At 38.2% G+C, this 287435-nt stretch overlaps 1 protein-coding gene and 1 pseudogene across 4 annotated transcripts; one reads left to right on the forward strand and one right to left on the reverse strand.

Moving 5' to 3' along the window:
* Nucleotides 1–40453: 40453 nt before the first annotated feature.
* LOC308654700 (large ribosomal subunit protein eL31-like) lies at nucleotides 40454–40824 on the reverse strand (annotated as a pseudogene). The gene has a single exon. The product of its transcript is annotated as a large ribosomal subunit protein eL31-like (transcript).
* Nucleotides 40825–110758: 69934 nt separating this feature from the next.
* ELOVL6 (ELOVL fatty acid elongase 6) lies at nucleotides 110759–236553 on the forward strand. Of its 3 annotated transcripts, none has more exons than XM_081302980.1 (5): nucleotides 110759–110953; nucleotides 111112–111232; nucleotides 191261–191392; nucleotides 224384–224535; nucleotides 231143–236553. In XM_081302980.1, the coding sequence occupies exons 2-5, from the start codon at nucleotides 111144–111146 to the stop codon at nucleotides 231565–231567; spliced, it is 798 nt and encodes a 265-aa protein (XP_081159106.1). In that variant the 5' UTR covers nucleotides 110759–110953; nucleotides 111112–111143; the 3' UTR covers nucleotides 231568–236553. The 3 variants fall into 3 exon arrangements, with proteins under 3 accessions (XP_081159106.1, XP_081159108.1, XP_081159107.1); XM_081302982.1 differs by having other exon boundaries at nucleotides 191265–191392; XM_081302981.1 differs by lacking the exon at nucleotides 110759–110953 and having other exon boundaries at nucleotides 110967–111232.
* Nucleotides 236554–287435: the final 50882 nt, after the last annotated feature.

Below are 287435 nucleotides of genomic sequence, written 5' to 3' on the forward strand. Positions count from 1 at the left end.
AACAATTAAGTATTTGAGGTTCAGCAAAAATATGCAAATTATAATTGTGCCTGGTTACATCCTGATCTAGTGCCTGTCACAGAATTGGTGCAAATATGTGCTGAATAACAACTAATATGATAACCTTCGGTTATAATTTAAATTTTAAAATACCTCATAAATTGGAAATGCGTCTAAAAAACAAGAGCTCCTTTCCATTGGTAATGCCTATAAATGTCAGTAGAATGTTACCCTCATTCTGTCTCCTATTCAGACATTGGCATCACCAATTACTGCAGGAAAGTTGCACATTAGAAAGGCAGATGGTATTTTGCAAATATATGCATTGAAGGGACAAAAGCGTAAGTGCCAATGGGGCCTGGGGCCTGGGGCCTGTCACCATCCCTTTTCTACACAATTGATCTGAAACTGCTTCCTGTTTTGTTTTGTTTTGTTTTGTTTTAATTGAAAAATGCCTTCCCTGTGTTATTCACTTCCAAAACCACATGCTACTTCATTTTTTAAAGTAATATGAATTTCTTGGTTACAATTATAAAGTAAACATGATTCAAGTGATTTTTCAAAGATTCACAATGTTGTACAGCCATTATGGAAAACATTATGGAGGATGATCAGAAAATTAAATGGAAGTATCATATGACCCAGCAATCCCACTACTGGGTTTATATCCAAAGAAAATGAAATCAATATGCCAAAGACCTATCTACAGTCTCAAGTTTATTGCAGCATTCTTCACAATGAACAAGATATGATAACCCTCATGTCCATTAGAGGATAAGTAGATAAAGAAAGTGGGACACACACACACAAAAAAAATAGAACATAATTCAGCCTTTAAAAGGAAAGAAATGCTGTCATTTGCAAAAACATTGATGAATCTGGAGGACATTATATTAAGTGAAATGAGCCAGGCTCAGAAAGGTAAGTACCACATGGTATCACTTACATGCAAAAACTAAAAATGTCAAACTCATAGAAGCAGATCATAGAAAATGATCACCAGGGGATGGGACAGTGGTTGGGGAGCTGTTGATTAAAGGATGCAAAATTTAAATTGGATAAGAGCAAGTAAGTTCAAGAGATCTGTTGTATAGCATGATGACTATACTAAAAATGAGAATGTATTATGTTCCTGAAAATGGCTGAATAGATTTGATTAAGTAGGTGAGAATGCATATGCTCAATTTAGCCATTCCACAATGTACACATATTTCAAAACGTTAATTCTACATAATTTTTATTTGTCAACCAAAAATTAATTATTTTTTTTAAAGAATCACCATAGAATGGAGAAAGAGAGTATCAGAGGTCTTCTCTTAAACCTGATAAGTTGTATTTTCCAGTTTTCTCCCTTGATCTTGAAACTTTATAGAAATACTATAAAGAGAATTTTGTTTCATTTTCCAGAATGAAAGAGTTGAGGAACAAATATACCAATGTATACAAAGATGTGGAAAAAACTCTTCCTCTGCAATTCATCTCTTCCCTTTTACCACTGTCCCTAACCACACTCCCATGACTCAGACATTTTTATCTCTTTCTCATCCTACAAATCTAACCAGTCACTAAGCCCTAGACAATCTGCCTCTAAGATAGCACTGTCCTATCCCCATTTCCATATCGACTGTCAATTCAAGTTCAGGCTCTTTTTATGTGGTCCAGACTATGCTAATTTTCTAGATCACTTCCTTAATCCCAGTCTTTCCTGTCCTGAGAATATTTCACACTGGTGCAAATGGATTATCAATTTTGTATTCAACTATCAGAAGCTCCTTCTTGCCACCTTAGTGGCTAAAAGACACCCCACATCCAGTAGGTCCAAAACTGTGGCCCTGCTCTTCCTTTCAAGCCCTCATTTCTCAAAACCTTTTCATCTCAATAAATGTTGGACATCTCAAAATGAGCATGTTCAATTTACAACTCCCAATTTATGCTTTAAAACTCACTCTTCTGGTAGTCTTTTCCCATCATTCCAGATAACTAGGACAAAAAGCTTAAGTCTTTTTTGATGCCTCTCTTATCCCCACATCTAACATTAACTGCATCAGAAAAAAAAAAAAAAAACTACTGGCTCTAATATCAAGATAAACATTCCCAACCCAGCTACTTCTCAACACCTCCTTTGTGACTTCCATTGCTAGCTGGACTAAGCCATGGTCACCTTTTGTCTGGATTGCTGTCACAGCCCCCTCATGGGTCTCCCACATTATATCTTTGGCACTTTAAATTTACCATTCTCATTATGTATCTATATGACCTTTTAAAAACATAAATAAGATTTACACCACTGTTTGAAACACGACAAGGCATTCAATTTCCTATAATGCTGATTCCCTTCCATCCTTTACATTTTTGTTGAAATGTCAACTTCACAATTAATAAAATGGCTTAATAAAATCAAACCTGCTCCACCACCCAGCATTCCTGAGCCCCCTTACCATGTTCTATCTTAATTCTTCATAATATTTCTTATCATCTCCTTATACACTGAACGACTTTCTAATTTATTAGTTTTCTTTTTTTTTATTTATTTTTTTAGTTCTCGGCGGACACAACATCTTTGTTGGTATGTGGTGCTGAGGATCGAACCCGGGCCGCACGCATGCCAGGCGAGGGCGCTACCGCTTGAGCCACATCCCCAGCCCTAGTTTTATTTTCTTTCTCCCCCTCCTACAATAGAAGTTTCACAAGTACAGAAGTCTTTGTCTATTTTATTCATAGATATCCAATAATACCTATAAATGTGCTGGGCACACTATAAACACTAAATATTCTTTAGTGACCTGAATTAATTAAATGCCAACCAATTTGACATGGACTTTTTTAGGCATGAGAGAAAAACACCCTAACAAGCTTTAACCTCCTTTCCCATCCTCATCACTGACTTCAGTCATGAGTAGAATGCTCGTATTTAGTTTTTGTGCAAATAAAGTACTAGGAAAAAGGAATGCTTCCATAAAAAGAATCTTTAACTCTAGGTCACTTTTCCAAATTATGGTGCTGAAAAGGAGACTGTCATTTGCAGTCATTTCCAAGGTGCCTGCTTCACAGTTTCTAAGTCAAGATGGAATAGCACCATCTGCTGCCTGCTGATATCCGTGAAAGGCCTTACATGGGACTTCTGTAAGCAGTTTGTTCTCTAATGCATTTTAATAGTTAGCTTTTTGAACTTTGCTGTGTCTCTCATGTTATCATACAAAACCTTCATCTGTTTAATGTTAGTCTTTGAAAAGACTAACATTAAACAGAGACGAGTGGTGGGAGGGAAAGGGAGAGAGAAGGGAAACTGTATGGAAATGGAAGGAGACCCTCATTGTTACACAAAATTACATATAAGAGATGGTGAGGGGAAAGGGGGGAAAAAAAACAAGGGAGAGAATTGAACAACAGCTGATGGGGTAGAGAGGGAAGATGGGAGGGAAGGGGAGGGGGATAGTAGGGGATAGGAAAGGTAGCAGAATACAACAGTCACTAATATGGCAGTATGGAAAAATGTGGATGTGTAACCGATGTGATTCTGCAACTTGTATTTGGGGTAAAAATGGGAGTTCATAACCCACTTGAATCAAATGTATGAAAGATGATATGTCATGAGATATGTAATGTTTTGAACAACCAATAAAAAAAAACCTTCATCTGACAGTATGAATTTTCTCCTCCCCTTCTCCCTAAAGAGGCCAAGCACAAATGGCTTCTTCTTCTTCTTCTTTTTTTTCCTGGAAATGTCCTTTTGAATACAGAAAATACCTTGTCTGTAGAGTATATTATCCTTCAAATGAACTAAGATACTTTACCTGCATTTATTCTAGTTTTTTAAAGTTTATTTTGCAATTAGCATCAAAAAGAGTCTGTTTACCTGTTATTCTATAACTTACATAAATATAGTATAAGCACGGAAATGATTCATCCATGGAAATGTAGAAAATTTTATTTAATTTTTTGGGGGGGCAGGCAGGTACTGGGGATTGAACTCAGGGGTTCTCGACAACCAAGGCACATCCCCAGCCCTATTTTTTGTATTTTATTTAGAGACAGAGTCTCACTGAGTTGTTCAGCACCTTGCTTTTTATTGAGGCTGGCTCTGAACTCATGATCCTCCTGTCTCAGCCTCTGAAGCTGATGGCATTAAAGGTATAGGGTCTTGATTTAACATTTGAGCAGTCATCTTAAATGTTAACAGCCATCTTATGAGATAAGTTTTGCTTTCCAGCACTTCCTCTTACTGGAACTCTCCCCACCCTCATTAGTGACCTACCCCATGGTACCATAACCCTAAACTAATCCCAGAAGGACACCACCCCTTTGCTCTGGAAAGCCCCATGGTACCATCAACCTAAGCCAATCCCGTGCTATTCCCACGCGCCTAGCTCTGACACAAGCACCCAAGCCTATCCCACAGCACCACAGCTACAACTCCAAACCCCTACCCCACAAAAGCCCAACACCCGAACATCTCGGGGCCTCTCTCCTCTCTATAGAGAGGTGGGCTTTATTTGTCAGCTTAGAAAAATAAATTTTCGTGTGAATCTCTGCCTGGTCTCTTGTCTTTCATTTCTCGCTTGCCTGTCTCTTGCTTTCTCACTTTCCTTTCAAAAAGAGTCCTTTCAACAGGAATGTGCCATTTCTAGTTTTCTGGCATATTAGCCATTGAACATTATAATTAACAGTCATAAGTAAAGACAGTAAGATATTTCCTTCCAGTAAAAATACACTTCTTAGGACCTGATTTTTAGAAATGCTAATGTCCCCCTTTTTCTCCATAAAGGATTACTGCATTCATTGTTTATCATAGGGTCTATTAAACAGAACCAAGTTTGTTCCATCTTAGAGCCACTGGTGTTGTAGGGACAGATGAGACAAAGCATCAAAGATAGCAGGAAACAGATTTATTTGGCTGTAGCCAGTTTTAGAGGGCAAAGCTTTTGCTGTGATCAATCAATCCCCTGAATCCCACCCGAGTTCAGGGAGTTTCAGAACTTTATACCCAGCATGTAAGGGGAGGGGCTCAGAAGTTCACAGTCTGCAGAAGTTCACATAAAAGCAGCTTTTTCTTTCACTGTTTTGGGCAAGTTAACTCTTCAAGGACAACACCTGAGAAGGGGAGAGCTTCTTCTCCCCTTTCTTTCCTCCCCCTTCCAGCTGTTAACCATGGAGCCCAAATGTTAACTTCTCTTATCTTAGAAATGTAGACATTTCTGTAAAGCCCCAGCTCAAGGCCAGAGGCCTTGTTTACACATTTCTATAAAATACTATACTGGTTACGTTTGTGAAAAACAAGTAAGGGGGTGTCCAGCACCTAGAGTGCTGGTACCTTCCTGGCCAGTGGCCATATAAAACAGGGCAACACAAGAACAGGAAGTTTCTCTACATTGAATTATTTTGCAGAGACTCCTTTGCTCACAGTCCTAAAATCAGCCATGATGAAGATTTCTGGAGAAGCCTAGTTAAGACGTTTCTGTGGAAAAAGGGGGTGCCACTACATTGGTTCATCCTACAAATATTTATTGAATGCCTACTGTGTGCACTATTATAGGTGATAGTGATTCAATAGAATCCCAAACTGACAGCTTCCCTGTCTTCAAGGTTTTATTCCAGGTGTTGGATATCGTTTATCTAGTGTTAGAAGATAGACAATCTCTGTCCTCCTGGCAACTGGTATAGGGAGAAACAATCAATAAGCAATATGAATAAAATATGTAATGTATTGAATGGTGTCAGATTGGATTGTTCGCCCGCCCCCAATTCATTTGTTGAAGTCCTAGCCCCCAGTACCTAAGAAAGTGACCAATTAGGGTCATTATAAATACAATTAATTAGGGCAAAGAAAGGTCATAGTGGGGTACAGCAGGCTTCTAACCCAATATGTTTGGTGTCCTTATTGAAAAGGAGACACACTCATACACGCACATCATCTAAACACGAAGACAGAGTTCTGTGTGTTGGACGTACAAGCCAAGGGATTCCAAAAATTACCAACCAACTGCCAGAACTGGGAGAGAGGTATGGAAGAGATCATCTCTTAACAAACCTCAGACCAACCTGCTGCCACCTTGATGTCAGACTTCCTGCATCTGCAACTGAGATACTATGTTTCTGTTGTTCTAATTCACCTACTTTGAGGTACTTAGATGTGGCACATGTAGGAAATTAATAAAATGGTGGCAAATTCTACAGGAAAATAAATTAAAGCAGGGAAAGAGAAGAAGGTACACAGATGCTGCCATTTAAAGTCAGAGTTACTATCTGAGTGTCTGCCTAATGGGGATGGTGGGTTTCCTTTTGGGGTGATAAAAAATGTTTTAGAATCAGCTAAAGGTCATAGTTGCATAATGCTGCAAGTACCCTACATGAACACTGAAAGAGAGATAATGTATGTTACATAAATTTCATTTCAATTTTAGAAAACAGAGTGGCCAAAGAAGTCCTCTCTGGCAAGGTGAAATTTTAGTGAAGACTTGAAGATATAAACTCCATAAAGACAAGGAATAAGGATTTGTTCATTTTCTCCCTACAGTAGGTATTCAGTATATATGTATCATACTGTTAAATCAGCAAAGATGGAGAAGGGACTGCACCTTTTAGTCTGAAGAGTATGAGCTGGAGAGTGACTTACATTTGAAAAAGAAAAACAAACAAGCAAACTTTTCATTGTGTACATGTTTTGTGCCAAATAAATAAAAATGAACCAATAAGCTTCAATCCATATATCACCTGGCTTCAACAATCATCAATATTTTGCCGATCTTATTTCATCTCCCTTTACCCCATTATTGGCTCCAGTGTTTAGATTTCAAATATCACATCATTTTACTTGTAAATACTTCATTATGTTTCTTAAAAGTAAGCCCTTCGATTCACATATTTGTAGCATCACTCTAGCAATGTGCTGGGAATTGACAGAGAAGTGGAAAAGTTAAAGACAGGACCTAGGTAAATTTTGCAATTATCCAGGTTAGAGTAGATGAGAGAAGAGAATGAGTAATTTGCCAATGGCTTGGATGTGACATGAAAATAAAGATGGTCACAAAGATGATGCCAAGGTTTGGGGGCTGAGCAACTGGAAGAATGGAATTGCCCTTAAGTGAAATGAGACCAATAGGTTGAGGTGGTGAGAAGGTGTGGACAGGAGTCAATTTGGAGCAAGTTAATGTTGAAAAAAACACTACATGGAAGGAACTGAGTGATTTAACTCCGAAGCATCAAACCAATACAACTTTTAGTAAGTACATGATGGTGTCTTGAGAATAGAAGCAAAAACTGGTCCTATATCTTATGTGACAGAGAGTATTGCCCCCAATAACTCTTCTCCACTTCCGCCATGGTTATGTTATTTTTTGCTGCTACATGACTCCCCAGGATAAGGGTTACATTCTCTGGCTGCCCACAGAGCCAAGCGTGGCTATTTGAGTAACTCTGGCCAGTGGGATATAAATAGAAATGAAGATGAGGGACCTTTTTATGAGATAACTGGTGTGCCCTGTGTCCATTACTCTTTGCCACTTTGTCCCTAATACTCAATGTGTAGATATCACATCTGACTGTACCTCTGTTGTTCCAGCTGCCATCTTGAATGAAGAGGATGGGGACTATTTCCTCAGGAATTCCCCAAAAAGTGTTTAGGCCTTTCAGGCTTCGGTAGAACAGATTCACCATATCATCCTCAATGTCAATGCCCTGGACATTTTTTGTGAGACAGTAATAAATTTGTGTCTCATTTACAATTTTTCTATTTCAGTTATAGCCACAACTGACTCTAACTAATACAATTGGGAATTATAGTTGGAAATTATTTATTCCAATTCTTTATAGATAAGGAAACTGAGAATCCAAGACAGCCAATTTATATGAAATATCTAGTGTGCATAGCTGAACTCTCTACATATTTGTTGTTCTCCTAAGTTTTAGCTTTCTATGCTAGCTTACACATAAAATTTCTCCTCAATATAGATTTTACAGGAAAAAAAGCATTAGTAAGAGGTGGTTGCTTCTAATAGGTCAGAAACCAGCTCTTCCCAAATCCTCCCCTTCGTTTATCACCTTCTAGCCTAGGAAGGAAGAAGATCCCACATATATAGTGCCAGAAGATAATAACCAATGTAAAGACTAATACAACTAGGGAGAAGACTAATAATAATTTGACAGAGCAAATTAATAATAATAATAGCTACCAGTTACTAAACATATCCTAGGTCCCAAATTCTAAGACTTTTACTGGGATAATCTCATTTAATCCTTACGATAATTGTATAATGCATTATTAACACCTTCATTTTTCATATGAGGAAACTCGAGTTTCAAGAAATTGGCTGACTTTCCCAAATGTGCACAATTGGTGAATTGCCGATTGACAAAAGTATTTCCACTCCATGGACCCACAGTGTTTTAGTCAGCTTTTTCGCTGCTGTGACCAGAACAACTGTAAGGAGTAAAAGTTTATTTGGGGGCTCACGGTTTCAGAGATCTTAATCCATAGAAGGCCAGTTCCATTCCTTGGGGATCAAAGATCAAGGTAAGGCTGAACATCATGGCAGGAGAGTATGGCAAAGGAAAGCAGCTCACATCAGGAAACAGAGAGAGAGACTGCACTGGCCAGATACAAATATATTCCCATAGCCACGCCTCCAATTAGTCACTTCCTCCAGCCACACCTCACCTGCCTCTAGCTACCACTCAGCTAATCCCATCAGGGAATAATTAACTGATTGGGTTAAGGCTCTCACAATCCAATAATTTCTCCTCTGAACCTTCTTGCATTGTCTCACAGGTGAGTTTTGGGGGGACACCACTTCTAAACCATAACACACAGTGAGGACATAAGCTAACTTACCATGCTCCGGATGCCCTCTACCCATTGCCAAAGGCATTCCATGTGCAAGCCTTGACCATGTGCAAGCATCTCACAAACACTCAACCCAAGACAGCACACATTACTGTTCTCCTGCCAAAGTTCTAATTGGACTAATTTCAATGTAAATGTTGGGCCCATCTTATCCCTTCATTTTGGCTAACTGCACAAAGAAAGTTACAAAGAGGGAAAAGAAACTATTGAAATAATTCAGTTCAGTGTTGACAGCCTATTTCAAACTGTCAATTGTTCAAATGTTCACCCACATAAACCAGTTTAATAATGTTCACCCACATAAAGCCTGTTAATACTGACCAAAATCGTGCCTCCATTGCCAGAAATTTGAATAGAAATACATGCATAAAAGAGGGCTTTTTCCCCTTTCTCTTTTAAAAGCTATACCTTCAGTGGAAGAAAATAATACCACTCCCTACTGTGTAAGATAGACTCACACTAAATATAGTTTTAAATTTTAAATAATTTTCATTTCACTGCATGTTTTTATTTTCTTTTTTTTCTGTTTTCCTTGTGTTTTTTGTTGTTTTAATTTTGTTTTGTTTTAAAACAAGCTCTTTATTAGAAAGAAGAGATAAATAATTACACAGATTTCATCACAAGTAAACCTTCACATACTTAATTTAGAAAATGATTCAAAAAAAAGAAAAGAATGTAAATTTATTATCCAGTAATTAGGTTAAACATGAAAATATAGTTAAAACTAATTGACAAAGGAAATACCCAAATGCTCAACATGTGCCCCTCATTATGGCACACATTAAGCCTCTCGTTAATTAATCTCAGACCCTTTATAGCATATTACAGATAAATGTTTGGAATGCAGCTCCAACCAATCTTTTAATTCCTCAAGACAGTAAGGAAGAGGATTGTCTGATTGGACCAATGAATTGTATTTGGCTATTTCTATGGTTGGTTGCTTTAGATGTACTCATCAATAGTCATAAGAATCTATACATATCCCTTATTTACAAATACCAAATCACTTGAATCATAGACTTTCCGCCTTTCAAACATCATCATCTATCTCAAAATAATATACAAAGTTGACAAATGAAGAAATAGCAATATAAACATACTTAAGGGCATGGAAATTAACTCTCTAGGACCCCGCTGGAGCTAAAAGACGTTGCCTCCGGGGAGCAGAATTGGGTGTGAAGAGTGGAGCCCGTATTGAGTGATTTCATAAAAACTGCTCAGAAAGCACTCAGTAAAAAGTTGGACACTGTTCCAGTCACTATTGTTAGTATTACTATCATTATAGGCTTGTCTATATCATTTGATATTTTACTTCCTATAGAGTTAATTTGGCTTAATTTCCTTTATTTTAAATGAAATGACACAGAAACAAAGACGCTGACTTACTGAGGGATAGTAGGACTTAGAAGTTTATTAAACTATTCAGATTGTTTTTCCAGTGGTCCCACTTCATAAATGAGAAAATTAAGGTGTGGACCACCTCAAGCTCTTGTTCCCCACTTCAAACCCTCCGCCAACAGCTCCATCTCATCTGTAGAGGACAGGCAAATGTGCCTGTTGGTACCCTGACTACAGAGAGCTAACAGATGGATGACTCCAAAAATGCTGTGCTCCAGACCCACCGTGGAGTTGGAGCTGTGGCCATGATTCCCGCATAGCACTGCCGCTGGAGTCCCTTCTTTCCTTCACAGAGGTCATACTCCAAAGTTCTCACAGCCTCTTCTAGTTTCCTCCCCATTTTTTGAAAATTTTTCCCCAATAAGAAACACTGACCTCAAAAAAATTACTCTTTTAAAAGAACCCAAGTTGATAGGATCTATATATAGAATAATTCTTTCTAGATGTTCACCTGTGAGTGGCATCATGCAGGATTTGCCTTTCTAGGCCTGGATTATTTCAACTTCCCTTAATGTTCTCCAGCTCCCTGCATGTTGAACAGGATTGCATCCTTTTTATGGTGGATTCCATGGTGTATAGAGACCTCACTTTATCCATTCATCAGTAGATGGCCACATAGATTGTTTCGCTTTCTTGGTTCCAGTAAGTAGTGCTGCAATAACCACAGGAGAGAAGATATCTCTTCAACATACTGGTTTCATTTTTTTTGAATATATACCACATTCAGCAGTGGAACTGCCGGATCGTAGCTCTGTTTTCTATTTTTCTAAGCACTTCCAAACTATTTTCCATAAAGTCTACTCATTTACATTTCCACTAACAGTGTACAAGTGTTCCCTTTCCTCCACATCCTCACCAGTGCTAGTAATTTTAGTCTTCTTGGAAATAACTATTCCAGGAGGAGTGAAGTGATATCTCATTGTGATTTTGATTTTTATTTCCCTGATGATTAGTGATGTCAAGCATTTTTTTTTCACATACCCATTTTCCATTTGTATATCTTCTTTTGAAAATGTCTTTCAGGTCTTTTGTTTTTTTATTGGATTAGTTGTTTCTTTGCTATGGAGTTGTTTGAGTTCCTTTGCTATGGAGTTGTTTGAGTTCCTTTGTACTCCGGATATCAACCCCTTGTCACATGTATGATTTGCAAATATTTTCTCTCTTGATGTAACTTACTTCCTCACTCTGTTGATTGTTTCCTTTGCTATTTCAAAGCTTATGAGTTGATGTAATCCCATTTGTCTACTTTTGCTTTTTCTTCCTATGAATTTGGGGTCTTATTAAAAATATTTTTATATTCCAATATCCTGAAGTGTTTCCCATATATATTACCCTAGTAGTTTCATAAATATGTCTTTAATCTTCTTTGATTTAGTTTTGTAACTAGAAATAGAAGTCTAGTTTCAGTCTTTTGAAAGTAGATATCCAATTTTCCCAGCACTGTTTGTTGAATAGACTGTCCTTTCACCAATGTGTGTTCTTAGCAACTAACTTTATTGAAGAGCCATTAGCTCTAGGTGCATGTATTTATTTCTGGACTTTCTATTATGTTCCATTCATCTTTATGCCTATTTTTATGCCAACACCATACTGTTTTGATTACTATAGCCTTGGTGTACATTTTGAAGTCAGGCATTATACTGCCTCTATTCTTTTTGCTCAAGAATATTTAGGCTATTGGGAGCTTTTTGAGGTTTCATAAAAATTTCAGGATTTTTTTTTATTTTTATGAAGAATGTCAATGTTATTTTGATAAAGATTTCACTGAATCTGTAGATGATTTGGGGTAGTATGGACATTTTACCAGTACTGATTCTTCCAATCCATGAACACCAGATGTCTTTACATGTTTTTTGTGTGTGACTCTTTATTTGACCAGTGTTTTACATTTTGTATTGTAGAGATTTGAACCTTTTTGGTTAGATTTATAGTTTTGTAGCTACTAAATGAGATTGCTTTCTTGATTTCTTTTTCAGACAACTGGCTCTTGGCATATAAAAATGTTATTGATTTGTACAGGTTAGTTTTGTATCTTGCAAATTTGATGAATTGATTTAGTAGTTCTAATAGTTGGGGAGGGTTGATGGAGTCTTTAGGGTTTTCTACATATAAGATCATATCTTCTGCAAAAAGTGACAGTTTGACACCCTCCTTTTCAATCCAGAAGCCCTTTAGTTCTGTCTCTTATCTGATGGTTCTAGCTCAGACTTCCAATACCATGTTGATTGAAAGTAGTAGAAATGAGAATCTCTATCTTGTCCAGATTCTAGACAGAGCTAGCTTTTCCAAATTTACTATGATATTAGTTGTGGGCTTATTACATATTATCTTTTTTTACATTTTTAATTTTATTTAATGTAGCTTTCAACCTCAGTATTTGGTTTGGTTTTGTTGTTTGTTTTTCAATCTATTACATTTCTCTGCAAAGTATTCAATTGTTTCTCTGTGTTTTCTTAAAACAGCTATTTAAAATTACCTGTTGAAGAACATGTACTTATTGATTGCTTTTTGGTCATGTTGTGATTTTTGTCTGTTAGGTAAGATCACAGTTCCCTAAAATTCTTGGCCCCTAGGTTTACAATGAGTGATATATCTGTGATGAAAGATTATGTATTTATTTTAGTCTTCATAATCTGCCTTTGTGACTCCAGAAATTCTGAGGCTGATTATTTTCTCAGTCTAGGGTCACTGTCACTATTTCAACACTAGATGGAGCACTAAACTCACATTTGCTGCAAGTCCACTGTTGGTGTGTTGTCACTGTCTCAGCACCAAGAGACACCCCAAGTAAAGTTTGTCACAAATTCATACCTGGTGATTTGTTCAGGATGGACCAGAGGAGTACCTAAATAGGATAGTCCACTTCTACCAGCCTCCATTTGGGGTTGGAGTGAACCCAGACGCCTCATCTTCTGTTGTGGAACCGCAGTCAAGTGCCTGGAGATTCTGCCCAACACTGGACATTACCATGGAGGGTCCTGCCCCAGTGTGCTAACCAATGACTTGTGCTTATCTCGTTCTTTCTCAAGAAGACGGTGACTCCATGTTATGCTGTTTGAGCTTGGAGGAGGGATGTGACCCATATCTTAATTCTGGGTTACACCTGGAGCCCAAAGTGCTCTGAGACCAGAACAATACAAGGGCAAGACCATGGTCCAAACTGATTGTGGCCTCCCTGCTGCTATGATGTATTCATGGCCTGAGACTGCTGCAACCAGCCAGAGGTAATATTGGCCAGAGCACAAGTTCATCCCACCTGAGGCCATGGGTTTCCACCTAGCATCAGAAGAGGCCCAAAGGCTCCATCCACTGGCACAGGCTGGGGGGCAGGGATCACTGGGATTTGCCTGGGGTTGTGTTTTACTTGCTATGCACCAAGTTCCAAGGTAAAGTTCTGTGTTTGCTTCTCTATTCTATTTCTTAGCAGATGGAGTCTGTCTCCACACTGTGATGAGGTTGGAGATGGAGTCTAGAGGCAGTTCCAGTATCTCAGTCCTTGGATACTGGCCTGGGGGAAGGGAACACTGGGCTCTTCCTTGTACCAGGTTTTACCATTGAAGACCAGGAACCAAGTTCCAAGCCTAGTGCTTGCACTTAACTCCGCCTTCTCTCCAAAAAGATCTACACTGTGCTGCTTGGAGTTAAGGGGAAGATGACATAGTGACATAGGCAGCTCTTTCCTCCCTGCCTTCTTCAATGCAACTTTTTATATTATTAGACTAATGCCTGGTACTTTGTTAAATATTTCTACTGAACTATGGAATATGTGAAAGTCAACAAACTCCAAACTGAATTTATCATCTCTACCCATTCCTGTCACTGCCGTCCCATCTCTTCATCCTGGAGACAATAAGCTCTTATCCTTGTCTTATCTGGGAAAAATGGTAACTCCTTCTACCCCCAAAGATGGGATCATTTTAAACAAGTCTCCATTCTTTATTAATTGGTATTATAACTATCTTATGATCAATTCCCTATGGGAAAAAAAATAAGCATAGTAGTGTAACAGTCTATACATTTACATCCTGATTTTTTCTACTGTTCTCTCCTTTTGTAGACCTACTACTGTGTCTTATCTCAGGGGTGATTCTCATCTGGATTACCCACCAAACCCACCAGTGGAAGTTAATCCCCACCCCACCCCCATTAGTTCTGTATTATATTGTGAGAATACATCTATTACATCAGAATATTTTGAAAGAGAGAAATGGTAAAAATCCATTAGGAACAACCTATTCTTTATTCATAACCTTGAGTTTAAATCATATTCTTCACCCACAAATAATTCCATGGAGGAGACTGGTGGCTCCATGATGTCTACTCTGTTATCCACTTGGTGGCCTAAAACAACAGGAACTTATTCTCACAAAGATCTGAGGGACAGGAATCTCAGGTGAAGGTGTGGACAGGGGCATGCTCCCCACACAGGTTCTAAGGGGAGAATCCTTCCTGATCTTCCTCCGGTCCTGGTGGCTCTTGACTGACACTTCTGGGTTTGTGGCAGCACAACTGCACCTTCTGCCTCTATCTTTACACGGCCTTCTTTCCATTAGTCTCCGTGTCCTCTCCTCTTTATTAGGAATACCAGTTGCTGAACATACAGCCTGCCCAAAATCTGGGATGATTTCATCTTGAGATAGTCTCTCATATCAAGACATGTGTGCAAATCTATGTAGAATGTAGTTAGAAATTGACAAAGAGAAGACGACATGTCATGGGGGTTCAAAGAAAGGAGGAGTAATTTTCATCAGCACTTACGAAGGCCCTGTTTCCAAATAAGATTGTATCCTGAGGTGGATATAAACCTGGGGGTACACTACTCAACCCATTATAGATGGAAAGAAGTTGAAAGAAGTTCAGAGGATGAAGTTTAGAATATCACTGAGGAGCCTACAAGGAGGGAGAATGAACACAGGGGGTAGAATGGTAGGGCAGGTTTCAGACAATGTGTGTTTAGGGAGCATGAGGGAGGAAGAGGTAAGAAGAAGGATGAGGCATTGTGAAGATAAAACCTTAACTTTATGAAACTTCATTTTGCATAGCTAGGAGTTTTCTATCATTTTACATTCAAGTTCAAATGCTACCCTCTCTCCTATAATAGCTAACAAAGTTGTTGCTTAGATTATCCTAATATTTTGTTTAATTATAAAAATATTTTTCCTTTTTGAAATTTATTTTGTTTTTAATTGACACAATAACTGTACATATTTATGGGGGACAATGTGATATTTTGATACATTATGTAATAATAAAATCAAGGTGTTTAGCGTATAGATCACTTCTTGTATTTACCATTGCTTTGTGGTGAGAATATTCAAAATCCTCTCTTCTATTTTGAAATATTCAATTCTTTTTTTTTTTTTTATAAACTCTAGCCACCCTAATGTGCAATAGAACACCAGAATTATTTTTGTTAACTATAACTTTATATTCACGGAATAACACCTCCCCCTCCCCTTCCCCATCCATTCCAGCCTCTGGTAACCATTCCTGTATTCTCTACTTCTGTAAGATCAGCTTCTTTACATTGTACATACGAGTGAGGTCAAGTAGTATTTGTTTTTCTGTGGCTGGCTTAATTCATTTAACATACTGTTCTCAAGGTTCCTCCCCACTGTTGCAAATGACAGGATTTCATTCTTTTAGATGGTTCAATACTCTTCCATTGTGTGTATAGACCACCTTTTCCTTATCCACTAATCTGTCATTCTTCAGAGACAGACACTATTGTGACTGTACATGAGCATATACCCTATTTTAAAATGCAATAGCTGAGGCTTAGCCAGGTATGTGACTAACTAGTAAATAAATGTTGGAGCCAGGATTTGAGCCAGACACCCATTCTAAAGTCAGCTTTGCTAAACACTGCCACATCACACGCTCCATCCTACCCCCACCAGAAAAAGTCCTCCTCCTTTCTTTGAACCCCCATAGCATATAGTCCTTTCTTTGTTAATTTCTAGCTATTTTAATAGATATATTTGCATACATGTCTTTTTTTCATATCACAGTATATTTTCTTTTTTTATTTGTTCTTTTTAGTTATACATGACAGTACTTTGACATATCCATAACTTCCCATTCTTCTGGTTGTACAAGATATGGAGTTACACTGGTTGCCTATTCATATATGAACTTAACAAAGTTGCATACAGTTCATTCTATTACCTTTCCCATTCCTATTACCCCTCCCTTCCCCCCATTCCCTCCTGTCCTTTCTGCTGAACCGCCCCTCCTCTCTCCCCCTTACCTATTGTGAGTCAGCATCCGAAAATCAGAGAGAATGTTTGGCCTTTAGTGTCACCCAAGTCCCACATGGGCGATGGAATCAGGGTCACTCTGCGTGAATTGGGCTGTCAACCAAAAGACCATACAAACACAAGATACCTTTTTCCGGAGTCAGGGACAGCTCTGCAACCTCAGGGGTCAGCTCCGGTGTGGAGGGCTAGAAGAGCAAGGGAGGCAAGAGGTAGGGTTTTGAAGGGTGGAGTCTTGCTTGGTGATGTCTTGTGGTCAGCAGACTGATTAACATCTTGGCAAGTCACACCCATCTCGGGTGTTGTGTGGGATCACAGGCAGAGCGAGAGGAAAGGCACTTTTGCATGGAACAGCCCAATCAGGGCACAGCACAACGCCAGACCAGTCCCCTCATATGCTCAAATGTGCATAGCTCACACACAGCCCATGGATGGCTCACAACATTTTAGCTTTTTGGGGATTGGCTTATTTCATTTAGTGTGATAGCCTCCAGTTCCACCCATTTACCAGCAAATGCCATCATTTCATTCTTCTTTATGGCTGAGTAATATTCCATTGTATATGTGTACCACATTTTCTTTATCCATTCATCTATTGAAGGGCACCTAAGTTGGTTCCATAGCTTAGCTATTGTGAATTGAGCTGCTATGAACACTGATGTGGACACAGCATTATAGTATGCCGATTTTAAGTCCTCTGGATATATGCCTAGGAGTGGGATAGCTGGGTCAAATGGTTCCACATTTTCTGAGGCATCTCCATACTGCTTTCCAGTGTGGCTGTACCAATTTGTAGTCCCACCAACAATGTATGAGTGTACCTTTTTCCCTACATCCTCACCAACATTTATTATTCCTTGTATTCTTGATAATTGCCATTCTGACTAGAGTGAAATGAAATCTCAGTATAGTTTTAATTTGCATTTCTCTAATTTCTAATGATGTAGAACATTAGCAATTCATATATTTGTTGACTGTTCATAGTTCCTCTTCTCTGAAGTGTCTGTTCAGTTTCTTTGCCCATTGATCGATTGGGTTATTTGTTTTTATGGTATTAAGGTGTTTGGTTTTTTTTTAAGTTCTTTCTATATCCTGAGGATTAAAGCCCTATCTGAGGTGCAGGTGACAAAGATTTCTACCATTCTGTAGGCTCTGTGTTCACATTCTTAATTATTTCCTTTGCTGTGAAGAAGCTTTTTAGTTTGGTATCAACCCATTTGTTGGTTCTTGATTTTACTTCTAGTGCTTTAGGAATCTTGCTAAGGAATTTGGTTCCTAAGCTGACATGATGGAGACTTGGGCCTACTTTTTCTTGTATTAAGTGCAGAGTCTCTAGTCTAATACCTAGGCTCTTGATTCACTTTCAGTTTTGTGCAAGAGAATGAGAGAAAGGGGTGTGATTTCATTTTGCTACATATGGATTTCAAGTTTTCCCAGCACCATTTGTTGAAGAGACTGTCTTTTCTCCATTGCATGTTTATGGCTTCTTTGTCTAGTATGATATAACTGTATTTATGTGGGTTTGCCTGTGTCTTTTATTCTGTACCTCTGGTCTTCGTGTCTGTTTTGGTGCCAGTTCCATGCTGTTTTTGCTACTATAGTTCTGTAGTATAATTTAAGGTCTAGTATTGTGGTGCCTCCCACTTCACTTTTCTCACTAAAGATTGCTTGCATCATTCTGGGTCTCTTATTTTTCCAAATGAATTTCATGACTGCCTTTTCTATTTCTATGAAGAATTTCATTGGAATTGTAATAGGAATTACACTGAATCTGTATAGTATTTATAGTAGTATGGCCATTTTGACAATATTAATTCTGCCTATCCAAAAACATGGGAGGTCTTTCCATCTTCTAAGGTCTTCTTCAATTTCTTTCTTTAGTGTTCTCTAGTTTTCATTATACAGGTCTTTTACCTCTTTTGTTAGATTAATTCCCAAGGGTAGAGTTTTCTTTCTTTTTTTTTTTTTTTTTTTTTTTGAGGCTATTTTGAACAGGGTATTTTTCCTAATTTCTTTTTCAGTGAATTCATCACTGATGTCTAGGAATGCCTTTGATTTATGGGTATGGATTTTATATCCTGTTACTTTGCTGAATTTATTTATTAGTTCTAGAAGTTTTATGGTGGAATTTTTTGGATCCTCTAAATATAGAATCATGTCAATGGCAAATAGTGATAGTTTGAGTTCTGCTTTTTCTACTTGTATTCCTTTAATTTCTTTCATCTGTCTAATTGCTGTGGCTAGAGTTTCAAGGACTATGCTGAATAGAAGTGGTAAAAGAGGGCATCCCTGTCTTATTCCAGTTGTTAGAGGGAATGCTTTCAATTTTTCTCCATTGAGAATGATGATGGCCTTGGGTTTAGCATAGATAGTTTTTACAATGTTGAGGTATGTTCCTACTATCCCTAGTTTTTCCAGTGTTTTGAAAATGAGTGGCTGCTATATTTTGTCAAATGCTTTTTCTTCATCTATTGAGATGATCATGTGATTCTTGCCTTTAAGTCTATTGATGTGATGAACTACGTTTATTGATTTCCACATGTTGAACCAACCTTGCATCCCTGAGATGAACCCCACTTGATCATGGTGCACTATCTTTTTGATGTGTTTTTATTTGCCAGAATTTTATTGAGAATTTTTGCATCTATGTTCATTAGAGATATTGGTCTGAAGTTTTCTTTCCTTGATGTGCTTTGTCAGCTCATTGAATCTTAATATCCAAGGATTGGGAATGATAGAGAATTCTTCTATTGCTCAGGTCCACATATTGTTACTATATTTCTCAGAGTGTTGATAAAGATCTCTTGAAAAATGATCAAATCAAAACTAGACGAGAATCTCCACTTCGATGCATTTGAATTAAAGATACCTAAGTTAAAAGCTCTTTGAGGAGGGAGGTAGCAATTTAATAAACATAAATATTTAAAAGCTAAAAGGGAGGCTATAACTCATTTAGCTCAACTTTATATTACAAAAGGAAAAAAGTCAAAGAGATTATTTGTCTGGGCTCATACATTAAGATAGTTATTATTAAATCATTTAGTTCAATACAAAAAAAAATGTTTCTCATGAATATTTTCTAGCATGAGTGGATTAGCTCACTTTTATCTTACCTTAGACTTAGAGCTACATACACTCTAAGTAAGCACTCTACCACTGAGCTACAACTTCAGCTATTGCTTCTGTTTTGCTGTGGGGAGGGATACTCAGGGGCACTCCACCCCCAAACCACATCCCCAGCCCTACTTTGCATTTTATTTAGAGACAGGGTCTCACTGAGTTGCTTAGCACCTCCCTTTTGCTGAGGCTGGCTTTGAACTTATGATCCTCCTGCTTCAGCCTCCGGAGCCACTGGGATTATAGGTGTGCACCACCATGACCAGCTATTGCTTCTTTTTTGTTACTCTTCATTTAGAAAAAAAAAAGAGAGAGGAGTACCTGATTCTTTGAGAATCTATTAAATTTAGTTTCTGTGTGTTTCATTGATTGCTTCCTTTTAGCTAAGCTTTATCTTACTTAGTTTTATCCAGAAGAAAGCCAACTGTGACTGGCCTTGTTACAACTGTGACTGTGCACTTTCACATTGAGATAAACTCAGAGCACTTTGTCACAACCAAAAAGAACACAAACCTACTCCAAAAAACATTGCCAATTAATAGAGTTTTCCTAAACATTTCTTTAACTTTGTCTGCTCTCTGGCTTCCAGCTTTCCCCACAACTTTTTTGTTCTCCTTTTTTAATCCTTATACAGCATCTCTGTGCCAATAATCAAGCTATTAACTGAGCTTCGACCCTCGCTCTGTAGTTCTGTGATACTGGAACTGGGGATTCTGCACTTTTCTCCTTTTGTATTTGGTTTCCTGTTAGATTCTGCTGGTAGGAAGAACTAGAGGGAAACTAGAAGGAAAGGGGCGGAATTAGAATTACAGGAAAAGAGACAGAATTCACTATCTCCTGTTTGCCTTTTAGTAGTTTCTGGGTCACTCTGGTAACACATATTTACCCCAGTAGTACAACAGCCTCATAATAATGTTCCCCACCCTGAGAGACACCAGCACCAGCAGGGACCCTCACCCAGAAAAACACCAGCACTAGCAGGTACCCTCAAAAGCTCCTAGGCTTTTGAGAACCATAGTCTTTTCTCTTGGTTCTACAATACAAGGGATAGAAACTACTTCCTGTAGTTACCATCTCAGTGCTACCTGAATTCCCTCTAGTGCTATTTAACCAATTCCCCTTATCAAATTTTCTTAGTTAAAATAATTTGTTTTCTTTACCTGACTTACACATGCTCCATATCCATTCTATTGATTCAGGTCTTCCCTTAACCTCTTGTGGCTTCCAAATCCCAATTAACAAGATGTTAAAGGAAGCACACCCACCCAAAATTCTTCAAGCCTGTCCCTGTGAGCTGTCGTTCACTGTGTACCATCCCTTTTGTCTTTCGACGTTCACTGGGAAATAGAAAAATCTTGCTCAAAGAGAATGAGTACATGATGGTCTTGATTCCATGGGAGAAGCTGAAAACCTGCTATCTTTTGACTGACTATCAGAAACTCTTCATCAAAGCAGATGTCCTAGAACAGTTTTCAATGAGTCTTCATCTTAAACGGAAGACCTTAAAAGACTGACAGACTTGTAAGAAAGACTTTCATCTGGAAAACTCAGAGGATCACAGACTGAACTTCCACAACGGGGAAGAATGAGATATAAGCCCCAAATGCAGCCCAGAATGTAACATAATTTGAGGTCAATTCTGTATGATTTAAAAGCTGTGGCCTGAAAATTATATGACCATCTTGTATAGGCCAGATCCTTAGTGCTGAGTGGCCTGAGAAATGATTTGAAAAGAAGCAGGTGACCTACACACTTTAGGTCTAGGAAATCACCTAACAATTCCAAACTCTCCTCTCCCACCTCCTGCTCCCCCCCCCCAAAAAAAAAAGAGGTTTGGAGCAGAGATAAAACAAAGAATTTTGAAATAATTAGAAGTCATTTATTATCAATGTAAAAAATAATTATGATTGGTTTAAGTGTCTAACTTATCACTTACTATATTGGCAGTTTTTCAATTATTTTTCTAAGATTCATCATTTTCACTTTACTTATTTTATATTTGATGACTGAAAACAAATCCTCTACATGGTTTAAATTTTGAATATCCCCAGAGACCATGTGCTAAAAGGTTTAGTTAGTAACCTGAGGCACTAACCAAATGATTCTGGGAGTTGGCAGAATCATAGGAGGTGGAGCCTAATGGGAGGAAGTTAGGTCATTGGGGGCATGCCCTTAAATAGGATATTGGAACTTTCTCTCTCTCTTTGCTTCCTGGCCACTATAAGGAGAAAAGACCTTCTTTGCCACTTACTTCCCACCATGATATAATGCCTTGCCACAGGCTCAAAGGCAACAGGATCAAGTGACCATGGACTAAAACTGATGAAACCATGAGCCAAAATAAATTCTTTTTCCTTTTAAGTTATCTTAGGGGTTTGTCACAATGACCGAAAGCTGATGAACACAGCCTCTCAGGTGAAACTCAATGCTTTGTAAATCTTGATAACCTGAACTCCTGAATATTTTATCAACACCAGCTTCATTTAGTAAAATTAATAATAGAAAAGAATCAATTAGTTAACTGCAGTGGATGCATTTCGTTTATATAAATCAAGTAAAGTATTCTGTATGGTTTTTTAAAAGACACCAATCATCTTGTGCACTTTTACATTTCATAACTGGCAACTGAGGTGATTCTTTTGGTTTGTAGAAGAAAAGGGTAGAGCGAGTAGAAAAGATATAATCAAAATGTCGTCTTGAACAGCTCTTATGTTAAATCTGTATTTATTAAGTTATACCTACACTTACACACACACACACACACAAAAATGAGGCCACTGAGAAGAGTACATGCAACTCTGTAGCATAAAGTAAACAAAAGGGTCAATGTGAAAAAAATTGGGGGAGAAGAGAAAAATAAAGCCATGATGAAGTTAGTGCACAAAAATGTTTACAAGAAGGTCCTTTATGCTTGCCAAAGGGAAGCAGCAAATTGGGCTCCAAATTTCCTAACAATCAGGGCATAGAAGGGAGCTAACAAAATTGATGAATAGAATATATACAGGAGAATTTTTTCGTGGTATTTTGGCAATTTTTCCCATAGTTCCTTATGAAGAGCTGCTACTGGAATATTTGGTAGAGGTTATCCCTACAATAAATACAACAGAGAATTCTTCGTGGCTGTTATCAGGTATTATTGAATAAAACTGCAAGCCTTCCATCAAAGATGCTTTTCAATAAAATAAGAGAATATTCAAAGCATAAAACTTCTGATAATCTGACTTTATCCAAAAGTAAAATTAAGAATATATAGAAGGATAACAAAATAGCATACCTTTTTGACACGGATGTTGCTTCTCATAAGAGATTTTGCTGGCAATCAGCAACTTCTTAGAGTCAAAAGAACATCAGGCATGTGAACAATCACCTGATCAGAGAGTTTAATTATAATTCTCTAATTGAAAGCAATTAGACTAACAAAAGGCTAACCTGGAAGGATGTGGAGATGAACTGAGGGAGTATTTGCATATGTATTGCAGAAAATGGTTATAAGATTTTACAACCCCTTGGTTGACAGGTGGACTGATGAGGAATCCAAGTTCTTTGTGATTATATGAGCCTACAGCATGATTTTTCAGTAGTCCACAAAGTTGTAAAAATAAGACCAAAATCCTCCATAAAAGAACCACATAATGGTTTCCACACAGACTCCTTGACCTTCGTCAGTGGGAGGAAAGTTTGGTGGGACTTAAGTCAAAAAAGTGTTTGATGATATCTGCCCAAAATGCTACCTGTGAAATTAAGTTAGTCATGTTCACAGTAATTAGATAATATTCAGTTTATTCAACAATTATTATTACTCATCTACTGGATGCCAACAACTGTTCTAGGCTTTGAGACAGAATGCCTCTGCCTCTGTGGGACTTAAATTGTTACGATGGAATACCACAATAAGCACATAAATAAAGGAAATGTTAAGTGCTATAAAAAATATTTAAAAGCCCAGCACAGTAGCATGTGCCTATAATCCCAGTTACTCAGGAGTCTGAGGCAAGGGGATCACAAGTTTGAGGCCAGCCTGAGAAACATAATAGCAAAGGGGAGTGGGGGAAGGGAGAGGGCACGGGGGTAAGAAAGATGGTGGAATGAGATGGACATCATTACCCTAAGTACATGTATGAAGAACAAATGGTGTGACTCTACTCTGTGTACAACCAGAGATATGAAAAATTGTGCTGTATATGTATAATATGAATTGCAATGCATTCTGCTGTCATATGTAACAAATGAGAATTTTTAAAAATGGGAAAAAAGTATCTTTATGAATGTAATTACTTAAAACTATATTAATATTTTCTTCTTGTGACCTTAAAAAAATTTTTAAATATTGAAGCAGCAAAGGGGGATAGGAAATACCAGGACTGAAGGTGAAGTTGCAGTATTAAAAAAGAATGTTCCAAGAACATTCCTGACGCTAAATGCTAGCTCCCTAAAATATTACTAAGAAAACCCATTGGTAAGACAAAACTGAGCTTATACTGATCTTGGTAAAAGAGAGCTCCATCTCATTCCAGCCAGAATGGCAATTATCAAGAATATAAGTAACAATAAATGTTGGTAAGGATATCAGGAAAGGGTACACTCATACATTGTTGGTAGGACTGCAAATTAGTACAACCACTTTGAAAAGCAGTGTAGAGATTCCTCAAAAACCTAGAAATGGAACCACCATTTGACCCAGCTATGCCACTCCTCGATATATATATACAAAAGATTTAAAATCAGCATATTACAGTGATGCAGCCATATCAATGTTTATAGCAGCAAAATTCACAAGAGCTAAACTATGAAACCAACCTAGGTGCCCTTCAACAGACGAATGAATAAAGAAATTGTGGCATACATACACTACTCAGAAGAATGACTTTTTGATGTTTGCCAGTAAACCAATGGAGACTATCATGCTAAGTGAAAGAAGCCAATCCCAACCAAAGCAAAGGCGTTTTTTTCTTTGATATGTGGAAGCTTATCCACAATAAGGGGTGGGGAGATAAAAGTTCAGTGGATTAGACAAAGTGGAATGAAGGAAAGGGAGAGGGATAGGAAAAAGAAAGACAGTGAAATGGATCTGATATAACTTACCTATATACATATGTGAACACACCATAGTGAATCTGGGGTCTTAATTAGGATAAGATATATTCCATGCTTGTATAATTTTATCAAAATGGACTCTACTGTCATGAATAACTAAAAAGAACCAATTTTTTAAAAAGAGAGAGAAAGATAGCTCCATCTACACAGAGCCCTAGTTGCACCTCAAGTAAAGGAGGGCAAAAATCAGGACATTTATTGGACTCTGGGTTTATTTCAGGCAGGTCTTCACCAATGCTAGTGCTTGGTTAAGATTATGTAAGAATCATGATTTAGTTTTGCTTTTGTGGTCACAGCGAATTGAAGTTGTGAATGCAAGGTCTTCAAAGTGACTGGGTTCAAGGAGTCTTGGAACTTCAAGTGTAGTTTCATGTTTTCCAGAAAAAGTTGATGGCTTTTTGAGAAATTCATGGAATGAACAATAATATTATTTACAACTTTTATGTTCCTCGGCAAGACTTTCCTAGAACAGTGGAGCTATATTGATAAAAATATAGAAATAATAAATACCTGTTAATATATACAGTTACTATGTGGATGTATATAGTTTCAGTTCTCTGAGAAAGGAAATTTGAGCCCATACCCACAGGAGTGAAGCCAACATTTGACAGTGGACAATTCAAAGCCAGGCTCAAGATCAACATACTCAGGGCCTGAGGGATGAATGTAAGTGGAAGCCCACATACCATAGTCTAAATATTTATGAAATACAAATCAAGTTAATAAAAGGATTTAGTTTCCTACCTTGATAAATATAACTTCATAATGACAAAATTTAAAAATGTGTAAAGCTATGGTATGTATGTGTCTGAAAAACATCTAGGACAACCAACATATTCATAGTTGGGTATATCCAGGTATTCTGTTGATGTTTGGAAAAAATAATTAAATGAGTATATGTGTGTGTGTGTGTGTGTGTGTGTGCGTGTTTTGAATGCATCTTCCAAATTTCATATATATATCCTTAGCTCATAAAGTTTTATCTCCTTCCATTCATAAAAATTTTTATGTATTTTATTTTTCTATTGCCCACAATGATCTAAAGATGTGCTGTCCTATACAGTAGCCAGTAATGGTTGTGGTCACTAAATACTTAAATGGGACCTGTCCCAATTGAGATGTGGCTTCTGAGGACATAGGCTAGTGCTCCTGAGGACACAGGCTGTAGGGAGCCTTCATGGTGTCCTTGGGGTAGTAATTCTATAGGCCTGTCAACTGCAAGAGTCACATGTGCTCAATTCCATGCCATAAGAACATCTACATGGGTTGCAATCAGCAAAACTGTGAGTACAGGGCTTCCAGAGACCTGGGCCTCAACCAGTGTAACTCCAGCAGGACATGTAGTCAAGGAATGGCATCCTGAAGCTTTGAGATTTAACATTCTCTTGATGGGTTTTGGATTTACTTAGAGCCTGTTACTCCTTTCATTTTGCTTGGGTCTCCCTTCTGGAATGGGAATGTCTATTCCAAGTATTTTGGAAATAGATCATTTGTTTGATTCCACAGGCTCAAAGCTGGGGTTAATTTGCCTCAGGTGTGCTTTCAGTCTCGTCCATATCTGATTCAGATGTGACTCTGGACTTGGAAATTTTGATGTGGTGCTGGAATTAAGACTTTGGTGCTATTGGGATGGATTGAATGTATTTTCTGTATGAGAAGGACATGAATTTAGGAGGACAGAAACGAATAGTATGTTTTGAATGCATCTTCCAAATTTCGTGCATTAAAAACTGAATCCTCAAATTCATATGTTAATGGCATGTGGAGGTAGGACCTCTGGGACATAACTGGGTCATGAGCTCTAGTCATGAATGGGTTAGCCCATCCATAAATTAATGGATTTATTGGTCATTGAGAGAGTTTTCTCTGGCATGCTTTCTCTCCCACCACGTGGTGCTATCTGCCATGTTGTAATGCATCAAGACAGGCCCTCACCAGATGCTGTGCCATTACTGATGCCAGGCTGTTAGACCTCTCAACCACCAGAACTATGAGCCAAGTAAATTTTTACTTATAGTCACCATGATATGCATCTAATTTCCTGAACTTATGAATATTATAAACTGAAAGTTTGTAACCTTTTATGAGCTTCTCCCCATTACCATCCCTCTGCCTAACTGCTGGCAATTGCAGTCTTACTCTCTGTTTCCATGAGATCAACTTTTGTAGATTCCGTCTATAAGTGATGTCATATAGTATTTGTCTGCATGTGACTTATTTCATTTAGTATAATTTCTTCCAGGTTCATCCATGTTTTTGAAAATGCCAGAATTTCCTTTTTATTTTAGGCCTGATTAACATACCATTGTTTGTATATATGTATATTTGTGTGTGTGTGTGTGTGTGTGTGTACACTTTCTTTATCCGTTTGTCTGTCAATAGATGCTTAGGCTATTTCATATCTTAGCTCTCATGAATTATGTTGAAATAAAACAGGGGTGCAATCTGAGGGCGGTGGCATACACCTGTAATCCCAGCAGCTGGGGAGGCTGAGGCAGGTAGATCATGCATTCAAAGCCAGCCTCAGCAAAAGCAAGGTATTAAGCAACCCAGTGAGACCCTGTCTCTAAATAAAAAACAAAATGGGGCTGGGGATGTGGCTTAGTGGTCGAGTACCCTTGAGTTCAATCCCCGGTACACCCCCAAAATGGAGTGCAGATATAGCTATGTCTGTCCTATCAATCGTCTATCTATATCCAGGAGCTTTGAAGTCCATAAGTCAGGAATTTAGGAATGGAAGATGAAAGTAGGTTGGGAAGATTAAGGAAAAGGACAAGGTACAACCAATAAGCATGGGCTGGAGCCCATGAGAGCAGAACAAAACCATGTTGACTCTGAGCAGAAACTAGGGCCCCTTGACCTGGAACAAAATATACACACACAGACCCCAAAGTCGCGGTAGCTTAAGAGAATCCCAAGAAGGGAAGCATTATTACATTTTTTCATCCTTTTTTTTCATATTATCTTTGAAATCTGATACTTATTTTATATTTGTAGCATAGTCAATTTGGTCTATTCATATTTCAATTAATTGCTCAATGGCCACATCTGTCAAGTTGCTACTATTTTAAACAACATAGGTGAAAAGTTACCTCAAAATTGTTAGCTTTAGGGAAGGTTAAATAAACACTTATCCACTTACTCCTGTGTCCACTTGTTAAAGGTTTCCCTACAGGGATTAACTCCCTGCATTGCAGTTTGCAAATGTGTGGTGGTCCCCAGATTCCTAAGGTATTTCTCATTACAACACTAGAGAAGCTCCAGAGCAGGTGAGGCAAGCTGTTCCCTCAAGGATGGGGTGTAGCAAAAGCAGTTCTAAAAGGGAAGTTTATAGCAAACTAAAAAAAAAAAAAGTCTACATTAAAAAAATCTCAAAAAAAAAAGTCATCCAGTTTAAAAAAAAAAAATCTCAAACAACCTAACATAATCTCAAGGAATTTTTAAAAGGTCCAAAATCAACATAGGAAATAATAAGAGAGTATTAGTTTATGTTGGGATTGAACTGTGCCCCTCAAAACTTCCACAAGTGGAAGCTTTAACTCCCAGTTTCTTAAGATGTGACCTTATTTGGAATTTGTGTCATTACAGATACAATTAGTTAACGTAAAATGAGATCATATTGGACTAGGGTGAGTTCCTAATCTGAATTGTCTTCATAAAAAGAGAGAATTTGGACACGAATTGCACACAGTAAAAATGCCATGTGAAGGTGAAAGCTAAACTCAGGGTAATGAAACTGAGGGGATTACCAAGATAAACCTTCTAGCATCATTTACTTTTAGCTGACTTTAAAAATTACTCATTTTGGAGGTTACATAGCTGAGCAATCTGTTATTAGCCTCCCTCCCACTAGCCTTGCTGTAAGTAATACCTCTGACCTGTGAATTTTTATAACAGTTGCCTAGATTACATTTCAAGGTCTTGAAGACTGCTTTTGTCAAAACCTCTTGGGTCCACACAAGTCTCTGAGGGTGATCTCTTGAGTTACGAAACCAAAAACTCCATCCAGAGAGCATGCTTATGCCACCACCTTCTGAACACGAGCCCCATGCAGAGTCATGAAGTTTGATTATGCTTCTCAAACCACTGATTACTTCACCATTACTCATTGCTAAAGTCATCTTTCCTCTTCATCCCACAAATAAATAGCACCAAAATATATCTTTGGGGAGGTGAATTTGAAACTTGAGTCTCCCCCCTATGCTTGGTTGCTTTATTATTAAACTCTGTCTTTTGCAAAACTCAGTGTCTCTATGATTGGCATGCTATGGAGCAGGTAAAATGGGCCTGGTTAGGTGACAGTGGTGAAGCAACAAATAACATCAAAACCCAGACAACACCAAACCAACAAACAACACCAAAACCCAGACAACACCAAAGATTGACAGTAAATGACAAAAGCTGGAAAAGAGACATGGAACACATTCTCTCTCACCACTCTCAGAAAAAAAGCAACTCTACCAACACCTTGATCTCAGAGTTCCAGCTTCCAGACTGCAAGACAATAATTTTCACTGTGTGAACCACCCAACTTGTGTTTTGTTTTGGAAGCACCAGCAAATTCACACAATTTCCATCTGGGAAGAAAAATCCAAAATTTTTACATTGTTGTGAAATAAGCAGAAATATAATTTATGTTTTTCAATTGCATATTTTGTATAATGTTGAGTCAGGAGACAAGGGTCTGATGCTCCACCACAAAGTAAATTTTAATTTTTCTTTCTTCCATCTTTGACAGCCTAGCTGCCCCACATGCATTGTTTGGCTGGCCACAGCTACACCAGATGCCCCACGGCAGCTCAGAGATTTTTGCTTTTGCTTTTGCTGCAGCAAGCTCAGGTTACAGGTCCATCCTAGAAGGCTCCACCTTGCAGCCTCTCTGGATGACTCCATCCCTCTATAGCCAGATATCCCCAGTCTGGTCCACAAAGAGCCCCTCCCCTAACCATGACTAAGCAGAAAGTCTGGTTAGCCATTAGGACATTGCAGTGTATGAGGGAGCCCACCATTTTTTCTATGTAAGCAGTGTACTGCTTCCCCTTAGGAGACAACATAAGTCTTCATAAAACCTCCTTCAGTTATATCTTGGCTATTCTTGATTTCTATCTTGAGTGGAGTAAGCTGAGGTGGTTGCACTAAGAGTTGGTAACATTAAAGGCTCCTGCCACTGAAAATGGCCATGGGCCAGAGCTAAGGATAGCTAGCAGCCAAAGAACAGCAGGGAGAAATGGAGAGCTTCCAGGAGTCATTAGCTCTGGCTGCTGGAAGAGTGAGTTCCAGAGAGCTCTCAGGAGCTGTTAGCTCCACCAGGAGAGAAGTGAGGAGTGTCCCTAACACTAAGAGCTGAGAGTTGCTGACAATCAAAGTTCAGAGATGTTAATAGTAAGGAAGCTGCACTTTGCCCATCCATGATTTCTGTCCAAATTGAGCAAAAGAACCCTCAGTCAATTAGTAACACTGTCAAGTTTTGTTTTCATAGTCTACTTGCTTGGTACAGTTACAAAACTGCCTTCCAGGACAGAAGATATTCACATGGAATTTTGTAAGACTTGTGACCTCTAGTTCCCCCTTCTCCCCAGAGCTCTGCTTTTGCCCTTTTCCTGAACCTAAGCACCTCTTGTGACACAAGTATTCCTCAGATACAAACACAGATGCAAGCCAACAGATCTGGTGAGACTGACGCCACTGCTACTCTACCCCAATGGTGCAACCTCATGTAGCACTCCTCTCTCCGCAAGCCCCATGTTGTACTGCAAAGTACACCCCTCAAGACAGCCCATCCTGAAAAACTCACCAACGTGGCATTCAAAATGTTACATTCTGACTGCATTTATAGCCAGTTGTATCATTTAGAATTTGTTCTCCTGGATGGTATGGCAACTGTCTCTCCGTGGAAGTTTTAAGGGCTTTTATGAGCTGTGTATTATGGTCACTTGTATATGTCAACTTATCTGGGCCACGGGGTGCCCAGACATTTGGTCAAACATTATTCTCATTGTGTCTGTGATGATGTTTCTGAATGAGATTGATATTTGAGCCAGGAAGTTGAAAAAAGGAGACTGCCTTATCTAATGTGAGTGGGCCTCATCCAATCAGCTGAAGACCTGAATACAACAAAAAGACTAAGAGGGAACCCCTCTGCTTGATTCTCTTTACCTGTCATGTTGATCCTTTCCTGCCTCCACGTTGTCAGAGAGATAAGCCATTAACACAGACCAAACATGTTTGTGTCTTTCCACAATGTCAGAATTTATTGAATAACAATAAATTCGTAAGCTGCAGCACTGTCAACAATTGCAATTTACTGAATACTTACAGGCCACCTATTGTCATAAGGCAGGCAATCGCAAGTTCTTTTAGTCCCATTTTAATTATTAATTACTAATACTTATAACACTCAAGGCACACATTATAATTCACACCATGATAACTATAATATATAATGATATACATGATCACATATCATATATATATTTACTGAATATCATAGAAAGACTAAGAAGGGATTAAGGTGGACACAGGGTTATAGTATACTGTGCCAAGAGTACAGGCAGAACGCTCTATGAAGCCTATATAAATGTAAGGAGTCATTGTAGGAGGTCAGATCCAGGTTTTGAGAATTAATGTCACAGAGTTGTTAGAGTAGAGGGTCAAGATAGAAAGAGGACAGTTTCAGAGTGTTAGTTTGATGTGTCAGCTTGAGATGTTAGCTTGAAATATCAGCTTGGCAAGCAACAAATATATGAAAAAAAATGTTCAACATATCCAGTAATTAGAGAAATGTAAATCAAAACTAAGACTTCATCTCACTCCAGTCAGAATGGCAGTTATTAAGAATACAAGCAATAATAAGTGTTGGCAGGGATGTAGGAGAAAAGTGACACTCATATGTCTTGGGTAGGACTGCTAATTGGGGCAACCACTATGGAAAGCAGTATGGAGATTCCTCAGAAAACTTAAACTGGAACCACAATTTGACCCAGCTATCCCACTCCTTGATTTATACCCAAAGGACTTAAAATCAGCATACTATAGTGATGCAGCCATATCAATGTTTATAGCAGCTCAATTCACAATAGCTAAACTGTGGAAACAACCTAGATGCCCTTCAATAGATGATGGATAAAGAAACTGTGATATATATATATATATATATATATATATATATATATACAAAAAAAAATGAAATATTACTCAGCATTAAAAGAGAACAAAATATGGCATTAGCAGGTAAATGGATCCAAATGTTTTCTCTGATTTGTAGATGCTGATCCGTAATGGGGGAGTACATGGGAAGAAAGGAGGAATTTGGGTTGGGCAAAGGTGAGGTGGGAGCAGGAAAGATGGTGAAATGAGATGGATATCATTATCCTAGGTACATAGATGATTTCACAAACGGTGCAACTCTACATTGTGTACAACCAAGGTATTGAAATGTTGTGCTCTATTTGTGTACAATGAATTGAAATACATTCTGCTATCATGCATAACTAAGTAGAACAGATTAAAAAAAAAAGAACTATCAGCTTGGAATAGGTCATGCATTGTCGTCACATATTGAGCTGAAGCCCACAGTCATAATCAGAGGTGGCAATTTTCGTGGGCAAAGTTCATGATGAGTAGCCAGGTGATGGGGTCAGGGTGCAGCCATGTCCAATCTTGTGGGGCTCTTCCTTTTATCAGTTTTAGATGAGGTGATTATATCTGGTGAGGTTGGAAAACTCCTGTGTCTCATGTTTCTGATGTGATTTGGGATGCCTACTTATCCAAGTGCCTCTGATTTATTTTGGTAAGTTTGTGCAATAGGTTATTTATTAATTTTTGCCTTATAGTTGTGCTGGGCAGATGTCTGGGGAATTTGTGCAAACAAGGTGTAGAGCCATTCTACAGTTGGGCTTAAAATGAAAACTCACAGAAAAATACTGCTTTCCAAAATAAAGTAATTGAGGGTTAGGTACAGTCTGAAAACTACTGTTATACACATCATGAAATAATTCAGAGCAGGGCACAGCTGCTGTCCACACTCCATCATCAAACTAAAACACTGTCTCTTCCTCAGGGTTCAAGGCTGCAGTCTTTGAACAAGAATCACACCATTGGCTCTCCTGGGTCTCAAGCTTGCTTACTGCGATTCTGGAACTTGCTTCCATAATCATGTAAACAATTTGCATATAATAAATCTGTGTGTGTGTGTGTGTGTGTGTGTGTGTGTGTGTAATTCCGTATATATCTCCTACTGGTAGATTTCTTGAGGGAATACTGACTAATACACCATCTAACTAGTTAGATGGGCTAAAAATACAGTATGATCAGTAATAGCATGGACATTTGGGATTGAGGAAGCCAGGGGTTGAACTGGGAAGATTTGAAGTGTACAAAGAAAACATAAAACAATACATATTACATGATCATTATAAAATTTGTTGTGTAAAATAAATTAAATTAAAATTTTGAGTTAAAATTAAATAAGTTAAATGAGTAAGAGCTCAAAATTGTTAGCATAATAATCATAATAATGAAGGTAGAATATTCCAGAGAGTTATATACCCACTTCTGTAGTGACCACATAAGCATTAAAGCCTTCCCTTAGTGAACTTGCTACCTCAACAGGTATGTGCATTTTTAATGACTTAAAAGTCCTTAGTTCATGTTAGAGTTCACTGTTGGTGTTCTGGATTCTATGGATTTTAAGAAATGTATACAGTGACTTTTATGACCCTTATGATATTATATAGAATAGTTTCATTTCCCTGAAAATACTTCGATCTCCATCTGTTCAACTCTCCTTTACCCCTTGCCCCTGATAACCATTGATCTTTCTATCTCCATAGTTATAACATTTCCAGAGTGTCACATAGTTGGAATCACACAATATGTAGCCTTTTCAGATTGGCTTCTTTTACTTAGTAATATGAGTAATATATTTTTGCTCCCTGTATTTTCAGGGCTTTGTAGCTCATTTCTGCTTAGTGTTGAATAAGAGTTCATTATCTGGACATACCACAGTATGTTCATCCATTCACCATCTGAAGAATATTTTGATTGCTACCAAGGTTTGCTAATTATAAATAAAACTACTATAAATATCTATGTGCTGGTGTTTGTGAAGACATAGATTTTCAACTAAATTATTTGGATAAATATGTTAGGACTATGTTCACTGTTGTAAGAAGCTAGCAAAATGTTTTCCAGAGTGACCATATTACTTTGCATTCCCTCTGGCACTGAATGAGAGATCCTGTTGTTAGCTGTTTTGCCATTCTGGTAGATGTAATGGTGATCCAGCATGTATTTTAAATAACATGTCTTATTTCCTACCTCTTAAAGAAGGTTTTAAATATGGATCAGCCAAAAATAACAACAAAAAGACAAAAACCCAAATGAGCAATTATGCTCTATCATCTAATTACTCTTAATAATTGGGTAGGGCTGGGGTTGTGGCTCAGCTGTAGAGTGCTCACCTAGCATGTGTGAGGCCCTGGGTTCGATCCTCAGCACCATATAAAAATAAAATAAAGATATTGAGTCCAACTATAACTAAAAAATAAAAGAATAATTTGGTATATATCCATCTAATCATTTTTATGTGCATGTATACGTGTATTTTTCCTTTTCTAAAGATCTATCTGGGAGCAAATTCAATGTGTCCATTTTAAACATGAGTATGTACTCTATAATTGATAGGCAGGCCTGTGACCATAGTTGATGTAATAATCATGCCAAATGTCACCTGATCTTTTTCAGAGAATAAATGTGCTGATGGAAATATCTCAGGAGTTATTAATTCTGATATTTGATGTGTCCTGGGGTTATCTTAACTAATTTTTTCAATTAATTTTCATTAATGGCATCTCACTCTTTGATCTAAGATGTCATTTATCATATTATGTTCAATTTCAGCCCTATCTATGAACTCCCAAAGACTGGTAAACTTGTTGACCTCAAGATTGGCCTTTGATCTGCAACTTGGAATTTGCCACACCTGTCCCCTGTGCTAAGAACAACTTCCCATATTAAGGTTGCTGAAAGTTAACTAAATCTTATCCTTCTTCAGTAGGTCACAATGAAAGGTTCACTTATATAAGTAAAGAGGTGAATATAAGTGTGAATGCAGAAAGTGAGTCTGGCCCAGGTCAGTGAAACCATACGTTCCTAGTATATAAGTCTCAAAAACAGCACAATTCACAATAGCTAAACTGTGGAACCAACCTAGATGCCCTTCAATAGATGAATGGATAAAAAAAATGTGATATATATATATATATGTGTGTGTGTGTGTGTGTGTGTGTGTGTGTGTGTGTGTATATATATATATATATATATATATATATATGCACACACATACATACAATGGAATATTACTCAGCAATAAAAGAGAATAAAATCATGGTATTTGCAGGTAAATGGATGTAGTTAGAGGAGATAATGCTAAGTAAAGTTAGCCAGTCCCCAAAAACCAAATGCTGAATGTTTTCTCTGATACAAGGAGGCTGATTCATAGTGGGATAGGGAGAGGGAGCATGGGATGAATAGATGAACTGTAGATAGGGCAGAGGGGTTGGATGGGAAGGGAGGGAGCAGGGAGTTAGCAAGGATGGTGGAATGTGGTGGTCATTATTATCCAAAGTACATGTATGAAGACATGAATATACTTTGTATACAACCAGAGATATGAAAAATTATGCTGTATACGTGTAATAAAGTTGTAATGCATTCTATTGTCATACATAAATTTAAAAAATAATAATTTTTTAAAAAAATCTCAACCTGATAATTCTTCCATGTATCCTAGGAAGCTCTCACCCCACATTTCTTTATGACTATTTCAAATCTATTCTATAGTTTCTTCTCCTCCATTCTCATTCCCAGCCAATAATCTCACTTCCTATTTTAACAGAAAATATAACCTCAACTTTCTGCTACTAATCTGCATTCTGCTTGGATCCACCCATCCTCTTTGGCTCATCTTTCTATTGGAGTCTAAGAGGTGACATTTCTCATTTCAAAGTCTAACACTTCCACTTGCACTTGGCATCTTGCCTCCCCAACCCCTGTCTCCTTAGAGTATAATTTCTATGAGAAATTATACTATTCTTGCTCATCTCAACTACTCTTTCTTTCCTGACTTCATTTGAACATGATTTCCACTTCTGGTAAGATTCACCCACTCTCTAACCTATTAAATTTATAGGTGTATATTTCCCTTCAGACACAAACTTCAGTTATCCATTTATTCAGAAAATATTCTCTAAGTGTCAACTACATATCATGCATTACTTTAGATAGTAGAGGTCCAAAAAAGAACATAGTAAGTCATTTTGTGGATATGGAAAATGCCAGGCATCTGTGGGGACTGGGCTAGAGGAGAACAGAAAGACCTATCAGAGCATTTGGACTTAAGCCCCAACATTTATAAACAAAGATCTCAATAACACATTGTGGTTCCTATCCATTGCACAATAGGTTTTATGTAGGTGATGTAGGAAACAATTCAACAAGAATGAACTGCAAAGGACTTTTGTCTATTGCGAACCACTCCTACGAGTGTGGATTACTAGGAGAACTTCCAGCTTTGCTTTCATTGAATTTGAAGATTCCCAAGCTGCAGTTGATACTGTCCAAGAGCTAGACGGAATGATAATAAGTGGCTGTAATGTAAGAGTAGAATAGTCAAATGGTGAAAAACAAAGTCCCAATTGTGACCAATCTCCTCTTGGGAATCATTGCCCTTAAGATGACTATACAGAAAGAGTCCTCCACTTGATGCAGCTCTGCAAAGAGTAGCAACTTTCTTTCACAACTGGAGCAGTACCTTTCCTGAAGATGGAAGAAGAAAGAGATCACTTCCTGTAGAGAGGAATCACTAGCCCTCGTGATCCTTCCTGAGGTTGAATGAAAGGAAAGAGATGACCAGAGACAAAGATGGCGGACTAGAGGAAGTCTGAACTTTTCAGTTGTTTCACAGCTCAGAATTGAAGCAGTAGGAATACTGTTTCTCAGCAAGGTGGGTGACTGAGAGAATTCACTAAAATTTAATATTGAGCAGTTATGAGACTCAGAAAGACCCAGAAATTCAGGTATTTCAAACAGAGGGCAAGAAAGAGTACATTGGAGCCAACTTGATGGCAGCAATGGTGCCAGGTCACAACAGAAAGAGAGGGGGAGTGCAAACAGAAAACAAGAGAACATATCAGATTCTACATGAGAACACCTATAGAACTAACAAGCAGTCTGAACTTAGGTGAAGCAGAGGCTGCACAGCAAACTGGTGTTTGGAAGTATTCCATGTTTCTCAACTCATAAGTGGAGAGCCAAAGCAGGGATCCAACCTGAGCAGGTCACACCACAGCTTTCTGCTGCAATAACCTGGAACATCATAGAAGTTATTGCCATACCATCCTGACCAGGACTCACCTTGTGGCCTAATCTGTTCTTGGCAAATGCAATTAGAACAGATGCAGAGAAGAATGCATCCAGGAGGATTCAAGACAGAGATGTGGAAGGGAGTACAACTCACTCTCCCATTGCATCACATTGGCTCCCATGAACAACTAAAGAGAGTGGGGTAACTGAACAGGTAGGCAAGTTTGCATTCAGAAAATTAGGTTTAGAAGAACATATTCATGGGCTGAAGAGTATGTGAGACCCGTCATGCCTCCTTCACCCAGGCTTATTAGTTACTCTACCCTATGAGTAGAATTTTCAAGAAACACCAAAGGCCCAAGCAAGATTAATATCTCCCAGCCCTAGACGTTGTATTGATTTAATCTCTCCAGAATAGATACACCTGACAAAGTACCAGAATTCTATGAGAGCTACACCCCAGCCACTGGAACATCTTATTTAAAACTCAGCATGAGTCCTGCTCTGGGAATGCATTTATCTTGTCTGTCCCATAAAACTCCAGTGAATGGTATTTCCCATTATCTACTCTACCTTGTATGGTTGAGTAGGGACACGAAGAGCCATTTCAACCAGATTCATTTCCAGTCCACTCCAGCTGGTAGCTTGATACACAGTACAAAAGGAGGAAAGACACTTGCTCTGTCTAGGGATGCATAACTCAAAAAGAAACAGAAAGAAGGCCAGTCTGGCCATAAAGTTACATCCTTGTCCACAGTTTCAAACATCTCAGCAGAGACAAATATATATATTATACATATGTGTGTACATATATAAATAAATGTATATGCCTTGTACTGTGAGAACACAGAAAAATAACTAAGTGAACAAAAAAAGTCAGTAAAGGAGATCATTTAAAGTCAGTATTATTATGAGATAGTTATTAATTCCTGCATTTTGGATAAATTCTAATGTTTAATTCAATCCAATTTTTAAGTTGAGTAGTGTTTTAAATAATTATGTGCAATGATGTTTGAGGCATAAAGGCTTACCATTATTTTACCTTGTTGGATTTTTCCCTACATGAAGTGAACTTCTTTGCCTCTTCTGATTAATTTTGGCTTTACAAATCAAATTGCCTGACAGACACCTATTGAATATTTCATCCAAAATGAGAAAATCAATAAGGAGATAAAGATACTAAAAAAATTAAACACATATCTTGGAAATGAAAAGCATAATAAATAAAATTAAAAATTTCACTTAAAGTCTCTTCAATAGAGTAGATCATGTAGAAAATAAAATCTCAGAACTGAAAGACCAAGTGGCTGGCCTTGAATATTCAGACAGCATTAAAGTACACAAAACAAGCAATTATGATCAGATTATACAAATATTCTAGGACAATATTAATAGGCCAAATTTAAGAATCAATGGAATCAAAGAGAGATTTGAGATACTGGCCAATGGTATGGATAAACTTTTTCAGGAAAATAATAACAAAAATGTTCCAAAACTGGGAACAAGATGGGCAGATAGATATGGGAAGCACTGAAAAGATTAAAAAAAAACAGAAAAGAGAAGAAAAGAAACTTTCCAAGATATATTATAATTAATATGCCTAACATAAGCAGGAATCAAATTTTAAAAACTTAAGAATTAAGCCAATCAGAATTACTTTAGACTTCTCAGCACAAACTTTAAAATACAAACTCTAAAAGGAAATAACACATGGTCAATATAGCAATACTCAGCAAATATATCCTTCAAAATTAAAGAAGAAATAAAAACCTTCCACGATAAGCAGAAACTCAAATATTTCAAGACTATTAAGGTCACACTGCAGAAAATACTTAATGAAATATTACCCATGGAAGAAACTAAAAATAAACTTCAAAGCTTGCAAATGAGTGAAATCTCATTGAAAGTGTAGTTAAGTGAATGAAAAATTGGATTGAATTAAACATTAGAAATTATCCAAAATGCATGAATTAATAACTATCTCATAAATAATGCTGACTTTAAATGATCTCAATTCTCCAATTAAGAGATGTAGACTGGCAGAATGGACTTTTTTTAAAAAAAATCAACTATATATTGTTCACAAGAGACTCATCTTACATGCAAAGACAGCCACAATCTGAGATTGAAAAGATGGGAAATAATATTTCAAGCAAATGGAGCCAGAAAACAAGCAGGAACAAAGTGTATTTCAAATTAATCAGAAGAGGCAATGAAGTTCACTTCACATAGGGAAAAATCCAACAAGATAAAAATAATGGTAAGCATTTATGCCCCAAACATCATTGCACATAATTATTTAAAATACTACTCAACTTAAAAGCCCATATAGACCCCAATACAATATTACTGGGTTATATCAGCACACCTCTCTCACTAAACTATACAATATTCAGACATAAACTCAGTAAAGATTCTTCAGACCTAAAACATGACAAATCAAATGTGCCCAACAGATATCTATTGAATATTTCATCCAAAACCAGTCAAATTCACTTTCTTCACAGCTTCTCATGGAAACTTCCCCTCAAGATAAATCATATTTTAGGCCATAAAGCAAGTCTTAGAAAATACCAAAACAAATGTTTATGTAATTACTTGCATCTTATCAGATCATAATGGAATAAAATTAGAAACCAACAGCAAGAAAAACTACAGGAACTACATAACTATAACTATATAATCGAATGGACTTTGGACAATAAAGGAGTGACAGAAAAAATAGGGGAGAGATTTAAAAATTATTAGAATCAAATGAGAATAGAGATACAATATATCAGAGTCTTTGGGACACTATGAAGGCAAATCTATGAGAAAAGTTTATAGCTATTATTGCTTTCCAAAAAATCCCAAGTAAATAATCTAATGATGCATCTTCATATAAACAAGACCAAATAAATCCCAAACTACTAGAAGAAAGAAAATAATTAAGAGCTAAAATTAATGAAATAGAAAATTTTAAAATGCAAAGAATCAATGGAATGAAAATTGATTCTTTGACAAGATAAACAAGATCAATAAACCTTTGGCCAAATTAACCATAATAAAGAGGAAGAAGACCTAATTAAGAAAATTAGAGATGGAAAAGGAGATATCACTACAGACATCACAGAAATCTAGAGGATCCCTTAGAGACTGTTTTAAAGACTTGTACTGAAATAAATTAGAAAATCTAGAATAAATCAATTTCCAGACACATATGACCAATCAAAATTGAGCCAAGAGGAAATAAAAACCCTAAGGAGACCAATAACAAGCAATGAGACTGAAGCAGGGGGGAAAAAAAGAAAAAAAAAAACCAGCTTTCCAACAAAGAAATGGATCAGCTGAATTCTACCAGAACTTTATTTTATTTTTTTTACACTTTTATGACTTTATTTAACTATCAGCAGTTAGTTCTCATCCACATTGACTGTAGATTTTTTAATGTAGTAACGGGGACATAAGTTACCAAAGTATAGAGCTTGTTTGGTGAATCTTCATCCTCCTTACGTTTTCTGGATAATCGCACACAAAAACGATATGGGACATTCCTTAGTCCTTTGTTGAGCCTGGTGTCAATGCGCACATCTGGAGTTCCATCTCCTTCATGGCAAATTTCTAGATCTCTCTGAGTGCCAGAGGAGCATGCTTCTTGAAGCCCACTCTATGGATGCACTAGTGAATGTTGATGGTCTATTCCCAGGTCACGACCTGGTTGATGGCAGAATGGCCCTTCTTCTTCTCGCCACCCTTCTTTGCAGGAGCCATTCTGCCAGGCCCAAGTTGAAAATCTCTACCAGAACTTTAAACAGAAACTAATACCAATGCTCCTCAAATTATCCCATGAAATAGAAAGGGATGGAACACTTTCAAATTCATTCTATGAAGGTAGTATAACACTGATACCAAAGTCAGAAAAGGACACATTAAGGAATTAAATTACAGACCAATATCCTTGATAAACATAGATACAAACATGTTTCACAAAATATTAGCAAACTGTACCCAACAACAGTTAAGAAAATTGTAACACAACATGATCAAGTTGACTTCATTCTAGGGATGCAATGGTGGTTCAACATATGCAAATCAATAAATGTAACACCACTCATAATCTTCTCAATAGATGCAGAGAAAGCCTTTGGCAAAATTTAGCACCTATTTATAGTTAAAAAAAAAGGAAGAAAAGGAACTCACTTCAATATAACAAAGGCCATGTCTAAGAAGCCCAAAACTAACATTATAGTGAGTGAAGAAAAAAATGAAAGCATTTCCTCTAAAATTAGGAACAAGACAAGGATATTCACTCTCAAAATTCCTGCTCATTATCATACTTGGAACTTTTGTCAGAGAAATTAGGCAAGAGAAATAAAAGGGATACAATGAAGGAAATGAAGAAGCCAAATTGGCTCTGTTCATAGATGATATGATCCTATACAAAGAAGATCCACAAAGCTCTACAAGAAAACTTCTAGAGCTAATTTTTAAAATCAGCAAAGAAGCAAAGTACAAAGTCAAACAAAGACAACCCTGCACAGTCATCTGATCCTTGACAGAGTTGCCAAAACTATGTTGGAGAAGACAGCCTTTTAAACAAATGGTGCCAGGAAAACTATGTATCTATATGTAGATGAATGAAGCTTGGATCCCTATTTCTCATCCTGAACAAAAGCCAACTCAAAGTGGATCAAAGACCTAGGAATTATACCAGAAACTTTGCAAGGGCTAGAAGAAAACATAGGGTCAGCAATCCAACATATAGTGCTCTCAACAACTTCCTTGACAGGGTTCCTCAAGCTCAGGAATTAATATCAGGAATTAATGAATGGGATGTCATCAAATTAAAAACCTTTTCCATAGAAAAGAATGCATAGAAAAGAATGGGAGAATATCTTTGCCAGCTACTCTTCTGACAGAGGATTAGTATACAGAATATATAAAGAACTAAAAGAATTTAACTTCTAAAACACAAATAACCCAGTCAATAAATGGACAAATGAAATAAACAGGTACTTCTCAAAAAAATGGCCAACAAATATATGGGAAAATGCTCAGCATCTTTAGTAATCAAGGAAATGCAAATCAAACTACACTGAGATTTTTTTCTCACTCCAGTTAGAATGGCAGTTAATAATAATAATAATAATTATTATTATTATTATTATTAATGTTGGTAAAGATGTAGCAGAAAGGAAAACCTACACTACTTGTGGGACTGTAAATCAGTACATCCACTATGCAACTCAGTATGGAGGTTCCTCAAAAGACTAGTCATATAACCAACATATGATCCAACTATTCCACTCCTTGGTATTTGTCCAAAAGAATTGAAGTCATCGTACTATAGTGACACATGCATGCCCATGTTTATAGAAGGACAATTGACAATAGCCAAATTGTGAAACAGTCTAAGTGCCCATGTACAAATGAATAAATAAGAAAATGTGACAAAATTGTCATTTACCAGAAAATAATGGAACTTGAGAACAATATGTCAAGAAAAGTAATCCCAACTTGGAAAATCAAGGGTCCTATTTTTCTCTCATATGTGGAAGTCAGAGAGGGAAAAAAGGTTTTAAAAAAAAAAGGCAGGGGGAGAATCTCATGAAAGTAGAAGGGAACCAGTGGAGTACAGGAAGGGAAATGGGTAAGGGAAGAGGGGAGAGATAGAGAAGGGATTGGGGAATGAAATTGACCAAATTACATTATGTGCATGTATGAGTATGTTACAAGGAATCACACTAATATGTATAATTATAATGTACCAAAAATATATTTTTTATTGTTGGTTGTTCAAAACATTACATAGTTCTTGATATATGATATTTCACACTTTGATTCAAGTGGGTTATGAACTCCCATTTTTACCCCGTATACAGATTGCAGAATCACATCAGTTACACTTCCATTGATTTACATATTGACATACTCATGTCTGTTGTATTCTGCTGCCTTTCCTGTCCTCTACTATCCCCCCTCCCCTCCCCTCCCCTCCCCTCTTCTCTCTCTACCCCCTCTACTGTAATTCATTCCTCCCCCTTGTATTATTTTTCCCTTTCCCCTCACTTCCTCTTGTATGTAATTTTGTATAACCCTGAGGGTTTCCTTCCATTTCCATGCAATTTCCCTTCTCTCTCCCTTTCCCTCCCACCTCTCATCCTTGTTTAATGTTGGTCTTCTTCTCGTGCTCTTCTTCCCTAGGCTGTTCTTAGTTACTCTCCTTATATCAAAGAAGACATTTGGCATTTGTTTTTTAGGGCTTGGCTAGCTTCACTTAGCATAATCTGCTCTAATGCCATCCATTTCCCTCCAAATTCTATGATTTTGTCATTTTTTAGTGCAGAGTAATACTCCATTGTGTATAAATGCCACATTTTTTTTATCCATTCGTCTATTGAAGGGCATCTAGGTTGGTTCCACAGTCTTGCTATTGTGAATTGTGCTGCTATGAACATCGATGTAGCAGTGTCCCTGTAGCATGCTCTTTTTAGGTCTTTAGGGAATAGACCGAGAAGGGGAATAGCTGGGTCAAATGGTGGTTCCATTCCCAGCTTTCAAAGAAATCTCCATACTGCTTTCCAAATTGGCTGCACCAATTTGCAGTCCCACCAACAATGTACAAGTGTACCCTTTTCCCCACATCCTCGCCAGCACTTGTTGTTGTTTGACTTCATAATGGCTGCCAATCTTACTGGAGTGAGATGGTATCTTAGGGTAGTTTTGATTTGCATTTCTCTGACTGCTAGAGATGGTGAGCATTTTTCCATGTACTTGTTGATTGATTGTATATCCTCCTCTGAGAAGTGTCTGTTCAGGTCCTTGGCCCATTTGTTGATTGGGTTATTTGTTATCTTATTGTCTAATTTTTTGAGTTCTTTATATACTCTGGAAATTAGGGCTCTATCTGAAGTGTGAGGAGTAAAGATTTGTTCCTATGATGTAGGCTCCCTATTTACCTCTCTTATTGTTTCTTTTGCTGAGAAAAAACTTTTTAGTTTGGGTAAGTCCCATTTGTTGATTCTAGATGTTAACTCTTGTGCTATGGGTGTCCTATTGAGGAATTTGGAGCCCGACCCCACAGTATGTAGGTCGTAGCCAACTTTTTCTTCTATCAGATGCCTTGTCTCTGATTTGATATCAAGCTCCTTGATCCATTTTGAGTTAACTTTTGTGCATGGCGAGAGAAAGGGATTCAGTTTCATTTTGTTGCATATGGATTTCCAGTTTTCCCAGCACCATTTGTTGAAGATGCTATATCCTTCCTCCATTGCATGCTTTTAGCCCCTTTATCAAATATAAGAAAGTTGTAGTTTTGTGGGTTGGTTACTGTGTCCTCTATTCTGTACCATTGGTCCACCCGCCTGTTTTGGTACCAGTACCATGCTGTTTTTGTTACTATTGCTCTGTAGTATAGTTTGAAGTCTGGTATCGCTGTACCACCTGATTCACACTTCCTGCTTAGCATTGTTTTTGCTATTCTGGGTCTTTTATTCTTCCATATGAATTTCATGATTGCTTTCTCTATTTCTACAAGAAATGCCGTTGGGATTTTGATTGGCATTGCATTAAACCTATAGAGAACTTTTGGTAATATCGCCATTTTGATGATGTTAGTTCTGCCTATCCATGAACAGGGTATATTTTTCCATCTTCTAAGATCTTCTTCAATTTCTCTCTTTAGGGTTCTGTAGTTTTCATTGTATAAGTCTTTCACCTCTTTTGTTAGGTTGATTCCCAAGTATTTTATTATTTTTGAGGATATTGTGAATGGAGTGGTTGTCCTCATTTCCATTTCAGAGGATTTGTCACTGATATACAGGAATGCCTTTGATTTATGCATGTTGATTTTATATCCTGCCACTTTGCTGCATTCATTTATTAGCTCTAATAGTTTCTTTGTAGACCCTTTCGGGTCTGCTAGGTATAGAATCATGTCATCTGCAAATAGTGATAATTTAAGTTCTTCTTTTCCTATTTTTATGCCTTTAATTTCTTTCGTCTGTCTAATTGCTCTGGCCAGTGTTTCGAGGACTATGTTGAACAGAAGTGGTGAGAGAGGGCATCCCTGTCTTGTTCCAGATTTTAGAGGGAATGCCTTCAATTTTTCTCCATTCAGAATGATGCTAGCCTGAGGCTTAGCATAGATTGCTTTTACAATGTTGAGGTATGTTCCTGTTATCCCTAGTTTTTCGAGACTTTTGAACATAAAGGGATGCTGTACTTTGTCGAATGCTTTTTCCGCATCTATCGAGATAATCATATGGTTCTTATTTTTAAGTCTATTGATGTGGTGAATAACATTTATTGATTTCCGTATATTGAACCAGCCTTGCATACCAGGGATGAATCCTACTTGATCATAGTGCACAATTTTTTTGATATGTTTTTGTATCCGATTCGCCAGAATTTTATTGAGGATTTTTGCATCTAGGTTCATTAGAGATATTGGTCTGTAGTTTTCTTTCTTTGAAGTGTCTTTGTCTGTTTTCGGAATCAGGGTGATGTTGGCCTCGTAGAATGAATTTGGAAGTTTTCCCTTTTTTTCTATTTCCTGAAATAGCTTGAAAAGTATTGGTATTAGTTCCTCTTTAAACGTTTTGTAAAACTCTGCTGTATACCCATCCGGTCCTGGGCTTTTCTTAGATGGTAATCTTTTGATGGTTTCTTCTATTTCCTCAATTGATATTGGTCTGTTTAGGTTGTCTATATCCTCCTGACTCAATCTGGGCAGATCATATGACTTAAGAAATTTATCAATGCCTTCACTATCTTCTATTTTATTGGAGTATAAGGATTCAAAATAATTTCTGATTATCTTCTGTATTTCTGAAGTGTCTGTTGTGATATTGCCTTTTTCATCCCGTATGCTAGTAATTTGATTTCTCTCTCTTCTTCTCTTCGTTAGCATGGCTAAGGGTCTGTCGATTTTATTTATTTTTTCAAAGAATCAACTTTTAGTTTTGTCAATTTTTTCAATTGTTTCTTTTGTTTCGATTTCATTAATTTCAGCTCTGATTTTAATTATTTCTTGCCTTCTACTTCTTTTGCCTTCTACTTCTTCTATTTCTAGGATTTTGAGATGAAGTATGAGATCATTTATTTGTTGGTTTTTTCTTTTTTTAAGGAATGAACTCCAAGCAATGAATTTTCCTCTTAGAACTGCTTTCAATGTGTCCCATAGATTCCGATATGTTGTGTCTGTGTTTTCATTTAACTCTAAGAATTTTTTTAATTTCCTCCTTGATGTCTTCTAAAACCCATTGATCATTCAGTAACCTATTGTTCATTCTCCAAGTGATGCATGATTTTTCCTTCCTTCTTTTATCGTTGATTTTCAGTTTCATTCCATTATGATCAGATAAGATGCATGGTATTATCTCTACTCCTTTATATTGTCTAAGAGTTGCCCTGTGACATAATATATGATCTATTTTTGAGAAGGATCCATGTCCTGCTGAGAAAAAAGTGTAACTGCTTGATGTTGGGTGGTATATTCTATATATGTCAATTAAGTCTAGGTTGTTAATTGTGTTATTGAGTTCTATAGTTTCCTTATTCAACTTTTGTTTGGAAGATCTGTCCAGTGGTGAGAGAGGTGTGTTGAAGTCTCCCATGATTATTGTATGGTGGTCTATTAGACTCTTGAACTTGAGAAGAGTTTGCTTGATGAACATAGCAGCACCGTTGTTTGGGGCATATATATTTATGATTGTTATGTCTTGTTGGTGAATGGTTCCCTTGAGCAGTATGTAGTGTCCCTCTTTATCCCTTTTGATTAACTTTGGCTTGAAATCTATTTTATTTGATATGAGTATGGACACTCCTGCTTGTTTCCGCAGTCCATATGAGTGATATGATTTTTCCCAACCTTTCACCTTCAGTCTATGTATATCTTTTCCTATCAAATGTGTCTCCTGTAGGCAGCATATTGTTGGGTCTTGTTTTGTGATCCATTCAACTAGCCTGTGTCTCTTAATTGGTGAGTTTAAGCCATTAACATTTAGGGTTATTATTGAGATATGGTTTGTTCTTCCAGCCATATTTGTTTATTAATATTACTAAACCTGATTTGTTTTCCTCTTTGATTACTTTCCCCCCTTTACTGTCCTACCTCCCACTGTTGGTTTTCATTGTTATTTTCCATTTCCTCTTCCTGTAATGTTTTGCCAAGGATTTTTTGAAGAGATGGTTTTCTAGCTGCAAATTCTTTTAACTTTTGTTTATCGTGGAAGGTTTTAATTTCATCTTCTATCCTGAAGCTTAATTTTGCCGGATACACGATTCTTGGTTGGAACCCATTTTCTTTCAGTGTTTGAAATATGTTATTCCAGGATCTTCTAGCTTTCAGAGTCTGTGTTGAAAGATCAGCTGTTATCCTGATTGGTTTACCCCTAAATGTAATCTGCTTCCTTTCTCTTGTAGCTTTTAAAATTCTCTCCTTATTCTGTATGTTGGGCATCTTCATTATAATGTGTCTAGGTGTGGATCTCTTATGGTTTTGCACATTCGGCATCCTGTAGGCTTCTAGGATTTGGGATTCTGTCTCATTCTTCAAGTCTGGGAAGTTTTCTCGTATTATTTCATTGAATAGATTGTTTATTCTTTGGTTTGGACCTCTATGCCTTCCTGTATCCCAATGACTCTTAAGTTTGGTCTCTTTATGTTATCCCATATTTCTTGGATGTTCTGCTCATGGTTTCTTAACAGTCTTGCTGAGCTGTCTATGTTCTTTTCAAGTTGAAATACTTTGTCTTCATTGTCCGATGTTCTATCTTCTAAGTGTTCTACTCTGTTGGTAGTATTCTCAATTGAGTTTTTAAGTTGGTTTATTCCTTCCTGCATTTCTAGGATTTCTATTTGTTTGTTTTTTATTACCTCTATCTCCCTGTGTAATTGATCTTTTGCTTCTTGGATTTGTTTATGTAATTCATTGTCAAAGTGATCTTTCATTATCTGATTTTGCTGTCTCATGTCTTCCTTGAGACTCCAGATCATCTGAAGCATGTATATCCTGAATTCTTTATCTGACATTCCATCTGTTGCAGCTATTACCTCTTCTAGAGTTGAGTTGACCTGCATTGCTTGTGGTCCTTTCTTTCCTTGTCTTTTCATACTGCTCACGTTTCTTTCTGCTTGGTGAAACTGTTGTGTTTTTGAAATTTTCCCTCTATTTATTTATATTGCCCTTGTATAGTTGAAAAATCTCCCTTGCAGGGCAGGTTGTGGCTGTGATCCTCCTCCAATTGGGGTGATCTGTCTACCACGCTGGCGGGCCGCTAGGTCTGCTCTGCCAGTCGGTCGCAGGTCCACCTACCCTGCAGGCGCGTGGGGCAGCTCTGTCACTCCGCAGGTTGCTGGGCCTGACCTGCTGGTGGGTCACAGGTCCGTCTACCTTGCAGGTGCGGGGGCAGGGGGCGGCTCCACCCCTCAGCAGGCTGCTGGGCCTGATCTGCTGGTGGTCACAGTTCCGCCTACCTTGCAGGCACTGGGGGAGGGGGCGGGCCTGCTCCTCAGCAGGCCGCTGGACCTGTTCTGCTGGTGGGTCGCAGGTCCGCCTACCCTGCAGGCGCGTGGGGCAGCTCTGTCACTCCGCAGGTTGCTGGGCCTGACCTGCTTGTGGGTCGCAGGTCCGCCTACCTTGCAGGTGCAGGGGAAGGGGGCGGCTGCGCCCCTCAGCAGGCCGCTGGGCCTGATCTGCTGGTGGTCACAGCTCCGCCTACCTTGCAGGCACTGGGGGAGGGGGCGGGCCTGCTCCTCAGCAGGCCGCTGGACCTTTTCTGCTGGTGGGTCGCAGGTCCGCCTACCCTGCAGGCGCGTGGGGCAGCTCTGTCACTCCACAGGTTGCTGGGCCTGACCTGCTGGTGGGTCGCAGGTCCGCCTACCTTGCAGGTGTGGGGGGAGGGGGCGGCTCTGCCCCTCAGCAGGCCGCTGGGCCTGATCTGCCGGTGGTCACAGCTCCGCCTACCTTGCAGGTACTGGGGGAGGGGGTGGGCCTGCCCCTCAGCAGGCCGCTGGACCTGTTCTGCTGGTGGGTCTCAGGTCCACCTACCCTGCAGGCGCATGGGGCAGCTCTGTCACTCCGCAGGTTGCTCCCAAAAATATATTTTTTAAAAAAAAAGGAAATGGATCAGTTTGCAAGAGAAGTGATACATAGAAAATACTTAAATTTGAAATGAGTAAGTACAGAAAACTCAAGTTTTGTTTGAGACCTCATAAACTTAGTGCATTTTTAAGATGTTTTAGCTATTTGAATGTATCTACTAGAACAGTGAGACATATAAATATGTAATACTTTGTGGTATGATATGGATTATCCGAGGCAGGTAACATCAGCAATTGTCAGTTTACAATGTTCCTGTAAGCAAAATTGAGTTTGCTTTGAACTTTAGTCTTTCATATACTCTAAATCCTGCATAGCCTGTGTGATATTTTAATATTATAGAAATGAGGCTGGTGAAAATTGAATGAAGATTTATTTTTTTCTATCTGGGATTTAGTATGCTGCAACAGTTGAAACAAGCTGTCTTAAAAACTTGCTGTTAACACAAACCAACAGGTAACAATAAAAGCTGCACCATTAAACTGGCTCAGAAGTTTTTAAAAAATTTAACTAGTCTTCACCCTAGGCAGAGGCTGCCTAGTTGGCATATAATCTGGTAAATTTCAAGGAAGTTTATCTTTAGATTGTAAGTTCCCTATGTGAATGCTACATGTGAATACATAGTTGTTTATAGCATACTTTATTTAGAAATTTGGGATTTCAAAATACCAATGCCAGTTGGTTGTAGTGGTGCACATATGTAATCCAAGTGGCTCAGAAGGCTGAAGCAGGAGGATCCCAAGTTCAAAGCCAGCCTTAGCAATTTTGTGAGGCTCCAGGCAACTTAGCAAGACCCTCCCTCAAAATAAAAAATAAAAAGGGCTTGGGATGTGGCTTAGTGATTAAGCACCTCTGGGTTCAATCCCCAGTCCCAAATAAATAAATAAACAAACAAACAAATACCAAAAAGAACAACATAATCCTGCCAATTTAAGAGTTTACTGTAAGACTTAACTTTAAGAACTATGCCAGACTTTTTGTTTCATACTATTATTTGTAATATATCTGTGAAAATCTTTAGGATGGTTGTTTTTGTTATAGATGGGTTCAATTCTCAGCACTGCATACAAATAGATAAATAAAATAAAGGTCCATCAACAACTAAAAAATTTATATATACACATCTACATGTATGTGTGTGTGTGTGTGTGTGTGTGTGTGTGTGTGTGTGTATATATATATATATATATACACAATTATATATATAATTATATATATATAATTGTTGTTTAATTTGAAAGATTGTTTCCCCTTGCAAAATGAAATCTGTGAGCATGGAACCAAGTCCAGGTATAACATCCTATGGGCAGCCATATTTTATTTTTTTAAAAAGTGTTGATGGGGGCTGGGGATGTGGCTCAAGCGGTAACGCGCTCGCCTGGCATGCATGCGGCCCGGGTTCGATCCTCAGCACCACATACCAACAAAGATGTTGTGTCCGCCAAGAACTAAAAAATAAATATTAAAAATTCTCTCTCTCTCTCTCACTCTCTCTCCTCTCTCACTCTCTCTTTAAAAAAAAAGTGTTGATGAAGGCTGGGGTTGTGGCTCAGTGGTAGAGCACTTGCCTCACATGTGTGAGGTATTGGGTTCAATCCTGAGCACTGAATATAAATAAATGAGAAAAATAAAATATAAAGATATGTCAACAAATGAAAATTATTTTTAAAAAGTGTTGATGAATTTATAAGATATTAACATAATTGTGTAATAGTAGACTTTGTTATCCCATGAAAGTATTTGTTACACAGTTCTTATTTTTATAAGCAGCACAACCAACAACACTATGGATAGACTCTTGAAGTGAAGGAAATTTGGGGTTGTCACTTACGTGATTGTTAGCAGTTACATTTTTTGGTAGAAGCCAGTTCATGGTCAATGATATATAGTCAACATTTTAAGGTATAGCAGCAAGCTGGAACATTGTAACCCAAAGTACATTGTCCATAAAAGATGTTTCTTTTTTCTCTAGCATGAAAATTTTCCATGAAGTTTTTTAAACTGCTTCATTTTATAATTTGAGGTGTTAACCTTACCATTGTGCCTACCCACAAGTATAGGGTCTTAATTAGAATAAGATACGTCCTATACTTGTATAATTTTACCAAAGTGGATTCTATTGTCATGTATAAATAAGAAGAACCAATAAAATAAAATTTAAAATATACATGTGCATATATATACATATATATATGATTCCTTAGTATATCTGCACAATTAACTTTGAGCCATGATTCTAGTTGAGCCCTTTGTTAGCCAAAAAGTGAGTAGTTTCTCCCAGACGGAAAGTTTAGAAAAATGTCAAAAACTATAATATATTACCATCATGCCACATAATAACATTTTGACTAAAAACTGACTTTCTATATGATGGTGGTCTGATATGATTATAAGGGAGCTAAAAAAATACTACTGCCTAGTGTTGTGCTTTGGATATGAAGTGTCTCCCAAAAGCTCCCATTAACGCAGGAATATTCAGAGAATAAATGACTAGATTATGAGTGCTGTAACCTATACAATCTCAACAAGTAGAAACACCAGCTGAAATTCAGGACATGAGTCCCTCCTAGTTTGAATGGACTGATTGGGTGGTGACTATGGGTTACCACCACATAAAAACCATCTTTTATGGGCAACTGGAAATACAAAAGCTTTGTTTACCCCAGTATCATTTGAAATATATTTATATTTTAATATATATTTTTTAATTTAAAATATTTTAAAATTTTATTTTATTGGTTCTTCTTTGTTTTGCATGAAAAATAGACTCCATTTTGATAAAATTATACATATATAATTTAAAGTGTTTCATGAGAATTTTAAACAGATCCATCATGATGCACAATATGGTTCAAAGGTAAATGCAGAACTAAACATGGAGTTTTGATTGTCCTTCTTCTTAAAAAATCAGAAGCAATTTCAAATTATTCTACAATTAGATTAAATCCTAATGCAACATTTTAAAAAAAATCACAGTAGATAAATCTCCCTTCTCATGTGGGACATCTATTTTGCAGATAAGCTGTAACCATTTTCTCATTTCCTATTCATAGCACTACCCAAGGTTATTTGGCCTCTGTCCCCACTCTCCTCTGAAAACAGCTCTCATGACAGTCACTGATGATGTGCCTGTTGTAAATCACACAGGAACTTTCAAGTTCTAGGTTATTTGGCCTGGATTTGGAGCATTTGACAAAACTTTGGACCCTTCAGATGATGTCCATCTGCTGGTCGTAAACCTTTGACAGCTGTATATCCCTTTTAGGATTAAGTTTTAAATCCCTGCCACCTGGTACGTCACTTACTAATGGATCTCCTGCTTTCCTCTCCATCTTTATCTCTCATTCTTAGCCTTGTTCTTGGTTCCAACTGTCCTGATCTCTGTAATCCCCTGGAAGTGCCAGGTACCACCTCCTTCTTCTTCGCCTGGCTCATCCCTACTCACTCCGAAGACCACAGCTTTGGCATCCTTTACTCTGGGAGCCGTGGGCTTCTAACTTTGAGTTTGGAGCCCTTCCTGTATGTTTCCATGGAGCTTCTAATTACTTGTTTATCACAGTGTGTTACCCTCATCATTCAGGCAGTGTGATACCTGCCTGAATCCCCTAAGTATATAAGACCCATTAGAGTGGAAACTAATTCTATTCAAGAGATATTTCTAGTAGAGTGCCTGGCACAGAGAGTTCTTTAATAACTACATGAATTAAGGTTATTCTTTTTTGAAGACCTACTTAGTCCAGGTGCTGTGTTACACGCTTGACAAATAGTCGTCTCAACCATTATGAAAACCTTTCAAGAGAGTAATTTCTATGATCAGGAAATTGGGCCACCAAAAAGCAAAATAATTTGCTCTTAGCTGGTTAGATCTGGAGTTGCCCCGCAGCCAGTGATGTACAACCGCAACAAGAAGAAACACCAACTGAAATTCAGGACATTATACCTGGTCAACAGAATTCCAAGATAAGCTTCTGCGGCTCAAGGGCTTGACTTGGAAGCTGCTCAATAGGAATTGCCTCAGTCCCAAACCAGGAATGTATTATATATACAGTTATGCATCCCTTAACAATGAGGAAATGTTCTGAGAAATAAGTTGTTCAATGATTTTATCATTGTGCAAACATCATTAGAGTATTTCACAAATCTACATGACATAGGTCAGCCACTCAACATGACTTCTTGATGCAATCAAGAGAAGTGTTCAACAAGAGACGCATGATGGGTAATAATGAGTGTAATACATTCCACTACTGTCATGTATGTAAAAAATAAATTTAAAAAAGAAAACTTACATGTGAAAATCTAAAGTGAATACCATTCTCTATTAAAGAAAACTAGCCTAAAAAAAAAAAAAGAGAGAGAGGGAGAGAGAGAGACACATGAGATGGCTGCTGACATAACCACGCATATTGCTTTGCTGTAAAATTTTTTCTAAGTAGAAAGAGTACGTTCTGAAATAATGATAAAAATATAATATAGTCAATACATAAACCAGTAGCAGTTCATTATCATTATCAAATATTAAATACTGCACTGAAAGTGCTCTGATTTAAACTACTGGCGACACAACAGCTTTGCTTACACCAGCATCACCTCAAATGTGAGGAACATGTTATGCTGTGACATTAGGGTGTTTTTCTTAAACCACTAGATGTTTTAGTTAGTTTTTTCATCACTGTGACCAAAATACCTGACAAGAACAACTTAATGGAAGAAAAGTTTATTTGTGGATCACCATTTCAGAGGTCTCAGTTTATATATGGCCAACTCCATTGCTCTGGACCGAGGTGAGGCACAAAAATCATAGTGGAAGGGCCTAGAGGCAGAAAGCTGCTCCCTTCATGACAGCAAGGAAGTGGTGGGGTGGTGGATGGCACTATAGAAAAGCACGCCTCCAAGGCATGCCCCCAATGACCCACCTCCTCCAACAACAACCCACCTACCCACAGTTACCACTCAGTCAGTCCATTCAAACTGGGAGGGACTCATGAGGTTACAGTGCTCATAATCTAGTCAATTCTCCTCTGAATATTCCTGCATTAATGAGAGCCTTCAGGGGACACTTCATATTCAAAGCACAACACTAGGCAATAGTAATTTTTTAGCTCCCTAATAATCATATGGGGCCACCATCATGTATAAATTCTGTTTTTAGCCAAAATGTCATTATATAGCATGATGGTAATATGTTTTCGACATTTTTTTAAAAGGGGGGTGCTTTGCAGCTGGAAGAGACTACCCATTTCTGGGCTCACAAAGGACTCAACCAGGATCATGGTTCAAAGGTAACTGTGTAGATAGACCTACTAATCAAGAACAATATCTCCTCCATGTGGTTCTGACATCCCAGGGACTAGTTTTTCTGAACCTGGATTATCTCAGAGTCAGTTGCTAGTCAAACTAGGGATTCCTCCTAGAGCTTAGAGCACACAGAAATTATTTAAACTAGCCCATCCTACACTGTTTTCCAGGACCTTCCTTCACTTTTCTGCAGAAATCATAATTTAGACTCCTGCCTAAACCTCTACTAGCTCCTATCTTCTACCTCCTTACAACCTGGTGTCTTTCTCATGTGGCCCTGGATGGCATGACTGTCTCTACTACCTGTGAATATAAAAAAATGTGTCCCTCCTGTATCTCCTTTCAGGGCCACACTTGGCTGACCATCTCATAAAAGATACAAACCAGAGTGAGCTTGGACATGGTCCTGAGGTCAAAGGGAAGATTCTACCAAATGCCAAAAGCAAGAGAAGAGCAACCATTGGTTTAAAGGAAAACCATCAATGCTATTCTCATGTTGGAAATTTGACTGTTAAATGTTTCTCAACAGTTTTACAGTTTTCTTCCCCCAAAAGCCACAAAGCTAGTAATTGGTAAGGAAGGATTTGGTGAGCTTGGTTCTATAGCAAAAAGGATATTCCCTATTTCTCTAATCTTCAGAATGACCTAAAAAGAATCATACTGATGCAAAACAGAGTTGCTAGAAAAACCTTCATCATGAGTCCAGGACAAGGTGAATTCATGTCTGTCTTAAAATCCCCTTCTCTTCATAAGAACTTTTCAAACACTGCTGAAAAGAGTATTTGACCCCTCTGCATTTCCTGCCACAACCTTTCCTGACTAATTTTATGAAAGTATTGAAGTTGGGATGTTAAGACAGTGTTGAAGTGGAAATAAACTACAGGATGGTCGTCCTAACACCAGACTCAAAATCTATACTTCCTACCCACAAGCACACGCCTTTTTCAGAAATTCTCTGAATGAAATGTAGGCAGCTAATCATTTCTTGGGAGAATACCTTTTGACGAATTCCCAAACGTGATTGATAGTATTTCTCTCTCAATATGACATTTTCACCAATATTTATGTAAGAAAAATGTTCTCCTCTACATTTGTCTTTAAAGCTCAGTACTACATATTAAACAAAACAATGCACATTTTAAAAATCTCAGTTACTATCCTCTTGATAGAATATAAGAATCACAAGAAAAGAGCTCTAGTGCTAAGCAAGTGGTCATGCAAATTGTGTGTTACTAACACTAAAAGATCATATTAACTGCCTACAAAGCGAGAACATTAATATCCATATCAAGTTTTTGGTGACCAAGAAATGATGTGTTAAATATTTCTGCATCCTCACATGACAGATTATTTATTATATATAGTATTCTTCTGTGTTCTACCACATCTTAGGAAATTGACTCAGAGTTTGGGGTTAATTTGCAGTATGATACCATTTCTATAATCTAAGATAATGTAAAATCTTTTTCCTACTAATAATCTTTTACCATAAAGTCTTGTTTTCATAAATGAGTTAAACAGGAAATGTGTACCTGTGCGGAGAATATCAGGAATTGGACTAAATTAGCATCCTTATCCAGACCAAGGGATTGTCCCTCTTCTGCCCTCCTCTGGCTTTACCCTTGCACATGAGTGAGGATACTGCAGGGAACTATTTGCCTAGAGCTCCTTCTAGACCACACTCTGAGTACCTGGAACCTTGGAACTCCCTTCAAACAGGAAGAAGAGCAGAGGGCAACAGGGTTTTGTCACCAGAATCATCCCCTTTTTAATCAATCTTTCCAAAAAAATCCCTATCCAATTACTTCTGCTGACATCCTAGAACGATATCAGATGATACCCTAACTATATGGGCGGCTAGAAATATACCCAAGAGCATTGCCACAAGCAAATAAATAAATAAAGGAGGGGGAACTATATTTAAAACAGGAAGGGAAACTGAGTCTACTTAGGTAAATGGAAGCTTCTGCTACAGGTACAGTCACTTGGTGAATAACTGTAATTCACCAGATAAACTTCCCTCAAGCCAGCATTGCTGTGTTTTGGTTTTCACCTCCTAGCCAAGTAAGTTCAAAACCATGTCCAATGGTCAATTAGTAGGCGTGGATAACAGAAGAATATCGGATTATCTTGATTTTGGGGAAATTGCCAGTGATCCCAGTTCTGAGCATCGACCTGAGATCAGGATTGTCTGCCACTCAACACCATGTGAATGTTTCTTCCTTCTGAGTCTAAAAGCACCTGAAATAACCAGGAATGGGCTACTAATTCAGTCTTGAAAATCACACTAGATTAAAAACCTGTCTACATAGTCCCCTGCCATCCTGAATTATTCTTCACAGCTTTTGACCCAGAGTGACAGACAATCAAAGAGAGTGGGTGGAGTGGGGTTTTCGCAAGTGCAAGTACTTAACACATTTCCAGAAGCAGGGATGGCAATGAGAAAGCATGGGATTTCAGCAAGACAGAACCCCTGAGAGTTTTCAGGCTGTTCATGAGCACATATCCAGAGGCCCAGAAACAAAAAATAAAAATAAAAAAGGCAAAAAAAGCAAAAGGTGTAAGTACAATTTTGATCATGGAAAAGCTACCTTAGTCAATGTCTGTTATCTGACCTTTCCATTTTCTCATATCCCTAACTCTACTCATATGACCACCAGCATTTTACCTACATGGGGCTTTAAAAGCATTCAAACCCTTAGAGATGTTTTTAAAAATAATCATATGGATTTCCTAGAATAGCACTTGTAGGAAGGAAGAGGACTGCAAAGTAAAGTTCATTCTGCTATTTAAACCTTCCTTGAACCCAGACTAAAGGAGTCTTCCTCTTTGTCTGTAGACAAGAGTCCACAGGGAAGCCAACTTACTTACAATGCAACAGAGGAAACCTAGGCTTACCAATTAGAAAAATCAAATGAAGTCAGGCGCAGTGGCACACGCCTATAATACCAGTGATTTGGAGGCTGAGGCAGGAGGATCTTGAGTTCAAAGCCAGGCTCAGCAACTTAGCAAGGCCCTAGAAACTTAGTGAGACTCTGTCTCTAAATAAAAAGGAAGGACTGGGAGTCTGGCTCAGTGGTTAAAGCCCCTGGGTTCAATCCTCAGTACAAAAAAGAAAAGAAAAATCAAATGAAGTTATGCTAAACTATCCAACAAAATTCACCAGAAACATTTAAAAACATGGATCACATGAGAATATAACTCAAAAATGCCAATATGGAAAACAGTGGGAAATTTCTAAACTTTGCTTCCATCCTGTAAATTTAAGAGGATGAATATTTCTGTTCTGGAAACAAATTAAGGGCCACCTCACTATATTCCTCCTTCCATTTTACACAAGGAACTTGAGATCCCAAAATAGATTAAAAAAAAAAAGTTTCCCTTCTTAAAATTTCTATTTTTCTCCACCCAACCACAGCGGGTTATACTCAGGTGCTTGCATTGAGTCTTGTTCTTTCTTCAAAAGCTTGTACCACCTTCTCCAAATATTGCTTCAACGTCAACATCTGCTGAGCTAAATTGCTTCCAACCCAGGGTCTCACCTGTCCCACTTTTACAAATGGCCAGAAGACACTGTAAAAGGATTAACCCATCACTCACTGACTTAGTCTGTTTTCTGTTGCTCAGTCTCAGGTGAGACTCGATAATTTATAAAGAGGAGGGGCTTTGTGGCTCACATTTCTGGAAGGTGGCACCACTGTCTACCAAGATCTGGTGAAGGCCTTCCTACTGGGACATGACATTGTGGAAGCTTCCATCCCATGGCCAAACAGAACAGGCCAGCCAGCCAAAGAGCTCTCAGAGTAGATCACAAAGCCACTCCTATAGTAGGCCATTAATTATTAAAGCCTTCACAACCTGATCACCTTCCAAAGGTCCCACTCTTGAACACTGCTGCTCTGGGGGCCAAGATTTCACCACATGAATTTTGGTGAACATTTTGAGATAATACCACCCCTCCTCCCGAGTTTCAAAAACTTTGAGTAAATCTCCAGAACAAAATGTTAACAGTATAGTCTTAAAATCTCAGCACCTACACATCCCCAACAGCATTCTTCAAGCTAAAGCATAGATGACAACTGTTTTAGTCTGCTTTTTCACTGCTGTGACTGAAAGACCTGATCAGAACAGGAGGAAAGGTTTATTTAGGGGTTCATGGTTTCAGAGGTCTCAGTCTGTAAGTGGCTGGCTCCATTCCTCAGGGCTCAGGGTGAGGCAGGACATCATGGTGGAAGAGTGTGGCAGAGGGAAGCAGCTCACAGGCTGATCAGGAAGCAGAGAGAAAGAGACGACACTTGCCTGACTCAAATATATACCCCACATCCACGCCCCCAATGAACCACTTCCTCCCATCACACACCACCTGCCTCCAGTTACCACTCAGTTAATCCCAATAGGGATTAATTCACTGATTAGGTTAAGGATATAACTCAATCATTTCTCCTCCAAACCTTCTTGCATTGCCTCACACGTGAGCTTTTGGGGGACACCACATCTAAAATATAACAACAACCTTAATCCAGATCATTTTTTGCCAGCCATAGAGTATAGCAGAGATATTAAGTAGAAGGTTGTAGATGATGGAATGCAGAATTTAAAAAATCCTTGTTATTGATAAATCAGTATGGGCTATTTGGAGAAATCAACCATTAGCCACAGCCTTGTGCAGACTAGGACCTGGAACCAAAACAGCCCAAATGACCAACTTTGGCCCTTTTTGCCTAAACATTTGAGTCTCAGACTGTTCCAATCCAGGGGGAAATTTGTCCTACAGAAAGCGGCAGCAACTGTAAGTTCATCCAATAAAAAGTTCTGTTCTTACTCTCGGACCAGGAGAACTGGAATTTTCTCCTCGAACACTCAGACTTGCTCCTTCTCCCTCAGGCCAAGAGAATGGGGAGGGCGAGCAATTTCCATGACCAGTTGCCAAAGAGAAGGAGTCCACAAAATGTCACAGTGATAAGTGTCAAAGTGTTGGTTACCTGAAGGATTTGCATTGACTAGGAAGAGGTACTAGGAAACTTTCCAGAATTTTGAAAATATTTTCTATTTTGATCTGGGTAGTGAGTACACATGGGATGACATAGGCAATAATTCACCAAACTGTTCACTTAAATGTGGATATGTCACTGCATGTAAATCATACCTCAAGAAAGGCAGGAAAAAATAATTCATGTGCACACAATAAATGTTTTCCAAAATAAATACAGCCCCAGCCCTTCCTTAATTCTCTAGATTTATTCCAGAGAATAAAGCATCAGCCAAAAAGAGGAAGATAATGCTGTCAAGCTCTCTTGACTCCACCTCCCGAAACCTCATGGAAGGAGAAGCCATTCAAAAACAGAGAGGCAGAGAAGTAACCAAGATGCTCCTGAGAGGAAACAGTCCCTACATCCTCACCCCCTGCATCACCACATGGGTCTCCTGAAAGAGCACGCATCTAAAAAGTCAACACCCTGGGTGCACTGTGACTTTAAAGTCCTTGGTTGGAAAGAAAGAGCACCTAGCTCAGGAGACCCAAGTCCAACAGGTGATCCAGCCCTTGAGTAATTTTTTCTGAAAGCAGTTTCACAACCTCAGTTCAATGATCTGTTCCCTAGATTTATTCTCAGGTATGTGTTATGTTGTTCTTCTTCTTTTTTTTTTTTTTTTTTTTGTAGTTCTAGTTTACAGAAGCCTTTATTTTATTTGTTTATTTTTATGTGGTGCTAAGGATCAAACCCAGTGCCTCACACATGCTAAGCAAGCACTCTGCCACTGAGCTACAGCCCCAGCCCCATTATTTTCTTTTTAATAGGGTCCCTTCGAATTGGGAAAATAATGCCTTTGAGGACATCATTTAAGACTGACCAAAAGAGCACAATGAAAACTTACTAGATATTTCCAAACACTAAAGCATTGCCACACTGACATTCCCCCATGTATTTTTGCTCAGCTATCCCTTTTTCTCCCCACATATAACCACCAACACCATTCAGACTACTGGATTGTTTTCTGCTCCTTAACTAGGAAAACGGGTGTGTCAGCAGATAACAAAATTTAGAGTTCATTCCTGGATTTGGGATTTAAAAATTTACACCACTTGGACGTCAAAATAAGTCATGAGGTGCTGGGGATGTGGCTCAAGCGGTAGCGCACTCGCCTGTGTCCGCAGAGAACTAAAAAATAAATATTAAAAATTCTCTCTCTCTCTCTCTCTCTCTCTCTCTTCTCTCACTCTCTCTTAAAAAAAAAATAAGTCATGAGACATACAATATAATGAGGGAAACACACAGATGAGAGAGATCCCAGCCTCAGCCCTTCCCCTGCCTAAGAAAGAGCACTCAGGCTAGGGAAAGACTCCACCCTACAGCAACGGGAGCTGAGAAAGTGTAACAGGGAGGCTAACAGGTTCCAGAAGAGGAACCTTGTTCTTAGTTCTTCGGCTGAGTTCGAGAAGGATTCAAAATCCCCTAGACAGGGTGGTGGTCTCTGAGAGAGAAGGAAATCTAGCCTTCTTGCTCAGGCAGAGCCCAGGTAAATGGTAAGGCTTCCAAGGAGAAAGGGCTGCTGCTTGGTGTGCCTGCACAGGTGACATAGACTTCCCTGTGCTGTCCCCAGAACAGCATAAGAGCAGGAAAATTTCCACGCCTCCCCCAGAGAAGCACAGTGCAGTACGGTGACAAAAGGAAGGGTCTCTGCAGACAGTGATGGACATCTAAGTTGCATGGATGGTCGGCTGTGGAGCAGGTAGGATGATGGCGAATCCAGTATCACAGATGACATGAAGGGCAAGATTGACCTTCAGTCTTCCCTTCAACAACCTATCCATGGTCACTGGTCCATAATACACTGATCGCCTAGCCCATAGTACACTTTCGTGAAAATTAGGAAAATATATCTTTAAAGCATGTACTGCTTAGAAAGTGGAGTGCAAACTGGATTTCAGTCCCCATGGCTCTCTGCCTCACTTACTCCCAAAGCCATGGCATCAAAGAACAAGATCTCAGAGGGTGTAACATTTAAGCCTGTTCCATGCCACCTCCAAACCTGGCCAAACAGTTAACACTAGCTCATCTAGGGAATTTAGTTAAGACTAGCTCATCTAGGGAATTTAATTCATCTTGGGGAATTTAGCTGAAAACCTCAAGTAAAATGAAGCTGTGCCAAAATGGAATAAAGATATTCAAAAAACAAAGTTATAATTAAGAAAATACCACCATGTCCATAATATGCACAAAATTTTGCTACATTAAAACATTTGGATGTTCAGTTTTAAAATTCTATCTCACACCATAATTCTTGACCATTCAAACATAAAGAAGAAAGGGGGCTTGAGAGGAAAAACAATGTGGCCAGTAGTGACAGACGCAGACTCAGGGCCAGAACCATGAGGAAGAGTTTGGTCCAAGTTTTTAACTTCATAATTAAGAGAACTGACAGCAAGAGAAAGTTATGTTTGCATAAGATTTAGGAGCCTTTAAATCAGTTTCACATGCCTTTATTGATTCCTGGAATGCTCCTGTTTCATCGAAATGGAATTATTACCCTCTGCCTACAAGAATAGGAGAAAGAGATGAATAAAATGGAAGCATGAGATAGAAAAATATTATTTTCAAACCCAGACACCCATTGATATGGGGAACTATGTGATGGGGTGTTGAGTGATCTTTATTCTCGTCTTCATACTTGTCTGCAGAGTTTTAATATGTGAAGAATCCCTTTATGGTAAGGGTAGGAACAAGACTTAAAATTAGCAAGAACTTAATGATTAATTATGGCTAAAATCTAGTTATTAATTATTACAACATAAACCCACAGCAAAGCAAATAAGACTGAGAGAAAATGTACTAAAGTAATTTCAAAGGGGTGAATGGAAAGTCTTTTTCTTTCTTCCACTTGTCTACAGTTTCTAAGTTTTCTATATTAAATTATTGATATTTTAACGAAAGAAGAGTTTTATTTTGAAAAGAGAAATGCTGTGTTGAATCTTTCCAAAGTACAACAATGTCTATGCACCTGAGCAAAATTATCAAACCATGCTGGGTGGAGTATCATGATTTTTTTGTTTGTTTGTTTGCTTGCTACAAATACACCAAACACACACACACACACACACACACACACACACACACACTTGTTTTGTTTTTGTTTTTAAGAAAATCAAAAGCAAATGACCTAAACCATGCTCTTTTGACTCTGATGTGGCCAGCACCATCAGCACCAAGTGAGAATCTCAGAGTTGGGAGGTAACCTGATTCTAACCAGCCTCTCACTCCATGAAGTCAGTTTTTGCTCAGAATCTTTGTTTCCTGATCTGTAAAACCCTTTCTTGATGAAAAAACTGAGGCTTAGGGAAATTTGGTGAGGTGATCTCCCCAAAATCATTACAGCAAGTAAGAGGGTACTTAAAATCAAACTGATATATCTATTAGAGATATGGATCTCTGGAGATTATAAGAAAGCAACTTCCCAGGGCTCATGACACAAATAAGCATACCCCTTCAAGTATAGAACACAGGTATAGAATACCATTTGCTTTAATAGCAAATGATTGAAAAATAATTTGAGGGGATAACATCCACTTCTTTCTTTGTATCAGCCAATTAATCTCTGCCTTCATATTTGTCCACGGTATCCAAATACCCAAAGTGACAGCAAACCTTGTACTTAGTCTTCACGCCTTAAGAAATATCCAGAAGTCACAAGTTTAAAGCCAGCCTTAGCAACTTCACAAGGCCCCAAGCAACTTAGTGAGGCCCTGTTTCAAAATAAAAAAGTAAAAAATAAATTTTAAAAAGAGTTGGAGATGTGGCTCAGGGCGTAAGCACCCCTGGGTGCAATCCCCAGGAAAGAAAGAAAGAAAGAAAGAAAGAAAGAAAGAAAGAAAGAAAGAAAGAAAGAAAGAAAGAAAGAAAGAAAGAAAGAAAGAAAGAGAAAGAGAGAGAGAAAGAGAGAAACAAAGAAGAGAAAGAAAGAAAGAAAGAAAGAAAGAAAGAAAGAAAGAAAGAAAGAAACAGAGAAAGAATGAAAGAGAGAAAGAAGCTTAGTTAGTTAAGCCACTTTTAAACACAAGAGTTAAGCCACTATACTGATTTATTTGTGCAAAACAAGAAATTCTGGATGCCATTTGTCAAATGTTTATGAAATAGTGGCCCTTTTAATCTTCTCAAGCTAACCTCAAGCTTTTCCTGTGCCAAAGGCTATTTCTTTCAACTGAAATATTCAGTTGTGAAACCCATTCAACCACATTAGAAAAATGAATTGGTGTTAGGGACTTTCAAATCTAATGTTAAAAACAGCATAGTAAACATGTAAACATGCTATCATTAATGTTGATATTCCCTCATGATCCCCTATTCCATCTTCTGTTTTAAGCATGGTTATATAACTTATAAAATAATACCACATTCTATAGTATGGGAATTCTGGAAACAGCGGGGAAGAGACAGATGACATCAACACCATAACACAAAAATCAGAATGTCTGCATAATACCAGGCTGTGATATTCCTAGATTGTTTAAAACTTTTGAGGATGAGATCTTCACTCTTTCATGAGACTTTATAGAATGAATCATGATAAAACTCAATATTTCCTTAAATGTATTAACCTAACTCTAATATGGATAAAAATATAAACTAGAGGGAAATTGTTTTTGAAAAATTGGTCTCAGTAGGAAGAGAGAGAACAAGTTCTACTAGTGAGGTTTTGGGGCAACCAAAGAGGAGGCCCAACATCAAGGTGCCCAGTCTCAGGGGACTAGGTCTGTCCTATCATAGTTTTCTTCCATAAAAACAAATAGGTATTTAAAAAAAAAAACACCAACAGTAGACACAACATCATCTCTAATTTATAGATAGAAAGGAGCAAAGTGGAAATTAAATGGATGAGCTCAGGATTGAAACCAAGTACTCTGTTACATGTTTCTTTCTTGAATTAGAGTGCAACTATCGCTTGCTCTGCTTTGAACCACTCAGTACCTATGTTAATGCTGACTGCAACTGGCCAAAAACTGTTTGTTCATGTTTCACTTGAATTTGAGGAAAAAGGTAAATTTGAACACTTAAATATATAACTTGACAAATTGTAAATTATACCTCCAGATACCTCCATATCTGAAATCTCCAAGACTGCCTTAGTCATCTATATGGATATATTTGGGTAATACTCCATTGTTTCAAGTATCACTGTTTTAGTCAGTAGACCTGACAGGGACAATTAGAAGAGAAAAATTTTATCTGGCGCTCACAGTTTCAGAGGTCTCAGTCCATAAACAGCCTGCTCCATTGCTTTGGTCCCAAGATGAGGCAGGTAGAAAGATATGGTAAAGGAACGATGCTCAGGACTTGGCAACAAGGAAACAGCGAGAAGTTCTGCTCATCAGGATTGAAATATATACCTCAAGGGCTTGCCCCAGTGATCCACCTCCTCCAATCATACTCCATTGCCTACAGTTACCACCCAGTTAATCCTTAAAGTGGATTAATGCATTGACTAGCTTAAGGCTCTTCATAACTCAATCATTGCACCTCTAAACTTTCTTGCATTATTTAATACATGAACTTTTGGGGGATACCTCATATCTAAACCATACCATAACAAACATAAATATTTTCCTCTGTTGAACAGAGGTTTATATTTAATAAAAATCTTTGTAAACATGAAATGCCAACAACAGCTTATGATAACCCACATTCCTAGAGCCTGAGGATTTCCAAAGGGGGTTATTGGCATAAATCTGAGCTCTACACTGTTACCAAATTTTCTACCTAAAACCAGTGTTAGCCTATCTTTGGAGGCTATGCATCCCCCACCCACTTCCCCATCTCAGAAATGAATGTTCAAGACTGTATTTGTTTCGGCAAGATTTGAAAACTCATTTTGCAATATTATCGCCTTCCATGACCCACTGGATAGGAATGCTGTGGCCACACTGTCATTGGCAGCAGCATCAATACCAATCTTCAAGCTTTGCAGTTTTGTGGCTCTGTCTTATTAAACCATTCCCAACTTGCTTTACAACTTGCTTGTTCCACCTCCCTTGTGGTAGATGGCTTTAGTGACCTCAGTTTTTCATCCCCTCCTTGTGACTTCACAGTTCCTCCCCCCACTGTAGACCATGTCTATTTCCCCACTCAACTTTGGAGTCAGCATGTGACTTGTTTCTGCCAATGAAATGTTAGTGGATAGATGTGTCCATTCATATGAAAGTCACATGAATGATTGGTCTTGCCCTCCTGCATCTTGGGAAAGAGCAAGCTGGGAATAGCTTGCTGATGCAGGAAGAAAACGAAGAAGATACAAGGAAGAATTCCAATTACTCCAAATGCAAAAGCAACCACTTATTTGAACTCAACCTAGATGAGCTAAATCACCTCTAACCATAATAAATGCTTATTGTATATCACTGAGATTTTATAATTGTATATTACACAGAATTATTGTGACCATAATTAACTGATATGTCACCTCATAACATTGTATTAATTATCTATTGCTGTGAAACAAATGATCCCCAGAGTTAGTGATTTAAAACGGCAAACATTTATTTTCTTTTATTTTTGTAGGTCAAGAATTGTGTAGAGGCTTAGCTGGGTGTTTCTGGCTCTGAATTTTTCATGTGTTGCAATTAAGATGTTGGCAGAGGCTGCTGGCAACAGAAGGCTTGACTAGGGTTAGAAGACTGGAGTTCAAGATGGCTCACTCAGGGCTATGGGCAGGGGAACTCAGTTCCTCACACCCTATGGGTAGGATACCTCAGTTCCTTACCATCTTGACCTCTCCATAGGCTGCCTGAGAGTCCTTATAGCATGGTAGTTAACTTTCCTATGTGAGAAGGACACAGGAAGTCAAAATGTCTTTGTGACCTAGTCTCCAGAACTGCACACTATCTATCACTTCTGCTTTATCATATTCATTAGAAAAGATCCAGTAAGTCTAGCCCATATTTAAGGAGAGGGAAATTAAACACAACTTCTTGAAGGGACAAGTAGTAAAGATTTTGTGGACATATTTTTAAGCCATAGCAGAATGCCATCTAACCATATATTATATACATTCCTCCTAGAGAAAGCATATACTCATTTGTTTCCAAGGCTTCTAAAAGTCTCACCCCTTTATGTCCTCATCTCAGATTCAGATTCCTGGATCTCATCATCTATATTAGGTCCAGGTGCAGAAGAGGCACTTTGTTTTTAGTTTGTTTTTTTTTTTTTTTTTTTTGGGGGGGGGAGTCACATTCCCAGTCCTTTTTATTTTGAGACAGGCTCTCACTAAATAGCTTAAGGTGTCCCTAAGTTGCTGATGCTGACTTTGAACTTGCAATCTTCCTGCCCTGACCTCCCGAGCTGCTGGGATTACAAGCATTTGCCACTGCATCTGGCTGGTTTTAGTATGATTAAGTACAGCTCTTGAGTCCAGTTCTTCTCCTGAAAACCTGTGTATTAAAAGGACCTGTTCCCAATCCACCCCTACATACAATGGTAAGACAAGAATAGGAGATGCTATAATAATTTTAAGATTTCTGATTATGTTCAGTGACATAACTTTTACAGGTTTTTTCTCATCAAACATCTAGAAGAGATATAATTTCTATTGTACAAAAGAGTACATAGTTTTACAACTTCATATTTATTGATCAAAATCTCAATCCTGGTGAAAGGACAAAATGATCATAAATAAAAATAAATAATGATGTCACTATAAAATCTGGATAAAGTTATTAGTCAATAGTTTTGATATGAAACTCTGAATGCTTAGATTATACAATAATTAATTTGTCTTATTATTAAAAATATTTTACAAATAAGCAATTGTGAGCTGTAAGTATTACTTACTAGAACAAGATTTTTGTTGTGTAGAATTTCTACTTGAAATTCTGCTGAACTCAAGACTGTCAACAGACCAGGTGTGAAAGTATCATATTTGTGAATTGTTTACTATTGTACATACATTTATAGTACAAAATGGCATTCAGGTAGAAAGAAATTAGAGAAGCATCTTTGAGCATGGGATTTTATTAAATGAGTGCTTTATTTACACTGAGAGATAAAAAAGAGAATAGTAAACTTTTTGTGTTTTTTCCATTTATTTCTAAATTCTGCGTATAATTTATTCTGACTTGGGCTGGGGATGTGGCTCAAGCGGTAGCACGCTCGCCTGGCATGCGTGCGGCCCGGGTTCGATCCTCAGCACCACATACCAACAAAGATGTTGTGTCCACCGAGAACTAAAAAATAAAAATATTAAAAATTCTCTCTCTCTCTCTCTCACTCAATTTTCTCTCTCTCTCTCTCTCTCTCTCTCTCTCTCTCTCTCTCTCCTCACTCTCTCTTAAAAAAAAAAAAAATTTATTCTGACTTGATAAAAGTCTTACCAAACCAAGTATATTCATAGGAATGGATCTTTTATGTAAGCCCCAAATATAAGACAGTCTTTGTTTTCCTTTACTTGCAAGTTTCTTTTCTCCTCATTATGGATGGCAAGTTTTTTAGTTTAATTTAAATAACCAGTGAAACTAAAATCAGCTTACTACTTAAGATAATGATAAGTAGAAAAGATGTTTGTAGTATATGTCAAAAAGAGTGATTAATACTGAAGACATAAGGATCTCCTTTGTAAATAAGAAAAAATAATCAGCTTGAAGCCTGCAGTGTAGTTTCCAGTTCGATTCTCTTTCAACTTTATTATAGCACATGAGCATCCCTTTTCATCCAGCCAGCCACCCAGCCATAACAACATACCTGTAGAATCTTCATCTGGGCTTCCATATAGTTGAGTATTGCCTTTTCAATCCATTCTGATAATCTCTGCTTTTTAATTGCGGTGTTTAGACTAGTAACATCTAATGCCATCAACCTTTATTGTTTTCTGTTTGTCCTGTCTGTTTTTTGTTTGTTTTCTGTTTCATGTTTCTTGCCTTCTTCTGGACTTTTTGGAATTTCATTTTACTCTGTGGACTTAAAAATTGTATATCTTCTTACATTAATTTTGGGCAATTATGATAAAGATTATAATATAATATCTTTAACTTTTACATATCCACTGGAGTTAATATTTTACCACTTACTGTAAAATGTAAAAACCTCACAAGCATATAGAAACATTTACTTCTCCCATCCTTCAACCTGCACATGTATTACATCTGCATGCATTATCAACCTCACATGATAATGTTATGTATTTATTACTGCTTTAGAAATATGAATTTATTTGTAATAAATACATTGGTAATAAATATTTGTTAAGATATTTATAATATATTGATTTTTTTCACAAAAAGGATAGAAAGAGTAGAAGCAAGCAGTCCCAGAGTTGGTGCAGTGGCCCAACAAGGACATCAAAGACCAGTCCTTTTATCTTCCTAGTCTGCCATCTATATTGAGCTGGTTTGGACTGGTTCCAGAGAGTGGCTCTTTCTCAGGCACAAGGCTGTCTCATTTCAGGGAGCATCACATGTCAATATACCAATGTCCAGGTGTTTTCTGAGAAGTATCCAGGAGGGACCCATAACTATGCCTTTAACTAAGAAGCCAGGAAAGTCTCTGGCATTGTAAGTCTTTTCACCCTCTATCCTGGGAGGTAGCCTCTTAAAGTAAGGAGGAAAGGAAGAATGGTTGTTGTGCAGGAATTTAACAGCCCTTGTCATACCCTCTTACTTCTATCTTTCTGTAGAGACTACCAAAAGTCTATATGCGAATGAAGCCTTCATCTTAGAAGAATTAGAAACTGGAAAAAATGCTATGTCTGTTATGCATTTGGGAAAGAATGGTAGGATGTTTTTCATCCATTGGCATAAAATGTCTCACATAATTCTGGAATTACTGCCTTCAACACTAAAGGAAATCTACTGCCTGAATTTATACCTTAGTTTTAAAACACACTACTACTGAAAGTGCTTACCTATCCCTAGAACACCTGTTCTGTATTGATAGTTTTTACCTTCAATTCTAGATTCAACCAGATATCAATTCTATACTAATTATTAATTTTGAGCCCCATTGTGCCTGCACTGCACTATTGCTAGCATCAGAACATAAAATTGCCCACCACCATCAGCAAAAAATTGCCCACCACCACCCCACCTGGCTCACTCTCCAGCATAACACCTAAAGCACACAACTTAGCAAAAAGTACCTAATTATTACTGGTGATGCTTTGATCAGTTTTAATAAAGATCATTTGTAGTAGAGGATTCTTTCTAGAGTCTCTCAAATTATTTTGTATATTCCAAGGCCAGTGCAGATTAAGGACAATTTGAAAATCTGCTATAGAATATTTTCAATATTTAGCCTACTGCTCAGCTGTACCCCAGAGCAAACAGAATATTGCAACATTTTAATGACCAAATGCATCTAATTTAAGGCAACAATTGCTATTTCAACCAATGCTTGACACAGATTTAAAATAAATTCATAAACCATCTAAACTTTAATACACCTAACATTGGCCTAGCTTTAGATAATATATAATACTACAGATAATATATAGTAAACATAATACACATTTTTTCTCCTTTATTATTTATTTCCTGTATTCTGGAGAATTATTTAACCATATGAGAGGAAAATGAAAGATTTAGGTGGGAATTAGAAATCATACAGGTTAAGGTAAATTAAAGTTAGAGAGCAGCCCTGAAGAATCCACAAGACAAAATTAGTTAGGCCTCATGAGTGATGCAACCTTGCTTGACAACAAATGTACGTAACTAGGGAATTGCAACAGGATAGCCCAAATAAAGCAACTGCATGATCATAACCAATCAAATGCTTTCCTTTTTTCTGCTCTGCAAAAGCCTCCTCCTGCCATTCCCTAGGTGGAGCTCCTGAATCATTTCTTGTTCAGAGCTGCCTGATTCATGAATTATTGCTTGCTCAAATAAACTCTTTAAAAGTGTATTGTGCTTACCCACATCATATCCTCGTGTCTTATATTTTAATTAAAGCTCTATGAGTGACAAGAAAATAGGGAAGATATTATGAAAGAGAATGAAGTGAGTTTCCTAAAAAAGTTCTTTTGAATGCTGAAATAGAGTTGTCTTCTGTCCATCTTCATGTCTCTTGACACTGGATCAGACAGTATTCAGTGTAACACTCACTCAAACCACTGCAGGCTTGTTTGTTTGTTTGTTTGTTGTTCATTTGTCTATTTTGCAATGCTAGAGATTGAACCGAGGGGGTTGCACATGCTAAGCAAGTTCTCTAGCATTGAGCTACATTGCCAGTCCCCACTGTAAGCATTTCAAGCAGAAAGAAATTGAATACAGGGAATTGAGTACTGACAAAATGTGGGTGGGGGGGTTGGTTTTATTTTGTTTTTGTTTGTTTGTTTGGTACTGGGGATTGAACTCAGGGGCACTCAACAACTGAACCACATCCCCAGCCTATTTTGTATTTTTTTTATAGACAGAGTCTCACTGGGTTGCTTAGCATCTCGCTATTGCTGAGGCTGGCTTTGAACCCTCGATCCTCCTGCCTCAGCCTCCTGAGCCACTGGGATCACAGGCATGTGCCACCACGCACAGCTGACAAAATGTTTTAAATGGTTTATACAGAGGGCTTCAAGCTGATTCCTAGGGCATTACAGAATAGATCTGCTGGAGGAGTTACGTCTCTGGCCATCACTGGAACGATGAGTCAAAAGCTCACCACTACATCTATGATGCTAGTGTCAAATTACTGCTACTGGTGGGAATGCTGGTGTCAAATCACTACTACTACTGTTGCTGCCTCTAATGCAACTGTATTTTGACATCCAGGAAAGAGAAGAATGACAAAAAAAAAGAAAAAGAAAGAAAGAAAGAAAGAAACCACTGAATCCAGAAAACCTGCTGGCTATGAGGACCAAAAGCTCAGAATGAACTCCTGTTACCTTCTTCCTACAAAATGCTTCATAACTGTATTTAGTAGACAGAACCTAATTTGCATCCAGGTTCTAGATATGAAGGAGAATGGTCAGCACATTTTTCAGCTTTTCCAATCTCACATTTACATAAAGGCAATCTAGAAAGAGACTGGAATGAATGGACAAGATCTTCAGTATCCATCAGACACTGTCATGATCTTAATAGATTGTATTCCTACATCCCCAAATTACACAGTGCCAGAAAAACATAACTTCCTTTGGGAAATAAACTATTTAAAGCAAATCTATTCTATTGAAAGCAGAAGAAATACAAGCAGTGTTACCTGGCAACTTTGAATATCAATGAAATGATTAAGCACACAGTTTCCATTTATTCATGAGATATGGCTATGCAATGCCAAATTTTCAACTGTTTGACATTACAGGAAAGGAAGAAAAGGCATCTGATATGGGTGAGGCTCATTTGATCTCAAAGGATATTATTTCAATACCTGTGCTTCCCATAAGCTTATTCATTCTCTCTCATGCAAAAAAAAAGAAAGAAGAAGAAGAAATAAAAACCAGGAAGAGGTACCTGTGGCTTGCATTATGTAAAATCTGAAATCTCTACAAATACTAAAATACTGCAGTAGGCTGAATATGGCTGTTCAAAGATATCAGGTACTAATTGATGGAACATGTAAACCTTATCTTATGTGGTTTTTAAAAAATCTTCACAGATGTAATGAAGTCAAGAATCTTGAGATAAAGAGATGATCCCAGTTTTCCTGACTGGGACCTAAAAGCAATCATATGTATCTTTGTAACACAAGGCCGAGGGAGATTTAACACAGAAACACAGGGGAGAAGATAATGAGAAAACACAGAAGAGACAATTGAAGATGCTGGTGGAAGTTGAAGCGATGTGGCCAGAAGCCAAGGAGTGCAGGTAGGCAACAGAACCTGGCGAAATCAAGGAATAGATTCCCTGCTTTAGCCTCCAAAGAACATATAGATCTGTGTGTTAGTCAACTTTTTTGTTTCTGTGACCAAAAGACTTGAAAAGAACAACATAGAAGAGGAAAAGTTTCTCTGGGGCTCACAATTTCAGAGATCTCAGTCCATAGATGGCCAACTCCATTTCTCTGGGCGCAAGGTGAGGCAGGACATCATGGTGGAAGGACATGGTATCAGAAAGCAGCTCAGGACATGGAAACAGGAAGCAGAGAGGGAACTCCACTTACCAGGGACACAATGTAAACCCCAAAGTCATACCCCCTGCCCACAGTTACCACCCAGTTAGTCCATATCAGTGGGTTAATTCACTGATTGCTACACCTCTCACAATCTAATCATTTCACCTCTGAAAATTTATTGTATTGTCTCACATATGAAATTTGGGGTGATGCTTCATATATGAGCCACCAACTCCTGGCAACACCTTAATTTGAGCCTAGTGCTACAAATTTTGGACTTCTAGCCTCTATATTTAGGAGACCATGCATTTCTATTGTTTTAAATCACTGAATTTGTGGTAATTTGATACAGCAGGCATAGAAAAGTAATACAAATACTGAAATATCAGAGTCTGCAAGCTCAGTGGCTTAAGGCAGTTTTATTTCATTCATATGTTGCCACGGAACACAAGGGGGAATCATTCCCCTATCATTGGCCCTGCAGTTTCACAAATCAACTAGTATGGGGCAGAATTTTAAAAAGTCAGTTTAAAACCTAGTAAGGGTGGTGACAAATGTGAGGATTTGATAACTCTGATCCATGTGATCAATAGCCAGATGATCCCAGATCTGAAAATAAACAAACTATAGTAATTAAGATTAAGGACAGAGAAAAGGTGGTCCTTCAAGCTCAAGAGGGGATTGCCCAGACCAGTTTAATAGGAGGGAGATTAGTGGTTAATGACAGCTCTGGAAATCTCTGGAATTTCTCATACTAAGTATTATGGATGGAGGAAAGCCAAAAAATAGAGAAAGTGAAAGTTCCTTTAAAGATGAGTTAAAACCAGGTGTAGTGACACATGCTTGTAATCCCAGGTGCTCTGGATGCTGGGACAAGGATCACAAATTTGAGGCCAGCCTGGGAAACTCAGAGGGACCCTATCACAAAATAGAAAATAAAAAGTGCCGGAGTTGTAGCTCAATGATAGAGTGCCCCTGGGTTCAGTCCCCAGTACAACAATGAAAATGATAAAATAATGGGCTGAGGTTGTGGTGGAGCACTTGCCTAGCATGTGTGAGGCACTGGGTTCGATTCTCAGCACCACATATAAATAAATAAATAATAAATAAAGGGGCTGAGGATGTGGCTCAAGCGGTAATGCGCTCACCTGGCATGCACAGGGTGCTGGGTTCGATCCTCAGCACCACATAAAATGAAATAAAGATGTTGTATCCACCGAAAACTGAAAAATAAATATCTTTTTTAAAGAGAGAGAGAGAGAGAATTCTTTAATATTTATTTTTCAGTTTTCGGCGGACACAACATCTTTGTTTGTATGTGGTGCTGAGGATCGAACCCGGGCCACACGCATGCCAGGCGAGCGCGCTAGGCTTGAGCCACATCCCCAGCCCTGAAAAATAAATATTAAAAAATTCTCTCTCTATCTCTCTCCTCTCTTTTAATAAATAAATAAATAAATAAATAAAGGTCCAGTGACAACTAAAAAATATTTTTTAAAAAAAGAAAGAAAATGATAAAATAAAAACAGGAGGGACTGAGAAATCAGGCAACCATTCCTCTCCTATGCCCACAAAAGATCCACCATGTTTTCTTTAAAAAACTGGGTCACTAAATTGTTTTCAACAGTGTCTATTATATTATTAAAGTCTTTTTATTTCATCTTTTGTGTTTTCCCCACCCGGTGTTTCCTATGTTCCTTTGTAACTGATGGTTACTGTTTCATGTTTCTAATGTTCTCCTTTATCTCTTTGATATTATTATGTTCATTTTAATTTCTCATTCTATTTGGCAAATTAATTCTGTTTTCTAGCATATAAATGATTCAGTTTATTGTCTCTCTCTCAGTACTTGGAATTTTCATGCTTCTCATATTTCTTCTATTCCCTTGGGGCTCATTATGGACCTCAATCATAGCCTGTGTCTCTCCAATTAAGCCTTCAATGTACATAGGGGAGTGACTCAAAGGGAACAGAGAGTTTCTGATGTTATAATCTGGTTCCTTCCAGTCCCGGTGTATAATCCCCCAATTCTCACCCTTAACATTTCCTCTGCAAAACCCTTAGTGCCTCTTTTCCCAGGTTCTAACTTTTTGATGATTACCTATCATCATTAAATGGCTTCACCCATTGGGCTGTGAGACTAGAGCAGGAGATCATCAGCATTTTTCCTCCGGCCCTTGTTATCTGTTTCCCTCTCCTCTTGTTTTAGCCTATCTCTGGCTTTCTCCCAGTGGAGGCTGAGGTTTTAAGTTCAAAATAAATATGGAAACACTGTAATGATCTGCTAATTTTAGTATAATTTCCTCTAAAGTATCATTGACTCTCTTAGTCACTCTCTTGCCCCAGGTAGGTAGCATCTGATACAAGTGGGAGATAACTAGATCACACAAATTAAAAAAAAAATCTCATTTGATCTTTTCAACCCTACAAAATCAGTATAATTGGCCCAATTGCACAGATGAGAAAAGTAGTCGGAGAGAAAGCACATGCTTAAAACCACACATGCAGAGAGTGCTACAGCAAGGATTCAAATCTTGGTCATTCTGGTTCCAGAGGTTGTGTTTTCTCCAAACTACTACATTGCTCCTTAAAACCTGGTTCTCTCACAGAATCCCTGTCCCAGGCACCAGGGTCACTCTGCGCTGAACTCCTTAGGTAGAATCCTCAGTTTCTCCCACTTCCTCATCCCATACCTGTGCAGTCTTTGTATCTGAATTCTCAGCTACAGTTCTTGAGTTCATTTCCTCTTCCCATCCCTTGCTACTGCAAGAGTCCACACCTTTATTATCTGTCCCCCAGTTCGTGGCAACAGCTTCCCAACGCTCCCCACTTACTTTCAGCAGTTCCCTGTTATCTACAGACTAAAGTCCAAGATCCTGGTACGGAACTGTCTTGACTCAGACAACCTCATCAACTGTATTTCCACACATACCCAGTGTTCTGGTCATGCATTAAATATTTGATCATTCTCTCCCACACCCAAGGCCTTCACAACTCCATGATTTTGGGTCTGCTATTCTTTCTGCATGAAATGAGCTTCCTCTTTTTCAACTTGCTAATACTCTTACTCATTCCTCATTGTTTCATAAAGCCTCTCCTGATTCCCCCAGGCAACCCTATTTGTTTCCAATTATTATGTGCCTACCAGAGAATGTACACCAACAGAAGTGTTATTCCTCAAGACTAGTGAAGAAATAATATGGGCCTCACATTCAGACTCAATAATCCCTAGTGTGGGGTATGCAATACCTGTGTCATAAATGTAAAATTATTTTTTATTAAAATTTTTATTAGTTATTGATGGACCTTTATTAACTTATTTGTTTATATGTGGTGCTGAGAATCGAACCCAGGGCCTCACACATGCTAGGCAAGCGCTCTACCACTGAGCCACAACCCCAGCCCATAAATGTATAATTAACATTAAATTTGTAATTTAAAAACTATAATTTATATTCATATATTTTCTCATTGTTTTTAATTTTTATTTTTATATATTTATAAAGTAAACACAATATACATGAGTAGCATAAGTATATAATTTTCAAAAAAAAAAGGTATATATGGTGGGGAGGGCTAACAAAAATTTAACTGAGAGCAATGCATGATAAAATGTTAGGCAACCACTGGTCTTGATCTATTTAATAATCAACCATCCAGATACAGCAGAAGCTGATTATCTCTGAATAATCAGCATCTAGAATAATTTCCACACTTAGAAGATAATCAATATTAAATGAATGCACAAGTAAAGGAGGAATACAGACATAGCGTGCATACTGTCATGAAAGAAACAAAAGTCTTTCGATTGTAATGGGCTCATGTTAGAATACTGAATTTCAGATCAGCCGTGCCAACTCACACAGAGCCTCGCACTGGTTTCCGAGACAGCCGACAGCCACTGCAGGCCACCCAATACCATGCCTGCCCTCACCCGGCCCAACACTCCATCACTGAAAGCAACCATCTCCATCTTGGGACACCTTCATCACCATCTTTCAGTTGGGGCAACTCCCATCTTGGAACACTGGCTGGGCAGGTACCAATAGTCCCCATCTCCCTCCTCTCCCTGACAGCAGCTATCCTGGCTCAGTGACTGCCCAATACAAAACAGCTCTCCAAGACAGGTGCACAGCCCCTAGAGCGCAACCCACAAGACCTCCAGAGAGAAAGTCCCTGATTAGGAAGTAAAAAGGGAGAGGGTGAGAGAGATACTAGAGACTAAATTAGAGATGAAGAACTATGAGGGCTATGGGTAATATAAAGAGATAAGACCAGGTGCTCACATCACATTAGTGGGCCCCAAAGGAGATACTCGGGGTGCAGTCTCCCACTGTAGAACAGCTAGAGCCATATCCCACTTCTAGATGCCCAGTACCTAAGACCAACCCTCCCACTCTGGTAACTTTCACCATCCTGAGTGTGGAGATACCAGCAAACAACAGACAACCTCACCTACTGGATGAGAAGGGAAGCAGGAAAGATACTGTTCTCCAACCAAAATAATCCTAATTTCTTCCTTCAAGATTTTTTTTTCTCCCTTTCTATTCTCCTACCATCACATCCCCAACATTTGTGAAACCAAGCACTTTGGATGAATTAGGATACTGAGGACTAAGATGTCTCTTAATTTACATTTTTTATTTTTCTTAATATTTATGTGTGTTTGTTTATGTACTCTATTGTCTTCCCACTTACTTGTCTCCACAAAATCACTTCCTCTCTCTTCTCCTGCTACTAACCATCTGCTTTAGATTCCTCTTTCACACTTCCTAAGATCTAATAACTCTATATCCTCACTTCCTATCCCCTCAACATCTCATTCTACACCTCACCCCAGTTCTTTGTCCACCATCAGAAACTGTAAACCCTTTTGCAAACCTACTCATTATATTGTAGATAATAATTGAACTCATCATTTCTGTATATTGTGACCAAACTGTAAACGTCTTAATAGCAACTATATGGGTTAAGGTTGTATATTGTTTGTATTGGGATCTGTGAACATTGTTCTTCCCCTCAAAGGAGAGGTATTGGAACCCTGCAGGAGCACTATAAGCCTATAAGGTAAAAATGGTAATTCCTTGGATCCACAGCATTAGAAGGGAAGACATATAAAAAATAAAGTGCCCCAAACTAATCAAGATACTACATTATTAGAATCCATGGCTAGCACAACAGAATAAATTACAGAGAAGGAGTTCAGGATGTACATAATTAAAATGTTCTGTGAATTAAAGAATGATATATGGGAATAAATACAGGCAGCAAAAGATCATTTTGATAAAGAGTTACATAAGCAAATACAGGAAGCAAAAGATTACTTCAATAAGGAGGCAGATGTTCTTAAAAGAAACCAAACAGAAATCCCTGAAATGAAAGAAACAATAAACCAAATTAAAAACTCCCTAGAAAGTATAACCAACATATCAGATCACTTGAAAGACAGGACTTCAGACAATGAAGACAAAATATATAATCTTGAAAAGAATGTAGATCACACAGTGAAGATGGTAAGAAACCAAAAGCAGACCATTCAAGAAATATGGGATAACATAAAAAGACCAAATTTAAGAGTTATTGGAATAGAGGAAAGCATAGAGTTCCAAACCAAAGGAATGAACAACTATTCAATGAAATAATATCAGAAAATTTTCCAGACATGAAGAATGGATTGGAAAACCAAATACAAGAAGCTTCCAGGACGCCAAATGTACAAAATTACAACAGATGTACACCAAGGCACATTGTAATGAAAATGCTTAGCATACAGAATAAGGAGAGGATTTTAAAAGCCACAAGAGAAAAAATCAGATTACATATAGCGGGAAACCAGTTAGAATATCTACAGATTTTTTAACCAAGACTCTGAGAGCTAAAAGATCCTGGAACAACATATACCAAGCTCTGAAAGAAAATGGATGTCAACCAAGAATCTTATATCCAGCAAAATTAAGCTTCAGATTTGATGATGAAATAAAAACCTTCCATGATAAATAAGAGTTAAAAGATTTACAGCTAGAAACCCTGCACTACAGAACATCCTCTGCAAAATATTCCAAGAGGAGGAAATGAAAAAAAACATTGAAAATCAGAAGAGGAAGGTATTACACTGAAGGAAAAACTAATCAAAGGAAAAACCAAGTCAAGTTAAATACCCAAAATAAACAGAAATGACTGGGAATACAAATCATGTCTCAATAATAACCTTGATATTAATGGCCTAAACTCACCAATCAAAAGACATAGACTAGCAGATTGGATTTAAAAAAACAAAAACAATAATATGCTGCCTCCAAGAGACCCATCTCATAGGAAAAGTCATCCACAGACTGAAGGTGAAAGTTTGGGGAAAAAAATCATACCATTCACATGGACTGCAGAAACAAATAGGGGTCTCCACCCTCATCTCAAATAAAAGATTTCAAGCCAAAATTAATCAAAGGGGATAAAGAAGGACATTTCATACTACTCAAGGAAACCATACATCAACAAGACATAATAATTATAAATATATATGCCCCAAACAATGGAGCCTCTACTTTCATCAAACTAATTCTTCTCAAGTTCAGTAGTCAAATAGACCACAACACAATAATTCTGAGTGATTTAACACACCTCTTTCATCACTGGATAGATCTTCCAAACAAAAGCTGAACAAAGAAACTATAGAACTCAATAATACAATCAATAACTTAAACTTAATAGACATATATAGAATATTTCATCCATCATCAAGTAAATACACTTTCTTCTCAGCAGCACATGGATCCTTCTCTAAAATAAACTATATTGGGGGCTGGGGATGTGGCTCAAGCGGTAGCGCACTCGCCTGGCGTGTGTGCAGCCCGGGTTCAATCCTCAGCACCACATACCAACAAAGATGTTGTGTCCGCCGAGAACTAAAAAATAAATATTAAAAATTCTCTCTCTCTCTTTAAAATAAAATAAAATAAACTATATTATGCCACAAAGCAACTCTTAGCAAATTATAAAAAAAAGTAGAGCTACTACACTGCATTCTATCAGATCATAATGGAGTGAAATTAGAAATCAATGATAAAATTAAAAATATAAGCTACTCCAACACCTGGAGACTAAATAATATGCTATTAAATGAGCAATGGGTTGCAAAAGATATCAAAGAAGATATTTAAAAATTCTTAGAGGTAAATGAGAACACTTTTACAACATATCAATATTTCTGAGATAGTACGAAGGCAGTACTAAGAGGGAAGTTCATTGCATGAAGTTCATTCCTTAAAAGAAGAAAAAGTCAACAAGTAAATGACCTAACATTACACATCAAAGCCCTAGAAAAAGAAGAACAAATCAACAACCAAAAGCAGTAGAAGAAAGGAAATAATTAAAATTAGAGATGAAATTCAAACAAAAGAAGCAATTGAAAAAATTGACAGAATAAAAAGTTGGTTCTTTGAAAAAATGAATAAAATTGATAAACTCTTAGCCATGCTCATGAAGAGAAGGAGAGAGAAAACTCAAATTACTAACATCCATGATGAAAAAGGAAATATCATGATAGAGACTACAGAAATACAAAAGATAATTAGAAATTATTTTGAAAATTTGAACTCTAATAAATAGAAAATATCAAAGGCATTGACAAATTTTGAGTCATATGATTTGCCCAAACTGAATCAGGATGATATACATGATTTAAAAGATCAATTTCAAGCAATGAAATAGAAGACGCCATCAGAAGCCTACCAACCAAGAAAAGCCCAGGACCAGATGGATACATAGCTGAGTTCTACCAAGACCTTTAAAGAACTACTACTAATACTCCTCAAATTATTACATAAAATAGAAAAAGAAGGAACACTTTCAAACTCATTCTATGAGTCTAATATCACCTGATTCCAAAACTAGACAAAGGCAAATCAAAGAAAAAAAAAACTTCAGATCAATATCTCTAATTAACATAGATTCAAAAATTCTCAGTAAAATTCTGGGAAATCAAATACAAAAACATATCAAAAAGATAGTGCACCACAATCAAATAGGGTTCATCCCAGGGATACAAGGTTGGTTCAGTACACAGAAATCAACAAATGTAATTCATCACACCAATAGACTTAAAGATAAGAATCATATGATCATCTCAATGGATTCAGAAAAAGCATTCAACAAAATACAGCACCTGTTCATGTTCAAAACACTAGAAAATCTAGAGATAACAAAAACATATCTCAACATTGCAAAAGCAATCTGTTAAGCCCCAGGCCACCATCATTCTAAATGGAGAAAAATTTAAAACATTTCCTTTAAAAACTGGAGCAAGACAGGGATACCCTCTTTCACCACTTCTATTTAACATAGTTCTTTAAACTCTAGCCAGAGCAATTAGACAGATGAAATTAATTAAAAGGATTCAGATAGGAAAAGAAGAACTCCATGTAGCACTATTTGCCAACAATATGATTCTAAACTTAGAATACTCAAAAAATTCCACCAGAAAATTTCTGGAACTAATAAATGAATTCAGCAAAGAAGCAGGCTATAAAATCAACAACTATAAATCAAAGAATATCTGTATATCAGTTGCAAATCCTCTGAAAGAGAAATGAAGGAAACCACCACATTTACAATAGCCTCAAAAAAAAATAATATACTTGGGAATCAACCTTATGAAAGAGATGAAAGACCCCTACAACAAAACTAAAGAATGCTAAAAAAAAAAAAAGAAAAGAAATTAAAGAAGACTTTAGAAGATGGAAAGATCTCCCTTGTTCTTGGATAGGCAGAATTAATATTGTCAAAATAACCATACTACCAAAAGCACTATACAGATTTAATACAATTTCAATCAAAATCCCAATGACATTCCTCATAGAAATAGTAAAAGCAGTCATGAAAATCACCTGGAAAAATAAGAGACCCTTAGCAAGAAGAGTGAAGCAGGTGGCATCACTGTACCAGACCTTAAACTATACTACAGAGTAGTAACAAAAACAGCATGGCATTGGCACCAAAACAGACTTGTAGACTAATGGTACAGAATAGAGGACACAGAGACAAACTCACATAGATACAGTGATCTTATATTAGACAAACGTGCCAAAAACATATATTGGAGAAAATATAGCCCTTCCAACAAATGGTCCTGGGAAAACTGGGAAATCCATATGCAACAAAATGAAATAAGACCCTATCTCTCAGTATGCACAAAACTCAACTCAAAGTGGATCAAAGACTTTGGCACTAGAACAGAGACTCTGCACCTAATAGAAGAAAAAGTAGGCCCAAATCTTCATCAAGTCGGATTAGGTCCCAACTTCCTTAATAAGACTCCTATAGTGCAAGAATTAAAATCAAGAATCAATTATTGGGATGGATTCAAACTAAAATGCTTCCTCTCAGCAAAAGAAACAATCAGTGAAGTAAATACAGAACCACTGAATGGGAGCAAATTTTTACCACATGCACATCAGACAGCACACTAATCTCTAGGGTATATAAAGAACTCAAAAATCTTAACACCAAAAAACCAAATAACCCAATCAATAAATGGGCCAAGGAACGAACAGACACTTCTCAAAAGATGATATATAATTAATCAACAAATATATGAAAAAGTGTTCAATATCTCTAGCAACATCTCTAATTTGCAATTAGAGAAATGCAAATCAAAACTACACTGAGATTTAATCTCACTCCAGTCAAAATGGCAGCTACTAAGAATACAAACAACAATAAGTGTTGGCGAGGATGTTGGGGAAAAGGTACACTCATACATTGCTGGTGGGACTGCAAATTGGTGCAACCAATCTGGAAAGCAGTATGGAGATTCCTTGGAAATCTGGAAATGGAACCACCATTTGATGCAGCTATCCCGCTCCTTGGTCTATACACAAAGGATTTAAAAACAGCATACTACAGGGACATAGCCACATCGATGTTTATAGCACACAATTCACAATAGTTAAACTGTGGAACCAACCTAGATGCCCTTCAGTAAATAAATGGATAAAGAAAATGTGGCATATATACACATGGAATATTACTCAGCAATAAGAGAGAATAAAATTATGGCATTTACAGGTAAATGGATGGAGTTGGAGAATGTAATGCTAAGTAAGCCAATCCCAAAAAACCAAATCTGAATGTTTCCTCTGATATAAGAATGCTGATTCATAATGAGGTTGTAGGGGGAGTGTGGGAGGAATAGATGAATTTTATGTAGGGCAAAGGGGAGGGAGGGAAAAGGGAGGGGGGACAGGGGTAGAAAAGATGGTGGAATGAGAGGGACATTGTTACCCTAAGTATATGTATGAAAACATGAATGGTATGACTCTACCTTGTGTACAACCAGAGACAAGAAAAATTGTGCTCTGTATGTGTAATATGAATTGAACTGCATTCTGCTGTCATATATAACAAATTAAAATAACTAAAATAAAATTTGAAAAAAAAGAATACTGTGTTTCATACTTTATGAAGTTGTGTCTTTGGGTAAGTCGATCTCTTCTTTTAACATCAATATCCTCACCTATAAAATAAAGACAATACATCAAAGTTGTGAAAATTAAAAGGCTTAGCAAATGTAAGCAGTTTAACATAACGCCCTCACCAATTAATCATTCAGCAAATTGCAGCTGTGTTTGCAGTTCTGTGTGTCAGTTAGCCCCAACAAGAGGACCCTCACACTTGATAAGTACACCCTTATTTCTGCCAAGATCATTTCACAGTACAGTCATCCAAAAAAGGGACCTGCATCCTTAGACACAGATGAATAACATGGATGAAATACAGGAGAAACCTGGCATGGTGGTGCACGCCTGTAATCCAGCTACTAGGGAGGCTGAGGCAGGAGGATCACAAGGTCCAGGCCAGCCTGGGCAATTCAGCAAGAACCTGTCTCAAATTTAAAAAGAAAGAAATAAGGGTGATTTTAAGGCCAGAGAAATTTAGAAAGCTACAGTCCTTCATGTGCTTCATCATTGGACCACATTAAGATAGGTAGTGATTGGCAGAATCATTTCAAAACACCTCAGAATAGCAACAAAATGAAGTCACTTTTCTTTGAGTCTAGACCTTTGTGCCTCCCTTGCTGTGACGGGCTGAGCTCATCTAGCTGAAGGGCAGCATTGCTCATGAGTGAGGAACAGGCAGGAAGAGGGGCCACTCTTCCCATGCAGCCATCAGGGGAGGGGAAGTCTCCAGGAGCAGTGAGCAATGGGTCTTTTTGGGGGGAAAGGGGCGTAATGGGAATTGAACTCAAGGGCACTCAACCACTGAGCCCCATCCCCACCCCTGTGTTGTATTTTATTTAGAGACAGAGTCTCACTGAGTTGCTTAGCATCTTGCTTTTGCTGTGGCTGGCTCTGAACTTGTGATCCTCCTGTCTAAGCCTCTAAAGCCACTGGGATTACAAGCATGTGCCACCACACTTGGCTGAGCAGTAGATCTTTTTTTTTTTTTTTTAAGAGAGAGTGAGAGGGGGGGAGAGAGAGAGAGAGAGAGAGAGAGAGAGAGAGAGAGAGAGAGAGAGAGAGAGAGGGAGGATAAAAAGAATTTTTAATATTTATTTTTTAGTTCTTGGCGGACACAACATCTTTGTTTGTATGTGGTGCTGAGGATCGAACCCGGGTCGCACGCACGCCAGGCGAGCACGCTACCGCTTGAGCCACATCCCGCAGTAGATCTTGATGTTCTTCCATCTGTGAAAGTAAGAGTAGGTTGAAAGGAGTGTCGAAATATCAGAGAGCATAGGCTTGATTAGAAAATGTTTCTGGGCTGGAAAATCCTGAAGTAAGAACAGAATAACTTAGGGATTTGTTTGTGTAAGTGTTACCCTATGAAATTTCTATTATGAAACATCATAACAGAAGTTTCTGTTATGATCAGTGTGCCCCTAAAATTCATGTTTGTGTCCTGACTCCCATTGCTTCAGAATGTGACTATATTTGGAAATATGGCCTACAAAGAGGTATTTACGGTAAAAAAAAAAATATATTACATGGGTAAACTGTATCCCAGTCTGAGTAGTGTCCTTATAAGAAGAGGAGATAAAGACACAAACCTCTTTGGGCCAAGAATGACAATTACATACAGTGAGAGAAGATGTCCACCTCCAAGTCAACAAGAGAGGCCTCAGAAAATATCAATCTTGATACAAGTTTATCTTGTACTTCTAGCCTCCAGAATTGTGAGAAAATAAATTTCTGTGGTTTAAGTTACCAGTCTCTGGTACTTTGTTACAGCACTTAACAAACTAACAAAGTTCCCATAGGATTAAATCTTCCCAGGCCCTTGCCAGATTTAATGGAAGGTTGTCCATAATACCTTGAAACTGTTCCTGAGTGCAACTTTTCTCAGGAAGATCAGGGGTCAGCCTAGAGTCCCAATAGAGCAAGAGAGAAAAGACAAGCAAGACTGAAAAGCAAGAGAATCCAGGACTGCAAGGCGAGGGAATAGAGTCTTGTACTGGGTGAACGCTGGGCCTCCGACTCTGAGTTTAGGCAGCTCCTCTACTGTGAAGTCCTTCTAGATTCCCCCAATGCAGAGAATCTTGAGTTTTGGACCTTGACCATCTCCATGGAGGCAACATTTGGTGTCTGTTCCCCCAAATTGCCTTTTCCAAGGACTGCTTTTGGACCCTACTCTGGCAGTAGTGAAAGCTTCTTAGGCTATTTATAAATGTACTTGTATAGTGTGGTTTAGTGGTAGGGCGCTTGCCTAGCAGGTGCGAGGTCCTGGGTTACATTCCCAGCATCACAAAAACAATAAATAAATAAACATGCCTCTCTTGTTTTCTTTTAGTTCATAGAACCATTCAGAACAGAAACCTGTGGGTCACCCTTGATTCCTCATTCTTGTTCTTTCCAAAGATTTATGTCTTAAACATTTCACCTCAGATATTTTTCTCCAATTCATGCTCTCTTCTTCAGGTTGCCATGATCTTAACCAGTCTTCAACATATCTCTCCTTACTAGAGAAATCCTCTTTCCAAAGGAAATATACACATGGACAACAGATACAGGAACAAGTGCTAAAATCACTAATCATCAGGGAAATGAAAATCAAAACCATAATGAGATATCACCTCACACCTGTTGCAATGGCTAGCACCAAAGAGACAGGAGACAACAAGAGCTGCTGAGAATGTGGAGAAAAGAGAACCCTTGTCATCCGTCAATGGAACAATAAGTTTATAGAGTCATTATGGAAAACAATATGGAGGTTCTCAAGAAATTAAAAATAGAACTGCTATGTGATAGAGCAATCTCTTTTCTGGGTATACATTCATTGGATGAGAAATCATTATCTCGAAAAGGTCTTTACACTTCTACATTCTTTACAGCATTATTCACAGTGGCCGGGGCTGGGGATGTGGCTCAAGCGGTAGCGCGCTCGCCTCGAATGCGTACGGCCCGGGTTCGATCCTCAGCACCACATACAAACAAAGATGTTGTGTCCGCCGAGAACTAAAAAAATATATATATATTAAAAATTCTCTCTCTCTCTCTCTCTCTCTCTCTCTCTCTCTCTCTCTCTCTCTCCTCTCTCACTCTCTCTAAAAAAAAAAATTATTCACAGTGGCCAAGAAATATAAACAACCTAACTATCCATTGACAGATTAATAGATAAAGATGTTGTGATGAGTGTGTGTGTGTGTGTGTGAGAGAGAGACAGAGAGAGCATAGTTTGCCTTTTTTGGACAAGTATGGAATAGAATATTATTGAGCCTTAAAATAGGAAAGGAAATCTTGTCACATAAGAACCTGGAGGACATTTGGCTAAGAGAAATAGACCTGCACAGAAGGAAAAGTACCGTATGATCTCACTTATGTGTGGAATATAAAAAAGTCAAATCCAAAGAAATAGAAAGTGGATTACAAGGGATGGGTGGGTAGGGATAGGGGAGCAGGAGTGGGCAGATGTTGGCCAAAGGTCAAGACATTTCCGTTATATAGGATGAATATGTTCTAGAGTTCTAAAGGGCAGCAAGATGCCTATATAATAATACTATCTTGTATATTTGAAGTTTCCTAAGAGTGTGGATGTTAGGTGTTCTTCCAAAAAAGAAAAAGGAAAGGTAATAATGTAAGAAGATGGATATATTAATTAGCTTGATTGTAATAATAATTTCACTATGTACATCAAAACATCACATTGTACATCTTTAATATATACAGTTTTTGTTTAAAATGAAAACAAACTTTGCTTTGTCTCAACAATGATTTATTTTAAAAGAAAGTTAATTCCTGACCAACATTTAAGATTTTAAGCAAATCATATTTACATTTTTCTTAAAAGTTAATAATCTAACAACACTGAGCCTGCATTCTCCCAAGGTCAAAGATAACCAGAGTTGTCCTTTTTACCTGGGACCTACTTCTCCTCATCAGGAAAATCCCCACTAAGTTCTATTTTCTCTCCACAACCAAGTCTGGGTGTCCATTGACACTGATCATTACTTTTGAGGAGTTGTTTTCTTAGAGTTAAAAGGAAATGGTAATATTCTTATACCTATGTTTCTATTAAAATTGAGAAAGAAGAGACTTGAAATGATAATGTATTTCAGGGGAAAAAAATGGGGAAAGTGAATTTAAGAAGTGAGAATCACTTCTTGGCCTTTTCCCCCAGATTTTCTACTGGTGCATGATAATTATACATAATGATGGGAACCATGGTGCCATATTCATATATGCATACAATATAACAATGTAACTTAGCCAATGTTATTCCACAGTATTTCCCCTTTCCACCGCCTTCTCATTCCCCTTACTGTATTCTACTGGTCTCCCTTTGATTTTTCATGAGATTCCCCACATACCTTCCAAAGCTTTTTCTTCTATAGTTTCTTATATAAGAGAGGACATCTGACTCCTGACCTTCTGAGTTTGGCTTAACATAAAGTTCTCGAATCCCATCCATTTTCCTGCAAATGACATAATTGCATTAATCTTTAAGGCTGAATAAAACTCATTTTCTTTATACATTCATCCATTGATGAATACCTATTTATGCTATTTTGACTTGTGCTCTTATAAACATGGGTATGCTTTATAGTGTGGTTACTTTAATTCTTTAGGATAAATACTAAGGAGTGGTATTGCTGGGTCATAACATGCATACAAAATGTTTCCAGATCAACCTAATTCTAATAACTTGCTTGCTTTACTCATTTGTTATTTAATCCTTGCTGCCAGAAGGCATCTAATTTTTGATATTGACCTAAAGGATTAAGTCACAATCCTTTAGCATGATTCAAAGGACCCTTCACCTAACCAGTATTGTTTAGTCTTGTTTTTTCTCTACCTCATCACCAATACCTTTCATCCATTCTTACCACATAATTACTGTGTATTGCAGTAATAGTGGCTACCACTATTAAATGCTTTCTATCTAAAAACTACCCACCAAAGGGTCTCACCAGCCAGAAAACAGGTCTAGAAATCTAATCTGGAATTTAGGGTGAAAGCTTAATGTGAACTTTGTGCCTGACAGTATCCTAGGTTCTTTATATCACGTCCCTAAAAGGCAATTGATGTCCATCTCATTGTACATTGAGACCCAGAGGAGTTAAGGAATCCCAGAAGTAACTTGATTAGGGAGAGTCTCGACCAGAAGCTGAGTTCAGATTTATCTAATATCAATGACTTTGACTTTAGTTCCTCTCCTAAATAACTCCTCAGGCTAATTGCGCTCCTCTGCCATTATCTACACGAAACTTACCAATTCCCGGTGACTTAGCTCAAACATGCCCTCACGTATATAGTCTTCCCTGATTACCCCTTAAAAAGAACACTCCACTTTTTTTTCTTTTCTTTTGTACTGGGGATTGATCTAAGGGGCACTTGACCACTTAGCCATATCCCCAGCCCTATTTTGTATTTTATTTAGAGACAGGGTCTCACTGAGTTGCCTAGCATCTTGCCATTGCTGAGACTAGCTTTGAACTCATAATCCTCCTGCCTCAGCCTCCCTAGTTGAATATAACCTTCATTCCACATAGATCTGTTGAGTTGCTGTGTGAGATAGGACATGGAAAGAGCTTAGAGCGTAGGAAGTGGAGAGACCATCTATTATAATCCTGATGGCTCCTGTACTATAACTAATTGTAATTATTTCAGTTCTGATTACATTCATAATCTGGAAGGAAGTATGATCAGAGAATGCTGGACCTATTCATAATATAGGACAACAGAGAGTTGTTATTTCATGAACTCTTAAGAAAATGAACAATTCAAAATCCTTTTTACTAGAGTATTAGAAGACTTCATCTAGAAACACTAAAATCTGAACAAATATTGAAATTCTATGAATGGAGTGAGTGACCCCCTAGAAAAGAAGCTGGAGTGAGTATAGAGATCATCCATTAGAACAGGGAAGGGAAAGAACAGTAAATAACCCAAGGGAGAACAAAATAAATAAGTTGTTTTAGGAGGGAGTCAAATGGAAGCAGTGTGTTCTGAAATGTCAAGGGTGGAAGTCACAAGAAGCCTCATTTTGTTCATTTGTGAATTAAGCATTTTTTAAAAAGCCCTGTAACAAGGGGGGAATGCTATAGGATTTAAGCTAAATGAAATAATTTATACAAAAATACTTAACCCCTGCCTCTCATGTGATAGGCCCATTCAAAATGTTACCTCCCTCTCCTCAACACTTCTCTGTGGATAAACCTTTTCCCTTTGATAATCGTTTTATTGAGGTATAATTCACATTGTGGCACAATAAAAATTTTAAAGAGGCACAATAAATTTTAAAGAGATCATTTGAGTAATTAAGAAGCAATTCATGAATTGGGAAATACCTAACCAGAAGAGGTTTAGTGCTCCAATGACGAAGCATCAGAGGCAACTACTTACAAGTAAAATGCAAAAGGAAAGTGAAAAAAAAATTATTGATCAGTTACAGTTACAAAATTGCATTTTTTTAACCTTCCATCACATGATAACATTTTAGTTAACCGATTATGATTGGGATTGAATTTTGTTTCTTGCTGCGTAAGCATTTACAGAAATGACCCAAGGCAAGTTTTCCTTTTATTAGCAGTTTAAGCAAGGTTGAGGCTACTTTTTTTTTAATTGGGGTGGGTACCAAGGATTGAATTCAGGGGCACTCAACCACTGAGCCATATCCCAAATCCCATTTTGTATTTTATTTAGAGACAGAGTTTCACTGAATTGCTTAGCACCTGGCTTGTGCTGAGGCTGGCTTCCTCCTGTCTCAGCCTCCAGAGCTGCTGGGATTACAGTGCCCACCACTGTGCCCAATTGACTACTTTTAAGGCCTTGATGGTTTTGTTTGCTCAGGAATTTTTCAGACCCAAGCTCAATTTTTATTTTGCTTTAATAATCCCCCTACCTGCCTTTAAGGTTATCCTTTCAGCAAAGACAGAGTATGACCAAAAGGCATAGGGATATTCTCAGTTACTTCTACTGAGGTAGGCCTTAGAACAAAAAGTCTGGTAGATGTTATCACCCTCCATACTGATAGCAATCATTTGACAAGTAAGTGCTGCTGGGAAGCCTTTAAAACCCTCTAGAGAACATAATTCCCAGGAGGATAAATGCAATACCTATAAGGAAAATAACAGTCAGTATTGAGAAATTCCTCTGCGCAAAGATTTTCTGCAGCAAAGATTTAAACAATTGAATATATCAGTGGAGGAGATAGTGCTAACCTCATGAAACACCCATAGTTTTTCTTCTTTAAGTCCTTTTACATTAAGGGAACAATTTCTTTTTGGCTCACATAGCAACAATGTTTTTTGGTTTGGATTTATACATATAAGAAGAGCATAAGCTTCTCTTTGTGAAGATATTAATAGGTATCAAGAACTTCTATGTTGGAGGGCCATTGTGTTTGTTTCCAGGGTATCCTTCCATGAAAACAAAAGAAAAAAATGAGTTAAAATTTGTAATAGATTATTATCTTAATATTTCAGTGAAGAGGGAAACCAATCAAGGTTTCTAAATGTGAGTTTGAAACATCTTTAGATGGTACAATGAAGATAGTAATTGTGATCTGATTGATTTTCCTGGTTTGTGGTTTTGACTATCTCTGGGTTGTCATTGGATGTTCTAAAAATCATCTGAGTAGTTCATATAGGGTCAAGCATGAAGACTGTCCATACATAATCTGTTGCAGTGATTTTTCTGGTTTGAAGTCATCCAGTTTCAGCCTGCAGGATTTCGGATAAAGAAAGGTTTTAGGGCTGGGGAGGTAGCTCAATGGTAGAGTGCTTGCCCAGGTTCAATCCAGTTTACAGGGAAATAACAAACTGCAAAGAAAATGGACTATGCTAGCATTGTATAATGGGTATGCTATAGTTTTCTACTAAATGCAATAATTTTATAGTCACTCCCATTTTACCAAAAATAATCATACTTATTTGTTTGAAACAAAATGGGTATAGATTCATTCAACTTGACCTGATTGTTTTTATCAGTGTAATAAGAAGAGTAAAGACATGAAAACAGCCACTGTGCAGACTCCACTGGCTCACTCATCTCACTGGCTTCTTCTGCAAAGATACAAAGAGAGCTGATCAAGTTTAAATGACTGTGAAGCTGCTTTCACATCAAAGAATTGAGAACAACTGACAATGGAGGCCACTTCTGCCTCTCTGATCTGTGTGGCTGGCTGGGAAGGAAAAGAATTTACATTTTGGAGAAAGAAGATCTGGGTAAGAGGATAATTAAATCTAGAATAAAATCCAAGCTGGTCCAATGTGTCTTGCAGGATGTAAATTGCTACTTAATCAGAGTACTATTTTTTTTATGTTGTTGTTTAAATGATTTTAATTATTGGAATTTACAATTTTTACTATGGAAATAAAAAGGTTTAAAACTTGATTTTAAAAGAGCAGCAATTCTATGAATAATTTAAGATATGATACTTTAGTCAGAGCTTTGGTTAATATCCAAAGGGCTTTATTGACTTTTTAATCAACCAGCTTTAGTATTTAAAAATGATCTGTTAATGAGAAATCTCGGATTAGATCTTTGAAGACCTCTCTAGGTTGAGACACCAAGCCAAAGACTTGCCCAATTATGTCCTTTTACAGAGAGAATGTATTCTGAGTGAACATACAAAACTATGCATATTGAAAATAAAAATATTTAGGAAGAATTTCCATATTCTAGAATCATTAGGTAGGAAGAAACAGAAATATAGTCCATTTTTGTTTACAAAAGAAAATTATAGACAAATATCCCAGATGAAAATAGATGCAAAATTTCTCAATGAAATATTAGCAAATTAAATCTAAAACACATAAAACTATTATACACCATAATCAAGTCATATCTTTGTTGATCTCCAAGTTTTCATCCAGTCGTTTCCTAGTCTCAAGCATTACATTTAAGTTTTTATCTATTCTGAATTAACTTTTATATATTGCAAGAGAGTGGGGTCTAGTTTCTCACTTTTGCATATTGATTTATCCAGTTTTCTTAGCACCATTTATTGAAGAAAATGTTCTTTCTTCAGGGAATGTTTTTGCTACCTTTATTAAAAATCAGTTAGAGGTCAACACTTAGGATATATTTTGGGGTTCTCTAATTCAGTTTCATTAGTCTATTTCTATATTCCTGTTACTACTATGCTGTTTGGGTTATGATAGTTTTGTAGTATATTTTGAAATAAGGTATTTCAAAGTTTTGTTCTTTTTACTCAGGATTGTTTCAGCTCTTCAGGGTCAGCTTCCATTCCATTCAGGACTTTTTTTTTTTTTTTTTTTGGCCTATTTTGCAACGAATGTCATAGATATTTTGATAGGAATCACATTAAATATGTAGATCATTTTGGGTAGTGTGAATATTTTAATAATACTAATTCTTCCAATCCATGAATATGAGATGTCTTTCTTTTTGTTTTTGTTTATATGTGTGTGTTCTGTTCAATTCCTTTTAGCAGTGTTGTGCAATTTTCATTTTAGAGATCATCCACTCACTCCTTTGGTTAAATTTTATTACTAGGGTTTTGTTTTGTTTTGTTTTGTTTTTTGTAACTATTGTGAATGGGACTACTTTGTTGATTTCTTTCTCAGCAATTTTATTATGGGTATATTTAGCTGCCGATTTTTGTGTATTGATTTTATATTCTGCAAACTTATTGGATTTGTATATCAGTTCTAAGAATTTTGTGGAGTTTTTTTATATATATAAATAAGATCATGTCATCTGCAAACAGATAATTTGATCTCCTATTTCCTATTTAGATGTCCTTTATTTATCTCTCTTGCCTTAATACTCTGGCAAGACTTCCTATAGTATATTGAATAACAGTGGTGACAGTGTATATCTTTGTTTTGTTGCTGGTTTTAGGGGAAATGATTGCAGCAATTCTCTATTCAGTATAATGTAGGTTCTGGGTTTATCATATATATTCTTTATTGTGTTGAGGTAAGTTCCTTCTATAACCAATTTTTTAAGGGTATTATTTTAAATTTTTTAGATGAAGTCTCACTATGTTGCGCAGATTGGTTTCCAACTTTTGGGCTCAAGTGATTTTCCTGTTTCAGCTTCCTGAATAGCTGGGGTTATAGGCATGGTGTTTTTTGTTGTTGCTATTGTCCTTTAGAATTTTTATCAGGAAACCATGCAGAACTCCAAATGCATTTTCTACAGCTTCTGAAATGGCCGTAAGATTTTTGTCCTTCATTCTGTTGTGTTGATGTGATATTTATTACACTTATGAATTTGCCTATGTTGAACTATCCTCACATCCTTGGGATATATCCCACTTGATTATGGTATATAATCTTTTTGATGCCTCTTTATGTGCTTTGAATTCAATTTGTAAGTATTTTGCTAAGAATTTTTATTTTTATGTTCAGTGTAGATATTGGTCTGCAGTTTTCTTGAGATATATATATATCTCAAGTAATTTTTTGTCTTGTTTTGTGGCTTGTCTTGAATCCTGTGAATAGTTGAAGAGGATCAAGATACCAAACAGACAGATATGATGACATTCAAGGACTGAGCATTAGAAAGCCATATTGGTGAGAAGTGGAATGCCAAGAGCTGCCCAGCCACCTCCAAGCAGGCAGTTGGTTATCTGAACCCAGAAATAGAATTCTTGGGATGTCCTTGAGATCCAGCGGTCTAGCAGAGATAACCCGCTGCCGAGCCCCTAGGGTGTGTTGATCTAATTTCTGAAGTAGCTGCTTCCTAATGAAGTTCCAAAGTTTTGATCAGAGCTAGACCTCAGCTGTCAGAACTTCCAATTTAGAAGTCAACCCTGCCCAGGGAATGTCCTGATCTGATATCTGAACAAAACACAAATAGATAGGATATCACATTCCATTCTGCTTTCTAATGGTCATCAGAGAAGCTGAGAGCCATTTCAGTGAATTTGGTTCTAGGTCACTCCACCCAGCAGCTTGGTGAGCAACCCAAAAAGGGTGAAGGGTTTAGTAGCTACCCACCCTTTCTCTTTGTCTCTCCCTCCCTATTCCTACCCCTCCTGCTGCCCTCCCACCTCCTCCCTTACCCCTCCCTCTTCCCCTCCCCCCTCCCCTCTTCCCTCTCTCCTCTCCTCCCCCCCCCCCCATAGCCTAAGAAGAAATGGAAAGGACGGCAATATGGCGTAGACAGTGAATATACATCCTTGTCCACAGTTTCAACCCTCTCAGCAGAGACAATTCTTTCATTTAGAATTTTTTTGTTTGGTTTTCTTATTGTATTTGTTGATTGGTTCATTTATATACATATGTACACATATTTGTTTTTTTTTTCTTTATCCTTTTGTTATTATGCTTTGTTTTGTTTTTTGAGGGTTAGTGGATTTTTGTTCTGTTCTTTTTGTTTATCTTGTTACTCTTTATCTCCTTTCTTCTTCTCTAAGGGTCAAATTATCTTGTTCTCTTTCTCTTTGTCTCTTTGTTTATCCTCCATCTTTAAGAACTTCACTGGCTGCCTCTCTTCTGCTTTCCGTCTCTTATTCTTTTAATATTCTAAACGTTCTTTTGTCTTCCTAACCCACTTTTTTTTTAATTTAATGAACTATATTTTTACCATCTTTTAGACCTATAGTTTATATAATTTCTGCCCCCTCGGTTCATGTTATTGAGATTATAAGGTAATGAAGGTGTTGTAGTTGTGATTTTGTGTTTAATGTTGTATATAGTTCACAGTTGTTTGTTGTTGCTGTTGTTAATTGATGACCATACTTTTCCTGGTTTCGGTTATTAGTATTGTAGATGTCACAGTAGGCACCTGACCTTTATTTTAATGCTGCATATCATTTGCTGCTATTGTTTGCTGTTGTTTATTTCCCTCTTTACTGTGAGCTGCTGGGATTCTAGTATAGCGCTATAAGTTCACAGGATAGAACTGAGCTACAGACCCAGCTAAGAAACAGTGGTGCACCTTGCTGCATACAACAATGAGCCTCATTCGATCTTCATCGATATATTAACACCAAGAATAATGGAAGCAAACCCTCAGACAAATAATGAGGCCCCAAATAGAAAACACAAGTGAGGTCCTAGGGTTCTACTCAGGACCATCTCTCACAGCAATAACAAATAACACAAAGACTGTGAACACTACATCTACAAGGTTCTCTACCTAGATAGCTCCCATATCTTTATAGACCATGTAGAGTTTCAAGTCTAATAGATCAATCACAGAGAGTGTAACCCATATACCTTGTTATATACAACACAAATGTCTGACCCGTTAGAATGAACCCACTCTTGTGTGATCTACAGAGAAAGTGGGGTCCTCGAACTTCAACAAAATACATAGTTGACCAATGTACCCTAAACATTACCAAAGAATTATTTATCAGATAAAGTATTCTCCAAAACCCAATTCGAAATATATTCAACAATTCAAAAATACCTGATATCCCAGAAATCTTTACCAAGAGAATCCTGCACCCTAAAAGGGCTCTCACATAAAAGTGGAGGAGAAATTCATCCCAAAAGATATACAAATCTCAACAGAAGAATACAAAAAAATATGATAAAACAAGGCAACATTATACCCCCTAATGTTCATGATTTATCAACAACTTATTCCAAAAAAAATCAAAGTGGATGAACTACCAGATAAAGATTTAAAAAGAACAATTATAGAAAATAGCTATGAATTCCAACAGAACGCAGAAATACAATAGAATGAATTAAGGAAGTCAGGAAAGGATATGAATGAGAAAAGAGATATTGAAAAAGAACCAAAGGGGCTGGGGATGTGGCTCAAGCGGTAGCGCGCTCGCCTGGCATGCGTGTGGCCCGGGTTCGATCCTCAGCACCACATACAAACAAAGATGTTGTGTCCGCCGAGAACTAAAAAATAAATATTAAAAAAAAAAATTTCTCTCTCTTTCTCTCTCCTCTCTCACTCTCTCTTTAAAAAAAAAAAAAAAAGAACGAAAGATTTTTTTTCTCTTTTGTTGGCAGTGTTAGGGATCAAACCCAGGATCTCTCACATGCTAGACAAGTGCCCTACCACTGAACTCCATTCCCAGACCCAAACAAATTTTGGAAATAAAAGGCACAATAAATCAAATGAAAAATTTAGTTGAAATTCTCTCCAATAGAGTAGATCAAATAAAAGGCAGAATCTCAGAGTTGAAAGACTAATTTTCTGGCCTTGAATATTCAGATAGTGTTAAAGAAAAGAAAATAAGGAACCAGGAATGATCTGAATATACAGAACTTTGGGTCATTAAGAGAACAAAATTAAGATTCCTTGGAATTGAAGAGGGATCTGAGATGGAAGCTAAATGGTCTGAATAAACATCTCAGGGAACTAATAACGAAAAAAAAATTCAAACCGTGGGAAAGAGATGGACATCTAGATATAGCAAGTATTCCAAAACCCCAATAGAAGAGATTTTATAATTGGCTCCCTGTGAGGGTTCGGCATGTGGCTCAATGTTCAAGTTCTTACGGGGCATGCTTAAGGCCCTGGGTTCAGTTCCCAGTATTGCAAAAAAGAAAAAGAAAAGAAAGGAAAAAAAAAAAACTCCCCCATGATACATTTTAGTTAAAATGCCCAACATACAGAACAATGACAGAATTTTTAAAGCCTAAGAGAAAAACAGCAAGTTAGATGTAGAGGTAAGCTAGTCAGAATTACTTCAGATTTCATAGCACAAACTCTAATGCAGAGCTCAATAACTGTTGAGGGAAGTTTCAGTGTTTTTATATGAATGGGTGCTAAATTTTGTCCAAGCCTTTTGTGTGAGTCTATTGAGCTGCTTATTAATTCTTGTCCTTAATTCTATTTATGGGGTGAATTACATTTATTGATTTGAGTCTGTGGAACCACCTGGAATGAACCTAACTTGATCATGATGTACAAATTGTAATGTGTTGTTGAATATGATTTGGTAATTTTTTCTCAAGGATTTCTTTTTGTTTGTTTTGTTGATAACAGGGACCCAGGGGCATTTTATCACTAAACTTCTTCTCCAGTCACTTTTTTTTTTTTTATTTTTAAATTGGTATATTATAATTATTCATGACGGTAGGATTCATTATGTCGTATTTGTTCATGAACATAATATATACTGGATCATGGGAGAAAATGAGAAGGAAATGGAAACTGGGGAATGAGATTGATCAAGTGATCGTGTGAGGCAAGCGCTCTACCTCTGAGAACTACATTGGTCTTCTCCAGCTTGAATTTTGTATGGTTCTAAGTAAGTAAAGGAGGAAGAGGGAAGAGGAACTTGGCAAAACAGCCACCCTGAAATAACCAGAGCACCCCTGGCTTAGTCATTCCATTTATTTCATGTGCTCTGAACTGGGTGGCTCACAAGGGTGAGAGTCCTCCCTGCCAACTTGACTTTCTCAATCAGACTATGTGAAGAACTCGATTACTTAGTTACCTTCAGAGCTTTGGAAGAGGGAACTGCTGTAAAGTCCAACAATGTATGAAGTGCCAGGCACTCAACAGCACTTACCAACTGAGTTTTTCCAACTGGAGTTTGAATCAGCATGTGGAGGAAGAAAATCTGGATTCCTGGAGATAAGATAGTAGGCTGGAGATAAATACAGACTTAAAATGACAATGAAAAAGTCTCCAAAGCATTTGAGGAGATAAGTAAATTAATGACATAAAGAATTTTGTTTGCAATATCACTAGGAAAAAAAAAATAGAAAAACATGACCTTTACTCATTTTTTACTATATCAAAGTGGCTTGCCTTCCATTTTCTAGTAACTATTTCCCACTGCTCCATTTAGGGAAATTTGGGGAATTCCTGTATTGACTGTGGACTCTGATAATCTCAGAGCAGCCTTCTCTCCCTCTCACCCCTTCTCCAACCACCAGGATGGAGTGGGTATTTGGCCCAAACTGGGGCAATTTTAGTACCCCACTCCCTGGGAACAGTTATTTTTCTATGGATGGACACATGACATGAGAGAGCCAGTTTTCCAGGTTTTTAAACCAGATGCAACGGATTTTTAGTTTTCAAGACTTTTCTTTAGAGAGAGCACAAGATGACCTGACCTTTCTGACCTGTACATGAAGGACAGCTTATTTCAGTTTAAACAGATGGCCATGTACTCAGTATTGATTTCTGAATCACCTGTGTAGGTCTCTGAAGTATTACAATCTAAGTTAATGGTCCTTCCATTTTCAAGTCAGAATAAAGGCATTCCCACATGTCTCTCTGAAATCACTCAGAGTTTCTTAGATTTGGGCAAGTTTTGGCAATAGAAGAGAGATAAGGTGTAAGGACTAGAGAAAACACAAAGGTCAAAGAATTATCTGCAAGATACAGTGGAAGAGCAATGTTGGAAAAGCAAGTGAACTTCTTTCAAATACTGATAACCAAACCAGGCATGTTGGCATGGCCCTATGGACCCAGTTACTCAGGAAGCTGAGGAAGGAGGCTCACTTGAGCCAAAGAGTTTGAGGATGGGCTGGACAACGCAGCAAGTAATTATAATTATTACACACATAATTATGTTACATAAATTATAATTATTACAAGCGTAATTATATTACATAAATTTCCCTTGCATTATTATTTTCTTTTTAAAATGTTTAGTCTGAGGAAAAAAATGTGACCTCATTTCTTAAATTAAGCCTCACCACCAGTACTTATAGTTATCCACAGCGCCTAGGTTTAGGAATTTCATGGTTCTCCTTTGGATCATTCTCTTGGTTTTATGCTGCTATAACAGAATACCACTGACTGGGTATAAAAAACAGATTTATTTCTTACATTTCTGGAGGCTGGGAAGTCCAAGGTCAAGGGGGAAAAGGGAAAGGAGCCAAACTCATCCTCCTACAGAAACCCACTTGCACCATAACTGATCCACCCCCTCTGGAATGGCGTTACTCCACGCATGAAGGCAGAGCCCTCCTGACCTAATGACCTCTTATAGGTTCCACTTCTCAACGTTGCTGCATTCAGGATAAAGTTTTCAACACATAATTTTGAGGAACACATTCAAAACATAGCTATTAACCCAGTTATTAAAACAGTAAGGCAAGGACTTTGGGAGGTGTAATCTGGAGGTGACTTGAGGGTCAAGAAGGAGTGCACCACAGCCTGAGTTTTTGGTAAGGCTCCCAGAACAAGTTGCATGAGTTGAGATTTGATGGACCATTAGGGCCTCTAATGCTGCTATCCCTTGTCAGGAGGCACATGGGATAAATGAGATTTTTGGCTTCAGACTTTATTCTGCGGGCTCCCCTTTCTGATAGAGTTTCCTAAGACAACCATGAAAACAATCGCTTACTATTTTTCAGAGTTACATTTAGTGCCTTATCCACAATGTATTTTTTAATCCTTAAAACAGCTTGTGGTCTAGGTTCTGTTAGTATTCCCAGTTTATTTCCCTTTATAAGGAGCAGGAAGAGGGTTAGATATTTCCCCATGCTTACAGACTTAGTAAGGGGAGGATTTGAGATGGGGAAACACAGTCTGCTTCAAGAAATGATGCTCTTAACCAATGTACACTTTTATCTGTTTCCTTCTCTGAAAATAGGAGTAAATGGACAATCTATGTTAAATGATTAGCATAGTGCCTGGCCACATGGTTAATATGACCTTTCTCTCAGTTCAGTAGAAAGGAAGAAGGCATATGGCATAATCCAGGCCAGCCACCTCCATCTAGAAATGAGGAAATATTGAGGCCTGAGAAGGTTAAGTGGCTTTTGTGAAGGGATTTGTTCTCAGAATTTGTTCATCTAGAAAGATGCAAATACAAAGCCTTAGAATGGAGGTTGCTGATGCTGGTGACTCAGAGACTTTGCAACCTAAAATTTTCACTGAGGGAACAATAAGGCTATGGTTCTGGAGAGCTACCTCTACCCTGTTAAACTTCATGACCTTGGAGGCCATTTGGGGTAATCAGACCCATTAATTCCAGAAACATGAAGCTCCTGAAAAAACAAAAAAGCATAAATCCCAGTTTTGTTTTCTTTTTTGTCAAACAATATAACATTATTAAAGTAAATGTTTTTTTTTTAAAGAGAGAGTGAGAGAGGAGAGAGAGAGAGAGAGAGAGAATTTTTAATATTTTATTTTTTAGTTCTCGGCGGACACAACATCTTTGTTGGTTGTGGTGCTGAGGATTGAACCCGGGCCGCACGCATGCCAGACGAGCGCACTACCGCTTGAGCCACATCCCCAGCCCCAAAGTAAATGTTTTCAATAAAATAAAAAGAGGTAGGAAAGGATACTTCTCATAAAGTTGTTGGCATCTTCCACTGACCAGCTGGCTGATTCAGATGTGACAATGTGCCAGACCCCTTACCCATAGTCATGTGCTGCATAATGTTGCTGGTCCATTCCAACAACAATGAGCCATATAAACAATGGTGGTCCCATAAGATTAGAATGGAGCTTGTGTTAGCCATCCTTCTATCACTATAACAACTACCCGAGATAATCAATTTATGCAGAGAGAAGGATTATTTTGGCTCTCGGGTTTCTTTGGAAGGTTATAGTCCATGATTGATTGGCCCCCTTGCTTTGTGCCCGCGGTGAGACAGCTGGAGCACGTGGCAGAGCAAAGTTGTTCACATGATCACAGGGAGGTAAGACAGAGTCAGGAGGTAAGACACAGTCAATCTCCTCTGAGGGCAGTGCCCCAGTGACTTGAAGACCTATCAATAGGTGCTACCTCTTAAGGGTTCCACCACCTTCCAATATTGCCTGTCTTGGGACCAAGTTTCTTTGGGGGTATAGTCAAAATGTACACTATAGCACAACTGAAAAATTCCTATCATTCAGTGACATCCTAATCATCTTATCATTGTAACACAATGCATTACTCATGAGTTTGTGTTGGTACTGGTGGAAATAAACCAACTGCACCATCAGTCATTTAAAAGTATAGCACACACAATTAAGTACAGTACATGATACTTGATAATGAAAGTAGACAATGATGTTGCTGGTTAATGTATTTACTATATTTTTATTGCTACTTGAGAATAATACTACTTCTATTTATAATGAAAATTTACTGTATATCCGTATGCCATGTTAGGCCCACAACTGCCTCAGACACCTTCTGTTCATCATGTATCTCAATGGCATGATTTTCTTTTGGGTTTGATTTACTCTCATGTTGTTTTGTTCATCATGTCCCTAGGAACCATAACCCGTACCTGTTGACAGTTTGGGTATGAAGTGTCTTAATCAGTAACTTGTTTTTGGTTTTTACAGCAGCTCATAGACAGGAGTTTGCTTTGAGCCTCAGAAGAGGCTTTGGACTTAGGCAATTCTAGAACTGTTAAGACTATGGATTCTTGGAGATGAACTAAGTATATTTTGCATTGTGAGATGGACATGAGCTTTTGGAGACCAGGAGTAAAACATTATGGTTGGATATGAGGGCCCACCAAAATCTCTTGTTAATGAAAGAATATTCAAAGGTGAAATGATTAGATTGTGAGAGTTATAACCTAATCAATCCATCCTAGTTTGAATGGACTGATTGGATGGTGACCGTGGGCAGATAGGGTATTGTTGAGTCCCTGGGGGGCATTCTCTGGAGGAGTTCTTCCCTTCAGCCTCTCCACTACCCTCTGCTTCCTAATCCTAGCAGGAGCTGAGCAGCTTTCCTCTGCTGGGCCCTTCCTCTATGATGTGCTACTTCATCTTGGGCCCCCAAAATGGAGACAGCCCTCTATGAACGGAGACCTCTGAAACTGTGATCCTCAAATGAACTTTTCCTCCTCTAAGTTGTTCTTGAAAGGTGTTTGGTCACAGCAATGAAAAAGCTAAAACATATGAACCATATACATATATACTATATAGCCTAGGTGAGTAGAAGACTATACCATGAAGGTCTATGTAAGTACTACTTTCTGAGATTAGCATTTCCTTTTTATTTTCACCCCTTACCTAGACCTCAGCTTGGTCACATCAAAAATGATATAAAAAGAAAGTATGACTTAGATCAATGCATTTTTTCACAGAGTAAAACAGATCATATGAATTAGAATACAAGAAAAAGTGGATACACCCACTTAAATTTGTTTTTTTTTTTTTTTGTTTAGAAATCTCAAAAACTTTGGAAATAAGAGTCAGAAAACCCGTTGGGAATTTTAATAGTTCAGGTCAGAACTTCCAGCTGAAAACTAACAAATGTCTTAATTCTAGTCTCATAAGAATGAGGGATGAAGTGTTCTTTGTGTACCTAGACCAACAGTGCCTGCAGGTTCATAAGGATGACTCTGTGTTATTTATATTGGCCTAGGATTGCTGAACTGAGATCAGGACTTTACAACCTGATGCAAGGACCTACAGATTCTGAGCGTAAATCTATGTGCTTGTCAGGAATACATGCAATGGTATTTTCTACATGAAAGAAAATGGTGCTATAATAATGAGATTATGGAAGTACCATAATATTACTACATTCACAGTGGCTGTTTGTATGGTGTTATGAGGTGGGAATCAGCCTTTGGAGTCAACAGACTAGGATTAGCCATCTAAACTGACAAGTTAATAATTTGGAAAGCATCCTTAAAATTTTCAAGCTCCTAAAAGTAATAGGGCTTATCTCATGGAGGTGTTATTAGGATAAAATGCCTGTAAAGTCTTCACATAATACTTAACCTATAGCAGATTCTCAATAAATGATACGTATTATTATTATTTCTGTCAACCTGTGTTTTCTTTACTAACCAGTACCCTGTGGGAATCTATCTGTAGCATTCTCTCATTCATCTTTGGGATGAAGTTCTTATTTGCAGATGCTCTCCATTTATTTAAGATATCAATACTCTGTCATGGGTGTTGTAAATATCTTATTCTGTAGAAATTTTTGTAGCCTCTAGTAAGCCTACTTTGTAGCTGTTTCAGAGTTACAGTCAGATGAAGAAATTATTTCAGGGTAAAAGAGACACACTCTCCATCCCCATGTAAATTAATAAAGAAAAGCTCATTAAAAAGCTCCTTTGGGTCAGCGTTCCCTGAGAGGAAAAAAGGTGGACTATGTTTTTTGTTTGTTTGTTTGTTTTAAAGAGAGAGTGAGAGAGAATTTTTAATATTTATTTTTTAGTTCTCCTCGGACACAACATCTTTGTTGGTATGTGGTGCCGAGGATCGAACCCGGGCCGCACGCATGCCAGGCGAGCGCGCTACCGCTTGAGCCACATCCCCAGCCCAAGGTGGACTATGTTAATGGGATTCATCCCGTCCAATGGTCTGAAGTTAAGAAAATGGTCTCTTTTGACCATTATGTTATGTAAAATAAGTCAAACTCAGATGGTTAAAGAATCCTCTGTTTTCTCTTATGAGGAAACTTTAGGAAAAAGGGAAAGAAAGAGGGGGGCAGATCTCATGAAAATCAAAAGGAGATCAGTAAAGGAAAGAGTTAAAGGGGTGAGAGATGGGGAATGGGGGGAAGTGCTAGGGCGCAATGTTGGCCAAATTGTTTTGTTATATGTGTGCATGTATGAATACACAACAACAAATCCCATCAGTGTGTACAACTATAATGCACCAATAAAAACTGTGGGAATAAAAATAAAGGAAATGATCTCTTTGGGGCTTAAAATGGACACTTTTTTTTTTTTTTTTTGGTACTGGGGATTGAATGCAGGGACGCTTAACCACCAGGGCACATCCCCAGCCCTATTTTGTGTTTTATTTAGAGACAGGGTTTCATTGAATTGTTTAGCACCTAGCAGTTGCTGAGGCTGGCTTTGAATTCACAATCTTCCTGCCTCAGCCTCCCGAGCCACTGGGATTACAGCAAGCGCCACTGTGCAAGGCAAATGGACACTTTCTTCATTAGAAAGAGGAGGAGGAGAGTCAACTATGGTAGTTACAAAAAAAAAAGTCTAAAATATCTGGGTTCAAATTCTGACTTTTCAATTAGAGAGTTGAGAGTCTTTGAGCAGACTGTTTAATATTGGTGGGCATCAAGGCTTGGGTTGTGGCTCAGTAGTAGAGCACTTGCCTAGCATGTGCAAGGTCCTGGGTTCAATCCTCAGCACCACATAAGAATAAACAAATAAAACCAAGGCATTGTGTCCAACTACAACTAAAAAATTTAAAAAAATATTTTAAAAATATATTGGTGGGCATCAGCTTTTTGCTTGCAATTTGAAATGATAATTGACTAAAATTTGAGCAGGTGTTGAAGGCTGCTGGGGAACCATGATTAGTGAAGTGGAGTGAAGAGTGTCTCCCCTGGGACTGGGGATGTGGCTCAAGCGGTAGCGCGCTCGCCTGGCATGCGTGTAGCCCGGGTTCGATCCTCAGCACCACATACAAACAAAGATGTTGTGTCCGCCGAAAACTAAAAAAATAAATATTAAAAAAAACCTCTCTCTCTTTCTCACACTCTCTTCTTAAAAAAAAAAAAAAGAGTGTCTCCCCAACCCCCAAGGAAAATCATAGCCACCTGGAACTTCAGAATGTGGCCTTATTTGGAATAAGGGTCTTTGCAGATATTGCTAAAGTAAGTACTGAGATAAGACAATTAGGGTAGGCCCTACATCCAGTGAGAATGAAATTATAAGAGTTAAAGGAAACAATCAATAACATGAAGAGAGAGCCTGCAGAATGCTAGAAAATCTTTTCCATAGGCTCCTCAGAGCACTAATCTCCAGGATATATAAAAACTCAAATAACCCAATCAATAAATGGGCAAAGGAACTGAACAGACACTCCACAGAAAAAGAAACACAATCGATCAACAAACATATGAAAAAAATGTTCATCATCTCTAGCAATTAGAGAAATGCAAATCAAAATCATCCCACTCCAGTCAGAATGGCAGTTATCAAGAGTACAAGTAATCTAGTTTGGTTCCACGGTTTAGCTATTGTGAATTGTGCTGCTATAAACATTGATGTGGCTGTGTCCCTGTAGTAGATGAATGGATAAAGAAAATACACAATGGAATTTTATTCAGCAGTAAAAGAGAATAAAATCCTGGCATTTGCAGGTAAACGGATGGAGTTAGAGAAGACAATGCTAAGTGAAGTTAGTCAATCCCAAAAAAACAAATGCCAAATGTTTTCTCTAATATAAGGAGGCTGGTTCATAGTGGGGTTGGGAAGGGAGAGAATGGGAGGATTAGATGAACTATAGATAGGGCAAAGGGGTAGGAGGGGAAGGGAGAAGAGATGGGGTAAAAAAGATGGTGGAATGAGATGGATATCACTACCCTGAACACATGTATGAAGACACGAATGGTGTGAATATACTTTATATACAACCAGAGATATGAAAAAAAAAAAAAAGAGTACAAGCAAAAGTAAGTGTTGGCAAAGCTGTGGGGGCAAAGGTACACTCATACATTGCTGACAGGACTGCAAATTGGTGCAACCACTCTGGAAAGCACTATGGAGATTCCTCGGAAAATTGGGAATGAAACCTCCATTTAATCCAGGCATCCCACTCCTTGGCTTATAAGTCCAAAGGACTTAAAATCATACTACAGTGATACAGTCACATTATAGCAGCTCAATTCACAATAGCTAAACTATGGAACTAACCTAGAAGCCCTTCAACAGATGAATGGATAAAGAAAATGTGGCATATACACACTGTTGGGTGCAGAGCAGGCTGAACTGTGTTGTCTGCAGGGCAGGCTGAACAGATGTTGGCTGCAAAATAGCCCACACACTCAAACCCCCTTCTATCTGGTCCTTTATCACCTGTTTGCTTCAAGTCTGAACATTCAACCCGGCTCAAGGCTGAACACTTAACCCCTCCCCCCTTGGGCCAACAAGGCAGCTTGCAGACCCAGAGGCCCCATTAGATTGGGGATATAAAAACTCCCTCTTGCCAGGCCCCCCTCTCTCTTGCTATCTCTCTTGCTTTCTCTGTCTCTCTCCTGCGTGCGCTTCCTCTCTCTCTCTCTCTCTCTCTCTCTCTCTCTCTCTCTCTCTCTCTCCTTCTTTCCTTCTTTCTTTTCTCTTTGTTGCACTGCTGCAGTAAAGCTCTCTTGGTCACTCTGAGTGTTGTGGTCACTTTTCTTTCACACACAATGGAATACTACTCAGCCTTAAAGAAGAAAGAAATTATGGCATTTGCAGGTAAATGGATGGAACGAGAGAATATCATACGCCAGTCCCAAAAAACCAAATGCTGAATGCTTTCTCTGATAAGCAGATGCTGATCCATAGTAGGGGTGGGGTAGGGAAGAATGCAGGAACTTTGGATTGTGCAGAGGAGAGAGAGGGGAAGGGTGGGGCTGTGGGAAATGGAAAGATGGTTGAATGAGACAGACATTATTACCCTCTATACATTTATAATTACACTACTGGTGTGACTCAGCACCCTGTATAGCCAGAGGAATGAGAAGTTATGGTCCATTTGTGAACAGAGTGTCAAAATGCATTCTACTGTCATGTATAACTAATTAGAACAAATAAAAAAAAAGAGGGAGGGAAAAAAGGACACAGAGAAGGTGATATGAACATGGAGACAGACTGAAGACTGAAATGACATGTGTATGAGCCAAGGAATGCCAAGGGATGACAGAAGCCAAAGAAAGAAATGGCAAGTTTTTGTTTTGTTTTGTTTTTGTTTTTTTCTCCTCAGAGCCTCCAGAAGGAACCAATCCTGCTGGCACCTTGATCTGAGACTTCTAGCTTCCAGAATGATGAGAACGTAAAATTTTAATCATTTTTGGCTGCCAAGTTTTTGGTGTGAAAGTTGTCAGAATCAAAATGGAGTCACTTGTGTCAAATCCTAACAAGAATAAATAAGGAAAGCCGGATAGTCACAAAGGAGGGGATCTCATGTCTGATTACAAGAAGTAGCACAGGAGATTGGCCGACCATGACCTTGCCTCAAGACCACAGCAACCTCACACAAGAAATACATCTGTGAGGATCTCTGCCCAGCAGCAGCCTGCCTAACCTTGGACGAACGTGGCCACCCTCATTATTGATCCTTGTAACCAAAGATGGTGGTTTCAAGACAATTTATGCAATCCTCCTCCCTTTACCTCTAAAAATCTTTATCTTTAAAAACTTTTGCCTTCTGAATACACCCAAAGTTTACTATGGCATGCATAGTACACCTGTCCTACTCTTTCTGGAATAAACTCATTATTTTTGGAGAATCTCTCTGCTCCCATTTAGGGTAATGGTAGTAATTTGTCATGGAAGTTCTAAGAAACTAATAAATCAGTAGTCATGGTCTCTGTGCTTAAGGAAATTTATAATCTTCTATAGGGGAGAGGATGAGCTAGGGCAAGACCCTGAAGGACTGAACTAAAGTCTATCAGAGTCATGATAACAAAAACTTTTAAGAGTGTAGGAGGCAACAGAGAGAAAAGCCTTTGTGAACAGAAAAGGCCTCAAATGTGGGGTAGTATATCAGTACTCCAAAAATGGACTGAATTTAATAGGCAGAAAAATGGGAGTTAGATTGGGAGGGAAAAGTATTCAAAATAAAGGGTTCTACTGAAGTAAAGCACTGAATGGGGCAAAGCTTAACATGTTTAGAGATGTCAAGTGGTGCATAGTTGGTTGGAGTTTGCCTATGAAAAGAGTTCTAGAAAAGCAAGTTAGGGTGAAAAGGCCCCCAGAAACAATGTGTGTATATTTTAACATTCATATGCTAGAGATATCCTGAGCTGCTATCAAGATCATTGGGTCAAATATTGTTATTTTATATGTAGAAAAGGAGATTAAAGGATGAATCTACTTTCCCTGAGGTCTCATAGCAAGGTCTGAAATCTGGATCATTGGTTTAGTAGTCATCTCTGCAGTAAATCTTTCTGGTTTTATGAAATGCTCCTTCTTCTCTGGCCTACCTTTAAAATTTTTAAATACTAAATATAAATTAACTGTTATTTTTTTGAGTCCCAGTTATTTATATTCAATATTAGCTACCTATCTGGTTATGGCTTACAAACATACACAATAAATCTTTTCATAAAAATTCTTAGTGGTGCTGCTGGGCTCTCTCCCAACATTCCCTTCTGTCTTTCCTAACCTTAGAGTATGTCTTGTAATTTAAATTCAGTCTAGAAAAATTACCATTTTAAAGTATTTTACTTATAACATTACATTACATGTTATTCTTTTTAATATAAAAAAATAAATAGAAAAGTGACCTGCTATCTTATTGCTAACTCCTGTTGACTTTTAAAAAAATAAAATAAAATACAAGTTCATAGTAAGAAAATTCAAATATCACAGAAATGCAAACAGTGTGAAAAGTTAGTTAAAAATTCCCCTTAATTTGCTATTTCCCTGAATATATAAGTCACCAACAAACTCTTCTCTCTTTTCAGAAAAAAATATATATGTACAACATAAATGTTTTTTCTTAATGTAGTACCATATGAAATGCTCTGCACCTTGCTTTTTAATTTTCCTTAAACATAGTTCAGGAAGCTCTTTCAATGTTGCAACTTATAGAATCATTTTTTAAAAAGATTTCATAATATTCCATGATCAAGGTCTGCCACCATTTGTTTAATCAGTTCTCTATTACTTCCTGTGTTTTGATATTACAAATAGTGCTATATCTTGTGCATATTACTGTGTCTAGAATGTTTCTTAAATATATCTGTAAATTCCTAGCAGTGAAATTACTGAAAATTATCATGCTGTTTTCTTATTTTAACACCCTTTAATCTGACACCTCCATTCACACACCCATTGCAATTAGAATAAAATCCAAATACCTTATTGTGGTTTACTTGGGGTTAACACTTGATCCCTGCCAACTCACCCACCAACTAATTTTCCACTTTGATTATCACCCCAGCCTTTGTCCTGAATGCTGCAAGCTCTACCTCAGGGTCTTTGTACATGTTTTTTCTTCTTTGTAACACACTTCAAGAGGTAGCTGCTCTATGTCAGTGAGGTCTCAACTCAAAGTCACTTCCTCAGTAAGGCCTTCCAGGTTGGTGTGAACACTCTTGGAGCTTCATGGTAATGTTAGCATTCCACTGTTTTAAGAATTGCTCTTTCTTCCCCTCTGGAATGTGAGCCTCAAGTCAGCAGGAGCCCTATCTTTCTTATTCTCTACTAAGTTGCAAGAATTAAGATGAGTAGATATGCTCAAGTAATATCTGGAAAATTAAAATGGTGTGGATTAAAATTGTCATATAAGCTGCCAAACTGCTTTGCAGAGAAAGCACCAGTTTTCACCTTCAATAACCATGCCTGTTGTGAATAATTTCTTTATTCTATCAAGCATTTATCATTTTTTAGAACTGTCCTCTTAAAAGGTCAAGATAGGAACTTATCTCTCATTTTGGAACAATTTTTTCTTTCTAACATAGGTAAGACCAATTCAGATAATTTAAACATAAATCCCAAATCCATTTTTGGAACATAAGCAAGAGACATTATATGAATAAGGACTATAGTAAACAAATGTGAATTTCTCAAATTACTTGGAAATTTATATGATGACTAGTAAGAATAATGAATTTAAAAACTGAACTCTTCTTAGACAAAAGGAATTCTTTCCTTGCAACGTACAATAAGGCCTTTCCTGGATTTTCTAAGTCTCGATTCCTTTTTTATTTCCCTAATTTCTTTCATTTATTTAATCAATCATCCATTCACCTCACAAATATTGATTGATTGCTTGTAGGCCCAGGCACTATACTAAAATCTTTATCTTTCATCTGACCACACCCACTTTTGAGCCTAATTTTGCCAAGTGTTTTGGTCTGGGTCTTAACTCCAGAGATAAAGTCTGTAAGTCGATCTTTAGGTGTGTCAATTTATATATTAATATGCTAATAATCAAGTCTAGCCCTTGATTTATGTAACATTATATTGAAATTGTTTAACCCTGTCTCTTTCTTTAATTTCTTTTACCTTCCTCTTACAGAAATATTTATCTCAGTTCCCACTTTTCAGAGATTAGGGGCACCTAAATTTAAATAAAATACCCCCTCTTCAGCCTACTTGGTAAGTGGGGTAAGTGGACACCAGAGAAAAAGAAATTGTGTTCCTGGTCCTAATGTGTACCTAAGGTTAAATGCATGGGTTGCTGATTACTATTTATTTTTGTTTACTATTATATCCAAATATTAGATTATTACACTTCCGTGTCTCATATTTCATTTCCCCCAACTTTTGTTGGGAAATGAATGAGGGGACCTAGGAAGCAGAAAATATTATTCTCTCCAGGAAAAGAAAGGGAAGTGTGTGTGGAAGTTGAGGTTAAATGAGGATGCGGGGGTTCAGCTGTGGTCAACATTACATTCAGCCCTCTCCTCAAGCATTATTCTTCTGTTCTACCTACATGTATAATAAATAAAGCAAAATTACTCATGCATACAAATAAAGTTTTTGCATTGGACCAGTCGGTCCAGTTCTATATGCTAAGTTCCTTTCCTCCTTTGCCTCTGTTCGTTAATTATCCCTCTCCCCTAACCCAAACCTCCACCTATGCCCCTCTGCTCTTCCTCCCACTTCCGGCTCCTAGTCTCCTTTGACTTTCGACCGTCCTCATCCTCAGCATCCCCAGTCTGCACGCGATTGAAGAGCTCTGCGGGCCAGCCGGCCCCTGGAAAACGTGAGTCAAAGCCAGAGCTCCCGGGTGGGGCTGGGGGAGGTTCCGGAGGGTCCCGCGGGGTCGTGGAGGTAGACCTTCCTTCCCTTCACGTGCGATTCGAGAGCAGCCTGGAGTTCTCCTGCAAGAGCGAGCTGGCAGGTTTTACTATTTCCCAATTGTTTACTCTCCAGGCTCGTGGGTCCACGCGCCTCCGGGCTGAGCTCCGCACGCCGAAACTTCATTTACAGGGAGGGCAAAAAGGCCCACGAGGTTGGGACTGAGGTTTGTGGGTGACCTCCAGGGCACTTCCTCCCTTTCCGTGCCCTTCCCCCATTCCTCCAGCCACCTTCGCGTCAACAAAACTGCCCCCCTGGGCGGGGAGAGGTCTCGCTCTTTCGCGCCCTCCCTGGCAAGGGGTTAATTTTCCGATCGCATGAGGGGGAGGAGATTTCCCTGTAGACGAGTAAAAAGCGTGATGGACAAACGTGCGGGCACTAAGACCGCAAGGCATTCATTTCCTCCTACGGTGGATGCGGACGCCGGGAGGAGGAGAACCCCAGAGCTAGGACCGGGGAGCCGTGGCACAGGCAATGCTCAACCCTGGATGTAGCTGTGAGAGGAGGCTGGGAGAGAGATCGACTGCCGGAGACTGAGAGGCCGGGGAAGACCTAGGGGGGTGGGTGGGGGAAGCAGACAGGAGAGCACTCGAAATCAAGCGCTTTACAGATTATTTTATTTTGTGTAGAGAACACGTAGGGACTCCGAAGATCAGCCCCAATGAACATGTCAGTGTTGACTTTACAAGAATATGAATTCGAAAAGCAGTTCAACGAGAATGAAGCGATCCAATGGATGCAGGAAAACTGGTAGGTGATGCTTTCGCGTGATACTGTTCCCGGGAGCCCTGTGCGTCTCCCTGGAGTGCATTCATGTCGGTATTTCCCTGTCTGGGCGTGAATGGAGCGGTGAATCGCGGGCAGCAGCTAGCCAAACGCGGAGTTCCTAGGTCTGGGAGACACTGGGGCTGCCTGAGCGCGAGGTCGGTGGGTGCCCTGTGTGAACCGCGACTAAGCAGGCATCTTTATATAGATTATATAACATAGAACATATATGTGTGCCAGGAGTGATGTCTGCGCGACAGGGAAGGCAAGAGAGATGCCACAGTCCGGATTCCCCACCTGTGCTACCTCCTGGCTTTTATCTAGATTTGGGATTTTTTTTTTTTTTCTGCTTGGCCTCTTGCAACCGAACTGTGCAAAGCCATGGAGGGAGGACCCTATCGCTGGCTCTCTTTAACCCTCTCCCGCCCGCCGCCCTCGGCTCTGGTCCTTGCTTTCTCCCCATCCCTGGTGTCCTTCCTTTCTCCTTGCAGCTCTTCTACTTCACTGCTCTCCTCTGTCTGCCGCTCCCCAGCCGGATGCCTCCTTTCCAGGACCCCTTTCCTCACGCGGATCCCTTTCCGGTTTCATAAAGAGACTGGGGGTGGAGGGGCGGAGAGGAGGGGACAATGAAAACTAATAAAAATGAATGAACCCGAACGAGTGGAGCCACGCCATTATTAAGTTTCTGTTTTACGGAAACGCCTTTTGGACACACTCACTTCTAATTCAGTGCGAAGCTGCTGTTTGGAGTTCAGGCACACAGATTAGAAACCCCTCGGTCTGAAGAGTCCTTGGGAGATCTTACACAGAAAAACTTCACCTCGGGAAAACATCTTTCCTGTTTACTGTGTTTCCTCCCCTAGTCCTTTTGAAAATCCCTGTGTAGGAGGCGATCCTGTGTCACCTTGCAATATTTAACAGGGGAGGTTGTACTCAGCTTGCTTCTTCCTCTTAGACTGAGCTGTGGCAGACGTTTCCCTCCTTCCCTTAATCCCGGGTCTGGCTTTCTGTAAAGTGCAAGCAAGACGTTCCCCGTAGCTGGGCAGTGGCCGGCCGCCTCCTGGGGCTTGATAGTGGAGGGTCCTACCCTAGGGGACCCGGGGCGCTGGGAGATTCCGCCGCCGCGTGCAGAATCTGCCTTCCCTCCCTCCCTCCGCTCATCAATGGGAAACTGGAGACGCTGGCGCGCTCCGGGCAGGGGCGGGCTGGTGCAGTAGGAGGGGGTGCCTCGGGGCCACTACCTCGGGTAAGGGGTTCAACTTATTATTCTCTCTCAGCCCCCTCGGAGTCGCAAATCGGAGTCTGAAGACACGGCTGCTACTCTCCTCTCACCTCCGGGCAGGCGTGCAGCCTTAGTTTTCAGCTCGTCGGCCAGGGGCCCACTGGCCATTTGCGGCCGCATCCGGGCGGAGCCTTCCCCCTGCCCGCGCGCGCCAGCAGGGCTGGGCCTGCCCGGGGGCGGACGCCGCGTGCTCTCTCGGGCTGCAGCGGGCTGCGGCGTGGCTGGTGGGCGCCGTGGGCCGAAGGCCCGAGGGCTGCGTCCGGTCACACTGTATTTTACTAGGAGAGCGCGAGCTGCTAAGAAGGACGGGAAATGCAGCAGGCACGGGGTGAGGGGGGCTAGGTGCCTTCCCAGGCCACCAAGGCAGAGATCCCCGGGGCTGGGTCCGAATGAGGTTGTATACCGCGACTCCGGCTGTCGTTGGAGATGAGATGTTAGGAGACCGGGGCATTTCGGGGAAGCCGAGCCCCCTCGTGCCCCGCCACCTGGGTGCTTCCCTAGTTGCACTTCCTCCTCCCGCTTAGAGGGTGGCGCTGAAGGCAGGGAGGGGGCGGTGACCCAAGCCGGCGGACGGCGGGAGAGAGCTCCTGGCCGGCTTAGGGCTCAGGTATTCTCTGCAGCCGTTTTTCGTATCTTTTCTTGCTGCACTACTTGTGCCTATCTTTCTCCTCCAGTAGCCCCGTCTGCTCTACATTTTTTAGTGTTTGCTGTGCCCATGACTGGGTGCCTCCTGGTTGGATCTGCCTTTCCGGAGTCGGCTTCCCCTGGCCCTGCCGGCTGATTCCATTCACTGTTAGCCCTTCCTTACACCACCGCGGTCGATACTGCCTCTTATTTGTTTGTTGCTTTTTCTCTAAGGCCACTTCCTGTGCCTGTCCCAGGACCATTTCCCGCCTCTTCTCTGCGTTCGCTGAATTAGTATTCACAGGACTGAAAATAGCAAAAATGCACCAATCTGTTTGCCTGTTAAGCCCTTACCACTGTTTCCTCCTGGCTCTTTATCTGTCTTCTGGCAATATCTTTTCCTGGTACTTATAAATTTATATACGTGCCCTCTACCAGACCGTCAGATCTTTAGGGTACAATCTTTATTCCATTTTTGATGTTTCAAAGCCCCTGATAGATGCCTGGGAAATGCTTATCCAGTGGTTTAAATCAAAATATATCCAAGATTTAACATGCTTGTCCTTCCCTTGCATTTTCAATCCATGTTATAATCAGTTTGTGATTTTTCCCTTCCTGCTGCCTTGTTTGTTAATTTTATGTTCGTGAATTGCATATTACAGTCCCAAGAGCCCTGCTGGCAGTTACACCTTTCTTGTAACTCTTCTTGACACTAATTGTCCTGCTTTCTCCTTTTACCCCAGTGCATTTCTCCCAGTATCCTGGTGGTCCAATTTTAGAACTGTCTTTACTCCCAAAACAGCCAAAAAATCTTCAGATAGGTGTATAAGAAAAAAATTAAGATTTTTAAAAAAGAATTTCCTTTGTTAACAGAAGGGCATAGACCCCTTTGGGGAGGGGGAAATTTTAGGAAACTACAGAGTCTTAACTTTCTCAGACCCATTCTCTTAAAATGGTTTAAATAACTTCTGGAAGAAAAACACCATGAAGAGAAGCTTCTACCCTGTCTTTTTTTTTTTAATATTTTGTTTTTTAGTTATAGTTGGACACAATACCTTTATTTTATTTTATGTGGTGTTGAGGATCTAACCCAGAACCCCCCATGTGCTAGGTGAGCTCTCTACCCCTCAGCCACAACCCTAACCTCCCTACCTTGTCTTTTGAGAATTTATTTGTTATTGTCATTAAAAATCTTAGACATAGCCTCAAACAAAACTTACTAATTTAGGGAATTAGAATGTTTCTGTCATAAATGAGCTCAACAGGCTTTTGAAGAATTGTGAGAAGGGCCAGGAATGGTGCTTTGCCTGTATTTTGGCTGTGCTAACCAGCATCATTCAAGAGGATCTAGAGTAAGAATTTGTTAAACACACTCTATAATTCCGACCTGCTAACTTAGCAAACATTCAGGGAATGGGGCCCTATTTTTGAAGTGGTGTTTTTATATATTTTAAAGGGTTGGACTGACACAAGTCTATCAAGTTTATTGCTTTAATGTTTAAACTGATATTCATTGGCCTAGACATGAAGTGAATACTGTAGGTTTTAAACATTTTTGTATCAGGGGCTGGTGTTGTAGCTCAGTGGCTGAGTGCTGGCCTCACATGTGTGAGGCACTGGGTTTGAACTGCAGCACTACATACAAAAAAATTTATTTTTGTATTAAATAGTTTCATATATAATAAAATAGCAAAAAATGGGAAGTAATAAGTATATCCCTGAAGAATCATCCTGAGGCACATCCTAAAACTACATGTCCAGTTAAAAATATCTTGAGTAATATTATCTGGGTGAGAGTTTCTTACATGAGGTAGAGGAAATTGCCTGCTTTTAGCTCCAAGTAGTGTTTTTGAGTTCCAATTTTACACTGAAAAGCCCTTGTGATTTTACAGCATTGAAAATAGAGACACGTTGTTCTTTTATGAGATGTCTGGCCTTTACCTGTTATTCTCACTAATAGCTGACTTGATTCGTAAGTGCTGCTAGCAAGGGAAAAGATTGGTAAGGCAACATAAAATTCATTGAGTGAGAGGGAAAGCCAGGCTCTGCTTTCTCCTCTTTCAGCAGCCTGCCAGGTTTGTGCTAACAACAGTGGATGCTAGTTGCTCCGGTTGTAATTGTCTAGCCAATGATGATTATCTTCTGATGTCGGCTGACACAGTGTTCTCCAATAAGAAAGCAGGAGGCCTGTGCTGACTGCTGTAACATTATGTATGTGAGGTGACGTCATCAGAGGGCTTGCCTAGAACCTCCTGAAACCCTCCCCCCTCTCCTGGCATCCTTCACACATCCAGCCTTTCAGTGTTTTGTACTTTTTCTGACTTTCTGCTCTCTTTCTGACTGTGGTGATGGTTATAAGGAGTTTATTGTTTTTATATTCGTATTCTATATTATAAAGTTGGGAGATAGACATTTCTAGATTTAAATTTTGTCCTTGCAGAGGAAAACTTTTTATTCACAAATTTGATTTTACCAAAGGAAAAAATGGTAAGAATTTAAAAGGAGTTACTCATCTATATATTCTTTCTTACATATGAGGTTTGGAAAGTAACAGAATGTACAATTTCAGGATTCAAGAACTAGAAAGAGCATTATAATGTTATATTAGTATTTTATTCAAAAGATAGCAATATAAGGCTGATGAGACTTTTCAAATGAAGGCATAGTACTAGGTCATTACTTTTCCTGTAATGAGAATTGCTTTGAATTGCTCCCTTAAATTCACCTGTGATGTGCTGCATGCATCTTCCAGAAAGATTGCTGGAAATTAGTGCAGCCTATGGCCAGGGAACAGAATAGGCCAGAGTTTCATTTAGTCATTATTAGCATTACAGCAAATATGGCTTGGGTCAGCTGTCTAGGAAAATACTGTGTCCATGTTATACTCGTTATATTGTTGCCACCTACTTTGGAGACTCACAGTTCTTAATATTTTTAAGATTAAAAAGTCTTAAGTGTGAGGAATTCAGTGTGTCATCCAGTAAATTTTAGAAATCACTGTGATATAGGTGTCATATGTGTTAGGTTAAGAGCAAAAAGCCAGAAAATGTATAGAAAGGAAAATGTGATCTATGTTGTGATCCTTGAAAATAATAAAAAAGTTGTATGGGAACTTTGATTTGAGCTTTCATGTATCTTTCAAGAAATGATGTGTAGCTGGGCCCAGTGGCTCAGGAGGCTGAGGTAGGAGGTTTGCAGGTTTGAAGCCAGCCGTAGCAACTTAGGGAGGCCCTGAACAATTTAGCAAGAACTTGTCTCAAAATAAAAAAATAAATGAGTGGGGATATGGCTCAGTGGTTAAGAAAAAGAAAAAAAAGAAAGTAAAGAAATGATCTATATTCTTGTGATCCTTGGTTCTGATTCCCAAGGATAGGAGCCACCTTAACTTAGATTGTTTTGTAACTATATTATCCATTTCTATGTGTTTGCATTTGTTACTATATGGTGAAAAAAAATCTTTACTTAGGACATCTTGTTAAATTAGCAATTTTGTGGTATCCTGAAGATTGCTTCTTGTATTTATTTTGATGCTTCCAAAACTGTTATGGTACATTAGGGATCCAATTCTAAAGTTGACCACTCTGTATCCAAGAGTTGCTTTGCATTATTCCTTGAAAAGGAGAGTCTTTCAGCTCAGGTAGTGGAAAAGCTATGAACAAGATGGAGACTTGGAAATACTTAGGAAGGCATAGAATAGCTATCTGATTAGTTGATAGCCAAGAAAGTAAAACTAATAGTATGGCACTATTATGACGATTCAAGAATTCATCTTCTCATCAGTGATCTGGAATATTTTAGGTCCAGATAATTAATTTTCTGAAATTAATTATCCAAAAATTGCCTTGATGATTTGCTTAATTTTTCTTATATAGGGACAGGTGAGCTGTTCTGCCCTTTATTAACAGGAACCAGACATCAGTCCACAAGATTTGTCTCAGCTCTCTCTTTCTTATTCCCTACCTCAAATCTACCTGCTTCCATTTGCTTTCCATTTATCTTTGTTAGGTGCGTTCAGGCATTTACTTAGAAAAGTTACCTATACTGCCGCAGTCTTGGCTGGGCACAGAATCACGAGCCACTCACAGCTTTGTAGATTCAAACAGCAATTCTTTATTCCCGAACTCACACCGGCCTCTGCACACACGTTCTGGGGAAATCCAAGTTCTGGGCCCAAATTCACGTCCCAAATACTTTTCAATTCCATGAGAACTCAACGGGAACTCAAGGATCGGGCGTGCCTGAGGCAGCAGGATACGCCCTATTCCCCCCCCCAGGGTACACCTTAAACCTGGAACTTCCCTAAACCCAAGGAGGGATACTCCCTAAAACCTGATCAGCTCTAAACCCGGATCCGCCCTGGTCCTTGAGCAAGGTCACCTTACTAAAGCATACTTGCAGTGTCACAGCGAATGTCCTCTAAGCAACATGGGGTACGCTGGCAAGGAAATTTTGATGCGTCATTCCTACTTGGCAATGGCCCTCAGCACTATACCACATACATCATTCCTGTTGATAACCCTGGGAAATCTGAATGAAAACGTAGATTGGTTTTATTGTAATGTTAAGGCACATAACTTAATTTCTTTTCTATATTCTTGTATACCAGCAGGTACTTATGTGTAATGTTGAAGTAGGTATTCAGAAGATTTTTTGTGAATGGGGGTTTACTGGTGATTGAATCTAGGGGTGCTTAGCCACTGAGCTACATCCCCAGCCCTTTTTCAATTTAATTTTATTTTATTTAGAGATAGGGTCTTGCTAAGTTAATTAGGGTCTTGCTTCCTATTTATGTGTATGTGTGTTCATCATCTAGGTGAGTGTCTGGGCTCTTCTTCCTTGAAGCCTCCTGTCTCAGCTTCCCAAGCTGCTGGGATTACAGGTGTGCACCACCGCATCAGAGAACTTTTTTTAAAAACAGCATCTCCAATGATTTTATTTTATAGGTACATTACCCCTTTTTAAAAAAGCTTTGCCTGCTAGTAAAAACAAAAAAAGAATTTGTAATTTTAAGTTTGTTGTACAAGAGTCATCCCCCAAACATAGGACAATATAAGTCTTATCTGAGTTCACACCTATGTATTTGTTACGGTTCAAATCTTTTTTATTTTTTGGGGGGGGTGAGTCCAGGGGTATTGTATCATTGTATCACTGAGATATATCCCTACACCTTTTTATTTTTTAATTTTGAAATAGGGTATTGCTCTGTTATTGAGGCTGTCTTTGAACTTGCAATCCTCCTGCTTCAGTCTCCTGAGTTGCTAGGACTGTAAGTGTGTGCCACCATGCCTGACTGTCATGATTCATTTCTTCTTGATCATTCATGATTTTTAGTTTTATGTTTCTTTATTCCTAGTATATTGGAATAGCAGGGTCTTTTAGAAAACCTTTTATTCATTCATTTATTCATTTTGAACTTTTTGAAATTTAACTTTAAGCCTGTACTTTGTACAAAAAAGTATACAATTAAAAAAGGCTTATATTTATCTCTGCTGAGATAAATTGGATAAAATGCTGCAGTTGGAACACTACAGAGATCAGCATGGTCCCTGCCCAAGGATGAAACAGATTTCTAAAGCATTCCTTATTTTTAAAAAAATGCTGAGAAAAACTAGTTATGTGGCTTGGAGGCAATTTTACTGGATAGATAATCATTCATGATTTTCTAGTACAAAAGTATAATAATTCTGTTACCTTCAGGATTTCATATATTAATTTTTTTCTTTCTAAAACTTGTTGAAAATTTTCTAATTGTAATATCGTAGGGACAATATTGATACAATTGTTATGAGGTTTGTGATCATTTATTTTAAGTAAAACAATTCAATTTTCTAAAAGATACACTTCAGATGTTTTAGCTTAATCCTTAATTTTATTAATACCTATCCTTGCAGCTAGTTTTTAAAAAATGATCTTTTGAATTTTGAAGCTGAGTTTCTGAATTGGCTACTTGTTAATTCTTACGCAGAGTATAGAGGATCATTCTTTGAGGTTGACTGAAAAGATCAATGAAATGAACGTTTACCATTTTTCTCTTTTAGGAGAGCCCAGACACTCACCTAGATGATGAACACATACACGTAGATGTGCATAGCATATGTTAAAAGTGGCTTGAAAATAATGAAAGTAGTGCCTATGAAAGATCATGTCTTCTCCATTTCTTGCTTCCATAAAAACATCTTTCTGAGCTGAACATACTTTTCTAAAATTTGTTGCAAAATACTTTCTACTGCTGTGTCATTAAAAAAAAAAAAGGACTAGTTAAATGATTGACTTTAATAAGTTTCAAGCTACAAAATTCAAATATTTAGCACTTTAGGCTTATATCAATTATTGTTGAATTAAAAGAACTTCCATATGATTAATAATTGCTGAAACCCTCAAGTTTTCCTGTCTTTGGACTCAATTGCTTAGCTCCTTCCACAAGCTGCTAGGCCTGCCCTAACTGGGGTCATTGACTTTTATAGGTAAAGTGAGTTCAGTGAAATTGAATGCTTCAAAGCTAAGAATTTCATGATAACTGTTTCTGGAGGCTCAATGAAAAAATATAAATAAATAAATAAGTCTGATGAAAGATTTGTTCTGAAACTTTAAGTATCTGAGACTTCTGTCAAAGTCTATGAGTGCCCTTAGCATTTAAGGTCTGGACTAGCAGTGTTTATCGTTATAAGAAGGTAAAAGGTATTTTACAAGAAAAACATGCCCTAAATATTATCTTCTGCAGTTTCCTTTCAACTTTATGACTTTTTTAGTATAGACTTTAAAGATCTTTGAATATAGGGTACATTTTCTTCATCCTGGAGCAGTGATTGCAAGCATTTTTTTAAAAGGTTTTTGGTTTGTTAAGTCCCCACAGCCACCCTTCTGTGTATTATCTTTTAACATCTGTCTGGCTCTGTCAGGGATAGGCCTGTCTGGACAGGAAAAGGACAAATGGGCTCCCAGCCTAAAGCTTGGATGGGGGCAGGAATCACCCAGGCCCCAATCATTCCCTCATTTGAATGCTAATAAATACTCAATCAGTCAAACAGTGCACTTGGAAAACTTGGCCGCCTTCAAGCATTCCTGTGGTTTTAGTCCAGAGAACCACATCTTGAATCATAATTGTCACTAAGTGGATCCTGAACACTTAAGGCTAGAATAACTACAGAAAAGCGTGTATTAGCTTTAGTGGGTATCACAAACAGTAAACTGTGTAAATACTTTAATCATGAAGAATTACTACTTTCTGAATGTCACTTGTTTAGTATCTGTCAACACTTTTATAATCACAGAAAGTCATGACACCTTTAATGATGTTCCTACCATAAAACATTCTCAGTTTGATTGAAAACAAACCATGGCGCACAGATTTGGAATATTTCTTAACAAAGCTTCAGCCTGCAGAATGCTGTGTGCCTGCTTCTCTGTGATATTCACCTCACATTCTCAGCATGGTTCTAGACTCAGGGAGTTTGTGTATCCATCTGGCACTGCCAGTAGCCAGGCTTACCTCAGGGCAGGCTTTAGTAGTTGCTGGTAACAGCCACCCCCTGTTGACAGAAAAATATGTGTAGGCTGGGAATCTCCCTCTTCTTGCAGGTCAGCTCCTACAATGTGAAGACTGAAAGAAGACTTTTTTTTTTTCCTAATGGTCCTGGCGAAGAATCTCATGCCTTGTGTAGGCCAGGCAAATGCTGAGTCACCAAGCTACATGCCAGCTCTCTATTTCCTGAGTCTAAAGTGAAAAAATCATTACTATAGGACAAAGAAATGAGGACATTAAAAAATATAAAGTTGTTGGAAAGCAAACTCTTTTAATTCTTACCCAGAGGCAAGCATTGCTAGTTTGCCATGTCTCTTTCTCAGGGTTTTCGTGTATTTAGATTATTTGCTACATAACAACATATGTTCTGGAGACCGCTGCGGGCACTTGACATTACATACTATCTCATCATACTTTTCTATGTTGCTTTTTTCCTCTTTTCACAGTAAATATTTTTTTGTGTGTCATGAAAACCATAATCCTCAGTGGCTACTTAATGTTTTATTTTTTGGGTTGACCCACTCTCAATGCTGAGCACATTGAGGTGCTAATAATTTTTTTTATTCGGAATAATCCCCTGAAGTTCGCTCTCTCTCTCTCTCCCTCTCGGTATATGTGTGCCTTTCTCTTTATAAGTAACCCGTAGGTCAATACCCTCAGAAGAGAAAGGACATCCTCTGTTGGCTTCAGCTTACACAATATGATTACAGGGAGATTATTGCTGTCCTATATTTGAACTAATGTTTTATTGCTTTAACTTTTCAGGTTTTTACAGGTGTGGCGATGGGTATTCCCTGTGGGATGGTAGTGAAGTGGTTAAGCCCATGGACTGTGGAGCCAGTGTGGCTGGCTCCCATCCTTGTTGTGCCATGTAGGAGCTGAGTGATCTTTGGCAGTCTCATTAGACTCTCTTCTTTTGGTCTCCTCTTTAACTTGGAGCTGATTACAGTACTGCTGTTAGGGATGATGACGATAATGATAAAGAAGTCAACCAGTCTACCTGAGCTAGTTGTGAGGCTTAAATAAAATATTGTGCATTGGAGTTTTATAAACCTTTAGAACAGCGCCCTGCACATATTTTGATTTCACCATTATTCTCATCTGCACCAGACATTATGGGATCAAGACAAAAGTGGGAGATTAGATGGAATCATAAGTAAATTCCTGAGGTGACCCAAAATGGCCATATATCAATCTGCAAATAACATGAAAAAGAGCCTCTCATGTAGGAGCCACTATGAAAGTGGGCCCCAAGGGGAACAGAGAAGTATGACACAAGTTCTGCAAGAGAAAACATTGTTCATATAAATGTGGTTTAGGACTGGGGTTATGGGTCAGAGGTAGAGCGCTCGCCTATCACACGTGAGGCACCGGGTTCGATCCTTAGCACCACATAAAAATAAATAAATAAAATAAAGTCATTGTGCTCTTCTACAACTAAAGGAAAATATATTAAAAAAGTGTTGGACTGGGGATATAGCTCAGTTGGTAGAGTGCTTGCCTCGCATGCACAAGGCCCTGGGTTCGATCCCCAGCACCACAAAAAAAAATGTGGTTTAATTAAAAAGTGTGGGGCCAGTTTTATTGAACACATTTTGAAACTCTTTTAGAAGCTGTGCTTTGTCTCAAAGCCACATAACAGTGTGAACTATAGGCAGCCCTAGTAATAGACAATGATTACAAATTTATTTTCTATAAAACACCCAAGATTGTCTCAAGTAATCATTTATTGAGTAAAAGTATACAGTCTTTGTATGCGTTACACATTGAAAATAAAAATCACTCTGTCAATTAGTGAAATGATAGTAGCTAAAAATGTAGGGATTATGAGTTTGCAATGCTATGCTTCAAGCGAGTCCTTGGTTATTGTTTAATAATTCTTTTGTTTCAGTGACAAAGGCCTGGCTGTTGTGTTTCTTAGTAAAGTAAAATAGGAGACCATCATACCTTGGTTGGAATGGGGAGGAGGAAGCTTCTTCCATCTGTATTCATTTCCCTGCTGGCTACTGGTTCACTTCTGGAGTTGGCATTGCGTGGACAGCTTGCTCTCTTTGTTTTCTTACTATTAGTCTTTTGTTGTTTGTTTGTTTCCCTGTGATACCAGGGATGGAACCCAGGATGGTTAGCCACTGCCACATTCCCAGTCCTTTTAATATTTTATTTTGAGACAGGGTCTTGCTAAGTTGCTCAGGGCCTTGCTAAGTTGCTAAAGCTGGCTTTGAAATTGCAATCTTCCTATTTCAGCCTGCTGAGCTGATGGGATTGCAGATGTGTACCACCATGCCCGGCCACTTCTGGAGTTTTATAACTAGTCTCCAGGCCAGTAATGCAGAAGTTCATAAGTGGACTGACCCACTGGGCCCCTGTCAACTGCAGTGATTCCTGTTTCAGATGTCCTATTGCACATACTTAGGATTTGTGGTTTCAACACCCAGTGAAGCAATGCTCTAATTTTGACTTGGGTCATCCAGGTTCAGAGAACTTCATTGAGAATCCGCTTTCAGCCCATTCCACTCGGGGTGCCTCTGATTGCTTGAAGGTTCTTTTTCCCACTGACCTGAAGATTCTTTTCCATATTGACTGGCAGGTTACCGGTCCTCCATGAGCCCTAGTTTTGATGAGGGCTGATAGTTCTGACACTAACTGCATTTTCTTCCCCCACTTTCCCGTATATGAAGATGAAAATGTGGTGAAGAAAATGCAGTTAGTGTTCCCACTAACTTTCAGAAATAAGTTTTTGAACCTTTATTTTGGGAATGCTGATAATGCTTCTGATTGTAACACTTAGATACCTGGTTCTTCTCTAGTTCCTTGTAATTATTGAAATTCTTTTTCTGCTGATAAGAGGGAAATGCAGGGTAATAAAAGTTTGAGGAAAATGCCTTGTCTTTGTGATCCTTAACAGGCATTTGGGCCAGACTCTCTGCAGTTTGTTTCCCCGGAATATGCATGCACAGGTAGCATCCCAGAGATTCCCATTTAGCAGGTCTGTGGAGGGGTGCAGACTGGTGGAGAAGCACTGCTCTGCTCTGGTTCTGCCCCACATTGTTTGGGGCTGTCTTCTCAAAACCACTGATCTCCTCCTCAGTTGCCCTGCTCTCTATTATGTCATTACACAGATAGAGACGTAATTCAGTACCCAAGCTCCCCCCTCTCTCTTCTCTGATCCACAACCCAGTTGCCTGTGCTGTTTCTCAGTTACATTTCCACCTGTTCATTTCATTAGCCATGGCTGCCTTCTGGCCCCCATGGTTGCCATGTGCCTCCTCTGTCACTGCCCTGACTTCCCCTCTTTCTGTAGTCTCCTGCATTGTCTAAGTCAGTCACAGATCTCATCCTGCCACTCCTCGTAGTGAAAAACCTTCAATGGTTTCCCACTGTCTATTGACAAATCCAAGTTATTTTAAAAAGTTTGAAAGGGCATTCAATATCTGGCTCCAGATTACCTTTCTAGTGTTACCTGTTAAAGCAGCCCTTATCCTACACCTGCTTATTCAGATTTGAATTCCAAAGTCTTTTTTTCTTCCCACCCACTTGAAATCCTTCCTTGTGGTTTGCAGCACTTGGTTCATAAACAGATTACTATTTTCTCTTCTGGTGTTGAAATCAGTACCTACCACAGAACTTAGCGTGGAGTTGCAGTCAGTGTGTGTTGAGTAGATGAACACAGGGGTGCCTGGCTCTTCATTCACTTTCAAATGTGTCTGATTGTGTTATCCCCGTCCATATTTTTATTTTCTTAAGTGAATCATGGAAGAATGTGCTTTAAAAATACTTATTTTATTCTCTTAAATTTACTTTTAAGAGGAAATGGTATCAGTTTTGTGTGACTGATTCTTAGTGAACTCTTGCTAATATTGGAATCTAGTAGGACTTTTTTACTTATTCAAGTCATCTCCTCCAATCAGAAAAAAAAGTGACATAAAAAAAAAGATTCCTTTGATGTGGGGTAAGGAAGGGTGGCATTGCATGCATAAGAAAAAAGAAACTGGAAGAAAATAATGCCAAAATGGCAAAAAATAGTTGTGCAAAGGTGGCATTCTGTAATCTATTTATGTTACATTCTGGGACTGTGTGAGTTGGGTGATGATGGGTGTTGTCCTATTTTTGTTAGCTGTTATGTGCTTATGATTCTTATAATGATGTTCATTATAAGATGTTTCATTTTACAATTATCTAGTGTCGGGTAACAAAATGTATTGTAAAAACAAATGCATTTTTGAATTACCATTAAAATGAGCAATACAGTTAAATGTAAAGGCAGTCTTTGAGGACACTGAACTATACATTTTTACTCCAAATAAATACACTTTCTTAGATTAAGATAGAAATGAGCCATACTGTTGATGTTACGTTAAACTTCTTTCTACAAATATTACATTATACTGTGTGATTTTTTTTTTTTTTTTTAAATTTTAAGTAGGAAGGGGTCATATTCTTTAAGGGAGACTGATAAAAGACATTAACATTGCTATTTTTATGTATGGGCTCAGGAATGTGTCTAATGGGGCAAAGGTTCTCTAGGGAAAATAGTCATCTAATCTAATAGAGATAAAAGATTAAACATAAACCTGTCCCTGGAGAGACCAAATGAATCAGATAATTGGCTCAGGGACCTGATGGCACCTGGAAACAGAGGCTGCACATATATCTGGAATATATCATCATCAGATCTATCTAGCACTGCAGAATGCCTAGGTGACTATGTCTGATTTAGGGGACCTAGTGGGGTCTTGTTGCATTCTGAAACGAAGGATGTAAGGAGACAGTGTGCCCTGTCCAGAGGCTCTGGATTGAGAGAGTCTGGTGTGTCTGGTCCTGTCAGAAGTCCCAAGAGTCTAGATGGGAGCAATGAATGGCAGGGCTTTTCCCAGGACTGCTTTGAGGAGCAGATCTGATCAGTCGTGGGTCCTTGCTTTGGATTCTTCCAGACCTCTCAGAGAAATGAGAGAGGCGGAGGACTGCCGTCGAGTATACAGAAAACAAGGTTATCGTTTTTTTTTTTTTTTTTTTACATCTTACTACCCTGTAGTTGACCAAGTTAGCTAGACTCTAGGAAGTTAGACTAAATCTAGAATTTGCCCTTTCATACTAGTCTCTTCCTGTCGGCTGTCCTTGTCAGAAAGCAGGGTACAGGTAGGGGAAAGGGAGGTTAAAGCAGAAAGTTCAAAATCCTTTGAGATACAATTGTTCAAAAATCTCTAAATGATTCAATGATGATCTTTTTGTTCAGTCCTCTGTCTAAATTTAGACAAAATTCCATTGTTATAGACATCTAAATGATTTCTGGAAGCAAGAAAACAAACTGTACTAGAGAATAATAAAATGCTATTTTACACGTATAGAAAATAAGTGCTACAGAAAATTAGTCTTAGTGTAATTAATATTCTAATAAGTTCTATGCCAGTTGAATTAGTATAATTAATGTTTTAGGTATATTAGACTTGATGTTTTTTGGAGAGCACTAAAATACTATTTCCTCATAAGATAATTTTTCTTATATTGAATTTAACCATTTAATGTACTAAATATTTATGACTTCCTTTTGTAGTATGAGTAGAAAATGCACATTTCACTTTTCACAGGTAATTTTTTTTGTAAGTGAAACATTTTCTTATAGAAATTTATTTAAAAAATTTTTAAAGTTAACTAACTCAAATAAAGCATAACATACATTGTTTCATAGTTTATGGCCACATGTCTATGTCTGACATGGAAATTACAGCTTACTAAACTTGAAGTGTTGTGACTAGAGCAATTACTGTAAATATGTAGACTCAATGCCCTTCTAACAGAAAGAAGAAATATTATATTTGACTTTTTAAAATATTAAGAATTTTCATATCCTAATATTTAAACTTAATTTTGAAAATAATCTTCAATTTTAATACTAAGATGAATACTATAGTATTTAAAAAATAAACGGATGAGACTTATTTTTTTTAAATCTGGCAAAGATTCATCCTAACCTTTAGTTTTGCTGTTATGGTAAGAAGAAATCAATGCACTAGCCTTAGATTTGGTGTTATTTCATATGGAGAATTCAGGCATGCCCCCATTTAAAAAAAAAAAAATTTAAGTTTGTATCACATGTATGAAATAACACACCAATTATGGAAAACTATACCAATCAAACTAAAAGAAGACTCACATCAGGTCCCAAGAAGTGAATTCTACTAACCATTGACCAAACCTGTAAAATTGAGACCCAAATAGACTTTTCCTCCTCTAAGTTGTTCTTGTCAGGTATTTTGGTCACAATGACAAAAAGGAAACACACCATGGATAAAGAATAAAAACTCTGCCACCAAGATTTGTGAGTTCATCATCTGAGTTAACATTCTGTAATTTTGTGGGGAATATTTCTTTCCCACAAGAAATTTGATGTCTGGACCCCCCCACCCCAACTCCCCCACCCCACCCCAACTCCCCCCCCCCCCCACTAGTGCTAGAGGGACCAGGACAGAGATTCTAAAGCTGGGGAAATTTGTTTGTCCTACCAACTAATAAAACGTGGGTGCAACTTGATGCCTCCTTCAGGATTAAATTTTACTCAGTGGAAAGAACATAGACTTTTTTATGCCTGTGGTTTATTATGTTTGAGCTTGCTGTGATAGATCTAAACTGTTTTCCTTAGGTAGTTACAATATAACAGCTCCATATTGATTAGGAATATCTAGGATATTTGGAATGTTGTACTTTTCCAAAGTATCCTATAAATTTATGTTTTCATTGATTTTAGGTGAGACCATCAATAGTTTGCCAGTTGTATTCAAAAGTTAGTTTAAATTGGTGGTGTTTTTTGTGTTTTCCATTTGAAAAATGAAAAGTATTATTCCTGTTTCTTGTGAGTTCAGCTGAGTTTAGTGATTTAATATTTTTATCTGACTTTCTGAAAATATGCATATTGTTTTGATTTATTAGTTAAATTATGTGCTTCTGGAGTATTGGAATTATGGAGATATACATATAATCTTTTACAAGAAAGATTTAACGTAGAGGAGTTGTAGGGTTCATTTTGATAAAGCAAGATGTATACTGTCCTTGAAATAATTTTTAAAGGAAATAAACTTCTATCAGTTATAGTTTTTGCTTTCTATGAATAGGTATGGAACAAGAACTTTATTTTCTATGTACTATAGAAAATTTAGGAGAGACAATTAAACATAAAGAAGAAAAAAAATGTTACTCCCATAGATAAATATGAACATTTTGATATAAATCTTTTTTTTGTTTTGGTTGGTACTAGGTATTAAGCCCAGGGGTGCTTAACCACTGAGCCACATTCACGGTCCTTTTTATATTTTATTTTGAGACAGGGTCTTGATTAGTTGTGGGCCTTGCTAAATTGCTGAGGCTGCTCTCAAACTTAAAATCCTCCTTCCTCAGCCTCCCAAATAGCTGGGATTATGGGCATGTGCCACCAACCTTGGCTTGGTGCAAATCTTTTCAAACCTTCTTTCTACCTACCTTTATATTTCTGTTTTTAACACAAATGTTATCACAGTGTTCACACTATGTTTTTCTGTAGTCTTTTTTTTTTCTTTATAAGATAGAATGGTTCTTTTTCTGTTTTAAATACTTCCTGTACTAAACTGTAAATGGTGGAGTTAACATTTTTTTTTAAATTTAATGCTCTAGCTGACACATGAAAAGTTTGAGGAATGTGTATTACTCTTGTATATTAGCATATTATTATCTAATATTCTTAGAAGAATTTTTCTTAAGGAAAAAGAAAACTAGTAGCTTTGAAAAATACAAAAAAAAAAAAAAAAGAAAAATACAAAAATACATTAGAGTGGTTTTAATTTGGACCAGTGGAATAAAAGATGCAATAAATTTCACATTATTCCCTTTATGGATTATGTCCTATTTTGGTAATATTCATCAATTTGCTGTTCAGAATTTACTTGCCAATTAAGGAACTCTGTCAAGATACTTTGAATTGCAAGTAACAGAACTTAATTAACTAAGGTTTAAAACATAAAGATATTTGATTATTTTACATGAATCTGGTTGGAAGCCTCTGGTTATTTAGTGATTTAATAATGTTGTCAAAGATCTAAATTCTTTTATTTATTTTTAAATTTTTAAACTTTCTAAAATTTTATTTATTTTTTATTAGCTACACATGACTTTACAATGATCTTGGCAATTCATACATTTGAATCATTGGGGTATAATTTCTCATAAAGTTCTAAATTCTTTCGTAGTTTCTGATCTGCTATCCTTAATCCATTTTTCTTCATAGTCACAATATGGCTGTCATATCACCACCCTTCCTGCGCCAGTCTCCCAAATAGAACAGAAGGAGCAGTGTCAAAGGAGCCTTCTTTTAGTTCTCTTCCTTACCAAGGAGGAGCCTCCAATCCAATTTATACTTAGTAAATTTATGTAAGGAGTTGCACTTATTGTTGGTTAAACTTAATCTCTGGACACGCCTCACTTCTAGACCACTCAATGGCAAAGGTGATCATGATTTGTTCACCCACCCTTAGGCTGTCCACTGATGGAGACACTGACTGCCTTGAGATCATCGGGCTAATCTTGCTTTGGCCTTTAGGGCAGGCACACTGCCTTCCGTGCAGAATTAGGTAAAGTCATTCTGTCGGTGGAAGAAGGGAAAGGTTGGGTGTAAGGTGCCCCTCCACCAGGCTAGCTAGCATACAACCACGGGCATGAGAAGAAAGGAAAGATTTAAGATTGATGTAGTCAAAATCATCTTGGTAACTTTTTACATGATTTCTCACAAACAGAATGGTCTGATTAAAAAGTAGATTTATTAATGATGATTTATTCCTGGTAATGTTAAGTGTAAGTTATTTTTAAAATGACTCTTTTATCTCTAAAGATAGAGCTTTGTGTGTGACCTTACTAATGGAAGTGGAAGAATCATGCCCAAGCAACAAACAAATAAGGCCTCAAGAATAGCTTGACACATGACCTGACCCAACATTGACCAAGCATTGGGACCACTGATATCAGAATATGTCCTTCGACCTTAGGTATATCAGAAAGTATCTCTTCAGCCTTAGGTATTCTGTTTCTTAGATCTTACATAGCCTACCAAAGCAGGGTGCTGTTTAGACTATTTGCTGTTAATGTCTCTGCTGATTCATGTAATGCAGGACATTGCACAGAGGGCCATGGGATTACAGACTGAGTGTGACTCCAGGACCAATTTTCTTGGATTGTAATCTTTGTTTAGTCATTTACTAGCTCTGTGATGCTGAGGGGATAATGTGTCTTCTCTGAACCTTAGTTTCCTTGTCTGTAAAATAAGAATAATATTATTGACCCAATAGAGTTGTTGCATTGACTGAATGAATTAGTATATATATAACATTCACTTACTGTAATAAGTTTTAGTTAAGTCATCAACCTTGACGTTAAAGGGATCAATATTTAAAGTTTTACACAGTATCTTCATGTTATCTCATGGTTTCTTTACTGCAGTGCTTTGAAGTAGAAATTTTATCCCTAAACTATGGGTGAACACATTATACGTTTATATATGGATTGTGAATGAGTTTAACTGAGGTTCAGTTTCTAAATTTTATTTTATTTTATTTTATTTTTGCTGCTGGGGATGGAACCCAAGGCCTTGCACATGCTAGGCAAGCAGTCTACTTCTGAGTTATATATATTCTCAGTCCCTTCTGTTTGTTTTCTAAGTTTCTTTCTTTTTCTTTTTCTTTTTTTTTTTTTTTTAGTTGTAGATAGACTCAATACCCTTATTTTATTTATTTATTTTTATGTGGTGCTGAGGATCAAACCCAGTGCCTCACACATGCTAGGCAAGTGAGGAGTCGCACTTATTGAGCTACAACCCCAACCCCATGTCTTTTTAGTTTTTAATTATAAATTTTATTTACAGTGTAAATGGGAATTTTAATACTTGTGACATTTATAAATTCTTAGAAGTCTCCTAGGAATTCATTGTACTTAATGAGAATAATTGTTGATTCACTGCATTAAGTTCTTGAGATGGGTTTAGATACATAGATATTCCAACTTGAGGTAAGAGTAAAACCATAGATGAAGGTCATGGTATCATTTGTGACAGTTTCCTGGCCTTTAAATTTCTCCCATATCTATGCACTTTGCATCTATCTTCTTGCACTTAAGTCCTGAAGGCCTGATGGGCGTAGTGTTGGAAAATCAGACTCATTTTGGTGAATATGTGTTGATGCTCTGGGAGTGTTAAGCTCAGTGCATCAGGGAGAAACTAAGGCCAACAGAAAACTTGGTAAGTATAATCTAATTTAGTAGGGCCACATGCAAAAAAAGATGCCATCTGTGTTATTTTTTCTTTTAGTTCATGTTCAAAAGTAACACTGATTTTAAGTGAGACCCTGTCTGTAAATAAAATACAAAATAGGACTGGGGATGTGGCTCAGTAGTTGAGTGCCCCTGAGTACAATCCCTGGTACCAAGAAAAAAAAAAGTAACACTGATTTCATTACAAAAATACATATATATGCACATGTATGTATTTTCATAATAAAATGTATATATGCATATATGTGTATATACACACACACATATGTACACACATAAAGGCTGAATGGCTTTACATCCCAATATTTTAAGTCTTTAAAAATTTGCATTGAAGATAATGCTATTTTACCTTATTTTTTCACAAAGCATTTAGCAAAAGAACCCACCAGTTAATCAAGACATGTTTTTACAGTTCAGGAAGTTGTTTTGGTAAAGTATAGACAGGGCTGAGTGGCATAAGAGAGCAAATTGTATTACCAAATTGATGACCTCCTGTGCAGATGTAGAAATCAGATCTAATAAAGTTTTATATGATAAGCTGGAGTCTTTTGAAATGTATTAGCTGTGGGGTTTTTTTTTTTGTCAAGAAAATGGATGTTTGTGGGTGTCACTAAGGGCATTAGAGAACTTAGAGGAGTTATTGCACTCGTAGAGCAGATTGACCTGCTGGGACCATGTGGGTCTGCTTCCTGTTGCTGCCTATTCCTGTGCCTTAACAGTGGCATGCCCAGGTCTATGTTGATTCTCAGGCTTCACTAGGTCACACCCAGCAGTCTGTTCTGTCTAGGTGGTGAATTGGGTCAAAGGTGCTATTGGAATATAAAGATATGCAGATAAAGTCAGTGGATGAAGTCAGTGGATCACCATTAGGGTGATAAGTGGTGTGCTTTTGGTCTTTCTACACAAACCTGTATCACTCAGCACTGGGTGTGTCAGAAAGTGTCACTCAACATACACCTATGTGAGAAGTCACTGTGACTTTAAATTCTACTTTTCCTTTTGTACTTAGGACTTGAAGAAAAAGCAAGTTTGAGAAACCTGGGCAATATTGCTGGGTTTCATGTATTTCCCCTGAACTCTGCAGCATAAAACTCAGATGCCAGGTCCTTATATCCCAGGAAACATAAGTCTCTGGCCTCCCTAGAACAAAACAAATAAACAAAACAGAACAAAACGCTTTGCAGGTTCCACAGTAAAAACAAACAAACAAAAACCAAAACTAGTTACATTTTAAGTACTTGAGGCTAATACAACAAGTATTTATTTTTGCCAGCATTTATTTTTAACTGAGCATACTCTAATGACATTTCTCAAGAAGAAAGGAATCCATTCGACTAAGCAACCCATATCCAGTATGGATTCTATCCCAAAATGCTCTTCCTTGCCAGGGTCCAATTCATGGGTCTGGAATGGATTAGGGCTGTCTGCTTCACACCCATGTATGCACCTGCTGCAAGGAGGTACAAGCGATTCCCATTACTTGCAATTGTGTTGTTCTCTGAAGTGGCTGAGAACACTAAATTACCACACACTGAACCATTGCTCCCAGGGGATACCCAGGGTTAGTTTCCTGAAGTTTCTGGTCTCATTTTTGACAATGAGTCAATATATAATCTTTGTTTATATGTTCTATGAAAGAACATATAAATATTTTCTTAAAAACATGTGAAATCTTTTTAAGATGGGATTAATTTTTACTTCGGCCAACTAAAGCGTGTCTTGAAACACCTAATACCGTTTCTCTTGGAGAGGATTCAGGTGCTTTGGCCTTCAGCAGCAGTACGTGTTCAGGCCGTGCCATCTGTTCTTGAGTCAGGTCAGCAGGTGACCATTGAGTGATCAGAGTGAGCCTGCTGTCAAGTGGGAGACAGGCAAGAAGACAGAAGTAGAAGGCAGTGTCCTTCCATTGGCAGTCAGACCGTCTGTAAAAATTTTCACATATTTGAATTATAATCCACTCAGAAAAGCAAATGTATTTGCAAAATATAGTGTGTTAGTCAGCTTTTCATCACTGTGACACAATGCCTGAGAAAAACAGTGTAAAGGAGGAAAGATTTATTTTGGCTCATGGTTTTAGCGGTTTCAGTCCATGGTTGGCTGGCTCCATTGCTCATGGCCAGAGGGCATGGTGGAGGATAGCTGCTCAGTTTGTGGAAGCAGAAAGAGAGGAGAGTAAAAAGAGAGAAGGGACTGGGAACATGACAAAATATACTGTTACTGAGGGGTTCCTAGGCAGGGGCACTTCAACTCAGGGCTAGTGGGATCCTTGGCAAATGGGACAGGAAAGAGTTTCAGTGTGTGCCAGATCCTTAGCTGTAATGGTCTGCACTATATGCTCAGTAGATAATACTGGAAAGTCCCCTAAGTTATAGGCTTCTTAAAATATCATCTCTCTCTTGCTTCATCTCTTTACTAGTGGGCTAGTTAACATTGCATAAGGCAATTACTGTAGTGAGTAAATTTTTTCATAACTCCAAGATTCATACATTTACCAGAAATTTGGGGGTGACAGGCATGGAAGGGTATGTGGAAGCTTCAATTATAAACTTTATTTCCTCTTTCTTCCTTTATATTTTATTTCTTTCATTCTACCTCATACCCTTCCAGGGCACGTCCTCAGTGACCTGTTTCCTCTAACTAAGTTGGATGGGTAGTGAACTAGGTAGTGAACAGTTTCTAATCCCTCCCAATAATGACATTCAATGATGAATCCATCAGATTAATCCATTGATGAGATAAGAGCTAGTATGATCCAGTAATTTACCCCAAAGCCTCACCTCTGAACATTACTGTTCTGGGGACCATGTCTTTAGTATGTGAGCATTTGGGGGACATCCAGGATCTAAACCATAGAGTAAGATGTCATACAACACAGCAAGTACTGGAATATAGGAATCATGGTGTCTCAGAAAGGAAAATCACTGTGTACCGAGCTGTTTAGAAAGAGTTTATCAAGAGGCAGGGACCTTGAGCTTAGAGTTGGATTAACAAAAAAGGGTCGGGGAGATTACTTTCAAGGCAGCACCAACTGACGATTGCCATGTCCTCCAGTGTGCACACATCCGCAGGGGCCAACCACACTGAGGTGAAGAGGTGGCATTGTTCAGTTGCTCTCTGGCAGCCAGGGCCAAAGAAGAAACACAGAATTGAAAAAGAGTTCTTGTTATCTGAAAAGAAAGGCAGTGCCTAATTATTGTTCAAGAGAGTCAGATGCTGTTTCTGGCAGTAAATTAAGGATAAAACCAAGGTCCTAGACCAAAGACGTCCAGCAACCTTTGGGGGAAAGTCAGAGATATAATTAATGTCAAAAACCACTACAGTCCAGGGGCTAAATTGATGTGGCCTGAGTGATCTCACTTGATAGCAGGCTGGAACTTACAGTGCCTGAGAGACAAGATGATCCTGATAGTATGTTTGTTCCCTGAAGATCAATTCAGAGCCGGGACAGGAAAGAGTTTCAGCGTGTGCCAGATCTTTAGCTGCAGTGGTAAAGCTGAAGTGCAGCCTGTTCTCACCTGTGTGAGCTGGGCAGGCCCTCTCATTCCTGCCCAGTTTGTTTCTTGCAGCTTGTGTTGATAAGCTGTCACAGGAGAACTGGAGTTCTGTCACCAGTAGAGGAGGAGGCCAGGTGTGTTGAAAACAGGATCGTGGGTTAATGATTTATTGGAATGGAAAGAAGTGATAATTGGTCTTCTTGGTTGGAGAAGACTATCCCCTCCTTCCCAACTTCCCCGAACAGGGCCAACAGGTACAGGCAAAGGGTGTAGGATCATCCTTGGGAATTATTCTTCTGGATCCTTTCCATTATATGGGTAAACATTTCGTCATTCAAAGTGGGGTGTTAGCCTGATGATTTCCACATAACCTTCTTTCATAACCCTCCTGATAATCCCGACAGGAATGCATTATCATTGTTATCCTATAGGAGCCTAAGCCTAAAGCAGTGATTAGTTTCCCTCTGCCCAGGAAGTGTGTGATTGGTTTGCCATGGGGCCGGAGACTGGGTGCCAAGCTCCCCTCTGCCCACCATAGCACCTCACCTGTGTGAGCTTGGCAGGCCCTCTCATTCCTTGCCCACTCTGTTTCTTGCAGCACTGATATTTGATAAACATTAGTAGCTGACAGGAGAATCAGCTTGGCTGGATCGAGTTTTCTTTGGGGTGCTTGTAGGGAATCAAGTAGGGCACATGAGCTCAGGAGCCAGTGTGAGGAATTGGTGTGGGTCTGGTAAACAGGAAGGAGCCATGTGAACTTGGTTGGTGGAAATGACTTCCTTTTCCATTATCCCGAAGAATGTTTAGGATGACCTGTACAAAACTGTCATCGTTACTTAACTGTTTTGGCCTATGAAATGGCATGACTTGTAGTTCCACCAGAACAGGTTCCCTCATACTGTTTTCATCACACTTTGTATCTGCTTTTATGTGAAGGATAATGGAGAGGACTGCCTTCCTGAGTCTGCTTCTGCTTGTGGACATCAAATAATCTATTCTGCTTGTGCAACTAATCAGAAGCAATTCTCTTTTTGCAGAAAAGAAGTTAAAAAAAAAAAAAACCGGCCTGTGAGCTTGTTTGGGTAGCCTTTACAAAGATTAAACACACAGAAAGGCCACTAAAGCACTGCATTTAAGAAACCCTTCCATCAGAAAGGAGCAGCTTACCTACCTGCCTGCCATCTGTCCTTCTGCAAACCCTCATGGTACCTGCTGGCAGGATTCTTATGGAGGTTAAGTTATGTGAAAATGGTTACTTGGTGCCTTGTTCATAATTCCCATGCTATTCATGCTCTTTTCCATTTCTGAGATGACCATGGCCTCCTCTTTCTTTACCCTAATCTTTTGTTATGTTTTGTTTTATTTTGTTTTGGTACCAGGGATGGAACCCAAGGGCGCTTAATCAATGAGCCACATCCCCAGTCTTTATTTATTTATTTATTTATTTTATTTTGAGAGACAGGGTCTCACCAAGTTGCTTACAGCCTCATTAAATTGCTGAGGCTTGCTTTGAGCTTGTGATCCTCCTGCCTTAGCCTCCCGAGCTGCTGGGATGACAGGTGTGCACCAACACTCCTGGCTCCCTTACCCAGATCTTGTCATCACGGAAGCAGAGGATTAAATTAAAGTCTGGGACCTTTGGCTTCAGACTCAGAGTTCTACCTTTGCCCCAGTAGCTTGGTGAACTTGAGCATATTCATTAACCTCTCTGGTTCTCCATTTCTCAGGGTGAAATTGGGATCATCACACTGGGCTGTGGTTAGGATTACAATAGTTAAGGTGTGGCATTGACTTTCAAAGTGCCTGGCACTTTATAAGCTCTCCATAAATGGTAGCTTTTTCTAATATGAATTTAGTGTTGCCTTGCTTTCAGCATAACAATAATTACTACTCAACAATAATGCGTAATTTCTTTTTTTTTTTTTTGTAATTTCTTGTTAAGCATTTGGAAGTACCACATCATAAACGTTTTCATTGCTGCCAAAGTGCCTATCACAATCACTCATTTCCCAGCTTGATATGGAAGATTCTAGTGGTATGACCTCAACTCACCATTCTGATCTAAATAATTAGTTCTTCCTTTTCTCTCTGTATAGCTTATGACTCTGGCAGGTTGAACTACTAGATTTTCACCTATCTTTGAAACCAACTCAATGCTACCACATTTTGAGGCTTTCTAAATAGCTTTGATCTTTTCCTTTGACCTCTTCCATTTATTTTTCTTGTTTGACCCTGGTGATTTTTTTTTTTTTCAAAATAAAGGCAGTTATGACTAGCATTTTAACGTTTTATAGAGTATGACTTTGTACTCTTGATAAGACTTGGCCTTCTTCCAACCTGGCTACAGTAGGCAGTCAGTATTTGCAGAACTTAATTTACTCAATTTGACAAATGTTTACTGAGGTCCCAGTGTTTACCAAACATAATGCTAGGCAGAAGGCCCCTGTTCTCATAGACCAAATATGCCCCTGGGATAGAGACATTAAACAAGGAAATAAGTACATTAAAAAAATAATAATAATGTTAACTGTTGCTCTTCTATATAATGAAAATAAATTAACAAGGGGGTCACAAAAGGTCTGTAAAAGTTTGGCCTCTGAGCAAATAGGAAGACCAGATCAACATCTGGGAGAAAAAGGATCCAGAGAAGACCCATCAAATGCAAAACCCTCATTAAATGAAATATGGCTCTGCACCAGAGAAGGCTTCTGCTTTTTTTTCTCATTGTGGTTTCTATGCTATTTTTACCTGAATGATTTGTTTCGTTTTTGGTACTGGGGATTGAACTCGGGGGCACTCCACGACTGAGCCACATCCCCAGCCCTATTTTGTATTTTATTTAGAGACAGGGTCTCACTGCTTTGCTTAGTGCCTCACTTTTGCTGAGGCTGGCTTTGAACTCCTGATCCTCCTGCCTCAGCCTCCAGAGCAGCTGGGAATGAAGATGCGTGGTACTGTGCCTGGCTGAATGATTTGTTTTTGCTCATTGATAGAGTACCTGGTTTTTCTTATGTCTTGAATACAGTATGATTAGTTTGAGTTCTAGTTCCGTGGCTTCTTGGTGACTGCAAGTAGGTTTCTTGCCTTGAATGAGAATCCCAGTAATAAGAATCTAAGTAAGTAATGTATATCAAGTGCCTGCCTGGCATGTAGTAGAAGTTTAGTAAACTGTAGAAACTGTGCACTGTATTTTGGTTGCTGTTGTAGTTTTCATCTTAAGTGTCCCTCAGAGGTCCACATGGTAAAGGGTCCCCAGCTTGGTGCTATTGAAAGGTAGTGGAAACATGAAGAAATGGGTCTAGTGAAGTTCTCCAGGTCATTCAGTAAAGAAGAAGCCCCTGGAGGTGACTATAGGATGCTGGTCCCCTCCTCTTTCCATCAAGGAAGTGAGCAGTTTTTTTCTACCGTATGCTTCTACCTTAATGGGCCACCAAAGCAATAGTGCCAATCAGTCATGGACTGAAATCTCTAAAACTGTGAGTGTACTTTGAATATGAGGTGTCCCCTTAAAAGCTCACGTGTTAGGCAATGTAGAAGTGTTCTCAGGTGAAATGATAAGATTATGCAAGCTATTAAGGTTATTGCTGGATTAATCCATATGATAGATGACTTCTTTGGTGGGGGGTATACTGGAGATTGACATCCCCAGCCTTTTTTATTTTGGAATGGGGTTTTGGCTGAATTGCAGAGGCTGGCCTTGAACTTGCGAGTCCTCCGGCCTCAGCCTTCCTAGTCTGTGGGAGTATAGGCATGTGCCACCTTTCCCTGATAAGTGGATGAGTAGTTTGGGTGAAAACTGTAGGTGGGTGGGGCTTGCCTGGAGGAAGTAGGTCACTGGGAGCATGTCTTTAGGGATTATATCTTGTCTGTCACTCTCTCACTCTCTTCCTTCTCTGCTGCCATGAGGGGATCAGCTCTCCTCTACCAGCCCTTCCACGTATTCTGCTTCAACTTGGGCTCGGAGCCTTAGAGCCAGATGACCCACAGACTGAACGTTCACCCTGAAACCATGAGCCCCAAATAAACTCCTCCTTTAAGTTGTTCTTGGCAGATTTTTGGACACAGTGATGGGAAGCTGACTAATACACAAATGTAACTGTTTCTCTTTAGAAGTTTTATTATCTTAATTATTTGTTATAGTGTCAGAAAGCTGACTAATACCCTAAAATATGTTACTAGCGATGTATTATAAATCTAGCTTTTCAGATTGGGTTTCTGTATGATTGCACTGTCTTCCGTTTGTTTATTGATTTAATCTTAACAAAGTTGGAGAGTTTCCATCTTAACAAAGCAGATTCTCTCCAGGTAGAAGGAGGCGCAGCAAGTCGAAAGGAGCTGGCAGCTCCCCATTCTCTTCCCAGAATCCCAGCCTCAGCCCTCTCCAGGGTGCTGCTTTGATGAGGCAAGTATAGTGATAGAAATTATAATGTGTTAAACGAGCTGGAGAAACTGCCAGTAGATGTTTTCTTAACCAAAATATAACTCAATTTGTCTTCAGTCCAGACAGAAGCCTTTCAGGATCTCTTGTTATATTTGCTGCAGGAAAAATGGCAACTTTCACTTTCTAGGAGAAAAAAAAATTATAATATACATTCATCCAAAATGTGTATATTTGGCAAAATGGCTCAGAACAGTCCCTTGAAATAGCCACATGAAAGTTTTCCTGAATCTGATTAAAATTAAGGGAGAATTTTGGTTGTCTGTTGTCTTTACGATTCTTTTATGGAAAAATCTCTCAAAACCATTTGTTTGGTATTTGAATGTAAGCCTCCTTTTAGTTTATTATTGATTAACTGATTGGTTATTTGTTTATTTTTGTGGTATCGAAGATCGAACCCAGGACCACTTTACCACTGAGCTCCACCGAAGCCCTTTTTATTTTTTCTTTGGAGACAGTCTTGCTAAGTTGCCATGGATGGTATGGTGATCCTCCTGCCTCAGTCTCTATTCAGCTGGGATTACAGGCATGCACCACCACTTCTGGCTGTTTTTTTTTTTTCTTCCCCATTTTGTAAAAATGAAAAACAAGCATGGTGTAAAATTATGCCAAGGCATACATTGACAGTTGTGTCATTCCTTGGGGACAATAGGTGTACTTTTCCAGAGATAATACAATTATAAATATGGTTAACTCCTTATTCCAGGTAGTTGTGGAATAAGTCACACCTATAAAGTCACCACCAACACTAAATTCTCAAATACAGAGCCATTACACCTACGGGTCACAGAGAGGTTTCTGAGAACCTCTGGTCACACCATTTTTGACATTTGATGAATATGTAACTTCGTTTAATGTGTGTTTCCGTTTAAAGACACCGTACCTTATGTATATTGTTGCTTTATTAACATTGAACTCACAGCCAAGAGCACTGTAACTCTTGCCTGAACACAGCTTCTTTAACATTTTCTCCATGAGACAAGTAAGTCATAGCCTTCTTGTGCTTAGGAATGCAGATGGCACTTCACTAAGTTTTCACGGCCATTTTAAATGGTGCATTGCCAACAAAATGCACAAAAAATGGGAAAGATGGTATTAAATAAGGCCCTGAAAATGACACCTGCTTATAGTGAGCATGAGTATTGTTTACAGTATTGCAACAAGAGGCAGAGTGTTGCCTTTTTCTGCCTCAGCTGGGAACATGTCTGTAAGGTGACTCCCATATTTTTTGACAGATTTTATTGAATTGGAGGTGACAGGTTTTAGTGAATAGGAAAATTTGCAAATACAGATTCAGTAAATAATAATGAGGATCTGTTGTGTGTAGTATTTTTTTCCTCAATTAAGAACAAATGGAGCTGGGTGCTATAGCTCATGCCTGTAATCTCAGCTGCTCCGGAGGTTGAGGCAAGAGGATCGCATTCAAAGCCAGCCTCAGCAACTTCGAGGCGCTAAGCAACTCAGTGAGACCTTCTCTCTAAATAAAATATAAAAGGGGGCGTGGGATGTGTCTCAGTGGTTAAGCGCACCCTGGACTCAATCCCTGGTATATAAAAAAAAGAACAAATGGTAGCAGGTTATACTAATGTTCTGTATTTTATTCTCTTTAGTACATCCTAAGAGATATATAGACTCACACATTTATTCATTTCAGTAAAGAAGAAGCTTCTGATTTCTACTTTTGTTCTTTAAAAGACTGCATATTCCATTAGATGGGCATTTATGTTGTTTCCAATCTTGTGTTATTGCAGATAATATATATGTGTATATCTGTCAGCATATAGATGATATTGAATTGGAAATGCTGGTAGATACTGCCCTCCATAATGGCTATATATTACACATTCTCTACCACCATTGCAGGAAGGGATAGCTCTCTTTCCCATAGCACCCATTGCTAGTTGTATTGGATGGGAACTTGAATTCTCTTCTATTGGTGTTGAGCTCCCCTGTTGAACCCATAAGCACAAGAATCCACTGAACAGAAATATAAATATAACGGTTAAAACCTCAAAGGAGTCTGTGAGATATTGGGTGTCCTTCCCTCTTTTGACCTGTTTCCTAACCCTTATCTTCACATGAAGGGTTTTGTCATTTCTCTTTCTAGTTAAACTTTCTAGAAAATGGAGTGCCTTGAAAATAAGGGTACACTGTTAACAACATGGGCAACATATTTTGGGTATTTAATTGTTGAAATAGCCTAGAGAGAATAACTTTTAAAAATTTCAGCTAACTCCCGAGCTTTACTACGGTGAAGTTTATGTTAGTGGAGGCTTATAAAGTGCCACAGCTATGCAAATTGCTTGATATCATTTTTAATCCTGGACTTCATGAAACTTACATTTCAGTAGCAAGAAGTAGACCATAAACAAACAAAACATACAGCATACATATTTGTAGTTTATGTATTGGTTCGTCTGATGGTGATTTATCCTAAAGAGAAGGACTGCCCAGGAAGAAGGGGGTGCAATTGAAAGGTATGGTTTTTTAGGGTCGTTAGGGAAGATAATATTTGAATTAAAAACTATCAGACAGTGAAGGTTGGCTATATGGGTTTTGAAATTAGAGGCTGAGAGAAAGGCCAGCGAGAAGCTCCATCTGGAAGGAGCGAATTTGACAAGGGAGAGGGTTTCAGGAGTGAGGGGACAAGTAGAAGAACAAGCTAAGATAAAGAGTTGAGATAGTTCATTTAGCACATGGAAAGATTTTTTTTTTCTTAAAGAGAGAGAGAGAGAGGGAGAGAGAATTTTTAATATTTATTTTTTAGCTCTCGGTGGACACAACATCTTTGTATGTGGTGCTGAGGATCGAACCCGGGCCACACGCATGCCAGGCGAGCGCGCTACTGCTTGAGCCACATCCCCAGCCCATGGAAAGATTTTTAAACTTGGTCCATGTCATTGTGTTGAGGGGATGGGACAATGGACAGTCATATGTATTCTTGGTGTATGTATGGTGTATGTATGACAGTCATATGTATTCAATGGCTGCAGTCATTGGGAAAAGTAACGGCAATATCTGTCAAACGGCTTCCCTCTTTACATATTTGTACAGAAAGATGTGGGTGTAAGAATGTTCTTTGCAGCATAGTTTGCAATAGTAAATGATCAAAGGCAGTCTAAATACTTCCCTGGGGACAACTAGTATAATAAAGTGTGTCACATTCAAACCATGGAATAATATGTAATTATTTTTTAAAATGAGGTCATATTCTAGTCTGTTATGGAAGGATCCCCAAGATGCATTGTTAAGGTGAGATAAGTCACGGTGCTTTTTTTTTTTTTTTATTGGTGCATTATAATCATACATGATAGTGGGATTCATTATGCCATAGTCGTACATGCACGAAACATAATTTGATCAATCTCATTCTCCAGTACTTTCTCTTTTGCTCCCCACTTTCCTCCTCAGACCCTCTTATTCTGCTCTATCAATCTCCCTTCTATTATTGTTGTTTTAATTAGTGTTATAATAATAATATGTGTGTGGATTCATAGTGGTATACTCCTACACGAACATAGCATAGTTTGATAGATTGATTTCCCCAGCACTTCCCCATGTCCCCCCCATTCCCAAGCTGGTTCCATTATTTGGCTAACATGAATTACACTGCTATAAACATTGGTGTGCTTGTATCACTATAGTATGCTAGTTTTAGAACCTCTGGATAAATACCACGCACGAGTGGGAAAACTGGATCATGTGGTAGTTTTATTACTAGTCTTTTGAAGAATCTCCGTACTGCTTTTCAAGTTGTACTAACTTACAGTACCACCAACAATGTATAAGTATACTTTTCCCCCTGTATTCTCACCAGCAATTATTATTTGTATTTCATGATTATTTTTTTTTAAGACTTTAAATTTTACTTAAGTGTTTTCCTTTGGATGCCACAGTTTCTAATGTTAAAAGAGGTATTAAAAATGAATGAAAAATGGGCTGGGGATGTGGCTCAAGCGGTAGTGCGCTCGCCTGGCATGCGTGCGGCCCGGGTTCGATCCTCAGCACCACACACAAACAAAGATGTTGTGTCCGCCGAAAACTAAAAAATAAATATTAAAAAATTCTCTCTCTCTCTCTCTCTCTCTCTCTCAAAAAAAAAAATGCATGAAAAAGGGCTGGGGGTGTGGCTCAAGCGGTAGTGCGCCCACCTGGCATGCAACGGGGCGCTGGGTTCGATCCTCAGCACCACATAAAAAATAAAATAAAGATGTTGTGTCCACCGAAAACTAAAAAGTAAATATTAAAAAAAATTCTCTCTCTTTAAAAAAATGCATGAAAATGATAAATAATTATAAATAACTCAAAGGTACAGGCATGAATAAAAAGCAGCAAAGAGAATTTCTCTTAGCCATTTTTTCCCACAGTCATATGTGAAAAGATGCTTAAATATACTCATAACTGAAGAAATAGAAGAAAATAGCAGTGAGATACCACTTTCATTTTTTGGATTTTAAGACAAAATTTTTGAGCAATCTCAGTTATTTGAAGGAAATATGCTATTGGTAGAAGTGTGAATTTCTGTACTTTTTGAAGTCTTTGGAAGGCAATTTCGCATTCTCTGTTGATTGATAAAAATGCCAAAATCTTATGTGTTAACGTGGAAAGATTTCAGAAATTCATCGTTACAAGTAAAAGACATCAAAACTCACAGTAGCATTTAAAATATGACTTTTAAGAAGTATACACATTTATCAATGTACACAAATATATGTAAAAATCTGAGACATAGAATTAGGAGTCAGGAAAGAGATGGGCTTTATTTTATACTTCCCTATATTGATTTTTTTTAAAAAATGTGTGCATGTTTTTATAATAAAAATGAAAACCTCACTAATTTAAATTGAAAAACAATTATTTTTCTACTTCACTTAAGTGACCAAATATTCTATTGCTCTCACATATGTTATTGACTGACAATGTCAATACTCCAGTCACTAGTATTGACAGTTCCATGACACGGGCTGGGGATATAGCTCACTTAGTAGAGTGCTTGCCTCTCATGCACAAGGCCCTGAATTCAATTCCCAGCACCACATACACAAAAAAGTTCCATGACATATTTTATCTTTTATATGTCCAGGTAACTAGACATATATGTCATTTTATAGACATATATTTTATCTTTTATATGTCCATGTGACATACACTCCATAAAAGTGTGTTGACATACATAAAGGAAAAAGTCTTTTTCAAAAAATGTCCAATATTCCAAGCTACTACCATGCTGTCAGGTACATAATTACTGTTTCAGTTTTCCCAAATGAAAGAGGAAATACTGTGCAAATCACAAAGTAAGCTTACAAGTGATTAAAACAGTGATTAAAGTAAAACAGCTGTGCCAAATGAGTTCAGTGTTCAAATTGAATGAAGCTAGCATTTTGTGAGTCATGACTATTTGTTTAGCTTAGTAGATTATCCAACTTCCTGGCTGCTTGTTGGAGAATGGTAGTTACATTTCCCCTGGTTCTTGATGGATTGCTGCACACTGAGATACAGGAAAATGTTAATGAGTTTGGAGTTTTTTCTCCTAAGAGCTGTGTTCCTGGCTCAGTCAACCAAGCATGGTTGAGGAAATGTGTAGGCTGATCCCACAAATGCCAAAAAAAAAAAAAAAAAAAAAAATCCACTATGTAGTTATACAAACTGTTTCCGGAGAGAGGAATGAATATGAAAGATGGACCACTTTCATAATATACACTGGAATCAAGATAGGTACTATGATAGAATTTTTGTTAATAATGTAATATATTCAATGCACTAAATCTTAAGTAACTGATTTTCTTAAACTGTATGTTAAAACATAATTAACTGGCTAAGTAGCAGTTTTTAGTGTATTATACCCATGAACTTGTTTACCTTTGTGTTTAAATAGTAACTGAATATCAAATTGCTATTTAAATGTATTTGATTAATCTTTCCCATTCCTAGAAAAGGATTTGAGATGCCAAATATTAAATACTGATCTCTAGTCCATTCTTACCTTCATGAATATGTATTTCCTTTAAGAATTTACTTAGTATAATGAAACAAAGTATCATTTAGCCTATTTCAGCACCCTTAGCCAGGTGCTTTTATACCCAACATTGCAAATACTATCATTCCATTACATGGTGGAGCTCAGTAAATGTATATTAAATTGCTGCCAGTTTTTTCTTAAGGAAAGATAAATTTCTTAAAATTATTTCACAGAGTATTCTGTTACTTCTTCCCCACCCCTCCAAATACAGTATAATATTATTTGGCATCTGGTCTGCTCAAAGTAGAATAACTGCATATTTTTGCTTCACATGGCTTATACTAAATTAATCTCCTACTTTTAGCAATTAGGTTGCAGAGGGAACAAGTGAAGTCTGTGGCTGTTTGACCATAGGGTGACTGGAGGTGTGAGCTGTGCTCTCACCTCTTCCTTCTCCCAGTCCTTGGCCTTGTCAAAAGACACCAGAGGTCATCAAGAAGCCTTGCCTTAGGTGGCTCTTGAAACATTCTGTGCTCTAGATCTGCCAAACATGATAGATTCAAATGATGGTGTTCATAACAATGGTTACAAATCCATTTCTTTAGGCACAAATGTCCAGGATGAGCTATCAATTGAAAGATTCTTTCTTTATTTTTATACACTTATTCTAGGAATAATTTAGGGCTTTCAGTCTGGGTGCTTTTAAGATTTCATGATATATTTTGTTGCAAGGCAGACCTTGATTAATCATACTTATTTTACTAACTGAGGAAGTAGAAAGTAAAGTACTTAAAGAAACTAATTCAAACCTCCTGTCCCTTCTTTCCTGAAAAAGAAGCATGTTGTCTTGTTGCATATGGGACCTTTTATTTCTATTAATGTATATTGGTAACATCTTACTTGGAGGCCAGTCGAGGGTGGAAATGTCTTGGGAAATCCTTTACCTTTCACTGTCTGCTGTAGCAGTCCTTCAGGGAGAATCACATCCTAATTCTATGTCACTTGTTACCTAATCTTCTTCCCCACCACCCAGCATTCCAAAAAACATTTAACTTCCAGAATAGTTAGACTTTACCAATCCTGGCAGGTGCAGTAACAACTATCAGCCCCTTCCATGTTCAGGGTGGCTCTGCTGGAATCTTTTCTACTTCCTTCTCACTGTCTCTCCCCCCCCCCCCCTGTCTTTTCTGTGTGTGTGTATCGTGTGTGTGTGTGTGTGTGTGTGTGTGTGTGTGTGTGTGTGTGTCCTTTTTTTTTTTTTTTGTGGTACTGGGTGCTGGGGATTGAACCAAGGGCCTTGTGCCTGGGAGGCAAGCACTCTACCAACAGAGCTATATCTCCAGCCCCCTTGTCTCTTGAATATGAAGCCAAACAGGCATATTTGGAGGTCTGCCCAACCAGGCACTATTCCTAAGAGAATGTAGTTAGTACCATGTCTCCTTTTAACACTTGCACTCTTGATCCTTCCTACCCTGCAGTAATTCCCACCTTGTAATTCCCTGGGATATTCTTAGAATCACCAATGTCAAGCCCTTGATATTTCTGGCAAGTGGAGATCCCAAGAGATGTGGTGAGAACTGGTGATTTAAGGAGATGTTAGATGGGCTGGGGATGTGGCTCAAGCTATAGCGTGCTCGCCTGGCATGCGTGCAGCCCGGGTTCGATCCTCAGCACCACATACAAAGATGTTGTGTCCGCCAAAAACTAAAAAAAAAAAATATTAAAATTCTCTCTCTCTCTTTAAAAAAGGAAAAAAAAAGGAGATGTTAGAAATAAGGTTTGTCTGCCTAGTCCCTCAAGTGATACTGATTATTTTAAATGTACCTGGAATGTGTAACTACTGTATCATACTATATGGAGCTACCTTTATGTATGATCCAGATAACTTGTGTCTTTCTCACTATCTAGAAAGAATAAATCGTGTTAGAGTTAACTTTTCCAACAAACGTCAATAGCATAGTTAAATCCTGATATTTGTGATATGGTACAGATATTTAAACTTTAATTTTGTAAAATAAACAACTTGTAATAGAATATATTTAAGAATTTTTATAAGCTGAAAATTATTTTGTTATTTCTGTTGTCAACAATGCACATCAGTAAACTGATCAAGTGTAAGTCAGTTTGTTTTGTATTGTGACTGATTAAAGTCATTGTGATTTCATTCTAAAAAACAATCATACTTTATAATCTGAACATTTTTAAGAATTAAAAGTTTTTATTTATTTAATCATGGTTAATATGTATTTTAAAATTATGTTTTTACAGAAATTTAAATAGGCATTACCAGTTATGCCCCAAGTTTGCTAAACATTTGTTGGGGTTAAGTCTTGAACATATGCTTAATATGTCACTCATTTAATTCTCATAATGCTTCAAGGAATGTAAGATGATATGATACTGATTTTAGGGGGCTCAGTCACAGAGTCAATAGTTGTTAAAAGGGTGAGATTTGGACTTGGAACCCTCTTTCTGGAAAGTCCTGATCCTTTCCATTTCTGTCACATTTTTGTTGGGCTTTCCAGCATCCAGCACAACAGTTCTTCTCTAAGCTACTCACAAGCCCGAAGGAGTCCGTGGTTAGAGTGGCACAGTGGAATCTTGTTCTCTATCTTGGTCATGACATGGCTGCTTCTCTTTCATGTAGCCCCGTCATCATCTCGTCCCAGTGGAGACAAATTGTATAAAAGAGAAGTTGGCAGCTGATAAGAAGTTCTGACCGTTTGAGTTTGGTGACAGAGATAACAAAAAATAACTCACCTGGGCATGGTGGGGCACACCTGTAATCCCAGCTAGTTGGATCACAAGTTTGGGCTAAGCTGGACAATTTAGTAAGACCCTGTCTCAAAATAAAAATAAAAAGGACCAAGGATATAGCTCAGTGGGCGTGCCCCTGGGAGAGACTTTTGGAAGGATTTAAGTCACATTTTAAACTTTATGTTAAATAATATCAGCTGGGCAGGGTGGTACACACCTATAATCCCAGCAGCTTGGAGACTGAGGCAGGAGGATTGTGAGTTCAAAGCCAGCCTCAGCAAAATCGAGGTGCTAAGCAACCAGTGAGACCCTGTCTCTAAATAAAATACAAAATAGGGCTGGGGATGTAGCTCAGTGGTTGAGTGCCACTGAGTTCAACCCCCAGTACGAAAGAAAGAAAGAGAGGGAGAGGAGAGAGAGGAGAGAGAGAGAGAGAGAGAGAGAGAGAGAGAGAAAGAATATGACCAAAACCTTTTCAAATTTTATGAAGTAAAAAAGATTTTCAAATTTCTTAACTTTATGAAGTAAAAGAAAAGTTGCTGTTCAATTGGCAAAGCTGTGCCTTGGTGTAAAACTGAGGTAAAGAATGCTGTCAGGTCAGTGGGGACAGCTAAGCCTTGTAAAGCTGCTTACATTTACATTAAGAAATCACAAAGTAAGAAACAGCCCTTTATTCCATCTCTGGAGTTATTTCAGGAATGGCCTTGGAAAGTTCAGTGGATCTAGCTTTAAACAAAGATCAGTTAGCTGTGTTTAAATATGTAAAACCACTGCTAAAATTTTGAGATTATACTTGTTCATTTCCTTATTTGTACTGGAGCATGAAGTTCAAAATTTTTAATTTGTAGGATGCCTGGCAGCAAACTATTTTAAGGATGGGATTTACATGGAGGATAAAATGCATGAACAGTTAATGAGTCCTTTTTTATTTTTTGCGATACTAGGGATTGAACCCAGGGATATTCTACCATTGAACTATATCCCCAGCCATTTTTATTTTGAGACAAAGTGTTATGGTTGGAGGATGGAGTGTCGCCACAGACTCATGTATTGAAAGTTTGGTCCTCAGTGCAGCAAGGTTCAGAAGTGGGACTTTTAGAAAATGATAAGATCATGAGGACTCTGACGTTATCAGTGAATTTTAATGTATTTGATGGATTAATCATTTAAATGGATTATTGGGAGCTGATGGAGCATGACTGGTCACTGGGGGCATGCTGTGGAAGTGTATTTCTTGTCCCTGGCCCCTTCCACACATGCTCTCCCTCTCTGCTTCCAGGCTGCCATGAGCTGAGCAACTTTCCTTCCCCACACCCTGCCACCATGATGTTTTCCTTCACCTCAGGCCCCAAACAGTGGAATCAGCTGACCAAGAACTAAGACCCTCTGAAACGCTGCACCAACACAAACCTTTCCTCCTCTAAGTTGTTCGTGTTAGATATTTTGGTCACATCAATGAAAAACTGACCAACACACAAGGTCTTGCCAAGGTGCCGAGGCTGGCCTCAAACTTGGCTCTTCTGCTGCTTCAGACTCCTACGCAGCTGAGATTACAGGTATGTTGTAGCTCAGTTCATAAATCTTAAAGGAACATTGGTTACACTTTATTTTCTTTGCATGGCACTTTTCACTAACCATCCTTGTGTATTTTTATCAGTGAGTGAATATCTCTGTAACTGGCGATTTTTAAGCTTTTCCTCTATTAATTAGATTTTATCCCATAGTCTGTCAATAACTATCTGTTAAATTATGTCACTATTAAAGTTTAAAGCATTGAAAAGAGATAGATAGGTGGTAAAAGAAAAATGTCATTATATTAAGATAAATAGGTTTGGCTGGAGTGGTAGTGCATGCATGTAATCCCAGTGGATGGGGAGGCTGAGGAAGGAGGATCCCAAGTTCAAAACCAGCCTCAGCCATTTGGAGAGACCCTGTCTCTAAATAAAATACAAAAAGGGCTGGGGATGTGGCTCAGTGGTTTAGTGTCCCTGGGTTCAATCTCCACAACCTAAATAAATAAACAAATAGGTTTAGCAAGAGATTAAGTAATTTGTAAGGCCTCCAAAGCAACCTAGCCACCTGCTTTTTACAGAATGATCCCTTCTGTGCATCCTACCTGTAATTGCCTCTTCCTCTCAGGGCTCTGGCTGCCTATCTACCAGCCAACACTGGCCCTGCCACCTGCTCTTAACATTGAACGGTGAATTCCTTTCTTTCATGACATACCCAAAGGCACATCAAAGCACAGTTGTCCCTCAACTACTGCGTCATTCCTGCTGTCTGGGAGACCAGCGTCTTTGTTCATGGAGGGGTCATGGAGACTTGACCTCCTCATTTTGAGAGAGGGAAAAAAAAAGATTGTCTTTGGTAATTTAAAGCAGCAAATTTTGAAAGAATCAAATGTTTCTTTTTGAAATAAGGTTTCTAGGACAGAGCAGGAAGGTGCTTTACCTGCATTTTCATTAAATGTTCTATTTCACTGCCTAAGAGAATTCTCTTTAACCCAGTGTCAGAGAGATGATGTGTGGGCAGGTAAAAGTTTTTATAACCATACTAATGTCCATAGCAGTGGTCAATATATGGACAGGAAGACCCTTCATGAAAATCCCTATAGCAGATGTTTTTCCCCCTGCCCTAAACTATTGTCTCTCTGATGGTGTGTTCAGTTAATTCTCTGCAAGGATAAGGACCCTACCTGGAACATACAATGTGACCTCTTAATGGGTGCTAAGGAAATGTTTCATATGGAGTATTCCAACCAGTATTAAGCTTTAAAAAATTTTGGGGGGTTGGGGTGATGTGGGAATGCCAAGAGCCAGATCAATGGGAATTAGCTACTTACAACTGAATACTTATCACAAATGTTGATCTTACTAACACCCTATATTAGATACAACTCCCCTTTAGGTCTAGGAGTTGCACCCTGTGTAGAACTTAAAAATGCTAATATTCTTTTTTTTAATGTTTATTTTTTTAGTTTTAAGTGGACACAATATCTTTATTTTTTTTTTTATGTGGTGCTGAGGATCGAACCCAGTGCCTCACGCATGCCAGGCCAGTCGCTACCACTTGAGCCACATCCCGAGCCCCAAAATGCTAATATTCTTAGGTAACAGCTTCTTATTGTTGATTGATAAAACTTGTAATAAGATTAGCATTCATCGATTGATTGCAAAGTATGTCCTGTATGATCTGTTGTGTACATTTATTTTCACAGTGGATCTCTTATGACCTCCTTTTACAGATGAGGAAACTGGGAAAGCAAGAGTCATTTGCCAAAAAATTGTGCAGCTAGTAAGTGGCTGAGGCAGGTATTATGTGTAGGATCTCTCATTGTAAAGTGTATCCTCTTATTTAGGACACTAGATTGCCTTCTAGACATCCTGTGCCGAACAGTCCTGTTTAATCATGTGAGAACAGTCCTGTCTAATCATGTGAAATACTGATGTCGTTATTGCTCAAATTAATTAGAAACCTTTTAGTAAATAACTACGTGTTTGACACACCTATGCACCTGTCCCATTGCCCACACCCAAATACTGATCTTACTTGAGACTCATTAATTAATAATAGTAGTATTAGAAGACCTTGGACTCTAGTCGTGTGGCATTGATGCAGTTGAGAAGTACAGGCATTTGGTTAAGAATTTTAGTTAAAGTTTAATTTTGAAGCAATATTTTTATTTTTAAAATACCAGTATCACCAAGTAATAAAATGGAGGCATCGAAAAAAAGAGAATCCAAAATCATTTAAATAATGTCAAGAATAATGTTTTAAATAGTGTTCACTTTTAGTTTAAAAAACACAAATCGAAAAGATTTTTGAAAATATCAGACTTACTGTTCCTTAATTGTTAAAAAGATCTTTGTTTAAAATTTGCCTATTGGTGGACTGATAATGAGTTTGGATTTCCCTTTTACAATACAAAATTGTATTCACATATAGTAGTATGTAAATTACCAGGATGTTTGGATATTTAGTGTATTGGGAACCATAAGAGTTTAATTCTTGCTGCCTGTCTGTCCAAGTTTGGCAGTTCAGGCAAGTACAATGTCATATGAACTTGAGTATAAGAGATTTATGGAGGGAGGTTTATTTCTTAGATTGTCAGAGTGGTTTTGAAATGTATAAAGTATAATGCAAAAAGGAAGGAACACTTTTCATTTAGATTTCTGGTTTTTTGTCCACACATAAGTGCTCACTGTGACTTCATGATGTACTCATTTTAAAGAAAAAAAAAATAAAACTTGACAAATTTGATTCAGAAGACGTTTGTGCTCTGTAAAGTCTATAGGATTTGGTTTTTGAATTAATAAATTTATTTAATTATTTTGCAGGGGGCTTACAACATACATTTGCTTGTGTAGGACTTATTCCGAGTGGAGATATTTCTCTATACACAGTAAATATCAGTGTTAGGAAAATAGCTACTTCAAAATATTTTAAGGAATCAAACAAACAGTTTTGATATATTTACTAAGCATTATGTTCTTCATTATTTCTTCATATCCCAACATTTCTAGGAGCAAGTTATTATCTCTACTGAAGAAAACAGACAAATCCCACCAAGGTCAAAGGGCTGGAAAATAATCCAGATAGTATTCAAGGGCATATCTATTTTTTTTCCTAAAACCTCATTCTGTCTTTTATCTTTTTTCTATCTCATTCTTGTAGGTTCTTTTTCTTTCTTCTTTTGGTGCTGGGCATTGAACCCAGGGCCTATGCCTACTGAATATGTGCTCTACCACTAAAATACACCTCCAGCCTTTTGCACTGATTTATAATCACATTTATGTGGATAGAAAGACTGGTACTCCTCCTTGCTAGAACTGACACTCTTACTGTGGTAAACTGCTCGTTTGGGGACTGTGGTGAAGTACCTTTCCATCAAGTGTCCTAAGTGGGCTCTGCTGGCTTGCATTCTTTCTGCTTGGATATCTTTGAGTTTCTCACCTGATGGGGTGGTTGGGAAAGTGAGGCTGGGAAACCGTCTGTGCCTTGGCCCCAGGAGTCTGGCTGGGCTGGCTGTCCTTCTTTTTTCCTACAGACCCTATTAGCTGGGGACTGAGGATCTATTTCCATCCTCACTGGTTCAAATCCCCTTAAACAGGCTACCTCTGGGACTTTCTCCTATCCTTCTTTCAGCCCGGTCTGCTCTCCCCATGAGACCATTCCTGTTTGCCTCGAACGCCTGTGTCCCCTCTCCAGCTGACATGGATGTACTTGCATTAATTCATGCTGAACACAAGCCATCTTGGGTTCTGATGAGGATTTAAACACACTTTGGGGAGCTCGTGCTGAAGGTCAGAGTACAGATCAGACCAAAAGGAGAGAGTTGACAAGAGAGAAAGATTTCAATAGGCCATGGATCCTGGCATCTGAAATTCAATCTTTTGAAGTGCTGGAATTTCCATCTTTAACAATGTATTCCTTGGCAGACATCCTCTTTGTAGTGATTACAGTGGTTCCACTTGGAATTAGTTTAGTTCTTCAAAGCAAGGAAAATCTATTTAAAGAGTTAATTATAAATTGTTTTTATTGGAGATGGTCACTCCTGTGCAGCAGGGAGACACTAATTTGCAGCCATCCCAATTTATTATGTATCAGATCCTTTCTCCTGGTTAGGCATCAGTGGTGGAAAGTTAGAAAAAAGGAGAGTCATAGCTGAACGCTGATAAAGGACCTTGTGAGTCGTTTGTAATGATGGGCTCATCAGCTCACTAATGATTATTCATGTTTTGTTAGGGGAAATTATGTTTATATGAAATGTTCATATTCATCATCAAAGAATTGGGACTGGAGGTAAGCAAATAGGATTTTAACGCCAGTATAGTATTATATAAGCACACGGTAAGCATCAGGCCAAGTTTATTGATTTATAGAGGAAGATCCTTTTCCAGTATCTAAAATATTCATGACTACTCTCTGTGTCTATCTATTTCTTATAAAAGTAGCTACATAAGGGATATTGATTGGAATGGAATAAAAAAAAGATGCAAGGAACTACCTAGTTTTGTGGGATATTACACAAAATAGTAGAAATAGAAACTGACGGACGCCAAGTATTGCTAGTGTCTATATTTATAAAAGTGACTTGCTTTATGTTCCTGTTGTTAGTGTTTTCTTGGTGGAAAATTAATTCTCTACGGCAATATTGCCCAAACTTGGGAGTGCATCTAAATTTCAAGGCCATCCAGGGTCTTAGTAAGATCCTCTCTAATCATAAAAATAAAGAGGACTGCAGATGTAGCTCAGTGGTAGAGTGCCCCTGGGTTCAATCCTCAGTACTGGGTGGGGGTGGGTAGGGAGAATGAAAGAAACAGCAGCATTGCCTAGTTTGTGTGAAAGTCTCACCTCTGTTTATCTGAGCTGACATTGATGAGATTGGCCATTGACATGTTGCAGTGTCAAAAAGGTGGTTTTTGTGCTTTTTATGATAGGTTCCTAGGATCAGGAGTTTGATATTTCTCACAATTTTATAAGAAATTTAATGTCAATTTATCCTATATTCCAGCCCTCAGTTCCTACATGGTGGCAAGATATTCTGTTAGTTTTTAAATGTTTTATTTCAGGGATTAAGAAATGTGGCAAAGAGATGAGTCCTGTATGCTAAAGGGAGTTGGAAGGAAATGTGTGCAGGGGATATTCAGTCAGTCAGTACTTTGCTCAGTTCCTACATGGTGGCAAGATATTCTGTTAGTTTTTAAATGTTTTATTTCAGGGATTAAGAAATGTGGCAAAGAGATGAGTCCTGTATGCTAAAGGGAGTTGGAAGGAAATGTGTGCAGGGGATATTCAGTCAGTCATAATAATGGTTTTAGAAGACTTAGAGTTGGTATAACTAATGGTGTTTTGAAAAGGTAAAACCACAGTTAACAGATAAATCATATTGAAGGATTGGTGTATTGTAGAATTGATGATAACTGGATAAAAATGGCAACATACATAGCCAACAAAGCTGCCAGCCAAGGAAGATGAGAAGGAATGAACTAGAAACCAGTAATCAAGTTGTTTAGCTATTTGTTATGAGTAAAGGAGTGCCATAATTTACCCGAAGGAGGAAGAATCAATTTGATTATCACAGAGCAAGAGTTCATTCTGACTGTTGGAGGTTTGAACTTCCTGGTTATTACACATTTAACTGCATTGGCAAAAATTCCTTGGGTAAACTAAATGAATAGACTGATTATATCAAACAGCAGTGACTCTGCAGACCAGACAGGCATGTGTGGGAATGTAAGCAGGGTTTGTAAATTCTGTTTAGAATGGGAGCAAGAATAACCCTGTTTATTTCTGTTTAACAGGCCCCACAAATTTTCCTTTAACCTTAGAACATTACTAAAAGTTACTGAAAGGTAGGATGTCCAGGATGAGGTTCCTTGGATTGCAAAGATCCTAGAAACAGAGGACATTTGGCAGAGCTGCAGGGGAAGATGGGCTTGGCAGTCAGACATGAGATCACTCGTATGTCACTCTGCATAGTCAAGTTCCAGTTCTTGAGAGAAGAGACCAAGCACTTACTGCCAAATTGGCAGGACGACTGTTTTCTCAGTGAGTCACCAGTAGACTTTTACAGGTTATCTGCATGACAGATGACTTCATAAAAATAATTTTGATGAAAAATAGGTACTTTGCTTTTTACATTGTGTAAAAGTTAGAAACGCAGTTAATACTCTTAAAACATAAATAGAAATCAAAACCTTCTTTTCTGTTTTTGAAGTTCAGTACATGCTACTAAGCACGGCCTGGGAAAAGTAAGAAATGGATAACGTGACAGTGACATGTGCTGTAAGTTCAGCACTGACACCCACCACATATTTACCACATAAGTCATAGAACTCCAAACCCATTTCTAATCTAGAAAACTCAAACATATTACCTGTGTTTTTTATAATATGATAAAGTGAAAGCACATTGAGAAGTGATAGGTTTTTTAAAAAATACAATATACATGCAAGAAATTTGCAGACCTAACATCTACAGTTTAGACTGCTTGTATACAACTTAATTGTTTCTCCTTGGGGATGACTCTGTAGTTTTCAGACCATGGGCCCAGGAGTGAGCTGCTTACCGGGGGGTGTGAGGTCACCAGCTCTGTTGCACCCTTTCTTGACCCACTGAGAAGTGTATTCCCTGCTTGCCAGAGCAGATATACTATGTGAGGATGTGCTGACGTTTTTTGAAGAAAAATTTTAAAAAAAAGCCCTATTAGTATTAAAATGTAATATCATTTAGGGGAATTCAATTAGGAAATATCCCTCTGAACATCAAAAACTATTAGAATAGCTGCTCATTCTAGAATCAGTAATTTTATTATATCTGAATGAAAAAGGAAACATCCCACCAATAAGGAAATTGGATAGGAAGCTAAGCAGGTTGTCTCTAATCTTATCGGTTTCCTTTTTGGTTTTCAGACTCTCATTTCCACTGGGCTGTTCAGGACAAAGGGCATTGGCATTTGATAAGAGCTCCCAAGAGGCCATAGTGCCACCAACAGTAAGAGGATGCACAGGATGGGTCACAGTCGTGGCTCATGAGTCTCTTTCCCAGATTACTAGAGTTGCCGCTGCTGCTATTTGAGTCACACACAAAAATCGAGCACTTGAGGTGGGGCAGGGCTTGCTGCTGCTGAGCAGTGAGTAGACAATCAGAAAAGCATGAGTGGCTTATGGAAAAGTCAAAAAATAATAGTACTGAAACAGGGCTAAGCCATGTCTATGGTAGTCATTCTGTTTCAAGGGTATATTCCCCCACTAACTAAATTTCTCATATTTTAAAATTTTGTCCAAAATTCCGAAGCACCACAAGGTCCTTTTATAAGTATTACTATTATGTAGTATTGAATACTTCTGCTTCAGGCACAGGGTCCTCAAGGTTAAGATCTACCCCTCCCCAGCAGTGTTTATCAGTCCTCTGGGCTGCTGCCCCAGGTTTTCCACTCCCAGGTCCCCTGAGGTCCTTGATCCACCCCTTTTCTGAGTGTGACCCAGTGAACTGCTGTTTGTTGTTTCTTCAGGTCCCTGTGGGTGTCTTCAGATGTCTAGGGGCTGAATATTAGCATTACCTATGCTGCTTTTTAGACATACAAATGTCCCAAGCCTAACTCCAGACAATTCAAATTCTGTAGGAGGTAGCAGACAAATATTTCTCAAGGACAGGAATATGCTCTAAGAACTGCATAGTTAGGCAGTCATTGTTTTATGGACGTTGAAGTGCACTGACACACACCTAGATGGCACAGATCAGTCACTCCATGTGACTTCTTAATGCAATCCAAAGATGTGGTAAACGTGAGAAGTTTGAAGCTGCTGCTAGCATAATACACACCATTTATAGTAAACTGTTTTTTTCTTATAAGTAAAAGGAGGAGCACATTTTTACATAATGATAAGGAGTATAGTATAGAGAATACATGAACCAGTATTATCATTGGGTAGGTACTGTATGTAATTAACTGTGTTATACTTTTCTACGACTGGAAACAGTAGGTCTGTTTACTCTAGCATCGTCACTAGCATGTAAGTAATGTGTGGCTCTATGACATTACCATGGTGACTATACTGTGTCACTTGGATGATAGTAATTTAGCAGCTGAAATGTAGTTACATGATGTATGATTATGTTTTGAAACACTCCAGTTGATTCTCATGTGCTCTCAGGGCTACAGACCATGAAGCTTTGAAGATTAAAATTGAGACCTGCCAGGGGTGGTGGTGGCACATGCCTGTAATTCCAGCGGCTTGAGAGGCTGAGGCAGGAGGATCACGAGTTCAAAGATAGCCCTAAGCAACTCAGTGAGACCCTGTCTCTAAATAAAAAATACAAAATAGGACTGGGGATATGGCTCAGTGGTTGAGTGCACGTAAGTTCAAACCCTGGTACCAAAAAAAAAAAAAAAATGAGACTTGTCAGTCATTTATGCCTTTGGGGGGATCAAGTCTTACAGACTAGGTTTTTGAAAAATGAGGAGTTATGAGAATGAGTGAGGAATTTTAGTTTTAATAGTAGTGGTAGGCAGGAGAAAATAAACATTTTTAACACTCTGTAAGTTGGGAATAACAGAATTTGGTTTAGATTAATAATGTGTTAAGACTAAATTGTAAGCTTTTCAACTACCACAAAACACTTGAAGAAAGAGAGCTTGAGCCCTTCTTCCCAGAACCGGGGAGGGATATCATTGTATATTTTGAAGTTGTTAAATGCCCCTTTCCATATTGTCTATTTTGATCATAATAAAAGAGGCTGTCTAAGAAGCATTAGAGTACTGGCCAGTTAATCTGGAAGAATCTTATATGGCTACTAGTATTTTTTTTTTAATATTTATTTTTTAGTTTTAGGTGGACACATATCTTTATTTTATTTTTATGTGGTGCTGAGAATCGAACCCAGTGCCTCACATATGCTAGGCGAGCGTGCTATCACTTGAGCCACATCCCCAGCTCCTGCTACTAGTATTTTTGTGGTGCCCAAGAGGACACCTATGTGGCTAATAAAAGGATATGCACAGTATTACTCAAATGTAAACTTTAAGTACTTCTTGGACTTTTTGTTTGTTTGTTTTTGCTTTTCTGGGACTGGGATTGAGTCTTTGAATCCAGGGGTGCTTTACCACTAAGCCACATCCCCAGTCCTTTTTTATTTTCCTTAAGTTGCTGAGGCTGGCCTTAAACTTGGAGCAATCCACCTTCCTCAGTCTCTGAGAGGCTTGGATTTAAGGCAGGCGCCACCATTCCTAATCATATATTCATTTTTTTAAAATTACCCTTGGATGCAATTAATAAGTTCGCGATTGAAGGCACTTGGGCAATAAGGATAAGCTTAATATCACTCAGACTTTGCTAAAACTTTTGAGTATTGTTCATAACTTTAAGAATTTGTAAAAAAAATCTCTTTGGTACAATTAAGAAGTAGTTAGTTTAGGATTGAAGGCAGAAAGCCATTCAAATAATTAAAAAGAACTGGAGCCTCAGAGTCAATGTTCTTTTTTACTATTTTCTTTTAAAGTAAGAGGTAGAGACTGAGACTTGAGTGCACCAAAACTTGTTAAGTGAGAAGCAGGAAGCAGCTCATCATTGCAGCTGTAGAAATAAAGACTGCGTCCAGGCTTCCCCTGGCTTTGTCTTCTATTCAAAGAAAAGAGAAAAGAAAAATGCTTTCCTACCTTTTCTTGAAACAGAAAGTCTAGTTTCGGGATTACTGAAAGGTACTGGCCCTGCCTGTCTCCTGAGTGATACAGGAAATAAGGGCTGAGGAGCCAGCTGCAGCCTCAGAAGCCCAGCCACTCATTCATTCCTCAGTGAATGAGCAAGTGAGTCAGCCCCAGCTAACTGAAGCCAGGGGTGAGGGAAGAGGCAGATCACCCCTGCTGGCAGGAGTGATGGGATATGCCAAGCCCAGGGCCAGCTTGTTGAAGGTGCTTAGAGAGTAGCACAGGGGGCAGGTTGGGAAAGGTTTCCTGCCAGGGACCGGAAGGCATGGTGGTGGGCAAACCCTCATCAGACACGTAGGGATTACAGAATGATGTATAACCAAGTAGAGAAGTTGTAGATTCTTTGCCAGGAAGAGTCTGTAATGGTAGTGATTATTACAATAAGCTTCTAAGTGGAAGGGGAACTGCATTTGGAAAAAGGTGGTCGGGTCAGGTTTAAGGTCTTGGAAAAACTCTTTGACAGAGCTCACTTCAGCTCAAAAATCTAAGTCTAAATACTTCTTTGGATAGGAAGCATAGTCGTAACCAGCCATTTTCTTGCAAAAAAAAAAAAAAAAAAAAAAGACAGAGTGGACAGTTTAGACAGAGGAGGGAGAAAGTCCAAGAGCAAGGAGAAAATTCTTGATGTGCATGGTTATTCTCTAAAGAGGTATTTTAAGTCTAAAAAAAGATCACCTTTAACAGGCATTAACTACTTTGGAAATAAAATAGATTTAAATAAGGGAGGGAGTATTGCTGTGGTCACCAGGAATCTCAGTCTATAGGTGTCTGCTCATCTCCAAAATAAAATATTGACAAACCACAGCCCCAAGTGGATAGAATGAATCCAGTTCTCCCTCAAATAAAAATGTATTAGGCTATGTTCCAGAGAACATTTTTGGATTTGATTTTTTTATTCTACTTTTTTTTTCCGTCTCCCTAAATTTAAAAAGCCGCAATAACTCTTAAAAACCAGACTCATAGAAAATTTAAGAACGGATTTCTTCATCTTCTTGGTATTTTCTTAATTTATAAAATACAAAAAGAAATGTAAATCACTCACTGTCTCACCTTTTTTTGTCAAATTTAAAAGTGAAAGTTACTAACCCTAAGAGATAAACTTTTAATATCCTTTTAAAAGTTTTTTTCCCTATGATACTAGAGATATGTATCTCTATCAAGATATCTGTGTCAGTAGCTATAGTTTTATATAATAATTTAATATATAATTTAAGGCAGATCTTTATTTAAAAGATATCCTTATATTTTAGTTCTATATTTTAATCTGTAATAATCTTGGAATTAAAACACAGTTATTCAGGTCATGGTTGGTGGAACACGTAGGTGGGAACAGGAGTCTGGTACACATTTACAAGCTGCTTGGGACTCTGTTCTAACTGTCTGCCATCCCTCTCCACAGCCCTCTTCGACACAGTGACCATTTCTCAGCTCCTCATGTATTCTATCTAGACTCTGGTTTTCAAGTTTTCCAAGATTCCTTCCTCCTGGAGGATTCTTCCTTTCAAACTTCTCAGGATAACTCTTCGTACCTTTTTGTGTGATGTCAGTTTATTTGCTATCTCTTTAGCAAGACAGTTCTTATTCTCCAATTAAATGAGTAATCTCCACCCCCTGCAAACATTGCCTCAGCACTCTGTGTAATTTTCCTTCATAACACATCTTAGGTAGGTTACTTTAGTTTGTTGCATAATGTCTCTCTCCTATTCAATAGAACAAGCTCCGGGAGGCTTCTGTTTGCGCTCATCTTGTTCAGCGCTGTGTATCCAACACCCAGCACAGGGCCTTGGAGATAAGAACTCAGTAGTATTTGTGGAGTAATGAAGTATATAGAACTTCATTAGCACAGATCCACAAACATTACTGGTTTGGATTACAGCCATGAGACCATGAAGAGGTTGTCACTTGAGTAGCATTTTGTGGACATGTGTTACCAAATTAATTACACGTGAATCTTTAGCGAAGTAAAATCAGTGATAAATGATAGAACATCTTGTATTGCTGAAATGGGTCACTGCTCTTTAGAAACATAAGCAATTAGGGGGAAGAACTGCTCTGTGCATTTCTTTAATGACTTGAGCAGAAGCTGTGGGATAGAAGAAAGAACTGGAATCTCTTTGAACTGATACCTGCAATTTATCAGCCATTTATCAGCCCCTTTTGGTGCCTTGATTTTCATATCTGTAAAAGTCAATAAGCTGTCTCACAAGAAAAATGTAGGTGGTGCATGAGATACAGTGAAGCCTTGCTGTGATCACAGAAATGGGCTTGCTCAGTCTTGTTATTTTAAGATTCATGAAAAGGGGAACCCAGGAAACTAGCTAACTGGGAATTCTGAGCAACCACACAACTGTGCACCATTGTATTATTTCCAAAAATTTGTTGCCTCAGAGTGGGTTGTCAGGGAATTTATGTAATGTTAGTGTTTTGTGACTTGCAGAGGGCCATACAGATTTGTGGTTCTGGTATTACCATTATTGCTGCATTGAAAAAAAATCGATAGATTCTACTAATAAATAAATAAATTTATTAATACTGATTGTTGGCTTTAAAAAAAAGCAACTTTTTAATTTGGATAGACTTACTGGAAGAATAAACTTAACAGACCTGGATATAATAAGATCTCTAGTAAGAGTTCATAAAATCTGTTCAAGGCCAGTAGAGGCAACTTAGTGAGACCTTGTCTTAAAATAGAAAAAGTCTAGAGATGTAGCTCAGTGGTAAAGCGTTCCTAGGTTCACTCTCCAGCTCCAAAAACAAACCAAAAAAAAAAAAAAAAAAAAACCTGGGGTGATGTTAATGCTTCAAAAAGGTAGAGGCTGAGTTTGCTCCATCTCTTACTGATTTTTGACCTTTGGTTTTCAACTTTGCCCCAGAGAAAGTAAGTCAGAATGGTGAACTTCTTAAGAGGGAGCAAACAAAGTGAAAGATCTAGTGAAAACCAGCCAGCAATCAGGTTTCTGTTCAACCAAGGTAGAGGTACCCGATCTTAGAATTAGAGCATCACTGATTACAATGGTAGAGTATGTTGTATTGCCAGAATGGTCAGTGCTCTTCGGATACTTCAGCAATAATAAGGAAGAATTGTTCTAGGCATTTCTGTAATGGCTTGAGCAGAAGCTCTGGAGTTTAGAAAGGGACCAGTAGAAATGCTGAAAGGAACTAAAATTTACACTGTGGATCTCCAAGTCTAGTCTAAAGTTCTTTCGGTTTTCAGTGTTCTAAGGAAACCAAAGGAATTTGTCTTGTTATGTTTCTTTTATATATGCATATAGACACACCAGACCATAAAACTTCCACAAGTGCCAGTTGCGCTGCCAAAGCTTTGATATGAGGTGCTTAATACCACGGTGCCCTTGGCCTGACCAAAAGGAGGAAAGGCAGTAGTTCTTCATTTATGTGAGTCTCACAGTCCTTTAATAGATAATCCCAGAAGACATCTGGACACTTTTGTGGTGAGGTTTTCTTTTCGGGCCCCTATTTCTTCCAAATCCATGTTTCTCACCCTGGCCCACATCTGTCTGTGCTGTATATTTGGTTGCGGGTACCCATGGTGTGGTTGTCAATTAGCTGCTATTTTTTGTTGTTGTTAATTTAGTCTCATACAGCATTTTCACAAAGAAATTAACATTTGAGAATCTGAAACAGGAAGTGTTCTATGAAATTCAAAAAAAACAAGGTGTTGGCTGACCTTGAATGGGCTATTAAGAGGGCATTGTCCAATGTGGTCTTTTGGTGCCCCTGGTATAATTAGCAGTAGCTGGCAGATACTATAGAAGGAGTTATTCTGGGCAAATAAAGACAACTGATCGAAGACTATATCTCCAGTCTTTAATTCAGTTTATAAGGAAGTGCTGATTTTTGTTAATTTAGGTGATTGTATCTGAAAGTCAGTTGAATACATAATCAGTCCCCTCTTTGGTTAGAGGACAGATTTTCTTTATTGCTATTTATATGTGTTTCTAAAGTTTTAAATAAGGTAGTCAGTATAGAGTGAACATTTTATTAAAGATCCTGCAGTTGTGGGAATTCTGCACAGAACTTTCAGCATGGCCTTAAACATTTTATGATTTATTTCACTTAAATATGAAACTCAAATATTTTACTTATGTGCCTATTCCAAATGTAGGGTAATACCTAACTCCCAAGAAAAATCAGAGATATTCATGATATGGCAAAAAGTGAAATGGGAAACTTTTCTAGAAAACAGAGACTAAAATAACACCTACAATCAAATATCTAGTATCCTAAGAAATGCCATAACAGAAACAAAGATGCATAGAAGTAGGTTTTCCAAAGAGGTATATCTCAGCATGCCACAGGGTACACACCTGTAATTCCAGTGGCTTGGAAGCCTGAGGCAGAAGGATCACAAGTTCAAAGCTAGCCTCAGCAATTTAGCAAGGCCCTAAGCAACTTAGGGAGACCCTGTCTCAAAATAAAACATAAAAAGGGCCGAGGATGTGGCTCAGTGGTTAAGTGTCCCCGAGTTCAATCCCTGGTACAAAAAAAGAGGTCTATCTCAAGTTTATGTGAGGGCCATCTTCATGGTTAATGTTTTAAGGATTCCATCGTAGAGGTCTTTCAAATTAACTTAGACTTAATCATTAAGGTTCCAGCCACATATCCAAGTTTATTAACTTTTTAAAAAAAAATTTAGTACAGGAGATTGACCCCCGAGCCTCATGCACTGAGCTACATCCCTAGCCCATATATCTAAATAGAAGAAAAATTCAGTTTTCTACTGGACTCACAGGTTCGACATCTAGTTGAAGTTTTTCTTGTGCTATTAAAGGCAGAAGTCGATTTTTATAAAACTTGACATTAAATTAAGATTGGTCTTCTCTTTCTGTTTTTTTTTTTTTTTTTGTATTTTGACCCTTTGTTCATCTTTAGTGTTTTCTCTGTACATCAAGTTGTCAGACCAGTGTGGAGACTGAGAGGATAATGTAATTGTTGCTCCAGGCAGCCTTGACTGAGGTTGATGGCAAGAAGAGAATAAAGAAAAGAGAAAGGGAAGAAGTGGTGCCATTTTTATCTCCTTGGTTCTTTGGCTTCTTTCCCCTGAGGGCTTTACCTGCCACTTGATCTGATCCATTTTTTGATGTTTGGTGCCTGCCCTTCTTCCCTAGACTTGCCCCTGCTTAAAGATCATACAGAGGCCAGTTTGAATCTAGAACTCCATTTCTTACTAATTGAGCAAACTTGGACAAGTCACTTAACCCACTGTGCACTGCACTTCCTCATCTGTACGTGGGGATGGTATGCACACCTGGTGGAGGTGGTGCTAAGAGTGAAGGAGAAATTGGCATGGAGCTCTTGGCATAGTGCCTCAGAAGTCCCAGGATTCTGATACAGGTTTAAGAAATCTCAGTGGTTAAGCATCCTCAGGTTATTTTAATGATTTCACATTAGCCTTAAGATGATTCTTTTCATCTTCAACTCGTTGTACATGCACATACTAAAGGAATATCCCTGGTACTGTTTTCCAAGTCCATTAGTGATATAAATAAAAGTAAGACCTCATCCTCTTAGCCTGGAATTTAAGCCCTTCATTATTCTATTCTAAACTCCCTCTTCTGCCCTCCCATCCCCCCCTCAACCCTTTTACATACTGAACATATCTGTCAAACTGGAATAATCTTCATTCTCTGGCTAAACATTCTGTAGCCCATATTTTATAATATTTTTTCTTTATTCTGGAAGGTTATATTTCCCGGTCTTTCCTTTTCCAACCCCGTCATGATCCTTGTCCTCTCAGGGGACTTGTTATCTTACAGCCTGGAAAGAATCCCATCATCAGGTGATTTAGCATAATTTAAAAAAAACATTTTTATTAAGAGTGATCATTTTCTTCCATGTGTCTTAGTTACTGCTGAGGGTGGAAAAGCGCTAAATGCTTTTTCCTCCCTACTGTGTTTAAAATGGTGCTTGGCAACCGATCAAACCGGATATTGGAGAAAAGACAATATCTTGTTGATCAGAATCAGATACTGGTTATGAAGTCAAATAGATTCTCTTAGCATGTCAAACACTGTTGTTTAGTTAATTCTACTCAGTGTAGGAGAGGCCTTCTGAGCATCACACCCAATGAACTTGCTGTTCCTGGTCTACTTGCACTGTTTTATTTTTGTACACAAAACTTACCTCTATACCACTGTCTTAGATCCTTAGGGTTATTGGTTCATTTCTGTCTCCCACTAGAATGCAGGCCTCATGAGCTCAAAGACTTCATCTTTTGAATCCTTATAAGCTTTCACAAAACCTCCAGAAATTACTTGTTGAATAAATAAATAGATAAATACAGGATGGATGTACAATGTTAAAGTGGTATGAATATTATCATTAATTCTCTTTTTCTAATGGTATCTAAATTGGCTAATAATTGTCATGTTGGATGTTTTGCGGTTATATTTTGAGTAACCTTAAGAAATAGATATTTAATAACTGCTTAGCTCAGTGAGTAGGAGATGAGCTGTTTTTATAAATTATATTCAGAGTCTGAAACATGTTGGTTTAATTTGGTGACTCTGATTTTTTTCTTTAGTACCTTAATTTTCTTCTTTTGACACTAAAATAGACTGCATTGGGAAGCAATTGAAACAGAGAGTTCCTGAACTTCCTCATGCTGAGAGTAAAAGCTACCCACTGGCCCAGCAGGATGCCACTGACTTGTTTTGTGGTTGGCACTGCCTAGCTAAATCTACATGCGGGTATCACCTGGCTTTTGTCTCCCTAGTTTTATCCAACTGCATAAAAGTCATTTTTCCTTTTTACATCTTTGCTTATTTCTTGTGCAGGCTGACTGCTGAATCCGGCCAGTGGGGATCCACACAGCTTCCCTGTCTTGGCTTCTGGGATCATGACTGCCCTTGCTCCCTAAGCTGGAGTTAAGTCAAGGGTTAAGCAGGATCAGAGGGTCCTGAGTGAGGCCAAGCCTCTGCTTCCTTTCTCCCTGCCCTCTCTGTCTCCTAGGGTCCCCCAGGCCCTCATCCTTGTGAAGCTTGTCATCCCATCTCTTTCTCTGTTTGCCCAAGTGCAGCATCCCCAGTGCTTTACATGCAAATTCAATTCTCAGGGCTGAACTGGTTGAAGTACAAGGTTAAATAAGCCATAGTTCACATACTTGACACTGTGCAATGTAAGGAAATGCGAAATGCCTTTCAGAGTGGCTTGAGGTTGTCCTTGAGTTTTATCTGCACAGTACCTGGTACCGTGGGGGCTTTTTAATATATTGTTTGAAGAAATGAATGAACCATGCCCAGACTGATTAAGCCTCTTTTCTTACCGGGACTGACCCCTTTTTTCTGTGACACTTGACCCTTCTCATTTCTTTGATCTTTTCCCATGACACACTTCAGTTTTCCTCTTACTTGGGGGCTGTATCTTCTTCTTCTTCTTCTTTGCTTGTTTCTTTTCCACTTGCCCATAAATGGTGCTCCTCCTTCCCTGCTGCCTCCCATCAGGCTGGACCTTGACCTTCAGAGTGTTCTCCTTGAATGCCCTCCTTCAAGTTCCTGACTTCCCACCACCTCCACCCAGACATGGATGGCTTCCAAGTAGATAACTTTAGCCTTGATATTTCTAAATCCACACCCTTTCCATTTCTTTGAGTAAGTTCTAAGTCCTACAGTCTCTAGTAAATACTAACATGACCTTTCTACTTTATTCCCCACCCACCAAACTAACACCATCACACAAACCATCACTTCCCTCTCTTTTGATTTCTTCCTCAAATCTTCTGCTGCCTTCTTTCTGTGCTACCTCCTCTTGATTTCATTTCACTTAAACAGAGGCAATGCTGACTCTGCTGGATTTCCATCTTTGCAAGCCATCCCGTCACTATAAGCAACTTCTCAACATGAGAGCTGCAATTACCTGGCCTCTGTCTTCCTCAGGTGACATTCACATCTTTCATCTCTCCCGCTGGTTATTGCTACATAGCAGGATTTCTAAAACTTTTATTTCATGGTGCTCCTCCTCCTTCACTTAAGATGCTCAGTGATCTCTTGTACCTTCAGGATGAAATTAAAACTAGACCCATTCTGGTATAAAGTGATTAAAACCTCATCTTAACTCTCCAACCTCATTTGCAGACTCCTATCTGGTCATTCAAACTCTGCCACACCCCACTGAGTGGTTGTGCTCATCTTTCAGCCTGAGGGACCTTTTTTCCCCTACTCTAGCTGTTCTTCTCTTCTGCTGGATGTTTCTGAAGTCTCTGAATATTTAGATTGCATTATAATTTTTGTTTACTTGCCTATCTCAGTAGACTATAACAATTTGAAATTTGTGTTCCCAGCACTTAGAATGGTACAGATTAATGTTTCTCCGAATGGGGTCCCCAAGTCCTCCTGTGGATATCATAGTCATTTGGCTGTTCTAAATATTCATACTTTCTAATCCCTCCTTACCCCTACAGGACCTACAGAATCAGATGGTCTGTGTTTAAAGAAAACTAAATTACTCAGATAATTGTTATGAATAAAAATTAACATTTATATATTGATAAACAAGTAAACCAACTAGAGCCTTTGATAATATTTTTTTATTCACATACACTGTATTCATTTAGATTTGTTGTTGATTATTCTAAAAATACTCATCATGGTTATAAAAGAGGCATTTTGATTTTCTAGAGAAAAGATTGCCCATCTGTCCTAAAGCGAACTAGAGATTTGGAAATCTCATGCTCAATTTTGATCAGTATAAACAAGTGAAATGAATAGTTTAGATTTAAAAAAAAGAATATCCACACAACTCTAGATTTCAGCAGCCCAAACTCTTAGGATTCTAGCAACTCCTATGTCTTACCTCTCTGGAACTCAGCTTCTCTCCATGCAAATTTAGAATCACAGTACAAAGCAAGGAGTAGTTTGCAGGGATTGGGACATTGTTGTAGCAGATACTTATAAATGCTTCATTATTTTTAATTCAGTGTCCAAGGTATAGTCCCTACACATAAACAAGCAGTAGAAAATTAGGAGTTTTTTGTTTTTTGTTTTTTTTTAACAATAAGTGATTCTGTTTTTTGTTTGGTTTGTTCTTTTTGTGGTGCTGGGAATCAAACCCAGGGACTGAGTTGTACATGCTAGACAAGTACTCCAGCCCCAAGCTACATTCCCCGCCCTCTGTTATTTGTAAATGACTAGTGGGGCCAGAGCTTCTGTATAGGAGTGGGATCTCTACTGATTTTTATACTGTGTTGAATGTTTATACTATCTCTTTGAACAGAAATATGCACTTACCATATTTATGTGCATATATTCATGCACAGATATAAATTTGCTCTCTTTGATACCTGTAATGATTGAGAGTCATGGGCATTAAACGTGTTGTGAAAATCTTGGAGCCTGCCAGACAGGTTGTGCCTCTGAATAAGTGCTTATAGAGATTGATTGCAACCTTCAGCCACATGATCCGTTTTGCTTAAAGTGAACTATCCAGTCCCTGACTGGAAGAGATGATGTTTGGTTGGATTGTGTACTGTTTATTACTGTTAACTTTAATTTGCCTAAAATTATTTGTAGAGCATTTTGTCCTTCTGTTTTTATGGGAAGTTACTTTTCCTTGGGCCACTTTGTTGGTTCTGCTGGAGTATCCTGGGCTCAATTATTTTGAATACTTGACTAATCATGCTTAACTAAGTGAGAATTATAATGGCCAAAATACCCGGGAAGTGTGTGGAAAGGTTTTTGTTTTTCTGTTGTCTTCTAAAGATCAGGCAATTCCATGTTATTTACAGGTGGGGGCTGAACAAATGTCTGTGTGTGTGTGTGTGTGTGTGTGTGTGTGTGTGTGCGCGCACATATATATAATGTACATAGTATTTTGAAGGTAATGTCTTTCTGGTTCTCATCCATGCCACTAAATCTCTGTGAAATTCTATATACTGCCATTGGTGGGAGGGTCTGTGATATTCAAAGAAGTTTCAATAGAGTATTGATTGAGAGAGGGAAAATATGTAAAAATCAACAAGTGGAAACTTAATTACGTGAGGATTTTCTTATTTCATACAACAGAAGCCCCAAGAACACAATCTAGACCTGATGAAGGAGTTCAATGATAGCATCAGGAAAAAATAACTCTATCCTGTGACTTCTTCCCAGACCAGTTCTAGAAGGGAGCAGGGAAAAAAGGTATTGTGAGGGTTCAGTCATACTCCATACACAAGTGAACCAGCCCAATGAAAGGAGGGCTCCAATCTGCGGACATCTCATTGGGCACAGCATCTGCCCTGGTATTGAAGCATCTCTTGAGAAATTCAAGATTGTGAGGAGAGAGAGTCATCCAGCATAGATGTGCTGCACTTAAGAAAACACATAATACAATAACAGTATTTGTCTTCTCAAGTAATTATTAACTTTCTCTTAAGTAGGAAATTCCTCCCAATGTTTTCAAAAACACAATTTAATTAAAAAATAATAATATGCATGCTTTTCCTGGAGTAACTGTTGGATAAAGCAAGTCAGCCTTATGCTGTTGAAGTTTCTTTTACCTTTGAGGTCTGAATATTTGTCTGAGTAACCAGTCACATACTTAACTCATGACTCCATACTTTCCTGGGTCTTTCAAAAAACATGTTCCAGGAGAATTGAGATCTTGCCTTTATAAGTTCCATCTTGTTGGTTGGGAAAATAGATAACTGGGTGTTTTAAGTTCTGAAACTGATGTTATAACAGAGTGGTAATCGACACATGATGGGAACAGTAAAAGTTCATATCCAAGAACATGATAAGGATCAGAATAAATGAAGAAATAGAGGACTTAGCCATGTGTCCTAATCTTACAGATAGTGTGGAGCGAAATCATTTGCAGAAAGCAACTGATGAACACGTAGAACATTTGACCAGTTACTCTGAAGTGACTCCCCTGTCCAGGGCGTGCAAACTCAAGAACTTTCTGTAACCACACTGCACAGGACACCTGCCTTCTCTGTAGCTCCAGGCCCCTGCTGTTATCTCACCCTGTGCCACTTCCATAAACACTTACTAAAGCCCCAGCTTTCATCCCCCCACCCCCACCCTTCCCCATCCCAGATCCAGCACCACCACATTGTTCAATTAAAACCTTCTATGGTTTCCCATTGCTCTTAGGTAAGAACTTGCTTCCCCTTACCTCTGGGATCTCCATCCCATTATGCTCCCACTCCCTCTTTGGAATCAAAGGTCAAGCCCTCGAAATTTCTTATAGTTATTGCCGTGTGCTTTCTCTCCCATGCTGCTTTGCCTATTCTGTTCCTTCTCACTTTCTTTTCCAGGCTCATCCTCATCCTATCTGAATATTTCTCCGGAAAGCCTTCTGACCAAATAAGACTGAGTTGCAATGCCCCCTATTATCCACTCCCCCACTTCTCCATTTATTTGCCTACTCCTCCCCCCCTAAGACTTGGAAGTCTCTGTGGGCAGGGAATGTGTCTGTTTTGTTAACTGTTCCCAATGGTAAGCATATAGTTAGTCCACAGATATTTGTTAAATAAGCTGCATGGAAAAATGAATCAATCAGAAGTCTTATTAGTCTCAGCCCAGATGCACTATTCCAAGAAATAGTAATTCAGCAAAATTTTGTACCATAAATCAAAAGGCTTTGCAAAATTATATTAGTTCAGAGTAAATAAATATCATTAATCTCTTTCATTTAGACTAAACTGTCATTCTCAGAGCACTTCCTAGACAACTGTATCTTTGCTTACTGAAGAAAAGCAGACGTGTTATTTGTAGGTTTCCATTTTCTGTTTTAAAAGGGTGACAATCTCAGATTAATGTTTTTGCTAGATTCTCCCATAAAAGAGAAGATTCAGGAGCTGGGTGACACCCAGGCTTACCTATTTGAGAGTGTAGTGTCATGGCAGTGAGAGTGAATCTGTCATGCTCTGACAATCGAGTGCAAGGGCTTTCTAGGGCCAGAGAGGGAGTGGCAGCATAATGAGATGGAGATCCCAGAGGTAAGGGGAAGCAAGTTCTTACCTTGCCTGGCTTTTTGTGTTTTCTCCTTTAAAGGTTTTTTTCGTTTTAATACTCTGATTTGTATTTTGTAAATATGATATTAGCTACAAGCATTTAATTAGATCGTAGCATATAACTGGTTTGAAATCGTGCTCTAGTTGTGTGATCTTTAAGCTAGGAGAGCAAAGATTTTAGAAGGATAGTGGTGGCTAAAGATGAAGCTAACTAATCATGATCTTAAAGTAATGGTTCCAGCTACATCCAAAAATCTCCTGAAACCTATATCTCAGTGCAAATTTTTAAGTTACTCTTCTAGATTCAGAAGGTCTGGGAGAAGGAAATCTACCTTCTTTTCTTCCCAAGCACCCCAGGAAGTTCTGAAGCAAGTAGTGGTGACAGTGCTTAGTTAGCAGATGTGAGCATGCCTGTAGACGTGGGAGGACCAGCGCCTCAAACCCTCTTCACTCCAGCAGCATCAGAGAGCAAGTTAGCAGTTTGCTGTAACCCTCCTGGGACCTAAGGGGCAAAATTGAGTGACTAGTTCTCTGTCACAGTAGTCCTCACTTTCCCCAGTTTCAGTGAGCGGTGGTTTCAGTTATGGTTTGAAAACCATTGTTCCAGAAACAATGTAAAAGTTTTCAATCGCATGCCTTTCTGAGTGGTGTGATGAACCCTGCCGCCATCACCTGCCCCTTCGTCACCTCATGACTGTCTGGTTGTCTGTCATGGTGTCTCAGTGCTTGTGTTTCATTAATGCTTATTTTACATAATAGTGGCCCAAAGCTCCAGAGTGATGCTGGCAATTATATTGTTGTTATTGTTAACCTCATTCTGTGTCTAATTTATAAATTATAGTTTATAAGGTTTGGTGCTACCTGCCATTTCAGGCACCACTGCAGGTCCTGGATTTTATCCCTCATGAATAAGGAGGGTTACTACTCTCTTGTTTATTGTCCCTCCATTCAGGACAGGGTCTGACATTTTTTAAGACCAAATTCATTTGACTCAGTCTCTAATTCTCACTTCCCATCCCCCTCTTCCTTCTCCCACTAATGAAAACATATTGCTATTTTTATATTATAAAAATTTGTTGATTTTTTTCTTTAAATTATCAAATCTTAGCCTTTCACTTGCAGGGTGGCCCCCTTGAGTTCTGTAGGGATAGAAAGCTGTTTTTGTAACATGCAGGGATATATAAAAAGACTTTTTTTTTTTTTTTTTTTTAGAAAAAGTAAGTCATTGAGTTTTTAAAGAAACAACTGTATCTTAGTTTTGAAATGTTTGTCTTCTCAATGGCTTCCTAAAATTGTGATCAGGTTATAAATTATGTAGTGTTATTACTCGACTGAGAGTTAAAAACTTTGTCTCAACTCCCTTAAGTCTTAGACTAATAGGTTTAACTTTTAAAAATGAAAGTAGGTAGTTATTGGAGTCTATGACTTTTTTAAAAGGATCACTTAACTTCTTTTTTTTTAGATGAAAAGTCATGTTTTATTCATTTTTATTTGCCTTTTTTAAAAAATTCTGATTTCTGCAATACCTTTAGGCTTTGCTTCTTACGTTTTGAGAAATGTACATTAAAAGTCACTCATGTCCTATACTCCCCTGCTGACTCATGAAGAAAATTAAAAACCTATTTCTTTGCCCTTGTCAGGAATCATTATACTTTCTTATAACTTGGACCTGAAAACAGATTGCCAGTGAAGCAGAATTAATGTGCTTGTAGAAAATCGAACTGTCTAATTGAGAAATATTCCTGGAAATTTCTTGAAGCGTCATCCTTTGCTTTTATATGTTCAGGTTTAGGTTTGCAAAAGAAAATCCTGAGAGAACAGTGTTCGCCCTCTTTATGAGGAGAGATGAAATAGATTCATCTCTAATGAAACTATTTCACCTTTAGTTTCATGCTACTCAAAAGTTCTTGAATTTCTTGGTAACTCAGATTTATAATTATCACCTACAAAGGATTTTGGTGACTTATAAAAATTAATAAACTTTCTTTACCATAACCTGGTTGCTTTCATACTCACTCTTCCCATGATATGAAGAACTCTACAGACAGCTGTATTTCTGTGAAAAGTTAGCAAGTAGCAGAATGATTACCCAAACTCAGGTTTATAGATACATGTTCAGTTGATATGTCGGTATGCTCAGTTTTCCAAAGACGAAATTCACAGAGTCTATAATTTTAACTTAGAAGAGAGCTCTTGCCCTGGCTATTTCTCTCTTCCTTACATCCCTACCCCATGGTGACTCATTCCGTCACTTCCTTCATGTCTTTGCCCAAACTCACCTTCTCAATGTGCCACCTTATTTAAACTTGTGTTCCATCCCTCACTTTCTCTCTTTTCCATAGTATTTATTTATGATCTTCTAATAGCTGATTATTTATTTATTTTTGTGTGTACTGTCTATTTTCAGGCTTATTTTTTGTATTTATTGTCTTTTATGGGCAGTATACAACAGTGTCATGATTGCAAATAGCATTTCAGCCTCCATGATGACTGGCTTTTCTTTTGCTCACTATTACAGAACCTGAAACAGTGCTTGGTGCACAGTAGGTGCTCAGTCAGTACTTGCTAAATGATAATTCAAGTCATTTTTAAGTTTCAAACCCCTAAAGTAATAAAAACTTTGAAGGAATTCTACTGTTCATTTGCTTTGAAAATAAAATTTGCCTGAGGGGAGTAGAGAAAGACTGCTGGCATTGATTTTTCTGTATATTCATGTTATGTTTTTTGTTTGTTCATATAACTTTTCTTCTATAGGGCAGGTATGGAGACTAGACAAAAAAAACGGGTTTTCTGTGAATATGTTCTCATTAATTTTAGTGAAGACAGGACAAAAAGATTAGATTTAGTCATTTTGCCCAAGGTAATTTAAGTTATTTTGGTGTCTTTAGATTTAAACCTCTGCTTTTTTATCACTACTATACAAGTTTGGATAAGAATTCTTGGCTACAAAGCCCACAATCAGTCAGTCAAAGATGCCTTTGCCCTATAGTCTTATCCAATGATAAATCTTGATGGTGGATTTTATGTATGAATACACCAAGGGTTAACTAACAAGGGAAAAGACTTAATGGCAATATAGAAATTAACTTTTTGGTGTTCTTAGGCCGCTCTTGACATTAAAACTCTGTTGTAGCTCTTGCGCATCCAGGCACACAAGCAGATCTCACTCCTTTCTCTGTTAGTGTGGGAATAGAGCTGGCTCTGCTGAATCACTGGGTTTAGCTCATGCTCAGTTCTCTGCCCCAAACAGCCAAAGGAAGTCAAATGAGGATATCACTGGAAACAGGGACCTTGGAAAACCCTTTCATAGTTTCTACCCTTTTAGTCTTGTGGCCTAGACCCCCTTGGAAGCATCTATGGAAGGTTATGAGCAAAGCACACAAGTTGAAAACTGATTACCTAAGATCATCAGATCTTGTCAGTCAAAAGTTGAAAGTGTACTTCAGGTCAGCTGGTGGATATTTGCTCTGGATCAGTCAAGTTTGCCCTCTGAACCATGAATATGGAAATAAGAGCAGATTCTCCACCAGGAGCTACCTTTGGAACATCTGATGATCATACCTTGTCTGTATCTTTCAGTTTGATACACTTTGACCATCTGCTGATATCAAAGCAATGATGGAGATTTGCAAATCTGAGTTACTCTTAACCATAACCTTAACAAGGTTTGCTTTTCGCCTGTTACCTCTAAGGTAAAGCAGTGACCTCTTCACACAGTACAGATGCCATTATTTTCACCCTTGTGGCTACATCTCAGTTCTTCCTCACTAACTTGGAAACTGATCTGCAATAAACATTTTTGATTGTAAAGATATTGCAAGTTGTGAAGAGCGGGCAGTATACAACATCAGTGTCATGATTCCAAATAACGTTGATAATTACTGACATGCCATGGGTCTTACTGTAGCATCAGTCAGTCAAATGGATAAATTTAATTCCTTTCTTTATTGCCACCTAGTAATTAAATGACTATAAAAGGGACCTTTTTCCTCCCACTAGAAATAGGTCAGGAAAAAGAGAGCTATCCATCCATAACTTTTTTTTTTTGGGGGGGGGATCACATAGAAAGCTATGCATAGCAAATTTTTACTATTACTATTCCCCAACATACTGCTTTTAGGTAGACTAATACTTTCAGTTCAGAAGTAACCTGTGCATGTTATCTCAGAATCTGTGTGAGGTATCCCGTATGGAAATAAGAATAATGGTTTCAGATCATTGTTGCATGTTATTACTCTTCTCCAATTTCAAGCAGAGATAGCAAAACAGCTTGCTTTCAGGAAAACTCTTGCTTGTTTGGGTTGTGTTGTTTGGCCTTTTAATTGCTGTTTAAATACATGCACTCAAAACATGCCATCAGCAAATTCATAAGCAGAACTTATAGCTTTACAACTCCTGTGTAGAATTTGAAATGCTTTAAATCATACTTCAATTAGCTTCATTTTGCATATGATTCTAGTTTTATAATTTTTAAATACTAAGCAATGGCAGTCACTAACATAAGACCTTATGTGTCAGATGCTGTCAGGTTCACTATTTGATGATTGGCTAAAAGCCTGGAAAGTAGGTGTCTCTTTAGTGAAGAAACTGAGACTGTCAAAATGTAATTTATCTAAGATCGCACAGTTAATATACAAGCAGCGAAGATTAAAACCCAGGTCTTTGCTCTAGTAGATCTGATTGATGGTAAGTGGCTGCCAGAGTAAAAGTACCTGAAATAAAATTCGTGTAATTTTTTGCAATCAAAATGTTTGATATTGGTCAGCATTTTGTACTTCTAAAATAAAATTTTTAAAAACTTAAAATCATTATACGAAAAATTTTATTTTTCTTTGTTTAACTAGTAAAACAAATTAAAAATTTTAAGTGCATGAAAGTAAGTTGGAGAAAAGAAGCACATATAATCTTACCACCCAATAATGGAATGGGTGATATTTCTCCCTCTAATTTGTAATTATGCCATATCACCCTCTCTTATCTCTTACCACACACCCAGTTAGGAAAACCATACACATTTACTCTACTGGAATGCCACCATATCCCTGACTCTTAGCCTACCTTTATACTATTGCTCTTCAGTGATTGTCATACTTTTATTGGATGTTGGATAGTTTGCTTTGGATGGGTTCCTTCAAGTGGAATTGCAAGATTGAAAGATAGGGATGTTTTACGTTTCTTGATAAATACTGCCAAGTTGTTTTTCAAAGAGATCCACCATTTTACATTTCCCTTTGCAAAATATAAGGCTGCCTGCTTCCCTGTGTCTCACTAGAAGGGGGCATTGTTACTGCTTTCTCATTTGCCTATTGATACATGCCAACTAGTATCTTTCTTTGTGTACATACTGATCCTGATCAAAGCAAATGTGCTTTATTCCAAACTGAAATATTATGATGCTTAAGCATTATTTCGCTTTCCAATTAACACTTAGCCCTTTGCAGAATCTGTCCGGAAATTCCTCAGTGAATGGCAAAAAAAAAGGAGGATAAAATTATCAGGACTAAAATGATGTCACAGCACCAGGCTCACCTGATGCCTGACTAGTCTGTCTTTGGCTTACTCTATGCAGCCAGTTACTTTAAGAATGTAATACTTGGTTTCTGGCCAGCAAGAAGGAAAGACATTGTACGGCTCTTTTCCAACATTGCTGAGCATCACCCGAGAGTGTGCCACCCCAGGAGCAGCTGCCTGGCTAAAACATAGTCGTTTTACAAAAGAGGATTTAAAAGAAAAAGAAAAAAAAGTTGAATTTAGATTCATTTGTAGAATTCCTTCAGCCCTTAAAGGCAAAAAAAAAAAAAAAAAAAAAACTATAATAAAAAATGGTTTTTACTGTTTAATATAGAATCAGATAACCTTGAAGTTCATAGATGACTTCAGCATTAGTTATTTTAGTCTCCCAGTAAATTTTCTTTTTCCATAAAGTGTCCACAACAGAAGAATTTTAAATTATCCAGTATGTCATGGTTCATTCCTGTATTGGGAACAAGTAAGGCCAATACTGTGGCACAAGGCCTGGGTATACACAGTTGCATAAGACAGATATGACCCTTCAGGACTTTGAATGGGAGACAGACATGTTGACTTTTGTGTGGATAAGTAAAAGGTCTGTAAAATTAAATGGCAGGCACAGTGGAGATGCAGGGGAAGCATCATCAACTTGACCTTGAAGCAGTTAGGGAACATCTTCCCAGAGATCAACAAAAATGACAGGGTTGGGCAGGAAGGACATTCAGAGTACATGAGAACAGCATGTGAAAAATAAAATGGGACAAAGTGGCCTTTTGTCTTGGGAGAATGACAGTGTGGCTGTAGCATAGGGTGTTCTGGGGGAATTTATGGTGCAATTCTAAAAGAGCAGTCACGGGCGAAATCGTTTGACTCATGTAAAAATATTTTGGACATCTTAGGGACAATGCCAAACCTATAAAAGTCCTACTGTCTTTAGAGCTATAATCTACTTTGTGCCATTAATATTTAAATAAACAAGATGATGGGCTAACTATGAAGATCATATATCATACAAAACTATAAAGTTCTTATCTTTGTATGACTTTCATGTTTACATCTCCTAACAGGTAGACTTGACCATTTGTGTTCTCAACAATTTTTCTATATTAGATTTTAGGATCCTAAGGCATAGAAACATTCTGTATGTCCTTTTGGACAACTAAAACTATAGAATAAGTCATCTTAAGTAGGAAGACATAGAATAAATGTAGAATCTACCAAACATCTCACAATATGTCCTACCATTAAGTGATAGAGGGAACATGGTTGCTTTAGCATAAAGAAATGTAGGCAAACATGAAAAGGGAAGAGTGGTCAGCTGCGTGCCTACCATGACTTTGGAGCAAGTACTCTGAAATCTTCAGTCATTTAAGCAGGGGCACTGTTTCTTGGAAGAAAAATCAATATCCGTATAAATGTGACTTAAAGAATGAAATACTTTCTTGGAGCGAAAGTGGTTTCCGGTGTAAGTGGTTTATATTTTCGTATGTCAGAAATTGTGATGAGGTATGACGGGGAGCTGAAAAAAGTGATAAGAAAACCACTGTGACTGAAGGGACCAATGACAGCTGTAAAATGCTAGGAAATAATACAGTGTAGTGGTTGAGCACAGGTTCTGACATCCGGCTGCTGAGTTTAACGCCTAACCACTGTTTTTGTTTTTTGATTTTTGGTAAGGGGATTGAAACCAGGGGTGCTTAACCACTGAGCCACATCCCTAGCACCACCCCTACCCCCACCTCTGCATTTCTTTTCTTTTCTTTTTTAATTTTGAAAGTTGCTTAGGGCCTCACTAAATTGCCCAAGCTAGCTTTGAACTCACGATCCTCCTGCCTCAGCCTCCTGAGCCACTGGGATTTATAGGCATGTGCCACTGTGCCCAGTTTCACAACTGCCTCTTAAAAGTTCTGGGTTCTTTACAAAGTTACCTAATCCTTTTTCTTAGATTTTTGGATTTTGTTTGGTTGGTTTTTTGCAAAATGGATACAATAATTTTTTTTTTTTTTTAAATACCAGTGATTGAACTCAGGGGCACTTAACCACTGAGCCACATGTATTTAATTAGAGACAGGATCTTATCTAGTTGCTTAGGGCTGCCCTAAGTTGCTGAGGCTGGCTTTGAACTTGTGATCCTCCTGCTTCAGTCTCCCAAATTGCTGGGATTACAGGTGTGTGTCACCTTGCTTAGCTACAATGATTTTTTTTTAAAGTATAAATGAGATATCATATGTAGCAAGTGGTTGGAACACTTAGAACCACACCTGGAATATAGTAATTGCTTAGTTTTAAAAGTTATTACCTTGACCAAACTGAAACATTCTATTTTAATGGCCAGAGCGATGCCCAGTGAGCATTCTAAGGCAGATCTCCACGTTTGTCCTAATGGAGCAGGAAGTTCCCCTATGAGAACCTGTGGATGGATATTCAATAAATACTGTCCCTATGAGAGCCTGTGGATGTTCAATAAATACTTTTTAGCTGTTTTTAAAGAACTTAGACATCTAGAATCCTCAAATTGTTTAAAAATGTTTTAGATTGAAGGAAGTAGCTTAAGTCAACACTAGCAAATTCTTGATTTTTATCCCCTCTTCCCCCGTGGTAAGAAACCTTTCTTTGTAAGCATAGCTAAGTAAAAAATATTGCTACTCTCAAATTTCAGCCCTTAGTAGATTTGTCTTGACAAATAAGCAGGGTAGAAAAGACACTAATGCAAACTAGGACTCAGGCTTACTGTAAGAGCGATTGCTATCTTGTCACAGCACTGCATACCAGCAAGAGTAACCTAAAGGACACATTCCTTTGTAGGGCACATTCCTAAGGGGAATGCATTGGGAATGTGAGAAGACACATTAACCTTCTGATTAAGGAATGTTGAGTCAGATATGCACTCCTTGTCCCTAAGCATTATTCCTTGCTTCTAAAACTGATTGGAAATTCCATAGACATTGTGATTTTGAGAATCTGATCTCTCAGAACCCAGGCTGCATAAATCCAAATCATACCTTAGTCACTTCCCAGGACTCACTTGAAATGCAAATGAAGTGCTTCTGCCTCACCACCTAAAGCAAACTTTTAAAGATAAAACAAACTACCCTCCCCGCCCCCAGCCACACCCCACCTTTCACTTTCTGGAGAAATGAAAACTATGCTCTAAATTTCCTGGTGTCCTGAAAGATCTTGAGATTTCCCATTCAGAAATTCCCCCCAAATGGTATTTCTGTCATTTTTTTTCTTGGCTTTGAACCTGTCAATAAAGGGTGGGAGAGGGGCAAGTAAAGCAAAAGTCTTCAAGTAAAATGATGTAAATAGATAGGAAGATGAAAGTCTTCTGAGCCATAAAGATAAAAGGTTCCTAAACTGGCTGGGACACTGCCTGGCAGGTTTTGCTGTGGTTCCCTTGTAGAAACTGATGACAGGCACAAACAGAGCAGCTTCCTGTTGGACTTGTTTAGCTCTGTGTGTCATCACTGGAGGAGAACCAGTGCCTCCCAACCAGGCAGAAATGCAGGGGAGAGAAGGCCTGCAAATAGCTAGAAAACGATGAGTTTTAAAAAACAATTCAGTGGAACTGTTCATTACTACTAGCACACTGATCATGTGATAGCACCTGTTTTCTTTATCATTCCAGTACTTACAAAAATAGAGTTATTCCCACTCTTTTATTCTTACTTTTAAAAAGTTTGTCATAAAAACTGTCTTTGTTATAAGATTGTCATACTTTGGCTCTGAGATCCTCCCATGTTCATAGTTCCAAGTATTCATAGTTACCAAGAAATGGAATCAACCTAAGAGCCAATAAATGGATGTAGAACAAAACTATGGTGTAATTATACAGTGGAATATTATTCAGCATTTAAAAGGATGGAGATTCTGCCATTTGCAACAACACGGATGAAGCCGGAAGACATTATGCTAATTTCCCATTCAGAATTTCCCCCCCAAATGGTATTTGGGTATTTTCTTAGACACAAGAAAATTCTCCATGATTTGTCATACATGAGAAATCTAAAAATGTTGACCACTGAGAAACAGGGAGTAGAACGGTAATGACATTGCTCCATCCTAGGTTAAGTTTGACTCATTGGGTTATCTTTTTCTATAGGACTGGGTAATAAAGAGATGACTGAAATAACTGGAATTCTACTTCAAAAACAATTTGAACTCTGTGGGTGGGTTGGGGAGGAAGGTGTCCTCACAGTGACTATGGGTGTCTGGTTCTCTATTTTTCAGAGGCTCTCCTCCTCTTTTGTCCAGAATATGTTTCAAAATGCAGCTCTAGATGACCTTAATGACAAAGAGAAGCATTGCAGCTGACCGACATTTGTAAGAATTGAATCCACCAGCCTTTATAGGGCAGCTAGTCCTTGATTCCATGCTAGGCAGAAGTAAAACTAAGTCTACAATAGTGAAGTGAGTAATATGTGGACCCAAGTTGGTTGTTTTTTCTTGGTTTTCAGTTTTAACTTGAATTTTTGAGTGGAAAGGAGAAGCTTGCTTTGTTGACTCTGTGCTTAGAATTAGCTCGAAGCAATTCTGCCTGAGAGAATCTGAGGCATGGGTGATAACACCCCAATTGGCGAACATATTTTGGAAGCTGTATCACATTTCAACCAGCATGCTCTTGAATTTTCTTTTTTCTTCATTACTCTCTCCTTTTTTCTTTTGTTCAGGGTTTCTTAAGCTTGACACAATTGGCATTTATGCTGAATAATTTTTTTGTTATGGAGTGCTGCCTTGTGCCACCCCCAGGGCCTCTGCACACTAAGTGCCAGTAGCCAACTCACTTGCAGTTATAAATACCAAAAATGTCTCCAGACACTTTCAAATACCTTCTGAGGAGCAAAATAATCAGCCCTGGTGAGAACTACTGGCACTTGTGAAAAGAGGAGAGAGCCATAGACTGAACTCCAGTGAAAAGAGGAGAGAGCCATAGACTGAGCTCTGGAGTTCCGGCAAAGTTTTCCAAACAGAATATTAAGAAGCTAGATTTTTTTAAAAAATTTTTTTAAATTTTATTTGTTCTTTTCAGAAATACATGGCAGTAGAGTGTATTTTGACATTATAACACATGGAGCATAACTTATTCTAATTAGGGTCCCATGCTTGCAGTTGTACATGTTGTGGAGTTTCACTGGTCATGTAGAAATTCTAAACTTTGGCACCTAGTTCATTGTATGGGGTATGGTAAGTCATGTCACTGATGAGCACTCACGTTAAGATAATCTCCATGAAGATGTAACTGTCAAATCCTTGCAATCTAAAATGGTTACTAGAACAGAAGGGAAGAGACCCGCTTTGGGTCTCTCAAACCAGGAACAGACATGAAAGGTTAGCATTGATAGGAAACAACTCCGCATTGCAGGGAAAAAAAAAATGACTTTAGACCTTATATTCAAATTAATCTACATGTTAAACTGAATAGTAGTTCCCCCAAAATGGTCCCATCTTAATCATAGGTATTTATGAATATGTTACTTTACACAACACAAGAGACTTCACAGATGTGATTAGGTTAAGAGATTTGAGATGGGGTAAATTCTGGAATTGGTGGGCCCAGTCTAATCTCATGGGTCCTTAATATTTGAGACTCATTCTAGGCCATGGGCTGGATGGTCTTGTGGGGCCATTGTAATTACAGAGTTTTAATTTAAGAGGGTGATGTGACCACACAACAGATCGGAGTGATGCATTTTGAAGATGGAGATTAGCCCATGAGCCAGGGGTTGCCAAGTGGCCTTCAAGGGCTGAAAAAGGACTGGAGTGGATTCTGCTTAGAGCCTGCAGAGGGAATGCAGCCCTCTGACACTGACTTGAGCCTCACAGACTCCTTTCAGAATTCTGACCTCCAGAACTCTGGAGTAATAAATTTGTATAATTTTAAGCCTTTCATTTTCCTGGAATTTGTTACAGCAGCTCTAGGAAACTAATACAGTTCAGTTGTGTCACTGAAGGAGCATTTAGATTTTTGAAGGAGCAATGTGAACACCAAAGTCAGAATTTTGCCATATTCTTATTTGCAAGAGCAAAATGAAGCAGTCCTTTTATGGATAATTGGGTGGTAATCTCATGGATGAAAATAATGTTTAAGTCATTTTCTCTTTTTACTAATGATGTATTTCTTCTTGTCACTTTCAGTTTTAACTCAAGCTTAATTTCTTACGTAAAATTTGATTTGCTGACAAAAAACCATCAGAGCTACATACCATGAGATAATCATATTCTTTACAGAGCAGTTTTCTCTCTGATCCAGAAATAGCATTTAGGATATATCTTTTTCGTGGTTTCCCCAGTTTTCATTCAAATTTTATATTGAGGGATAGGTGAGTGATCTAATAAAGAACATGAAAGCCTGTCATTTTTCCCTCTTGACTTTATTTTTTAGCTTCTTTATTGTGGTCTGTGTAGAGGAAGACTCTATATAACTATCAGATTATACTAAACTGCAATAGAAAAGGATCATTGTTCAAATTAAATTTTCCGTCCTTGAGTATAAAGAACCCAGAGACTTGGATATGTTTATGTTTGTTTATATAGTCATCTGCCCTGCTGTTATTTTTCTTGATTTCAATTTAAATCTAGGAAATTTCTGTGTTGGAATTGGACTTAATCTTATAAAGTTGAAATCCAGGTTCTCTTCCATTGTGAATAATCATATCCTTTTTATAGTGTTCATTTCTGGTTTTAGTGCCCAGCTTGCACATAAATCTGTGTCTATCTATAAAACATTCCAGGCTTCTTCAGCATGAAAACAAGCAGGTTTTTATATTTGGCTGTAAAATGGGAACTGTCTGTGTGAAGGACCGTTGTTAATCCATAGGAGGAGGGTGAGTGGCATTAGAATTTGGATCTTTTTTGAAGAAGCCTAGATTCACTGTGTGACCATGAACTAATGAATATCAGATTCCACATTCAACAGAAGCTGCTTGGTTATTAGCCAGATTTTTTTTTTATAACAAGGAATTCCAAAGTTGAGAAATTTGGAATAGAATATCTTTCAGGTTCATTCCCAATCATACAGCTTTGTATTTCTGTGGTCAGTGAGCCACTGGAGTGATGAGGAGAGGAAAAAAAGCCTGCAATTTGACACAAGCCCATAATTCTAATTTGTACAACTGCAGGCCCAAGAAAGTTTCGAATTTAGGAAAATTAATCACTATGTGCCTCATAATTATGTTATGTAATAGATTTGAAGAGCTAAAATTTAGTCTGGTGACGAGGGTCTCTCAACTGGTCATATTTAAAAGGCATTTCACGGCTGTACTATGCTTTCTGTATTAAACAATCACTAGTGTTTAATGTTTTATTGTGACTTGTATCTACATTTGATGTATTTATTATATGAGAGTTATTAGGAAATTCTAACCTAACGCAACAATTCACACCTGAGAATCGAGATGAGAGTATTGAGCAATATTCTCCAACAAGGCAGAAATCATGTTTTTCTCAGCACAGAGCTCATAGTTAGTTTACTTTCAGATGGGCAATTTATCTTATTGAGACCACTGACATTTTTTGTAAAATTTTTATTCAGGAATGGTAGCAAGCTTTATTCTACAGAGATAAGAAACTGTCAGCTTTATGCAAGAAAAAGAATGGGTTGTAATTCTTTCTTTGGTTTAGTAACCTCTGCAGTCTTTGGTTCTAACTGGAATAGAACCTTCCTGGTTGGTTTTATCACACCATATCTACTAAAACAAAGGAGAAATGTTTTTCCATCTCTCTAAGATGCAGCACATTAGGATGAATTGCTATTTCTTTATGTGATAAGGCAATTTGGGACACTGACCCAGTCATCATCTTTTCTGGAAGAATGCCATGCTTAGCCTAGCAGTTTGCTGTTCATTGTTCCCATCTGATGGTTTTTGTGAAGGGCAGCCGTTCATTGAAGGACTCCTTCAGCTCACACCCACCTCCTTCACCAGCTCCCATAGCTACAATTGCTGGTGACATGAGCTCTGGGGAACAGGTCAGGCTGCATTTGACTCAGAGATCTGGAATCCAGCTCTGCCCCATCTGCCCTCTAGAATAGAAATCATGCACACCAAGTTTCTCTGTCTTTTTTTTGATTCTCCTCCCCAACCCACTTACTTTCCATGACTTAAACCAGCCATTCTCTGTCCATTCTTCTTGGAGCACTAGCAATAATTCTTCCCCACTCTCATCCTAGGATCATGATGGTATACACATGAGTTAATCTGTTCTTACTTATTGAAGAAAAAGGAGAAAATTAAGCTATGCATTTTAGTACTATGCTGTAATTATTACCAATAACAAATTACTGTCGTGTACCTCATAACTTACTGTAATCTTCGGGTGGAGATGCAGCCCTAATTCTGTTGCATTAGCCTGTATCCCTAAACAGATTTTTTTCTACCACACGCAACCGAAAGCTTCTGGTCTGATAATCTCCTTGCTTCGATAATTCTAATTCCACTACTTATTGATGTTTGCTTCTGTCCATCCACCCATAAGTTCTCCTCCAAGCCCACCTTTCCACAGCACATTTTCTCATGACAACATTACCTCCTTCTTCAGAAATGTTATAGAGTATTATTATGTATAACACACAAGTCTGGTTGACTCTACCTCTCCAACCATGTGTTATCATGTAAATGTTTCCAGCTAGTTTAGCAGAGGCAGAATTTTCAGGTCAGTTAACACCCTGTAAATGAATATGATAAAAAGTTCATTACATTTTGAATGGATGGATGCGTGTTTGGATGATTGGATGTCAATCTTTTGCATCCTCAACTGGAAAACAGATATTTAAGGAAACAAAGGGATCCTGTCAATTTAAGTATTACAGATGGCATTTTTAATATTGTGAATTTTGGGTTTTTTAAATATTTGGATAGCATTTTCTCCTTCAATATCCTATTTTTAGTTGTAACAAGCAAACAGAATTCACCAAGATTTTTAAAAAGATAACAGGGTGGGGAAAAAAGATGTGTTCATTGATGTAGACAAGCTATTTTCTTTACCAGGTTTGTTTCTGAAACGAGTATACTTTAATGGAAAAGGATAGATAGCTATGGTTTTGAACCAGTATTATTGAATGTAACTCTACTTTAATGGTGGCCTACTTGAAGGATAGAAAAACTGAATTATATAAAAGAATGACTTTCTTACCTTTAAAAAAATAGATAAAAAGAACCTGTGATCTCTCAATTAGCATCTGAGAGGGAAGCAAAAAGAGAAAGAGGCGCTTACAACTCAAAGAAGCTCAAAAATCACATTTTTAGGTTCCTGGTCCAAACATGAAAGATGGGAATAATACCCTTTCCTTTAGTTAGGGCTTGTCTTGCAATTTTAAAGCCACTATTCATTTGTATTAATTATAGACATATTTCCATTATTATTCACCAAATTATTCTTTGTCAGAATTTCTGGGCATGTAGGTTAATTTCTAGGTATAATTAACTTGTGAACAAAATCTGCTGAAATATTCTCAGTATTCTTAACATTTAAAAACACCTGTTTTGACATTTTGGGAAATTCTCCAGAACATGAGAGAATCAGCCCTGGCTGGAACTCCCATAAGCACAGCCTTAGAATCCCGTTCAACAAAACTTTTTTATATATATTTTTATCAAATAAGAACAATTATAAACATTCACTGAGTGGCGTGTTGGCAAAAGTAGTATATTTCCTTAGTTTTGGGTCCCCAGCTTTTTTGTGCCCTTAGAATCATTTTCAGAACCATAAATCGTTTTCTGACTTGAATTAGCAACTGAACTAGAGGAGAGGTGGCCCCAACCAGTTAGCGCTCTGTCTCAGCTTCAAACTCTTCAGACTGAGAACATGAAATTTTCTGCACTTCCAGGAGATACTTCCAGGTCTCCTTTGCTTTTCTCCCTGAGGGTTTGCTGTTCACTCTCACAACTCTTTGCACCTGGCACACGTGTGGTAGCCTTATAAACAAGGCCCTTGAGACACAACATGAAAGAGTCAGGAAAGAGAGCTCAAGCCAATTTCCCAAGGGGCTCATTAGCAATTACCCTACTTTGAAATACTACCCACATAAAAGTTTCTTCACTGGCAAATGGCCTTTTTGGATTCTCGCAGGAGTTCAATTTAGCTGTCAGAGATCTTGATGTTGAGTACCAGGGAGATTCAAGCTGAGTATTAGTTTCAGGGTAATCACACAAGTTGGAAAAAAAAAATTTTTTTTTTATTTATACTTGATCTTTCAGACGTGTCCCCGGTAGATCATGAAATACAAGCATGCACACAGACTTTTGCAGTTACTCTGGTAGGAATCAAAAAGCACCTCCAGGAATGCTTTGGAACATTTATCTCTAAGGATAAAGCCACAATTTGTTTTTAGTCATCATGGACTAATAGCTAGTATTATTCATGTTTTTCATTATTGATGACAAAAATCGAAGGAGAAAAAAAAGTTCAATGCAAATGCCACAATCTCAAAACACATTAGTATTTCATTTGCGTGATCTTTATTTGGTTACCTGGTAACCAACTTCAGAATCACCATCCTCAAAAGTACTTATAGGTTGTGCCATATGATATACATTAAAATGTATTAAGCAAGACAAATCCATGCCATCTAAAAGTTATTCATTATTTGGTAATAAAGCAGTGTAGTATCGCTATTGTTCCCAGATATGTATCCCTGCCAGAATAGCAAGTATTACTGGATTACCATCGAAGTGTCAGGGAAATAATCTATCCACATTAAACACTAAGTAGGCTAATAGCAAGTCATTATTCATCTTGACTATAATTGAACTTTACCAGAGAGATGCCAGAAAGAAAAAGCAATTTTAATTCACTTAAATTGCCTAGCTTGCTGAAGAAAATCTTCTAAGCAAAATGGAAAAATAATACATTCTGCCATAAGTGATACATTTTGATTACTCACTTGAAGAATTTAGAGCTAATACTTCCTTAGGTAATTTCCTCTTACTGAGAAAGCTTAATTCTAAACTCACTCAAAGCATTGCTTGGATTTTGCCCCTGTAGAAGAGTTACATATTGTATAATAGCAACTTATTTTTTAATAAGTTTTTATTTATTTTAATTAGGTATATATGACAGTAGAATGCATTTTGATTCATTGTACACAATTGCAGCATAACTTTTCATTTCTCTGGTTGTACAGGATGTAGCATCACACCATATGTGCAGTCATACCGGTACCTAGGGTAATAATGTCCATTTCATTTCACCATCTTTCCTGCTTCCATATCCCCTCCTTTTCTCTCCCTCCCCTTTGCCCAAAGTTCCTCCATTTTTCCCATGCCCTCCCCCCACACGGATCAGCAGCCACTTATCAGAGAGGACATTCGGCCTTTGGTTTTTGGGGGATTGGCTTACTTTGCTTAGCATGATATTCTCCAACTCCATCCATTTACTGAAAATGCCATAATTTTATTCTCTTTTAATGCTGAGTAATATTCCATTGTGTATATGTACCACAGTTTCTTTATCCATTCATCTATTGAAGGGCATCTAGGTTGCTTCCATATTTTAGCTACGATAGCAACTTATTTTAATAATAGCTCTTAAACAAACATGTTTTCCATTATTGACTGCCTGGGACTCAGATATAGCCTATATAGTTAATTTCTGTTTGCCCACCTGCTTAATCAGAATCATGAAAATTAGGGGCACTCTTTATCTTTGTACAGTATGCACCTATGTGACTATGAATATCAGATGTATTCTTTTGTATAATAAAGCTCTTGGGCTTTGCTCCTAAAAATCTCTTTTATTTTTAAATTCTGTGTTGCTGTTTTGGCCATCATAGATGTGAGTTGATGATTTTTAAAGAGAGTTTTTAAAAACCTGTACAAAAGAGAATGGGACTTGTGGAGAATTTAGCTGTGCTTTAGGACTAATTCTCCTTCTAGAAGTAAGGAAATCAAAGAAACATTAGAGTGAAGATTTTTATTCTTGTCTGGATTCTTGAGGCACATTTTCCCCTTACCAGCTAGATGATAGGAGTGTCATTCATTTAACTTTATTGGTGCATAATTGCAAGTATTACAATGAATATGTACAACCATGACCCAAATCTGAATTATATTGAGTGAGTCAGGAAAATGATGATAAGTAATTACAAGGAAATGTTTTCAGTGTTCTCCAGGAGGTAAAAAGGGTTTGGATAAAAGTGTTCCAAGCCTAGAAAATATGAGCACTGGAACATTAGGATTGGGGATTCTTCATCTTTTCACTGCTGAACAATTTTTTTCCTCAGTAGCACAGAGAGGGTGTAAATTCAGCAGAAGGGCTGAAAGGATACTTATATACTTCGAAGATAACACACCAAGTGTGCCCTATTTCCTCCTGAAAGTTGACCACAGGAGAGCAGGAAAATCTGGGGTTACTTGCCCTCTAAGCCTATTTCTTTATGAAAATGAAGATAATACCTTCCCTACATGGTGAGGTGATTAGGAGGATTAAGTGACAAAGCCCTTTAGTATATCTACCTGTTTGAATTAATAAGTTAGAACACTGTGATTATAGTCATTTATTACCTTTTTGACTTAGAAAAATGAATTATACTATTTCTTGCTACTATTGCCTACATTAATATAATAGGTTTTTATTTTTTTAGTGAGTCTTTGCTTATGTGTTTGCTTTAAATGTGTGTATTGTTTTTTTCATATATATTGCACTTTATATGAGTGTAATAGAAACAATGGTTCTAACTCTTTAAGTAATTTAATCCCCTTCTTGCAAATTTCAGAATAGAAATAGAGTGATATAGTATCGCTATATATATATATATATCTCCAAAATTATTTTCTTCTTGAAATGTTCAATTGTTAGTTTCCTTAAAATCATCTCACCTTTCTATCTCTTATTGAAGTATAGAAATAGTCTCTTTCTTTCTAGAGCAAGAAAATGTATCATGATTTTTTTTTGGATATTTTATTATTCAGTTGTTATCAATATATACTGGGGAACTACAACTTTTAATGTCCACTAACTGTCTATTCACTTGGTGTTTGCTGAGCTTCTATCGTCACAGATTCAAAATTATCCTCCCCATTCAACAAGTATTTATTAAGCATCTACTGTGTGCCACATCTTGTGTGTCCAAGAGTATGCCCACCTCAGTGGAAGTCATTTATTCAATATTTATTTATGGATTGATTCCTGGAATCATTGCTTTATTTTATGGTGTTCACCAAGCAGGTCAATTGCATTTAAGTAGAAATACTGCTTGTTTAATAATAAGATGTCTTGTGAGTCAACAATGCATGCCCGCAATTAGGGAAATAGCATATGAAGCATTTTACAAATAATACTCTTTAGGTTAACACATTTTGCTTTTGGTATTGAGTCTCGTGTCTTATTTTTCAGTGCTTTCCCTGTTGATCTAATTGAGTAGGGAATACCCATTTATAAGAGAAACACTGCTACCTCAGGAAGTGTGTTCAGATGTTTAATTATTTACAAGCCCTCTATTGCTTTCTGTTGAATCATAGTTCTACAGAAGATTGTTGATTTTTTTTTTTTTTGCATTATTAGTATTGTTGTTCACTTTTACTTTATACAGAAATAAATCAGCAGGCTCATAGGGACCTGGAAAATTCTACTTTGTCTTGCTTATATATTTCCAACTAACAGTCTCATAAAAAGTCTGTGGGTCAAAACAGCAATTACAACAGTGAACAAACATGTTGAGATGTTGCCCTATTAGATGCTTTAAATATTCATGCAGATATTTTCTTCCACAATAAATCATCCTTTAAAAAAATTATGGAATGTTTTTAACTGTTTATGTGTGTATGTATACACATACACTTGAGAGAGAAGAGAAAGAATAATGAGCCCCCATGCTTCATCCCCTTTCCTCAATCTTCCTATATTTTTGGTTCTGTTGGTTTCCTGGGGTATCAAACCAAATATAAAACATGTAATTATATTCACAAATGTTTCAGTGTTAACCAATAGCTGATAAGTACTTTAAAAATTATGGCTAACATTTGATTTTATTGCAAACCATGGTCCAAAAAGTTCTACATATTGTATTTGATTATTATGTCTCTCAAATTAATTTAATCTAGAAGAGCCTTAAATTTTTATTCCATACTACAACTTTACAAAATGTGTTCATTTGTAGAATGTCACACAGTTTAGATTTACCCCTTTTATTTTATAAACAGGTAATCAGATAAGAGATTTGGTTAAATTCAAGTCCAAATTTTGAAGCAAGATGTATTATAGATGGTTCTGTGTTCTTCCAGTTGTGTTGTATATCTGACCATTATGCATTTATTAATGATATTAGAATTTAATACATGTCTTTTTTGATGCAGAGAGTTTTCAGGAATCCATGTTGGGGTAGCCATAAGTCATGTTACTTGCATTTTAGTGTTTCAAATCATTAATGACTTTTAAATCATCAATGATTACTCCAAGATTATTTTTAATACTATTTTCTACTAGGAAAAAAGCAGTTTCAAATGACTTTCTTGTCCCATACAACCCTGGTTATCAAATATTTTCAATAAAAACAATTCTTTTAAAAATCCATCTAAACTAGCTCAACAAACTCTAAAGCATAAAATTAATTTTTCATTGAAAATATTGCTTTTTAAAAAAAAACTTTTATTTACTTTTATGTGATGCTGAGGCTCGCTACCCATACTAGGCAAGCACTCCACCGCTCAGCCACAACCCCAGCCCTGGAAAAGATTGTTTTTTATTCCTCAACACTATATTGTTGAAACTTTTCATCACAGAGTCGGAAAAGAGAATACCACCACGTTGACATGATACTTACTACATTGGTCAATCTGTTGGATGATAGTTGGTCTAGGGAAGTCCAACAGAACACCAAGTGTCCAAGTAGACTGAGGTCCCTTTTCAGGGAAGAAAATTTCCCTAAGAATATGTTCTTCGAACTTACAAAGGAAGGAAACTGGTACAAAAGCTGTTTCCTAAGGGATAAAAATAAATTGTTTGAGGAATTTTGTTCATGAGTCTTAACTTATTTATTTGTTTATAGGAAGAAATCTTTCCTGTTTTCTGCTCTGTATGCTGCCTTTATCTTTGGTGGTCGGCACCTAATGAACAAACGGGCGAAGTTTGAACTGAGGAAGCCATTAGTGCTCTGGTCTCTGACTCTTGCAGTCTTCAGGTAGGATTTTTTTTATTATCTAATAACATCCACCCATGTCATCAGACTTGCTGAAAGAAAGCAATAATTGAGCATCTTATTTCATATTTGATATTTTTGAGCATTGAATACACTGTGGACACCAAGCCTTGTTCAGAGAAAAAGCTTTCATGGCAACCATATTTGCCATGATATACTCCATCTCTAATTTTGAGAGTTCTCAGGCCATCTCCTTCCCTGTCCAAATTGTTCATGTGGTATAGCCCAGTTCATCTGTTATGAAGCAGTGGATCAATTCCATTACTTTTGTTTGCTTAAATATAAGTGAAGGACCAAATGGAAAGCCACACAAGTAAATTGTGGAAGTCCATTGGAAAGCAGGGTTCAGATGTCATGGCTGGACTGTTACTAAGACTTGATCAAAAGATGACACTCAGGTGGGTGTGGTGTCCAAGCCTGTTATCCCAGTGGCTGGGGAGTCTGGGGCAGGAGGATTGTGAGTTCAAATCTAACCTTAGTAACTTAGTGAGGCCCTAAGCAACTCAGCAAGACTCTGTCTCTAAATAAAGTATAAAAAGGGCTCAGGATGTGGGTTCAGTGGTTAATCGCTCCTGGGTTCAGTCCCTGGTACTGGGAAAAAAAAAGGAGGGGGGATGGAACTCAGACATATGACCAGACACTCAATATGTGTCTGGGTCAGCATCATTACACTGGTGAGTTTCTTGCTCTTCATCCCCAAAAGCACCCTCCACCCTCATTCCCTGAACTGACTCACTGAGCAAATGTTTTGTGTAGTCAGTTCTTATTTTGCATCTGGCAGAACTCACCATAAGAGACTTTTAGGAAAAGGGCTGTTCTCTCTCCAGGGGCATCTGTCAGCCAACATGCAGACACATTCCTCTGGAAGCTTGAGGAAGCATTTCCAATCTTCAAATATTTGGTGATGTAGGCCATCACAAGACTAATTAACACACAGCTGGTGTCCAAGCAGGTGCCAGAATTTACCTACAGCACTAACAAAGGCACCTGTTCTATTTGTGATCTGCTTGTCAAAACCAGCAAGTTTATGACTAGTCTTGGGAGGGTGTGGGTGAGGGACTGAGCAGATGTAGGTTTACTACAAAATACAAAACTATCCATTTTAGTATTTATGAGTATTCATTTGTATTTTTTATATTGTATATTGACTGTTCTATCATAAGCAAAAATGGATGGTGTCATTAAAAGCCTCATTATTCTCTTAAAGCTTATTAAATATGATCAAGCAGGAAGAGTGTTTTTCCATGAAACTGGTAGGATCTATACATTTCTGTTAGGTTGGATCCCTGCATCTAAAACACTCATTTGCTCACTGCTACGAAGCTTATTTTTTATTTCATAAGGCATGAGGTTTGATGGACTCATGACTTGGATCTGTCAGTAAAGACTCCTTCCATTTCAATCTGTGTCAATAGTCTCTATAATATAAAGTAGCATTTTCTTTCTTTCTTACTTTTTTTTTGAGGGGTGTACCAGGGATTGAACCCAGGGATGCTTAACCGCTGAGCCATATCCCCAGACCCCCAACACACTCTTTCTTTCTTTCTTTCTTTCTTTCTTTCTTTCTTTCTTTCTTTCTTTCTTTCTTTCTTTCTTTCTTTCTTTCTTTCTTTCTTTCAGTTTTTTTATTTTGAGACAGGGTCTTGATAAGTTACTCAGGGCCTCGCTAAGTTGCTGAGACTGGCTTTGAACTTGTGATCTTCTTGCATCAAGCTGCTGGGATAACAGGCATGCACCACCATCTCAGCTTCTTTTTTTTTAAATATTTATTTTTAAGTTTTAGGTGGACACAATATCTTTATATTTTACATTTATGTGGTGCTGGGGATCGAACCCAGTGCCTCACGCATGTTAGGCGAGTGCTCCACCATTGAGCCACAACCCCAGCCCACTTCCTTTTTATTGACATTCAGAGTTGACCATGTATGCCAAAGTATTTTGATATTTGAAGGAAAAATTATTTCTATTCCAATGAAGCTTTTCAGCCCTTCACTAGTTTTTCAATATTCCCTGAGCCTATATCATTTGTTATTTTAAACATTAACATGTAAACAGAGAAGATAATACAGTGGCTCCCAGGCACTGTGACCCAGTTTAAAGGATTATTGGTGCTTGGCTAATCTTGTTTTATCCACATACCTAACTTCCTCCTTATCCCCAAATAATTTGGAAATAATATAGACTGTAGTAATTCTGACTGAAATGATACCAGGGCTAAAAGATAAGTATTCTTTTAAAAAAAGGATATCATTAACTCAGTTAAATTAATAATAATTCTGTTTTGTTAAATGTCCAAATGTTTTCCTTTATCTCATAAATGGTTTCATTTTTACAGTTTATTTTTTTATAGGATTTTTTTTCATTTTTTTTTAACAGAGGGAGAGAGAGAATTTTTTTAATATTTATTTTTCAGTTTTCGGCGGGCACAACATCTTTGTTTGTATGTGGTGCTGAGGATCGAACCCGGGCTGCATGCGTGCCAGGCAAGCGCGCTACGACTTGAGCCACATCCCCAGCCCCTTTACAGTTTATTTTTAAAAACCTGGATCAAATAAGACCTTTGCATTTCCGTTGATTCATTGGTTCAAAGTAGAGATTTCTTCCCCTTGCATGTCCTCACCCCATCTCTTACCCTTCCACCCCCTCTTCCCACCCTCTTTTCCTTCCTATAATTCCTCCTTGACAACCAGATCATTTACCCCATAGAGTTCCTCCCTGGACTAGATGTTTTGCTTGATTGTATTCTCCTGTTCCCTGTGTTTTCTACATGTTGGTAGTTAGATCTAGAAGTTTAATTTTACTCTGGTTTAATATTTGACAAGACTTTTTCTAAGAAGAAATTTCATTATCTGAAGTATATATTTTTAATTATCTTGAAGTACAAATAGTTATTATAGCAAAGGCAAGGTAAATGCTCCTTTGCCTTTATATCAGTTTTTTAAAGATTGATAACCTGCATGCGATTGATAAGGGTTGTTTTCTTAAATATTATGAACTACCAAATTTATGTTTCTCGTGTGTTAGTAGTTTTGAGACATTCGAGTTTGGTGTGTGGATCCATTGCTATTTCTTTCTTTTTTTTTTTTTTTTTTTATGGTGTTGGGGAAGTACCAAATTGAATTCAGGGCCACATTCCCAGCCCTTTTAATTTTTTATTTTTAGACAGTCTCTCTCTCAGTTGCTGAGGCTGGTCTTGAACTTGTGATACTCCTGGCTCAGCTTCCTGAATCACTGGAATTGCAGGCATCTGCCACCACACCTAGCTCTTTGCTGTTCGCTTTGATGTGGATGCCTTGCTTGTTTTTCCATAGACATGTTGCAGGCCAGCCCTGCTGTATAGTCCCTGTTTAGATATGGATCAGCCATTTCTCCAGATATGGAACTGCCACACTTCCAGACAGCCCTAACTCTTTGGAGTAGAGAGATATTTAAAAACCATTTTCTGAGTACTAGAGGTGGTTGTTGCCAGGCCTTTTCAGAAGCCAGAAATGGAAATTTATGTATTTATTTTTTTAAAGAAATACATTCAGCATTGGTACTGATACTTCTAATTCAAATTTAGAACAAGAGAGATTTTTCCTTGACTAACTTTTTCTTTCTTTCATGCTCCAAACCCAAGTTCCCAGTGATGGCAAGTAATTACTCATTTCCTTTATCCTATAAGGCATATGCAATAGCCACTAACAATATATCATCTTTTTAAGTCTGACAAGGTCTCATTTCCTTTCTGTTACCCTGTATATGCAGTAACAACTTCAAAACAAATTGCAACTACAGGATGAAGAAAACTCTTTCCCTACTTAGCATATGTATAAATACACACAAAATGCATTTTTTCGACTCCCCACACATGTATGCTATTCCCTATCTTCAGAGGCAACTCTGGTAAAATGATACTTTATCTGGGACCTTGCATCATAAGTTTCAGTGCCAAGCCAGAGTAACTCTCGTCTTCCCTCAACATAAAACTGCCACACTTCCCTAGCATTAGGGCATCCACCCAGGCAATGGGGACATGTTGCATGACATGGGCTGCTTTGTCCCCTCTCTCTCTTTTTTTTTTCCCCTCAGATGTTACAACTTGTTCCTTGTTCCTTCGCCCAGACTGGATCCAAATCACAATAAAGTGACACTGATTGAATCACTTGGCTCTTTTTGAAAACTTAAGACTAATAATAAGAAATGGCAATTTCCCGTCCTCTAGAATTAAGGTAGAGTTTATAAACTAGAGTCTGTGCATCCTGCTCTGCTCTGGACAGCCTCAGTTTTATGCCCTGGGTCCCAGTGTAATTATTCATATCTCCCTATTTACTCCCCCAAAAGTCCCACTTTAAATGATAAAATGGCATTCTATTTATAACCCACTGAGAAATTGTGTTGGCTCAATAAAACAAAAAGAAGAAAGAATAGCAAGGTCACCTGCCAATTTACTGCTAACTAATCTGTATTTTTAGTGTTGTCTGAAACTTCTCTTATCTGCAACATTTCCAAATATTGGATCCATCATCACTCAAATTTAAAACATGCAAACCAGATACCTTTTTGATATCCTTCTGTTTATAAAATGTATGGCATTCCAATGAATATCTTTTAAATCACTCAGAATATACAAGTCACCTTTCCAACCAGTCCCCAAGCTGTATGGATTCTTCTTCAGTATCTTAGGTCACTGTTGACACCTCTCCATCTCCAGGCCTTCCAGCATGGACTCCATCCCTTCCTATCGTAGTATTCCAGTCTCTAACTGCTGCCCCTATCCACGGTACTCTACATACCACATCATTTCCCTCTTTAACCATTAGCTGAGACTCCTTTGTCAGTAGGTCAGAACCTCAATCTAACCATAAAAACTTACCATCTTTTCTCATCCACTTTACACCCTCACCCTATGCAAATGTTTCCATCCAAACGAACATGGTATGTCTGGTGGTTGCCCACAAAACCTTGCCCATTCCTAATGACACATCTTTGAACACACTGAACCTCCTTCTCTTTCTCCATACTTCCCCCCACTTTATTCTGTAAGTATTCACCATCACTTAGAATTTCTTCTGATCATTTCAGCCCATACCTCAGCTTTGACAGAACTTGTTGCTCCCTCCTCATGAAGCAGACTTAGACTGCCTTACTGTCATACTTCCCAGGAGACTGTAAGTTCCCTGAGGCAGGAATTTGCTGTTAGGTTCCACACACAGCTCTTGAATTTATGAATACAAATCCTATCTCGTCAGTTAACTGTCCATTCCCATGTCATTCATGTTTTCAGTCATTCACTTTTCGCTCCTTAAATATTCATATAAGGGCTAATTCGTATTCATGAGTTGCCTCAGGCTTTACCTATGAACATAAAGACAGGCTTCAAGAAAGCGGGGCTTAATGTCTTAGAAGATCAGGAGGCTCCCGAAGGCCTAGAAGACCCTGCACAATCTGGCCTTTGTTACTTCCGACCTCTCCTCTCCTCCCCTGTGTTACTCTGGCCTTCCCCTATTCCTGACACACGCCAACAAGGCTTCTTCCTCAGGGCCCTTGTACTTGTTCTGCCTCTACCTGGACCGCACTTTGCGCAGATATTCTAGTGGCTGTTCCCCCTGCCCCTTAGATCCTCACTCAGGTCTGACCGGGATGAGGCCTTCTCTGACTCTCCAACCTGCCTAACAGTGTTCCCATCTACCCTTCTTATGGCTCCTTCCTGACTTATTTTTCCCTTAGCACGTGACACTGTTCAGCCCACTCTGTCACTTACCTTGTTCCTTATTGGTCTCCTCCCCACTGAACGCCAAACCCCAGGAAGACAGGGATGATTATGTCTGGTTTTCTACTGTGGCTCACGTAAGCACTTTTTTTCTAAAGGAAGAAATAAGGAAAATTTTTCTGCCTTTCCCTCAAATTTGGGAACTAAACCTGGAATTTCAGATATTTCCAGGAAACGAATCATGACATCAATTGAGTGAATACATATTTTGTTTTTGTTTTTAAATAAGCATGTCCCACAGTGAGGGAGAATTCGAAGCTGCTGTGAAAGGGGCCTACTGATGAGAAGTCAGGAGAACATCACCCTACTTTCCAGATGGCACCATGGGTGGACAGACTGGCCTCTCCTTACCTTAGCTGAGGTCCTTGCTGATTGATGGGCCCTGACCTGAAGGTCACTCTGCTGCTCCAGACTTGCCCCTACCACCATCGGTGTTTTGTGATGCACACAAACATGAGAAGGAACTGTGAGGTTGTATGTGCACAAAGATGGCTTCTCGCAATGGCCTCTCGTACGCCCAGGAGTTACTGTCAACTTGGCAACTTTGCTTTTTTACCACTGAAAAAGCTATTCAGTGTTTTTTTTTTTTTATTCTGTAAGTATTCACCATCACTTAGAATGAATTTTCAGAATCTATTAGAATAATTTAAATAATGCATCTTACAAGAGATGATGATGAAGTCTTTTTGTTTGTTTTAAACATTTGCATTTTTAAAATTTAAAATAATATGTGTTTAATGGCAAATTCCAGTAACTTAAAAAAATTTCCAATTATAAAAGTGAGAATTCTCTGTATGAAAACTGAAAACCCCAGGAAAGCATATACCCAAAATGTTTAATCTCATTATCCACAGATATTTATTGTGAAAGTTTTAGAATATGTCTTTCCAGGAATTTATGTTAAACTTGAGGCTCTTTACCATAATATTAATTCTCTCTAGTGTAGTTAATACATTTGAGGTTGGACAAAGATATGGCTTCTGTAATTATCTTTGTATTACAGGTGCTAAGCCAACAGCTGCCATGTAAGGTGCTTTAAATCATCTTCCCAAAATGATTCAGTATTTAGATAGCCAAATACCATAGACCTTCTGAAGCTTTACTGAAAAATTACATGAGCATTTTTAAAGCCACTGGATGGTGATTTAGGATGTACTTTAGCACTTGCAGCATTTGTTAAGGATTGTTTTGAATTAAGATTGAGATAAGATTATAGTGCTGATAAATTTCCTGTGTTACTTCACAGATCCTTCATGTTTAGCATGGTGTGTGTGTGTGTGTGTGTGTGTGTGTGTGTGTGCGCACATCAGACCAAAGGAATGAACTCTTTGTGAAATTGCATAATCATGTCATCTGGAATGTATCAAATGATGCTGATCTGATGTCCATTATTAAGCTGAAGTAAACAAGTTGTGGATTGGCAAAAGAAATCATTAAAGGGCAGTAGAAGTTTCTATCCCAGAGATTCCCATTAGAGAGCAGAAAATTGACTGACACTTTGAGAGGAGAGCCTTCCCTCCCCTGAGAGTCCACATGTCTTCGAGGCATGGATGTGAGTGGACTATAGAAAAGAAATTGGTTGGGGTTGGTATAGAAACACTGCTCACCTACACTATGCTTATCTGCTACTGTGTTCATCAACAAAATTCTTCCTTCTAACTATAATCCCTTCCCTTATGAAACAACTCTTACAGGCCTCTTATAACCCCAGCTGTGAAAATATCGGTAGCTCTTTCATGAAAGCTTTTAATGGTTATTTTCTATAGTTCAACCAAAGGCTCCAAATAGTTTTTGCTGATCTATTTTTGATGATGCTGTGGCATAGTCAGGTGGCCTAGATCTCACTCGATTTTGCATACGACATAGTTTGGGCAGCCTTGAAACCAGCAATTCTTTTAGCCAGTAATGCCAGTAGATGAGTTTGTTTAATTGGTAGCTAGCTTTTCTTGGAAGTCATTTCCTATCATTTAAATGTTGGCAAAAAAAAAAAAAATTACAAATGAGAATTGATGCAGGCTGTTTGATCCTTAGTTATTGTCACTAACAACTAAATTGTTTCTGCTGGAGACTGTGATACCCAAATAATCCTCTGTGTTCATTGTTATCAGAGAGAGTTCTTAGAGTTTTCAGAGTCCTGGGACTTAGAATCAAGTTATGTACTTAAAATGACTGACTTGGAGCCTAAGACTTCATTATTTATGCACTGCGGTTTCTAACAATGTAATAAAGCAGTGATTTTCTTTACTATTTTCATTTCATTTCTAATGTACAATAGTAGACAAAGAAGTGGTCTAAGTGGTTTTTTTGTTTATTTCTTTGTTTTGTTGTTTTGAAGGTTGGCCTTAGGTTTTTGTTCTGAGTTGTATGCATCATTGAGTTAACAGTGGATGTGTGGGGTGATTGAAGTAGCTAGGAAAGCATGTTCGTAAGTTCCAATTATTTGTGTTTAACCCAGAGCTGAAGCAGAAATTTTCAAGGCAGCTCAATAGAATTTTGTTGATAATGGGAAGACATTAGGAATCATTAGATATTCAGAGTTCTCCTAGACAAGGGATTTGAGTTATCTGAAAGGACTTAGTTTTAAATTAAACTTTATACTGGCTTGAATCAACAAATTGCAAAGCAAGACTGCAGAAATCAGAAGAGAAAAACTGGGGGCGGGGGATCTTATTTCTGTTTTAAAAGTATAGTTGAAACTTTAGAGTTATTTTGATCTTGAATGGGGCAGCCTGGCTTAGGAGATTTCACCTTAACTTCTCAAACGGCTTCTTTCCCACCTCACACACTTTTGCTGAAACCAAACCCATTTTCGTCACACCTAGGAGTGAAGGAATCTCACTTGAGTGTTCTCTGATCTGCTGATTGGCACCTCTTGGATGCATATGTATTTTTTTGTTCTCTTTAAAGACATAGATCCTTAAATTCATAGAACAAAACTGGGTTACAGTCATTGAAAGTCAAGACAATGCACGTTTTTCTGCTTGGTGTTTCTTGGCTACACCAATTGGCTATGCCTGTTTCCTTCCATCTTTGCCTAACCTGTGACTATTTTAGTGGTCCTCTTTATAGCCTCCCTTTGTAATACATTCAATATATTTTTCTTGACTTTGATACACACGTGATGAGATTGCAATAAGATAGAATCTGAAGTTAGTTCTAATGCATAAAAGTCAGCTTTTCTGTAGAGTTTCCAGAGAGACTCTTTCCTGTGGCCTTTTGTGGAGGAACTCTGTCACTCCCCCTGCAATCCCAACTCCAGCACCAGGTATGATTCTCAGTAATGTCACAATTCCGTATATGACTGGAGGGCAACATATCTTGCAAACAGTATGTGTTGTGCTTTTGGTGTTTGGCACAGATTGTATCTTTGAGTTATGGTTGACAAAATTATGAATAGAAGATTCTTGTTCTATTTCCCCCCCCCTTCTATTTCTACTGTGCAGGTTCTCATGTAGTTGATAAATGGTAAATGATTAAGATAAATCTTTCTGCTCAGATGGAGCCTAAAATAAAAATGTCACCTTGTTCCATACATGCTCTAAACCCCCCGGGTCAACACACAAGATCTGGCAGTGTTATGTGAAATCAGGGTATCAAATGTTTGAAAGATGTTGATCTTTGAACTTATAATGCTAACACAAACAATAGGCATTATTCATTGGGTGCCTGGCACTCTATTTAGCTCTCTTTATTGATGTGTCTCACTTAACTTTCAAGACTGTCTCAGGTATGTACAAATGAAAACCTCTGCTCAGAGAGGTTGGGGAAACTTCTTCACAGTAAAATCCAGACAGTAAATCCTACAGCCTATTCTGTCATACAAAGATAAATACCTAAGTATTCTCCTCCTCCATCATCACCATGGCTGTGTTCGACATGCAGCCTGGAGGTCTTGGGGTAGGAACAGTGCCCCTGTACATTTATGACTTGCTGTCTTCATACGACAGTGATAACTTTTAAAACAGTGAGCTGCTTAAATAAGAAGAAAAGTTGGTTCAATGCCTCAAAGTTTCTCATTGGGCATGGATCTGACAGTGTTAGCAGCTAGTCTTGTGATTTTCTGCTTGCATCTCCAAAGAGGCATGGGATCTCTTAAAAGTAATTTCATCTAGGAAATCTAGAAGGTTGGCATTGATCTACATTTCTGAAACTGCCTGGAAAGCAGATTCAGGCTTATAAGCAGTCTGTATATGGTTATTTTGGGCTCACAGAGTTTTTTTATTTTTTTTATTTATTTTTTTTAAAGAGAGAGGGAGAGACAGAGAGAATTTTTTTTTTTTAATATTTATTTTTTAGTTCTCGGCGGACACAACATCTTTGTTGGTATGTGGTGCTGAAGATCGAACCCGGGCCGCACGCATGCCAGGCGAGCGCGCTACCACTTGAGCCACATCCCCAGCCCATCAGAGTTTTTTTTATATACTACTCTCTCCATACTTGTTCATGAAGAGAAGACTGAACTTCACTATTAATGTTGCCTGTTTAAACACTTTATACTAAAGTAAACATGGTCATTACCCAATATATTTATCAGAGTAAAATTTGCTGGGTTGGGTAATTCAAATAATAAAGATGTGGGCAGATCTTCTTTGTAGAGGTCTTCTTTCTAGATCTATTGTATAAGTTCTGGATAACTTAAACTGTAGTCTCTATTTGAAACACTGGTTATGTCCAAGTAATTCCTCATGTTTTACTTGCAATTGCTATACCCAGTGCTTTGATAAAATTAGCGTTCATTCTTTTTGGTTCCCATAAAATATGCAAGCTGTAATACCCTGAGGAGTGCCCTTTGCTTGCTTTGGTAAAAGCAAACTCTTCACACAGTTCTACTAGAACCTTTGCGTGAAAATGCTAGAAGGCCCTGGAAGTTTCCAACCTGAGGATCATCATCACGCTAGCCTGGCCGTCCATTATCTCTCATTTCCTTGAATAGGAAGACCCTGTGAGATGTTCTATAAATGTTAAATAGGTTTATAATTTACAACTCTCTTAAAATTTTAATAAAATCATGTATTTGTAACCTTTCAACCAAAAGGCAGACATCCTAAAAAAAGAACACAATCAAATTGATTCTAATTATTATGAATAAAATAAGCAACCTTTCGTCTAAAAGCAGCTACCAGAAGTCCCTTTGATTAGAAATATTTTATACTGAACACCAACTAGAAAATAAAAGCTGTTATTATTTTTTCAAAAAATTATCTCCTCCTTCATCCAGCCAGAAACCTTAAATTATTGTTTGTTTATTTAAAAATGTAAATGTAGTTCAAGTACCTATATGAACAAGGTAAGGCCAAGCCGCTCTGCTGTCACATTAATGATAGGTGCCCATGAAAAACCATTGTATTTTTGCGGAATGGGAAGTGGAGTCAGACAGCTGGGCCCGGAAACCTTCCAGAAGGCTTTTATTGTTTCGTGTACTGAATGGAGTCCAAAAGTGAGAATAATTACCTTTTAGAGCTGCCAGGTTTTTAGCCCATTCAGATGACCGGTGTTGTAGTTGGGGGGGAAAACACAGAGTCAAGGAGCAAGAATAGTGACTAGATTTAATCCTTATTTCTAAAGGAATTTTGTCCTCAGAAACATTCTGTGGTTTGGACTAATGGGATGCAAAGGAGAGTAACATCTGCTCAAAACCCATCTAGTTAAAACTACAGAATAGAAAGGAAAAGAAAATCAGCCATCCACTGCCAGGCTGCCATAGTCATGTAGGAGCTGAGGATCCCAATCAGTCTACCTTGTGACTTTTAGGGAATTCTTCAAGACCTTTGAAAGAGGAACAAATAGGAAGAAGCCTCAGTATTGGATGAGAAGTGTTGGCTGTTCTGAAAACTTTTCATCTTCCAAAAAATTTTAAGAATACCTGGATTTAAAGCAACCAGTCCCCCTCTGTTGAGAGTAGAGAATTAGAAGTTTTTCTCTTAAATTTCAAAACCAATTTAGATGACATATGCCAGATACCTTACCTCTGCTTACTCATCCTTATGACACATCTACAAAGAAAATATCGCTTTAGGATTTTCACGTTTTATTATCGGAATAATTTTCTTCAATATTTCCAAATAATCAAATATTTCAGAATTTTCATAATTCAATATAAATTTTCCCATAGAAGTAAATGTTAAGTAGGAATGTGTGTTCAGAAACTTCATCTCTATATCCATGTAATTTTGTGCTTTAAAATGTAATTTTAAGCACAAGAAATAAGTACAAATTAACTATTAGTGACTTATTGTCATGTTTAACTTTGTTTCTTCACTAGAAAGTGCTCAGTTCTTACAATTGTTTTTCTGTCCTGCTACCGGCACTACAACTTAATGAGTACTGGATAGTATTGTTATAATTCACCAATGGTGATCAGCAAGCTAACAGCAGAGTACTTGCCCAAATCACACCGAGAACCTCTAAGGCACCTCAACAATAGAATGGTTCACAAGATAATGACCCAAATTGATGGGTATTTCTGTTTCCCACTACTGTGCTGCTCTCATGTGGCCGTATTGTATGTGTAGTTTAGATCTATGAAGACACTAGCTCTGAAATGATGTGATTCTTGAATATAGTTTAGATGTAAGGGATTCACATTTCTTCAGATGTTACACTTAAGGACTATCCTTATTGTATTCAGTGATATTTCAAAATGTCAGGCTTCAATTTCATATAATGAAATGTCATATAATTTCATATAATGTCCCTATTTTGAGTATGAAGGAGCTGATGCTTAGAATAAAAGGGACCATACTTACTGGTTGGCAGGATCAGGACTAGTTAGTTTGGCTGGAAAGTTCATGATCTTTGCTTGGTGGTACACAGTTGGGATGGGCACTGTTAAAGAGGGCTAAATCCAGAAAGACTTTGTGAATACCTTTCATTAGACAGGAATATGATTTTTTTTTTTTTTTGGCTTGTTTTGAGGAAAACCTTGTGGGTTTTTCAGATTGTGACCTGTGAGCCACTTGCATTAAAACATCTGGAATATTTATTCATTTGGAGCTTCTGATGGGGGTACCTAGAAATATAAGCATTTGTAGCAACCTCTGTTGTTTACTGTAATTAAAATTTCTATATAATTTTAGGGGCTTGCATAACCCTTTCTCCTCACTAGAGTCCAAAGGCCCCTACACCAGCTGTCCCTGTGGAACAACAAAGGCTGTTGGGAGACAACACGGCATGAGAGGTCCATGCACCGTGTGCTGCTCTGGAGAAGTATCAGACTGTGACCCTCTGGCCTAGTTGGCATACTTGCTTCTTACTCATGTATTTTTATGCTTCTGACCTTTCTACAGACATTTTTCCAGCATTGTGGACTATTAACTGGATGCTTGCACCCGAGATAACATCAGTATTCTGGTAACCTTTCACATGAGGAAATTGCTATCCATCAGCTTCCTGGTTGGCCTCATGCCATCTCTGGGAGCCCTGAGAGGGAAGGCAGCCCCAGAGCAGCATCTCATCCCTCTTGTGAGTTTCCATGAGGGAAATGTTTCCTTGATTCTCTCCCCCCTCACATTCCTCCAAACACATGCACATGTAGTTTGCCAAATCTCTTGCAACCCTGCTTCCTATCAGTCTGCGTTGTCTTTGTTAGGTGACCCAACATGATCTGAAACTATAAAAATGTTCTTGCCAATCCTACCAACTCCCTACTATAGCTTAATTAACCAATATTGAATAAGTTAATAATTAATCCCTTTCCTCTTTATCTCAATATCTAGCATCATTAGCCACCCTGTTGTTCAAGTCAATAACCTTTATTTTTCCTTACTGTATCGCACCACCCGTAACAGTGGTGCGATAGTGGTCAGCTGCTGGAATCCAACACAAATGTGTCTGCTGCTTTTATGTCCACTGTTACCATGAACCAGCTACCAACATCTTTGGGTATCAGAGATGCGGTATTCTTCCAAATATTCTCTTTGATTGACTTCTTATGTCAAAACAAGAATAAATGTTCTTTACTAAAATCCATAAATGACATATGCTGATTATCGAAATCATATTCATTATGATGTCTGATATTACAGTCCAATCTCCATATGGCAGCCAGTGTTAAACCCCACCAATGTGTGGACAGTGCCGTTAGAATAAAATGAATTTCATTATTTGGGCTGTTAGTGTTGCTCTTTGGGGGCCCTGTAAGATCCTCAAAGGCCCTGCAAGCTCTGTTCTATGCTGTATCTCATCACAGCTGAGGCACAGCCAGCCTCCCTGGCCTGGTATGTCAAGCATAGCCAGCTCGGTGTGCTTTGCAGTTTATCCGCTGTCACCTCTTCTGAGACGACTTCTCTCATCTCAGCAGATGTCCCTGCCCCCCATCCCTGGTCACTGTCACTTCACCCAGCTGTATTATCAACCCCAAACTATTAAGCTATTTGTATGTATTTGACAGTGTTTCCCATTCATATATGGGTTTGGTAAAAACAGATTTCTTATTTTTTTAACCATTGTGTTTTTGGTTTGGATGTGAGGTGTCCCCTGAATGTTCACGTGTGAGGCAGTGAAAGAAGGTTTGGAGGAGAAATGATTGGGCTATGACCTTAATCTAATCAGTGAATTAATCCCTAATGGGATCAACTGAGTGGTAACTGGAGGCAGGGGTGTGTGGCTAGGGGAGGTAGGAACTGGGGGGCATGGCTAGGGGGTATGTATTTTGTATCAGGGGAGTGCAGTCTCTCTTTCCCTCTCTCTGCTTCCTGATGGTCAAGCTGTTCCCCTCCACTCTACTCTCCCACCATGATGTCCTGCCTCACCTCGAGCCCCAAGGAGTGGAGCCAGCCTTCTGTGGACTAACACCTGAAACCCTGAGCCTGCAAATGAACTTTTCCTCCTCTACAGTTCTGGTGGGTCTTTTAGTCACAGCAGTGAAAAGGCTGACTAAAACACCTTGATATTAAACAGAACCTAGTATGTGTTAGGCAGAGAATAAGCTTTTCTAGGAGAATAAACCCAGATAGAAACAATCTAATTCAATCAAAGTTTTCTAAAAGAATGTCTGTACCCTTTTGGGTTTTGCTCATAATTAGGTACTGGAGGCTCGTCTCAAGCAGGTGAAATTAATCAGTCCTGATAGTTACACGTAACAGTACCAGAAGTGGTTCCTTAATGCGAGATTTCTGTGGTGGTCCAAAGGGTTTGTGGATCATGGCTGAATCCATATTCTATGGTGAAAACTTAAACTAGCTTGTCATGTTGTCACGTAGTTATATACAGAAGAGTTCTGGTCTCATCCTCATCTGCTCTTGAACTTCATAACATTTTCTTCCCAAGACATTTATGGTCTTTTTATTAGCACTCATCCCAATTCTTCATTTTTACTCATAAGCAGATTCAGTTTATAGATTGAGTGCTCAGTGATTATCAGGCAATTTCTTCGAAGATGCCCAGCAAGATTCGGGCTGGGACTGTGTGATCCTGGCGCTCAGTTTTTCTCATCTGCTTCCTGTGTGTTTCTATCTTCAAATTAACAATGCAGCACTACTATGTCTGTAGTTTTGATCACGTTTTGTTTCAAGCTTTTCATCTCATCATTGTCAAAACCTTTGATTTACTTCACAGTCATTGTTGTGTTTTTATCAAAGGTACATGTCTCCTATGTTGGCCTTTCTGATTTGTCGGGGTCTTTCTTTTCTTTTTTTCCTCCCTCCCTCCCTCCCTCCCTCCCTTCCTTCCTTCCTTCCTTCCTTCCTTTTCCCACTAATATTTTAAAAAGTCATCCACTGCCGGGCATGATGGCTCACACCTATAATCCCAGCAGCTCAGGAAGCTGAGACAGGAGGATCATGAGTTCAAAGCCAGCCTCAGCAAAATCGAGGTTCTAAGCAACTTAATGAGACCTTGTCTCTCAATAAAAATGCAAAATACGGCTGGGGATGTGCCTCAGTGGTCAAGTGCTCCTGAGTTCAATCCCTGGTACCCCCCAAAAAAAGTCATCTACTTAATTGGCATTGTGGAAGTGATTCCACAGAGTATAGGAGTTTAGATTTGAAGACATCTAAAGGCCTCTCCAATGTTCTTTATTTTTATGGTGAGGGGTAAAAAACATAAAATTAAATTTACCATGTCAGCCATTCTTACATGTGTAGTTGAGTAGTGTTAACTATATTCACATTGTTGTAGAGCCAATGTGTAGAACTTCCTCATCTTGCAAAACTTAAACTCCATATCCATTAAAAGATAACTCCCCATTTCCATTTGCCTCAGCCATTGAAAACCTTCTACTTTCTGTATCTATGAACTTTATTTTAGATATCCCATAAGCTGAATCATCGGGTATTTTCTCTTATCTTTAATTAATTTATTTTTATGTGGTGCTGAGGATTGAACCCAGGGCCTCACCTGTGCTAGGTGAGCACTCTATCACTAAGCCACAACCCCAGCCCAGGCGTTTTCTTTTTGTGACTGACTTATTTCACTGAATATAATGTCCTCAAGGTTCATCCATGTTGTAGCATGTATCTGAATTTTCTTTCTCCTTAAGGCTAAATAATATTCCACTGTATGACACATCACATTTTGTTTATTCATTCATCCACCAATGGACATGTAAATTGCTTCCCTTTGGGCTGTTGAGAATATTGCTACAAGTACACACACATACAGACAATTCTTCAAGAGCATGTTTTCAATTGTTTTGGATAAACCATATATGCAGAGATAGAACTGGTGATTCATATGGTGGTTCTAGTTTTTTTATGTTAATGAAAACATGCAAACTACCATACCATTTTCCATAGTTATTGCACCATTTTATAGTCCAACAGGACACAGGAGTTCTATTTTCTCCACATTCTAGCCAACATTTTTCATTTATTTATTTATTTGTTTTTATTAGTGTCCCTCCTATTTACATTGTCCTGATGATGAGTGAGGGTGAGCATCATTTCATGTGCTTATTGCTCATTTGTATATCATGTTTGGAGAAATGTATATTCACGTCTACTGTTCATTCTGTAATTGAATTATCTGTTTGCTATATTGAATTGTAGGCATTCTTTATGTACTCTAGCTACTAACACGTGTGATGATTTGCACATTTTTTTCCCATTTTGTACATGGCCTTCTCACTTTGTTGACTATGTCCTTTGATATACAGAATTCCTAGATATAAAGTTTTAGATGACACAAGAGACTCAGGTCTCCTAGTGAGTCAGCTCCAGCTCCATCTGCAGGAGACAAAGGCAGGGGGCTCGGTTTGACCTGGGGATCCAGGCTAGTCATGGAAGGAGAGCAACCACAGAGCATACTCCCCATCACTCCCTTTAAGTCTCTGCTTAACTGTCACCATATTATTGAGTTCTCTCTATCTAAACATGAACATATTAATTATAGAACTAAACATGCTGTACCCCACTCAACACTCCCTACCTTCCTTATCACTGAGGGGCATACTATTTATTTCCTGACATACTGTCTGTCTCTCTGCTTTAAACCTCAAGAAATGTGATTCCCATCTGTTAACTGCTGCCTCCTCAGAACCTAATATCTTATTCACATTTTTTCCTAAACTTCCCCAGGTCCCCAAACTACAAGTCATTCCTTCTTTATGTAAAATAGTGCCTGGCATGTATAGGGCATTCTGGAATTAATGAATAATTAAAAACTTACCATTCCCTGTCTAAAATCATTTAGCACCTCTAACGTTTTAAAGGTTGAAATGTTACTACTCCCCAGGAAGAATAAGGGAGTTTCTGTCAGCCCCTCTTTTAGTCAAATTTATCTAATCTTAACATCTAATTGAGAAATAATGGGAATTTTCTTCAGAGATGGAGAAGGATCTGTGTTTTGTAACCTAAAGTTTGGAAGGACTGTGAATTTTGAGAAAAGAATGAGGCAAGGAAAGGAGCAGGCCAGAAAGTGAGGTACGCAAACCAACTCTCTGCCAGTGGTGAACTAGGCTTATCTTTCCTTTTGAGTTCTTAAACAGCAATGGAAACTTGCTTCTCCAGAGGAGGAGCCCTAAAGCATCAATCTCCTCCTTTTTACAGGTGGCTGGGAAGTCAAAGGCAAAGGTAGAGGAATTCACATTTCTCTCTGTGTTTATCTTCAAATTATTGAAGATATTCTCCCCAAGGAAGTTTATAAAAGCCTTGGAGTTCAGCTGGGGAACAAGAAAAAGCAAGATCCCCAGACTTTTGGAAACCTTTGTGTCACCTAACCCTACTGATAGTCAAAAATGTCATAGCTCAAAAATGCTCATTGAGTCCTTATTCACCAATGCCTAAGGGCCCTGGGCAGTATCACAGGCACAACTCACTTGAAGACGTTTTCCCTCAAAGACATTTTAGATAATTTGTGAAAGCACACTCAATGACATTTTAAGCTTTTTCTACCTTGAGAGTTAAAACTAAATGACTTCATAAAAAGAAAAGGCGGTTCTGGGGCAGGGTGGTAGAATTGAAATCTAACAGATTGACCTTAAAAGATAAAATGCATGAGGATGAAAGAAAAGCACAGAAATAGCTGAATGACATGGGAAAGTTTAAGTATGTTCCTAACTCTTAAAAAATGAATAGACCAGAGTAAATTTTTCTCAGAAGGCACACAGCCTTCTGAGAGATCGCTGATCAGCTGCTAGAAATCAGACACTCTGCCAAGTCCTGTCAATCAACAGACTTCAGTCCATCCCTGTCAGTCTTATCCCTCTGATCTCGTGATGGTGACTTGATCTTGTGTTTTAGAACCACCATGTTTCTGATGTAAGGGACCCAGATGATGGGAGGCTGGCTCTCCCCTTCCTGCCCTGTACAGTTCATCTTCTATAGATCTAACCAGATCTTCAGGCCCAGGAATCTATTAGAAACCCCCCAGAATTTCCTGTACTTCTGTGTATTCCTGTCTTTTTTCAAAAATCAACAAAAGATGTGGTTTAGAAAGGAATATCATTTTCCTTCCAGCTCTTTTCAAGAGATTTGACTGATCTCTTAAACTAAACTCTGCTATAAGGTTCTGGAGTGTTGCTTGGATGGCCTGTGCTCTTCTTAAAAGGATTGATTTTTCTGAGAGAATAGTGGAAAAAAATATGGTGGGAAAGCCAGGAGCAAAGGGCTAAGCAGCCACAGGAAGAAACCCCACCCAATATCCAAATTCTTTTCAGTGAGGAGGAAGACATAACAGAGGGCCTATCACCAATTAGGCATTTATCCTTAATAAATATTTGTAGGTGACTATCCATTAAATTGACCTTCTTTGGTATGCCATATGGTAGTATTTCTGTCACTGTGAACAACAATGAAATTTTCAGAAAAAAAATAATGTGCTGCTTTCGAAGGTGGTGAATATCTACTGGGTCTTCAGATTGCTAAGGAGGAACTGTTTATGAAAAGCACAAATGTAATGACGTATGTTGCCACCATTTCTTGTACTCATAACTTAAGCTCATAGAAGGTTACAGCTGGATTTATAAAAAAGGACATTTTCAGTCCCTCGTCTTAAGGGTGTGGCAAACTGAGGATCAGAATGACTTTCTCCTCCTTCTTCCCTCCCTCCCTCCCTTCCTTCCTTCCTTCCATCTTTCCTTGTTGTCTCTTGCTTTTGTTGATTATTGGATTAGGTTAAGGGAGAAACTATACAAGCAGTGTTATATATCATGATTCAGGGTGTCTCCCAATGAAATTGTCATCGGTCATCGCTCGGGGGAAAAAAAGTTCGATTTCTTCATACAGTTTTGAAACCTAGTTAAGCCTGCCTGGTGGAAATAACTGGAGAAAGCTGTTAGTCTTGGCACTGGAATTGTTACCGTTCTCATAATCTGGTATTGGTCCAAAAAGAGATGAAGAGTTTCCCCCAAAGGAACCAGGTTTTCTGTAGAAACAAGATGACTAACCACATTTGTGATCCTAGTAAATTTTTTGGCTTTGACATTAATCTTGACTGGGTCCACATTTATTTCAGGCTCTTTTTAGCTTTCTTTTCAATTTTTTGCCATACTTAGAGTCCCTAATGGTTGTACTTTATTTATTGGTTCCCATTACAAAATCCAGAAGCCAGCACATGGTCCTTTTCACATGAAATTGAAAGTCTGGATGCCTTAAGCATGGGCCACCTCCTCAGGAAAGCAATTAGACAACATCTTGTCAGTGGTTCAGTGAAGAAAAGAAGAAGGACATACCCACCAGAAGACATTGACTGTGAAAGTTCGCAGAACTAACAGGCTTAAAATTCAGGACAAAGGGTTTTCTTCTAGGATGCTAATGATTCTTAGGTGGGCAGCTTTTTTTAACTGGTTACCTGAGGAACCACTTCTTCCACAGGTTCATAGAGGAGGGCCTCAGGGAAGTGTTCAGGAGGGCAGCTCTTGCAGGGTGAGGTCTCCAAGGCGACGACCCATCAGGGCTCCCAAAGCCAAGGTTGGGCCCAGTTGGTATGACATAGGTTCTGGGCTTTGGGATTCTTTCAGTGCTTGGAGGTGATTTTGTCATGTCCAGCCAGCCTGAGAACCATGCCCCTAGATGACAGCCTGCTGAGAAGCTTTCAGGAATAGCTCTCAGGTCAAGCAAGCATTTAGCTGTAGGCAGAGAATTCTGCTACATAAAAACTGTGAGTCCTTGGGCAAGTTCCCCACCCTCTCAGCTTTTTTTTTTTTTTTTTTGATTTATAGTACTACTTTATTGTCTTTTAGGTTCTTATAATATCTTAGATCTCTAATAATCCCTTATGTCTATTTATTGGTTTTTCTGTTAATTCCATGGGGGACTTAAAACAACAACAACAAAAAAAAAAAAAAAAACCAAACTTCCACCTTACAAAAATGTTTTGCAGGGTAAATTCCTTTTTTAAAATCTTCTTTTCTAGTGAGAAATTATTTGTTGGTAGAGATAGTTTTTATGTGCATGTTGGAGTACATTTATCATGTTTCACAGAAATTTGACTTAAATTTTTAATTCAGTTGCTTTAATTTAAATATTAATTAGAAGATAATCAACATCTTCAGATGATTAAATCATCTCATCCAAGAGCATAGAATTTCTTCATTTATTAATTACATCTGTTTTTCTATGTTCTTTTTTTTTAATTATTTTATTGTTGGTTGTTCAAAACATTACATAGTTCTTAATATACCATATTTCACAGATTGATTCAAGTGGGTTATGAACTCCCATTTTTACCCCGTATACAGATAGCTGTGTCACATCAGTTACATTTCCATTGATTTGCAAATTGCCTTTCTAGTGACTGATGTATTCTGCTGTCTATCCCATTCTCCACTGTCCCCCCTCCCCTCCCCTCCCCTTCTCTCTCTCCATCCCCTCTACTATAAATCGTTTCTTCCACTTATATAATTTTTCTCCTACTCCTGCTTTCCTCTTATATGTAATTGTGTATAACCCTGAGGCTCACCTTCCAATTCCATGCAATTTCCCTTAACTCTCACTTTTCCTCCCGCCTATCATCCCTGTTTAATGTTAATCTTCTTCTCCAGCTCTTCGTCTCTACCCTGTCCTTGGTTACTCCCCTTATATCAAAGAAGACATTTGACATTTGTTTTTTAAGGATTGGCTAGCTTCACATAGCATAATCTGCTCTAATGCCATCCATTTCCCTCCAAATTCTATGATTTTGTCATTTCTTATTGCAGAGTAATACTCCATTGTGTATAAATGCCACATTTTTTTAATCCATTCATCTATTGAAGGGCTTCTAGGTTGGTTCCACAATCTTGCTATCGTGAATTGTGCTGCTATGAACATTGATATAGCAGTGTCCCTGTAGCATGCTCTTGTTAGGTCTTTAGGGAATAGACCGAGAAGGGGAATAGCTGGGTCAAATGGTGGTTCCATTCCCAGCTTTCCAAGAAATCTCCATACTGCTTTCCAAATTGGCTGCACCAATTTGCAGTCCCACCAACAATGAACAAGTGTACCCTTTTCCCCGCATCCTCGCCAGCACTTGTTGTTGTTGGACTTCTTAATGGCTGCCAATCTTACTGGAGTGAGATGGTATCTTAGGGTGGTTTTGATTTGCATTTCTCTGACTGCTAGCGATGTTGAGCATTTTTTCATGTACTTGTTGATTGATTGTATGTCCTCCTCTGAGAAGTGTCTGTTCAGGTCCTTGGCCCATTTGTTGATTGGGTTATTTGTTATCTTATTATCTAATTTTTTGAGTTCTTTGTATACTCTGGATATTAGGGCTCTATCTGAAGTGTGTGGGGTAAAGATTTGTTCCCAGGATGTAGGCTCCCTGTTTATCTCTCTTATTGTTTCTTTTGTTGAGAGAAAACTTTTTAGTTTGAGTAAGTCCCATTTGTTGATTCTGGTTGTTAACTCTTGCGCTATGGGTGTCCTATTGAGGAATTTGAAGCCTGACCCCACAGTATGTAGATCATAGCCGACTTTTTCTTCTATCAGACGCCGTGTCTCTGATTTAATATCGAGCTCCTTGATCCATTTTGAGTTAACTTTTGTGCATGGCGAGAGAAAGGGATTCAGTTTCATTTTGATGCAAATGGATTTCCAGTTTTCCCAGCACCATTTGTTGAAGATGCTATCCTTCCTCCATTGCATGCTTTTAGCCCCTTTATCAAATATAAGATAGTTGTAGTTTTGCGGATTGGTTACTGTGTCTTCTATTCTGTACCATTGGTCCACTCGCCTGTTTTGGTACCAGTACCATGCTGTTTTTGTTACTATTGCTCTGTAGTATAGTTTGAAGTCTGGTATCGCTATACCGCCTGATTCACACTTCCTGCTTAGCATTGTTTTTGCTATTCTGGGTCTTTTATTATTCCATATGAATTTCCTGATTGTTTTATCTATTTCTACAAGAAATGCTGTTGGGATTTTGATTGGGATAGCATTGAACTTATAGAGAACTTTTGGTAATATCGCCATTTTGATGATGTTAGTTCTGCCTATCCATGAGCAGGGTATATTTTTCCATCTTCTGAGGTCTTCTTCTATGTCTCTTTTTAGGGTTCTGTAGTTTTCATTGTATAGGTCTTTCACCTCTTTTGTTAGGTTGATTCCCAGGTATTTTATTTTTTGGGGGGGATATTGTGAATGGAGTAGTTGTCCTCATTTCCGTTTCAGAGGATTTGTCGCTGATATACAGGAATGCATTTGATTTATGCGTGTTGATTTTATATCCCGCCACTTTGCTGAATTCATTTATTAACTCTAATAGTTTCTTTGTAGACCCTTTTGGGTCTGCTAGGTATAGAATCATGTCATCTGCAAATAGTGATAATTTAAGTTCTTCTTTTCCTATTTTTATGCCTTTAATTTCTTTCGCCTGTCTAATTGCTCTGGCCAGTGTTTCAAGGACTATGTTGAACAGAAGTGGTGAGAGAGGGCATCCCTGTCTTGTACCAGATCTTAGAGGGAATGCCTTCAATTTTTCTCCATTCAGAATGATGCTGGCCTGTGGCTTATCATAGATTGCTTTAACAATGTTGAGGTATGATCCTGTTATCCCTAATTTTTCTAGAGTTTTGAACATAAAAAATATGGAATGCTTCACGAATTTGCGTGTCATCCTTGCGCAGGGGCCATGCTAATCTTCTCGGTATCGTTCCAATTTTAGTATATGTGCTGCCGAAGCGAGCACTCAGCTTTTTTCTTCATCTATAAAACAGGGATAATACACCATGAAGTTGTGGCAATAAGCAAATTTAATCATCTTTTAACTCAGTGGTGTTTAAATGTGGAAAACTCTGCAATCATCTGGCACAAAGTCAGCCAGAATTGAAGCTGGCAGCCTCAGGTGAGCGTGAGGGTGAAGTAGGCAGCGGCTGCCTTCTGCTTCTGGACCTGATGGGGCCAAAGCAGCCAGCAATGTCAAGGAGATGAAATCCCACTTGTTTTATGAAAGAGGGTACAATCTTAATCAGGATCTCAAACCAACACTTGATCAATTCTATGACCAAATGTGCCATTTCTTCAGCTAATGGTCTTCTATCACCAGCAGTTGGCATCCTAAATCTGTCTGTGCCTCCTCACTCCCCACTTTGCCAGGGGTGGTTTGATCACATTGGTCTTTCAAACTTGGCCCCGGTGTTTCTTCGACTTGCCAGGCACCTGGAGCAAGTGGCTTATTTCCAAGTTGTACACTCCAGATGCAAGGACTGTGCTCAGCAGCAGCGTTTGACTGATCAGATTGCTGAAAAGCCAAGGAGTGATTATCTAAGTAATATTCAAACCATGAACGCTTTCTTTTCTTATTGAAAAAATGTGGCTAGATTTTTAAGTCATTATGATTTGGATATGAGATGTCCTCCAAAAAGCTTATTGTTAATGAGGAATGCTCAGAGTTGAGATGATTAGATTACAAGAACCCCCAACATCATCAGTGAATCAATTCACTTGATGGGTTAATGATCTGAATGGATTATTGGTGGCAGCTGCTACAGGTGGGGCATAGTTAGAAGAAGTAGGTCATTGGGGGCTTGCCCTGGGGGATTAGATCTTGTCATCTTCCTGACGTTTTGTGCACGTTTTCTCTGTTTCATGAGCAGAGCAGCTTTCCTCTGCCAGGAGCAGTGTGATGGTCTTCCTGACCTCAGGCCCAGAGCAGTGGACTCAGCTGACCATGAACTGAACCTCTGCAATCATGGGCCCCAAATAAACTTTTCCTCTTCTTAAGTTGTTCTGGTCAGGTATTTTGATCACAGCAATGCAGAGCTGACTTAACAACGGAATGAAACTGATAAGTGGATCAAAGTTAACCCTTCTCTCAGGCCTTTAAGATGGACATTTTCTGACTTGATCAGTGGGAATGGTGGTGGGTGGGGAGAGCAGTCAGAGCATGCCCACCTGCCTTCCACTCACCTGTCAGGAGAACTGACACGGAGATAGCTTTTCTGTGCTTCAAGACTTCACCCGCTTCCTGCTTCAGCCTTTGGTACCGGGAAACTCTGCGCTGAAACATGTACCATCTAATTAGTCTGGCGTTCATCATATACTATGTGACAGTCATTTTAGGTGTCATTATAAAAAATTCAGTGGAAGCTACTTCCTAACTCAGAGCTTATATATTATTTCTCAAAAAAAGCCTTATCTATACTTATTCATTTTCAAACTAGGTTGAACTTTTATACCTCATACTTTACTTTCTTATCATCCATCTCAGTTTTTAGTTATTTATTTCCATTCTTTTTCTTTTTTTTAACATAATATCTTTTTTTTCTTTTTTTTTATTGGTTGTTCACAACATTACAAAGCTCTTGACATATCATATTTCATACATTAGATTGAAGTGGGTTATGAACCCCCAATTTTACCCCAAATGCAGATTGCAGAATCACGTCGGTTACACATCCACAATTTTACACAATGCCCTATTAGTAATTGTTGTATTCTGCTACCTTTCCTAACCCCTACTATCCCCCCTCCCCTCCCATCTTCTCTCTCTACCCCATCTACTGTAATTCATTTCTCTCCTTGTTTATTTTCCCATTCCCCTCACAACCTCTTATATGTAATTTTGTATAGCAATGAGGATCTCCCTTCATTTCCATGCAATTTCCCTTTTCTCTCTCTTTCCCTCCCATCTCATGTCTCTGTTTAAAGTTAATCTTTTCTTCCTGCTCTTCCTCCCTACTCTGTTCATAGTTGCTCTCATTATATCAAAAAAGACATTTGGTATTTGTTTTTTAGGGATTGGCTAGCTTCACTAAGCATAATCTGCTCTAGTGCCATCCATTTCCCTGCAAATTCCATGATTTTGTCATTTTTTAGTGCTGCGTAATATTCCATGGTGTATAAATGCCACTTTTTTTATCCATTCATCTATTGAAGGGCATCTGGGTTGGTTCCACAGTCTAGCTATTGTGAATTGTGCTGCTATGAACATCGATGTGGCAGTATCCCTGTAGCATGCTCTTTTAAGGTCTTCAGGGAATAGTCCGAGAAGGGCAATAGCAGGGTCAAATGGTGGTTCCATTCCCAGCTTTCCCAGGAATCTCCAAACTGCTTTCCAAATTGGCCGCACCAATTTGCAGTCCCACCAGCAATGTACAAGAGTACCCTTTTCCCCACATCCTCGCCAGCACTTGTTATTGTTTGACTTCATAATGGCTGCCAATCTTACTGGAGTGAGATGGTATCTTAGGGTGGTTTTGATTTGCATTTCTCTGACTGCTAGAGATGGTGAGCACTTTTTCATGTACTTGTTGATTGATGTATGTCCTCCTCTGAGAAGTGTCTGTTCAGGTCCTTGGCCCATTTGTTGATTGGGTTATTTGTTATCTTATTGTCTAATTTTTTGAGTTCTTTGTATACTCTGGATATTAGGGCTCTATCTGAAGTGTGAGGATTAAAAATTTGTTCCCATGATGTAGGCTCCCTGTTTACCTCTCTTATTGTTTCTTTTGCTGAGAAAAAACTTTTTAGTTTAAGTAAGTCCCATTTTTTAACATAATATCTTTATTTTTATGTGGTGCTGGGAATCAAACCCAGTGCCTCATGCATACTAGGCGAGCGTGCTACCACTTGAGCCACATCCCCAGCCCCTCCATTCTTTTTCATGGTTGCTGACTGTCTTAATTCCCCTCTAGACTAATGCCCCAGCTAAGATCTCAGAGAAGAAAAGAGTTTACGTAACATACGGGATTTTAAAGTACCATTTTTTTTTAATGATTTAAAAAATCCAAAGATAGTTTGATATTAGTTATCAACTTAATATGACAGTCATTATAAATATTAGAAATAATTTAAAATTGGTATTCTAATAGCTTCTGGAAAAAAAGTAATGCATTGATATGGTACAACAACATCTTCCAGTAATCAACACCAAAAGTTTACAGGGGTTTCCTCCATAAGTATTTTTATAATGATTATAGTACATGTATATGTGACCTTTATGGGATGTACACAGGTTGAGTTAGATCATCTGGACCATCTACTCCTTATGTTTTTCACTTAATCATATGTCTTGGCACATTTTATGTCTGCATTCAGTGCCCAACTACCTGGAATATCTTATAGCTCTGCTGTATTTATTATTATTATTCATTCGACTATTCTTATATCAGTGGACATTTAGATCATGTTCTATTATGTTTAGATTAGGTTTTGATATTATAAAACACACAGCTTGGTATACTTTTGCAAGTATATGAGATTCCTAGGCCCAAATACATACATAGTTTCAATTATGATCTATGTGTAATATGCCATCTTAGCTTCATATTTCTTTTTTTTTTTTTTTTGGCTGCTCAAAACATTACAATGCTCTTGACATATCATATTTCATTCATTTGATTCAAGTAGGTTATGAACTTCCATTTTTACCACATGTACAGGTTGCAGGATCACACTGGTTACACATACACGTTTATATATACTGCCATACTAGTGTCTGTTGTATTCTGCTGCCTTTCCTATGCCCCCTCCCCTCCCCTCCCCTCTCCTCCCATCTTCTATCTTCATATTTCTTGATCTACAAGATATTTGGGAGATTATTTTAGGCTTTCTGATTAAATAACCAAAGCAAGATAAATAAGTCAAACCTAGAAATAGTACTCAGTAGTAAAAGATAAATAAAATTATATACTCTATATAATCAGTGGGGAGGAGTAAAGTAAGTAAATTGTTAGAAAAACTATTACATATATGCCATTTAACTGTTGAACCTTTAGGTTAAAAAATTCATGCTTAATTATGTTATTGAAAAATGTGTTTTTAACAAAGTCTAAAGCAGACATTCTCTACTGAGGATGTTATCATCAGGGCAGAAAGTGTGTAGAATTTGTGTTGTATGTTCAGTATAAACATATATTGATGTACAGATACCATGATTCCATATTGTAGGCACTGTGGCGCTATAACATCTCCTAAGTCTAAAGTCATTGCATTGAATGTTGGATTTATTAATTTGTTTTAATCTGTTCTGGGATCATTGGGTAGTCTTCCTACTCTGAAAACTGTTGAGTCAAAGACCAGTGGCACTTCAAATTTTGTCATCAGAAACATCAGTGGCCTCTCCTAGTTTATAAAGAATTGCTACTGTTGGGTCAGCAGCTGCCATGTTTTGACAACCAACAATAGCTCACACTTTGTTTTTTTCTGACTGTAGGATATAAATTGTGATAACAATGTTCTCATTGCCCAAGCCTGGAAGTAATTGCACCTTTGGCTAAGTTAATAGGGTGGATATGGGGGTGGCTGGCACTTCAGAATAAAAGGTCCTTAGGAACCATGTTTGGATTCCAAAATATCCCACATTTAGGTCAAGGACCAGTAAAAAAATGGTTTCATCAACCATTGGTATTCGTGTGGAAATAATTGCAAGTATTGATGATTTATACCCAAGGTACTTTCTTCTTAGAGCAGAATGCTGAAATTCTTTTTTTTTTTTTTTTAAGAGTGAGAGAGGAGAGAGAGAGAGAATTTTTTTTAATATTTATTTTTTAGTTATTAGATTAGTTCTTGGCAGACACAACATCTTTGTTGGTATGTGGTGCTGAGGATCGAACCCGGGCCGCACGCATGCCAGGTGAGCACGCTACCGCCTGAGCCACATTCCCAGCCCCTGGAATTCTTTGAGTTATTACTGATATAGTCTAGTTTGGCTTCCATACAGCAATAAAATTGGAAGGCTACAATAAAGTATTATCTAGTCTTACGTAGATAAATAAGAACCTTATAATCAAGCTTGAGTTTAAGGAAGATTGATATTTCTTACACCTCTTTAAAAAGGACCCCAGTATTACAGATGTAAAAGAAAATAATGCAGGCTGAAGATTAACTTTATATTTAATATGAGAACTTACCTCCTAAACTTTCATTATAAATGTCCCAACATGTTTATGTATGTGTCCAAAGAATTTCAGTTACACGCACATACACCCACTTTCAGTATTCTGTGTGTACCACTAATTGTTCATTGGTTTTATTTTTATTTACACACGTGCACATGTATATACACATTTTTCTTGTCTTCTGCAATAGGCTTTAGATTGTCTGCCCTACCAGTGAGTACTATAATATCTGATACTTAATCAGTATTGATAAGTAGGTGTTGTTTCAACAAATGACTCAGTGTTTTCTCCACCAGTCCTAATGCCAGTTGATTATCTAAGGCTGCTGGATTAGTGTTAAATCTCAGCTTCATACTAAAAAGCTCCCTAGTAAAGCCTTATACCTAGTACCATTGTGCTTGTTTATTCAATGTGTCAGTTGTGACAAGGCACCTATTTAAATAGTTTTTTTTAATTACTAATCTAATACTTGTTATTTTAAAGCACTCAAACAGTGCAGAAAGTAAATACCTGTAGTGCAGAACAGAAATTTCCCTCCCCAGGATGGTTCTCTCCCCTCCCCCGTGAGGTATCCCAGTGGGTATGCCTCGTACCCACACATGATGAGTGGCTCATGATGAGGAAACTGGGTTTCTTCCGGATGAGGAGACCAGAACAGTGGCACCTCAGTGAATCGGGGCTGTGACCTCCCCTTGTCTCCTTATGGCATTGGGCCTGATGTTGCTGAGGGGAGCAGAGACATCCACTGCTCCCCCTCACTGAACCCTCTGCTTCTCCTTTACTGTTATCAAAACTAGACTTTGAGAAGAGAAATGATGTCTTCAAAAATACGAATAAATAAGTGTGTGAGTTTGACCTGAAAGCTAAGAAAAGGCATGTGCTACAGTAGTCATCTGCCCTCAATAAACACAGTGGCCTCATGCTCAGCTTGTCTAAAGCTCTAGATTTAGAATAATCTTTGTTATCCCAAGAGCCTCTCCCTTGAGAAATACTGCAGAAAATGTTCATTTCATATCCTACTGTGAACTTGCTAGCTGTCGCTTATATGATGCAAAGTTGGTGAATATGACTAGCTTTTGTGGAGAGGTGAGTTGGTATCAAGACAGGAGACTTGGGGCAGAGCCAGCCAGGTGTGGAGCCACCTGCGCAGCCCTGGGCTGAAGGGCTCCCTGATCTGTGCTCTTGCAGGTTCTGGAGGTACACTGCGTGGGAAGCATGCTACATGGGCCTCAGGAAACCTCCCAGAGGTTTTATGAAAGAGCTGCTCCTCTGGTGTCTCAGGGGCCAGACCCTGAACTTAGATCATGAGTGTGAGTTTCTTTGTAAAAAGACCAGTGATACAGTCTTCCAGTGAGTGGAAGGCCACTGCCAGGCCAGGCAGAAGCTAAGAGACAGTGTAGATGTGACTGCATCTCATGGTAGCATTGATCCTGTCAACCCACCAGGAGTAAACCCAGCACTGTCAGGAGTGGGGGCATCGTGTGTGTGTGTCTCTCACAGCAATTAGAACAACATGGACAGTCATGGGACAAATCAAATTCTCTAAATCAGTTTTCTTGACTTTGAGTTAGTAATAATAAGCCTTACCCTCTTTTTTTCCTTCCATATTTTTTAACTGATGTATTAGAATTGGGCACAATGGTGGGATCTGTTGTCACATGTTCATACATGCATGCAACATATCAGTATGATTTGGCCAATATCTTTCCCCAGTTTTTCCCCTTTTTTCCTGCCTCCCAACCCCTGGTCCCTTTCCCCTATTCTACTGATCTCCTTTTGGTTTTCATGAGATCCTCCTCCCCATTTCTCTCTTCCTTTTTTCTCTCTAGCTTCCATATATAAGAGAAAACAGACAATCTTGACTTTCCAAGTCTTATCCTTACCCTCTTAACCTGACAAAATGAGATGAGTGAGGTAAAGGTGGCATTTAACATTGAAGGATGGATAAAATAAAACAGCAATAATAACAACAGATAATAATGGAGAGTAAGAATAGTAATAACAGTAAGAACTCTTTCATTGAACACCTATATATCAAAGGCTTGACACTAAATACTATTCTTATATTGCATTATAAAGTTCATAGAACCTATCATTATCCTCACTTCAGATAGGGAAAAAAAAATTTAACTTGCCCAGTCATGAATCTCATAAGTGAACAAGCTGTGATTGGAAGCTTAGTGTGCACAATGGCTTGGCTTTGCGATTCTGATCGGTAGTGGTTTAGAGTGGTTGAGAATTTTAGTGCACCCCCAGACATAGTCAGAGAGCAGAGGTTGATTAGCAATGTCTGCCTTGAGAATAAGTAAGAACTGGGTAGTGGGGCGGTCACAGAACATAAGCTGCATATTTTCCTGTTATCACCCTATCTTTCAAGGTAATACAACTTAGGGAGAAAAAATGTCCTCTCACCTTAAAGGATATGTTGGTGATGTATCACAGTGTGATGCTGTTAGAAAAGTCACCTGCTTCCAAAGTCTGCAGTGACTGAGATGTGCCAGGGGCAGAGCTAGTGGCTTCCCACAAATAACAATCAGCCCATTGGCCAAGCAGCTCCCCTCCTACTCCCCAGCAGTAGCATTGTCCCATCACAACAATGCGCCTTTGCCCGCAGACACATGGGCCCAATGGCTGGCACTGACGGTTTCCCTGAAAAGTGCTACTGTCCTCTGTTCTGAGTCAACCTTATTGTTCAGAGCTTTGGGAATGAGGCTTATATCCAGATATGGGACAATAATATGTGCCATACCCTTGTTGTCAGCATTATTGTGGGTCACCGTGATATTAAAGCCTCCAGTGCTACAATGCTCTGAAGTGACCTCCCTGTACCCTAAACCCTCAAACTGTGAATTCCTATTTGTCCCTCATTCAAATACCACTTCCTCCAAAGTCTTCCATGAGTGCCACTATCAGCCAGAGTTAGCTTATCTAAAATCATGCCAATAAATATTTAATAATCAAAAGGATAATTTGTGTTAATACTTTAGGAATTAGGAATAAACTACAATGACTTTGTAGACCAGGAAGATGAAAGGAAAGTAACTATTCCAAACGAACTTCTTTGGCTCTTCTCTGGTTACCTGCAAAGCACACAGAGTAGCAGGAAAGACAGTGGGGGAATGGTTCTGGCTGTGTGGTTTCTAGATATGGTGGGCTGCAACTAGTGGGGAAGGGGATGTTTATAAATTATGCTGATGATAATCCCCGTGGCTTGGAAGGCTGAGACAGGATGATCACCAGTTCAGAGCCACTTAGGTCCTGGTCTGGAAGCAGGAGTTTCTAAGTGCACAGGGAAGTCACTGAAGGCTTAAACAAGATTAACAACTGTAAAACGACTAATTTTTTATATTGAAAAGAGTAACATCATTTAATGAAGACTTTATGCCTTTAGAGAACAGACTTCCCTATTTAGTGAGGCAGCCCCTTAATTCCACAGGCATTCATTCATTTCCCAACTGATTTCTAGTAGGGAATGCTGGGGCAGAAGTAGGATAACCAGACCCAGCTCCCTCTGGGGCTGGCTGGCTCTCCTTTGAGTACTGGGTGTTGTTTCAGACACTGGGACATAATGCTTAAGGGGTTCACTCCACCATAGAATCTATTTTTTCCAGGTGCCAAATCTTTCATGCTTCAGGTTGCATTATTGAGCCAACACACTCCAGAGCTCTCCTGTTTTCTTAGCAGGTTCTTAGTCTAGAAGAAAACGCATATACAAGGAGGGGGTTCATTTCCTCCATATTTCCAACTGTCTTTCCCTCTTTCAACAATCTTGGTGGAGCACCTTTGCCTACGTGGAGGCAAGCATACTGAAGAACAGTGTGTGAAGTGGTATTGGTACGTGGTTCTAGGGAGCTCAGAGGTGAATCCTCACCTGTGCCTGGGGTGCACTTCCAGGAAGTGGATCTGAGCCTTGGAGGAGGCTCCTTCCAGTTTCTCTGAGAAAGGCTCAGAGAGTGGTTTAAAGAAGCCAGTCCAGGGCTAGGGATATAGCTCAGTAGGTAGAGTGCTTGCCTCGCATGCACAAAGCCCTGGGTTCAATCCCCAGCACCAAAAAAAAAAAAACAAGAAGCCAGTCCAGACATAGAAAAAGAGTTGACTTAAAGAGATTAACAGATTTTTAGGAAGGAGAGCCATTGGGGCTTGAAAAATGATTGGAAACAGGACAGAAATTAATAATTCTGATTTTGCAGCTATTCTCCCTCTTCCCCAAGGAATAGTTCTCAAACTGAAACACCAAGGTCACAGCTGTTCTTCATGATACCCTGCTTTGAACCATCCCTTTTTCTGTCACCTCACTGAACACTGATGAAGCACCATCATGTGCATGGTCTTCAGAATAAAGCACTGAGAATTGTGTTAGATGGGGTTTACAGAACATGTAAAGATGCTTCTCGGTAAATGCAAATCATGATTCTCCTAAGCCTGTTTCCCGTCAGCAGCCACCCAGTCTTCTAAGGATGGTTAACATCAGAGGTGAAGTTAACTTTTTCCTGACTCTTGTTTCTTTTCTCTTTTTGTTATGAAGTATATTCGGTGCTCTTCGAACTGGTGCTTACATGGTGTACATTTTGATGACCAAAGGCCTGAAGCAGTCAGTTTGTGACCAGAGCTTTTACAATGGACCCGTCAGCAAATTCTGGGCTTATGCATTTGTGCTAAGCAAAGCACCCGAACTAGGTGAGTGTCTTCCCTCCTTCCATTTTTCTCCCCCATCTTTGTAGCTACATGTCCATGTATTTATTTATTTATTTATTTATTTTAATGAACAAAGAAACGAACGGCTTGAAAGTCTTGTTTTGTTGGTTGCAGGAAAGTTATAATGAACGAATTTGAGGTTTTGAACGATCTGCACTTTCTCTGTCTCCTCCAGCCTTTTAAATAATTGTACCTCAAGTATATAAACAGCAAGATGGTTTATGTAGAACATGCCAATTTCCAGGCACTACTAAAAATACATTTCCGGGGGCTTATAAAATATACACAGCCCCCTCTCTAAGGTCCAACAGTTGAGCTAATATTAGACTGAGGGAAAAATGGCAGCTCAGCTGTTTCCAAGCCCCATATCGAAGCATACTTTGATCTCTTGAGTTAGGATTCAGATTAGGAAAATAAGCTTTTTGTTTGGGTGTCCTCCTATTCTCATTAACAAATGCTAATTGTTGGTCTCTGGTGCTGTTTGATTTTAATCATCTGTCAGACACCTGGGAAAGGAAAAGGTAGTTCCCCTTCTAGAAATCAATAGAAAATACTGGCTGTATGTGTACATTTCTAGAGTTTTTACCTTCAAATCTTTAATGATCTTGAAGGGAAGGTTGGCACTATTTGGCAGAACACTGAAAGATGAAGAGGTAAGGATTTGACATGAGGTCACTTCTCCAGGAAATGTCATTGTTGCCTGAGAAAGGAAGCTGCTGGTGACAATAAGCTCTGAGTTTTTTGGTTTCTGTTTTCTTAACCTGCAGTTAAGAATTGCATCATTTCAGAGATTTTAATTCTGGCATTAAAACATGCTTGTATTTAGTTGAAAAGATATTTATTGTTCCCTCTCCTATTTCCCTTAAAAAGGGGGTTAGAGGTAATTTTATTACAAGATTCCTATAGTGTCAGTTACCAGCAGCCTTCTGTAAGGTGCCTCTGTTTCACACCCCTGTGTCCATCCAGGGTATGAATTCTCTCTGGTTTTTGTCACTGTGTGCTAAAAACCTGCTGCCTACAAGTACCTTGCAATTGGTTTGACAATTCCAGCTCAGGACAAGCAGCAGCAGAAAAGTTTTCTAAAACCTTTGTTAAGAGGGGCAGCAGTGCAATGATAGGTCCTCCACGTGGTCCTAGATAACTAGAAAACTGTGGTGTGCACCTGTGAAAAGAGAGTCCTAGAGAAAAATGCATTAAGTGGGTTCATCTATTTAATAAGTTTATACTAAGCACCAACCATGCACCAGGTATTTAATAGGGGCTAGAATAGAATGGCTACTTTGTCTAAAAAGAATTTTACAATGTAAAGTTTATGGATCAGGCCCCAGGAAGCTATTTTTTCATACTTGTATTGATTCCATTAAGTACAAAGTCTGGAAATCTACTTTTAGGAATTTTTAGATTGTGAGAATATTTTAATTTTGTTTTTTCATTTGTGGATAAAATAAAAGATCATCTTGTTAGATATATCTCTTTCATAGTGATTCTTTTTTTATTTAGATTCATAAGATTTCTGAATCAGAGCACTTATTTTCAAACTGGGGTTGGTCTGAGACTGGAAGCAGGTATTCTTTACTCTTAGAGCATGACTTTTTTTTTCCTTTAAAATAAATAAAGTTCTACATAATTGAATTATTCAAGTTGAGAAATATCATGTTCCCTAGACTTTTCTTTTATACTCTATAATAAGTGTCCTTATATAAGGATAAATAAATAAAAACTACCCCAATTGTTAAATCAGAAGTGGTATCTTATTACTAACCCTTAACCCATCTTGTGCCATCATTCCAGAGATGGAACACATATAAAAAAAATTTTTTTTTAGACATCCTGAGGATGCATTTTTTTTTTTTAAAGAGAGAGAGAGAATTTTGATATTTATTTTTTAGTTTTCGGCAGACACAACATCTTTGTTGGTATGTGGTGCTGAGGATCGAACCCGGGCCGCACGCATGCCAGGCGAGCGCGCTACTGCTTGAGCCACATCCCCAGCCCCCACATATAAAAATTTTAATTGAATAACAAATTTTAACCTTTTTTAATGTAACTCCGTTATTGAAATATTTACAGAATTACAAACTTGGAACTTAATGGGTTAAGCTGCAGTTTGCAAAGAAGCAATCTCAGTCTTTTGTTCTAGAGAAGCCTTGTGTGTGTGTGTGTGTGTGTGTGTGTGTGTGTGTGTGTGTGTGGTGCTGCTGCTGCTGCGGATTGAACCCAGGGCCTTGTGCATGGGAGTCAAGCACTCTACCAACTGAGCTATATCCCCTGCCCAAGAAAAGTCTGCAAGGATCCCTTGTCTGTTCTGAGTTGTGTCCAGTTGTATTTGAGGGGCTTGAGAATAAAAGTAGTCCCTTCTGCTTTTTGAAGGAATATTTTATTGAAGAGCCACCTCAAGCTGTTTATATTCGTCAGTTTCCTTTGAACACATGATTAGACCTCTGCTGTGTGCCCTCCTGACTCTATTCCAGGTGGAAAGTAAAGTTCTAGAATGGAGTTGGAGTTTCTGGGGGAGAGCTGTTATGGCAGCACTCAGGTGTCCATGCTCTGTGTTGCGTTGACCCGATGATGCTAACTCATCCAAATTAGTGTAGTGAATTTAGTGTAGACTGACTGTTCCACTCCCCTCTGCCACCTAGCAGTCTTCCTCTTGCATCTGGATGGAGGCAGACTCAGGTCCTTGGCTTGACTGGCTTGGCGTGGTGTGTTGCTGGCATGCAGCCCTTTTCCCTGGAGAGGCACATCGCCACAGTCATTTGTGGCAATAGTTTGTAGATTATCCAATAAGCCATCCCTTCCCAGCTAAAATACAGGATTCAAGTGTTGACATTGGAAAAAAGGTAATCTTCACATGGTCTCTTTGATGAAGCTAGTTAAGCTGCCTAAAATCTCAAGACAATTCCAGATTTTTTTATAGTGATGTTTTCATGCTCTGAAGACCTTTTTCAATTATATTATCTTTCAAATATTCTAGAGCTTGTTTGACAGTTGTCTTGCAAAAGTGAAAGGCTAAGTCAAAAACGAACCTAAAAATCAGCACCAGTGCTGCAGGGCAGCCAACCACTGGCCCTAATTGAGAACATATTCTTTGTTACCATTTGATTAAGAAAGATCGATCCATTTGAATGATTTATTTATAATTTGGATTATTTATTTATAACTTTGCTTATTTTTCAGTCCCAGATTTGCCTTTTCAGTATTCCAAGATTGTGTCCTCCTGTATGAATATTGGAAGGAAAGGAAAGAACAGTTCTCCCATATACAACAATGAAACTGTGTTTCTCCCCCAAATCCACATGCCTGCAGTTTTCACTAAACTTTTTTTATAATTGCAGTAAAATATACATAATATTCACATTGTACAACCATCACACCATCCATCTCCAAAACCTTTGCATCTCCCCAGACGAAACTCCGCATGCATTTAACACTGACTGCCCCTTTCACAGCAAGGATTCTGTTCAGCAGAAAACAGTAAGCTGGTTTCAATGAATTTAGAGGGTTACATTCTACTAGAACAAGTGAGAGAAAGAGAGCCATCACCCTGCTTTTGTATGCCAAATCTTTAGTGCCTCCTGTTTGAATTATATTAAAACCTGCTGAGATTTGCTTTTGTTAAAACTTGGAAACATCTGCTGTGAGTCTGGGTCCTTGCTCAGTTGAGCTTGTCATTGTTTTTGAACCTCTGACTCAGCAGCACTCCAGCTAATTCTGCTAAGAGAAACTCAGCCGTCTGTGACAAGCCACATGCAGGGTATGTTCTCTGTTTCCCTTGGTGGCTGTGTGTATTCTGGTGATTTTCTAAATGATAAAGGACTTCTCCATAGATTCATGGATATCTGCACTTAGCAGGTGCACAGGCAGAAGGTATAGTTCAGGGGGTGGACATTTAGGTTACAAAAAAACATCAAGCTATGCCTGCAGGTTATCTCTTAACTCAAAATAGCTGGACCAAAAGGTAGATCATGATTGAGAGGACATGAACCAGGAAGTAGCTAAAATAGGTGACATGACTGAAACCCTCAAGAGTCCAGAGTCTCGTTGCTTGTACTTGGCCAAAATGCATTCCACAATGCCAGCTGGACATGTGGCCAAGAAAGAATGGTTGGCCAACATCAAATATACAGTCCCTAGGAGAGGGTCCCTGTGTAACTCTGGCAAGCCTGTAAATGCCACAGTTTGGCATGCCTCTGGCTCATGACAAATTAAATGTGATGTTATATGATTTCTCTAGAGGAAATATATTCTGTACCTGCCCCAGTACCTGGCTGGTACATGTAAGCGTCAATGTCAGTGACCTTGAAGGGTCTGGGTCGGCCCTTCTGGAACCCCCTACCAGTTTCCCTTCATACTAGGGAAACCACAGTTCTCTGCATCTTAAGAAGTAACCCTGGTTTGGCTTTGGATAGGTGCTGCTGAGCAGTTTCAGAGCCATCATGGGGAGATAGTCATCTTCATTACTCCGTCTATCATCCTCCTGTACATGTTGTTCTGGAAGAAATTCTTCCAGTGAATTCAAAGTCATTATGTCTTCAAGATTTTATGATAATATCTTTGACTCCAAACCCCCTCTCCAAAGTACCTAGCAACACCTACTATGTCTCAGACCAAGCCTGAGACAACCCCAACTCCACCCCTGTGGTCAGGAAAAACAAAGCCTCAACCCTAGAATTGCAGTTTCCAGTTTGCATTCCACATTGGTTCATTCGAATATGGTCTTTAGACATCAAGAATTAGGATGAAATTCATGTTATTTTGTGGCATATACTTTTATTATAGTGTGTTTAAAGATTATGTTGGGTATATATGCTAAGAGACTTGGGGGAAAAACACCTTCTCAATATGAATGACTAAAATTTGTTTTTAACATACAGTTCCTTGGACTTCTGTCTTCTTTCCACCGTGAAGAAAAGTCGGTTGGGATTATTGTATCTGCGTTACAATCTACAGTGGAAAGACAGGCACAGAACAATAATTACACAGAAGTATAAGTCTTTGACAGGCGTGCCAGAATAGAACAGTTTAACACCAGGAAGTAGACCCCAGGTCTCCGGACCCCAGTTTCAGCCCTTAAATATACACATGAGAGTGACCATCACCATCTGTCATTGTCATTGTCTGACATTTATAGACATAATAAAAATGAGAGAGGATTTCATTGAAAATTTTAAACAGGTTCAGAAATGTAGCAACTGGAGACTTTGCTTTTCTTTTCTAAACAAAGTAATAACAAATAATAATTCGGCAGAGAAAAAAATACACTAATAGCCCCGATGCGTGGAATGGGGCACCACCTGTATTCCAGCCACAGCCATCAGAACCTCAAAAGTCTTCCCAAGCCCAGTTTTCTTACCTTGCCTAATGCCAAGCATTTTAGGCCATCATAAAGTATGGGAGGCATAAGTATGAGTCCCCTTTGTGCTTACTAAGTTTTCAGACTAAGGACCTTCTAATTCTTGTTATACAAAGAGAAGTCACTCTGGGTTTACCAGAGACCCTGAAGGATGCTGGTGTTCCCCATATCTGATAACCACAGAGATGAGAAAGAAAAGAAACGTTTACCTGCATACACCTGCTTCTGACACACATATCAGAGTCTCAGAGTCTCATCCCTTTTTATCTTACTTATTAATGGAATTGGGTGAATTGTTACTAGGCTTGCTTTTTATCCATTTTCTCATAAATGTTCTACATTCTCTATTTTTCAGAATCATTGCAGATACAGAGCATCTACCAACCTGAGCATAATTCTAGCATAATTTCTTACTTCAGAAACAGTGGTCTGTTTCTTCACAGTGATGTAATAAGAAAATTTTTGGTGGATCCTGCAGAGCTTTCTTTATAGTTAATTCCATACAATGAACTCTTATTTTCAGTTTTTCCTCACTTGATTCCTTGGTGTCAAGCATTCCCTTTGCCCTCATCAGTGCATGTGTATAGAGGATGATTTTTGTAGCCCTTTTCTTTCATCTTTGCCTTTTATTTAAATTTTGCTTTTCTTACAAATTGCAAGGATTGGACATTATACAGAGGAGCTCACAAAAATGGATTTTAAGGGGTATCATTTGTTGTGGATCAAAGAAAAAAATATGGTTTTACAACTCTGGAGAGAACTAAGAATATTTTGCTGGGCACTTGCATTGCATTCCAGTCTATTTCTCTTGATTGACAGGTTACCAATCCCCTCTGGGTGATATATCCTAAGATGAATGGTTCACTGAGAATCAGACAGCCTGGATGATAATGTCCGTTCTAGATCAAAAATTAGTAGGACTTTGTGTAATACACCTTGAAAGTAACATCTGTTGATTACTTGCCATGTATGAAGATTGACTATCTTGTTTAATCCTCAGATAATTCCAAGCTGCTGTTATTAATTATCCCATTTTGGAGATGAGGAAACTAGAAAATAATGAGAATAAGTAACTTGCCAAATGTCAAAGAGGTAGCAAATACCAGCTCATGATTATAACCCAGTTCATCTAATTCTCTAGTCCTAGCTCAAGATATCTGTCCTCTAACAAAACTCTGGATTATCATTCTGTGTGGTCAAGGGCTTATGTACATTTTTCCCTCCTTTATCTTCCAGGAGACACAATATTCATCATTCTGAGGAAGCAGAAGCTGATCTTCCTGCATTGGTACCACCACATCACTGTGCTCCTGTACTCTTGGTACTCCTATAAAGACATGATTGCCGGGGGTGGTTGGTTCATGACTATGAACTATGGCGTGCACGCCGTGATGTACTCTTACTATGCCTTGCGGGCCGCGGGTTTCCGAGTCTCCCGGAAGTTTGCCATGTTCATCACCTTGTCCCAGATCACTCAGATGCTGATGGGCTGTGTCATTAACTACCTGGTCTTCTACTGGATGCAGCAAGACCAGTGTCACTCTCACTTTCAGAACATCTTCTGGTCCTCACTCATGTACCTCAGCTACCTTGTGCTCTTCTGCCATTTCTTCTTTGAGGCCTACATTGGCAAAATGAAGAAAACAATGAAGGCTGAATAGTGTTGGAACTGAGGAGAAAGCCATAGCTCAGGGTCATCAAGAAAAATAATAAGACAAAAGAAAATGGCACAAGGAATCACATATGGTGCAGCTAAAACAAAACAGATGAGCAGACACAAAACCCGAGGCAGCTTAGGGATAATTAGGTTGACTTAACCCAGTAAGTTTATGATCCTTTTTGGGTGAGGACTCACTGAGTGCACCTCCATCTCAAAGCACTGCTGCTGGAAGACCCCAATCCCTCTTATCTGTCTACTCTAGGACAAATGAGAACAACAGTGAGCCAGAGGCAGAGAGAGACTAACAGAAAGCAAGCAAAGGCTGTTAACACTATATGAAAAACAAAGTATTTACTAAGTGTTATCTTTCTCTAAGGATGAGAGAATTTTACTTTAAAAACTGTGCGAGCACACACACACACAATCCTTTCTGATCTTGTTTTTTTTGACATGAAACTGGAGCCAGTAGAAAAGATGAAAATGGAAGAGACACAGGGTTTATATGTAGGACAATGATGCTTTTGCAGAAACTCAAGCCTTTTTAAGAAAGGTTAGCTTGTTGTAGCCCCCATGAAAAAAAAAGATGTCTTAATCATTTTTTAGTTCAACTCAAGACATAGATAGATATTTTTCCCTTCACTGCCCAGCCGCAGGCTAGTGAGTTTGCCAAAAACAAAACAGGGCACAGTACTTTTCCAAGGTTCTTTCTGGGAGAATGGAAGTAATGCAACCCGGGTCCCAAAGGGGCAGCTCTCTGTACCAGAATATTTCTAATAGTTATCATTTCTACTCTTAGATGAAATGTGAAACATTTGTTTAGTTGTCCCAGACATTTGAATAGAACAGTAAATGCAGACTCAAAAAAAAAAAACAAAACAAATAAAAAATAATAATAATAATAATAAAAGACTCAACCAGATAGCTTGAAAGTGCATCCTGCACTGTACGTGGAAGGGCTGAGCCCAGGATCAGTGGAGCTTGGGAAGGTGAAAAGGCATGAGCTAAAGAGCCCTCAGTAGCCAGACAGTAGGATGCTCCTCTCTGTTGGCCTTCACACGTAGTCCTCACTTTCCAAATGAATCCCTGGTGGATGGTTCATGTTTCCACCTGGTCCACATTAGCTCCCCAAGTCATGCAGAGGTGTTCTAAGTGCCCTCTGCTGGCCAAGTGGAGATAATTAACAAACACACCATGACAAGTTTGGCTGGAAATAGTTGATAGCAAAAGGCCCCCATAGAAGAATCCTTTCAATTTCAAATGATATTAAACAACTCATCGTAGGTTTGGCCAAATCAGAAGACATCCTTCCTGCTTCAAGTCAGCTTCAGAAATTTTTTAAAAGGGACTTTTGCTCTGGAACTCAGAAAATCAATTTATTAAGAGCCATATTCTTTTTTTTAAGAAAAGAGCTAGATAATATTATCTGTAATATTTCAGTCCTCTACAAGCCAAATAAATGTGTCAACGTTCCTAGGATTTCAAAGAAGCAATTATGTAAAGTTGTTCGATGTGATATAATAGTATTTTAATTGGTTCAGTAGCTTAATGATTAGGCAAACTAGATGAAAAGGTTAGGGGCTACTACACTGCATAGATTATTATACACACATAACCACACATATATGCACACAAATGTGGGGTACACTGAACTTCAAAGCCGAAATGAGTAGTAACACATTTTCTGGCTAGCAGAAAACTGTTGTTTATCTTTCTTGCTTTATTTGAGAGTGTACAGTAAAAGGGATTTTTCAAATTATTTTTATATTATTTTAGCTTTAATTGTGCTGTCATTCATGAAACAGAGCTGCTCTGCTTTTCTGTCAGAGATGGCAAGGGCTTTTTCAGCATCTTGTTTATGTGTGGAATTTAAAAAGAATAAAGTTTTATTCCATTCTGTGTGAATGGCTTGAACAATGAACACAGAGTCCATGCAAACCAAGTCATGACTGAAAGACCTGGGGAGGGGGCTGTGCAGAGAAGAAGCTGTTACGTCCATGTTAAATTATTGTGAACAGTCTATGGTGTCCTGATGTTGGTTCATAGATGAGATATGATTGATGGAAGGATGTAATGTTATTAGGGCAGAAATTGATGTGAGCTAAAAAGCTAAGTCCTGCTACAACAACTAGGATAGATTCTTAGGATGCAAACAGTCTTTTGAGCTTTGCAAAGACATGATACTGTGCAATAAGACTTTTTCCCTCTTAGAACAGAAAATGAGTAGACTAATTAAGACAAGAAAAAAGGCCACATATCAATTGAATTTAGTCAAAGGACCAGTCAGAGGCTCATCTAGTAGGTTTAATTATTTAATTCAGTGATTTATCATAGATTCTTTACTGCAGGTTAGAATAAAGAAATGAACATAAACCTTAAAAAAGACTCTAGGTGATGCTTCCAAAGACATTTGTCTTGATATTAAGTTCATGCTTCTGTTCACTTGTAAAATAACTTAAAATTTGGGTTTACAGGTTGAAAGTCTAATAAATAGTTTTTAAACTAGCTAAATATATCTAAAGCATTTCCAGTGTTTATCATGGGAGGAAAAAAACCACACGTTTTTTAAAAAACAAAATTCTAGTAATATAGGTTCAGCTTACTGTTTTTAATATCTCAGCTTAGCTGCTTTAATTATATCAAGATATGAGGCTGGATCACTAGCCCATGACAAATCTGAAACCTACCAGAGAATTGACTGCCACATAGATAATCCTGCTGTCAGTTAACATTCCAGGAAAATGGGCAGGCAATTTTTATAGCTGCCCCACTGTGCTACAATAGAGTGTCTTTCTATTAAAATGGGTTTCCGCTGCATTCCAATCCCAGTATGGTGAAAACATCATTCCTGGATTAAATAAAAACAAATCCTTGATTTCATATGTGTGTATGAAATAATTATATATACATGTATGTGTAAGTATACATATATGTGTATATATATAATTTTGCACATTAGGTCTGAATATCAACCCAAATGCATGAATTTGCAATAAATTTCTAGTAAGAAATGCTCCATTCATTCAACAGGGGATTTTTTTCTGAACCTTCTAGTGTTGCTTATGAGAAAAGAACGACTATTATTATTTATTTATTGTATTTATATTCAGTGCTAGGCCAAAGTACCAAGTTAAAATCATGGATTAAGGTTGTTACAGGTAATTTATTCCCGCTTTTCTAATCATACTGCACTACAAAAATTAGTGGGGAGGGAAATACTTACCTATGTATTAGTCAAGGACAATGAGAGGGTTGATTTATCCCTCCCTGTCACTTCTCCAGCTATCTATGCTTACATAAAGAGACTGGCTAGTCCAGTGACTAACCTCTTGACTCCAGTCCAAAATTTCATTTGAGTGGGTAGAATTGAATGGAAAAGGCAGTAGGAACCTGGGAGAATGTTTCTAGCCAAGAGACCCATGGAAAATATTTTTAAATCCAGTGTAGTATCTTCAGGATAAGATAATCCCTGTCACCTCTGAGTAACAAAGCACCTGGAGTCAGCTACAGAAGGCTGGCCATATTCCCAAACCACTGAATTACCTGGGTGAGAGAGCATGCTCAGATAATCTTCTTTTCCTTGTTCTGATAGAACTGGCTCAGCTCAGAGACTATGTGTCACACAACTAAGCCAACAATGGCACATTCTGAGGGCTAATGATTCTTTAGCAGATTTGTTGGACTGTCCAATGTTTATTGTAGGAAACTGCTAGGAGAATGGAGAAGACCAAATAGACTTGGCCTCCCAAGCTTCAGAATATGGTCCATGCCCATATCTCTTAGACACTTTCCAGAAAAAGCTTCCATCCTGAAAAGTAACACTGAGAATACCATGATGAAAGCCCAGAACTTTCCAGCAGCCAATGTTATCTTTTCCCACTCTTTGTTTTCAATAATAAATATTTTGCTATCAACTTGGGATGATGGTAGAGCCTATGTTCATGGTATGAGTCATCGTTTCCCAGAGCTCTTTAAAGTTGTTCCTCTGCCCATTTCTTTGTGCCATCCAGAAGAAATTTCACTAAGACCAGACCACAGCATTTAACCTGTCACATGCATATTAAAATGATAAAAGTGATTCCCTATCTTGATCTGACAATCAGTATGAAGTGGTAGGTACTAGTTTGCCAATAAGCCAGCCACTTCTGTATGCTGGTACCTGACAGTGATACAAAACAGGTGACAGTGTAGTTACAGCATTTTTCTGGAATGCTGGTTTTGACAGATGCTGTTATAAACATCTGTGAGCCAAATGGCAGAATATTGCGGAAGAGGCCAGTTGAGTACACTGCACACTGTATCAAAGAATACCATAAGCCTGTTGAATCATCAAGTGACTTTCCTCATCCTCAAATACTTTGAAAATTCAGGGTTCACAGAAGTGGGGCAGGATCCCCAGACTTCCTTTCCTCCTGCGTTCCACTTAAAAAAAGTGACAAGTTGTTCTTGCAGCTCAGGTAGACAGCAGGACCACAGCCGTGAGTGGATTTGGTAAGGTCTCAGTTACAGCACTTTAATTTTAGGTCAGGCAGGTGACAGTCTCACGATCAGATAGACGTCCCTGGAAGCCCATACCCACAACTGTATTGTAGGAAACTCCTGATGTAACTGTTTAAAGAAACTGGTTCCATAAATCAATCAAAGCCTCCTTTATAACCAGTTAGGACACAACTGAATGGTCCTGCCTTGTCTTGATATATAAGAGCTGTTGTTTTCCCAATGTTTGGTGGCACTTGTGACTATTTTCTTCCAGTGGACAAAAATCAAGGTTACAGAGGCAGTCTGACAGTGCTTTCTGGTCATGTTCATTTCAGACAAGTCTGCTGGTCTGGGGATGTTCAGGCAGGAGGCTGCTTGCTACTACCTTGAAGACCGCCTGAAAATTCAGCTTCTTAGGGGCCTCAGGGCCTGTGTTTAGAGACAAACCCACCCATCAAAGCCTCACAGAGCAAATCACAGCAATGTTGAAATTGTTATTTTCAAGTGCTTATTTCACTACATTAAAAGAAATATTTTTTTTGGTGTATTAAGATTAAAAATAAAATCATAACTTTTGATTTAAAATCAAACTGTTTCTGGTTTCCTTTATCACTTGTTTTGGGTAGTTCAAAGGGAACTTCCAGAGCACTATGGATTTGTCAGAATGCTCAGAAAGGCCATTTCCATACTTGATGCTCATGAGCTTATAGAAGATGAGTGACTAAAACTCCCTCTGGATTCCCTGACAGCCCAGCAATCATGTAGTCCTCAAATACACTGACTAAAGACCCACAAAGTGTTTAGCTCTTCAGTTAAGCCTCTTATGGGTGTGACATTTTACGAATTACATGTCTTCCACATCTGTGAGCTCACTGGAGCAGTCTTAATGGGGCACATAGTCTAAATCAGATCCAGTGTTATACGGGGGGGGGGGGGGGGGAGCTGGTTAGATCCAGAGTGGCAGAGGTAAAAGGAATGAGATTTGAACATAATCTCCTTAGCTTCAATTTCATTGCAGTTGTTTAATCTTTGGAAATAGACTATAGAAATGAATAAAAATTCCAATGTCCTACACTGAACCTTGCCATAGCATTGGACAAAGTAATTCAGCACAGAATATATTGGGGAAGAAATTTAGCAAGCACACAATCTCCTTAGCACTGGCTCAGGATGTCACACACCTAACAGCTCTCAGCAGGGGCAATCCAAGTCATCCATTCCCTGGCCCTGAAATAATGTGGCCTTCAAATTCCAGTGTTTGGTATATTATATTGCATACTACATGACTTAGGTTTTCATCACTCCGTGGTAACAGCTGGCAGGGGGAGGAAAGAAAGAGAAGAGGCTCTCCCCTTCTCAGGTGTTGTCCTTGAAGAGTTAACTTGCCCAGAACAGTGAAAGAAAAAGCTGCTTTTATGTGAACTTCTGCAGACTGTGTACTTCTGAGCCCCTCCCCTTACATGCTGGGTATAAAACTCTGAAATCCCTGAACTTGGGGTTCAGGGGATTAATTGATCACAGCAAAAGCTGTGCCCTCTGAACCTGGCTGCAGCCAAATAAAACTGTTTCCTGCTATCTTCTGTGCCTTGCCTCGTTTGTCCCTACAAGAGCTCCTCATGGTAAACTGGCTCTGGAAAAGTTCCCTGCATTCCCAGCATATTCTCTGGGTGTCCTAACAGGGAGCTATCTTGAAAAGTTCATGTCTGAGCTTAGCAAAGGCCCCTGAATGTTCCTGTCTTCCTGTCTCTGTGCCCCTACAGTGATACAACTAAACTAGCTCACCAGGGGGCTGCCTTAAAAGTTAGTGTGAACCCAGAACAGAGCCTCTGACACAAACCAGCTGAGAATTCTATGTGCTGGGAAACTGGACTGCAAGAATCTGGAAACTGAGATGTCACACAGGAGCTAAGTCTTGGAACACCAGTCATGAGTGGTGGACTGCCCCCCAGCACAGGTGGTGGAGACTCCCTAGTGTCTCCCTGTCCTTCGGGTGTGCAGCACAAAAAGCACTGGACAGAACCCTGTGTCAGACAATCACTGTGGTGGTGACAAGCTGCAGGGTCAGGGTCTTCCCAGCTCTTGGAGTATGCAAGCCAAATAACTCCAGAGTAAATATGAGCCTTGTCAGATCAGGCGGGGCAGGCAGCGACCAAAGGAGGCAGATTTAAAAGGGCCGCTGAACAGGCTTTTTTGAGATATCACTCCCAGGCAGAACTCGATCAGACCCAGAGAGGGGACAGGGGAAGGGTCTGAGGAGAAACGGCGTGGAAGCTCGACCGGACTGGACTTTTATGGGTCTTACAGCAGGAAGGGAAGGGCTTGGGACAGGAAAAGGTGTTTCTAGGGTCCCTTGCCCCCTTGGAGTTGGTCAGGGGAGTTGGCTGAACTCCAGGGTTGGCCAGGGGGTCCTGCTGATTGACAGGCGTTAGTCAGGAGATCTGGCTGATTGACAGGCATTTCCCGCTGGCATCTGATTGATGTTCTTTTCTGGCGCGGGCTGCTTTGTTCTAAGTTGCCACTAAGTCGCCACCAAGTCGCCACTACCGACCTAACAAGCCTGGGGAGCTGATTTCCACCTGAAAGACCCTCAGGCCCCCAAATCCCCCGTCCAAAAGAACTAGCGTCACACTGGCTGCAAAAGCAAGAGGCAAGTTTATTAATACACAGGCGCCTGCGGGTGCACAGCAAAACCTCAGCCGAAGCTTTGGTGAACTGGCACACCGGGCTTTGGGGTACAGATCTTTTATAGGGAAAAAGGAGTTGTTTTCCACCTAGCACAATAACAGGTGTTTTTGAATCCAGCATACATGTCACTTAAAGGGTAAACTTGTTTTTCACTATAGGTTCCCGAAAAACTCATTAATCTCATAGGTTTACATTTTGTTTCCTCCCTTTTCCCGCTTATGATCCCAGTTTGCTCAAGCATGTCCTGTGATGTGGGCAGGGTGCCCTTTCTAACAGGTCATGTGGTGAGCTCACCTGTTTACTGCATACTTTCTACTTTTCATAATCGGGCCTTAGGTTATGGGGCTGGGGTCTTTCATTCCCCCCTTTTTCTGTTTCATGGATATAATCCTATATCCATTGTTCTGCCTGTTCAGATTCTTGGACTAAGTTTGTGGGTGACCCTGTCTGCTGTTGGAGTAGATGATATTGTTGAGTGAGTACCATAGTTTGAATTATAGAAAGCCTTTCTTTCATGAACTGTACTAGTCTGTTAAGTATGCAGGGCCCGAGTGTCAAGATTAACAGTAAAATAACTAAAGGACCCATTAGGGTGGATAGCAAAGTAGTCAGCCATGGGGACTTATTAAACCATCGTTCAAACCATCCTTGCTGTGTTTCAAATTCTTTCTGCCTTTTTGCCAACCTTTCAGTAACCTTTTCCATGGTTTCGCGGACCACCCCTGTATGGTCTGCATAGAAGCAACATTGCTCTTTTAAAACCACACAAAGACCTCCTTCCCTACTTATTAACATTAGTGTCACCAAAGTTGGTATACAACCCCCCTAATTTGGGAACTCCTTACTGCTGTGAGGAAGGGGGATGAAGAGAATCTTTCTGGCTTCTTCAGGCTGAAAAGGGACGGCGTGGGGCAAGCAGTTTGGAGTCCCCCTTAAAAATATCGGGTCTATCTAGTGGTCCATGATAAAAGTCCAATTGAGAAGCAATAGGCTGGAGGGCCATTCGAATGATAGGTGGTCTATAAGAGAAACAAGAACTCATTAGTACTGGAACCATATTGATGCAGTAATAAATGCCACAGCACAGGAACATGCCAATGAGTATAATGACCAAGACAAAGATTAACAATGTTTTCCCTCAGGCAGTACCAAGAACTAGGAGCTAAGATATTGTTTTCACGACAAAGTTGTTGAGGACATGGCTTCCATCTGAGCATGTAAATCTTTAAGGATATTTGTCACATTGTCAGAAATGTCAGGGATAATGTATGAAAGATGATATATCATGAGCTATGTAATGCTTTAAATAATCAATAAAAAAATTAAAAAAAAAAAAGAAAAAAAAAAAGAAATGTCAGGGATGTAAACACAACAACTAACATTTAGGGTTACAGATGTCCTTTTTCTTAAGATATAGTCTAATAATCTAATGCCATCTGATACTGCAAAATCCTTTTACTAGTATGACCTGTGTCTAATAGAAATCTTTAATTCTGTTACCTAGGGCTGGATACTCATACTAGCAAACACCAAGCCTACCTGTGTAGGTTAGGAATATCTGTGGGCCTCAAACTAAAAACTACTCTGGCAGTTTCTTTTGATAGTTATCAGGCATTCCTGTCTGAGAATCTCTTTTGTAGCCTCCAGTTTACTTATTTATAGAAGTTTTATTTAACTATCATTATTATTAAAATATCCAGGAATAGCTGTGTTTTGGCTTTGACTGTCTTTGCTAAGTGTTTAAGATGAAGCAAGTCAAACTGACTTTTGTTTCAATATATTGTTAACAGTCAGTTGAGTTACTCTGGGAGTCCTCGGGAACTTCACAGCAGCTTCTCAGTTCTGCTACTGCCATTTGCGCTAGGATGGGTCCAGGCCTTGCTTGACCATGTGGCTTCCCTCGGAAGCATCAGGGATGTCTCCCTTTTCTGATGACCCTCCTCTTCACAGCAAATGCACTGACTGGCTTCCTGTCCTCCACTGGTCTCATTAATCTCCCTGATCGGGAGGTTATGTGGCCTAGAGTTGCAGAGCTCTTTGAAGAAGTCCCCTATTCCCTGATTCAGACTGACTCAGAGGGCAAGAGCCAAATTTTTAATTTTAAAACTTAATCTTAAACATCCAGCAAAATAAGTCAACAGCCTTATATTAAGGGTACTGGGCTTTAATGTCTATCTCTCTATCCTGTAGGTGATAACCTCTTGTCTTAAATTAACCCAGGTTGTATGTTCTTAAATCAGTACCTCTGCAAACCATTAACAGGCAATCTTAAATCATTTATAAGAAAACTACAAGATAAAATTATCAAGAGTAAAAAAACATTTAGTTCATATAATTGTATATCCCCTGTTTGAGATCCTGGCAATCATGACAAAAACCAACTTTTGGACACAATTTTAAATGTACTGAAATCTAGCCTACTTCTTTCATAGTCACTTTCACATGAGATGGGACATAGAGCCTTATCTCAAGTAAGGTGGGGCTCTTCATAAATCTTAATTCTGAAGCTGATCTTTGTTTGTTTGTTTTTTAAACATCATTTTACAAAGCCTACATGAATTGTTGCTCAAGTACACATGAATATTAGCTAACACAACATAATATCACATCTAAAACATGAATTAAAGAAAGGCTGAAAGATTTAACCTTTTGTAGAAAAGTAGCAAAGTACTTTTGTGTTTTGCAATAAAACCTTTACATAGATTAGGCTCTCATTAACTTAAAAATACATTTAAATTGTATCTCAGTGTAAAAAGTAACATGGAACTTTACATAACTTATTGATAATAAGTACAGTTATAGAACACAAATGATATAAATGAATTTCCAACATGTTTTTCTTTTAAGCCTAAAATTACCATACACTTTTAGAATACCAGCTTGATATAATGTTCTTTTTAAAGCTTCTACCTTACAGACTTGTATACCTGGAAGATATGAACACATTAATTGCACCAATTACATTGATGTTTTTATATTAACCAAGTTTAGCTTTTAAAGAAATAACATAGCACAATTCTTTAAAACGACAGCACTTGTTTAACCAGCTGCTTAATGTCTTTAAGATTACTTGCTCAAAAACTTACACAGACCTTTTTTATATCATTTACTTAAACTTTTTAATTACTTAATCATATAGACTCTTATCCAGAAATCTAGAACCTTTTAGTTTCTCTTTTTACCTGTTAATCTCCTTCTGTTCACATTTTGAAACAATACTTGTAAATTTTTGAATTTAAGCAGATTTAACATTTTATTAAGGCCTTTTTGAACACCTAGAAAAACTTATAAGCTTAATTTTAAAGACATCTTTACTTTTATCTGTTTACCCAATTTAAATTGAACCATTTGAATCACGTGAATCAAAGATATTTGGATCCATTTTTAAATTTTTATGAGCGCTCCTCATCTGTCAATTGTCATATCACTGCAGGATATATGGACATACACACAGACATACGGACATACAACACGCAACACAAGTGTAACACGTAACACAAAAGGCAAAAAAAACTCCAGTTGATCAAAAATAGAACTTATCAGAAAAACATTAGCTTGTCTGTAGAATAAAAATCATGAGCTCAAAAAAAACATAGAATCTAAGAAAAGGCAAAAGTCCTAGAGAAAATTGACTGGCCAGTAATTAGTAAATGTCATACAATTTACTCTTTGTTTTAATCTGGTTTGAGTTCCCATAAAAAGACATTTTTACCTTTTTTTTTTTCCCCTTGGGCTTCAGATCTGTCTCTTACTGAGTGTTCCAGGCTTCTTTTATTTGCATATCAATTTAAGTCCTGGCTGAGGTCTGGAAGGAACTGGGAAAACTGGAATTTTGAGCAGAAACTTCATGTCTAAGGCATTTTAACCATAAGTCACAATTTTCAGGTTTGGAAGTTGAAAATATGGTAAAAGTTTAAGATACAATTTATAAAATTTCACATCTTTATATCTTTGTACACTAGAAAAACTTGCTCACACAAAACTGAAAATAGGATCTCAATAATATAAAAGTTACCACAGAAGGAATTTTTTTTCAGGATCATTAAGCCACTTTCTTTGTTTTGAAGTTCCTAAAGTAGTATTAAGTTACATTAAATCGCCTGAAAAATTTTAAAAGAGAACCACACACTACCATGTATATCCAAAATTAAGCTTTTAAAAATTCCCAGGACTGTTGCTAATTAATGTCATTTTAATAAGCCAGACCAACATTTTAATTTAACATTTTTTCCTAAATCTTACACATCTTACAAATCATAATTTACTATCTTTGCCCAAATCCATGCACTGGTATACTTAGTGAAATCTCCTTAGGCTACCCAGTTCAAAAATTGATGAAAAAAAAATAAAACTGAATGATTGGGAGTTACTTGCCAACTTAGAAGTAGAGTTCTTTTAATTTTCTATCCTAAGTATTTAAGTTCTCTGGCATGAATTATCTGAAATCACAAACTAAACAATTGATTAACCCCAACTTTTAATTGCAAGATTATGTAATGCTTCAAACTCATTTAGATACCAGATGTTACAATGAAATCACATTTAGCCAAGATCATCCCCAAGAAACAATCTATAATAACATTTAAACCAGACCGGATAAGAGAAAAATCTCCAGGTTTTTAACTTTATTTAATTATGACTCTTATCAGTGGCACCTTAGATTTCCCATGAGTGAACCAGATATTTTCTTGAAGGGGTTTCCTCTAAAAAAATGTCTCTCTTAGCAGCTTAAGGAACACAGCACATTTTAAACATTGGGGCAGTAAAACAGACCATTGAAAGTTATCTATGCTCCTTAGAGAACCTGGGCAGATTTTACTAATTTTCTTATGTCTTTTTCAGTCCTACAACTTGAATTGCTAACATTTCTAACCCGAGAAAGAAGGGGAGCATCCAGGAGGAATGGATGCGGGGTTGGGAGTGTTGCATAGCCCATAGGGAGGCAAATGTGATTGGGGCTTTCCCTCAGTGCCATTCATCTACCGATCACCCTAGATACCCCTGGGGGCTGTCAGGAGGGGGCTCAAGAGAAAGGACCTTAGGAATACGTCTGAGAGTAGCCCAGACCGGAATTCCGCAGTTGTTCCAAACTCTTTCCTCCACCTCCACGCATCCGAGGCAGACCGGGATTCAGGACACTGTGTACTCATGCCAATTGCTCTCCGGGCCCAGACAGAAAAGTTGGAAGCGGCTTTGGCAGAACCGGTCTGGGACAGAATTTATGACTGAAAGTTTGGCTCCTATCCCCAAAGCCAATTAATGCCAATTTAATAATGAGGACAGGGTTTTGAGAAAAGTTAAAGCGAGGTCTCAAAGTTCTTAGATCCCTAGCAGGCATTTCTATTTGCATTCAAGCCGATTACGGGAGGGAAAGAAAACATTGCTTTACCGCCGATGGTCAAGGGTGAGGCTCAAGGGAGTTGTTATAGATTGCCCCATATTAGTTTCAGTCAGAGGGAGGAAATAAAGGGTTAAGACAGACACAGTTATGAAGACTGAACAGAGAGAGAGAGAGAGAGCGCTGCGCCTTGCCGGAACAAACCGAAACCGAAAATACCTGACAGTTCAAGGGGGAGCCGGCATTCCCCCCCTTTACTTACTTACGGAAACAGTGTTTCCCTTGGAAACACTGGGGTCCCAGAAAAGGAAAAAAAAATGGACCCTACGGACCCCTGGGACGTTTCCCAGGGCGGCAGGCAGGGGAGAAGTCTGAGTTCGTCAACTCCTTCTCAAGCTGCCTCAGAATACAGAGCGATTACGCGTAATCGTACAGTCGCTGCGCCACACCACAGACACAGACAGACACGACACAACACATCACAGACATAGACACAACACAACACAATAGCTCGAGCTGGCCAGCTTACCTCCCAGTGATGCCAAGAGTTCCTCCGGACAGGGATCTGGAGGGGGGGAAGCTGATCTCGGTGGAACCTCCAAAATGAAAGACCCTCAGGCCCCCAAATCCCCCGTCCAAAAGAACTAGCATCACACTGGCTGCAAAAGCAAGAGGCAAGTTTATTAATACACAGGCGCCTGCGGGTGCACAGCAAAACCTCAGCCGAAGCTTTGGTGAACTGGCACACCGGGCTTTGGGGTACAGATATTTTATAGGGAAAAAGGAGTTGTTTTCCACCTAGCACAATAACAGGTGTTTTTGAATCCAGCATACATGTCACTTAAAGGGTAAACTTGTTTTTCACTATGATAAACTTGTTTTTCACTATGATAAACTTGTTTTTCACTATAGGTTCCCGAAAAACTCATTAATCTCATAGGTTTACATTTTGTTTCCTCCCTTTTCCCGCTTATGATCCCAGTTTGCTCAAGCATGTCCTGTGATGTGGGCAGGGTGCCCTTTCTAACAGGTCATGTGGTGAGCTCACCTGTTTACTGCATACTTTCTACTTTTCATAATCGGGCCTTAGGTTATGGGGCTGGGGTCTTTCACACCCTGGCTCATCCTGGCTTGAGCCACATACCTCTCCCACTGGTCACTATGCAAGCAACACAAGGGAAAGAAGAAATGTGAAGAAGCCCCAGGCTTTACTCGCTCCGAGGGTGCATAGCTAAGAAGACAGAAAGAAGGTCTCAATGAAGCCAGAATTAGGCAGTACAGATATGTAAATCAAGGTCAGATTGAGTCAGGCCAATTTTGAGGGAGTCCCAGGAAGTTGGAGACTGTCCCCAGAAGGACTGAAATATTAATTCCTTCAGAGCCCTTCCTCCACCCTTATCAAGAACCTGCACCTGCTCCAACCTGTTGCTTAGGCAACCTGTCCCAGGAATTGCCCCTCCCTACAGGGAGCTATAAAGTTGCTAATGATTGTGCCTTGGGCTGCACCATCCTGCCCTTCCCCCTTCAGCCCACCTGTTTCCCACCTTTGGGCCATTCCACCGAGCATTCCTTGACCTAGTCTTGAAAGCAGGAAGGAGAAAGTTAAGGAGAAGAGGGCAGGAGAGCAAAGGAAGCCTAGGACATATAAAAAGGGCAGAACACCTTGCTTCTGGGGATACTAGGATACCAGCTATGGCCCCCTTCTCCTTCCAGGGGGAAAGTCTGTGTTACCCCTTTTTAAACAAACACTGCTTTAAGGATGCTTGCCTCCACGTGCTTCTCTAATGTTCAAACTTCAACATGTGAGGAAGCAGAACTGGCCACCAATAACCGGTGGCATCACCATCAGTGCAGGGTGCCAACATCCACTCCTGCTGGCACAATTGAACACCTTGGCAGAGAGGAAATATTTATTTCTTATTAATGCTTTCTGTTGTAGCTACTGTTTTGCTTTTGTGTATTTTATATCTTTCTCCTCCTCCTCTACTTCCTCCCTCTCCTTTTAATATTTAATTTTAATCTTTTTTTAACCATTTTTTTTAGTTGTAGAGGGACACAATACTTTTATTTATTTATTTGCTTGTTTGTTTTATTTATTATGTGGTGATGAGGATCGAACTCCGTGCCTCACCTGTGCTAGGCCAGCGCTCTACCACTGAGCCACAACCTCAGCCCCATATTTAACTTTTTTCTCTTTTGCCTTTTTTCCACTTTTTAAAAAACTTTCTCCTGCCTTCCTTACTTTTTCTTTTTCACTTTTAAACTTTTAAATTTTCTTTCCTTATCTTTTCCATTTAAATTTTTGTTTCTTTTTTTAATAATCTCCATTTTATTGTACCACACACGAGTCTTTTCAATTCCCCCATTATTGATTTTTTTATATTTTTATTGGTGAATTATAATTGTTTTTCATTTTTTTTAAAAGGGGTGGAATCAGATTTATTTACTTATTTATTTGGGTCTTCCATTTAATTCTTTTTTATTATTAGTTCTAATCAGTTATATATGACAGCAGAAATCTTTTCAATTCATTGTACACAAATGAATCAGAAGTTTTCACTTTTTTGGTTGTGCATTTTTTATTTGATCTTTAAAATGGAGTTATTTTTTTTAACTTTTTAGTTTATCCTATACTATTTTTGTCCCTTTTATATTGTAATTGAGGTTTCTTATTTTTTTAATCCAGTTTGTGGTGTTGTTGTTATTTGTTTTCTTGCGGTGCTGAGAATCAAGCCTTTTGCTTTCAGCAAATTGGGTGTGCTTTAAACCACTGAGCTACATTCCCAGCCCAGCTCAGAGAAATCTCATTTTATTCCAGCCACAACCCAGCCCCACTTGAACCTTGATGGATACTTCAAACTAAAATAGGGGACATTAAAGCCCCCAGCCATCAAAGTGGACCCAAGTAGGCATGGCTGTGGGGGGAGGGCTGAAATCCTGCTTCTGGACATTCACTCTCATAGCAAAAGCAGAGAGAAATAACACAACAGATGTGAGGTCACATCTGTTGAAGAAAGAATGAATAGAATGCACAAGATCTCTGGAACACTGTTAAAAGACCAAACACACACACACACACACACACACACACACACACACACACACACACGCAGAATAGCAACAGACCAAACTCATAGAAAAACCTATTCAGTGAAATAAAAGTAGAAAATTTCCTATTTTTTTGCAAAGACATGGACATGTAGTTATGGGATTCATTTAGAACCCTATCTAGAAATGACAGAAAAGAACTTCTCCATGACACATTATAGTTAAACTGCCAAAAGTACAGAACAAAGAAAATATCACAAGCTGCAGGAGAAGCATGCCAAATCACATTAAAGGCAAATTCCCTAGGATAATAGCAGATTTCTCAGCAGCAATTCTAAAGACCAGGAGGACTTGCAATGCTGTATTTCAAGTCATGAAATAAAATAACTGCCAGCCTAGATTACTACACACAGCAAAGTTATCCTTCAAAGCTCAAGGATAAATAAACACCTTCCATAATAAGCAAAAAACTAAGAAAATTCAAGATCACTAAACAGCATTACAGAGGATACTTTAGGGAATTCTACCCCCAGAGGAGGAAGAGAGATAAACACAATCATTCGAACACAGGAAATAAGAAGTCTCACTAGAAGAGTAGATAAGAAAATGAGAATTAGGAAAGAATCAAATATATTAACACACAAAACCATTAAACCTCTAAGCCAAGTGAGAATAAAAAGAAATGAACATGGAATATTAAAAACGACCATAAGAAAACAATAAAATGACAGGACCAAGTACATATCTTTCAATAATAACCCTTAAAGTAAATGTTCTTACTTTTTCAACTGAAAGCTGCAGACTGGCTGATTAAAAAGCAAGACCCAACAGTATGCTGCCAGCAAGAAACTTATCTCAGCAGAGAAGACACAGACTGAAAGTGAAAGAATAAAAAATGATAGTCCAGGGCTGGGGATGTGGCTCAAGTGGGGATGTGGCTCAAGTGGTAACGCTCTCACCTGGCATTCGAGGGGCACTGGGTTCGATCCTCAGCACCACATAAAAATAAAATAAAGATGTTGTGTCCACCGAAAACTGAAAAATAAATATTTAAAAATTCTCTTCTCTCTCTCTCTCTCTCAAAAAAAAAAAAAAAAAAAAAAAAGATAGTCCAAGGAAATGGAATCCAAAAGCAAGCAAGAATAATTATATTTGACAAAACAGACTTTAAACTAAAATCAGAAGAGACAAAAGAAGGCCTCTACATATTTAGCAATGAAAAAATTCAAGATGATGTAGTGTTTATAAATATATTTAGACATCAAATATTGCAAAACCCAATTTTAATAAAACAAACACTACTGCACATAAAAGGAGAGAAACCCGAAATAATGGTACCAGGTGACTTCAATACCCCACTCTCATCAATAGGTGAGAAAAAAAAAGTCAACAAAGAAATATCAGAGTTGACTTACACTGTAGAACAACAGTTGGACTTGGCAGACAACTACAGAATATTCCACTCAACAGCCACAGACTATACATTCTTTTCATCAAAGCATGGAACATTTTCTAAAATAAATCATATATGTTAGGTCATAAAGCAAGTCTTACCAAATTTTTAAAATATTAAGTAATTTCTTACTTTTTTTCAGATCGAAATGGAACAAAACTAGAAACAGCAAGAGAAACTATAGAAGTTATGCAAACATGAAGATTTAACAGTACATTTTTGAACAGTGGGTCACTGAAGAAATTGGTTAGTAGGATTAAAAATTTCTAGAATTAAATGAAAATGGAAAGAATATACCAAAATCTGTGGAATATAATGAAAGCAATACTAAGAGGGAAGTGTATAGCTGTAAGTATCTATGTTAAAAAGACAGAGAGATCTCATCTAAATAACCTAATAATACATCTCAAGGTCTTAGAAAACCCTGAACAAACTGAAGCCAAAATTAGTAGTGAAAAGGAATAATAAAAATAAGAGAAGAAACAAATGAAGTAGAAACTAATAGAAAAATACAATAATACAATGGAACAATGAAACAGTCAGTTCTTTGAAAAGAGAAACAAAATCAGAAACCCTTAGTTAAACTAACCAAAAGAAATGATACTGCTTATTATTAGGGATTTTAGGGAATATTTTGAAAAACCATATACCAATAAACAGAAAAATCTAGAAAATATGGACAAATTTCTAGTCACATCTTATCTAGCAAAATTGCGCTAAGAAGATATTTAAAGACCTAAACATATCAATAACAAACAGTGAGATTAAAGCAATGAAAAAAAAGTCTCCCAACAAAGAAAAGCCCAGGAACAGACAGATTCATGAAGAATTTTGCTAGACTTTTAATGAAGAACTAACACCAATGCTCCTAGCACTAGTCCATAAAACAGAGAAGGAAGAAGTCCTTCCAACTTCATTCTACAAAGCCAGTATTAACCTGTTACAAAACCTGCCCTTCCAATTCATTCTACAAAGCCAGTGTTAACCTATTACAAAACCTGACAAAGACACACACACACGCACACACACAAAAAAACTAGACCAATATCCTTGATGAACGTAGATGCAAAAATCTTTTCTAAAATTTTTGCACATCAAATTCAACAGCAATTAAAAAAGATCATAGGGCTGGGGATGTGGCTCAAGCGGTAGCGCGCTCGCCTGGCATGCGTGCAGCCAGGGTTGGATCCTCAGCACACATACAAAGAAAGATGTTGTGTCTGCCAAAAACCAAAAAATAAATATTAAAATTCTCTCTCTCTCTCTTTAAAAAAATAAAATAAAAATAAAAAAGATCATAGTTGAATACTTCAATCAGAACCTCAGTAGCTCAGGAGTCAAAAGGAAGAATTTACAAATAGGCTCACATCAAATTAAAAAGCTTCTACATAGCAAAGAAAACAATCAACAGAATAAAGAGACAATCTACAGAGTGGGAAAAAAATCTTTGCCAACTATTCACCTGACAGTGGATTAATATCCAGAATATATGAAAAACACAAAAAGCTTAAATACAAAAGAACAAGTGTTCCAATTTAAAAATGGGTAAATAATCTGAACCGCCACATCTCAAAGAAGTACAAATGGCCAAGAAATACTTGAAAAAAATCATCAATATCTTCAATCATTAAGGAAATGTAAATCAAAACTACACTGTGATTTCATCTTACCCTAATCAGAATAGCTATTTCTAAAACAAATAAACAACAACAACAAATAACAGATACTGGCAAAGACATGGAGGGAAAAGAACCCTTATACACTGTGGGTGGGAATGCAAAGAAGAACAGCCCCTATGGAAAACAGTGTGGTGATTCCTCAAAAAACTAAAAATAGAAATACCATATGATCCAGCTATACTAATCCTGGGTACTTATGTAAAAGAAATGAAGTCAGCATTCAAAAGATGTATCTGCATACCCATGTTCACTGTAGCACTATTAACCATAGTCAAGATATGTATTCAAGGGCTAGGGATATAGCTCAGTTAGTAGAGTGCTTGCCTCACATGCACAAGGCCCAGGGTTCAATACCCAGAACCATCAGCCATAGGAAGGATAAAATCATGTCATTTGCAGGAAAATGAATAGAATTGGAGGACATCATATAAAGCTAAATTAGCCAGACACAGAAAGGCAAGTATTGTCTGTTTTCTCTCATATGTATTGGAAAAAAAAAGAAAAAGAATGACCTTGAAGTACAATTGGGACTATTAAGCAAGGGGAAGAGGATTAGGGAGAGAGAGGAAGAAGGGAGAGCAAAAGAGGGTAGAAGTGTGGGGGTGGACATACTCTAAGCATAATATGTGCGTGTATGAAAATTCACAGTGAAGCCCATTAACTTGTACAATTAATACATGCTAATAATTGTAATAAAATAATAATAAATTAAAAAATGAGAATAGAACACCTAATTCTAGAGAAGGGACTATATGATATAGCAACAATGAAAATCATTTGTCTGATTAGCATTCCTTCCAACAGATAAAATTCAAGGATCTTTTAATGAATTTAAGCTACATTTGCTGTGAAGTTACTGAATAGTTCAAAAATAATTATGCATAGAGTAGGATAAAATACTAATGCAACGGTATTGCTTTTTGAGCACCAAAAATATTTTCAACAAATTTTATGGGCTTATATCAGTGCTTGTGCAGTGGTTTTCCAACATACCCAAAGATGGCACAGAAGATGGGAACATTTAATAGGGAAGGCTCATGTCATTATACATCAAATCACAGACGCATTTCAAATACAGCAGTGCCATACAGAAAACAAATGTGAACATATTCTTCAAGGAAAGTCATGTCCTAAGGAAAAAGGGAGCTATTTGTTACGTAAGATTTCAAAATATACTTAATGATTGTGAAATCTGCCAGTTTTGATGATATCCCTCCAAGCAATTACCCATAATCTATTTCTGCAATATCTTTTTTATATCAAGTTTTCTTTTTTTTTCTTTAAATTTTAAATTTAAAATATCCCATTAATTCAGATCATCAGCATTTTTTTTTACAATTTGCTGTTGTGTGTTCCATCCTTGCATAATTTCCAATATTGAAGGTTATAAATTGTGTAAAGACTTTTTATAGAATTTTAATCTATTTTTTGCAATTTGACTCTACAATAGTGCACCATTATGTCATTGATTTTGTATGTGAGCATTCTGCATGTATGTAAAAATAGTGCAAATTCCTCAGTAAACAAAGAGATGTCCTTTTTGTACATCAGCATTTGCATTTGTACCTTTGCAAGAGAGAAAATTTCTCCAGTTCTTTGGTTTACTGCACTTTAGAGTGGCGACCCATATTTTATTTATTTATTTTTTAAATCTTGTCAAGAGACTCGGGTTGTCCATCAAAGTATTTCAGATAATTGCAATAATATAGTTAGTGACAATTAAGTGCCAACCTCAGTGATATGAGTTTATACATTTCACTTTTTGACCTATTTCTTCATGAAACTATTAAAACTGTTAACTGTTTAAAATAGTGCAATAGTTGTTACTATTCCTCAGTACTTATGCTTACAAAACATGTATTTGTTCGGGCTGGGGTTATGGCTCAGTGGTAGAGTTCTTGCCTAGCACATGTGAGGCACTGGGTTTGATTCTCAGCACCACATATAAATAAATAAAGGTATAGTGTCCACTTACAACTAAAAACTATTAAAAACAATATATATGTGTGTGTTTATATATGTACGTTATCATTGACTAATTTGGGGGTAACATGTCCTGTGAAGTATTCTGTCATGTTTTTATGTTTCTCAAATAATTCTCTTTAAATGTAAAAAATAAAGAAAAAGAAAAAAAGGAAAGAAAAATAGCTAAAAATATACCTTTTATAGTTTCTACTTTTCATTGTTTTTCATCTAATAGTTGAAGGCAGGAATCTTGGGACTTGGTCTTATTTACTTGTGCAACACAGAGGATGCATTTCTGTAGAAAAGATCCTACACACACTATGGAAACGCCATAGTAAACAACCCCCTCCTGACACACTTCTGTCCTCTCCCTACTGGATTCTGTAATCTTTGGTATTTTCGGCCCCCCAGGGTGAAAACCCTGCACTGCACTCTGGGGTTTCACACACAGCTTCCTTTTCTATTGACTACACTAATTCCTTTCATACTAGAGGGAAAATCTGTCCCCCTGGGTGTTTCTCTGCTATGTTTTATTTATGAAAACTCCAGTAGATGTTTCTTAGCCAACATCTATGAAGAGAAGGAAAACAGTGTTCCCTCTCTCTGCAGCCTCCACTGCTCAGAGTTATATGAGAGTTACTATAAGTTACCATACCATTTTTGCAAAATAAGCACTTAATCTCTGAATTAAAAACCATTCTAGTTTCAACTGAGTTTTAGAATCCATAAAACCAGAAACATAAATAAACCTACTGAATTTCCAAATGACTTAAGCAGCCGCGCCAACTCATTGGTTCCTTTACATGTAAGCCGAATTTCCCTAGGACCCATCAGAACATAGAGGCAACCTTTTTTTTTTTGCTGGTTTGTAGCTCCCACAGATACATGATATCTGACTTCCTGCCAAGTCCCTTGCATCTAATTCTGAAAATTGCCAGGAGAGAAGACAAGCTGTCTCATAGTACCTATTAGAAATTTCTTATAGTGGTCAACTCTAACCCATCCCCACAAGGCTTGGTTGTTGTTCTCTCTACTGGGCCTTAAAATCTCTCCTTCTACAGGGGAAGGTTCAGAAGTTTCCAGAAGGCATCCTCCACCTCTTGGACAGGCACATCTCCCTTTGCCCTGCAGTTGCAAGATGCCTCTTTCCCCTTGGTTACATGCTCTGTGTGAGAAAGGGGCCCACCCCATTCTACTCAGGAACCAGACCCGCATCCCTCCTCCACACTGCTAAAAGGTTGAGCTCCTGGGATCAGTTTTTTTTTCTTCCTTGTGGATTAGTGCTCTCCCTGGAGTGTCCTTGCCCCTCTGGTGAATAGTCTCCAGGGGCCAACTTGCCCAGATATTATCTGAGACAAGCAGAGTTTTCTCTCTAGAAGCCCCAGCTGTCCTGCAAACATCCCATTGGTCCCCATTATTTGCTCTATAATAGGAGCAGACATTTCCTAGACTCACTTAAACTCATCGCAGGCTACTTGATACATGTGTCAAGAGGTAATGGAGTACAAAGGTACTTAAATCAATACAAGTCCATGCTTTTTCAGTGAAAATTGACTTTTTGAATTAAAAAGAGAAATCTGCAGGAAGTTACAATAATTACTTGGTCTGTATTTACTCCTGACTCATGGGCTCCACGTGGGCCCATTTCCTGTCCAGGTGAGTGAGCCCCTGTTGTGTGTTCTCACAGAACTGTTTTTTTTTTTTTTTCTACTTTATGGGACTTATTATTGCAGTAAATGAATAATTGGTTATTTGTGAACTAGCTAACTAATGTTTGCCTTCTCTAGTGGGTTACAAAATATTCAGGATAGGAATCAACTTTTGCATGTTCTTCCCCAAAACTCCAGGGTCTGAGAGAGAGATAAATATTTATGAAAGAATAAATAAATGTAATGTGTGCCATAATAGATCTCTATCCTTTCCTCCTCATCTGTGTAGTACATGTGTGCTTGTGTGTGTGTGTGTGTGTGTGTGTGTGTGTGTGTGCATGAATCCTGGTGCTTTCTTCATTGTATGCTTCTAAAAAGGCAATACTGTCTTGAGCCATTAGATTATGAAGATTTTCTTGTTCTAATGGAAATTTTACACTTTCCCATAGTACAGTGGCTGTGATTAGCAAAGTTCTTATTTAAGACTTCAGAACACAGACTGGAGTTCAACTGCCATCTGCTTGGGGCTAGTTATTTGACCACACTGTGCCTCAGTTTCCTCATTTGTATAAAGGGGATAACGATGATACCTACTGCATACAATTATTGTAAGGATTAAACAAGATGGTACTTGTGAAGCCCTTAGCATAGTACTCAGCACTTGGTATACAGTAATTGCTCAATAGATATTAACTCTTACTAGTACTGTTATTCCCCCTTTCTGGGTGGTCTACACATGAGCCTCCATTTATTCTTCACCATCTACTATAGAACTATTTGCCTACAGAACTTCTCTCTCTGTTCTTTGTTTTTAACACAAACTATAAACCAAACATCTTCTCCATACTATTCGAGAATATGATGCAGGTGAAATTAAAGAAGCAACAACAACACCTAAACCCACGTTATTGCAACCAGGGCAAGGGAAAGTTGGGCCTGGCATGTTTGTTGTAGGTTGTCTTTGTTTGCTGCTTTTGGTATCCATTCAAGATTGATTAGCCAAAACCTTTGAAAGAAGGAAAAAAATCTGCCCCCTAAGTGTCCACTACCTGCGCTCAGAGAGTATTCTAATCTGTTTTAAGGGATCTTTTTTTTCATTACAGATCACCTCTAGCGTGAATATTGTGAAAAAAAAAAGTTAAGGTAATAGAGGTGAATTTTCTGCAACTTGTAGCTTAAATATCATATGCATACCATAATCTGAAATCACCAGGGCTGTTAATATAAATACTTGAACTAAAAATGGAATACCTTCCCTATGTCACTCATGGCTCTGATGGGCAAGTTTGTAGAGAACATGTGTATCCTGTGTTGAGATTTTCCACTAAAAAATGCTGACTCTGGAAATATAGCCAACTCCCAATGATTAGCGCTTTCATATACAATTCTAAGCTAACTCCAACCCTTCTCGTTCAAAAGTAGTGAATGTGTATTACTAGAAGCAACATTACTTATAGACTGTTCACAGCTCTTTAAACCCAAAAATAATCCTTTAATCTAAATATGTCTGCAGGGAAATCATGGGAGGAAAACTACTGTCAAAAGCTACACCTGGATTGAGGAAGGACACTGACGTGTTTTTACATTTAAACAAGATTAATTGTATTTGGAGTTTCTCAGTTCTGCATTTTGCTTTACTGTGGGAATCAATAAATTTTATTTCATTTAAGTGTAATTCTTCTTCTAAAAATGGCTTTTTATATCTAAGATTTGGGTAAACTTTACACATCTGTATTAATTTGCAATACATTGCAGGGACTGTATTTTACCTGTAACTGCATCCTTCTCACAAAATTGCAGTTCTAGGCAAAGGATTTCAAATTCCATCTGAAGTCCAGCTCTGGAAGACTTAGAATATAATGTTCCTGACAAGTAAAATATTATGGTCTTTTTACCTTTCCTTTTTCTTTCATTACATAGAGGTTGTTTACCAAGAAAAAAAGTATTACATCCAAAAAACTATTTTAGTACTTAGTGAAATGTCTCATATTTTCATATACATGTGTATTTTTAAAAGCATTTGGAGTTTTTGCTGTTTTAAACTGCTCCTGAGAGTTTAATTCATAAGTAATTTTATTGCTCCAAATCACTGATTATTTTTTTATTTTGCAGACTTTAAAACACACAAAAAAGTAGAGAGTAATGAGCCTCCATATTTCCAGCACCTAGTTTTAATATTTATTAATATTTTGCAATATTTGTTTACAAATTTCAAGCATTATGATATTTGACACTTAAATATTTTGAAAAGCATTGCTAAAAATGAAGACATTTTCTTTTTCTTATATAACTACAATATTATATTATAAAATATTAAATTTAATAGTAATTTCTATCATTTCATATCCTTCCCATTTTCTGAATTTCCATGATCATCTCTAAAATATTTTACAGAGTGATCCCTCTGCTTCTTTTCTATGTAAAAGATTTATTAAAGAAACAGAGTCAATGGCCCTATGATAGGTCGCACATCCTAGAATTTGTCTGTATGTTAGTTTAAGTTCTCATTTAACTAATTCCTCTGTCCCTGTATTGCCTCTAAATGAGAATTTAGATCCTTTGTTTCATTTTGATTGTGGTTCTGGGGATGAAACCCAGGGGTGCTCTAACACTGAGCTACATTCTCAGACATTTTTATTTTTTATACAGGGTCTCATTAAATTGCTAAAGCTGGCCTCGAACATGTGATCCTCCTGCCTCAGCCTCCTGAGTCACTGAGATAATAGGCATGTATTCCTATACCCCACTGAGAATTTATATCTTAAAACTTAATGAAATTCATACATTATATTTTTTCAAGAATATTTTATGTGATACTCTGAACCGCATCTTCTTTCTTTTCCCAAGAGACACATAGTGTCCCTATCCTGTGTCACTCTCAGACAGGCTAGGACCTATCAGCTGGTGCAGACAATAATCCTCCCATTATGACGTTGATTCCCCTTTCATACTGTGGGTGAGTAATTTGACACCTTTCAAATATCAGTTTCTAATATAGCCTTTTTCCTAATTTCTTAGCATCTATTTTGAGAATAGTTGCCTCAATATTGATTTCCTTAGGAGATGAAAAACAACAGTATTAGTCTGCCATTTATTCTACATATATTAACTAAAATTCTTTTGTCTTAAAAAAAGGATTCTTCATCAATCTGGGCATCCTGAAATACCGTTTTCATGGGTAGGCTAGACAAATCCATAATCCTTGGCTTAAATAATCAATTTTCAGAGTATTAATTTGATACACAGCCACCTCTAATAATAACAAGTGAGTTTTGAGGATTTTTTCTTTCCTTCTTTTTTTCATTATGTATGAACTTATGTTTTTTTTCCATAATAAATATATGATTTTATTCCATATTATACTTACATATTGTTTTCTATAATCTGTATATTCTCTGGGAGCAGCCAGAGAATCTTTGGATTCTCCCATCTCTGGGCAGTGGAGCCCTCTAGAATGGCTTTCTTATTCTTGTTGTCTTGTGGCATCCTAGTAGGCTGGGACAGCTTCTTTTTCTTTTTTTTTTTTTTTTTTTTTGGCATAACAGGATGGCCCAGGCCCACCTTGTATTTTGCAGACCTTGGCCCAGAATCCACCATTTCTCCAAGGAGTCATAGTTTTCTTTTTTCTTTTTCTTTTTTTAAGTGGGGAAAATAATCTTTTCTTTTTTCACTCTAAAATGCTTGTATTTCAACATGAATCTGAGTTAATCTACATTGTCAAGTTAAAAATCAACTTATTTCAAAGACTGAAAATCCACTTCTGCGCTGCTTGCTAAAGACATTTCAATTAACGTAATTACCAAGCATACACAAGTAAGATTATCAAAGAGCTTTGGGCTTTTCCTCATTGGTTCTGCAATATTCCCACTAAGTTCCTACAAGACTGTTTTATCCCCATTTAACAAGGTGAGCTGAATAGAAAAGCAGAAATTTAATTGGACAGAATATTAGATGGATGTAAACCTTTAGGCATCTATCATGCTCTCTAACTATTACAAAAGCTAGTCGAGGCTTTAAAGAAATTGAATGAAGCAGTCCACAAAGTATTCAACAGGTGATAATGACAATAATTTAATTAACTTTCAATTAAATCATTAGAAAGAAATGTTTTGATTATAATTTTAATGTTTTATTTCACATAAAAATAAGTATGGATTGACTGACAATGATGTAATACCTTGGCAAGGGCAAAAATTCATTTATTCATTTAGTTAATAAATATGTATGTGCCTGGAAATCTGAAGCACAAATATTTAGTTCTTACACCTCTGAGATTTTTAAATTAATTTAAAATAGGAAATTTATGGGGGGACATAATCATAATCGAGTTATTTTCGCAGTGTCAAAGAAAGGATACTGTATCGTGATAGAGTCAAAAGACCTAGACATGTGAAGAAAAAATTGGCCCAATTTCCCCAGATATCCAGTCCCCTGAGGCCCTTAGCTCTTTGCAATTGGTTTTCACTGTGCATTGTGTTAAATTTTCCAGCTATAAATCTGCTTTATTCTCCATCCAGTTGCCAGCCTGTCCCTGTCACCCTCCCACCAGCCTCTGCCACCTCATTATCTGAAATCTTTTGTAGCAGAGTGAACTTATGTCCTTGCCCAGGGGATTCTCCATGGCTGAAGGACCCAAGATACTTCCAGTAAGGACATTTTTCCATCTGATTTTGCTTCTGTGTTAGTCAACACTTTGTCACCAGAGCTGTTGCTTTTCAAGTGTTCCCTGATCACTCGCTTCTTCGATTTAAAGGGCGCATGGTGGAAAGAGCTCTGTCCAGCGAGCACACATTCTAGGGTCCCTTCAAGCCCCTCTCTGTGTGATGTTGGCCACATCATTGGCTTTCAGTGAGCCTCAGTTTCCCCACTACCAGATGATTTCTGAGGGTCATGATGACCCCAACCTTTTTTCCCAACTAAGTGTGCATAGGTCTCTTTAGAATCCTCCCATAAATCCACACTGGCCAGAGAGGCAGAATTGAAGTCAGATCCAAGCTACTCTCTTCATTCGAATCACTATATTTCAATTGTTTTCACTTAGTACAGACTTAAATAAAAATAAGTAGAGCATTTACAAAAGCTTAGTGAAGAGGACTCAGAAACTACCACCTCAATTTGACTTTTTCAGAGTACATGGGGTGTGAAACAGAATCAACTGAATTCATCAGAAAATCATTCATTTCCTCATTTTCAGGATTCTGCCTTGCTTCAAAGTAACTTGAACGATATAAGTCTACAAGTTCCTTCTGTTTTTGGTTATACCCCTGGAAGTTGTGTAGCAAAATAGCTAAAAGCATGTGCTCTGGAATCCAACTATTAAGTTTTAAATCCTGCTTTCTCATTAATCAGGTATGTGACTGTGGGCAAGTTACTTAACCTCTGTTTGCCTCAATTTTCTGATCTGTCAGACATGAATGGGAATAGCACCTTGGTCATAAATAAATACAATTCTTAGCCAGTGTCTGATATATACTTAGTCTTCAAGGAACAGCAGCTAGAAGGCGTCATACCAAGCCACTAAGTCTCGACCAGAAAAGAAAATTTGATTTGTTTTCACACATCACCATCACCCTTCATCGCTCACCTCCAGAAGCTCAGGAGTCACTACATTTTTTAGTGATCATACAGCACCTGGAGGGACAGTTAAACTTTCAAGGCAGTCTAAAAGAGAAATCATAACTTTCAAATATTTCTCAAACACTTTCTACCTATCCAATTGCAAATCAATCAAACCCTTACTGGATCATTACTGCTTTCCTGAGAACTGCTGGAAATGCTGTCTCCTGGCAAGAGGAGCAAGCCACTCTTATGCATTTTTTTTTTTTCCTGAAAGGTCATCTACTTGTGGCTGTAGAAATGTACATGAAAGCTGAAATGTGTCAGTCCTTCCCTTTTAACAAGGTACTTCAGCTCACTATGCCTAGACCACAGACCTCTGTAGCTTTCACTTCCAATATTCATAACCAGTGGCTTGAATGAAGATCAAGTACTTCCTGTCCCCAAAAGCACTTCAATGGTCATAATATTTTCATAAGAAAACTTTATAAATGGGTCTCACTACATGCAGAATTTCCCCAAATTCCTTCACGTATGCTGAAGGTAGGAAGAAAACTAGAGTTACCTTCAGAAAGTACTTTCTTCCCCCTTTTCTGCTGTGAGGACTAGCCACAGAAGTTTGAAACTATGAAAATATGCCTGAGGCTTATTTGCTTGTAAATTATAAATAGATTCATGTTTATATTTCAATAGCACATGCTTGAAGTTTCCCAGAAGCTTTCAGAAAAATAATTTTTCAGGTGCTTACATGAAATGATTGAGCAAAATGGATTTTTCTATATCAACCATTAATTAAGTCTGGTTCATACATTAAAGCATGTATTATATATATATATATATATATATATATATATATATATATAATATGATACTGTACCCTTCTTAACTGTTTGTAAGCAGCACACAGTGGATTAATTCATCGATTTGGAAACCCTTGCCTGGATTACTGCTGCAAAAAACTAAATAAAAATAAAAGATGTTCATACCATAAAGGCCAACAGATGCACTTAAGAGAGCAGTGTGTGAGGGTATGTGGAAGAGGCCGTTTGGAGAGTAAGAGGAGAATATTGCTACAATAAGCCCTTTAATTAACACTCTATTTAATAAATTCACTTATATTCACATTCAAATTATCAGGTTTATTCACTCAGATACAGTTCAGTAGTAAGGAAAACCTAAACTTCCCCCACCTCTTTGGAACTTGGGATTGAATCAGGGGTGCTTAACCACTGACACACATCCCAGCCCTTTTTTATTTTTTTATTTTCAGGGTCTCCCTAAGTTGTTGAAGGCCTTGCTAAATTGCTGAGGCTGGCTTTGAACTTGTGTTACTCTTGCCTCAGCCTCCTGAGCAGCTGGATTACAGGTATGTGCCACTGTACCTAGCAAGCATAATCTTTTTTTTAAATATTTATTTCTTGGTGTAGATGGACACAACACAATGCTTTATTTTTATGTGGTGCTGAGGATCGAACCCGGGTCCCTCCCGTGCTAGGCGAGCGCTCTACCGCTAAGCCACAATCCCAGCCCAAGCATAACCTTTTGTAGAAGAAAAAATATCATCACTTTCACAACCACCTTTAAAAAGAAATTTTCATCCGGCATAGTGGCACATGCCTTTAATCCCAGCCACTCAAGAGGCTGATACAGGAGGAATACAAGTTCAAAGCCAGCCTCAGCAATTTAGCAAGATTCCATCTCAAAGTAAAAAAAATAATAACAATAAGGGGTGGGGATGCGGCTCAGTGGTTAAGTGCCCCTGGGTTCAATATCTTTTCTTTTTGGCACCAGGGATTGAACTCAGGGGCACTCAACAACTGAGCCACACCCCCAGCCCTATTTTGTATTTTATTTAGAGATAAGATCTCACTGAATTGCTAAGCACCTTGCCATTGCTAAAACCAGCTTTGAATTTGCAATCCTCCTATCTCAGCCTCCTGAACTGCTGGGATTATAGGCATGCGCCACCATGCCCGGTCTAGGTTCAATATCTTGAATTAAAAAAAAAAAAAAAAAGAGAAAAAGAAATTTTCTCCAGTTAGACAATGATAATGATGACTGTAGTGGATATTGTTGGAATCCCACTATCTTTACTTGTCCCCCAGCTGCTGTGTGCATTGGCTGGTAAAAGCTCAATGGGGAACTGCCCACTCTTTGAGAGTATGTGGATTTGGGAGCAGACAATTCGGGCCACAGCTACTGACTGATATTGGTATCAGAGACAGGTCTCCCGACCCAGGTGCCACCAATTTTGTAGTGCAATTCCTGTTCCAGATCGTTCTTTGAAGCTAGTCTCTGGGGGAACTACACCCTCACTCAGTTTTTCCCCCTGCTTCTTTCATCCCTCTTCTTTAGGAAGCTCTGTCCCAATAACTTGAACAAACAAACAAAAAACTCATATCAGGCTCTGCTTTGAGGGAATTCAACCTGAGAGGTGATATTGATATGGTGTATGGTCCTAGGTAGCAATGCTAAGGTGGGACCTCTGGTTGGATCACTAGCCCACTGGATACGAGGGAATGTGTCTTGTGGGGAATGGAGTGCTATGAGCACCTGGCCTGCTGGTCACCTACAGTGATGGGGCTGCAATGCAGGTGGAAAGAGATGCATCCAGACCAGCGTTTGGAAGGTATGAGGGAAATAGAAACTAGAAGGACTGGGGAACTGATTTAATAAAGAAAATAAGTAACTGACAGATCAACAATGTAAAGCAAAAGAAGAAAACTCTTTGTAATTTATACAGCAACCCTCAGCTCTCGCAGATTGAAGGCTTGACTGTAAGAATGGCAGTACTGAAGATAAGTTGGTTTTCATCAAAGGCCAAACTCTCAAGCCAATAGCAGGGCCTTGATAAAGACGATATGAGGGGCTGGGGATGTGGCTCAAGCGGTAACGTGTTCACTTGGCATGTGTGGGGCACTGGGTTCGATCCTCAGCACCACATAAAAATAAAAAATAAAGATGTTGTGTCCACCGAAAAGTGAAAAATAAATATTAAAAAACTCTCTCTCTCTCTGTCTTTCTCTCTCTCTCTCTCTCTCTCTCTCTCTCTCTCTCTCTTTCTCTCTCTCTCTCTCTCTCTCTCTCTCTCTCTCTCTCTCTCTCTCTCCTCTCTCTCTCTCTCTTTCTCTCTCTCTCTTAAAAAAAAGAAGAAGAAGATATGAGACCCAAGAATTGGGATGAAACATTGTGGTAGATTCTTAAGAAACCTGATGCCCCCAGATTGCCTTGAATAAACTCCCCACTCTGTGGTGGAGGCTATTTCCATGTTGGAAGATGAGCCTTTCTCACCCAACCTCAAATGCCCTTATTTGAAGAAACTGCAGAACTGTGCTGTGCTTGCCCTTCGAATTTTCTTCCCCATATCCCCTCCTGCCCACCAGACCCTCAATTAGAGTCAAATCCTAGTCCAACACAGGAGAGGAAGCGCAGGAGATGCTAAGGACAGAGTGGGGCTATCTTCCCCAGGGGCCACAGGACTTGGCTAACACAGATGAACAGGAGTCAGGCAATGGCTAGGAGAGATGAGGACAGCATAGAGCACCACAGGATTTGATGTTGCTCCAGAAAGCATTGGTTCAGGATTCCCATTGCTGTTTTCTGTTAATTTTGAATACTTATAACTTTATTCTTAAACTGTTCAGCCTGATTTTTACATACATACATAATTTAATTGGAATGCTTTTATGCAGATGCCAACCTGTTGACTTTACATATTTGTGTCACCCCTGGCCCTTAAAGATATGTGCTAGTTGTCCTGCTCCTCTATCTTGCTTTGAAACATCAATTTTTAAAACTGTATTGCATTTTGAAACCTGTGAAATGATTTCCTGCCTTGTCTTTTTCTCTTTGGTATTTCTATTTATGTACCTATTTAAAGTTAGCTGTTTGTCTTTTTGCATATAACTTCTAACTTTAATCTGTTATTTACTCATTCTTATCCAAACTTCTTATTCTTCAGATTGCTTTCTAAACTTTTAAAATATTAGCTACTGTTTATATGTGGATGTAGCAATCAGATATTTGTCACATAGTTATATAAAATGGCATATGAGACAATATGATCTATTTTAAAGGGAGAAGATCATTTCTACTAATATTTCCATGTATTATTAGTGATTTATTGTGTACTATTTTATTTACCAGTCACCTTGCTTAAATCCAAGATCCTTGATTATTTCAAGATCCTCACAATGACTCTATGAGACAGTTAATATTGTATCCATTTTGCAGATAAGAAGTTGAACACATAGTCAATGTCATATATCTAGTGACTGACAAGGCTGGATATAAACATATTGACCTGAGTCCACAGCTCATGCTTTTAGCTACCATAAAGTTCAAATATTCCAGTTACTGCCTTCTAAATATTGGCTTATTCTAAAATAGACTCTTAAATCTTACAGTTATAGCCTTGCAATTTTCATGAAGTTTGGAAAGAAAACTACTTCACAAAGTGTTCACAAATTTTGATTGCTATTTTCTAAAACATGAATTGAAGAGGATGGGGGGGGACATGCTTCTAAAATAATATAATGGAACAAAGAAAATTCCCACCCCCTTTCTTTTAAATTCTCTGCCCTTGTTGACCTACTTATTAATTCTTTTAACTAAATTCTTCCATCTATTTTTTCATAGTGATTAAAATTACAAAATAAAATGAAATGAATCTCATGTGTATCTGAAACTACCAAAGTGCCAACCATAAAAATTTCCCATCAAATCTGCCAGTGTTTGGGCACTAGGAAATTTTAAGTGAAGTCCAACCTTCTCCCCAGGGCCAAGAATCTCACCTACCCCAGACCCACTCCACATCTCCAGCTGCATCTACAATATCATCCTTCCTCCAACCACTCCAAAGTTCTCTTGTTCTTCCAAGGAGCCAGCTGATTCCCATCCCAGGGCCTTCACACTTTCTATTGCTTCCTTCCTCCTGATCTAACTCCTCCTTTAAGTCTCAGCTTCAAAGTCAGATCTTCAAGAAAGCCTGTCCTGGCACAGGGGCACATACCTGTAATCCCAGGCCTTGGGAAGCTGACACAGGAGGATCACAGTTCAGCCTCAGAAACTTAGCAAGATCTTGTCTCAAAGTAAAAATAAAAAGGACTGAGGGTGTTGCTCAATGGTTACATGCCCCTGGGTTCAATTCCCTGTGCCGGGGGGGGGGGGGGGGGGGGGGGGGGGGAACCTATCATAACCCCCGTAGATAGGAGTGGGTTCCAACATCTCACTGTAACTTGGCTCTGCCATTATCATCACCAAGTGTGGTTTAACATTTCTCTCCCCAAATGGATAGACTACAAGCCTTGGAAAGGCAGCCTCATTTTATATCCAGCACTTCATAGAATCCCTGCAACATAAACGGCATTTCAATTTTTTTTTGAATGAAATAAAACAATTCCAAAAAATCTCAAAGGTCACATGTTTTCTCTGATATGTATATGCTAACCCACAATGGGAGGGAAGGGGATAGAAGTTCAATGGATTAGACAAAGAGGGATGAAGAGAAGGGAAAAGGATAGGAATAGGAAAGACAGTGGAATGAATCTGACATAACTTTCCTATGTACATATATGAATACACCACAGTGAATCTCACCATTATGTACATCCACAAGAATGGGATCCTAATTAGAATAAGATATATTCCATGCTTGGATAAATTACAGCAAAATAGATTCTACTGTGATGTATAACTAAAAAGAACCAATAAAAACTTTTTTTTTGAATGAGGGAATGAGTTGAATATAAAAATTAATAAATACATCAAGTGAAGAGAGAATAGACTGAAGCCAGAAAATCGTGGTTTTACTGACTCTTACACACATACACCCAGCCCTACCCTCCCTCACTCCACCTTAGCGGTTAGGTTTTCACCAGTATGGAGTTGGAGTGACTGCAACCGTGGAAGAGCTCCTGCAGGTTCTTCCTTAGCTATGCAAACGCAGGCAGCTTCAGCCCTCAGTGATTAACCCCTGTGACACCCCTCAAGCACTCTCCATTCATCATTCAATAACATGCACAATCCTTTGAACCTAAACTTTCTCATTATCTGTAATTACTCTTTGAGGCACATGAGATGCTAACAAGAATAAGTGCAATTATCCAGCTTTGCAATGAGAAGCCATATTTATTGATACTGTGATTAGAAGTCACTAAATATAGACGTGGTAATCTTAGGCTTAGTTCCAGTGCAAGAGGATGATTGAAAGGCACCTTTTCCAGATGGCTGGGCCAATTGAAATCAGATGATTACATCATGCTTATAGGAGTCTTAGTCCGGGAGTAAAAGGTAGGATTATTATCAGAAGTGTTATCAAAGATTGAGATCTGCAGGCAGTTTCTAAAATTCTCAGTGGCAACAATTGTGAGAGGCAGACTGAAAGAGCAGAAGAGTAAAGCAGCCTATTTTTATATCTCCCACCCCATTTGCAGCTCCAGGGCAACATCTACAAGGCAGTACTGTGCTACTTCAGTCCCCAAACTACTCCGTTCCAGCTCACTCAGACCATGAAATCCAGATGACCCTGATAATCAATGAGCCTCTTCCTCAGCAACCATGACTCTTTCACAATGAACTAATTGGTATCATTTCTCTCCAACCTGTCTCCTAATCTATCTGGTTATTTCATAAACTTGGTTCTGTCTGAGTCTCTATGTGATAGAGAAAAACCATCCACAGAAGTTTCAGAGAAGAAAAACATTTACATAAACACAGCAAAACCCCTATAGCTTGAGGAAATCCTCTTACAAAAAAAAAAAAAAAGTACCCTTGATCATAAGAAAAATGTTCTCATGAGGATTCTCAGTTACAAATGACAGAAACTAAACTCAAACCGGTTTAGTCAAAAAAAGGTAATATTTGAGTCTATAGCCAGAAAGGTCAGATCAATATAGCTGGAGCCAGAGAGCAAATGATGTCAGTAGACATCTTTTTCTTTCTGTCTCTCTTCCAGCTCTGCATTTCCCTCTGGAAATCAGTCTCAGACAGACTCTCCCCAGAGGACGCAAAATGGCTCCCAGTAGCAGCATCATTATGTCTTATCAGCTTAGTAACTCTAGCAGAAAGAAAGGGAGGTAGTCTTTCTCAATAGCTCCAGCAGAATTCCCATGATTGAGTATGATTATTCTGACTGAGATCAAGTGTCCATCTTTGGACCAAAGAGAATGTGATGGGAAACACTGATTGGCCAGACCCAGATCACATGGCCAAGAAATAGGATCAGCCTCACACTGAGAATTGGGAAGGGCTGTTATTGCCCAGAGGAAGAGCAAGTTGCTACATTAGGAGAAAGGGAAAATGATATCTGCCCATTCCAGAAGCTGCAAGTCTTTCTGGTTTTTTTTTTTTTGTTTTGTTTTTTTGGTTTTTTTTTTGGTGGTGCTGGGGATTGAACCCAGGGCGTTGTGCATGCCAGGCAAACATTCTACCAACTGAGCTACATCCCCAGCCCCCTTTCTGCTTTTTGGAGGTATTGATTCCCGTGTCTATTTCCTTGGTTGGATGTGTTGGCCCTGATTGGTTATCCTACAACAATAAAAGTAGTAGCTCACTCCTGAATTCAGTGCTGATTACTGTGTGCTGTTGACACATTTTTACCCAAATGGATACTGTCATTAGTCATATCTTGTAGAAGAGGAAACAGAAGCACAGAGTAGTAGTTTGCCACGGCCACTGACTAGTAAGTGGTGAAGCCAAGGATCAAACCCAGTAGGCTGACTACAAAACATACACAAATTTCCACCTTGCTAGTCTGACTTTATAAAATCATACTCTTTGAGTTTTATACAACGACATGTTTGAAGCCTGTTCTCAACAGCAGGGGTGATAACTGAAATATTTTTCTCCTTGGGCTTACGTATGTTAAATGTATAAGAGGCCATTGAGTTGGATTAGGTTCCGACACTGGCCCAACAGACTAAACCAATATAGAGTTTAATCACAGTGACCCAGCTTTAGTTAACTGCAAGAGGCCCTGTAACCAATTAATCAAGTAAGCTGTAACCAGTTAAGCTGTCTCTATACTTCAATTCCACTTCCAATAAATGTTATCAGATCATGTTTCTCAGAAGCTGTTCTGGCTCTGAAGGCTGCCTGAGTCACAAATCCTTTTTATTTTGTTTCGCTTTGTTTTTCTGAAGTCAAATACACTCTACTTGACATTGTTGGTCTAAGGATTTTCCCTTTTAATACATAGCATCCTTATCTCAGATTAATGACCCTGTAGTGAGTGATGGTAAATAAGAATTTAAAAGATATTTTCCCATTAATTTTTTTTTCATTTGGTCAAAAACAATCCACATGGGAATAGAGGAAGTTTGGAGAATTTGCCTCCTCTGTAAAATCATTTTTCAAACTTCACATATTTATAGACCACTTCCACAAATTTTGTGATATCCATAAGCCACCTCTATTAGTTATCTGGTATTTTAATTTAACTATCTTAAATTGATTCATGTTTTAGTCTGCCCTGCAACCATGGACTTGATATTCTAATGGTATTTTTTCTAAGTGATATTAAAAATAAAACACCTGGGATATGCAAATTAACCATAATGAAAACCCACTCTCATCAACAAATTGATAAAATTAAAGACTGTGCAGGACAACTGAACCTCTCATAAATTGTTAGTGGGAATATAAAGTGATACGACTATTTTAGAAATAATTCTTTTTCTCATGAAATTAAAAAAATACAAGTATCCCAAGTATCCTACAGGTAGGAAAAGAAGAAGTCAAATTACCTCTCTTTACTGACCATAATCATATATCTAGAAGACCCAAAGAATTCTACCAGAAGATTACTAGAGAAAGAAATCAGGAAAGCCGCCTCTTTTATAATAACCTCAAGGGGGAAACACATTCTGGGAGTTAATCTAATCAAGAAAATGAAAGCTCTTTATAATGAAAACTATGAAACACTGAAGAAAAAAAGAAAATCTCAGAAGATGAAATTAACGAAAACCTCCCATGTTTTTGGATTGGTAGAATTAATATTGTCAAAATGGCCATACTACCAAAAGCAATATACAGATTCAATGCAATCCCCATCAAAACACCAATGACATTCTTCACAGAACTACAGAACCAGTCCTTAAAATCATTTGGAAGAATAAGAGACCCAGAATAGCCAAAGCAATTCTAAGCAAGAAAAGTGATGCACAAATTTTACTACAGTACTATGGTAACAAAATAGCATGGTGTTGGCATCTAAGTAGACATAACCAATGGAATAGAATAGAATACACAAATACACACTTACAGCCACATCATACTTGACAAACGTGCCAAAAATATATGTTGAAGAAAAGACAATTTTTTCAACAAATAGTGCTGGGAAAACTGGATACCTATATGTAAAAGAATGAAATTAGATTCCTGTCTCTCACCCTGCAAGAAAATTAAATCAAGATAAATCAAATACTTAGGAATTAGACCAAAAACCTTGCAACTGGTAGGAGAAAACATAAGGTCAACTCTCCATCATATAGGTGCAGGCACCAACTTCCTCAATGAGACCCCTAAAGGACCAGAAATAAAACAAGAACCAATAAGTGGTATGCCATCAAATTTAAAATTTTCTGCACAGCAAAGAAAATGATCAAGAGCATGAAGACAAAGCCTACAGAATCAGAAAATATATTTGTCAACAACTCCTTTGACAAGGGATTAATATATAAAGAACTCAAAAACTCAATTCGGGGTGGGGAAGCAAATAAAACAAACAAAAAATCCAAAATGGCCCAATAAATATGGGCAAAAGAACTAAACAGAAATTTCTCAAAAGAAGAAACACAAATGGCCAACAAATATATGAAAAAATTTTCAACATCTCTAGCAATCAGGGATTTGCAAATCAAAACTATACTAAGATTTCACATTATTCCATCAGAATGGCAATTATTAAGAACAAAATAATAGGGGCTGGGGTTGTAGCTCAGTGGTAGAGCACATGCCTAGAATGTGTGAGGCACTGGGTGCGATTCTTAGCACTGCATATAAATAAATAAAATAAAGGTCCATTGACAACTAAAAAAAAACTTTTTTAAAGAACACAATAATAAATGCTGGCAAGGATGTGGGGGAAGGTATACTCTTACATTGTTGTTGGGACTGGAAACTAGTATAAAAACTCCAGAAGGCAGTATGAGATTCCTCAAAAAATTAGGAATGGAACCACCCTATGACCCAGCTATACCACTCCCTGATATTTATCCAAAGGAACTAAAATCAGCATACTATAGCAATACAGCCAACTCAAAATTTATTACAACACAATTCACAATAGCCTAATTATGATATCAGCCCCGGTGCCTGCCAATATGAATGGATCAAGAAAACGTGGTATACACATACAATGGAGTTTTACTCAAGTCATATAAAAGAATGAAATAATGGCATTTACCAGTAAATGGATGGAAATGGAGAATACCAGGCTAAGTGAAATAATTCAGTCCAAGAAAATGAAGGATGGGGTATTTTCTCTCATGTGAAAACTAGAGCAAGATAAGGGAAAGAAGATCATCCTGGGGGGATCAGATATCATAAATATATAGGGAAGACCAGTAAAATAGAAGGAGGAGAAGAGAGGGAGCCAGAGAGGAAGGAAGGGAAAGGGGAGGAAATATGGAATAAATTTAACAAAATCATTATATATAGGGGCGAGGAGGGGAGGAAAAGGTGGAATGGGGGTTGAAATCAAATGCTTTGCATGTATGATTTTGCCTAAACGAACCCAACTACTTTGTATAATTATAATGCTCTAATAAAAATAATACTATATATAGATTTTTAGCTGAAAATGTACACATATCCTATGACCCTACAATTACAATTCTATCTAAAGAATTAAAATGTTCACAGCAGCTCTATTAATTTATAATTAATAAAAATTAATTATTAATTACTAAATTAATTATAATTATAAATTAATTAATTAATTAATTAATAGCTTGAAACTAAAAACATACCAGATAATGAAACAACCTGTGCCATATTTACATAATGGACTATTACTTAGCAATAAAAATGAATGCATTCGGGTGTATAGAACAATAGGGATGGAGAAAGAAATCAGATTGAGTGAAAGAAGACTTACACAACAAAGTGTATGTATCCATTTTGTCAAACTCAGTAAATTTTACTCTGAAATAAAAATTATAAACAAATATCAAACTCTTCATTAACGATTTGCATGCTGACATATTTTGGAGGCATATTATTGTCATCTGCAATTTACCATAAATTGCATTAAAACTAAGACAGACTGACAATTTAATCAAGGGGCAGAGAGGAGATATGATATAATAAAATGTTAATGGTAGGATCTAAATGGTTTTATGGGTATTTACTGTAAAATTCTTTCCACTTGACAGTATTTTGAAAATTTTTATAATAAAATATTGGATGAAAAATAAACACTTACCCACTAAGATGAACTGTTCATATGGGCACCACTTAAAAGCTCTGCCCACCACCTGTGGTAGTCCATACTTGCAGCCTGCAGACCAGGCCGTAGCAGACATTTCCTTTCCTTGATGTCTAGAGTTGCAAATGAATATTATCCCAGCTCTATGCAAGCCCATAAAGCTGAAGGAAAAAAAAATTATAGTTCCTATCCTCTCTCAGCTTTTCCTGTCAAAAATTATATATTTCCTCCAATTTGTCTCAATTCCAAGCTTTTTCTGAAACAAAGAAACAACTGACTAGAATTTGTAAATGAGCTCTATTCTTCATCACGAAAGTCGTTCTTTAGGAAAAGAGGGATTTGGCTTCTGGAGGTCTTGGTCACTGCACAAATATGTCTCCAATTTAAGAGCATGGTGGAAAAAAGCTGACAATGTAAAGTTCTGTAGAACTTTGTAAGTTTCCCAAGTGCTGCCACTTATACCATTGCCAAAGACACCAAGTCCAGTAGGAAAGGCTCAGTTGTTTGCAGTTATCATATCTTTATTTTTTTTTTAAGAGAGAGAGAGAGAGAGAGAGAGAGAATTTTTTTTTAATATTTATTTTTTTTTTTAGTTTTCGGTGGACATAACATCTTTGTTTGTATGTGGTGCTGAGGATCGAACCCGGGCCGCACGCATGCCAGGCGAGCGCGCTACCGCTTGAGCCACATTCCCAGCCCCAATTATCATATCTTTAAATCTAGTGACAACTCAAATCGATAGTGATTTGGACCAAAATATTTTTTTCTGTTAAATTAATGACTGCTATTCACAAGATTTAAGCAGTCCTTAATGGGAACAAATTGAGCAATCTAGGAGCAGCAGAGCAAGCCATAGAAAACAAATTAGAATAGGAGATTTGGAGTACAAACTGAATAAACAAAATGCAAAAAAAAAAAAAAAAAAAAAATTTAGCAATGGCAATTATTGTCTTGACCAAGAACAAAAAATGCCATAAAGACAAATATTCAGCAGTCTGGAAGAGACTGAATAGCTATTATCATAGATTAAATCTGGAAGAAAAGAAAAATGGCACATGGACTTTCTATCTGCTATGTTATCCAAAAATTCAGGGCCTATAAAATGCAGAAATCTCCCTAATTAGGCAAATATTATGCCTGTTTATTGGAACTCTAATTCAAATGCAAGCTTCCATTCTACAAATTATATCATTAAAATTAATAAATTGCTGTTTTTTTATTGTTGGTCGTTCAAAACATTACATAGTTCTTAATATATCATATTTCAGAGTTTGATTCAAGTGGGTTATGAACTCCCATTTTTACCCCGTATACAGATTGCTGTATCACATCAGTTACACTTCCATTGATTTACATATTGCCATTCTAGTGACTGATGTATTCTGCTGTCTATCCTATTCTCTACTATCCCCCCTCCCCTCCCATCCCCTCCCCTCCCCATTTCTCTCTCTACCCCCTCTGCTGTAAATCATTTCTTCCCCTCATTTCCTCTTATATGTAATTTTGTAAAACCCTGAGGATCACCTTCCATTTCCATGCGATTTCCCTTGTCACTCACTTTCCCTCCCACCTCTCATACCTAATAAATTGCTGTTTTAAAAAGATCCTGCAATGTTGTCTGCATATCTGGTACTATGTATAAGCTAACAAAGAGGAGGAATCTGATCTTTGGGTGTTTTTTTTTTTTTTTGTTTTGTTTTGTTTTGTTTTTTAAAGAGAGAGTGAGAGAGAGAGAGAGAGAGAGAGAGAGAGAGAGAGAGAGAGAGAGAGAGAGAGAGAGAGAATTTTTAATATTTATTTTTTAGTTCTCGGCGGACACAAAATCTTTGTTGGTATGTGGTGCTGAGGATCGAACCCGGGCCGTACGCATGCCAGGCGAGCGCGCTACCGCTTGAGCCACATCCCCAGCCCTCTTTGGGTGTTTTTTTGTTTTCTGTCTCGGTAGTTATTTTTGATGTTGCTTTCTTGTAACATCTACATCAGAGTTCTAGTTATTAATTACTTTCAACAGACAAGTGATGACATTTGAATTTTTTTAAAAAAGGACAGTGATTTAAAAAGAAAAAATATCAAGCAAATATTAAGACTAGAGAAATTTTATAAGCCTCCAAAACTACCCCTTAAGGGAATAGGCCTAACCTTTGTGGTTATACCAAACAAAGATTACTTATAGATGGCTTAAGAAAGAAAAAGAAAACTACAGAGACACTCCTGCCAAGAAAACCAGAGTTAGCAACAACGTACTTGATCTTGATATCTACTATTTGGCAAAAATGGAAAATCCTTGTTGAACAGTGGGATGAATAGACGCACCACAAACATGGTGAGGGTCATGCATAATGCAGAGTACAGATGCTAACAGACTCACACAAGGACACTGCCATTTATTTTTCACGAGGCTTGGAAATTGATCTCTAAAGTGGTCCCATGTGAATGTCTCCCTGGCCCAACAAATCTCTGAGAGTACTTTGATTTTCTTTACATCCAGAATGAATCTATCCATTGTGGCTAGGCCTTAATTGACAAAATAAAGAGAAGAAAAAGCAGCCAAGTTTCTGATTAAATGAGTGTGCCAGAACTCTGAATTATGGAAGCCCTCTTGCAAACCCCAAATGGATCACATGATTTTTTTAGGACTAGTTGAAAAAAATAAAAGTGAATGCACAATAGGACCAACCCCAACAATCCAGGGTGGAAATGAATTGCTATAGGATTTCTTTCTAAGCTCTCCAAGCAGAATCACTTTACCTTCCCCAAATGCATGCCAGAGAACTTGCTCATTATCCTGCGTCATTCATCCCTGTCATTTGCTCTGCATTGCACTCTCCTTCAAGTACTTCTCTCCTTAGAAACTACCTATGTACTTGAAATTACAAAACTTTGGAGCCAATTGGTGTCAGGAGGGGAGAGTATCTAAATCAGTGAGTAAAAGTAAAGTGTTGCCCTCAGTCCCAGCATACTGAGGAAGTCAGCATCCTACATGGCTGGTGGGGGTGGCAGGGATGATGGAAGGTAGAGATATTAGTATGAATGTCTCCAATGTCACCTCATAGATATGAAGTGCACAACTTGGAAATTACTCCACTGACTCCACAAAGGGCCATACTGGCCCACCTGGAGAAGCTCTTGAAAAGAGTTATTTGACCATAATAATTGCAAATTTCATATAAGTGAAGATTGGCTAGCCCCGAGTTTAGGGTCTGAAACAGAGTCTAAAAAATGAAGAAGAAAAGCAATATAAATTATTCCTTCTTTAGAACAGCTGATGGAGAGCAAGACTTTCCTTTACTCCAAAACCTCATTGGAATGACAGAACAGAATTTTAAATATGAATATGTGTGCTGGTGCCGTGTTGTATGCCTGTGATCCCAGCAAGCCTGTGATCTCCTGAGGCAGAAGGATTGCAAGTTCCAGGCCAGCCTTAGCAACTTAGCAAGAACCTGTCACAAAATAAAACAATTAAAAGGACTGGGGATGTAGTCCAGTGGCAAAGTGCTCCCGGATTCAATCTCCAAAAAGAAATAAATGAAATGAAATAAATAAAATATGAAAACCTGTCTTTCAGAGGATAATTTATAATATTTTCTTTTCTGGAATATTTTAATTTGATGAGCACAGGCAGGGTTCGCACAAACATCAGAAACAGGTTTAACTTCACAGTGTAAATAGGGTTCAAAAGCAATCAGAACCATACCAATTATATTTTGGCTTTTCCCATCAGAAAAACTGCACAAATGTAAGATGCACAAAATTTGGTTTATGAGCCATTTATATAAAAATAATTGAGAAGTGACCCCGGTTGTAGGGGTATTTTAGATTTTCAACTACTCAATCTACCCACAGCTCTTGCCAAAAGAGCCCATCAAGGTGTCCATGTGTCAGGTACCTTTTTTTCCTCTGCCAATGGCTAGTTGGACCAAGAAAACAACCCAATCCAGGGTAATTCAATCCAACAGCTGGACCAAGAGAGTAAAATTGCCTCTTCCCGGGAAGTTGGTATTGGGAAGCTGGGAAAGTGAATGAGCTGCAGCCTGATTCATTTTCTATTCAGTGTGACCTGTAGACAGGCAGCATCCATGTCAGCAGGGAGCTTGTTAAAAATGTTGACTTTCCCTGCGCATCTGTTGAGCCATGAGTTGAATTTTAACAAAATCCCCCAGGTAACTTTGTGGACATTCAAGTTGAAGAGACACTAAGCAGGATGGGGATGGGGTTGAAGACATGCAAGATGAAAGGTTGTATGGAGTTTGCAGTAGGTTGGTTTCACGGCACAATGGAACACAGGCAAACCAATGGTATAAAAAACCCATAAATGTCCTGCATGCAAAGGCGCTTTGCCCAGAGAAGAGGAGGAGCAAGACAGACCTTCAGAGAGAAGCAGAGACAAGACGACTTGGGATGAGGGAAAAAGGGAGTAGCCCCAGCTCCTTAGACTCCTCAGGCTCCTCCTCATCCCCTTGGGGTTCAGGGGTATTTCATTTAACATCTTGGATGGATGTCTGGTAAACTGTGGTAACTTTATGATCAACATTAGCTCCAGTGGGGTCTTAATGCTAATCCCTTATTATTTTTATATAACATTTCTGTGTCATTTAGCTTCTACCAAAACTTAAAAAAAATGTAAAAGAGGAAATAAACTGCCTAGTGCTCCCCAGGATTTGGGGCTCCATCTGGAGTCTGGTGCTCAGTTTGAGCTCCTTGCTTTAGAAAGGATGCTGCTATATTGGAGCCAGGCCTCCAAAGAAGGGGCATTGGCCTAGTTTGAAACTATGTCTACAAAGTCTGAAAACATAATGGAAGGATGGGCATCAGAAGTAGTAATAGTTGACATTTAGAAGAGAAAACTTTCTGGAGACATGTCTTGAAATAAGACACTATTTTATTTATTTTTATTTTTTTAAAGAAAGAGTGAGAGAGAGAGAGAGAGAGAGAGAGAGAGAGAGAGAGAGAGAGAGAGAGAGAATTTTTAATATTTATTTTTTTTTAGTTCTCGGCAGACACAACATCTTTGTTTGTATGTGGTGCTGATGATCGAACCCGGGCCGCACGCATGCCAGGCGAGCGCGCTACCGCTTGAGCCACATCCCCAGCCCCATAAGACACTATTTTAAATATTTGAGGAATTAGTCTCCTTGAGGTTAGAGCTAACCCAGCTATGATACTCACCAGAGGAAGAAATTCCTTACAATTTTAACAGCATCACAGTTGTTAAGCTCCCTGTTCCTGCAAGGGTTGAGTTAGAAACTGAAGTCAGAAGATTGTCTTCAGAGAGACAGGAAAGGACTTTGGTACATATCATCTCTCAGATTCCAGTTGCAGGGCCAGGATCACAAAGACTCTTCTTTCATGTATCATGTACAATCCTTGAGGTCCAGATTTTTCATTCCTTTTATTCTCTGAGAACTCTGCTGAGTTTTACAACAGTGTTTGAACAAGACGGTGGTAACAATTGTGTGGGAATAAAAAGTCATTTGGAATCCAAGAGATGAACTGAAAGAAAACTATGATTTTGAAGTGAAAAAGGAGCAAAGCTGGTTCTGAGAGTTATAATACAGTAGCGAATTGAAAAAGTTGTTAGAGGAAGAGAACTTTAAAGCCAGATTGTGGAAGGAAGCTTCTGCTTCTTGCCATTTGTTATCTTGGTTTTCTATTTTAATTTCTTAAAAATTATCCTTATCCATTATTTCATGAATACAGGAAGTACAGACAGTTTCATTATAATTCCCAGCTCAGGACAAACATTTGCATTGCTTATGAACCTGCTTCATAATTTAGCAAACACAAAATAGCTTGCACACTGATTTGAAAAGCAGCATTTAAAACTGAAAGGGGAAACTCCAAACAATGGATTGTTGAAGGGCAACTTAAACTAATAGAAGAAAATCAGAAGATCAGAGCAAAACAAAGCAACAGAGTTTGAATGCTCCTTTGCATCATAATCATGCACATTATTGTTTATTATCCTCAACCAAATAATTTCTTATGAAATTCCCAATGCCAATTTTTAAATTTTTCTGCATTGTCTCTTGGGCTAACACAGCCCTTCTTTCCTCAGATCTTCAATTATCTCATTCTTCTTTATCCCTCTATTTGTCAAAAGTGTTCAAGGGGTGTGGCAAATAGCATCTTCTGCCCTCCTTTTGGGTTCTTGTAATGGGAGGGGGAAATTCCCAGCTCAGAAGCATGTTAATCCAGCATGTGTGCTCTGTGGCTTCAGGGAGCCAGAGTTCAGCAAACCTAGCCCCAGTGAATGTAAGGAATGTGAATAGTTCTGCTTTGGAATCCATGAACTGCTCAATAGAATTCAAGGACAATTTCTTTCGTGCTCTTTCTGCTCTTCTGTTGAAATGTATCATACAAGAGAAGTGAAAATAAATGTATACCAACACTTCACAGAGAAATAATAACACCCACATGCTTGCCACTGAGACTTAGAACACAACCAGGCTCCAAAGTGCTGGAGTACCCATCACAAAGGCCTTCTTTTCTAGCGCCAAAGACAACTACCCTGATGAATTCTTTGCCAATAATTCACTTGCTTTGCATTGTAATTATACCACTTAAACCTGCATCTATAAACGACATGTTAATTTTTCCTGCTTATGAACTTTATAAATGAATTATTTGGTTTGTAAAAGTTGCTTCTTTCTTGTTTTTCTGATTAGCTAATATTAAACACTTTTTTTAAAAAAAAAATTTGTTCTACTTAGTTATACATGACAGCAGAATGCATTTCAATTCATCGTACACAAATGGAGCACTACATTTCAATTCTCTGGTTGAGAATTACACGATGTAGAGATGCACCAATCATGCAATCATACATGTACCTAGGGTCATGATGTCCATCTCATTCTACCATCTCTCCTACCCCCATGACACCTCTCCACCCTGCCCTTTACACAATCCAAACTTTCTCCATTCTTCCCACACATACCCCCACCCCCATCATGGATCAGCCTCCACTAATTAGAGAAAATATTTGGCCTTTATTTTGGGGGGATAGGCTTACTTTGCATAGTATAATATTTTCCAACTCCATCCATTTATCTGCATGCCATAATTTTATTCTCTTTTAATGCTGAGTAATATTCCATTGTGTATATATACCACCGTTTCTTTATCCATTCATCTATTGAAGGGCTTCCACAGTTTAGCTATTGTGAATTGAGCTGCTAAAAACATTGATGTCACTGTATTACTATAGTATGCTGATTTTAAGTCCTTTGGATATAGACCGAGGAATGGAATAGTTGGGTCAAATGGTGGTTCCATTCCAAGTTTTCTCAAGAATCTCCATACTGCTTTCCAAAGTGGTTGCACCAATTTGCAGTCCTGTTTTTCAGATTAATCCATTTTCACATGCACAGCTATAACTCACTTATTTTAAGTGCTATGCAGTATTCCATAATAAAACCCCATTTAAAAAATCCATGATATCATTGATGATTTTGTATGGCTTCCATTTGTTTTTCTTTTCTTTTCTTCTTCTTCTTCTTCTTTTTTTTTTGGTATCACGAACTCTCATTTGTACTTTGAGATGTACATGTATATGAGGTTCTCTGGGATATCTATCTCAGATAAGAATTGGTAGCTTGTAGGATCTGAACGTGTTAGCCTGTAGTGAACAATGTCACAGTGAGTACATCAACTAACACCCCCACCAGCAGTGTGTGGAGGATGGAGGATCCACTTTCTTGCTGACTTTAAAATGGTTTGCCCATGACTAGATATGAAATGGTATCTCCTTGTTTATTTTGCATTGTACTGGTTACTGTGATTGATCATCTTTTGCTGTGGCATTTGTGTTTCTTTTATTTTTTTTTCTCTACATTGTTTCCACGTTTTTTTTTTAATATATATATATATATTTTTATATATATATATATATATATATATATATATATATATATATATATATATATATTTTTAGTGAGGGGGGGGAGAGAGAGAGAGAGAGAGAGAGAATTTTAATGTTTATTTTTAGATTTTGGCGGACACAACATCTTTGTTGGTATGTGGTGCTGAGGATCGAACCCGGGCCGCACGCATGCCAGGCGAGCACTCTACCGCTTGAGCCACATCCCCAGCCCCTGTTTCTACGTTTTTATTGATGCATGATAGTTGTATACTAGGATGCACAGTGTAACAATATAATTTGGACCAATATCATTCCCTACCATTTCCCTGTCTTCCCTCTTATGACCATTTTTCTATTGTATTTTTCCTATTGACTATTGGAAGTGTTTATTACTTCTAGATTTATATGCTCCTTTGTCAGTTTTATCTATTAAAAATTTATTTTCAAAGCTTAAATCTTATACTTTTTACCCACTTTATGGTCCACTTTTAGGAGTAGAAGTTCTTAATTTTAACAATAACTTATTAATGTTTTCCTTTTCTGGGTCTTATTTAAGAAATTCTTCTTTCCCCTAACATTATTAAAACATGCTCCAATAAATTCTTCTCAAAACTTTATAGTTTTGCCTCCCAAATTTAAATGTATCTAAATATCTACCTGAGTTGATATTCACTGTAAGGTAGGAATCTGTATTACTTTGTGAATGGATAATTTATCTTCTTAGCAGTATTTACTAATAGTCCATTTTTATGCACTGATGTACATTGCCCACTCAGTCATTTTTTGAGTTTCTCTCTATAGGTCTTTATTTCATTCATCTACTTGTCTGTCCTGCAACAGTACCACATTTCTTAGTTATCATTTGCATTACAATAATTTCCGATGTCTGATAAATCAAGTCCTCCTATTTAATTTTTCTTTACCAGTAACTTTCCAATTTTTCACACAGGGTCTATATCTATTTATATTTGCCTAAATATTGAGCCTTTCAATTGCTCTTCATTTTTTGCCATATTTACTTGATTCTATTTGGGATCATTTTACTTCTGCCTGAAAACTTCCTTTCAAAATTTGTGTTGGTACAGGTAGGTGTTCTAGTGTCTTTAGGTGTTAGTTCTCTAAAGTCTTGGTTTTGCCTTCACTTTTGAACATTTTTGATGAATTAGGAATTCTAGGTCTTTAAATATCTTAAACATATCCTATTTCCCTCTAACTTTCATCATTTCTATTGATCAGTCATCTGTTTTATTATTTTTCATTTGAAAGTAATGTTTCTTATTTCTGAGTGCTTTTAAATTTTCCCTATTTTCTTTGTTCTATTCATTTTGTTTCTACTTGTTCTGTTTGGTTTTATAGTATTTTTAATCTGGTTTATTACTTTTCATTTTAATTTTTTATTATTTTCATTTTTAGAGTGTTTTCATACATTATCTCTTCAAATATTGCTTTACTTTCATTATCTCTCTTCTTCAGTTATTGTTTTATCATTTTGTTTATCATAAGGTCCCTTTCCTAACAACATATCTAGATTTCTCTGAGGATAACCAGCTGCTGCATTTCACCTAGCCGTCTCCTTGCAAAATTCCTCATTGGCAACCTTCCATAACAGGTATTGTCCTCCATTTAGCACAGCTTTACACATATTAACCCAATCTGCTGGCGTCATGTTTTAAGTTGGTAATAGATTCGACCAAGCTTACAGTGAAGGGTGCTTGAGGACCATAGGTTGTTACAGCCTCTTTTAGCTGCTTCACTGTTTTGAAATTTAAAGCATGGTAAATTCGCTGCCCTCCTACCTCAAATACAGGGCATGTTAATACTTGAGATCCTGTCTCAGGATCCCAACTGTTGAGAGCCACAGCCAAAGGGGCCCCAGCAAACTTCCAGCTGCCAGCAAACTTCCAGCTGCCGGCTGATGATTGGCTCACAGCGGCCCCAGCAACATCTAGCTGATTGGCTCCTCTGCGGTGATGCTCATTGGGCTGTTTCCCTGCCCTTCAGACTGCCAGCTGATGATTGGCTCACAGCGGCCCCAGCAACATCTAGCTGATTGGCTCCTCTGCGGTGATGCTCATTGGGCTGTTTCCCTGCCCTTTCAGACCACAGAGCTGCTCATTGGGGGACTTCTTTGGCTCCGCCCACGTGACCCAGCCAATCGGCCTCAAGAGCAGGAGGATTGGGGGAGGTGGAGAGGCTTGTGGGTGAGAGGCTTGTGGGAAGCCCGTGGTGGCAGTTGGGCTCTGAGGGTTTTTCTTGAGGAGCTGTTTTGTTTGGCATGTGTGGTTCTAAAAATAAAGTTAGTTTCTTTTGACAAGTGGCTCCTGAATTGTGCCCAGCCAGACTGCGGCATTTGGTGGCTCGCACGGGGAGTGACTGAGGGTAAGTAAACTGCTCACCCCTGAGGGCAGGGCGAGAGGATGGGTAGCCATTTTAAGATTATTCTTTTGTTTTGCTTCATTTTTGTTTTAAGTTGCCTGTCCCTGGAGATGTGTAAGGTGGAAGAAAAACCGCTCACATCCGAGGAACAGATAGGGAGAAAGGACGGATGGACATTTCAGGAGGCTATTATAATGATTTTGTGTTGTTCCAATTTTGTTTCACTCTGTTTCAGTTTTGTTAGGCGTTATCTTGTTGGGTTGTATTATAGTAGAAATATGGGATCAGAAATTAGTAAAAAACAAACCGAAAGAGTGTTAAGTAATGGGGTAGAGAGAGAAAATGGGAGGGGAGGGGAGGGGGGATAGTAGAGGATAGGAAAGGTAGCAGAATACAACAGTCACTAATATGGCAGTATGTAAAAATGTGGATGTGTAACCGACGTGATTCTGCAATCTGTATTTGGGCTAAAAATGGGAGTTCATAACCCACTTGATTCTAATGTATGAAATGTGATATGTCAAGAGCTTTGTAATGTTGTGAACAACCAATAAAAAAAAGAAATTTTCTCAAATTAAAAAAAAAAAAGAGTTTTAAGTAAATTGTTAGAGGAAGAAGGCATCCCAGTAAAATCAAGAGCAGTCAGGGCATACGTTGATACAATACAAAAATGTAGCCCATGGCTTTTTAAGGAGGAGTTGTTAAATATCTCACAATGGAACCATCATGGTGAAGATTTAAAAAGAATAGAAAAGAAAAGCCCAGGGACTCTGCCAGTTGGCACATTGCCATTGTGGACGTTCATATCTTGTTTGCTTAGTCCAAAGCCTTCAGTTCAGACAATGGTAGAGGAAGGAGAAGACATATTGATTCAAGTAAAAGAGAAGGTCTCTCGAGCTAGTCAGACAGAGGAAAAGATTCAAGTAAAAGAGAAGGTCTCTTGAACTAGTCAGACAGAGGAAGGAAGTTTAGAGCAGAAAAAGCCATCAGGGGGAAAGTTACAAAAGGAGACTGCTACTAACACCTTTCTATCACTAGAGGGTGTAAGGGTCCAACCAACAGCGCCACCTCTACAGGAGACTGCTACTAACACCTTTCTATCACCAGAGGATGTAAATGTCCAACTAATAAGGCCACCTCCATATGCTGGGAGGCCCCCAACCCCCGCAGTTGATAGTTGGGATCCTGAGACAGGATCTCAAGTATTAACATGCCCTGTATTTGAGGTAGGAGGGCAGCGAATTTACCATGCTTTAAATTTCAAAACAGTGAAGCAGCTAAAAGAGGCCGTAACAACCTATGGTCCTCAAGCACCCTTCACTGTAAGCTTGGTCGAATACATTACCAACTTAAACATGACGCCAGCAGATTGGGCTAATATGTGTAAAGCTGTGCTAAATGGAGGACAATACCTGTTATGGAAGTTTGCCAATGAGGAATTTTGCAAGGAGACGGCTAGGTGAAATGCAGTAGCTGGTTATCCTCAGAGAAAGCTAGATATGTTGTTAGGAAAGGGACCTTATGAGGATCAGCAGCAACAAATTGCATATGATCCTGGTGTATATTTACAAATTGCTGTAGATGCAGTTAAGGCATAGAAGACTTTACAAGGACATGGAGGTTTACAAGGTCAATTATCTAAGATAATACAAGGAGCTAATGAACCTTACGCTGAATTTGTAGATAGGCTTATCCAAACAGCTACCAGAGTTTTTGGGAATACAGAACAAGCAATGCCATTAATAAAACAACTGGCTTATGACCAAGCGAATCGTTGGTGCAGAGATTTCATTAGACCATGGAAACGTGAAGATTTAAACACATATATTAAATTATGTAGAGACATTAATGAACAAGAGCAAGTTGTGGCAGCTGCAGTAAAACAGGCTTTAGATGCCAGGCCAAGAACATGCTACAATTGTGAACAAACAGGACATTTTAAAAGGAATTGCCCCATAGGAGGAGGGTTTAACAAAACTAGGTATCAAAGGAGTAGAATACCGGGTATTTGCCCACGATGCCATAGAGGGAGACATTGGGCTAATGAATGCCATTCTCAAACCAACATAGAGGGTACTCCATTATCAAAAAACGAACAAGGACAAGGTGTTTATCCACAATATTGTGGAAAAAGGCATCGGGCTCCGTTGCCAAAGAATGGACAGGGGGCCCCAATGCTCCGGGGCCCCAAACCACAAATATACGGAGCACTTGAGGAACCCAGCAACCCCATCAGATCCCTCATCAGAGAAACCAGAGGGAGCGCAGGGTTGACATCTGTGCCTCCGCCAGATCAGTACTAACTCCAGAGATGGGAGTTCAAATCATTCCCACAGGGGTGAAAGGACCTCTTCCAAAAGGAACAGTAGGCTTATTATTGGGACGCAGCTCTTCTACTCTAAAAGGACTTATGATAAGTCCTGGGGTAATTGATCCCGATTATGAAGGTGAAATAAAAACTATAGCCAGTTCTCCAAAGGGCATATCGGTAATTTCACCAGAAGATAGAATAGCACAGTTACTAATAATACCAAGCCTACATGATAAATTTTCCAGTCGTGCTGTAGAAAGAGATTCCAAGGGATTAGGCTCCACAGGTGTAGATTGGGCTATGCTTTCTTTAAATTTAGATTCTCGCCCCATGCTAAAACTAAATATTCAAGGACATGAATTTAATGGGCTAATGGATACAGGTGCAGACCAGCATCATCTCTCGTCAAGAAAGGCCAAAACATTGGCCATTACAACAAGCCACTCAAACGCTTCGAGGCCTAGGAGTGGCGACTAATCCCCATAGAAGTGCAATGGTATTAGATTGGAAGGATCCTGAAGGATGTGAAGGAACTATACAGCCATATGTATTGGATCATCTTCCTGTAAATTTATGGGGACGAGATGTCCTAGATCAATTAGGTTTGACATTAACAAATAACATCAATCAAAATGCACCCACTATTATGGCTAGACAAGGTTTTAGGAAAGGAAAAAGATTAGAAAAACAAGAACAAGGTATAGCAGCACCAATACAAATAGATCAAGGAACAGACAGACATGGGTTGGATTTTCACAAAGGGCCACTGAGACAATAAAAATTACATGGAAATCAGAAAGACCAGTATGGGTTCCTCAGTGGCCCCTGACTAAAGAAAAGATACAAGTAGCCCATGATCTGGTCAAACAACAATTAGCGGAAGGACATATACAACCTTCTGTATCTCCCCATAATACTCCCATTTTTGTCATCAAAAAGAAATCTGGTAAATGGAGGTTATTGCAAGATTTAAGAGCCATTAATAATGAGATGGTTATTATGGGACCTGCTCAATCGGGGATTCCTCAATTGTCTGCTTTGCCAAAAACTTGGTATGTTTTAGTTATAGATATTAAAGATTGTTTTTTTTTTTTTCAATTCCAATTCATCCTGAGGATAGTCCACGTTTTGCATTTACTATCCCTGCACTGAATCATGAAGGTCCTGATCAGAGATATGAATGGAAAGTATTCCCTCAAGGGATGGCTAACAGCCCAACTATGTGTCAAATTTATGTTAGCAAAGTAATCCAGCCACTTAGAAATCAAAATCCTGAACTACAAATATTTCACTATATGGATCATGTATTATTAGTACACAAAGCTAAAAACACCTTGCTAGAATGTTATGCCACACTTACAAACTTATTAAAAAATTATAATCTAGAGATAGCAATAGATAAAGTACAATTAAATTTTCCAATTAATTATTTAGGAGTTCTATTATCCTCAACCATGGTCTGTCCACCAAAAATTCAAATACGAGTAGATCAACTCAAATCACTTAATGACTTTCAAAAGTTATTAGGAGACATAAATTGGATAAGGCCTTATCTAGGTATACCAACAGGAGAGTTAGGACCTTTATTTGATATCCTAAAAGGTCCATCAGATCCAAATTCACCCCGAATGTTAACGCCTGAAGCAAGAAAGGCATTAAAAATCATTGAAACATATATGGAAAATATGCATTTGGATAGAATTGATATAAGTTTGCCTTTATTATGTATTGTACTACCAACAAAAAATATTCCTACAGGAGTATTTTGGCAAGAAGGTCCATTATTATGGATACATTTATCTTATTCTCCTAACACTATTCTTACTAGGTATCCTGAGGCTGTAGGACAATTAATACTCAAAGGAATAAAAGCAGCAAAGGGAGTGTTTGGAATTTCTCCCAATAAAATTATTACTCCATATACTATGAATCAAATTGATGAATTAGCTAATGAGTTAAATACTTGGGCAATAATCATGTGCAAATCTAATGTTTCATTTGATAACCACTTACCATCTAATCCTTTATTGTCTTTTTGGTCATTGCATCCTGTAATTTTTCCAAAAATGACAAGAAAAACACCTATCATGAATGCTCCAAATATATTCACTGATGGGTCAAATAATGGTACAGCAGCAATAGTTACACCTGATCAAACTTTTACATTTTTAGTACCCAAACAATCAGCTCAAAAGGTAGAGCTTAATGCAGTATTACAAGCTTTTGTGATGTTTAAAGATTCTGTATTTAATTTATTTTCTGATAGTCAGTATATAGTTAATGCTATAGTATCCCTTGAAGATGCTGGTAGGATTTCCCCTTCCTCTACTGTTTTCTCTTTGCTTTCCACTATACAAAGTCTAATCTGGGACAGAAAAGATCCATTCTTTATAGGACATATCAGGGCACATACAGGATTGCCTGGAGCCCTTAGTTTGGGCAATGATTTAGCAAATAAAACTACACGACATACATATTTTCTCTACACTAGAAGAAGCTATAAATTTTCATAAAAGGTTCCATGTCAATGCTAATACTTTACAAAAGCATTTTAAAATAACTAAGGAACAAGCTAGACAAATAATAAAACAATGTCAAAATTGTGTGACCTTTTTACCACAAGTTAATCTTGGAGTCAATCCTAGAGAATTGATACCTAACCATATTTGGCAGATGGACGTCACACACTTGCCAGAATTTGGAAAATTAAAATATTTGCATGTTACAGTTGATACTTCTTCTGGATTTTTGATGGGCTCCCTTCATGCCAGAGAAAAAACTAAAGATGTTATAGCTCATTGCTTACAAAATTTTGCCACTGTGGGCGTTCCAAAACAGTTAAAAACAGATAATGCCCCTGGTTATACTTCTACCTCTTTTAAACAGTTTTGCTCATCATTTGGCATTACTCATATAACAGGAATCCCATACAATCCACAGGGACAAGGCATAGTTGAAAGAGCCCATCAAACTATTAAAATGTACTTATTAAAGCAAAAAGACGGAATTGGGAAGGGGTATATATTCCCCAAAGATAAACTTAAAATAACCCTTTTTACTCTAAATTTTTAAAATTTGGATTCATCAGGACTTAGTGCTGCAGAAAGGCATATGTGTCCAAAAAATGTACAGAAGCCCAAGGTACTTTGGAAAGATATTCTAACAGGACAGTGGAAAGGTCCTGACCCAGTAATTGTCTGGAGTCGGGGGCCTGTTTGTGTGTTTCCACAGGGAGAACAGCAGCCGATTTGGATTCCAGAGAGATTAACTAAAGTGATTTCTACAGACCAAAAAGAAGATGATTTGGCTCAAATACATAACAGCTGATATCCCAAACTCCAGTTTGGCTATTCTTACATCTGCAACAGAACCAGGATGCTTTTTTCAATATCTATTTTATTATTGCCCTTTCCCATATCATGAAGTTCTATTTTGTTTTTTGAGCTCATACAGACCTAGGTTAATATTTTGCTGATCAGTTCTATTTTTTTTTTTTTTGACTATAGAGTTTTTAAACATTGCAATGGAGATTTCACCTGTAAAAAGTTATAAGGCCTTTACTATTATGTTATGTGTTGTATGTATTATATTTTGTGTGCACACTTGTGTTTTCTGTTATATGTTTGAATGTACGTATGTCCATATATCACATATGATGAGCGCTCATGAAAAAATGGATCCAAATATTTTTTTTTATTCACGTGATTTAAATGGTTTAATTTAAATTGGGTAAACAACTGTTGAGGATTGTTTTAATATGTGAACAAAAAAGGAGGTTAACAGATCTGTTTGTTTACTTTCACCTTTCCTTTTCATTATATTTAATAATTCTCTTCAAGATAATGTAAATTGTTAAGAAAATTGTTTTCTTTTAGTGACTTCTGGAATGTTACACAATTTTTTCTTTAGCCATTATTGCCAGAATTCCTATCTTCATCCCAGGGCCAGTGAAGAAAATGTAAATTGTTAAGAAAATTGTTTTCTTTTAGTGCCTTCTGGAATGTTACATAATTTTTTCTTTAGCCATTATTACCAGAATTCCTA

Source organism: Spermophilus citellus (assembly GCF_964194105.1).
Source record: "Spermophilus citellus genome assembly, chromosome: 8".
NCBI lineage: Eukaryota > Metazoa > Chordata > Mammalia > Rodentia > Sciuridae > Spermophilus > Spermophilus citellus.

Excerpts from the sequence above, each read along its gene's own strand:
- ELOVL6 (XM_081302980.1), top strand. The coding sequence starts at position 111,144 with ATGAACATGTCAGTGTTGACTTTACAAGAATATGAATTCGAAAAGCAG. Across the intron at positions 111,233-191,260 it reads CAATGGATGCAGGAAAACTG|GAAGAAATCTTTCCTGTTTT; the intron begins GTAGGTGATGCT and ends ATTTGTTTATAG. Across the intron at positions 224,536-231,142 it reads AAGCAAAGCACCCGAACTAG|GAGACACAATATTCATCATT; the intron begins GTGAGTGTCTTC and ends TTTATCTTCCAG.